Source organism: Ornithorhynchus anatinus, chromosome 16 (assembly GCF_004115215.2).
Source record: "Ornithorhynchus anatinus isolate Pmale09 chromosome 16, mOrnAna1.pri.v4, whole genome shotgun sequence".
Taxonomy (NCBI): domain Eukaryota; kingdom Metazoa; phylum Chordata; class Mammalia; order Monotremata; family Ornithorhynchidae; genus Ornithorhynchus; species Ornithorhynchus anatinus.
Window position 1 is genome coordinate 619,049 of NC_041743.1, and position 240,123 is coordinate 859,171.

Below are 240,123 nucleotides of genomic sequence, written 5' to 3' on the forward strand. Positions count from 1 at the left end.
GATTTGTAGCTAGGGAAGCAGAGTTTCAAGCTCTTCATGGATCAGAGTCACACAGTCACAATTCAGATCGGAGTAGCCTTGGACAATAAACCAACCTATGCTCAGTGAAACCTGTTCCATAAACATGGGTTGTTGTTGTTTTCTTATGCCGTCGGGTCGTGTCCAACCCATAGTGCTTGGCACAGAGTAAGCGCTTAACAAATACCATCATCATCATTATTATTATTATTATTGTGACACCATGGACATATCTCTCCCAGAACTCCCCACTTTTATCTGCAATCATCCTCAGTGTGGTGTATTCAGAGTTTTCTTGATAAAAATACAGAAGTGGTTTACCATTGCCTCCTTCCACGCAGTAAATGAGTCTCTGCCCTCAACTCTCTCCCATGCCCCTGCTGCCCAGCAAAGGTGAGTTCTGACTTGCAGCAGATTGCCTTCCACTGGCTAGCCACTGCCCAAGCTAGAAAGGGAATGGGTCTGCCTCCACTTGCCTCTCCCTCCTGTAGTAGACTGGTAGAGTACTGGAAACTCTCCAGGTGTGACCCTGGGAGAGGAAAAATGGGCTAGGGTGGCTTTATTGGATGGCTCCCATCCAGAACATGAGAAGAACAGTGCCTGGAGAGGTAGCCTCAGTGACCTAGTGATTGGAGTCGAAGTTGAACTGAATTGCAGCTTACTGCACATGGGTAGAGAGAGTGGTTTAACGCTTTATAGTGACCTTCATAGGAATATAGACTATGTAGTAATGTATAAGGTTATGTAAAAAGTGAGGGCTGGGTGCTGTGGCTTAGGGGGTAGGACTTTAGAGTATCTTTAAATTATACATTATAAATTTTTCACTAATATTAATGTCTGTCTCCCCCTCTAGATGGTAAGCTCGTGGCGGGCAGGAAAAGAGTCTATCAACTCTGTTGTACTCCGCCCAGCATATAGTTCAGTGCTCTGCACATACTAAGTGCTCAGTAAATACAATCGATGATGATGATGATGATGATGGAGGATATATCTACTGATGCCAAGTTGTAATACAGCTAAGCAAGGTACCAGCCACAATGCTAGTATTGTTCTACCATTGTGCCAGCCACTGTCCGAGCTAAGCAAAGTGACAGTCACTTTGCACTTCTATCTCTACCGATGTCTCTAATAATGGTGGCATGTGTTAAGTCCTTACTCTGTGCCAAGCACTGTACTAATCGCTGGGGTAGATGCAAGATAAGCAGGTCAGACACCAGTCCTGTCCCTCACAGGCTCACAGGTAAGAGGGCAACCAGTTATTGACTCCTCATTTTACACATGAGGAAACTGAGGCTTAGAGAAATTAAGTGACCTCCCCAAGGTCAACCAGAAACTAGATGTCTGAGCTGGGACTAGAACCTTTCAGGTTCACAGTTGTAATTGAGAGACGTGTCATGACAGGTCCTGTTTCTACATATCAAATCAGTACCACACAAAGTGCCTTTTTTGCCAACCCCGATATCAGCAATTCTCAGTATGTGCATTGATGCATGATAGTCTGTCCCCCAGCACATGGTATCACTAGCTATCACATGAGTTTGAATGACCAACTAGTCTCCTAGGATGATCTTGGAGGGGAGTTATGCTGGCAAGCTGCCAGTCTTTTGGAACAAGGGTGATTCTTACAAGAAGCAGCATGGTGTAGTAAAAAATGGCATAGAGAAGTGGAAAGAGCACAGGCCTGGGAGTCCGGTCATGAGTTCTAATCCTGATCTGCCACTTTCATTCATTCAATCGTATTGATTGAGTGCTTACTGTGTGCAGAGCACTGTACTAAGCACTTGGGAGGGTACAAATCAGCAATTAACTCTACTGAACTCTTCCAATTCAGCAACAAAGAGAGACATTCCCTGCCCACAACAGGCTCACAGTTGAGTGCCCACGGTGTGTCGAACAGTATACTGAGCACTCAGGCAGTCCCCTGGTTAGTGAACACAACCCCTGCCCTCAGGGGGCTGGCAATCTGTTCTCCGCCCCCCGACCCGCTCTGGGGCTTTCTTTACTCCCCTGCTTGGTCCTTCTGGCTTGTTTGTTGTATGACCTCGGGCTATTCAGTTCACTGCTCTGTGCCTCAGTTACCTTGTCTGTAAAGTGGGGACTGAGACTGTCAGCCCCATGTGGGACAGGGACTGTGCCCAACCTGATTTGCTTGAATCCACTCCAGATTAGTACAATGCCTGGCCAAGTAAGCACCTAACAAATACCATTATTATTATTATTATGACAGAGGTCTCCAACTCAGGCCCAGTATTCCACAGCTTCCCCTTCAAGGAAATGGCATGGCCTAGTGGAAAGAGGAATTGGGTTCTAATCCTAACGCTGTCAATTGCTTTCTGTTGACTTTGGGTAAGTCACTTCATTTCTCTCTGCCTCAGTTCTCCTGTTCGACCTCCTTCTTAAACTGTGCATCCCATGCGGGAGAGGGACTGTATCCAATCCAACCTAATTGACATTTTTATGGTATATGTTAAGTGCTTGCTATTTGCTAGGTACTGTACTAAGTGCTGCAGTAGATACAAGCTGAGCAAGTTGGACACAGTCCACTTCCCACATGGGGATCCTAGTCTTAATCCTCATTTTATAGATGACGTAACTGAGGCATAGAGAAGTTAAGTGATTTGCCAAAGTCACACAGCAGCCAAGTGGAAGACAAGGGATTAGAACCCAGGCACTTCAGACTCCCAGGCCTGAATTATCAGGAGTGTGTTTGACCCACAGAGAGTGATTAACAAATACCTTAGAAAAAAAGTTTCTTGAGAACTCTTGGCTGGATCCTCCAGGTTCAATGATGTGTTCACATTGGGATGTGTCCTTTCTGTTAGAAACATTCTTCGAGGTAATCAGCCTTTGAACCCAGGTCTTCTGACCTGTCTGCTTAAAAAGAAATTGTCCAGGGGACTCCAACATTTTCCTCAGAAAGGACAGAACTAAGGGATTTGCCAAGCTCTCAGGTGTCTCCATTTCAAGCACCTATGCACCCTACTTTTATCCAGTATTTTGCTGACTTCCTAGCAGGCTGCCTACTTTTGATCACACCTGTAAATATTTTAAGCTCTTCTAGGTGTCTAATCAGGGACAGTGAATGAACTGTTCATTTCAAATTCACTCTGGTACCCAGCAGACTATCAGGTACAGAGTAAGAGCTCAATCAATACCATGGGCCACTTTTCCATTCAAAGTCCTCCTGCCAAATTTGTTTCCATTTGCTTCATCCAATTCAACCCAGGATTTAAAAGGAATAGGAGTCAAAGTAGGAAACTTGACTTGCTCTGCTATTGCAAGTGTTTGCAATCAAGTCTTTTGATGAACAGATTTGCATAATGCCCATATGTTTCAAAATTTCTCAACAATTGATAATATTCCCACCAGTTGGAGATGCAGAACTGCATTCTTCCTGAAAGATCCCTGGAAGGTTCTGAAAGCAACAGGGATTCTATAGTTAAATCACAGGCTCAAGAGCCCCTCGTCTCCCTCCCACAGGACATTTGAGGGCGACGGCACTCTAAGAAACTCTACAAATTTCACTCAGATATAAATAGAAATGTAACTTTATTTTCCAGGTGAGATCATGGTTCCTTAGTGCCCTGAAAACAAAAATCAATGAAGATGTTCACCTTGGAAGTAGCAGTTTTGCTTTCAGCAAAAAGGCCTCTGGCAGTATCTTTGAAGCTTGCATAGAGAACAAACATCCAGACATTTTTTCCTTGTCCCTAATTTTGTGCATCTCTTGTAAGTTTGGGAACTTGGGGAAATTTTGGAAATTTTGGAAATTTGGGAAATTTGGGAAATTTGGGAAATTTTGGAAATTTTGTTCTTACTGTCTTTATTTTTGAGAATGGTAACTTTTTACAAAGTGTTATACACTTTACGGAGGCTAGGATAAAGGAGGCAACAAAAAGGATGATCCGGAGAATGAAAATGGGCCAAACTTGAAATGTTGCAACAACCGGTTTGCCTGGAGGGCCACTGTCAATGCTCCCTCCGTCCCCAGGAGTCTCACACAATGGAGGGGCCCAGCCATATTTGCAGTGGCAGTTTTTCTTGTTGTTACACACCCCTCGATGGTTACATTTTTGAGGTTCGCAGTCATAATTGAGGAGAGACGCATCGAGGCAGGTCCTGTTCATGCATATCAAGCCAGTGCCGCAGAAGGTGCCATCTTCAACGTCCCCGACATCAGCGATTCTTAGTGTTTGCATTGCTGCGTGGTAGTCTGTCCCCCAGCACATGGTATTGCTGTCTTTCACATGAGTTTGAATGATTGACGTATGGTCCGGCATAGAAGGGATGGTCTTCACATTGACACACTGCACTCTTCCACACAACATATCATGTACTGCACATTCTCTGTAAAGGTGTTGCTCTAACCCACAGTTCCCAAATCGGTCAACATATCCATTTACCTCCTCATAACACAATAACGGAGCATCCACGGCTTCTTTACCAAAAAGGGCTCTGCACTGCCGAAGGTGGGAACGACAACCGCCACGGTAACAGATGGCGCCTTCACTACACGGGGTCCCATCCTGCTTGTACACATCTTCTGGGCACATACTTGAGGTCCCGTTACAGAACTCGTCGAGGTCACATTCAGTTTGCCTCGGCCTACAGACCGTTGTTGCTGGAACAAATTGGCACCCTTTGCAGCATAGTTCAGAAGCACATGCTGCCCCAGGGCTCAATGTGCAGTTTGACAGGCAACAGGCATCTTTTTCACACTCCTCCTCTGATCCACAGTCACATTCCTCTCCCCATTCCACCACTTTGTTACCACATGTGTCTACTACCAATAACTGTTCTGGAACATTACTGAGACAGGGGGCAAGCTGGTTTGTGAAGGAGAAAAAATAACTGAAACTGCAGTTACTAAAACCACCATTCCGGATGCCGGCAGTCTCCATGATACATGATGTTCCTTTGCACTTGCAATAGCGATCATCGTGGTTCATGCCACAGCCGTGGCCCAATTCGTGAGTGAACCACAGTGCAGGATCAAGCAGCGATTGGCCTGTCAGACTAGAAACGGATGCCATCCGACTTGCATTACAAGCGCCACCGAAATTGGCCCACCCTGTTAAATTGCCAAAAGACTTGGACACAAACAAATGTGAAAAGTCATGTTGGATACGAGGATATAAGTTATTTAGCTGGTAACGTGAAAAATCATTAACTAAACGATATATCCTTGAATGCTTAGTACTCACTTTGTCACGGTCGGTCCAGACCTCCACGGCTTTCAAAGAGATGTGAGCTTTCAGCTCCTGAAAGTGTGAGTCTGCGAAATTCACCAGGAAAATGGCATCCTGAATGACTGCGGAAATATTGTTTTTCCTAAATCTGTACCTGGCGTTGTCCACCGCCACGGCCAGCTCCACATACTTGGGGTGTATGTAGGAGTCGTGCCAGTCGAACTGCCGGAAAGAGGCCGGCGGCCGGAACTGGGCCGCCTGGCGGGCGATCTCCTCGCCGGTGAGGCCGCAGGTCAGGTTGCCCGGGGCCTTCTCGTCCTGCCAGGACACCCGGTGCTCGAAGGTGGCGGAGGCCGGCAGGGGCTCCACCTGGTAGAGGCGACCGTGCAGCCGCAGCATCCCCCACAGCCCTCGGTAGCAGGTGCTGAAGGTGGCCAGGGAGCCCGGGGCGCCCTCCACGGCCCCGCGGTAGTAGCAGCCGTGGGGCACGTAGGGCTGCTCCTCCAGCAGCTCCCCCCGGGCCGTGAAGGTGAAGACGGGCAGGCGGCGGGGCAGCAGCAGCTTCTTGGGCCGCAGGTGCAGCACGTGCCTCCGGCCCTCGAGGGGCAGCAGGTAGGACAGCCGGCCGGGCTCCTCGGCCTCCCCGCCGCGGGGGGTCAGCCTCCGGGGGATGACCACCTCGGAGGAGGAGAAGCCCCAGTCGTCGGGGGCGGCGAGGAGGAGGCCGCCCAGGCCGAGCAGCAGGAGGGCGGTCCCCGCCGCCCCCATGGCGCCCGGCCCCGCCCTTTCTCCACGCCTCGGAGCCGCCGCCAGGGGGCGGAGTGGAGCGGGGCCGGGGCCGGGGCCGGGGCCGGGGCCGGCGCGCGACCTGCAGGCTCCGCCCCCTCAACGGTCCCTGCTCTGGGCGGCTCCGCGCATGCGCCCTCTGCCGGCCGTTAGGCGCGCGCGGGCGGGAAAAGGCGGGAAAGTTGGGCAAAGGGGCCGAGGACGAGAGGCCTGAGGGGAGGGGATGGAAGAGGGTTGGAAAGGGAGAAGAGGACGAAGGAAGCGAGAGGGAAGGAGACCCAACCATTTGGTCTCCATACTCAAACTACCTGCTCTTAAAGCTCTAATCGACAGCCTCAATGCCTCCACTGAACTCCCCTCATCGCTCCCCTGTCCCTCGGCCCATCTCCTCCCACCACTCAGCACCCCTGAACCCCCTCCACAGTCCATCTCTTCCGCTCCTGGGTGCGAGCTGAGCGCAGCTGGTGGAAAGCCACACACCTGGCTGACTTCCTCTAACTCACATGCCTCTTCCGCCCCCCAACACTTATGTAAACAAGTATATATTACAAATTATAATTCATTTTAATGTCTGTCCGTCAAAACCGAAAGCTCCTATTGGGCAGGATATATGTCTACCAACTCTTTGATACTATACTCTGGCAAGCACTTAGTACAATGATCTGCACACAGTAAGCACTCAATAAATAGCAGTGATGACCCTGATGATCTTCACCTGCTTTAATTCTGGCCTCTCTTCTGCCAGCAGTACTTTTCCATCCTAATCGACTCCCATACCCATTTCCCTGTGCCAGCTGTTCCAAATATTTAACTCCCTCTCAAACTTCCTGTCCCCCTGTGCTCCTTTCTCTTTCCTTTAATGGCCTGGCCACATACCTTAGTTGACCAAATTGGAACCATCAGGGGTGATCTCCCTAAAACCTCTCCCGCTCCTCTCCAGGCTCTCCCTCCTCCTGCTACCTATTTGATTCTTCCAAAAGTCCCAGCAGAATCGCAAGAGATCTGTCGCCTCCTCTCAAAATCTATCCCTCCACCTGAGCCTCACACCCACCTCTTCAAACCCTACTAAAACACTTGCACCCTTCCTTCTTCCTTCCCTTACTGCCATCTTCAACCATTCACTTTCCAGTGGCTTCTTCCCCACTCTTTTCAAACACGCTCAAGTATCCATAACATTTTCTCCATAAAAATACAGAAGTCCTCTGTACAGTTCCTCTGACTTCCAGGCCCATGCTCTTTCACTAGGTTAAGCTGTACTCCACTGGGCAAATCCAAATATATTCTGTCCATTACATTATCAAATTTATTGTTTCTGACCACAATATTATAGATCTTCCCTGGTCCTCTACAGTTTCTCCCCCGATGTCAACAACAGATCCATGAGAATAACTGAATAACACACAGCAAATGCTCATAATAATAATAATAATGTTGGTATTTGTTAAGCGCTTACTATGTGCCGAGCACTGTTCTAAGCGCTGGGGTAGACACAAGGGAATCAGGTTGTCCCACGTGGGGCTCACAGTCTTAATCCCCATTTTACAGATGAGGTAACTGAGGCACCGAGAAGTTAAGTGACTTGCCCAGAGTCACACAGCTGACAAGTGGCCGAGCCAGGATTCGAACCCATCACCTCTGACTCCAAAGCCCGTGCTCTTTCCACTGAGCCACGCTGCTTCTCATAAATACGACTGATTGATTGCAGGTGAATGCTTACCCCCAAAAGATGCTAGACACACAAGAGGGATTTTCTGCTAGAATGGGAGGAGCTGGCAGCCTGCCATTCACTGGTTTTCTTCCTTCACACTGCTGCCCTCTCACTCTTCTAACCCAGCATTTTTCTTGACCCCATTTGCCTTCTTTAGTCTCTTTCCCCTTCTTCCCTCCTCATTTCCCTGTTTTTAGTCTCGACTTCTCTCCTCCTTCATCTCTTCTTTTGCCTTGAAACATTGTCCTTTCCTAGTCCTATTGGCTGTTTCCTGCCTGAAACATGGCTGACTTTTCCATTAGACCTCAAAGTCCTCCTGACAAATTTACTCCCATTTGCTTCACCCAGAAAAGTCCCTTGATTTGTCCCTGGATTCCAAAGGATTAGGCGTCAAACTTGCTCTGTTTTTCCAAGTCTTTGCAGTCAAGTTCTTTCTGTTGGACAGATTTGCATAATGCCCATGTTTCATAGTTCCTCAACAATTGAGAGTATTCCCACCTGCTGGAAATTCAGAGGGTTGCATTCTGCCCGAAGGATCCCTAGAAGGTTCTGTCAGCAAAATAATAATAATAATAATGTTGGTATTTGTTAAGCGCTTACTATGTGCCGAGCACTGTTCTAAGCGCTGGGGTAGACATAGGGGAATCAGGTTGTCCCACATGGGGCTCACAGTCTTAACCCCCATTTTACAGATGAGGTAACTGAGGCCCAGAGAAGTTAAGTGACTTGCCCACAGTCACACAGCTGACAAGTGGCAGAGCCGGGATTTGAACTCATGACCTCTGACTCCAAAGCCCGTGCTCTTTCCACTGAGCCATGCTGCTTCTCTGCAAAAGCAAAAGAGATTCCATAGTTAAATCCCAGGCTCAGGAGCCCCTCATCTCCCTCCCTCATGTCACAGAGAGTGACAGCACACTAATGAACTCTACAAATGGCACTCAGTTATAAATTAAAATGGAATTTTATTTTCCAGTTGAAATAATGGCTCTGTTGAGTCCTGAGAACAAAAAACAATCACAATGTTCACCCTGGAAGTAACAGTTTTGCTTCAACAAAAAGGGCATCTTTAAAGCTTTGCATAGAGAACAAACAATTAGGCACTTTTTCCTTATCTATTATTTTGTGGCTCCTCTCAAGGTCACACCTTGATAGCTTCCAATACTCTACCAGTCACGACTATGGGAGGGAGAGGCAAGCAGAAACATATCCATTCCATTCCTAGCTTGGGCAGTGGCTAGCAAGTGGAAGGCAATCTGCTACAAGGTAAAACTCACCTTTGTTGGGCAGCAGCAGCATGGGAGAGAGTCAAGGGCGGAGACTTACGTTTACTGCACAGAAGGCAGTGGTAAACCACTTCCGTATTTTTACCAAGAAAACTCCATGGATACACTACCAGAACGATTGAAGATGGAGGTGGGGCATTCTGAGATGTGTCCATCGTGTCGCTATAGGTCGGAGATGACTTGACAGCATAAGACAAGACAATTCTGTGGATCTCTTATTATTTGGGTCATTTTTTTTCCTCTATTCTTTATTTTTGACAGTGACAATTCTCAAGAAAATGATACACGCATAAAGGGTATGAGGATCAACGTGGCAACTAAAAAAATGAAACGAAGAATGAAAATGGACCAAACTCGAAACGTCTTTGCAACAACCGGTTTGCCTGAAGGGCCGCTGTCAACGCTGCCCCCATCCCCAGGAGTCTCACAGAACGGGGGGGCCCAGCCATAATCACAGTGGCAGTTTCTCTTGCTGTTGCACACCCCTCGTTGGTTACACTTTTGAGGTTCGCAATCGTAATTGAGGAGAGACACATTGAGGCAGGTCCTGTTAATGCATATCAAGTCAGTGCCACAGAAGGTCCCGTCTTTGACGTCCCCGATATCAGTGATTTTCAGTGATTTCATTGCTGCATGGTAGTCCGTCCCCCAGCACATGGTATTGTTGGCTTCCACATGAGTTTGAATGACTGATGTATGGTCTGGCATAGAAGGAATGGTCTTCACATTGACACACTGCACTCTTCCACACAACATATCACGTGCCAAACATTCTCTGTAAATGTTTTCCTTTAAGCCACAGTTCCCAAATCGGTCCACGTACTCATTTACCTCCTTATAACACAGTAAGGGAGCGTTCTTGGCTCCTTTACCAAAAAGGGCTCTGCACTGCCGAAGGTGGGAATGGCAATTGCCATGATAACAGACGGTGCCGTCACTACACGGGGTCCCATCCTGCTTGTACACATCTTCTGGGCACAAATTTGAGGTCCCATTACAGAACTCGTCAAGATCGCATTCACTTTGCCTTGGCCTACAGACCTTTTTGGCTGGAACAAATTGGCATCTTTTGCAGCACAGTCCAGAGGCACACACTGTCCCAGGGCTCAGTGTGCAGTTTGACAGGCAACAGGCATCTTTCTTACACTCCCTCTCTGACCCACAGTCACATTCCTCTCCATTTTCCACCACTTTGTTACCGCATGTCTCTATTGCAAATAACTGTCCTGGTATATTATTGAGACATGTGGCAAAAAAATTAGTGAAGTAGAAATATTCAATGAAACTGCAATTACTAAAACCACCAAGAAAGATCCCGCCAGCTCCCATGACACATGTTGATCCTTTGCACGTACAGTACTCTTCATCATGTTTCATACCACAGGCGTGCCCCAGTTCATGGGTGAACCAGAGTGCAGGATCAAACATACTTTTCCCTGGCAGACTGGATATAGATGCACCTAGCCTCGGATTACACATGGTACCAACAAAGGCCTTCCCCATGGCATCAGGAAACGTCTTCGACACAAACAAATGTGTAAAATCTTGTTGGACTCGAGGATATATGTTATCATGCTGGTAAATCGAAAATTCAGCAAGTACTTGAAATATTTTTGAATGCTTAGTATTCACTTTGTCACGGTCGGTCCAGATTTCCAGGGCTTTCAGAAACACGCGAGCTTTCAGCCCCTGAAAGTGTGAATCTGCAAAATTCACCAGGAAAATGGCATCCTGAATGACTGCGGAAATATTGTTTTTCCTGAATCTGTACCTGCCATTGTCCACCGCCACAGCCAGCTCCACATACTTGGGGTGTATGTAGGAGTCGTGCCAGTCGACCCGCCGGAAAGAGGCCGACGGCCGGAACTGGGCCGCCTGGCGGGTGATCTCCTCGTCGGTGAAGCCGCAGGTCAGATTGCCCGGGGCCTTCTCGTCCAGCCAGGACACGCGGTGCTCGAAGGTGGCGGAGGCCGGCAGGGGCTCCACCTGGTAGAGACGGCCGTGCAGCCGCAGCATCCCCCACAGCCCCCGGGAGCAGGTGCTGAAGGTGGCCAGGGAGCCCGGGGCGCCCTCCACGGCCCCGCGGTAGTAGCAGCCGTGGGGCACGTAGGGCTGCTCCTCCAGCAGCTCCCCCCGGGCCGTGAAGGTGAAGACGGGCAGGCGGCGGGGCAGCAGCAGCTTCTTGGGCCGCAGGTGCAGCACGTGCCTCCGGCCCTCGAGGGGCAGCAGGTAGGACAGCCGGCCGGGCTCCTCGGCCTCCCCGCCGCGGGGGGTCAGCCTCCGGGGGATGACCACCTCGGAGGAGGAGAAGCCCCAGTCGTCGGGGGCGGCGAGGAGGCCGCCCAGGCCGAGCAGCAGGAGGGCGGTCCCCGCCGCCCCCATGGCGCCCGGCCCCGCCCTTTCTCCACGCCTCGGAGCCGCCGCCAGGGGGCGGAGTGGAGCGGGGCCGGGGGCGGGGCCGGCGCGCGACCTGCAGGCTCCGCCCCCCCCCAACGGTCCCGGCTCTGGTCGGCTCCGCGCATGCGCCCTCTGCCGGCCGTTAGGCGCGCGCGGGCAGGAAAAGGCGGGAAAGTTGGGCAAAGGGGCCGAGGACGAGAGGCCTGTGGGGAGGGGATGGAAGAGGGTTGGAGAGGGAGAAGAGGACGAAGGAAGCGGGAGGGAAGGACACCCAACCATTTGGTCTCCATACCCAAACTACCTGCTCTGAAAGCTCCAATCGACGCCCTCAACACTGCCCCCTCTACTGAACTCCCCTCATTTTCATAGTGTAGGGTTGGCCATACCCCATAGTCAGGAGGGTTCACCCTTGAGTTGTTTTTCCAGGAGCCATCCTGGCAATCTGTGAGCCATCCACACCCAGTTACCCAACTCCCCTGTGACTCTCAGCATGTGATGGAAGACGGTTGATTGGGCCAAGGGACGCAGCCTGTAGCTGGGAGCCAGAATTCCTCTGTGTGCCCTATTCAGCAGTAGATTCATTCATTCAGATGTCTTTATTAAGCACTTACTGTGCAGAGCATTGTCCTAAGTGATTGGAAAAGCACAGTACAAGAGAGCATAACAAGACAATACAAAAAGAGTGACAATACCTGCCCACAACGAGCTCACAGTCTGGGGCCTGGGGGAGACAGACATCAATACAAACAGACATCAATACAAATAAGCAAAATTACAGATATATACATAAGTGCAGTGAGGCTGGGGGGGCGGGGGGAGAGCAAAGGGAACAAATCAGATGACAAAGGGAGCGGGAGATGAGGAAAAGTGGGGCTTAGTCTGGGAAGACTTTTTGGAGGAGATTTATTCATTCAATAGTATTTATTGAGCGCTTACTATGTGCAGAGCACTGTACTAAACGCTTGGAATGTACAAATCGGTAACAGATAGAGACAGTCCCTGCCTTTTGATGGGCTTACAGTCTAAGCGGGGGAGACAGACAGACAAGAACAATGGCAATAAATAGAATCAAGGGGAAGAACATCTCAATAAAACAATAGCAAATAAATGTGCCTTCAATATGGCTTTGAAGAACGGGAGAGTGATCGCCTGTCAGATTTCAGGAAGGAGGGCTTTCCAGGCCAGAGACAGGATGTAGGCTAGAGGTTGGTGGCGAGAAAGGCGAGATCAAGGACCAGAAGATTAGCACTAGAGGAGCAAAGTGTGCAGCCTGGGTTGTAGAAGGAGAAAGGTGAGGTGAGGTAGGGGGGCGAGGTGATGAATGCTTTGAAGCCAATAGGGAAGAGTTTTTGTTTGATACGGAGGTGGACGGGCAACCATTAAAGTTTTTTTGAGGAGGGTTGGGGGTGACAGTGTTCTGAAAGTTTTTGTAGAAAAATGATCCAGGCAGCAGCGTGAAGTATGGACCGGAGTGAGGAGAGAACAGATACAGGGAGGTCAGCAAGGAGGCCAATGCAGTAATCCAGGCAGAATAGGCTGAGTGATTGTATTAACATGGCAGCAGTTTGGATGGAGAAGAAAGGGCAGATTTCACTGATGTTGTGAAGGTGGGACTGACAGGATTTGGTGACGGATTGATTATGTCGGTTGAATGACAGGAATCAAGGATAATGCCAAGGTTATGGGCTGGTGAGACAGGAAGGGGAGGAAGGTTGGTGCCTTCTACAGTGATGGGAAAGTCAGGGGGAGGACAGAGTTTGGGGTTGGGAAGATGAGCTGTGTTTTGGACATGTTTAATTTGAGGTGATGGGAGGATATCCGAGTAGAGATGTCTTGAAGGCAGGAGGAGATGCAAGACTGGAGAGAGGAAGAGAGATCAGCGCTGAGTTAGGTTGTTGGATGGCAAGAAGGAGGTCACTGGTGACCTTGGAGAGGGCAGTTTTTGTGGAGTGAAGGGGACGGAAGCCAGACAGTAGGGGGTCAAGGAGAGACTTGGAGAAGAGCAATTTGAGATAGCTGGTGTAGACAACTTGTTCAAGGAGTGTGGAAGGAATGGTAGTGGTAGGAGGGGGATGGGGTGATAACCGGTGGGGTCCATCAAGTCAAAGGAGGCTTTTTTCAGGCAAGGGGAGACTTGGGCATGTTTGAAAGAAGGGGAGATGAAGCCATTGGAGAGTGAGCGGTTGAAGATGGCTGTTAGGGAGGGTAGAAAGGAGGGGTCGAGAGTTTTGATAAGGTGTGAAGGAATGGGGTTCGATGTGCATGTGAAGGGTGTGGCTTTTGAGAGGAGGCAGGAGATCTCCTCTAGAGATAATGTTGGGAAGGATGGGAGAGTTGAAGAGGGGGTCAAAAGGGAGAGGAACTGAGGAGAGTGCTCACACCTGATGGTGACAATTTTCTTAAAGTAGCTGTTCAGGTCACTGGGGCAAGGGAGGGTGGAGGCCAGGGGACAGGAGGCCTGAAGAGGGTGTTAAATGTCTGGAACAACTGGCAAGGGCAATGGGCATGGGTGTCAATAAGGGTAGAGAAATAATTTTGCCAGACAGAAGAGAGGGCAGAGTTGAAGCCTGCAAGGATAAACTTGAAGTGGGCAAAGTTGGCCTGATATTTAGATTTCCACCAGCAGTGTCCTGTGGCTTGAGCATAAGGGCAAAGGAAGTAGACTGTGCGGGTGATACAGGGCTGCAGATTAGAGGGACGAGATCGACGAAAGGATAGGGGTGCAAGTGAGTTGAGTTCAGGAGAGAGGGTGGTGTTGAGAACGTGTATGTGGTCATCAAGGGTGGGTAGTTAACAATAATAATAATAATAATGTTGGTATTTGTTAAGCGCTTACTATGTGCCGAGCACTGTTCTAAACACTGGGGTAGACATAGGGGAATCAGGTTGTCCCACATGGGGCTCACAGTCTTAATCCCCATTTTACAGATGAGGGAACTGAGGCACAGAGAAGTTAAGTGACTTGTCCACAATCACACAGCCGACAAGTGTCAGAGCTGGGATTCGAACTCATGAGCCCTGACTCCAAAGCCCATGCTCTTTCCACTGAGCCACGCTGCTTCTCCAGCATGGGTAGTTTGGGTACGGAGGCTAAGTGGGGCATGATGAGTTGAGAAAATTGGATGGGTTCCAGGGATCGGAGGTCTCTTTGGGGAAATAGTACAGATTTACAGGGAGGAGGTATGTGGGAGAGGAGGCAAGTGAGGAGGTTGTGGTCAGAAGGATTTCAGAGTTGGTGAGGGTAGAAGATTGTGCAGTGCTTGGAGAAGATTAGATTGAGTGTGTGTCCAAGTTGGTGAGGGAGTGAGGGGGGCGGTGGAGCAGGAGGTCAGTGGAGTTGAGGAGTGATTGAAGGTGGGCAGCAGAAGGGTTATCAGGAACATCTGTGTGGATACTGAAGTCCCCAGGGATCGAAGTGGGCATGGAAAGGAGAAGGAATGTGAGAAAGAGATCAAAATGGATAAAGAAGTGGCAGGTGGGACCAGGGGCTAGTAGGTGACAGCTACTAGAATCTGGAGTGGGTGGTAGAAGCAGGTGATAGGGGCTTCAAAGGAAGGGAAAGGGATGGGGGAGGTGGAATTGGGGTGCAAGAAGCAGCATTGGGGTGCGAGAAGGTGAGTCTGGGGGATTGGGAGAAGATGAGGCCCTCTGTGGAGAGAGCAGCAGGGGAGACCTTGTCATTTGGGGAGAACCAGGTTTCAGTGATGGCGAGGAGGAGGAATGACTGAGACAGGAACAGGACAAAGATGAAGGGAAGCTTCCCCATGATGGAGTAGGGAGTTCCACAGGCCTCACTTGGCAGCAGCTGGGGAGGAGATGACGGGGAGGAGACGGTCTGAGGGGTGTGGAGGGTTTGGATGGGAGTGAGATGACAGGGGCCAGTGCAGGGGGAGGAGGATGAGGGGTGGCGCTGGGACAGGAATACAGGGATGAGGTGAGGAGAAGTGGGGGCAGTGCAAAGGGAGGGAAGGAGTTGGGTGGCAGAAGGGGTTGGGGAGGTGAGGTATGAGGGGAGGACTGGGATGGGCAGGTGGGGGAGGCGATTGAAAACAGCAATTACAACTTAATAAATGTCAGCAGTAACAACTTCGGTGCTACCCAGATGAAATGGTTGAATTGTTCTTGGGCTATTGAGTGTGAAAAGGCCAGTGACTAGAGGAGCCCTGGGGTGAGAGTTGAATTATCGCTGGGGTGTGGAGAGTGAAGAGTCCAGTATTCAGGACAATCCTAAGGAGATAAGTGAATTGTCATAGGTGGCTTGGGAGTGAAGAGGTCAGAGAATAGGAGTAAACAGCTTGGGTTGGGCAGAGTAGGTGAGAAGGCAGGCAGCTTCGTCTTTCAAAATGCACATATGGGAAAATAGACTATGTAGTAATGTATAGGGTTATATAAAAGATGAAGCATGGGTCCTGTGTGTTAGGAGGTCAGACTTTGGAGGATCTTCAAATGATACATTATGGATTATTCCCCACTCCTCAAGAAACTCCAGTTGTTGCCCATCCACCTCCACATCAAACAAAAACTCCTCACCTATGGCTTTAAAGCACTTAATCACCTTGTCCTCTCCTACCTCACCTCTCTACTCTCTTACTACAACCCAGCCGGCACACTTCCTTAGTCTAATGCTAACCTTCTCACTGAACTTCAATCCCGTCTATCTCGTTGACAACTTCTCGCCCACATCCTGCCTCTGTTCTGGAATGACCTCCCTCCTCATATCAGACAGATAATTGGTTTCCCCCACTTCAAACCCTTATTAATGGCACATCTCCTCCAAGAAGCCTTCCCTGATTAAGCCCTCTTCTCCCACTCCCTTCTGTGCAGCTCTTACTCCTTTATTCATCCTCCCTTCCAACCCCACAGCACACACACACACACACACACACACACATATATTTATATATATGCAATTTAATTTATTTATATTAATGTCTGTCTTCCCCTCTAGACTATGAGCTTGTGGTGGGCAGGAATCTGTCTGCTATTATAGTGTACTCTTCCAAGGGCTTAGCACAGTGCTTTGCACACAGTAGGGGCTCAATAAATACTTTTAAATGAATGAATGAAAGAACATTAAAGTCTGTTTTTCCCTCTAGACTGTGAGCTCATTTGTGGGCAGGGAAAGTATCTGTCTACTCTGTTGTACTGTACTTTCCCAAGCCCTTAGTACAGTGCTCTGCACAGAGTAAGTATTCTATAAATATCATTGATGGTGATATTTGATTTTAGAACTCAGTGGGGTGCCAACCACGATGCCAGCTAAGCATCGTTTCAGCCACTGAGCAAGCCATTGTGCAACCTAAGGGCCAGTCTCTGTGCATTTCTATCTTTATCAGAGATTTCTAATAGTGGTGGTATGTGTTAAGTGCCAAGTCCTGTATGAAATGAAGGGATAGATGCAAGATAATCAGGTCAGACACCAGTCCTGTCCCTCACCGGGCTCAAAGTCCAAGTGGGAGGGCCACCAGGTATAGAATCTCCATTATACATATGAGGAAACTGAGGCACACAGAGAAGTTGTGACTTGCCCAAGGTCAACCAGAATGCAAGTAACAGAGCTGGGATTAGAACTTTTCCAGGTTCACAGTCGTTACTGAGGAGAGATGCACCATGCATATCAAGACAGTGCCACAGAAGGTGCCATCTGTGCCTACCCTGATATTAGTGAACCTTGGTGCGTGCCTTGATGCTTGGTAGTCCGTCCTCCTGCACATGGTATCCGTAGCTAGCACTTGGGTTTGACCATCCAGTCCCCTGGGATCATCCTGAAGGGGAGTTGTGCTGGCGAGCTGCAAATCTTTTAGAACCAGGGTGATTGACAGAAGTCTCCAACTCAGGTCCCGCCTTCCACAGCTTCCCTTCTGAGGGAAATGGCATGACCTACTGGAAACTACAGACTAGGAGTCAGAGGAAATGGTTCTAATCGAAGCTCTGACTATTACTTTCTTGTGACTTTGGGTAAGTCACTGCAGTTCCTCTGTACCTCGGTTCTTCTGTTCTTCCTCCTAATTGGATTGTGGGCCCCAGACAGTCAGTCAGTCAGTCAGTCAGTCAGTCAAACATATTTACTAAGTGTTTACTGTGTGCAGAGCACTGTTCTAAGCACTCGGGAGAGGACAATGTAACAATAAACAAGTACATTACCTGCCCACAAAGAGGTTACAGTCTAGAGGGGGACAGACATGAACATAAACAAATAAATCATAGATAGGGACATAGGTGCTATGGGGCTAGAAGGGGGGATGAATAAAAGGAGCAAGAAAGGGCAACACAGAAGGGAGTGGGAGAAGAGGAAAGGAGGGCTTAGTCGAGGACGACCTCTTGGAGGAGATGTGCCTTCGATAAGTCTTTGAATGGGGGGGAGAGAAATTATCTGTCCAACATGAGGAGGGGGTCATTCCAGCCCAGCAGCAGGAGGTGGGTGAGAGTTCGGCGGCGAGAGACGGGATCGAGGTATAGTAAGAAGTTTGGCATTAGAGGAAGAGCGAAGAGTGCAGGCTGGGTTGGAGCAGGAATGTAACAAGATGAGGTAGGAGGGGGCAAGATGATTGAGTGCTTTAAAGCCAATGGTAAGGAGTTTCTTTTGGATGCAGAGGTAATAATAATAATAATAATGTTGGATTTGTTAAGCGCTTATTATGCGGAAAGCACTGTTCTAAGTGTTGGGGTAGATACAGGATAATCAGGTTGTCCCACGTGAGGCTCACAGTCTTAATCCCCATTTTACAGATGAGGTCACTGAGGCACAGAGAAGTGAAGTGACTTGCCCACAGTCACACAGCTGACAAGTGGCAGAGCCTGGATTCCAACACATGACCTCTGACTCCCAAGCCCGTGCTCTTTCCACTGAGCCACGCTGCTTCTCATAAGAGGTAGATGGGCAACCACTGGAGATTCTTGAGAAGTGGGGAAACGGCCTGAATGTTTCTGTAGAAATATGATCTGGACAGTAGAATGCAGTAATGACTGGAGTAGGGAGAGACAGGAGGCTGATAGAATAATCAAGACGACCAGGAGAGGACAGTGTCAGTGAAACCCCCCTGCATTCTTCATGGCTCCATTTGCCCCCTTTGGTCTTTTCCCCGGCCTTCCTTCTTTCTCATCGCCTTCTCCTGGCTCCCCTCTTCTGTCACCTCGGAACCTTGTCCTTTTCACAGCTCAGTTGGGTGGTTCCTGCCTGAGTCTACAGGTATCCCTTTTTCATTATCCCTTTGGGGTCCACCTGACAAATTTCCTCCCATTTGTTCTTCCCAGAAGGGCCCCCTATCTGAACCTGGATTCAAAACGAACAGGAGGCAGAATAGGGGCTTTGACTTTCTCTACACTTGCAAATGTGTGTGGTCAAATAGCTGTGGTGGGCAGGTTGGCAAAGGGCCTCCCGGTTTCAGGGTTCCTCACCTGTGGACAGCACTCTCATCAGCTGGAGGTGCTGAGAGATGCCTTCTGCCTGAAGGAGCTCTGGAAGGTTGTCAGCAACAACACAGGATTCTACGGTGAAATCACAATCTCAGAATTCCCCTCATCTCCTTCACACATGAAAATTTGGAGCTACAGCACACAAAGGAACTCAACAAATTTCATTCCAACACCACACAAAGTTTACTTTCACTTTCTGAGGGAAAACCATGAGGCACAGCTTTTTAAAATTCTGACTACAAAAAGAACTTGATATGATTGTCAAAGAAGCACTAGGGCCTGACTGCAGCAACTCCATAAACTTACTAGAGAAAACAAATGTTCATCTGTACAATGTTGCCTCTTTTCTAAATTTCCTGTAGATCTTTGATTTCAGGCTTTCCTTGGCTTTTTACGTTTCTTCTAAAGGTGCTTTCTCTCGAAATTTCATAGATTTCACTGCAGCCAGGATCAGGGAAGCAACAAAAAGTACGATCCGGATAGGGAAAACGGGCCAAATATGGAACGTCGTCGCCTCATCCACCCAATTGCCTGCAGGGCCGCTGTCAACGCTGCCCCCATCCCCTGGAGTGTCACAGAACGGAGGGGCCCAGCCAAAAGTACAATGGCAGTTTCTCTTGTTGTTGCACGCCCCTCGATTGTTACATTTTTCACTTAAGCAATCGAAATTGAGCAAAGACAGACTGACACAGGTCCTGTTAATGCATACCAAGCCAGGGCCGCAGGTGGTGCCGTCTTCGACGTTCCCCACATCTGCGATTTTCAATGTTTGCATTGGTGCATGGTAGTCCGTCCCCCAGCACGTGGTATCATTGGCTTTCAGATGGGTCTGAATGACCGACGTATGCTCTGGCATGGAAGGAACGGTCTTCACATTGATACACTGCACTCTTCCACACAATGCATCACGTACCAAACACTCTCTGTAGCCATTTCCCTCTAAACCACAGTTCCCAAATCGGTCAATATATTCATTCACCTCCGTGTAACACAATAACGGACCATCCAAGGCTTCTTTACCGAAAAGAGCTTTGCACTGCTGAAGGTGGGAACGACACATGCCACGGTAACAGACAGCGCTGTCACTACACGGGGTCCCATCCTGCTTGTACATATTTTCTGGGCAAAGAGCTGTGGTCCCATTACAGAACTCGTCGAGATCACATTCATTTTGCCTCGGTCTACAGACTGTTGTAGCTGGAACAATTTGACATCCTTTGCAGCACAATCCGTAAGCACACTCTGCATTAGGGCTCAGTGTGCAGTTTGACAGGCAACAGGCATCTTTCTCACACTCCTCCTCTGATCCACAGTCACATTCCTCTCCCTTTTCCACCACTTTGTTACCACAGTTCTCTACTATGAATAAGTGTTCTGGAACATCATTGAGACAAGAGGCAGACCGGCTTGTGAAGGTGAAATACTCATTAAAACTGCAATTACTAAAACCCCCGTGATTGTAATCATGGGGTCCCATGAGACACGTGGATGCATTGCACTTACAATAATTCTCATCATGCTGCATGCCGAACCCGTGCCCCAATTCGTGGGTGAACCACTTCCCGCAATTGGGCAGTGAAAAGTCTATTAGACTGGATATGGATCCCATCTTACTTGGATTACAGGCACTGTCATGATAGGACCATGCCCTGCCATCGCTATATCGCTTAAACACAAACAAATGTGCAAGGTCTGGGCGGATACGGGGATACATGTCCCTCTCCAGGTAAGATGAAAACTCCCTAAGTACCGAAAGTATCGTTGAAACACGAGTATTCACTTTGTCACGGTCTGTCCAGACCTCCAGGGCTTTCAGAAAGAGGTGAGCTTTCAGCTCCTGAAAGTGTGAGTCTGCAAAATTGTACAGGGTAAGTATGTCCTCGATGACTCTGGATAAATTGCTTTGCCTGAATTGGTACATGGCATTGTCCACCGCCACCGCCAGCTCGGCATACTTGGGGTGTACGTAGGAGGTGTTCCAGTGCTTTCCGTAAGAAGGCGGAAGCCAGACTTGGGGCTCCTGGCGGACTATCTCCCGGAAGGTGAGGCCGCAGGTCAGGTTACCCGGGGCCTTCTCGTCCAGCCGGGACACCCGGTGCTCGAAGGTGGCGGAGGCCGGCAGGGGCTCCACCTGGTAGAGGCGACCGTGCAGCCGCAGCATCCCCCACAGCCCCCGGAAGCAGGTGCTGAAGGTGGCCAGGGAGCCCGGGGCGCCCTCCACGGCCCCGCGGTAGTAGCAGCCGTGGGGCACGTAGGGCTGCTCCTCCAGCAGCTCCCCCCGGGCCGTGAAGGTGAAGACGGGCAGGCGGCGGGGCAGCAGCAGCTTCTTGGGCCGCAGGTGCAGCACGTGCCTCCGGCCCTCGAGGGGCAGCAGGTAGGACAGCCGGCCGGGCTCCTCGGCCTCCCCGCCGCGGGGGGTCAGCCTCCGGGGGATGACCACCTCGGAGGAGGAGAAGCCCCAGTCGTCGGGGGCGGCGAGGAGGCCGCCCAGGCCGAGCAGCAGGAGGGCGGTCCCCGCCGCCTCCATGGCCCCGCACGGCTTCGGCCCTTCTCCACACCTCGGAGCCGCCTCGGAGTCGTCTCCGGGCCTCGGGCGAAGGGGTGGGGTGGGGCCAGCGCGTGACCCTGCAGCCTCTGCGGTTCAACGGTCCCTTCCCTAGGAGGGCCCGCGCGAGCGCCCTCTGCCGGCTGTTAGTCAGGCGCATGCGCCCTCCCAGGGTGTTGGTGACGCGCATGCGCCCTCTGCCGGCCGTTTAGTCTTCCCCACCCCCACCTCCCACCCCTCCCCCACCTCCCACCCCTCCCCCAGCCCCGGCGGTAGAAGGCGGGAGAGTTGGCCGAAGGGCCGTTGCCGCGAGGCTCGAGTCTCCCTCCTCAACCATTTGGTCTCTCTGCCCAAACCATCTCGTCTTTATAATCCCAAATCGACGCCCTCAGCGCCACCCTCTTCGTTCATTCATTCGGTCGTATTTATTGAGCGCTTACGGCGTGCAGGGCACTGTACTAAGCGCTAGGGAGAGCTCAGTTCGAGTAAACAAACACGTGCCCTTCCCACAACGAGCTCCCAGCCTAGAGGGAACTACAGTGAACTCACCTCATTCACACTCCGGTCCCTCGGCCCATGTCTCACCATACCCCTCATCCCTGAACCGCCTCCACATTCTGCCTCCTCCGCTCCTGGGTTCATTCATTCACTCATTCAATCGTATTTATTGACCGCTTACTGTGTGCAGAGCATTGTACTAAGCGCTTGGAAACTACAATGCAGAAATAGAGACAATCCCTGCTCACAAGGGGCTCACAATCTAGAGGAAGGGAGATAGACGTCAGTACAAGTAAGCAGGCCTCAATATAAATAAATGGAATTACAGGTATATACATATATACCTAAGTGCTGAGGGGTGAGGAGAAGGTAGGAAGAGCGAAGGGAGCAAGTCGAGGTGACAAGGAAGTGAGGGGAAACTGAGGAAAAGGGAGCTTAGTTTGGGAAGGTCTCTTGGAAGAAATGTGCCTTCACTAGGGCTTCGAAGCGGTGGAAGAGTGATTGTTTGGTGGATTTGAGGAGGGAGGGCGATCCAGGCCAGAGGTAGGACGTGGGCCAGGGGTCGACGGCGAGTCAAGTGATATCGAGGCACATTGAGAAGGTTAACACTAAAGGAATGGAGTGTGTGGGCTGGGTTGAAGGAGAGGAGGGAAGTTAGTTAAGAAGGGGCAAAGTGACAGAGAGCTTTAAAGCTAATAGAGTGGAGTTTTTGTTTGATACGGAGATTGATAGGCAACCACTGGTGGTTTTTTGAGGAGGAGGTGTTATGCCCTGAACATTTCTGTAGAAAGACATCCGAGCAGCGGAGTGAAGTATGGACTGGAGTGGGGAGAGGCAGGAGGTTGGGAGGTCAGAAAGGAGGCTGATTCAGGGTTCCAGCTGCCAAGTGCGGCCAGCAGAAAGCCAGATCCCTGGCTGCCTTCTTCTTCAAATGCCCTTCCAGTCCCATAGCATTTATGTTCTTAGCTATACATTACAAATAATCACTTTAATCCCTGTCTCTCCTTCTAAATCGTAAGATCCCTGTGGGCAGCATACACGCCTACCAACTCTTTGATAGCATACTCGAGAAGCAGCGTGGCTCAGTGGAAAGAGCACGGGCTTTGGAGTCAGGGCTCATGAGTTCGAATCCCAGCTCTGACACTTGTCGGCTGTGTGACTGTGGGCAAGTCACTTAACTTCTCTGTGCCTCAGTTCCCTCATCTGTAAAATGGGGATTAAGACTGTGAGCCCCACGTGGGACAACCTGATTCCCCTATGTCTACCCCAGCGCTTAGAACAGTGCTCGGCACATAGTAAGCGCTTAACAAATACCAACATTATTATTATTATTATTACTCTTTCAGCACTTAATACAGTTTTCTGCACACAGTAAACCCTCAATAGTATTGATTAATTGCTTGAGAGAGGACAATAAGGGTAAAGATATAGACCTTGCCCCCATTGAGCTTATACTCTTAGACTTCTTGGGAGTTGTAAGCTCCATTAAATTGTAAGTCCCCAGACAGCTGGGGACTTTTATTTTCAATGAACTCTCTCAAACACCTGAGACAGTACTCACCACATTGTAAATGCTAGTTCAGCCCTCTGCATCCAGTAAGGCCTCTGGTACAGTGCTCTGGATATACCCACCCAGTACCCAGTACAGAACCCTTTGCACGGTAGGCATTCTGCACATAGTCAGCCTCCATTGATATTGATGATGATAATGATGATGTTGGTGGCGATGATTATGGCGGTGATGTTGGCCACGATGATAATGGTGATGATGTGTTCATTCCTCATTTTAGTCCAAGGAATGAGCTGGCCACTGTCAACTCCATCTCTGGGAGCCCTGAAAATCTGGTTCAGGTCTGGAAGTCCTCTCTAAGTTCAGCTCTTTATTCAGGGGGATCCAAAATGGACAAGAGTCCCAGACCAAACTGACACCTGCGGACACTTTCCTGAGACCTGTCCACCATGAGGGACGCCTACCTCACCAATCTCTCTAGCACCCACAGGGCCTGAGATGACCCAGGTTCGACCCATTCCAATGGCAGTCCTTGCCCGGCAGGATGGCCACCCTGTGAAGCCCTGGGATTGACCAATCCTCATCCACGTGCCCATCGGGTACATGTGAGACCACCCCAAACTGCTGGGGATGGTTCGTGGGATGCCAGTGTTTAGGCAGCTCATCCTCCATCAGCCTGTTTAGTCTCAGGATACTGAAAAGGCCAGTTCAGTCACTCCCCTTGTCCATTTGGGTTGAGCACCAGGGTGCTCAGACTTGTGGGGGCCCATTATATGGCCCTGCTCATCTTCCCTGTCCATACAACCAATAGCCTGGATTACCTCTTGTATTAGGCTCCTTGTATTACGGAGTAGGGTTGGCGACACCCCATGGTGAGGAGGGCATGCCCTTGAGGAGGAGCACTGGCTTACTCAGGGCCATCCACGCTCTGTTACCCAGCTTCCTTATGACTCTCAGCATGTGCTGGAGAACGGATGGTTGGGCTGAGGGGTGCGGCCTATAGCTGGGATCTTATATTCCTCTGTGGATCCTCTTTAGCAGAAGGACCGCTGTGCCCTCTTCCAGTTCATACCCTGTTGTTGAGAGGATGCCATGCCTCTGGGAATTTACTGAAAAATTGATGGGGCATAATCAGAAGAATAGACAAAGGCCAAAGAAGGGAAGAAACTGTTTCAAGTCCCAGAAAAGATTCTCAAAGCAACATGAACAATGTCCAGATATGTGTAATAAGTGCAGGCCCTCCCTCCTCAAATCTAACAGATAAGGACTCTTTCCCTCTGCATAGCCTTATTGAAGGCATATCTCCTCCAAGAGGCGTTGGCTGATCAAGCCCTCTTTTCCTGTTCTCCCACTCCCTTCTGCGTCACCCTGATTTGTTTCTTTTATTCATCCCCCCTCTCCCAGTCCTGCAACACTGATGTACATATCTGTAATTTACTTAATTATATTAATGTCTGTCCCCCCCTCTAGTCTGTAAATGCAAAAGCAATAGTGAATTGTAGGCTGAATTCTGTAAGCTGGCTGTGGATCGCGATCTTGTCTACAAAATCTATTGTATTCTCCCAAGTGCTCAATAAATAAGATTGATTGATTGATTTGTAGCAAAGGAAGCAGAATTTCAGGGTCTTCATGGATCAGAGTCCAACGGTCACAATTCAGATCAGAGTAGCCTTGGTTGAAAAACTAACATATGCACAATGCACCCTGAGAGCAAAAACACTGGGGCTTTTCCACAAAAGTTTTATTGGACGGCTCCCATCCCAAGCATAGGAAGAACATTTCCTGAAGAGGTAGCCTTGGTGACCAAAGGATTGGAGTCGGGGTAGAATTGATTTGCAACTTACTGCAGCTGGGTAGAGGGAGTGGTTTAGAGTTTCAAAGTGTACTTCCAAGAATATAGACTATGTGGTAAATGATAAGGGCTTGTAAAAGATGAAGCCTGGGTCCTGTGTGTTTGGGGCTAGGACTTTAGAGGATCTTGAAATTGTACATTTTAAATTATTCATTTATATTAATGTCTGTTTCCCCCTCTAGAGCATAAACTGCTTGTGGGCAGGGAATCCACTCAACTCCCTCCCGCATGAAAATTGGGAGCTACAGCACACTAAGGAGCTCAACGTACTCCACGCAATCACTATGAAAAATTTACTTTCACTTTCAGTGAGAACCATGAGGTGCAGCTCTTTACAAATCTGCAGATAAAACTCTCAATCTGATTGTCACAGAAGTAGTACGGGCTTGTGGCAGCATCTCCATAAGCTTACTAGGGAAAACAAACATTTATCTAAACAATTTTGCCCTTTCCCTAAATTTCCTGTAGAACTTTTATTTCAGCCTTTTCTTGGATTTCTTTTCCATTTCTTTTAAAGATGCTTTTTTTTCAAATTTCATCAACTGCGTCGAAGACAGAATCAAAGCGGCAACAAAAAGAATGATCCGGAGAATGAAAACGGGCCAAACTTGAAATGTCTTTGCAGCGACTGGTTTGCCTGCAGGGCCGCTGTCAATGCTCCCCCCATCCCCAGGAGTCTCACAGAATGGAGGGGCCCAGCCATAATCACAGTGGCAGTTTCTCTTGTTGTTGCACACTCCTCGATGGTTACACTTTTGAGGTTCACAGTCATAATTCAGGAGAGACACATTGAGACAGGTCCTGTTAATGCATATCAAGCCAGTGCCACAGAAGCTGCCGTCTTTGACATCCCCAATATCAACGATTCTCATTGTGTGCATTGCTGCATGGTAGTCTGTCCCCCAGCACATGGTTCTGCTGGCTTTCACATGAGTCTGAATGACTGACGTATGGTCTGGCATTGAAGGAATGATCTTCACGTTGACACACTGCACTCTTCCACACAACATATCACGTACTGCACATTTTCTGTAACGGTTTCCCTCTAACCCACAGTTCCCAAATCGGTCAACATATCCATTCACCTCCTCATAACACAGTAACGGAGCAACCATGGCTTCTTTACCAAAAAGGGCTCTGCACTGGCCAAGGTGGGAATGACAACTTCCATGGTAACAGACGGCGCCGTCACTACACGGGGTCCCATCCTGCTTGTACACATCTTCTGGACACATATTTGAGGTCCCGTTACAGAACTCGTCGAGATCGCATTCACTTTGCCTTGGCCTACAGACCTTTTTGGCTAGAACGAATTGGCATCTTTTGCAGCACAGTCCAGAAACACACACACTCCCAGGGCTCAATTTGCAGCTTGACAGGCAACAGGCATCTTTCTCACACTCCCTCTCTGATCCACAGTCACATTCCTCTCCCCATTCCACCACTTTGTTACCACACTTCTCTACTACCAAAAACCGTTCAGGAATATTATTGAGACAGGAGGCAAACTGGCTTGTTGAGGTGAAAAAATCAGCAAAGCTGCAATTACTAAAAGCACCATGAAGGCGGCCAGAAGCTCCCATGATACACTTTAATCTTTGGCACGTACAATACTCACCATCATGGGCTATGCCACAGATGTGTCCCAATTCGTGGGAGAACCACAGTGAAGGCTCAAACAGTAATTTGCCTGGCAGACTGGATATGGATCCCATCCATTTTGCATTACAGGCAGTGCCAAGATAGGCCCACCCCAAGGCATCGGGAAAAGTCTTCAACAGAAACAAATGCGCAAGGTCTTGTTGGACACGGGGATATATGTTATTTTCCTGGTAAGGTAAAAATTCATCAAGTATTGGCAGTAACTCTGGATGCTTAGTATTCACTTTGTCACGGTCAGTCCAGACCTCCAGGGCTTTCAAAAAGATTCGAGCTTTCAGCTCCCGAAAGTATGAGTCTGCAAAGTTCACCAGGATAATTGTGTCCTGGATAACTCTGGATAAATTGTTTTCCCTGAATCTGTACCTGGCGTTGTCCACCGCCACGGCCAGCTCCAGATACTTGGGGTGTATGTAGGAGTCGTGCCAGTCGATCTGCCGGAAAGAGGCCGGCGGCCGGAACTGGGCCGCCTGGCGGGCGATCTCCCGGTCGGTGAGACCGCAGGTCCAGTTTCCGGGCTGCCGGTCGTCCAGCAGGGACACCCGGTGCTCAAAGGTGGCGGAGGCCGGCAGGGGCTCCACCTGATAGAGGCGGCCGTGCAGCCGCAGCATCCCCCACAGCCCCCGGAAGCAGGTGCTGAAGGTGGCCAGGGAGTCCGGGGCGCCCTCCACGGCCCCACGGTAGTAGCAGCCGTGGGGCACGTAGGGCTGCTCCTCCAGCAGCTCCCCCCGGGCCGTGAAGGTGAAGACGGGCAGGCGGCGGGGCAGCAGCAGCTTCTTGGGCCGCAGGTGCAGCACGTGCCTCCGGCCCTCGAGGGGCAGCAGGTAGGACAGCCGGCCGGGCTCCTCGGCCTCCCCGCCGCGGGGGGTCAGCCTCCGGGGGATGACCACCTCGGAGGAGGAGAAGCCCCAGTCGTCGGGGGCGGCGAGGAGGCCGCCCAGGCCGAGCAGCAGGAGGGCGGTCCCCGCCACCCCCATGGCGCCCGGCCCCGCCCCTTCTCCACGCCTCGGACCCACCGCCAGGGGGCGGAGTGGAGCGGGGCCGGGGCCGGGGCCGGGGCGGGGCCGGCGCGCGACCTGCAGGCTCCGCCCCCTCAACGGTCCCTGCTCTGGGCGGCTCCGCGCATGCGCCCTCTGCCGGGGAAAAGCGGGAAAGTTGGGCAACGGGGGAGAGACGGGCAAAGGAAGAGGAGGGAAGTCGGAGGCTCAAACGTTTTGTTTCCATGCCCAACCTACCTGCGCTGTCTTGTGCCCAATACTGACCCCCGATCTTTTGACCCCATGGAGTTTTCTCAAGGTATCACGCCCCATTTAAGCTCCATCTGCAAACTAACTCACCTTGTTGAACAAATCGACGCCCTCAATGCCACCCTCACTACTATAATCGACTCCCTCACGCCCCTATCCTTTCGTCTGTCTCCTACCGCTATCCCAAAGCCCCGGATCACCTCCAAGGTCCATTTCCTTCTCCCCTGTGGATGAGCTGCAGAGTGCTCCTGGTGAAATTCTACAAATCAGGCCTAGCTCATCTACCCTAGGTTCATTCTTGTGTGCTTTAACTCTGTCCTTTCCTTTGCTGGGCAAAAGAGCAGCAGCATGGCCTAATGGATAGAGCACGGTCCAGGGAGTCAGAAACAGCTGGGTTCTCATTCTGACTCCGTCACGTGTCTGCTGTGTGACTTTGGGCAAGTCACTTAACTTCTCTGGGCTTCAGTGACCTCATCTGTAAAATGGGGATTAAGACCATAAACCCAATCTGGGACAAAGACTGTGTCCAAACCTGATTAGCTTGTATCCATCCCAGTGTTTCATACAGTGCCTGGCACAGAGTAAGCAGTTAACAGACACCATTAAAAAAAAAAAAGGTCGGGGACCCACGGGACTGTTCTCTCTCCAGATTGCCCTTCTCCCTATCTTGCCCTTTATCTTCCAGATTCCTCTGATTTTGGATCCTTAAGTGCTTAGTACAGTGCTTTGCAAACAGTAAGTGCTCAATAAATACAATTGAATGAATGGATGCTGCCCCTGCATGGAATTTTCTGTTCTCTGCTATGTATCCGTGCTTTCTGTTGGCATCCATCTCTCATTGTGTACTTTTCCATGCCCAATAGGATGAGTCTTTCTCTCCGGGACCTTCTTTTAAACTGCTAGCTACCCAAGCAGGATTTCGATTTGGTTGCTTGACTTTGTCCTGACACACATATTTAACCAGGCCCTTTGATGTAGCATTTTAAAATTGCCCACTGAGTTCTTAGTAAGTTTTTAGTAAGTCATTTGTTTCAGCAATTCCATTCAAACTTCTCTTAAGACCCACATTCTTTCAGGATTTCCTTTGCTAAAATGTCTCAAGTTAATATCCTTATTTAGGGTTTCTGAAGCTCTTCCCAACCCATCCACCAATTAGTGATCTTCACTGAGGGCTTTCCGTGTGCACAGCACCCTACTAAGTGCTGGGGAGAGTCTTTACAGTAAGTCTGTCCTACGTTTATCTTCACCCATATCTCTCCCAACATTCCTGCCAAACTATTATTATTATTAAAAATAATCAATTGTATTATGTTATAAAACAATCATATAGTATATCATTATTATATTAATACATTGTATATTTAAAATATTGGTAATCGTATTTATGGAGCACTTACTGTGTGGAAAACACTGTAATAAGTGCTTGGGAGAGTACAATGTAACATCAGACACATCCTCTGCCCACAACAGCTCAAAGTCTAGAGGGATGTCCTCATATTGGTCAGATGGCCTTTAGGACCCATCATTCTACTAGGATATTTTGGTTGACATTTGGATTTTCTCCATAAAGGGATTCCATGGGACCATCCTAATCCCCGAGGTTTGTAATGTGATTGTGAACTCTGTCTCCCACATGATGCCAGGTGCCCACACAGAGTTTCTTCTAGAATGGTGGTGTAGCTGACACCACTGCAATCCACGGTTTTCTTCCTTCTCAGTGTTGCCCCTCTCTGCCTTCCAATCAATCAATTGTATTTATTGAGAACTTAGGTGTGCAAAGTACTGTACAAAGTGCTTGGGAGAATACAATATAACAGAGTTGGTAGGCATGTTCCCTGCCCACAGTGAGCTTGAAGTCTAGAGGGGGAGACAGAACATCAATATAAATAAATGAACTAAATTACAGATATGTACATAAGCACTGTAGGGCTAAAGGCAGAGGGAATAAAGGGTAAAAATCCTAGTGTGAGGGTATCAGAGAAGAGAGTGGGAGAAGAGGAAATGAAGGCTTTGTTGGAGATGGCCTCTTGGGGGAGATGTGCTTTTAAAAAGGCTTTGAAGGTGGGGAGAATGAACACCAAGGCGGGGAGGGAGTTCCAGGCCAGAGACAGGAATTGGCAAGGGGTAGGGAGTGAGAGACACGAGATGGAGGTAGAGTGAGTGGATTGCCATGAGAGGAGTGGAGTGTGCGGATTGGGTTGAAGTAGGAAATCAGGGAGATAAGGCAAGAGAGGGCAAGGTGGTCAAATACTTTAAGGCCGACGGTAGGAGACACTGTTGGATGCAGAGGTGGATGGGTAACTGGAAGTTCTTGAGAAGTGGGGAAACCCAGACTGCATGGTTTGGTAGAAAAATGATCTGGGCAGCAGAGTGAAGTATGGACTGGAGTGAGAAGAGACAGGAGGCAGGGAGGTCAGCAAGGAGGCTGCTCCAGTAATCAAGGTGGAATAGGATAAGTGCTTGGATTAACCTGGTAATAATCTGGATGGAGAAGCGAGGGTGGATTTTGGCAATGTTGCAAAGGTTGAACTAAGAGGATTTGGTGGGGCTATCTGCAGTGATAGGAAAGTCAGGTGGGGGACAGGTTTTGGCTGGAAAAATGAGGAGTTCAGATTGGGACATTTGAAGTTTGAGATGTCAGCAGAATATCCAAGTAGAGATGTCCTGAAGGCAGGAGGAATTGTGAGACTCTGGAGAAGGGAGATTAGGGCTGGCAAGGGAAATTTGGGAATCATCTCTGTAGAAACGGTAGTTGAAGTCATAGGAGCAAATGAGTTCTCCAAGGGAATGGGTGCATGTGGAAAAGAGAAGGGGACCTAGAGTTGAGCTTTGAAGGACTCCTACAGTTAGGGGATGGGAAGCAGAGCAAGAGCCCGCGAAAGAGACCGAGAACAAGCGGCCAGAGAAGTTGGGGAGAGAAGTAGGAGAGGACAGTGTCTGTGAAGCCAACTGTGTATTCTTCTTGGCTCCACTGCCTTATTTCATCTCTTTCTCCATCTTCCTTCTTCCCTCCTCATCGCTTTCTCTTTGCTCCCCTCTGCTCTCGCTCCTCTTTCGCCTTGAAATCTTGACCCTTTCATAGCTCGGTTGGGTGGTTCCTGCCAGTGTCCACAGGGACCTCTTTTCCATTATCCCTTTGAGGCCTACCTGACAAATTTCCTCCCATTTGCTTCCCCCAGAAGAGGCCCCGATTAGTCCCTGGATTCAAAATGAATAGGAGTCAGAGAAGGGGCTTTGCTGTTCCCTTCACTTGCAAAGGCGTGTGGTCAAATAGTTGTGGTGGACAGGTTAGTAAACGGCCTCCTGGTTTCAGAGCTCCTCACATACAGACAACACTCTCACCTGCTCGAGATGCTGAGAGATGCCTTCTGTCTGAAGGTATCTCTGGAAGGTTCTGTCAGCAACAATGATTCTATAGTTAAATCACAGGCTCGGAATCTCCTCATCTTCCTCCAGCATGAAATTTGAGAGCTACGGCACACTAAGAAACCCTATAAATTTCAGTCGATCACAACAAAAAATTTATTTTCATTTTCTGTTCAAAAACACCTAAAACCACGAAACCCAGCTTTTTTTAAATTCTGAGAACAAAAATTACTTGGTATGATTGTCACAGATTAGGGGCTTACTGTAGCATCTTCATAAGCTTGCTAGAGAAACATTCATCTTTACAATCTTGTCCTTTTCCAAAACTTTCTGAGATTAGATTTCTGGCTTTCCTTGAGTTTACTTTCCATTTATTTTAAAAGTGCTTTCTTTCTCAATTTTATCAACTTTGTTAAGATCAAGGAGGCCATAAAAAGGATGATCCGGAGAAGGAAAGCAAGCCAAATTTGGATCATCACCTCATCAGCCAAGGGTTTGCCTGCAGGGCCGCTGTCAATGCTCCCTCCATCCCCAGGAGTCTCGCAGAATGGAGGGGCCCAGCCAAAATCGCAGTGGCAGTGTTTCTGGTTGTTACACACTCCTCGATGGTTACACTTTTCAGGTTTACAGTTGAAATTGAGGAGAGACAGTTCGTGGCAGGTCCTGTTAATGCATATCAAGTCAGAGCCACAGAGGGTGCCATCTTGGACATCTCCGATATCACTGAGTCCCAGTGTACCCATTGCTAAATGGTATTCTGTTCCCCAGCACGTGATATTGCGGTCTTTCAAATGAGTCTGAATGACTGTCGTATGCTCTGGCATAGAGGGAATGGTCTGCACGTTGACACACTGCACTCTTCCACACAGTGTAGAATCACCTTCACAAAACAGATAATATTCCTGCTCATAGCCACAGTTTCCAAACCGGTCACCATGATAGTTCACCTCATCATAGCAGGGTAAAGGAGCCTCCTTGGCTTCTTTCCCAAAAATGGATCTGCACCGCTCAAGGTGGGAATGGCAAGTACCACGGTAGCAAACTGCATTGCTACTACATGGAGTCCCATCCTGGATGTACATATCACTGGGGCACAGATTTGAGGTCCCATTACAGAACTCTTCAAGATCACATTCACTTTTCTTCGGTCTACAGACTTCTTTAGCCGGAAGAAACTGGCATCGTCTGCAGCACGGCCCAGAAAGGCACTGCATCCCAGGTCTCAACGTGCAGTTTGGCAAGCAGCAGGGATCTTCCTTACACTCTCTCGCTGATCCACAGTCACACTGCTCTCCGCTTTCCACCACTTTGTTACCACATCTCTCTACCACAAATCCCAATCCTGGAAAATTAAGGAGACAGGATGTGCGCTTTTGTGTGTAGACGAAATAACTGTCAAAACTGCAATTACTGAAACCACCTTCAAAACGGCCAAAGGCATTCATTATACAAAGACTTCTTCCACACCAACAATAGGCTCCATCGTGGACAATGCCACAGCTATGACCCAACTTATGAGCAGTCCACTTTGATGGTCCAACTAGATTGTTTCCTGGTAGCATGCTTAGAGATGCCATTTTAGTTTTTTTACACATTGAGTATAGATTGGCAGTCCCTGTGGTATCAGCAATACTAAACACATACAGATGTGCAAAGTCTTGTTGGACCCGAGGATAGATCTCTTTGCTTTGATAAGCTGTCCAATCAGTCAAGATTTGTCTAACAGTTCTGTTAATAACTTTGACTTTGTCAGTGTCATTCCAGATCTCCAGAGCCTTCAAGGATATGTGAGCTTTGAAGGGAGCAAAGTACGAGTCAACCAAGCTGATTAGGAGAATTGTATCCTGGATAACTGCAGAAATATTGTTTTTCCTGAATTTGTACCTGCCGTTGTCCACCGCCACGGCCAGCTCCACATACTTGGGGTGTATGTAGGCGTCGTGCCAGTCGACCTGCCGGAAAGAGGCCGGCGGCCGGAACTGGGCCGCCTGGTGGGCGATCTCCTCGTCGGTGAGGCCGCAGGTCAGGTTGCCCGGCGGCCGTTCGACCAGCCGGGACACCCGGTGCTCGAAGGTGGCGGAGGCCGGCAGGGGCTCCACCTGGTAGAGGCGGCCTTGCAGCTGCAGCATCCCCCACAGCCCCCCGAAGCAGGTGCTGAAGGTGGCCAGGGAGTCCGGGGCGCCCTCCACGGCCCCGCGGTAGTAGCAGCCCTGGGGCACGTAGGGCTGCTCCTCCAGCAGCTCCCCCCGGGCCGTGAAGGTGAAGACAGGCAGGCGGCGGGGCAGCAGCAGCTTCTTGGGCCGCAGGTGCAGCACGTGCCTCCGGCCCTCGAGGGGCAGCAGGTAGGACAGCCGGCCGGGCTCCTCGGCCTCCCCGGCCTCCCCGCCGCGGGGGGTCAGCCTCCGGGGGATGACCACCTCGGAGGAGGAGAAGCCCCAGTCGTCGGGGACGGCGAGGAGGCCGCCCAGGCCGAGCAGCAGGAGGGCGGTCCCCGCCGCCCCCATGGCGCCCGGCCCCGCCCCTTTTCCCCGCCTCGGAGCCGCCGCCAGGGGGCGGAGTGGAGCGGGGCCGGGGGCGGGGCCGGCGCGCGACCCTGCAGGCTCCACCCCCCCAACGGTCCCTGCTCTGGGCGGCTCCGCGCATGCGCCCTCTGCCTTAGGCGCGCGCGGGCGGGGAAAGGCGGGAAACTTAGCTTACCTCAGGGGCATGAAGTAAAGGGCGGGGACAGGAGAGACCCATGGATGAGGGAGGGAATGAAGAAAGGAAGGAAGGGAGGGAGGGGAGAGGGAAGAGGGAAGGAAGGAGGCTGAAGGGGGAGGGTGGAGAGAGTGGAGAGCACAGTAGGAGGAGGGGAGAGAGAGAAGGGTGAGGAAATTGGCAGAAAGGGGCTGAAGTTTGAGGGACAGAGAGAGGAGAAAGCTGGCAAGGAGGAGGCCGAAGGGTAACAGTCGACATGAGAATCAAGGCGTCAGAAAAGAATGAGGGACGTGGGAAGGAGGGAAGCTGGAGGATAAGGGGCAGGCCACAAGTAACCGAACCGGAAGCCGGAGGAGGCCCCGGGGGATGCCAGCACGGGGACCTGCTGCGGAGAGCAGCTCTGGGCCTCCAGAAGCCTGGCAAAGCTGTGGAGCTTCCCCTCGAGCCGGGAGGACTAAGCCTTGCCAGTGGAAAGGATGGAGCCTGAGGCCTGACTCCTAAATTATAAAGCCTTTGTGGGCATCGATCCTATTTATTAACAATAATAATAATGTTGGTATTTGTGAGCACTGTTCTAAGCTCTGGGGTAGTTACAGGGTTATCAGGTTGTCCCACATGAGGCTCACTGTCTTCATCCCCATTTTACAGATGAGGTAACTAAGGCTCAGAAAAGTTAAGTGACTTGCCCACATGCACACAGCTGCCAAGCGGCAGAGCCGGGATTCGAACCCATGTCCTCTGACTTCCAAGCCTGGGCTCTTTCCACTGAGCCACGCTGCTTCTCTCTATTCCATTGTAATAATAATAATAATAATGTTGGTATTTGTTAAGCGCTTACTATGTGCTGAGCACTGTTCTAAGCACTGGGGTAGACACAAGGGAATCAGGTTGTCCCACGTGGGGCTCACAGTCTTAATCCCCATTTTACAGATGAGGGAACTGAGGCACCGAGAAGTTAAGTGACTTGCCCAAAGTCACACAGCTGACAAATGGCTGAGCTGGGATTTGAACCCATGACCTCTGACTCCAAAGCCCGTGCTCTTTCCACTGAGCCACGCTGCTTCTACTGGTCAAGTGCTTAGTGATGGTGCTCCATAAAGTGTAGGCTCACAGTAAATACGATGGATTAAGAATGTCGATGGGTTGATTGTTTCCCTTGGGAAGGGGGCCCCTTTGTTCACTCAATCAATGGTATGATCGAACGCTTACGGTGTGCAGAGCACTGTACTATGAGTCTGGTCGACTACAATACGCAATGTTAGTAATTAATTAATGTTGGTATTTGTTTAGCGCTTACTATGTGCAGAGCACTGTTCTAGGCGCTGGGGTAGATACAGGGTAATCAGGTTGTCCCACGTGAAGCTCACAGTCTTCATCCCCATTTTCCAGATGAGATAACTGAGACACAGAGAAGTGAAGTGACTTGTCCACAGTCACACAGCTGCCAAGTGGCAGAGCCGGGGTAGTAGACACGTTCCCTGCCCATAAGACTCTCAATTAAAACAAGAAAATAGGATAGGTGGTTAACCTTGATTCTGGATTGAGATTCAGATAGATACACAGATGCGATGACTATGGAAACCTTTAAAACCCAGTAAATGCTGGTTTTCTGATGAGGCTATGCTAGTCTTGCTCCCTGGCCACAACTGCAGCTCTAAATAGTTATTCATTTAGTGCCACAGATTTGTTTACATCAAGTTGTGTCCTTTCAGTCTAGAACATTTTGTGTGGTTCTCAACGATCTGATCCAGGTCCTCTGACCTATCAACTACAAAATAGTAGGTGGGCGGGGGAAGTTCTAACATTTTCCTCAGCAAAGGCAGAGCTAAAGGATTTCCTGAGTCTTTCAGCTAGCTCCATTACATCCATAAATGCACTCCACTTTCACTAAGTACCCCCCTGATTTCCTAGACAGCATCTTACTTTTGATATATGTGGCTGGTCTTTTGTTTTCCCTATCTATCAATCAATCAATTGATTGTATTTATTGAGCACTTACTGTGTTCAGGACACTGTACTAAGCGCTTGGGAGAGTACAGCAGAACAATATAACAAGACACAATCCTGCCCACTAATCTGTAAAATAGGGAAATTAAGTTGGGGTCCACCTGTGCAGAAGTTCCATGCCATCATGACCTCCAGGGGTTCCTTTCAGTCCACAGCAATCACCCCCTCCCAAACCCATACCTCAGGAGTTCAATCTTCCCGCAGTCCTCACCCACCAGGAACCTTGAAACGGAAATGGCCATTCTTCCCAATTGGGTGAATGATGGGGAAGTTGTGGCAGTCAGGAAGCAAAGACTGCTGAACTTCAGGACTGCTCTCTTCCCAGATCTCCCTTTTCCCTATGTTGCCTTTTATCCTCACGATTCCTGTGTTTTTAGATGCTGCCATTGCTTGTGATATATTGGTCTCTTCTAGGTGTCTGCCCATCCAGACCCAGACTCTGAGACTTGTGGGATGAGGACTGTGACTAACTGTTTTTCTTGCATTCACTCCAGACCACAATGCAGTACCTGGCACTGAGTAGAACCTAAGAAAGAGCCATAGAGTAGGATTTAAATATCTGTCCTACTTCCTACTTAGTGAGCCCTGTGTGGGACAGGGACTGGGTCCAATCTGATTATCTGGGAGCTACCCCAGTGCTTGGCACAAAATAAGTGCTTAACAAATATTATTATTATTATTGTTAATAGTAGTAATAATAGTAGAAATAATACTATATCTAATACCTGCTACTCCCTATCTCACAGGGATACTGTGAGAGCCCAAATGAGATAGTAACTGGAGTGAGCTTTAGCAGATAAATGCTCTCTACGGATACAAGCGCTTCTTAGCTTGGGTACTGCTTTCAAGGTGGTCTTTAAATACCTCTTTTTCCTCTAGACTGTAAGCTCGATGTGGGCAGGGAACATGTCTGCCAACTCTGTTACATTATATTCTCCCAAGTGCTTAGTAAAGTGCTTTGTACAAGTAAATGCTCAATAAATATAATTGATAGATTGATTCCTATGAACTTTTCTGTAGGCACTGTCTTTCTGTATGTACTTTCCCATTCTCACTAGGGTGTGTTGACTAATTTTCCAAAAAGATGAGAACGTCCCTCAGTGGCCTCTTTGAAACTGCCAATAAGCCGGGCAGGATTTCTGTTTGGTTGTCTGACAATGTCTATTACCAGGCCTTTTAAGATGGCATTTTAAAGTAGCTTCTTAGACCCTTAGTAAGTCACTTGTTTTAGGAGCCTAAGTAAGGGTCGTATTATCTCAGAATTTCTTTTTCTAAAATTTCTAAAGCTCTTTTTTAAGCTCTTTGGTCCCCAGAAAGAATGATGAATTGCTAAAATTCACTGTGGTTTTAGCAATTCATTGTGGTTCTGTCACATATTCTTCTGCACTAGATTGAAAAAAATCTAAATATTTTCTGTTCTCGAGGATGTTGCCTATCCACTGACTTTTAACCTTGAACAGAACTCCAACAGACTAGAGAGCCATATTTTCTCTTTACAGAAACCATGCTGTTTCTCTGCCAGCATACTGCATTTTTAAGGACTCACTCATCCTAAATTTAATTATCGATTCTTTGAATTTGGTACTCAGATTGCAGATGGAGGTGGGGCGTTCTGGGAGAGATGTGTCCATGGCATCGCTATGGGTCAAAGACGACTTGACGGCATAAGACAAGACAAGTCTATCATTCCCAAGCTATCCCTGGAACACTTTCACGATTGGCAATTTGATCCCATGTCTCAGAATTAAATTCAGATTATTTACTTTCCTGAGTGACTCCAGGATTAGCAGTTTTAGAAAAGGCATTTATCTAACAATAATAACAACAATGATGATAATAATAATGATAACAATAATAATAGTAAAGGATAACAGTTCTTTTAAACATTTATCATGCATCAAGCGCTGTTCTAAGCACTAAGGTAGGTACAAAAAAAGGAAGTTTGGACTCAGTCCCTGTCCCTCATCAGGCATGGAGTCTAAGTAGGAGGGAGGACAGATATTTAACTCCTATTGTGCGCTTTTTTTTCCATTTCTCTTCGTGGTGACTTAGCAGATCCATGTAAGTGAGAATCAACCAATACATCAGTGGTATTAACTGAGCACTTCCTGTGACAGAGCACTGAAATAAGCACTTGAAAGAGTACAATGCAATAAAGGTGCAGTAATTTTATACCTCCACCACCATCTCATCCAACATTCCTGCCAAACGTCTTTACATTAGTCAGATGGCCTTTAGGACCCATCATTCCACTATGATATTTTGGTTGACGTTTGGATTTTCTCTCTAAAGGGATTCCACGAGACCCTCCAAATCCCTGAGGATTTTAGGTTGTGATTGTGTGGACCCTGTCTCCCACACAATGCCGAACACCCTTACAGAATTTTCTTTAGAATGGAGACTCTGGCAGCACTGCAGCCCACCCGTTTTCTTGCTTCTAACAGTTGCCTTCTCACTCTTCCAACCCAGCATTTTTCTTGACTCCATTTGCTTTCTTGGGACTCTCTCCCCTTCCCTCCTCATTTTCCTCTCTTTGCCCTCACCTCTCTTCCTTCATCTCTTCTCCCACCTTGAAACCTTATCTTTTTCACAGCCCTGTTGGGTGGTTCCTGCTTGAGTCTACAGGCACCACTTTTCCATTAACCCCTGGAGGCCCACCTGCCAAATTTGCTCTCACTTTCTTCTCCAAGAAGATCCCCCGATTTGTCGCTGGATTCAAAATCAATCACTCAATCGTTTGTACCTATTAAGCACTCATTCAATCATACACTTACTGTGTGTGGAGCACCGTACTAAGCACTGGGAGAGAACAATATAATGAGTTGGTAGACACAGTCCCTGACCACAGTGAGCTTACAGTCTAGAGAGGGAGACAGACACTAATAGAAATGGGGGGGGAGGGTGTGTGAACAAAGGGAGCAAAACAGTGCAATGCAGAAGAGAGTGGGAGAAGAGGAAATGAGGGCTTAGTCAGGGAAGGCCTCTTGGAAGGGACATGTCTTCAGTAAGACTTTGAAGGTGGGGAAAGTAATTGTCAGATTTAAAGAGGAAGGGCATTCCAGGCCAGAGGCAGGACATGGCAGGGAGGTCAGTGGTGAGATAGATGAGATTGAGGTACAGTGAGGTTAGCATTAGAGAAGCGAAGAGTTGGGGGCTGGATTGTAATAGGAAAGGAGCAAGATGAAGCAGAACGGGCAAGGTGATTGAGTGCTTTTAAACCTATGGTGAGGAGTTTCTGTTTGATGCAGAGGTGGATTAGCAACTCCTAGAGGTTCTTGAGGAGTGGGGGAAAATGGACTGTACGTTTTTGAAGAAAAATGATCCGGGCAGCAGAGTGAAGTAAAGACTGGGAAGGGAGAGACAGGAGGCGGTGAGCTCAGCAAGGAGGCTGATACAGTAATCAAGGTGGGATAGGTTAAGTGCTTGGATTAACATGGTAGCAGTTTGGATGGAGAGGAAAAGGTGGATTTTGGCGATGTTTTAAAGGTTGAACAAATAGGCGTCAAAGAAGGGCTTTGACCTTCTGTACTTTTGCAAATGCTTGTGGTCAAATAGTTGTGCTGGACAGCCGGGCACGTGGCCTTCTGGTTTCAGAGTTCCTCACCTACGGACAACGTTCTCACCTGCTAGAGGTGTCGAGAGGTGCCTTCTGCCTGAAGGATCTCTGGAAGGTTCTGTCAGCAACCAGGAGTCTGTAGTTAAATCACAGGTTTAGAATCCCCTTGTTTCCCGCCCACATGAAATTTGGGAGCTAAGACACACTAAGAAGCTCTATAAATTTCACTCAAGTCACAACACAAAATTCCATTTTATTTTCCAACTGAAAGCAGATAAATTATAAAATCCTGAGAACACAAATAAATCAAAATAATCACACTGGAAGTAACAGTTCTGCCTTCAGTCAAAATGCCTTAGGCAGTATTTTCAGAGCTTGCTGGAGAACAAAGATCTAGACGCTTTTTGGATTATTCCAAATGTTCTGGTTCATTTGGAAGTTTGGGTGTTTTTTTCTCTTGGCTTTTTAACGGTTAAAATTTTTACAAAATGTTATACACTTCACAGAGGTCGCGATGAACAAGGCAACAAAAAGAGTACTCCGGATGATGAAAACGGGCCAAATTTTGTAGGTTTTTGCAACAGGGAGTGTGCCCACAGGGCCACTGTCAATGCTCCCTCCTTCCCCGGGGGTCTCACAGAAGGGAGGCTCCCAGCCACGATCGCAGTGGCAGTTTCTCTTGTTGTTGAACACCCCTCGATGATTACACATTTGAGGTTCGTAGTTGTAACTGAGGAGAGACATATTGAGGCAGGTCCTTTTGATGCATATCAAGCCAGTGCCGCAGAAGGTGCCGTCTTTGACATCCCCCATATCGGCGATTCTCAGTGTGTGCATGGATACGTGGTAGTCTGTCCCCCAGCACGTGGTATTGCTGGCTTTCACGTGAGTTTGAATGACTGACGTATGGTCCGGCATAGAAGGAACGGTCATCACATTGACACACTGCACTCTTCCACACAACGTATCCCGAACCGAACACTTTTTGTAACCGCGCCCTGAAAGGCCACAGTTCCCAAATCGGTCGACCTTTTCGTTCACCTCCTTATAGCACAGTAGTGGAGCAGTCTTAGCTTCCTTACCAAATAGGTTTCTGCACTGCCGCAGGCGGGAATGACAACCGCCATGGTAACAGATGGCACCGTCACTACATGGGGTTCCATCCAGCTTGTACACATCTTCTGGACACAAATTCGAGGTCCCATTACAGTACTCTTCGAGATCACATTCGCTTTGCCTCCGTCTACACATCATTTTGGCTGGAACAAACTGGCATCGTCTGCAGCACGCTCCAGAAATGCACTGGGCCCCAGGGCTCAGTGTGCAGTCGGGCCGGCAACAGGCATCTTTCTTACACTCACTCTCTGTTCCACAGTCGCACTGCTCTTCTCCTTCCACCACTTTGTTACCGCATCTGCCTTCCACAAATCCCACTACAGGAATATTATTGAGACAGGTGGCTGTCTTGCTCACAAAATTGAAAAAATAATTGAAACTACAGTTACTGAAACCCCCTTTAGGGGTGCTGCCTCTGCTGAACATGATACATCTTTTCGCCGAACACTGACAGTATCGGTAATCGTGGCCCAGGCCACAGCCGTGGCCCAATTCGTGAGCGGAGTAGAGAGACGAACTGAGCAGATACGGCCCCGCCAGCGTGGATGTGGACGCCATGTACTTTCTCATGCAGGCGGAAGCCACGAAGGCCCAGCCCATGGCATCGGAATAATACCTACGCACAAACAAATGTGCGAAATCATGTTGGGTACGAGGATACAGAACTTTGTCTTGGTAAACTGAAAATTCGCCAAGTATTCTACTTAATTTTTTGTGACTAGTATTCACTTTGTCATTGTCTGTCCAGACCTCCAAGGCTTTCAAAAAGACGTGCGCTTTCATCTTCTCAAAGTACGAGTCCATATAACTGACGATTTGAATTGTGTCCTGGATGACTGTGGATAAATTGCTTTCCCTGAATCTGTACCTGGCGTTGTCCACCGCCACGGCCAGCTCCACATACTTGGGGTGTATGTAGGAGTCGTGCCAGTAAAGTTGTGGGGAAGAGGCAGACAGCTGGAGCCGGGCCATCTGGCGGGCGATCTCCTCGTCGGTGAGGCCGCAGGTCCAGTTTCCCAGCTGCAGGTCGTCCAGCAGGGACACCCGGTGCTCGAAGGTGGCGGAGGCCGGCAGGGGCTCCACCTGGTAGAGGCGGCCTTGCAGCCGCAGCATCCCCCACAGCCCCCGGGAGCAGGTGCTGAAGGTGGCCAGGGAGTCCGGGGCGCCCTCCACGGCCCCGCGGTAGTAGCAGCCGTGGGGCACGTAGGGCTGCTCCTCCAGCAGCTCCCCCCGGGCCGAGAAGGTGAAGACGGGCAGGCGGCGGGGCAGCAGCAGCTTCTTGGGCCGCAGGTGCAGCACGTGCCTCCGGCCCTCGAGGGGCAGCAGGTAGGACAGCCGGCCGGGCTCCTCGGCCTCCCCGCCGCGGGGGGTCAGCCTCTCGGGGATGACCACCTCGGAGGAGGAGAAGCCCCAGTCGTCGGGGACGGCGAGGAGGCCGCCCAGGCCGAGGAGCAGCAGGGCGGTCCCCGCCGCCCCCATGGCGCCCGGCCCCGCTTCAGACATGGCGCCTCAACGTTGCCTCCGCCTCCCGCGCCTGCGCCCTCTGCCGGCTGTTGAGGGGATCTGCACGTTCGGATGGGAAATGGCGGCAAAGTTGGGAAACGGTCGACGGCGTGAGGGAAAGGGCGCGGGGGAGGACGGGGGGCGGGGAGAGGCAACCTGTGATGTCGCGGGGGTGGGCAGGGAAGAACGGAGCGACGACCCTGGAGGAGGATAGGGGAGGAGAGAGAGAGAAAGGGGTGAGAGGAGGAGGAGGAGAGGCGGAGGGAGGAAGGTCGAGGGCAGCGGGGGCAAAGGAGGCTGGATAGTGAGGGATGGAGAGGAGGATGGGGGGGATGGAGGAAAGCAGGAAGGAAGCGGGAGGGAGGGGGAATTGAAGGAAAAAGCTCGGGCTTTGGAGTCAGAGGTCATGGCTTCGAATCCCGGCTCTGCCACTTGGCAGCTGTGTGACTGTGGGCAAGTCACTTCACTTCTCTGTGCCTAAGTTACCTCATCTGCAAAATGGGGATTAAGACTGTGAGCCCCACGTGGGACAACCTGATTTCCTTGTGTCTACCCCAGCACTTAGAACAGTGCTCTGCACATAGTAAGCGCTTAACAAATACCAACATTATTATTGAAGGGGCGGGAAGGAGAGAGGAGGAGAGAGGATGAGGGAAACGAAGGGAGGCCAGAGGGCGAGAGTAGGAGAGGGGCGGGTGGGAAGAGGGAACGGAGAGGAGGACAAGGAAAGAGGGTGTAAGAAAGAGGGAGGCTGGAGGGAGGATGATCGAAGTGTGCGGGACAAAGAGAGGAGGCGAGGGAGAGAAGGGTGAGGAAGGAGGGTAAGGATGAGGGAAATGGAAGGAAGGGAGACTGGAGGGGGAAGGATGGAGAGAGGGATGACAGAGGATGATGAATAAAGCCAGAGAGAGGGAGGCTGAGGGATGAGGAATGGGCAAGAAGGTAAACCCGTCAGTGCAAATAGGCCCAAATAGAACAAGGAGGTGGGATCTGGAGAAGGAGGTCTGACAGGTGGCAGGGTAGGGACCCAAAGAGAGGAGGAGCCGTAGGGGCACAGACACCTGGTAAAGCTCCCGGATTGCCCTCAAGCCAAGAGGACTAAGCTGTGCCAGGGGAAGAGAGGAGAGGGAGACCTGACTTCAAGTTTCTAAAGTCTTCACGGGCAGGGATCAGGTCTGTTTGTTGTATTGTACTGCCCCGAGTGTTTAGTACAATGCTCCGCACCCATTAGACACTCAGTAAATATCATGGATTGAATTGATCGGTTGACTGTTTCAGGGGGTGGGAACCCTCTGGTTTCAGTTATGTTGAAAAACGGGGAGAGAAGGCTATTCTTGAATTCTTGATATACGACTACAATCGCTACTGAAAACGTCATTCAGATAAAACAAAATTTGTTTTCACTTTCCAATCAAAACCAGATAAAGTTATGAAAACTGATTTTTTCACATCCGGAAAACAAAAATAAATTGGTAAGATGGCCATGGCAGTGGCGGTTTAGCCTTTAGGTAAAGGGCCTGTTGCAGTCTCTTCAAAAGCTTTTTTTTTTTTAAAGTGGTATTTGTTAAATATTTTCTATGTGCCAAGCTCTGTTCTAAGCGCTGGGGTAGATACAAGCTAATCAGGTTGGAGCAGTTGACACAGTCTGCATCCCATATATCGCTCACAATGTTATTCCCATTTTTCAGATTCATTCATTCAATAGTATTTATTCATTCGTTCATTCAATAGTATTTATTGAGCGCTTACTATGTGCAGAGCACTGTACTAAGCGCTTGGAATGTACAAATCGGTAACAGATAGGGACAGTCCCTGCCCTTTGATGGGCTTACAGTCTAATTTAATCAGATGAAGTAACTGAGGCACAGAGAAGTTGTGACTTGCCCAAAGTCACACAGCAGTCAAGTGGCAGAGTCAGGACTAAAACCCAGGTCCTTCTGACTCCCAGGCCTGTGCTATATCCACTGGGCCATTCATTCATTCATATTTACTGAGTGCTCACTGTGTGCAAAGCACTGTATTAAGCGTTTGGAAAGTACAATTTAGCGAGAGAGACAATCCCTACCCACAACGGAAGCACTGGAATAGATGTAGGTTTATCAGGTTGGACCCAGTCCCCGTCCTACGTGGAGCTCAGTCTAAACTGGAGGGAGGATTTAATCCCCATTTTACAGATGAAATAACTGAGGCGCAGAGAAGTGAAGTGATTTGCCCAAGGTCACACAGCAAGCAACGGGCAGATCTGGGATTAGAACCCAGGTCCTCTGACTCCTGGACCTGTGCTCTTTCCACTAGGTCATGCTGTTTCTCTGGATTTCTCCAGGTTTGGAGGTTCCACTTCCACAGAGAAAATTTAGAAAATTGCAGACTACTTCCCGCGCCTCCTCCCATCTTAAGGAGTATGTATTTTTCCAATCTTAGAGTAGGCAAGTGACAGTACATCTGTGTATATGGGTGGTTGTTTCAGGGGCAGCATGGCCTCACCAGACAGTCACTCCACTTCCGGACTGATCGTGAAGGCCCGATCCCAGCCTCTGTTCTGAGGAGGGAGGGCAGGCCTTCGAGTCCTCTCAGCCCGGTCTCCAGGGACAGTCCCTCAGTCCAGCCTGGCTCGCCTGGTGTCATGCTATCTACTCCACTCTTGGCCCACCCGCCTGCCCCGCTTCTAGGGTGACCCTCCTTGCCCTGTGACCATTTCTCTGATACACAAAGCACCCGATCAGAAGCATGATGTGACAGTGACGGTCATGGATAGGAACAGTTAAAAACTCCAAATGCTGCATGCACTTTCTTCTCCAGGGAACCAAATTGGGGAAGGGGAGGGAGGAGGTATTGGAATTCAACCCCCCCCTCCCCTAATTTGGCTTTGGCACTAAACTGTGGCAAGCTCCATATGCCTGGGTAGGACCTGTCTCTAACAGTAAGCGACTAGCCATGGGCATGGAGTGAGAACTCGAACAACTTCATTCAAAGATGTCCTCTGATAGTCACACCTCATTCGATTTTCTGGCAGAAAAACAATCTAATCTGAGAAAGCGCTTTCAGCCGCGCTTTCCCTATCGAAGGCCGGGGCAGACCACTGGCGGCCATACTGCCACAGCAGTGGAGCCAACAGAGGAAGTCAACTTCTCCCTTCAAAAGGAGCCATCCATCAGCTTGGTTTAGATTTAAAGCTTCCTAGCAGCCAAATGGGAATAGAATGGACCTGACTTCTGGGGCAGACCCAAGCCGCCTCCTGCCCCAAGAAGACCTATAAGAAACCAGAATTGGGGGCTGGGGGCTTGCCGGGCGGGCCTGGGCGATGCTGGGAACCCCTGGGAACAGACTGGGTGGCAGAGCAACATGACACTTCATGGACACGTAAGTAACCTTTTTATTTTGTGATAAAAATGCTTCCATAGAACTACTTCAGGAATAACACAATAGGAAAGACGAGTTGAGCTTTCTCCTGGCTATTGCCAGGAAAATGCGGTCGTTTTGCAGTTACCGGGGTTCTCGTAGCTAACCGAGTGATTAAGCCACCTGGTAGGGGTGGGTGGGACGGGGTCAGAGGTACCAGAAAGTTTCAGTCGGGCCTACTGACCGGTTGCTAGTAGGCTACCCTGCCAGCGGCCGATGTACATTCAACGTACTCTGGTTAGTATGGCGAAAAAGCAGAACACCTTTGGTTCTCTGTGGACAGACGGCACATTAAAGGAAAGACAACATGCCGCTCGTAGGCATCGCCAGCGGATGCTGGTGCCCAGACCTCAGTCTCTCAGATAAAAAAGTTTCCCTCCCCCACTAGCCCAGGGCCACCCAGGCCATCAAACATGCCACCTGGGGCCGGCAGCCCACAGTCAAGAAGAGGGAAGTCCAAGGGAAGAGTCGAGAAGATTCCTGTCCACTCCGTGTCTGGGTAGATCCTGAAAGACTCAGACTGTACCTAAGATTGAGTCAGGAAAACGTAAGGCACCCTGGGTGTACCAACCCTCCCTCCCCACTCTGCCCCACAACCCAGGCTGCCCACTGGAACGGTCCATTAAAGCATGCTCAAACCCTGGAAGGGTCCACTAAGAAGCCCTGGAAGGTATACTCCGACTGACCTGGAAGACTAGTGCTTTGGGGCAAGCACTAGTGAGTTCTCCCCCACGAAGGCCCCAAGTGCAGTTTCCTCACAGTGGTAGAAACTGCCTCTCCTCTGTGGGCTCCTGGTGTTGGAAGACAGCCCTCCTGTTGGGGCGGAGCCAGGCCCACAGCCCAAGGTGGAATGGGAGAGGACAGCACAGTGGGATGTGACCGTCTGGGCAGCGAGGGGGTTAGGGTGGTCATTGGAGTCATCATGGTGATGCTTATGGCTCCTCAGGCAGGGCCCATTCTCCCCATTCCCCAACTGAACCTTCCGAAAGGGAAGAGAAGTAAACTCAGTAAGGCCCTTACCATATCTGCAGCCATCGCTGGGCCAGCTAGGGAGGCCAGGGCGGAGAGGGGGCATATGGCCCCAGGCTCTGGCTCAGGGAAGGAGGACTGTTTCTCAGGGGGGACCCTGCCTGTCTGAGACAGGCAGACACTGGCACTGCTGGAATGCAGTTTGATCTTGGAATCCAGGGGGATGGGTGAAAGTTTCCACTCTCCTTAGCCATGAATCGGAGGGGGGGCGAGTGTGGCGGCTTGGAGAAAAGAAACCTCCATCCTTCGCTGATGGAAAAAGCGTGCAGTGAATGGCGGGGAGCTAGAGAGGGTCCCGCTTGCTCCGGCCTCCGACTCTGGGACGCGGCCCTCGATTTCAGAGCTGCTTGAGGTGGGTGGGCGAGGAAGCCCAGGGATGGTTGGACCAGACCAAAACGGGCAATGCAGTTCACATGCAGGGATCAGGGTTTGGGGAGGTTGGGGGCAGTGTGTACCTGGGTAGCTTTGGGCAGCAGGGATGTCTAGCCCCGACAAGGGCTTGGAGCCCAGTAACTTGGTGATTTGGCAAGCAGCCGGGCTGGGGAACCAGGTGGGGGGTCTCCCAGGAGGGCAGTAGGGTAGGGCTGAGGGGCACGAAGGGGAGGGCCCCCCAAGATGACTGACTCCTCCTCCCATTTGCTGAGGAACAGCACTCAACCAGGCCCTAGGGTGAAAGCTGTCAAGAGGGCAAGGCTGACTCTCAATCGGGAGGAGAAAGTCGGTGCCCCTGCTGCCCGCAGGGAGATGGACTAGATGCTGGCGGTGATGGGGGCGGTGATGGTGACAGTGCCGAGGACGGGGGGTGATGGTGCGGGTGACAGTGGCAGTGGTGAGGGGGTGCATATTGATGAGAGTTTCCTGACCTCATTGAGCACCACTCCTGGGGAAACACTGGCTGAAAAATCCATGGATGGTCACAACAAGCTCTTATGCAGTTGAAAGCACCCCACTTCCCTCCCCTCCAAGGCCCACAGCTTAGGGCAGCCCACTTCGGAACACATGCGGAACCCCAGGCCCAGATCAATTTGGGGAGACTGGAGCCCCCCCAGGCCACGGGGGCAGGACTGCTCGTGGCAGGAATGATTCCGACGAGCCGGCGATCCAGTTTGATTGTGCTCGTGGATGGTCTGCGGCCCAATGACTCTATAGAAGCAGGCAGAGGGGACGGTCCGGGATTGGCCAGAGAAGGGCTGGGCCAAGGAGCCAAAGGCTGATGCGGGGCATCGGGGGGGTGAGGGGGGTTCACTCTGGTCAAAAGTCAAGACACAGTCTCCGCTGAGGAATGTTCTTCCTGCAGGGTAACCTTCCCCCAAAGTGCTCAGCACCGGCACAGCTGGACTGGCTGATGGCCCAGAAAGACAGGCAGCGGGGGTGACCTCGCCGGGTCCCCAGTGGGGACAGATCGAAAGCTACCCCGACCGGCACCTTCATATCTTGGATTTCCAGGTCTCAGGCCAGAGGGGAAGGTGGCAAGGGAGTAGACAGCCCTTCTGCCTGCCTCTCCCACACGACCCCTAGACAAGAGAAAGTCTCGGGACAGGCACTTGAGACGAGAGGGGTGGATGGCTTCCCCGACCGAGAGGAGAGGCGAGGCCGCCCCTCTCACTGGCCCCGGAGGGAGCCCGGTCCCAGAGTTCCTTCACATCCGCCCTGAACAACCTTCATTTCCAGGCCCCAGGGGCCCACGCCGGGTGGGGCCTCTCTACGCAAACACCTGTGTGTTGCTGCGGGGCGGGGGCTCGGCCCCACGAGCCCCGGGCCCCCGCTGGCTGTTGGCCCCGCCCCGAGGAGCGGGGCTGGTGGTCACATCCGACCAATCGGAGGCAGAGTGAGGAGACGAGCTGGACCACTGATCCGGAGACTCGGGAGACGGCGTCAGGTAGGGGTGCTCTCCCTGCAGGTTCCCGTTGTGGCTGGGGGTCCGCTCCGCCCCCGTGGAGGAGGCGTAGCTGTGCTGGGATGGCGGGGTCGGGTATTTGCCCACGGAACTTGGGAACGGGTGGTAGGCCGGAAGGACGGTCTGGGAGGCCGGCCCATCCTGCTGGGGCAGCACGGCTGCGGGGTAGGCCACTCCCTGCATACGGGCCAGGTCGGGAATCTGGTACATCCCACCCAGGGGGCCGGCCATGGCCGGGGGGCAGCCGACCTGGGGCAGCCCGGCCGCCTGGGCCCCGCCCCCTTTGGGAAGCAGGTGGAAAGTCACAATGGGCGGCAGCGGCTCACGCGAGGAGGTGGCTGCCTGCTTCCCGTCTGGCTGCCCGGGCCCGGTGGGCGGGGCCGCACTAGGGCAGGGGCCCTCGGCGGGCACCAGAACCCGCCCAAACATTTCGCCGTACTGGGCCTCGTTCGTGTCCAGGCGACTCATCCAGTCGGCTGGGACGTTAACCGGGTGCAGCCGGCCCAGGCTGCCGCCGCCCCCGCCTGGCGGGGCGAGGCGGTGGGACAATAGCTGGCTCACTGAAGGGAGCACGGGGCCGGCTCCCCGGGCCAGGGGCTGCATCTCGTGGAGGCTAGAGAAGGACACCGTGTGCTGAGCGTGGGACGGCAGGCTGCCGGGGGCCAGCAGTGGGCTTGGGGAGGCCTGCAGGATGCCCGGGGAGGTGATCATGGGTGAGGGCGTGGCGTCGGACCCGTAGGCATGCGGGGACTCCAGGGAATCCACGGGGGAGAGCGTCACCGAGCTCTCGGACAGCTGGCCCTTCTCACCCAGGTTCTTCTTCCTCCGGCCCCCACTCCGGGGGTCCTTGGGCTCCCGGGCCAGATTTGGGAGGCTGCTGGGCACGGCGCCCTTGGCACTGGGCCTCCGTGGCTTCTTCCCCATGGGTGTGGGCTTCAGGTTGAGGAAAGGGCGGTTTGGCCCACAGAGGGCGGCAGGGGAGAGGGCGGCGGCCAGCACGGTGCCCGGCGGGCTGTGTGCTACGTTGTACTCGCTCAGCAGACGGACGATGTCGTGGTGCATGCGGTCGCGGGCCACGTCACGGGGCAGGCGGTCCATGTGGTCGGTGATGTCACGGTTGGCAAAGTGGTCCAGCAGGATCCTGGCGGCCTCGTAGCTCCCCTCGCGGGCAGCCAGGAACAGCGGCGTCTCCTCCTGTGACACGGGAAGCATCCATCTCAGCTCAGTCTGGCTGCAGGCAAACTGCTGAGACAGACTCCCGGGGCTCTCTGGGGTCGCCCAAACCTCGCCAAAGATATGGACCCTCAGCCCTGACGGGGCTTGTAGGCTAACGGAAAAGATGGAGCCCATGTGGTTCGGAGGGCCGGTTGGATGAGGCTGTGGGGCTTGGAGAGGGAAAAGCGTACGTGGGCCCGTATGCGTGGGCCTCTACACACCCCTGACCTTGCCTGCCCTCTGACCTTCTCAGCCTCTCGCAACCCGGGATGGACCTCTCATCTTTCTGTGACTGTACCCAACCCGCTCTGGAACCTGCTCATCTTTTCAGTTTCTGCTACTTCGGGAGGGAACCGAGACAAACTGGTTGCCTTCCCCAGTCTCTGCTGAGGGGAGGGGAGATCTCTTTGTGCCAATATCAACCCTGCATGGCAGCCCCCCCGGCCCCATCCAGCTCCAACAGGTGCCCCTCACCCTGCTGGAGAGGTATCTGGGGAACGGCGGGCCCCCCTACCCCTCCCCAGGCCGTGCAGGGCCCTTTCAGTCTCCTCTCTAGGCGGACTTTCCACGGTGGTCCAGGATCACCGATGGGGGTCGAGGCTGAAAGTGTGTGAGAGGGCAATACCTTGTTGTCTTGCATATCTCTGTTGGCCCCGTTCTTCAGCAGCAGAAGCGTGGCCTCCACGTTGTTGACAGCGGCTGCCCAGTGAAGAGCCGACTTTCCTGCAGGGAGGAAACACCATCAGCTGGGAGAGCGCAGGGGTATCTGTGCCTGAGGTGCCTGATGTTTGCAAGCCCCCTGCCCTAGGGGACAAGGAGCCCAAGGAGATCAGCCCGGACAGGGGACGACCAAGACAGGAAGTCCCATCTCGCACCCCAGCGGCACGGAAACAGCTGGGCTACAAAAGTTCAAGCCTGCTTGAGGGATCCAGCTTATGCTGGGACACCACCCCCCTCTGCCTGCCTGGCCCTGGGTGCTGCCTTCCTGGCCATCCCAACTCTCGGCAGCCCCTGAGTGGTGAATGCCACCCCTGGCCTCCCAAAAATGTCAGATCAGGATGACAATGCCTCTCGGTGCCTCACAGCGGCCGGCAACCCCATTGGAGCCTCGGGGCTTCAGGGCCGGGCACCCTCGGCAAGCATGGCTGCCACGGCCCAACGGCCCGGGGCTCCCCCCGGCCCCAACCCTCCTAGCGCACCCCCTCAGCCGTTACCGTGGTCATCCACAGCGTTCACGTCCGCCTGGCAGTTGACCAGTTCAGCCACCATCCCTTCCACGGCCAGGCGTGCGGCCAGGATCAGAGGGGTGGTGCCATCATTCATGCGGGCATCGAGATCCGTCACCCGGTTGCGGATTAAGATCTGGAAGATGGAAATGCTGGTCAGGGGAACTGTGGTCCCCTAAGAAAGTAGAACAGCCTAGAGGTATCTGTCCATTTCGAGTAGAAGGAGGACTCGAAGGGCTTAGGGGGACCAGTCAATCCCAGGCAGGCATGAGTTTCCCCAGAAGACGGTGCACATCACCGTGGGCCCTAGCCCCTAGGGGCCTTTTAAAGACCCAGCGCCAAGAGGGAAAACCTGCGGGGCTGCTCGCCTGAGGGAACTAGGCTTGAAGCCACAGCCAGTTGCCCCGGAGGGGCCTGGTGGGGGTTGGCGGGGGCTGTGGGAACCGGGAGCCTCCACCCCTCCCCTCTGCAGCTTTCAACCTGGAAGACGCCTTGGGCGTCGGCTGCCACGGCTGCATGGAGCGGGCAGCGCCCCATGTTGTCCTGGGCATTGGCATCAGCCCCCGCATCCAACAGGCGCTTGGCGGCGTCGGCCCTGGAGTAGCGGGCTGCAAGGTGCAAGGCCATCTCGCCCGTGAGGTCCGTCTGGGCCTGCAGGCTGGCACCCTGGTAGACCAGGTCCGTTATGATGTTGGCAGGGGAATCTTCGGCTTCGTCGTCCTCATCGCTCGGGTCTGAGCTGCCCCCTCTGAGAGAGGCCAGCATAAGGGGGGTGCACCCATCTGGGAGGGAGGAAAGAGCAGAGAAGTCTCAGTGGGGAGCTGCCCCACCTAGGGAAGTGAGGCGGTCCTCCACAGGCAGCCCACTGGGGATGGCGACCGCCCGCACTCTGGACAGCCCTGGCCCGGTGCAGGTACCTGATTCTGGAGCCAAGGGACCCAGAACCAGCCCTGGGGTGTGGGCGGGTCCCAGAAGGCCTAGACCTGTCCGGCAGCCTGGAGCTTGCCGACCCCCCCGGCTTCCTGGCCCCCCGGCAGGAGAGGCCAAGTCCACCCCTCTATCGGGGAGCGCCCCGTGGGACACATGACTGGTTTTTCCAGGGTCGCTGGTGCTGGCAACGTTGAGGGGGCAACAGCAATCCCCGTTTGAGCCGCGGACAGCCTGGGGCCCGGGCAAGCTGTGACTGTTTGCCACAGAGCCCCAAGGTGCAGGGCTCTGTGTCTGGGGTTGGGGGAGGCGGACTCTCACAGCCCCCAGAGAGGCAGTTCCAGCTTCGGTCCAAGATGTAGGAAACGTCGGCCTCCCACCTGCCTTCCTGCCCGTTCCCATCAAATTGTGGGGGCTGAGATGAGGATGGATTGAGCTCTGCAACTGGCTCTCCCCAACTGTGACCCTCCCCTCCCTCACTGCCTGCAGCCCCTACAACCACCCTGCCCGGGGAGAGATGGGTCAGTGACGCAAGTGGGATCTGGGGGGGAGGAGGCTGTGCGGCCACCACCTACCTGGCCCTCGGGCATTCACATCCAGCACATCTGTTTCCTGCTCAGCCTGGGGCGGCGTCAGGGCCAGCGATGGGGCCCTGCGGATGTCTGCTGCTTCAAGGTGCTGTTGCGTCCACTGGCGCCGGTCCACAGGGTCAGTATCCTCTGGCAGCAAGGCCTGATCCTCGGTCTGGGAGGGATTCCAGCGTGTCTGGTTCCAAACGGCTCAACCGTCCCCACACGGCTCCATCTGGCCATTTCTCCCTCCCTTTCCCTATCATCCTGCCTGCCCTCCCACTCCCAGCCACAGTCTTCCAGCCTCTGGTCTCTCTGGACTCTTCCTGACTGACTCCACACAGGGCCTGCAGGTGGACTGATCTCAAATTCCCCCAGTCTCTTCTCTGGCTTCCCATCTGGTGGGAGGGAGCGCCCACAGGCTTGGGAGGAAAAATGGCAGCAACAACAAGGGCCTATGCCTGTCATGAGCTGTGCCCCAGAGGGAGTTGGGTGTGAATGGGAGGTGGTGGAGGGGGGAACCTGGTGCCTTCCCAAAGAGAGATGCAGGTCCACTCTGGTCTTCTGGGGGTGGTCTCATGGTCTCAGCCCCTCTGCCCACAGCCCGGGGAGACCCGAGGAGAGGCTCCAGGGACTGACTGCCCACCGGCTGATGCACCGGCAGCCTCTTACCTTAACCCTCTTGGACTGGGGTCCCCCATCACTCAGCCAACGCTGGCCAGGGCCAGAGTCGATCAAGCTCCCTTCTGGAACTGGCACCGACAGGTTCCTGGCAGGGGAAGACCAGAGGAGGCAGCGGTGTGAGAGAGTGGCCAATGCCTCTCCCCGACCGTGGCAGGGTGGCCCAAGGGACCGGAGGAGGGGAGGCACCCAGCGGGCACGGCCCAGAGGCCGTGGGGGTTGGCTGGGAAGCCTTGAGCACCCTTACTTGAGTCCCACCGCATCTTCCCCAACAGGCTCGCGGCGTTTGTGATTGCTGGAGTCGCGACGCAGGACAAAGCCTTCAGGGAGCCAGAGAGAGCCGTGTTTCCGCTTCCGCTTGGCCACGATGACCCCCAGTAACAGGACGAAGAGGACAACCACGATGGCCACGGCCAGCAGGTAGAGCATCTGCGTTTGTTTTGGATCTAGGGGTTCACCTGCGGAGTCCAACGGCCCGGTGGCTCAGTCCAGGATGGGGATGAGGACCCGGGGCTCCCCTCCCCTCCCTGACCACGCTCCAGCCCTGAGCCACTTACTCAGGACTGATACAAGTGGGTAGGATAAGGTGCCCTGGATAGCCTGCGATGCCAGGAGGGCCGCAGCGGCATCTGTGGTCTTGAAGCACTGGTCCGAGGCCTGGGCGCACTGGCGATTGTCGATTTCCAAGTAGACCTTGGAGCTGGGGTCACCAGGAGAGAGAGAGACCAGGGGTCACTGGAGAGGCTCCCTGTGCCCACCGCCACCCCTCACCCTCGGAAGAGGCAAGGCAACAGGGCCCTTGCCCTCATCCCCAGAACCGGGATTTCCTGGCCTCCCAGCACAGCAGAGCCTGAGCTCCAGCTACAGGCCCACCCCGGGTCAGCCCCCGCCTCGGTGAACCATCTGAGCTTGCAGCAGCAGCCTCTGGCTGCAACCCGGCAGCCTCTCGGCTGCCCTGGGAGAGCTCGGTGGGAGAAAAGACCACTGATGCCACGCACCCGGCCACTTCCTCTTCGCTCTCCCGGGGCAGGGCTCGCTGGGTGCGGGCCAACCCTCTCGAGGCTGCCGTCTTCTCGCCATAGTAGGGGAAGACCATGAGGGCACCCTGGGCATCCTGCTTGATGCGCAGGTTAGTGTGCAGCAGCGTGCCCAGAGCCCTCAGGAAGCTGCGGGCATCCCGCAGGAGCTGTTCGGGGGGCAGCAGCACCACGATGACTAGAGTCCCCTCGGCCAGGTTCTCCGGCTGCCCGGCGGCACAGTCCAGCCCGTCCCAGGCGCACTCCTCGCTGTTGCAGCCCTGGTCACAGTGGGCATCGTTGAAGTGGTCGGCACAGTACTTGTCATACCTGCAGCGGACAGGGGGTGAAGTCACAGACCCAAACCCCTTGGGCCAGGAGTCCCCCCGCCCAATTGCCGCCTGAAGGCACCCCGATCGGTCGGCACCAGGTGGCTCCTAGCCTACCAAGCATCACTCTGGATCACTGCGGGAGAAGGCGGATGGGACTCTGGGAGGCCAAGCCTGCCGACTCTCGGCCCAACTGAATCCATCGTCTCCATCACTGGGGGTGCTGGTGAACAGTGAGGTAGAGAGCGGAGGGCTGGGGAAGGCCTGCCCCGGGGTGTGTGGGAATCTTCAGCTCACTCGTGCAGGGAGGACAGCATCACATTCCTCTAGAAAACCTCTGTCAAAGCCAGTCCCCAGAAAAATTTTCTCCAGCTTTCCTGGAGGAACATTATCTGGGGACAAGAACGCCAAAGCCCTCAGCCTGTCTCTGCCCAAGCTGTCCTTCCCTTCCCCGATCATCCAAGCTCTGGAAATCTCTGGTGTCGTGGCAAAGCTGGCTCCGGGCCTGTGCATGCTGAGGGAAGTGACTATTCAGTGGGGGCAGAGCTGGGAGCAGGCCGGGCTACCTGGTGCTTCCTAGAGTCTGTAGGCCTGGCCTTGGGGTTGAAAGCAGGCCCCCCACCCCAACATCCTCAACTACAACTCAGGGCCTGGGCACGAGGGGGAGGACTCTCACTTGATTAGACCCTCCTGCTGACTTTTGCATAGGAGAGCAGGCAGGAGGGGCCCAAACCTTTCTGTCCAACCCCCAGGTGGGCAGGTTGAGGTGGAAGGGTGGGAAGCTGCCTTGGGGGAGGTTCACGTGACTTCCCAGAGTCACTTCCTGGAGGGAGGATGAGTGGGCAGAGGTCAAGTGCCCACTGAGCGGCAGGGGCATCAGGGCAGGAAAGGGATGGGGTGGCTCAGGGAAGAAGCAGTCAGCAGAGGGAGCAGGGAGACCAGGGTTAGTGCCCGGAGCCCCGAAGCACACGCCCTTACTTGCAAGCCCGGCTGGGCCCTTGGCACTCAAAGTTGTCAAAGAGGCACTCGGCTGTATTGCACAGCTCGTCGCAGCGGCCGTTGATGTGGTCCCAGCAGGACAGTGGGGAGGAGCAGTTGACCCAGGGGTCAGGCACCGTGAGCGAGCAGTCGCCCCCGTCCCACTGACAGGCGTGGCTGTTACAGTCCTCATCGCAGATGCCGTCCCGGGCCTTGTCGGCACAGTTCTGGCGCAGGCATGTGGGAGCGCTAGTGGGAGCCACCATCAGCTCACACCGGCCACCGCGGAATGGCGCGGGGCAGCGGCAACTGTAGTAAGGGGGCTGGCGCTGAGGGAGGCAGGTGCCGCCGTGCTGACAGGGGCCGCTGGCACAAGCGGGAGCGCAGTCCTGGGGCCGGGGGCAGAAGCAGCGAGGCCCCGCGCCAGTCTGCATGCACTGCTCCCCCTTCTTGCACTTCACTTGGCCACAGGAGCTCTCGCACCTCATCCCTGAGAAGCCCTGAGGGAAGAGAAAGAGAGCTGGTGGCCACTGCTCTCCTGAAGGTCCCCCCTTCGGCATGCCCGCATCCTCCCCTGGGCCCCGTGTTCCCCCGATCTCCTGTCGGCTCCAGAAGAAGAGCCTGCCTGCAAGCTCAGAGTCCAGTTGGCCCCATGGAGCCTGGGCTGGATTGGCCAGAGGAGGAGGAGATCTGGGTAGATGAGGAGGGAGAGAAGAGACCCTCACCCCAACCCTCCACCATGACCCTTCAGCTCCCTGACTTGTCCCACTCCCGGGAGAGACCTTTACCGGGGGGCAGAGACAAAGGAAACCATCGGGCATGTGCCTGGCTCCCATGCAAGTGCCTCCATTCAGACAGGGCATCTGGGGACACACGTCCATGAAGGTCTCACAGCGGCGACCTGAAGGGGCAGAAAAGGGAGAGGACATGGAGGCCCAAGCCTGCTGACCACGGCCCAGGGCTTAGAGCACTGGATGGGGCAGGACCCATGGAAGGACAGCTGAGTTGGCAAGTGTGTGGCTGCAGGTCCTGGGCAGCTAGGTCTACTGCCAACAGGGGTGAGGGGTGAGGCCTGAGGGAGCAGGGTGAGGGTAGCGGGGCACTCATACCGGTGAAGGCACTCCGGCAGGAGCACTTGTAGTCGTTGGTGAGCTGGATGCAGTCCAGGCTGCCTTCGGCATGGCAAGGGCTAGAGAGGCACTCGTTGATGTCCCCCTCGCACCGCTGGCCCGCAAAGCCCGGCAGGCAGTGGCAGCTGAAGCCTCCGATCTGGTCCACGCACTGGCCCCCGTGGAGGCAGCGGGGCCCTCCTGCGTCTGCGGCACAGTCGTCCACGTTCTCTTCGCACAGGAGGCCTGTGAGGGCAGATGAGTCACACATGAGTGCGTGCATGCACAACACACAAGTACACACACACACACACACACACACACGTGTGTAGTCAGAAAGGGGTGCAGAGAATTCCCGAGGGGTCTGAAGCTGCCCAGATGCCCCATAGGGATCCCTATAGGCTCCTCTACAGTTTCCCTCCAGCTGGTTTCCTTCAGAGTGGCCCCTCCGGCTGGGCCCAGCCTTGCCCCAAACTCGAGGAGAGGGTAGAGTTGCCTCAGCTTCCTTGGCACTGCACCCTCTCTACCCATCGACACCGTTTCCTGACCCTTTTCAGGGCATCCTTTCTGAGTTTTGGGGAGAAACAAGGGAGGGCACTGCCAAGCCTGACCCACCTGACCCTCCAACTGCCTCTTCTCTGGGCTAAGGGAGCCTGTGTCATTCCCTCGGTTGCACTCTGATTCCTCCCTCTGCCCTGGCCCCAGGTGCAGACCTCACCACACCCTGACTCCTTCCTCCCCTGGTCGGGGCAGGGGAACAGGACTGGGCGCCCTAGGTGAGAAGGGGTGGAGAGGGGAGAGGGACACCTCCACCATGGTCTAAGAGGGAAATGAATCCCAGCCCACAAGAAGGGAGAATGAAACCAGACCAAGGAGCAGAGGTGGGGGTGGTGGCTGTAGCGGAGGAGCGGGAATTGACTGAGGCAGCGATGGTGCCGGATAGGTGAAGGGGCAGCGGGCAGGTGGGGAAACGCTCTCCAGCCTCAGACAGCTGCCCTGCCGATGCCCGATGGACACCTTGAAGCCCAGGGCCGGGCTCAGCCAGCCGGGTTCGGGCTGGGTTGCTGACATCCCATCCTCCGGGATGGACAATGTGCCACCCTATGGCCTCTGCTCTATGCAGGCCCAGAATGAACTGGGATCATGTGCATAACACCATCCTTGAGGATGGCAGGACTGGAGGAGCACGACCAGAGCAGGCTGAGGCCGGAGCAGTGACATGACCGGAGCAGGAAGGGGTCTGGATCCTCCACAGAGGAGACCGTGCTCCCCAAGCCCCCACAGCCCCGGGCTTGGCTCCGGCACACTAGCTGTGCTGGCAGTAGCTCCCGGTCCCTGGAGCCCGGGGCCAGGCTGGGAGCCGAGAACAGGATGGTCAGGTTCATACCTCGGGTGCCCGGTGGACAGGAGCACTTATAGTGGTTCACCAGGTCGATGCAGGTGCCCCCATTCTGGCATGGCTGGAACTGGCATTCGTCCACATCGTACTCGCAGTTTACCCCCTCATAGCCCGGCACACACTGCAGGGGAAGCCCACGTAGAGAAGAAGAGGTCAGCCTGTCGGCCAGTAGGGGCAAGGCCGCTAGCAGGCCAGGAGGCCTCACCCATCGTCGGGGCCAACCCAACTCCTGGGCTCAGGTTCCCTGAGCCTCCCAAAACCGTCTGGTTCTCCCATCCCCAAAGTGGCCTGCCCGGAGGGGCCAGAAACGATCTCGTTGGAGAGTCAGACCTTCCCTCCGCCCGGTCCCTCGTCCAGCGCAGTGAGCACTCACAGGAGGGCCTGGTAGCCCTGCCCTACCCCTCTGGGCCAGCCAGTCTCCAAGGTCCGTGGGAGCAAGCCGGCCAGAGCAGCACTGGGCTCTGGAGAGAGCCATGACCCTCCCCACCCCTCCATGGTATCAGCCGTCCCCCCAGGAGCTGCCCTGTGCCCTGCCCACTCACCGCACACTCATAGCCACCCACGTAGCCCCTACAGGTGGCACCATGCTGGCAGGGATTGGGGACACACTCATCCAGCTGGTCCTCGCAGTAGCTGCCAGTGTAGCCCAGCGGGCACTGGCAGCGATGTGTGCTGCCCGTGTCGATACAGGTGCCAGAGTGCTGACACAGGCGATCCACGGCCACACCTGCGAGGAGACGTAGACATCAGAAAGGTCACCGGAGCCAACTCCCCGGGCCAGGGGTGGATTCCGGGATCAGCTTCTACAGCTGTCTTGCTACCCCCATCACCGTGGCCCCCTGGAACCACCCCCTCACCTCCACGGGTCTCAGGGAACACCAGTTTAATGCAGAAGCACCTTCCCGAGGGGTTGCGAGCTGGGAACCCCAGAGATGAGCCCCGGGACCCACGGTTTCTGCCACATTCCCCTCTCCCCTCGGCCTCACCACCTTTGGTTCCTGCTGTGCTTCTCCCTGCTGCTCTACCCCCAACTCCCTGGAGCAGAAAGCAGCAGCAGCAGCAGCGACAGCGGTAGTAGCAGAGAGCGGAGAGAAGCAGTGGCAGTGGAGAACAGAGGACGCTGGCAATGGAGAGCAGAAGGCAGCAGCAGAGGCAGAGGGCACTGGAGAGCAGATGGCAGCGGCAGTGGAGAGTAGAGGGTGGCAACAAAGGAGAGCAGAGGGCAGTGGCAGTGGAGGGCAGAGAGTGGCGGCAGGGGAGGGTAGCGGGCGGTGGCAGCGGAGAGCGGAGGGCAGCGGCTTGTGGCGCCAGACTCACCCCTGCGGGAGGCAGCCACTGCACAGGAAACGTTGGGCACATCACAGTAGGCCCCCGCCCAGCCCGAGGGGCACAGGCACAGGGTCTCGGTGTTCCTCTGGGTGCAGGTGCCTTTGTTCTTGCAAGGAGCCCGGCTGCACAGGTTCACCAGGGTCTGGAAGAGATGCACCTTCACCTCAGCCGCCTGCCGGATCCGGTCCTCTCGGACGAGGGTCTCAGCGGCCGAAGTCATCCGGCGAAGGGCGGGCCGAAGCCTCCCGAACCCGAGGGAGGGGGCCCGGCCCCACCAACGCCTGCCACCGGCAGCACGGAAGGCTGCAGGTGGCCGCCCGCCTGCCCGCTCGGCTGCCAACGTGGCTCTCGGCGGGGCTGATCCGCTAGGCTTGGTTCTGCGCTGCCCGATCCGTCTCCCTTACGCCCAGGCCGGGTCTCTCCCCACCCCCGCCAATCTCATCTCCACTGCTTCTGCGCACCTTTGCCCATCCCCACTTCCCAGAAGCAGCCTCGTGACCAGGGCCACTCGTGTTTCCTGAGGAGATGAGGACCAGCTGGGGAGATTCCAGCTAGACAGATTCCCACCGGGGTCTCAGCTCAAGCCCTCCGCTTTGGGGTGACCATGGCCTGAGAATGCCGAGCGGGGCCGTTGTCGGCCCAGGCCTAGGCGTGCCAAGCGGGGTCCTTGTCGGCTGCGGCCGGTACCTGGCAGTTGGTCCCGGTGTATCCCAAGGGGCAGCTGCAGCGGTAGGTGCCCGGTCCGTCCACACAGGTCCCCTGGTTCAGGCACGGGTGTGACTCACACTCGTTGGTCTCCTGCAGGCAGAAGGGGCCGGAGAAGCCCACGGGGCACTGACAGGTGAAGGTCCCGATCCCGTCCAGGCACGTGCCGCCGTTGAAGCAGGAGCTGGGAGAGGAGTGAGCACGGGGAAATCAGGGACGCGGCTGGCTCTTGCCGGACAGCTGATCACACTGACTGCCAGGGGCCTGCCCCTGACCCCTGAGATCCCACCCTTCACCTGGGAGCCAATGGCCATCCTGAACATCAGCATCCTCACGGTTAGGGATAGACCACTTTACACCCCTGACTCTCCCCTCTCCACTCCTGAATCTCCCCCAGTGAGCATAGACCATCCCATACCCCTGACTCTCCCTTCTCCATCCTTGATCTCACTTGCCCCTCCCATTCCAAATCCCCAATTTTCCCTTCTCCATGCTGGCTGGAGTAGGGGGGGACAGACGGATGGGGAATGGGTACGTGGAGTGGAAGAGAGAGAGAGAGAGAGAGAGGCGGGAGACATCCCCCTCATCCCCGGATTCTGCCCTCACCCGGAGCCTTAATTCTAAGGTGCAGAGATCAAGCAGACCCTCAGTGAGTGTACACAGAGGCCAGAGAGGCAGATGAAGGTGTCTCCTAAGAGGAGGTGGCCACGTCTGCTAGATCCTTGAGCGAGGCAGGAAGGGAGCGGGCGACGGGGCAGGAGGAAGGGGCTGACCCCCACCTGTCAGTGCACTCGTCAATATTGTGCTGGCAGTGAGGGCCATCGAACCCAGGCTGGCACTGGCAGGTGTAGCTGTTGACGTAGTCGGTGCAGATGCCGCCGTTGGCACACGGCTCGCTCAGGCACTCGTCCACGTCCGTCTGACACTTGTCCCCGTGGAAGCCCGGCCGGCAGAGGCAGGAGAAGGCGTTGACCTCGTCCACACAGGTAGCGCCGTTCTGGCAAGGATCTGCGAGGGCACCCGACACGTGGCTCTGGGGCACGGCATGATCTCTCCGGGCAGGTGGCGGGGGTCGGGGAGGGCACAAGGGCTGGGCTCTGCAGAGCTTGGCTCTCTTCCCACCTTCCCTTGGGGCCTCTGGGGACCTGCCGGCCACCTGCTTGACACTGCTGGCATGGGTGCTGTGCTGCACCCCGCACACCAAACGAGCAGGGTCTTGGGATTTGCCAGTCAGGACCGGGGGAATGGGGTCTCCAGCTAGCAAGCCGCATATTCCCGTTCGGGGGATAAATGGGGAAGAATTCCCAACCCCTGCCTTTGGGGAGGGGGAACCACAGCCTCCCCGCCGCCAGAGGCCAGGGAGCTTGGAGCTCCCAGCCCCGCTGGGTCCCGCCGGCCACCCCCGGGAGTACCCATTCGTTGGCCGCCTTCCATCCCTCCCCTGTGGTCATCCTCGGGGAAGGACCGGGCACTGGCCCCAGCAGGGGCTCCAAGGACAGGCAGGCAGTCAGTCAGTGGATCCGGAAGGGGGACAAATTCTTTCTTGGCTCTTCCAGATGGTGGCTCCCCAGCCTGCACTCTCCTGGCAGACCATTCGGCCCCGCACTCCCCGGCAGATCGTTCAGTGTCACACTCCCCTGACAGACCGTCCAGGCCCGCCCGGCTGCGAGACCCACAGAACACCCGGCCTGCACGCTTCCTGGGCTTTACTAACCCAAACCATCTGTCCCATGGGAGATGACCACAAGGTTTGCCTGCTTCCTCTTCTCTCCCGCCCTCCTCCTCCCTTCTGTGGGTGATGGGGCGAGGGTGAAGACAGGGACCACACAGGCCCGGAGCCACGGGCCACTCACTGGCTTGGCAGTCATCAATGTCCTCCTCGCAGTCCACACCGCTGAAGCCTGGGAGACAGTCGCACATGTAGCCTCCTGGCGTGTTGTGGCAGAGGCCGCCGTGCAGGCAAGGCCTGGCCAGGCACTCGTCAATGTCTCTCGTGCACCGCTGACCTGTGACAGAGATGGTGGCGCTTGGACCCAAGCCCTCCCTCCCTCTCCCCCTCCTCCCGTGGAGGACTGTGGGACTTTGGGGGAGCAGTCTCTAACAAGGGAGCCCAGCCATCTTTTCCTTCTCTGTCCTGGCCATTTCTGGCCAGCTGGGCACAAGCAGAAGAAGCTGGCACCATGACTCATCTTGCCTGGGCTGGTGAGGGGGTCACAGGGACACTAGACACTCGGGGAGTGTCCCCTCTCTCCTCCTAGACATCTGGGGAAGCTGGGGCTCAGAGATGTTAGACTGGCCCAAAGTCGCCCTGCAGGTCAAGGGCAAAGCAGCGATCGGAGCCTGGGTGTCCTGACTCCCAGCCCTCGGTTCTCTCCACCAGGCCCCACTGCCTCCTTGGATTGGCCTTTCCCCCTTTTTAGGAAGAGAGGGTGACTGGTTGCTTTTGAGGGTTCTAGGACATCCCCATGGGATGATCAGTGGCTCAGACCACCAGGTGTGTCTGTAACACAGATCTTGACCCCAGGGACCCCTGCAGGTTTCAGACGCAGCTTCTAGCTCTATCCCTCAGGTTTGTGGCCCGGCAAGGAGCCGAGGATTGGTGGGTGCTCCTCCCCACCCCCTGTCCCAGCCGGGCCCCCACTCACCTTGCCAGCCAGGCGCACAAAGACAGGTGTAGCTCTGGAAGTCGGGAGACTCCTGGCAGATGGCTGCATTCTCACATGGGTTGGGGGCGCAGGGGGCCAGCACAGTCTGGCAGTTCTTCCCTTGGGAGAGCAAAAGGCGCAGATGGGCTTGAGGGGCGGCTTCCCTCCCTTGGCCGCGGCACCCCGGGCAGAGATCTGGGCCAGCTCTGCCAGAGGACTCAAGCAGGCCATATCCCTGCCCTTCCTTGGGCCTGGCCTGGGGGAGGCCCCGGCTCTTGGCTTAGAGTCTCCAGACAGGGGCTGAGCCAACACCTCCGATCTCTGGAGGGGCCCTGAGAAGCCTGGGTGCTCTCTCTCTGACCTTCACCAAGCAGTCTCACCACCCTTTGCCCAGGGAGTTTCAGGTGGGCTATGGGCCCCACCTCATCCTGCCTCTGCCAGGGGGCACCAGGTGGCTGAAGGGAAGAGTGGTGTTCCCGACCCAGCTCCCCTAGCCCACCTTCCCTTCCCACCCCGGCAACAAAGGCTCCGGGCCCTAAGCCTCAGACCCATGCTAAGGGAGAGGCCAGAGGCCCCACAGAGGCCTCCCTCCCTGATGTCCCGTGGGCTCGCCAGAGCCTCCTGTCTGCAGTTCATCGAGGGCAGAGAAAGGTAGGGGAGAGCCCAGATGCTCTGGAGATTCTCCCTGCAGAAGGGAGGAGGGCTAGTCAAGGGGGATTTCTCAAAGGAAGATCCTTCCTCTGATGGCCCAGATTTCCCCAGGGCTGGAATGCAGAACTTCACAGGCCAGAGCAGATGAGACTCAAACTCTCCAAAATAATTTGCTCTGGGGGCTGACTGAGATACAACATTTTCCTCTGAGGTCATTTTTGGGAAGGCAAAACGACCAACAACGAACACAAATTTGAAAGTGATTCCCAGATGCCCAGATTGGTGGAGACCCCAGGAGTCTTCCGGTCCAGCTCCCTGCCTCCAGACAGAGGAATGACTAATCTGCCCAGGACAAAAGGGACTTGTCTCTTCCTTACAGACTCCTGGGGCGAAGGCTCCATACTCTCCCCGAAGCCCATTCCAGAGATTATGTCCCTGACAGGCAGGGGGTCCCTCCACAATCTCTCCTGCTGTGCAACCTAGGACCATTTCCTTTCGTTTGGCCTTCGGAGCACACTAAGTGAGCCCTGCAGGTCAGGGTCCCTCCTCTCAGCACTCTGTGGGCAAACACGGCCAGCCCAGTGGGGCAGAGGGGCGTACCTGTATAGGGCGGCCCGCAGTGGCATGTATAGCCATTCACTGCATCTTGGCAGGTCCCCTGGTTCAGGCAAGGGTTGGACGCACACTCGTCGATGTTGATCTGACAGTTGGGCCCTGGACAGAGAGGGAAGACAGGGAGTTTCCGGCGGGGGGCCTCCACATGCCACCACATTCCACCCAGGGCAGGGTCTTTCCAGGGACTAGAGTGACCCCGAAGGTGCTGTCGCAGGTGGGGGGCTGCAGCCTCACCTCCTGAGCCCCAAACTGCCACTCGGGAGGCCCGCGGGGGCCAGCTGCCGGACAGTCCCAACCCTCTGTCCCACAAAGAACCACCCGGGTCAGGGCCAGGTGGTGTAGGCGCACGGCCCTAGAGAATGGCCAATGAGCAAGGAGGCCAGGACCACCGCCCCAACAGGATCTTACTCTCCCAGAGTACGAGCAGGACCGCCCCCCAAGCTACAAGGTGGTGAGGGGAAATGGGGAGGGGCAGGGCCCACGGGATCACCTTTGAAGCCCATGGCTACAGGTGCACCTGTAGCCATGGGGCTAAGTGGTCACAGGTGCCCCCCGTTCCGACAGGGGGCTGATGCACACGCGTTCCTGTCCACGTCACAGTTGGTCCCAGCCCAGCCTGCTTCACAGAGGCACTTGTACCTAATAATTATAATAATAATTGTGGTATTTGTTAAGCGCTTACTATGTGCCAAGTACTGTATTAAGCGCTGGGATGAATACAAGCAAATTGGGTTGGACACAGTCCCTGCCCCACCTGGGGCTCAACAGTCTCAATCTCCATTTAACAGATGAAGTAACTGAGGATGCAGAGAAGTGAAGTCATTTGCCCAAGGTCACACAGCAGACAAGTGGCAGAGCCAGGGGTAGAACTCATGACCTTCTGACTCCCAGGCCCAGACTCTATCCACTACGCCATACTGCTAGCCAACCAAACACACCCAAGGCCTGTGGCCCAGGCACAGTGGCAGGAGCAGGCCCATGGCCCAGCCTGGGAGAGAGCTTGGGTCCTGGGGAGGCAGGAGGCATCCCACTGCCTTGGGCACAGGGATGACCAGCCTGCTTCCCCTCCTGGACATTCCCACCCTCGCTTCATGCGGAAAATTCTGGGGGTGGGATGGTGCTCCTTGCGCGAGCCAGACCAAGTGCTGCTCCCTCGCCTCCGTTGAAACCAATGAAACCGACATCCCCAACGTGGACCCGATCTCGGGATTCTGCTGTCCTGGGGCCTAGTGTTATACCTCTGCTGTTCCCTGGCCTGGTGCTGCCCATCTGCTATCCCCTGGTCCATCTAAGAGGTGCGCTGGCACGCAAGGCTAAGGGGACAAGGAGTACAGATGGCAGCAGGGAGGGTTTAAGGTGGAGCTCAGAGGCTGTAAATGGTGGATGGAAAGTTGTGGAGTTTTTTTAAGGAAGGGAGAGAAAGCTGCCACTGGGGATGGTTTCAAAGCCCTGGGGATGGGAGGGACTGAGGGCCACGGTTCCGGAACTACATCTTCCCTTTTCCCGATTCCCTCCCTAGTTTCCTCCTCCCACATCCTGCCTCCCAGAAACCTGATGGGGAGAGGGGATAGGGGAGGCACAGATGACCCCACCAAGAGAGTGGATCTCAGAAGCAGACCCTAGACACTGAAGCAGGACTCGAGGTCCACTTTGAGCTCTGGGAATCGGAGGCTCCAACTCAAGACCGCTCCCTCTTCCAGTGCCCCTCCGCCAACCCACAAGGTTGCCTTGTCCAGCGGCGGGATTGGGTGTCCAGGGTCCCCGGCAGGCTCCCGGGTGTCAATGCTCCATCCCCGGCAGGTGCCCAGGGTGTACCAGCCCAAGTCAACCCTTGGGACCAGCTCTCCCCCGGCCCAGACAAATTCGCCTCCAACTGCCCAGGGCCCAGGTCCCACGTGTGCCAAAGAGGCAGCTGGAGGCCCAGCCATCCAAGCCCAGTGTACACGGGTGAGTGGAGCGCGGACACGGTGGGCGACCGCCACCGAAGGGGCAGCACTCACCCGCCAGCACCGCCGGTGCAGTTGCCGTGGACACAGGGGTTGCTGAGACACTCGTTCACGGGGGCGTAGCAACCAGGGGAGTGCGGCCCCTCGGGGCAGACGCAGCGGAAGCCATTCACGTTGTTGATGCACGTGGCGCCCGGCCGGCACGGGTTCGAGGCACACTCGTCCACGTCCACCCGGCACCGCGGGCCTGCACGGAGGGACGGGATTGCGGTCACTCTGTGGATTCCACCCCGACTTCCCCAGCCCCGGCCGGCCGGTCGTAGCCAAGGGCAGGGCCAGAGGGTGACGGCTGCCCGCTTCCCGGCTCAGCCGTGACCCAGGCGGAGAGCCAACAGAGGTACATGGGAAGAGGCTTCCCTGGTCCCTGGCCTGCCTGCCTGCCACCAGGGGGTCCACTCGGCAGTTGCCCCTCCCCAGATTTCTGCTCACTCCACCCACGTGGGGCACTGCCTGAGCACTGGGCGGGGAGCAAGATACTGGGAGCATTGCACTGGGAGATTTGGAATAATAACAATAACTGTGGTATTTGTTAAACGCTTGCTATATGCTCAGCAATGCGTGCAGCCCTGGAGTCGACAGCAGATAATCAGACTGGACACAATCCGTCCCACATGGAGCTCACAATCCAAGGTGAAGGGAGAGTGGATATAGAATTCTTATTCTACAGATGAGGAAACGGAGGTCCAGAGAAGTGAATTGACTTGACCAAGGTCATATAGCACACATGTGGTGGGACGGGATTAGAACCCAGGTCTGATTTACAGACTGTGCTCTTTCCATAGACCATGCCGCTTCTCTAGCCTTAGTTGTGAGCCCCATGTGGAACAGGGACTATTTACAACCTAATTTATCCTGTATTTACCACAATGCTTGGTACAACGCTTGGCATACAGTAAGAGTTTAACAAATACCTCGGAGAACATTATTATCATTACTATTATCATTATTATTACTGTCAACTCAGACCTCAAAGGACCTCTGGAAACCACCACGGGGTGGCAAGTGGGAAAAAGATTTCCTTCCAGGAGATCCCTACCAGCCCCCTCCTGCCGGCCCTCTCCCTGCCGAGAGGCTTGGTCCAACCGAGAGCTCTGCCTCCCTGGAGCGACTGCTACCTGTGAATCCCGGTGAGCAGATGCAGCTGAAGCGGTTAATTCCATCCACACAGGTGCCGTGAACACAGGGGTTACTCACACAGTCGTCAAAATTGATCTCACAGTTCACCCCTGCCAAGAGAGAAACCAGAGTCGGGTCAGGACTGTGCGGAGAGGGCCCGTCGAGGACAGCTCTCTGCTCACTCCCCTTGTTTGGTGAGAGGGAGACGCAGGCCCTCCTACACTGGGGATGAGGGTTAGACCCAGCAGGCAGCTTGATAGGCAGCAGGGAGGAAACTCACCCAGAAGGAAGAGGTTTCCGGGTGCCACCGAGAGCCAGAGCAACCCAGAAGCCAGAGTCTACGCTGGCTCAGTAGCCCCCTGCTTGACCCCTGGCTTGAGCTCCGGCCCCCTGGCACCAGGCCCATCGCGGCTTTGGGTCTTGGCTCCCCTAATGATATAATAGGTCCGCCACGGCCCCTGGGTCCCGTGTGGGCCCAGCGAGGATCAGGGCTGTATGTTAAAGAGCTTGGGCCACCTCGGACACGGGTACCGGGGAGGCCAGGGGAGCGGACGACGGCGGCCCCGAACAGGAAAGGGTTGGGCTAGGCTAAACGCGCTCTCCCTCTCTCTTAGGGTGCTCGGGGAGGGTTCCAGCCTGAGTAGCAGCAGGGCTCATCCCCAACCCAACTCCCACAGCCACCCTCCAGGGAACAAACGGGAGAGGAGAAGCCCCCGCTGCCCCAGTCCCCCCCTTTACTGCTGAATTGTACTTTCCAGGCGCTTAGTACAGTGCTCTGCACACAGCAAGTGCTCAATAAATACAGTTGAATGAAAGGTGCACGGGAGCACACCCGTGCACACACACGCCCAGGGCCCAAAAGTGGGCGCACCTGAGGTCCCGGGTTGGCAGTTGCACTGGTAGCCATTGACCAGGTCGATACAGCGGCCCTCGTTCAGGCAGGGGGCGCTCTGGCACTCGTCGATCTGCTCGCTGCAGATGGCGCCCATGTAGCCGGGGCTGCAGGCGCAGCTGAAGGAGTCGATCCCGTCGTGGCACTGGCCGTGGTGGCAGGGGTCGGGGTTGCAGTTGTCAATGTTCTCCTCGCACAGCAGACCTGTGAAACCTATGAGCCGGGTGGCCCAGGGGCCCGGGCCGGTCAGAGAGGGAGCGCCCGGCCATCCATCGGTGTGTGCAGTGCACTGTTCTAAGCGCTCGTGAGAGTACAGAGAAAGAGTTGGTAGAAGCCACATGCCTGTCGGCTGGGCACGGTGAGCCCTGGTCGCAAGGATGCTCCATCCCCTAGCTTCGGACCGTCCCCACGTCCCTCCTCCTCCCACTGCAGACCTGTGGCCTGGGGAGACGGGGAACGAAGGGGGCGGTCCCCTGGGTCCCTCCCCAGCTGGCTCGGCTCTAGTCCCACTCCCAAGGGAGAGATGTGGTGATCTCACCCACTGCCAGCTCGGCGGTGCCCCTTGCTTCTGGTATGCTTGGTGATGAGATGGGGTGGTGGGGCAGGGGCGAGCAACCAGGATCTCCCCTGAGACACCTCCCCCCCATTTCTCCCTCCCGAGCTCTGGCTCAGAGGCTGGTTGGCACCCCAGTCTGCACAGCGGCCTCCACCGGCTTAGCCCAGTGGCCGGGATGCCCCTCCTCCTCCCTCCTACCCACCCACCCACCTACTGCTTCTCCGCCTGCTCCCAGCTGGGCTGTCGGGGATGGCGGCAGGCTCAAGCCTGGCCGGGGAAGCCCGGAGGGATGGCCAACAGCTGCCGGGAAGAGGCCGCAGAGGCTGCGGCCACGTGCCGGGAGCCGGGATTGGCAGCAGAGGGAACGGCTCAAATCATCCCAGAGGGAGACGGGCAGGAAGAGAGGAGGGAGGGAGGAAGGGATGGAGATGCAGGGTGAAATGAGCAGCGCCCTGCCCTCAGACGAGGCCCCTTCCCCATTGAAAAAAGGCCTCCCCAAAAGCCCGGCTCCAGGCTCACCCGATATTTGCCATGGGTCCAGGGGCTTGGTTCAGAGGCCAAAGCCCTCAGGGTTGCGGGGAGCTGGGGGGGAAGGATGGACACCTGGGACCATCCTCCTTGTTCCCAGGCCTGACTGAGGGACATCATACATAAGCCGGAGGAGCAGAACTGTTGTTCACACGGCCCTCTCCCATCCCCCCTCCGCCGGGACCAGCTCCAGTGGGCCGGGACCTCTGAGAAGGGTGGCCGGCAGGCACGTGGCTTTGGAGAGAGCGGCGGCAGCGGGCACCAAATGTGAGGAGGGCAGGGCAGGACTCACCGGTGGCACACTGGCACTCGTAGCCATTGGGGTGGTCGATGCACTTGGCCCCATTGAGGCACGGGGTGCTGGAGCAGTCGTCGACGTCGATTTGGCACACGGGGCCGGTGAAGCCTGAAAGGGCAGGGAGGAGCCCAAACTAAGCCGGAGTGGCCCCACCTGTGGGGCCCCTGCTGGCTGGATGTGCAGCCCCGGGCTGCGGGAGGGTGGGTTGGGACCCCCCCGGGGAACTGGGAGATGGGCTAGGTCTATTCTGAGCTTTCCCAACCCAGAGTTTAGTCTTATGTGAACTCTGCATTGCAAGCTACGCTGACACATGCAGACACACTCAGCTCCACCACACACCCTCTTGTGCACAGACTCTTAGCGCCACCCCCTCCCCCAACCCACAAGCGCATTCAGCCCCCGTCCCACGCAGCAGTCACTCAACACCACCCACTCAGACAAGCACTCGGCCACATGCCTGCATACACGCATATACACTCAGCTCCATACCACATGCCACACTCAGCCTCGGATATGCGCACATGCAGACACCCCCAGCCCTTGCAGCAGACACTCTCAATCCCCACATACACACACACACACACTCATCCCCACAGCACATGGAATACACCCCCTCAGCTGGAATCACGTACATACGCAGGCACACTCAGCGCCCCCAGCCCCTGCTTTCTCCCTCCCCGCTGCCAAGCTGCTGAGTGTTGTGAAGCCCGGTGGGGATTGGGAGGGGTAGGGGGATGCAGCAGGGAGAGCAGGGGTCACTCACCGGGAGGGCAGACACACAGGAAGCGGTTGACTTTGTCCAGACACTGCCCGTTGTTCACACAAGGGTTGCTTTGACACTCGTTGATCTCCAGTTCACAATGCACGCCTTTGAAACCTGGGTCGGATGGGCCACACGGGGCTCAGAAAGGGAGGGCAGGGTCTCCGGGCCATCAGCCTACCCGCCCACCCACAGGCTGACAGAGAACTGGGGCCTCCCTCCCTGCCCTCTCCCGCCAGGACGCCATGGGTACAGAAAGTGAGGGTGGAAGACAGGGTCTCCGACCTCCCGTCCCAGAATGGGGATCAATTCTGACTCCATGAACTGCTAGAACTCTGGCATGGAGCTGGGTTGACCGGATGGGAGGGCAGGGACCCAGGGGAGGGGTGGTCCGTGCCAGGCCAATGGGGTCCACACCCAAATCTTGGGGCTGACGGGCACCCAGACCGCTGGGGTCTACCAGGGATGAGGGCTGGGAGGGGGACAAGCCCACTGAAAGCCAGCCAGGGCTCTGACCTCCACCGCTGGGAAAGCACCAGGGGTCAGGAGATGATCTCAACTCCCGCAAAGGGGCCTGGGCTCCTGGTGGGTGGAGGCGGGGAGCAATTACTTTGCTAAGGCATGGGCCTTAGCCTTCAGACATCAGAACAATGGCTTCTGACACCTCCTCCTCCGGCTCCTTCTCCCTTCCTCCTTTCCTTCCTCCCTCCATCCCCATCCAACCTGTGGGCCCCAACTATCGCCCAACATTCGGTTCGCAGCCGTGTCGGGCCAGATAGTTTCCCGGTGCAGCCCGGACAGGAGGTGAGCAGGCTCACACCCCCTCTACCTGGCATGCACAGGCACGTGAAGCCCCCAATCTTATCCAGACAAGTGGCGTCGTTCTGGCAGGGGTCTGAGTGGCACTCGTTGATGTCCATCTCACAGCGTGGTCCCGCGTAGCCTTTCAGGCAATCGCAGTGAAAGGCGCCTTCGGTGTTCACGCACTTCCCCGCGTGCTCACACGGGTTACTGTTGGCTGAGAAGGGCCCAAGCAACATTCAGTATCTGGTGGGCTGGGCGGGTGGGCCGGCTGATCTGCCCTTGGGCCATGCAGAGTGTGAGCATGTGGATGGCTGTACTAGCCCTGGAAGGAGCCCCTGGGTTCCTCCCATGCGCCCATGGGGCTCTGCCTGGGTCTCTCTCCGGAAGCAAGGTGACTTTTGCCCCCCTCCACTGTTCATGGGCCTGGGCTCTCCAGAGCACTCCAGCGGGTGCCAGGCCCGCATCTGGGCCGGAGGCTCGGGGGTGTCTGCCAAGATCCTGGCAGGACCCACCTCCTTGGAAACAACGGCATATGTACTAGCAGGGTGCACGTCCAGCCTCAACCGATCTCGGGGCTCCATCTCCATTCTCCTGCCGGAGCATGCTCCCATTCCCCTCATGGCCGGCCCACTCCCCCCACACCCCCGAACCCAAACGCGTACTCATCCACCCCCCCGGCGGTAACCCCCTGCTGGGAGCCCACTCTGGCCTCCCGTGCTCACCCATGGCACATTCATCCACGTCGTCCGTGCAGGCAGCCCCCTTGTAGCCCTGGGGGCAGGTGCAGATGTACTGCCCATTCAGTGGGTTGGTATCACACAGTGCCCCTTTGTGGCAGGGGTTGCTGATGCACGCGTCATCCAGATGGCAGAGAAGGCCTGAGGCGGGCAGACAGAGGAGAGAGGTGAGAATGGTCTCCAGGAGAGGACCATGCCCCAGGTGGAGCAGGGCAGGGGAGTCGGGGGGAGGGGGAATCCTGGCCCAAACCCTGCTCCCTGGCAGCCCCAACTAGCCCCTGGGCTAGTTCCTCGGTGCCGGACCTGGCTGGGTGAAGCTGGAGGCCCACATAGAGGGCTCTCCTTGGGTGTGCCCTTTGGGGATCCAAGCCCTGTCGGGAACTGCAGGAAGTGGCCAATCCTGGGCCAGGCCAGGCAACTGCCACAGTAGTGCCCCGGTGCTCCACGGCCCAGGGTCTTCTTTGGAGGGACAGGCTCACCCCCACGGAGGCTGAGGGCGCAGCGGAGAGCTGTCTGGGGAGAGCCGTGAGTGGGGATCGAGGTAGGAGGACCCTCCAGGGGAAGAGAAGGCCCAAAATAAATTGAAAGGAGAGGTGGATGTGGCTGGAAGGCTAAGGAATCTGGTGCCGCTGGGGTTCAGGGTTCCCTCGACGTACCCTACTTCCATTTTGCAATCCTCTTGAGGGAGGATTGTTCCCCTAGACCCCCACTTTCTTCGGGAGGGCGTCCACCCGCTTCCTTGCACACCTACTTCAGAGCGCCACCATTCCTGCCGTGGGAAAGCAAGGGAATCGAATCCCGTGGCGAGCTGGTTTTGCGTTCCACCAAACCGGAAGAGTCACCCGGGAGCTGGATTTTCCAGTTCGGCATGGAGACAGAGGCTATGGGGGCGGCGGGAGCCTCCAGCTACCGTGGGGAGATCCGTCCCCACCCCCCCGCCCCGATTAGCCGGACCACCCGCGATCCCCATACTTACCCGCCTTCCCTTCGGGACAGGTGCAGGAGAAGGAGGCCACGCGGTCGATGCAGGTGGACCCCGGAGTGCAGGAGGCGAAGGCGCAGTCATCGATGTTCTCGCTGCAGTCGTCCCCGGTCCAGCCATTGACACACACGCAGCCGTACCCACCGTTGCGGTTGGTGCAGGTGCCGCCGTTCTGGCAGGCGTTGGGCTGCAGCTGGCACTCGTCCACGTCCTCTGTGCAGAATTGCCCTGCAGGGCCCGGGAAGCAAGCGAATGGCCGGGGGAGGTGACAGTCAGTTTGCCCCAACACACAGGATCCTGGAGCTTACCCAGGGCCTCTTCCTCCCAGGGCCCCGCCCAGCCCCCGACCCCCAGAGACTCCTTCGATCCGGGTCCCCCCAGTCCGGCGCCGGGTCACACCCTGGCCACAGTTGCTTTGAGCTAGCGAGCAGAGGAGAACCTGGGCATCAGTCGACTCTGCGAATACTGGCCCCCTAGGATCCCTGGGGACTCCAGGATAGTAATGAACTAAACGACGCCATTTCTTTCAAGGATCAGTCCCAGAACAGGGGAGGTAAGTGGTGGGGCACGATGAGATTTCTCCATAACGTGGAGACCGAGACGGGGGCTCAGCTTGGAGGTGATGGGGGTTCCCACCTCCACTGTTGTTAAACTAGCCGAGGAATTAGCTCTCCTACTGGGACCACTGGGTTTAGAACCATTAATGGAGGAACCAGCACTCTGCCCGTGGAGTCTCCTTGGAACAAAGTGCTTGGCCCAGTTCCCCACTACCCCTCATCAAGTGCTAAGTACAGTGTGCCCTGTCCCTGGAGGGGTGCAGTAAATATTGATACCTAGGATGGATCCTGGAGCCTTGCTAGAAAGACCCCTAAGCTAACAATGAGACATGGAGGTAAAATCCCTGGGAGATGAGCCCACGGGGAAGATAGGTGAGCGGGGAGAAGGGCCAGTGGGAAGCCTCTTCGATGCCCAGAGCAAAGAGGGTCCCAGGAGGGTGTCAAGAAGAGTGAGGAGTCACACAGGATGGATGGGGAGAGAAAGGGGAGGGACGCTGCTGTACATCACCACGGTTCTGGCCAAGTCGCTCCGGCCCTTTTCCCACAGAGTCTGGCTACCCCAAAAGGGGCAGTAGCCCCTGACAACAAAAGCCAAGTGGAAACTCAGAGGTCCTTGGGACTAGACACTAGCCCTTAGAGGAGGTATAAAGAAGCCTGGCTCGGGGTCTCAGCTGGGGTCCCGGGGCCAGAGGACGGGGTGGCAGTCCTCCTGGGAAGGCTCCAGTATGGAGTGGAGGCACCTGGCCTGAGGGCCCCCTTTTGCTCCCCTGGCCCTTCCCACCCACTGTGAGCCCCTGCATCTTTCCCTCGGCCTTGCCCAACCTGGCCAGGTCTGCTAGGAGCTCTGGGGTTGGGGCAAGCTCCTCATCCTTCCTCTCAGGTCAGTGGCAGGCCAAGAGCACATGCAACAAAATCCCCAGAAGCGAGCCTGGTCAAGGGGTGCCTCAAAGCAGAGATGCGTTCCTTCCTCTCTACCCACACAGCTAGGAGAGACACTGATAACACAGCTTTCAGTAATCAAATCCTTCCCAGGCTAAACTGAAGGAAACTTCTGAATTGCTCCAAGAAGCCAGAGGGAAGTGGTGGAAGCCAAAATCACCAAAACAGCCCATTGTCAAATACTTGCAGCTGGTGGGGATGGAGCTGTAGGCCCCAGCACCCTCCCTGAGTCCAGCAGAGCCAGGGATCCCCGGACCCAGGGCAGGATACCCAGCCAGGTTGGGAGTCGGAGCGGCTCCCCATCAGGGGACCTCGACTGGGTCTCACGGAGGGGAGGAGGGAGGTTAGGGTTAGGGAGATTGGATCTCATGGCCTCATCGAATCACTCTCCTAAAAGGGGGAAAAGACAAAAGAGGTCATTTTGGCTTGACCTGTGTCCACCTGATTGTCTCAGTGCCCAGACCAGAGTCCTGACCCCAGCAGGAAATGCGTCTACGGATTCGTACCAGCAAGGAACGGCAAGTCATTACTGCCCCGGCCGTGAACCCAAAGCCCAGTGTCCCGCTGAGGGAGACCGCACAGGCTCTGGCTTAGAAAGAAATCGTTCTGCCAGAATCAAAGCTAGGGGGCCTGCTCTCACAACGTGGGCAGCATAAATCATGCGTGGGAGCCGCCTGGCTTCAGGTCTCTGAGGCCTGAGACTGTAATTACAGTCCGTGACCCCATATGCTATACGACCCTCCGGGGAGAGCTCCAAAACACGTCAGAAAACCTGGGGCTTCCAGACCTAGAGAGGGCCTCCAGGGGTCACTGAAGCCAGTCCCCCGCCTCCAGGCAGGCGGAGGATGAGCCCATGCGGTCCAGGTGGGCTGGGTCCTTCCTCAGAGATGTCCAGGGATGGGCTCCACCCTACCCTGGCTCCAGCCAAGCTGGGAGACAGTTCACCCAGGCAAAGTTCTCCTGGACTGGGGCGAGGCCCTTGGTTTGAGGTCATTCTTTAAAGAAAAAGACCCCTGTCACCCCCCAGTCGCCTCTCTGCATCAACCAAGGAGTTCTGCCTGCTTTTCTTGGAGGTCTCCGCCACCATTTCTGTGAGCCTAGCGGAGCAGCGCTGCCTGAGAAGGCTCTTGGGTTCCAGGCCCCCAGGGGAGCCAGACAGAGGAGTCAAGCACCAATTCAGCTTCTTCCACCACCCTTTGCCTCCTAGCACGTGGCCTAGTGAAAAGAGCACCATTTCAAGTCCTAAGTCCTCCCCTTGCTTCATTCAATCATTCAACTGTATTTATTGAGCACTTATTGTGTCCAGAGCACTATACTAAGCACTTTGGAGAGTACAATAGAACAGACACATTTGCTGCCCACAATCACCTTACAGTCTAGAGGGACGAGTTTACAGTCTTTGGGTAAGTGGCTTAACTTCTCTGGGCTTCATTTCTTCATATGTTAAATGGCATGTAGCTCTCTGCTCTCCCTCTCTCTTAGACTGTGAGAACCACGGAGGCCAGGGACCAATCTGATTATCTTGTTTCTGCCCTAGCGTTTTTATCTTACGATGTCAAGTTGTGTCCGACTCATGGCAACAACATGGACACATCTCTCCCAGAACGCCCCACCTCCATCTGCGATCGTTCTGGTAGTGGATCCGCGCAGTAAAACTGAGAGTCCGCCCTCGACTCTCTCCCATGCCGCTGCTACCTGGCACAGGTGAGTTTTGACTTGTAAGAGGATTGCCTTCCACTTGCTAGCCAATGCCCAAGCTAGGAACGGAATGGATATGCCTCTGCTTGACTCTCCCTCCCACAGTCGAGACTGGTAGAGTACTGGAAACATTCCAGGTGCGACCCTGAAAGGTGCCTAGTGCTTGGCACAGAGTAATTACGTAATCAATCCCTTATTATCATCATCATTACCAATGTGTGAGCAACCACCTCTGACCCCAGCTTCCTCCCTCTCATCAAGCCAGAGGCTCAGAACTATTGGGTCACTTTCCAGTCTCCTGAGTCATACTGGGTCTAGCCAAACCACTCTGCTCTACTCTAACCAGCCCCACCAGAGACCCCTCCACACATCATCTCTACTTCCTCAAAGCCCAATTCAAGCAAGGCTTGGGGCTTCTGTACAAGTCTGGCTTGGGAAAAGAAAAAAAAAAAAAAGGGAATTCAGCATGGTGGGATTTCTGTCCAAAGGCCTGCAATGTCACGACCAGATGCGAAAGGCAAGATTCAAACCTCTGTCACTAAACCGCCCCATCATGGTCAGGTCCCAAACTGCCCAGGAGCTGTGGGGTCCTGGGACACCCTGTGTGTTTCAGTTCCCAAGGTGAGTGGGAAATGGGAGTTTCAGTGCCTAACTCCCAGCTTCTCCCGGCTCAGTCGTTCCCAAGAAGCCATTTTGTTCAGGGGAATGCAGACAAAGCACGAAGCAGGGAAGATGGGTGAAATTGGCTGAGGATGCCCTGAGTTCTACCCCCAACATCCCAGTGTCACATGCAGATGGACTAAAGTGACGCTCCGCAGCTGACACCGGCCTGCCGGGGGCCTGTGCCCCCTGTCCATCCCTTCCACCCTCAGGAATTGGGGGCCTTGCTGGGAACAGCATCCCAGTTTCTGAGTGGGGAACAAATGACTGGCAGCTTATAGAGATCTCGGCTTCTCTCTGGACTGCACAGAAGCTGAAGTGGCTTTACTGGACCGGAGGCAACTTCCCCACGTCAGTCTCTCTTTGCTAAATGCCAACAGCCAGGGGAAGCCCAGTTGAGAGCTTGGCCACCTTCCCCTGGTCAAAATGATTGCAAATCTGGCTACTTCTGGACCCTGGACCCAGGGCCGCCCTCACCACGGAGGGGCAGGGCTAGCGAAGCCAATGGAATGTTCAAGGATCCTGGCAGCCTTCCTGGTGGGGAGTGGCTCCCGGGTCCGGGAGCCACTGACAAGTCTTCCTGGATGGAGATCAGGGCAGCCGTAGAGGCTTCCGGAAGGGTGAGAGCATCCCTTTCCGCTCTGGTGGGGGCTCAAGGGCCAGTTTGGATAGGTGGCCCTCCCAGACTACTATGGGTGGGGCGCTGGTCTGGGAACAAGTGTCCCTTGCCCTCATCTGCTACTCCTTCCAGGGAGGTGAGCCCAACAGCCTTGAGCTGTGGGGACACCGCCTCAGATCCCCATCCATCACCAAGCTGAGAACAGGGACCCTCCTGGGGGGCTGGGGCAGCTGGAAACCAGACGGAGATGCGGGCTTGGCCGCAGGGGGTTGGGGATGCCCCACCATCTGGGAGGGGCCTGGTTTGGTTTTCACCCGGCCCACCCATGCCGCCCACCCAGAACCTGCCCACAGCCCAGATTTCAGTCCAGCTCCTCAGCACTGAACCTTCCTTTTCGGTCCCCAGCCCCGGAAGTCGGTGACGATGCATCCCGGGGCCCTTACCTGTCCACTGCGGGGGGCAGCGGCAGTTGTATGTGTTGACCCCGTCCACGCAGACCCCTCCATTCTGACACTTGTGATTGGGACAGTCGTCGATATTCTGCTCACAGTTGTTGCCTTCAAAACCTAGAAGAGCAGAAACACGTGACTGAATAGGACCAAGGGTATAACAGACCGGGACAGGTGATCGCCTTTGGACCCACAGGATTAACCCCACTCTTGTCCCAAAGGCCAGTGGCTGTTGGCCCCAACCGGGGCCCACTATTACAGGGCCAGCCTCCTCCAACCAAGTGCGCATAGCTGGACAGAGGCAGGAATTTAAACGAAGCTCTGCGTCCCACAGGATGCGTGCACCCTGTCTGGTGGCTCTGGAAAGCCAGGGACCCCAAAGCCCACGAGAAGTCTGACAAAGGGAGAATGAGAGCAGGGCTGCCATGGTGACTCCCAGGCCCGGCCTCCGTCCGGTGCCTGTTGCTTGCCCAGCCACGGGCCTGCTCCGACTCGGGCAAGTGAGGGAAGGCCTGGAGTACGTACTGGGGCTGGGAGCACTTTGAACCTACACAAGGGCCCCTGACCGTGCTCCCCCTTCTCTGGAAGGCTGCTGCTCTCCCCATCTTCAAAGGCTCCTGAAAGCCCATCTCCTCCAGGAGGACTTTCTCGATTATCAGAGAAGCAATGTGGTCTAGTTGAAAGACCCCAGGCCTGGACGTCAGAGAATTTAGGTTCTAATTCCAGTTCTGCCACTTAATAATAATAACTCGCTTCCTGTGTGCCCTTGGGCAAATCACTTTACTTCTCTGGGCCTTGGTTTTCTCATTTACAAATTGGGATTCAGTATCTGTTATCCCTCCTACTTAGACTGAGAGCCCCATGTGGGACAGGGACTATAACCAACATGATTATCTGTATCCACCTCAGAGCTTAGTACAGGGCTTGTCACATAAGAAGCATCTAACAAATACCACTATTAATCTCATATCCTTTCCCTCTATCCCTCCGAATGCCACTTCAGGACTTTTATATGACCTAAGCAGTTGGGCAGTTTCACACCCTAGGTAGCACTTCTCCACATCAATCAGTAGTATTTACTGCGTGCATACTGTGAACAGAGCACTGTTCTAAGCCCTTGGGAGAGTACAATATAATAGAGTTCCTGTTCCCTGCCCAAAACAAGCTTACAGTTTAGAGTATGTCTCACATATCCCATTACTTTAGCACCAACTCGTGTCACCTTTTCCTCTTTCTTCCTATCCATAATGTATTTTAGTGTCTGCCTCCCCTATATTTTAGGGCCAGGATTATATCTAAGCTTGCTGTCCTCTCCAAAGTGCACAGCACGGCGCTTTGCACACCGAAGGGATTCAGTTAATGCCACAGATTGAGAGAGAGCATGGCCAGAGTCCCTCCTTGAGCAATCCCACCAGCAGAATAATAAACATAACTGTAGCATTTGTGAAACGCTTACCATGTGCTAAACACTGTACTAAGCACAGGGGTGTAAACATGATCATCAGGTCAGATCCGATCCTTGTCCCTCATGGGCTCAAGGTCTAAGGGACAAGAAGAACAGCTTCTGAATCCCCATTTATCAGATGAGGAAACCGGGATCCAGAAAAGTGAAGTTTCTTCCCCAAGGTCACACGGCAGGCAAGAGGCGGATCTGGGATTAGAACTCAGATCCCTTGGCTCCCAGCCCAGTCTCTTTCCACTGAGCCATGCTTCTGTGGTTACGCTGCCAGGCTGGGAGAAGGGGCGCCTGCCTTTTGGAGTGAGGTGGGCAGAGAGGGTCACATCAGCAAGAAGATAAGGAGTAGAAGGAGAAACAGGAGCAGCAGCTGGTCCTCGCCCTGGTGGGCACGGGGCCTGTGGAAGGATGACGAGTGCCCCCTTCCTACTTGCGCTGCTGATGTCTGCAGCCATCGCAGCCCTGCCTGTTGCCTCAAGTCCCTGGCAGCGCCCAGTTGGTGGTACAAGGTGTTTGGGATTTCCACTCGCTTGCAAGAACTTAGTAAACAAGTACTCAATAAATACGATTGATTAAAATATAATCGATTAAATCACCCAGAAACCAATTGTGGCCGATTCATCCCCCGGCACCCTCTTGCAACTCCACCACATATGGACAGTCCAGGAAGAGGTCATCTGGGAAGCCTCAGCTAAATGGATTCAGTCGCTCTGGGGCCCAGCAGGAAAGGACTTCTTGGCAAACTGACAGGAATACAGTTGACAGAGCTGCTCAAAAATTGCTAAATGCCCATCTCCCAACTCCACAAATGAAACGCTCCCAAGAATGGCCTCTCCAGGCAAAAGTTGAAGTCCTTGAAGAGGTGCCGCTGAGCCGCTTTAAACAAGGAATGGACCCAAAATGGAGCAAGGAGGACAGAGTGCAGGGAAGACGACAAAAGGATCGGCCAGTACTCTGTTGCTAGAGGAGTGACTGCTGTCGCTGGAGCAGTCCTTCCTTCCTTCCTCCCTGGGGGGGAGGGGGCAGGCCTCCGTTCATACCGGGCAGGGGGTCTTTTCCCCCTAACATGACACCCATTGGGCAGAGCCAAGTTGTAGCCAACCCGTGAGAGGAGAGTGGGGTCAGAGGTGTTGGGGTGTGGTCGGGGGAGGTGAAGGGGTTGGGAGCTTCTCTGCCTGGGGGGTTCTGGCTAAGGAGGGGTATCTTAAAACACACAACCATGTCCCTCCTTCTGACCCCAGCACCTCCTCACTCTCCTATGCACACAGAAACCCCCTGCCAATGCTTATCTCACCAGTTCCCAGAGCCCAGAAAACGAAATCATTTAGAGGTTCTCAGGTTTCTTGAGAAATGGCTACCAGGAACCCCTGTCCCAGCCTGAGCAGCGTGGCAGCTTGACCAGTCCACCCAGACTCTTCTCCCCTGCTCCCCCTTCATTCCCTCTACCACAGATCTTCCTCCACAGGCTCCTGCAGGCTGGTGGGGGGGGGGGGGGGCAGGAGGAGGGTGCTGCCGGTCCCTGAGGTTCTGAAAGTAGGACTGCTGTTTTACCAATGGGCAAGTTCCCAAGAGCCCTTGAGACCCAAGAGCCCTGACTCAGTGGCACCTTGGTAAGGACCCTCACCCACCACCTGACTTTTCAATCTGGAAAGGTTCCCAACAGGCTGGGGGGCACTGGTAGGACCACAGACCTACCAGAATGTCCCCAGAGCCTTCAGCAAGGACGGGAAGGGGGAAGGATCCGGATGCCTGGGGCAGCAGGGGACGGCCCTCATAGCAGCTTAGGCTGAGGCAGGCTGAGGAGCCCCAACCCCACTCCCAGCTGGCGGCCCCGGAGCCCCCTGAAACCCGACATGAAACGTGCCGTCGCCTGTTCCTCAACGGGGGAGTCCCTTCCGTCCTGCGGGGGAGGTGCCGGGGCTTTTCCTGGACACACTTTCAGAATTCCCTGCGGCTCTCATCTTAGCCGACGGTGAACAATGCAGCGAGTACGGGAGAGCGTAATCACTCTCTCCCGGCTAAAAAACTTCCTTTATTGACTTCTTTAACTTCCTTTTCGGATTCGCTGCCAACTCCACCCCTTGTTCCGAGCGGCTATTCAAAGCCATTTTCTCCAAACTTGGAAGGCGGCGGGGCTGTAACAATCCTCACAGTACTTGGATTTGAGAAGTGTCCAGGCCTCCGGAAATACCTCCTGGTCAGTTTCTCTTCTTAACCCTTAGTGGGCTGACCTCTCCGGGCTGCCATCGGGCCGAGGCTGGGGAGGACTGGAGCCAGGAACCCAGAATGCCCACTGGAGTATTGACCAATCTGGTCACCGTCTCCTCCCCGCGCCCGGAGTCCCGATGACCTCCTCCTCAAAGCCAAATTCAACTGATTCTGCTCTGTCCCAATCTCTCTGGGCCTCTGTCTCCGATGCTGTGGGCCACTCCCTTCTCCTGGAACCGCTCTCTGGACTTGGCTTTAATCACACAGTTCTCTCCCTCGGTTTTCCTCTTTCCTCTTCGGCTGCTCCTTCTCAGTCTCTTTCAGATTCAGTCTCCTCCCTCAGCTTCCCGCTCCAAAACTGTAAGGATCTCTCAAGGGTCTGTTCTGGGCCCCCTTCTCTTCTCGTTCTCCACTCCCTCCCTCGGGGAACTCACCTGCTCCCACAGCTTCAACTCCCCCCTCTATGAAGACAATCCCCAAGTCAGCCTTGTTAGTCCCCGACCTCCCACCAATTTGGCAATCTCTCATCTCCTCCTGCCTCAGGGATATGTTCACATACATACCCTGCCCGACTTTGAGCCCTTAATATGTCAATCCATCAGAGAAACAGAATGGCCTATTGGAAAGAGCATGGGTCTGGGAGTGAGAGGCCCTGGGTCTAATCTGGGCTCCGCCCCTTGCCTGTCATGTGACCTTGGGTAAGTCACTTCACTCATCTGTCCTTCGGTTTCTTCATCTGTCAAACAGGAACTTAATACCTGTTCTCCTGCCCACTTAGCCTGCGAGAGCCAGGCGGGACTAAAACCGTGTTTGACTTGATTATCTTGTATCTACCCCCTCAGCACCATGCTTTGGCACACAGTAAGTACTTAATGCCATAATTATCATTTATTATTATCCAAATGGCCAACACCATGATCCAGGTGTTTGTCATATTCCAGATAGGGATATGACCTCCCTACCCCCAGCCTCCTCAGTCCACACTTCATTTAGTTGCCCGGACCATGTTTCTAAAGCATTGTTCCGCACATCTCCCTGTTCCTAAAAAACTGCGAACGGTGGCCCATTTCCCATGCGACGAGCAGAAACTCCCGACCGTCAGTTTTAAGGTACTCCATCGGCTCTCTCCCTCTCACTTATCCACTCTCTTCTCTTCCACTGCACCCTAGCTTGTACTCTTCATTTCTCCCATAGTCATCGTCTCACTGTACTTCTTTCTGGGCACTTTCCTGTGAGACTTCTTGCTTTCTAGTCCTCCAGGTTTATTCATTCATTCAATAGTATTTATTGAGCGCTTACTATGTGCAGAGCACTGTACTAAGCACTTGGGATGAACAAGTCGGCAACAGATAGAGACAGTCCCTGCCTTTGAAACTCCCTCTCTCCCCTTCAAATTGCCAGATCACAGCTCGCCCATCTTCAAATTCCTTCTGAAACCTCATTCTACCTTCCACCCAGAGGCCTTTCTCAATGACTATTTCTTATCCCCAGGTCAATCTCCCAATGACCATCTCAACACCTATGCACTCAAAGGTGCAAGGAGCACTTCTGGGTTTTTTTTTAAATACAACTTAAGTACACACTATGTTCCAGGCATTGTAGTAAGCACTGGGGTAGATACAAAATCATCAGATTGGACACAGTCCACGTCCCACATGGGGCTCACAGCTTCAATCCCCATTTTACAGATGAGGTAACTGAAACCCAGAGAAGTTAAGTGTCTTGCCAAACATCACACAGCAGATATCTGGGAGAGCCGGAATAGAACCCAGGTCCTCTGAGTCCCAAACCTCTTTACACGAGGCCATACTGCTTCTGATGATGGTCCTTGACTAACTCAGTGCTTGCATTTTCACATATCCTACTTTCCATTTTCTTCTTTCACCCGTCTATATATTGTCTGGTGTGTTTCCCCACCTAGACTGTAAGCTCCCGGAGGGCTAAGATCAGGTTTCCTCTCTCTCTCACTACTGTACTTTCCCAAGCGCTTAGTTACAGTGCACTTCATCCAGCAGGCATGCAGTGCATTCCACTGATGGACTGGTGCAATGGTAACCTTTGCCTTCTCTAGGTTAGAAATATCCGTGGAGAGTGAATTGGTGGGGATTTTCCTGCCTCTGGGGGAAATACCCAAGGACTTGCTTTTGATTTCGGAGGAAAAAAATACGTGTCGCCGCCCGGCATCGAGCCCAGGTCATGGCACCCCGCACACGCCCTAAACCCGTGGCAGGCAGAAGAGAGGGAGGTCGCTGCCTGCCACGGTGGGAGAAAGAGCCAAGATAGAAAAATGGGAACACAGGTTTGTTCAAAAATAAGAACGTTCCAGACTTTGGCAGGACTCAGGCCTCGGACCTTTTGACCCCCAAATGATAAAAGGGGCAAAAAGTCGAAACTGCCTCTCCAGCGACCCCCGACCCGGGGGACGATGCCTGAGCCTTGTCCGTCCACCCGCCTTCCTCCGTCCAGAAAACCGGGGAACCCTGGGGGAGGTGACTTGTATGTGAGCTCACTGTGCTCATTTGGCACATTTCTTTTTTTGTGCATTTTTCCTTCTTTTGTTTCGGCATCGCACGGGAAATCTGTTTAACAACAGGGTCTGGTTGCTTAGCAGTTCATGCGCTCCAGCTGCTCCCTCTCTCCAGCCACCGCCCTAACGCCGCCCGCACCATCCCGAGTGTCTTCACAGGCGCTGGCTGACGCCCAGTAAACCCCCACGGGCCCTGCCGCCTCAGATTCCTCCCTGAGGGCGTCCTCTACTGCCAGCCAGGGTGGGCGCCGGCCTCGGCCGGCAGACCGACCCCTCTCGCACACTCCCCTCCTGTCCTCGAGGCAAGCCATCCACCCACCCCACCCACTGGTCATCCCAAGACCCTACCCTGCCCGATGGACTCCTTGGATATCCACAAGCGGCAGCTTCTGCCCCACTTCAAGCCTCCCATCACCTCAATGCTGTCACCAAGAAGTGGCCTTAACTGGCTCCTGTTCCCACCATCTCCGACTTTCTCCTCCCCCTGCCAAGACCACCCCAGCCACCCTTCCCCTAGCCTCCCCTGTCGGCACGGGGGGTCCCAAGCTCCTTACCCGGAAGGCAGCTGCACTCGAAGGTGAAATCTCCGGTCTGCCGACAGGTCCCTCCGTTCACACACGGGGATGGGGCGCATGGTACATATGGGCTGTCGCAGTGCTGGCCGGTGTAGCCCTGCAGGCACTGGCACTGGTACGAGCCGGGCAAGTTAAGGCAGGTGCCCCCATGTTGGCAGCGCCCGGGCACCTCACATTCGTTCAGGTCGGTCTCGCACCTGGATCCCGTGTAGCCCGCCGGGCAGCTGCAGGAGAAGTGGTTGGCCACAGTGGTGCAGCTGCTTCCATTGGCGCATGGCTGGGACAGGCAGGCATCCGTCCACTGGCACCGCTTCCCTGCGAGGACAAGCGTAACCCCCCTCAGTTGTCCCCAGAAGTGGAGGCCTCGGCCCTCCCCTCGGCCAGACCACCTGGGAGCAATGGATCGGGGGAAGGGGCGCGGTACGGCCTGGGCTCGGCCCCCTACCTGTACGCCCAGGGGGGCAGGCGCATTCGTAGGCGTCGCGGCTTAGCATGCGGCAGGTGCCCCCGTGCAGGCATGGGTGAGAGAGGAAGCATTCGTGGGATGTGGAGTACTGGCAGTTCTCGCCGGTGAAGCCCGGGGCACACTGGCACACCGCTTTCCCCTGCAGGGCCACAGCCACGCAGGTCCCGCCATGTTGGCACCGGTTACTCTTACAGGGGTCACGGTGCTGACAGTAATCCCCCAGGAAGCCTTCCGGACACCTGGGGGGAAGGGGAGAGAGAGAGAGAGAGAGAGAGAGAGAGAGAGAGAGAGAGAGAGAGATCTCCATCACAATGCCCAGGCTCCACCCTACCAGTTCTGTACACGTGAGGCAACCCAGGCCGGACCCCAAGCCACTATGTCAGAGTGCTGGTCTGTTCCTTTCAGATGTGCCTCCGACTCCCATCTTGAAGAGGAGGTGGCCGGTCACCTCACGTCTCCAGGCACCCAGAGACCCTGGATCTCTGGGTGCAAAGCTACCGGGGACTTGTGGAGTCAGGACACAAGCTGATGAGTTTTCCTAGAAATGCAGCCTGGCTTAGTGGAAAGAGCACAGGCCTGGGAGTCCGAGGACCCGGGTTCCAATCCCAGATCCGCCACTTGTCTGCAAGCGGCAAGCCGCTTAACTTCCTGGGCCTCAGGCTCCATCATCTGCAAAATGGGGATTCAAAACCCATTCTCCCTCCTACTTGGACTGTGAGCCCCATGTGGGACCTGATTATCTAGTATCTACCCCATCACTTAGTACAGCGTTTGGCACATAGTGAGCACTTAACAAATATCACAATTATCACCTACCCAAATGCTTTGTATGGGGCTTAGCAGGTAGTAAATCCTTAACAAATACCCCAATTATTACTTAGACAAGAAGATGGGTTTCACAGAAGATGTTTTCCAGATGGGGTCCCGGCAGGCAGAAGGAATTAGCCACGGCACTGCCATTTGGAGGGAACATAGGCTGGTGGAGAGGTTCAGAGGAGAGCGGAGGCTGCTCCGGGGAGGGAGAAAGGAGCTGAGGTCACATCGCACCGCCCTTGGCGGTGAGGCCAGGAATGGGCTGGACTTTCAGAGCTAAGAGAATCTGTTCACACGAACAGATTTTAAAAGATGACTCGTCACATAATCAGCTTAATTAATTAATCAATCGTGTTTACTGAGCACCTACTCTGGTCAGAGCACTGAACTAAAGGCTTGGGAGAGGACAATAGAAGTGCCTGAGTTAATGCTTAAGCAATAAGACAAGGAAGATAAGTACATAAGTGCTACTGGTGGTTGTGAGGATTTAAGGGCTTAGGGGATGGGGAGGTGCTGACGTGGCTGTTGGGGGATATAAGGTGGGGAGATGAGAGATCGGAGGAGATGCACTCCGCTGCTGGGGAACCTCCTTCCTGCTTGGCGCATCTGTCTCAATCGACAGCTCGTTGGAAGAAACGGATGTGTGACCGGGCGTCGTTCAAAGCACACATTTCCCTCAGTGCAGGGTTAGCACGCCGACCTACGTTATCGGAGAAGACTGGAGTCTAATCCAGAGAAAGCCTCTCTTCTCGTTGCTCCGCCCTCCCCCTTCCCCAGTATCGCTGGTAGCCTGGCTGCCGCAGCCAGCTCAGCTGGGCCTGAGGCGATTGGCCCAAGCCCGACACAGGTGGATCCGGGGCCTGGGCCGGGGCCAGACGAACCCGAGGGGCCCCGCCTGCTGCGGTTGGAGTTCGTCCCGGCCGGACACCGGAACTCGCCGTTGGGCCAGAGGGCAGGTGGCAGATCCAGGGACACCCACCCGACTCCGACCCTGCCCGTGTTCAAAGGACTGCATCGGGAGATGGCTTCGTCGGGATGGCTCTGCAGGTGGGGCCTTCCTCATGCCAACGGCCGAGGACCTCTTGATTTGCTATGAGCAGGGAGGGGCGGCGAGCCGGGCGTGAAGCGGGTGACTCAGCCGCGGAGAAACTGGTCTAACCTTCCCCGTTCTCACGGGAAGCTCGAGGGAGGTGCGCAACGGAGCCTGTAACCCAGGACTTGGCGAGGAGCGTGGGGTAAACACACGGTTGGAACCACTGCAGGCAGGAAGGGAGGGGATCTGCGTGGGCTTTTGGGCTGTGCGGGAGTCTGCCGACCAAGCTGCCCACTCGCCCGGACAGTCCAGGCTGGACAGGCAGGGCCACCCCGGGGCCCGGGAGGGGAGGAGCTGAGGGAGGGAGGGAGGGGCTCACAGAGGAGCAGATTGGACCCGGCCAGAGACCGTTCCAATCCGGCCCTGGGCGGCTCCTGGGAAGCCCAGGCTCCTTGTGCCTGGGCCAGGCAAACTGCTCCTAACCCAGATGGGGACCAGGTCAGCCCTGCAGTGAGTGACCGCTGATGCTGGCAGTCCCTCGAAGCAGGCTTAGTGCTGGTACTGGAGGTGCTCTGCACACTGAAGCCACTCAGTGCCACTCTCTCACTGTGGAAAGCCCGCAAGGCTGTGTATTAAGCGCTTGGGAGAGGACAATGCAATAGAGTTGCCCACAAGGAGCTTAACTTTAGTTAGGGAGGCAGACCTGAAAATATATTACACCTCTTTCTCCCTCCAGTCAGTGAATGGGATTTATTGAGCACTTATTGTGTGCAGAGCACTGTACTAAGCATATGGGATAATAGCATACAATACAACAGAGTTGGTAAACATCCTCTGCCCACAGGGATCCCTGCCCTAGGTGGTTGGGAGAGTAGGACAGAATTAGCAGAAATGATCCACACAGTAAAAAGCACTCAGTAAATACCACTGTTTGATGGATTGATGACTCCAGACTTGGGTTACTCTGCTGAGAAACAGCCTCTTTCCCCCTAGAAGATTCCTCCCTTAGTAAAGACACAGATCCCAGCCAACGGATGGATTTCCAGCAGGATTGCCTGGAGGTGCACACAGGTATCAGTGAAGGTTCAACAAAAACTGACCTTGGGAGCCTTCAACGGCATTGAGTGAAAACTCTGAGATGGCACTGCTAAACTCCAGCTTCCCAACCGGGAGTTCAAGAGGATAACCGGAGCAAGGGGAAGGAGTGGCGGAGCAAGGGGAAGGAGTGGCGTTAGAAGCCACAGCTGATAGAGGAGTCCACAGCCGGTCCCAGAATTAAAGACATAGGCCTCTGTGAGATCAGTTCTCCTGTTCACTTGACTTGGGATGAAATGAGGCCCCAATCTCTCCAGGAACTTGGTGATTCTCATGGCTTTCAAAGCACTGGGAAGGAAGGAACAACAGGTGGCAGGGAGGGCAGCCTTAACAAACTAAGTTTTTAGCGGTGGACTAGATTCCACCCAGATCAGCCAAAGGATTAAGAGGTTGAGAGGGGGTTGAGCGGGCCTAGATGGAGCAGAGACTGGTGTACTGAGGTACGGGGGTTGGGGGTGACGTTTGTCCAGCAACATTATGGAAAAGCACAATCTTCCCAGGAACAACTCGTACCTAGGGTCAACTCCTGGGAAACTCTAGATTCCCACTGAATCGGGTTTCTCTGGAAAACAAGTGTCAGATGCCACAAACCCAGAGAGACAGTTTAATGGGTCTGCCACTTGGTTTTCCAAAGAAAATCCCCCCAGCCTAACTCATGCTGTTCCATGGGCTGAAGCCGAGAGCAGAGCGGTTAGCCAGTCTGAGCTGTTAGCCCTGAACCCATCTAGCTTGGACTAGTGAACCTCTGCCTGGCAGCTGTGGGAGGGCCAACCAGGGTTGTGAGAGGAGTCTGAGACATGGCAATGGGTTGGGGAGGATGGGGGGCAGAGCAAAATCTTGCCCAGGAAATGCTGCCACGCTTCCTGGAGGGCCCGGGAGCCACTGTCTGAAATGCCTGCGTTCAGGATACACCCTCGACCTCCCCCACGCCAGCTCTTCCCCAGAAAGTTCCTCAGCTGGTAGCCGAGGCCTGCGACACGGAGCCAGAGAGGGAAGAGGAAGACAGACCAGTGGGACTGGCCATGAAGAGCCACCCCATACTTCTGTGGAAAACTGACCCTCCAACAGAACGAAAGATCCGGGCATTCCAAGGCTAACTTTTCGCAGAGGGAGGTTGCAGGATTCTGCACCTGAGCGACCCAAGGGCAACTGCTCTCTGCAGCCTGGATGGCCAGAGTGCAGCCGGCCCAGGAGCAGGGGGTTGGCCTCCTGGAACCTGCGGCCCATGAAATGAAGTCTCCTGCTGGGAGCTGGCCAGGGACTCTAAACAAAGAGATGCTGGGAAAGGGGCACAGAGAAAGGGGTGTGCGGAAAGTCCCTCAGGGAAAGGGGCAAAACAGAAAGCCTCCCCCAACAAGGCTGCAAGGAAAAGAGGGTGCAGAAAGCCCCCAACAAAGATGCTGGGAAAGTGGTGTGCAGAAAGCTCCCCCACAAGGTCTCACGAAACCACCTTGGTGCAGCCATCTACCTTTGCCAACCTCACGCCCGAGGACCACCCTGCCCCATCTCTGCCCAGGCTGGCCCTACCCTGCGGGCCAGAGAGCTCCTAGAGCAGATCATACGTCACTGTCCCTGTAGGGGAAGGGAGGAGGACATTTTTGCTGAGGAATCCCGAGGACTATTCTCAACTCCTGCCAGGCCAAAGTCATGAGCTTTGGCTCCTTTTCTGGGAGTGTTCCCACCACCAAGACACCCTGAGCCCCTCCTCCCTCCCTACACCCCTCCCCCAACAAGGCCAAAGCTTCTCCATGAGAATAAAAGGGCTGGCATCGCAGGCTGGCAGGCAAATAGACCTCGGAAGAATGGCAGGCAGCCCCTCCCCAAGCAAGATGGGAGCCAGACCCCCCCACTGCAGTCGGTCACCAGATGGGATCTGCTTCCTTGCAGCCAGTCACTTATGCGGGGGGGATCTGTGGCCGGCACTCAGACAGGCAGTGTGGCCTAGTGGACAGAGCCCAGGTCCAAGAGTCAGAGAGACCTGGGTTCTAGTCCCAGCTCCACCTCCTGTCTGCAGTGGGACCATGGGCAAGCACTAAAATTCTCAGTGCCTCAGTTTCCTCATCTTCAAAACTGGGATTCAATACCCATTCTCCCTCTCCCTTAGACTGCGAGAGCTGTGTGGGACAGGGCCTGTGTCTGACCTGATTACATGTACCTCAGTGTTCTGTACAGCACTTGGCATACAGTCAGTGCTTAACAAATACACAGACACACACATCCACCACTCACCACCCCCAGCCCCCGTGCTGGGGCCCAGAAAGCAGTTCCAATTTGTCAGGGGTCAGCACTGGGATGGGGGTTTCCCACAGAATGGGGGCAGAGAGAAAAGCCCCTGGCTGGACTTGCTTGTGTCAGCTCCATGACGGCTAAAGTCTGAACAAGAAATAAGCCCCTTTCCAAATCCAGCCAGTGATCCTGGGGCTTGTCTCTCTTCTTTCTCCTCTCTCTCCTATCTTTTCTCTTTCTCTTTCTCCTCTCTCTTCTCTTCTCTCTCTCTGTCTCTCTCTCTCTTTCTCTCTCCAGTACTGAGGAGAAGCAGTGGGGTGGGAGGGAAGGCCAGTGACCTAGCTTTCCCAACGCCCCTCCAGGCCTAGGGGAAAGCCTGAAGCCCTGGGCAGCGAGACAGGAGATGGGGTGGAGAAGGGAAGGGGGGGAGTACATACACACACACACACACACACACACACACACACACACACACACTCTTTAGAGAATGGCTATTGCAAAATTCTGATTTCTTTTTTAAAAAAACTGCACAATGTGGATGGAGGAAAAATGTCTCGTGTGGGTTGTGTCAGCCCTGCAGCTGGTCTTCATTAAAGCTTCTCCTTTACGCCTCCGGGCCGCTTTCCAGCAGAAAATTCTTCAGTCAGAACTCCGCCTGCAGCCCACTTTCTTCCTCCTCCCAATCTGCGGCTGCAGTCGGGCCTGGTGTCAGCTCTGGAGAGGAGCCGGCAAGAGGACTGGAGGGAGATGGGGCGGGGGCTTCCAGTCACCAAAGGAACTGGGAGCAAAGACAACAAAGAACAAGTCCCAGACCAAGCATAGGCCCACGCAGACTGAGCCACGGGCTCCCAGTCGGCCTCTAAAGGGTCTGGCCACAGCCTGGGTCGCTGCTCCAGCCAGCCTGCTTGTCTCCCCTGGAGGGGCAGGGAAGCCCAATACCCGGCTTCTCCTCTTGCCAAATGGGGCCCAACAGGTCTCCGGGTACCTCAGTTCTCCAGCTCAGGGTCGAGCGGGTCAGTCGGATTAAACCAGCCCCAGGGTCGTGCCCTCCGCCACCTCAGCCTCCCTGGCTGTCATCCCCCCTACCCCAACCTCACTCGGTGGGCAGCTACCTTGGACCCAGAGGGACACATCCCACCCCGGGCACCCGGTACTGAGCTGCGCCGATCAGCAGGCTCGACACCACGCACGCAACTGCACACTGGCTTCCTGCTGCAGTGGCTGAGAAAAAGGAAAGACGCATTTCACGCTAACTTCTTGCCAGAAAAGGAAACAGTTTAGAACTCTCAGCAAGGAGAGGAGAGCAAATTACAAAACAAAACAGTTTCCCAGGAGTACAGACACGTGAACCTGGGAATGCTTAGGACCCAGCCACTGCGGCTCCCAAGGCCCCCGGCTGGCCGGCCGCTGACCACTTTCTCCGAGGGGCTCCGGCCGATCTGGTGGAGGGAAGCTCGCATTCTCGCCCTGAGGTGGGGGGCTGGGGGAAATCAGCTCACCACAGGCCGGCCTGTTTGGGGGTGGATTGGCTTCCTACATGGCATTTCTGCTTTTCTTGTAGCTGCAAAAGTGCTTCAGAAAATGGGAACCTGAGTTCCCACAGGAACGTCAGTGGAGAGGGAAGCGGGCTTCTGGGAATGACCTTCCAACATTCCACTTTAACCAGCTTGGACGGGGCAGTGTCTGTCCTTGACTGCGGCAGTAAACTCAAACCTATGGCAATAAAGCGGATCTGGGAGTCAGCTCCCAGGTTTAGAGCCCCCAGTCCCCAGCATCATCCATCTCCATCCCGAGAAATCAGGAACCATTCCCACGGGACAACCGGCTTTATTTACCCACGGGGTCCGTAAAAGCCTTATCGGCAGGTCGCGGTCCCGGCTGAGTTATCAGGACTCAAAGGTTAGCCCGACGTATCCTCTTCGGTTCCCCCGGGAAGGGCTTCCTCAAAATCCGGCCCCACCGGCAGGCCTGGTGCTGGGCTTGCTGGCAGCGGGGAGGGGTGCCCCGTCTCCTAATTCCTGCCAGGGCCAGTGCCCCGCCAAATCCACAGGACTGCGATATCGTACCCCAGGAAGTCCTGCCTTCCTGCCAAAGCGTCATGTGACTCTTGTAGTTCTCACTCAGACCCTCCATGAAGCAGCAGCAGCAGCACACCTTCTCCCCAGATCCCCTTATAACATACACACATACCCACACACCGCACACCACACCCCCCCCAGGGAGCTGGGAGTGAATCAAAAGCTGCAGCAGCAATTGGCAGCATCAAAGATGCTGGCAACCAGAGGTGGTGAAGATTGATAAGATCCCCCTCTTAGACTGTATGCTCCTTGTGGGTGGGAAACGTGTCTATCGACTCTGTCATGCTTAGAACAGTACTCTGCACACAGTGAGCACACAATAAATACAACTGACTGACTGACTTCCAAACTCTTAGTACGGTGCTCTGAACTAAATACAACTGACTGGTGAAATCTCTAAGACAAACCATCATTACCATCTTGCTCCCCCTTCTCCACTGGCAACAGGTCACTTCCCCCACCCTCACCCCCCACGGTTCAGTCGAAAACTGATCCTCAAGTCACCGTCGGAGCCTGCTGCCATCCAAGTTGTCAGCCCTCCCCCAGCCCCAGCCCCCAAAAATCCTGGCACTAGAACTCCCTCCCAGGGTCCCGACCCTGCTCGAACTCCTTCTGGACTGTCCCCCGACCCACCTTGGAAGGGACTTGATGGGAACTGGTGGGAAGCAGCCTGGCGCTGGCCTATGGAGGGCAGGGACGGAGAGAGGGATGCAGTGATACACAGCAGGATGAAACGTTATTGTCAGAAACCGGAGATGGCAACAATGCGTGGAGATGGTGCGTCTCTCTGACCTGGAGACACAGCGTGGCCTGGCAGAAAGAGCCCTGGCCTAGAGGTCGGGGGACTGGCTTCTTGGATCTGCCATTTGCCTGATGGGTGAGCTTGGGCAAGTCACTTCACTTTTCTGGGCCTCACTCCACCCTCAACCCCACAGCACTTGTGTACATAGCCATAATTTTTTTATTTTAATGTCTGTCTCCCCCTCTAGACCATAAGCTCCTAGTGGGAAGGGAACTCGTCAACCAACTCTGGTACACTGTAGAGAAGCAGCGTGGCTCAGTGGAAAGAGCATGGGCTTGGGAGTCAAAAGTCACGGGTTCACACCCCGGTTCAGCCACTTGTCAGCTGTGTGACTTTGGGTAAGTCACTTAACTTCTCTGTGCCTCAGTTACCCCATCTGTAAAATGGGGATTAAGATTGTGAGCCCCACATGGGACAATCTGATCACCTTATATCCTCACCAGCGCTTAGAACAGTGCTTTGCACATAGTAAGCGCTTAACAAATGCCATCGTTACTCTCCCAAGGACTTAGGGCAGTGCTCTGCACACAGTAAGTGCTCCATAAATGCAACTGATTGATTGATTGATTTCACCCACTTCCTTCCAGTTGAACAACGGCACCCTGGAGACTCCCTCCTAGGCTCATGAGCGGCCGGGGCCTGGGGCTGTCCTTAAGAAATGCCACCATTATCATATTTGTGTCTACCCCAGGGGAATCTTGGGAGCACCTCTTCAGCAGCATTCATCTTCACAATGATCGTCAGCATCCCCATTTACCAGCCACCATCCACAGGCCGCCCACTTCAAGGTTCCGGCAAGCTGGGGCAGTCAGTGCCTAGTTCAGAAGCCAGACTGTGCATTCCCACTCCCTCTCTCTTTTTTTTGCTCTCCACCAGACCCTGTTTGGTTTACCTTGGGCACAATGGAATTTGTCCTTAAGAGCTTCACACAAGGTCCATGCCAAGTTAGGAACGACCCGGTTTTTTCAAAGGCCTCAAAAATCACAGGGGAAAGTGTGCTGTGGAATTTCAATGTTCAGAACTGGGCGGGGCCTGAGGGGGAGTGTGGGGATTTCTGATTGTCCAGTGTGGGTGCGAGATGAACCGTTTAGAAGGGGTGGGAGGCTAAGTTGGGGAAAGAATGTGAGAAGCCTCCAACCACCGTCACTAAGCACTGTCAATCAATCAGTCAATGCTATTCATTGAACACTTACTGTGTGCAGCGTACTGTGGTGGAAGTACAGCTTGGAGCCGGGGAAAGGCACCTCTTTCTCTTCTTGGGGCATCTCACAGTCTTGGGGGCTCGACAGGCCCCAAATCAGAGTGAGGCCGGAGCTGGCCATGGCCCCCCTCAGTGTTGGACAGCGACGGGGGGGAGGGGGCGTTTGGCACAATCTCTTGATCCCGCCACTTCTCGAGGCCTGAGGTCCCCACGGGGAGACGAGAGTCCTTCCGCCCACCCTCCCAGACACATCTGGGAGAGCCCCAGACGCCCGGGGAACCCGGCATCCAATGAGAAGGAAGCGGCCTCACTCGAGGAATATTGGAAACAGCTGCATGTGGAAACAGAGAGGGGGCCTTTTCTCTCTTTAATTTCAAAGGTCAATGGGGAGGCCAACTTCAGTCCTGCCGCTTGCCCCCAGAGGGGGAGGGGGTGGGAGGCCTCCCCTCAAGGTAGAGAGGTAATCTCTAGAGCAGCAGTCCTGAGCAGCCGATCTCAGGCCCCACCATGATAAGTCAGACTCACAGACCACCGAGCAGGGGACTCTGTCTCCGGCGGGGACCCCAAGTGTCTTTTGGAACTGGGTATGAGGGTGACCCCACTGCAGCCCCATCCTCAGTGATGCCTTCCTCAGGCTCTACCCCTTCCCTATTGCTGCTGCCATCAGGCCCTGGTAGCCACGAACCCCTCATCACCCCCTGCTTTGGGAATTTTAGGCATTTAAAAATTAAAAAAACACCCTAAAAATGCAGCCCTGAGTTTGCATCTGGGGATAGTGGGAGAGCTGCATTGCATTTACTGAGAAACAACCCTCCCCAGGAAGATTGTGAAGGATTTTTCAAGAGGGAAAGACACACTTTTGAGGCCACAGGAGATAAGAGCTCAGTGGGAAGAGCCTTAGTGGCTTGGGTCTCTATTCTAGTCTGGCACGTTAGGAAGCGATCAGCTCACACTGTGCACTGGAGGGATTGAGGAGTTGAGGGGAATCAGGAGCAGGGAAGGGAAATAAGATCACCCAGGGGTCTGGCCCAATTTAGAGGGGCCAGGGGCAGGCAACTTTCTCAGAGCCCTTTCCTGTCAGTAACAACAGCAGTAACAGTACAAGTACTTATTAAACACACACTTAGTGCAGGGCACTGTATTAAGTGCTTCGGAAGAAGGAAGTGACTCCTTGTCCACAAGGAACTTATTCCCTAATGGGGGCGACAGCCATAAAAGTAATAATAATAATAATAATAATAATAATAATGTTGGTATTTGTTAAGCGCTTACTATGTGCAGAGCACTGTTCTAAGCGCTGGGGTAAACACAGGGGAATCAGGTTGTCCCACGTGGGGCTCACAGTCTTAATCCCCATTTTACAAATGAGGGAACTGAGGCACAGAGAAGTTAAGTGACTTGCCCACAGTCACACAGCTGACAAGTGGCAGAGCTGGGATTCGAACTCATGAGCCCTGACTCCAAAGCCCATGCTCTTTCCACTGCGCCACGCTGCTTCTCCAAGTATTGACCACTCGAGTGCTCAGAATAAATAACAGTTTGTATCGTTGAAAAAATACACATACACGAGTGCTGAGGATGGGTTGAAATTATATGTATATATCTGTAATTTACTTATTTATATTAATGTCTTTCTCCCCCTCTAGACCGTGAGCTCCTGCAGGCAGGAATGTTTCTGTTTTCTGTTAAATTGTACCCTCCTAAGTGCTTAGTACAGTGCTTTGCACACAATAAGTGCTCAATAAATACAATTAAATGAATGAAATACATTTCAAAAGGCTAGAGGAATTGGCCTAAGGATTTAGAAGGCCTTCGGCTGTTGGAAGTTCGTTGGGGAACCTCCCCAGTTCTGGCCCCTGCCCCTTTCCCCACCTCTGTTGGGCCAGTATTTCAGATCAGGGGTCCCAGGGAAACTCGGTGAGGGCTGGAGGATCAGGGGGTTGGGCTCAGCTGGCGGGAGCCATGCCTGATGCTGGTGTCGGCAGCCCATGCCCAGGGAGCGGAATGGGGTAAGCCTGAGCAGCCCCTCTGCAAACCCGGTACTTAGGACTGGATGGGAGAGCCCGGCTGCTAGGGGCGGAGGCCAGGTGTGACTCGCTCAGGGACCACACTAGCCTGTTGGAAGGCAGTGCCACTGGGGTGGGGGTCTCCCACCCTCCCGCCCCTTGAGCGGGACCTGGGGATCTCCCTCTTCCATCTGAGCCTCTGGGGCTAGAGGTCCCGGCTACGTCCTCTGGTCAAACCCTCCCTTGGTGGCAGCAGCATCCAGGGCTCTGACATCAATCGCCCCCATCCCTCACCCCATCCTCCACTGGACATGGGTTTAATTCATTGTCCATGCTTCCCGCCTAGTAAAAGACCACGAACAGCCACCTCTGCCCCAGCCCCGCCTCGTGCTCTCATCTCTCCTACCCTTCCAGCCCACGTTCTGCCATGTCGCAAAATCACTTCGGCCTTAGGCCCTCCCCAATTATGCCCTCATCTCCCCTTCTCCCTCTCCCTTGGGTGACGTCTATGCACCTGGATCTGTACCCTTTAAGCACTTGATAGTCACCCCACCCTCACCCCGCAGGACTTGCACACGTCTGTAATTTTTTTTAATGTTCGTTTCCCCTTCTAGATTATAAGGTCCTTGTCTACCAAGGGCCCATGTCTACCAATTCTGTAGTATTGTCTTCTTCCAAGCAGCAAGGCCAAGAGGTTAAAGCACAGGCCTGGGAATCAGAGGACCTGAGTTCTAATGCTGCCTCCACCACTTGTCTGCTGTGTAAGCCAATTCACTTCTCTAAGCCTCAGTTACTTCATCTATATAATGGGGATTAACACTGTCAGCTCCATGGGGGACATGGACTGTGTCCAACCTGATTACCTTGTATCTACCTCAGTGCTTAGAACATGTTTGGCACATAATTAGTGCTTTAAAAGTACCATAATTATTATTACTATTGCTTAGAACAGTGCCTGGCACATAGTAAGCACTTAAACACGATAAAACAAAATCTAAAGACTAGCTTAGTACACTGCTCCGCACACAGTACGCGCTGAATAAGTAATGTTGACTGAACGATGCTCCCAAGGACCTGGGAAAGTGCTCAGACGAAGCACAGCAGTAAGGCCATGGCTGCTCGATCCACGGCTTCGGTGCTGACACATTGAACTGTTCTTGGTGGCAAGGTACCCGGCTCGAGGCTCAGACAGCGAGCAATCTGGAAGCTGCCACGGGTCTCTCCTCACAGCCACCTTTGGCAGCTCCCTATAGGGAACAAAGAGCTCCCTCCACTAAGAAGTCAGGAGATCCTTTTCAGACCACACAGCCCCGTGTCTGTTGTGGGCGGTGGCAGCAGCAGCAGCCGACCTGGGTAGGAGGCCACACAAGCTTCCCTTGTCCGGCTGCCGATCTAATCTCCAACAAAAAGGGCACTTGGACCCCTCCCAGTGCTGGGACACAGTTGAGACGAGGAGCCAAAATTTCACACTTACCGTGCGCTAGAGCCGATCTTATCACGGGCATCCTCGGTTCCTAGAAACACTGGGTTCTGGCAGGACGCTCAGACCTGGGTGTCTCAAACAGACGGAGGCGGCCAGGCCGCCCGCGATCACCCTGCCACATTTCTCCTCTTCCCGCTGTGCCCCCGGCTTCTGTTTTCCAACATATATGCGCTGACCCTCACCTGCTCCGGTGGCCGGACGTATTTTGTTGGGAACCTTTAAATCGAGTTGTTGTGGAGCCACCTGGGTGGGCCAGGATTGGCTGCTGCGCTTTACCATCCCAAACTTCTTAATTCTTACGTGCCAAGCTCTAGGGTAAGTGCTGGATTAATCAGAAGCAGTCTCTGTCCCAACACAGAGCTCACAGCCTAAGGGGGAGGGAGAACAGTTACTGAATCCTCATTTTACAGAGGAGGGTAACTGAGGTTTAGAGAAGTGAAGTGACTTGCCCAAGGTCGCACGGCAGGAACGTGGCAGAGTCAGGATTAGAACTCAGGTCTGCTAGCTCCTGGGCCTGGGCTCTTTTCACTAGGCCACACTGCTTCAGCACAGGTGGCAGCATGTGGAGCACTGAGTGGTCGGTTCAGAGGCGCGGGAGACGGAGGGACGTGGACAGCAGATATGTAGACCGACCCTCACACACACACACACACACACACACACACACACACACACACCTGCATGCATGCACACGCACACATGCACACATATGTAACTCCACCTTGAGCTAGCTAAGGCAGCTAGGCAAGCAGCTACCTCCAAGGAGCACACAGGTCACACTCCCTGAACCACGTGCCAGTCCCAGAGAAGCCATCTGGGGCAACAGGAGACAAGCTTTTTGAGGCAGGAGGAGCGTCCCCAAGGAGGTCTGGGGACTGACCTGGTGTCAGGGGGCTGGGACCAATGTGAGCTAAGATGTGGTCGGGGGTGGTTTAGGGTTCATTCCACATGACTGGCATGCAGGGAAAATTCACAACGATACTAACACATCTGTGTTTTTTAGGGGGCTTAGGGAGGCAGGACAGCAGCTCAGATTGGGCTCTTCCCTAGCTAGCCAGACCGCCACCCAGACCGCTTGTCCTCCTTCCCATCGTGGTTCTGCAGGGTCCGGCAGGGAGGCGGGAGACCCTTCCCATCAAAGCTCTGCAGGACTAGACCAGGAGACTCTGACCCATCTCATCTCCGCAGGACCAGGCTGAAAGATCCCAGCCCTTCCTCTCCACAGACCATTTTCCCCATGGAGTCCTAACAGGGCACTGGGGCTCAGGCCACAGGATCCAAACCAAGGCTTAATCGAGCGCTTGCTGATCCTCGGGCCTCTCCGACCCATTCAAGTGTTCGGCAGTAAGAGGGAAATTTCATCAGCCAGTCCACATTCCTTGCTGGGCATCTGCTGGATGCAGAACGACGAACCAGATTCAACAAGCCTCACCCCCACCTCACAGTCTACCCCTCTGAACTCCCAAAACCAGCCCCTGCTCCCCACCCCAGGTCCCCCTACCCCACCACCAACCTCCCCGGCCACAGGCTGGCTTCCTGCCCACCCCAGAGCTCGGAGCCCCACTCCCTCGGGTTGGGGTTAGCACTCGGGACACAAGGTCTGCTCCACGGCCGGGGGACTTCACACCTTTGGCTGGATCCCCTTTGAGAGGGGCTCAGAGTTCCCAAGAGGCCCAGACCCCGCAGATCCGGAAGCTGGCGCCAAAGTTGGGAACAGGGCGGTCCATGAGACCAAGACCAACAGCGTGTACGACTCTCCCAGAATCAACTGGCCGCCCACCGGTCCCCAGGCAATATCTGCAAGGGAAGAGCCATGCTGGCCAGAGGGCTGAACTAGCCCTGCAGCCCACTGACCCAGTCCCTGCCAAATCTTTCCCCTGGGAACTCCACGGGGGGAGAGGGGGCGGCTGGCCGGGCAGCCCAAGGTGGTGGGGATGGGGGACAGTGGTACTCACTTGCAGTAGCCTGTGCCATTGTGGTAGGTGACGCATTTTCCTTCGTTGATGCAGGGCTTGAAAGCATCCCGACACTGCAACGCTGAAAGACAGAGAGCCAGCAACGTGAAACTTAAAGCTCCAAACCACTGGGCCCAGGCCCTGCAGGGGTTTGGCAGTGGAGAGAAGATCCGAGTTTAAGCTTGGAGGGTGGGGGAGCTTCTGCCCCCTTCCGTGAGCCACAGCCACAGTTCAAGCAGGGCAGGTCTTTTTTTTCCAGAAAGGGTGGACAGAGCACGGGATGAGGGGTCGGTAAAATGGGGTCCGGGCCCACAGGTCACATGTTGTAGGAGCTCGAGAGGGTTGTTCTGTTGCTATTCTTATGACTGGTTTCCCCTCCAGAGTCCTTAAAGTGAAAACACCCAGGCAGTACTCAGTATAACCTCGGAACACAGCACCTTTCCTGCCGGCAGCGAGCTGAGGCTTCACTTAGTCACGAGCGCTTACTAGGTGCCAGACTTGGGCCAAGCGTCGGGGCAGCTGAACGAGAATCAGATCGGACATAGTCTGCCCATCCGGGGCCCTTGGTCTGAGGCAGGGAGAGCAGGGAACTTATACACAGAGGTAGAAACTGAGACCCAGAGACTCTGAATGACTTACTCAAGGTCACACAGCAGGCCCTTGGCAGACCTAAAACTCAAACCTGGGTCTTGGACTCCCAGTCCCTCGCCCTTTTCCCCAGACCTCGCTGCCTGTCAGGCACTTGGAGATGTTTAGGGAGACGATGCAAGAGTAAGCACTCGGCGGTTTATATTTGTGTGTGTATATGTACACAAAAGACAGTCAGATCTAGACTTTTTGGTTGTTGAAAATCAGGACATGCTGCCAAACTTGCATGTCTCCCTCTTCCTTTTTGTTACCCAGGAGAGTGAGAGGGAAGCGTGAGGGAGAAAAGATGAGATAAAAGGCAAAACTCTCAGGGGTCTTGACAGTATCTCTTCATCATCCCTCAATGGGTAGACCTGCAACCACTCAATCAATCATGTTTACCAAGTGCCGACTGTGTTGTGTAGAGTAATATACTAAGCGCTAGGGACAGTACAAGAGAAAAAGATGCGGTGTCTTCTCCGGCGACTGCCCCAGGCCCTTTTGCCCAAGGCCGAAGGTCACGTCTCTGGGGTGAAGAGAACCCGCCAGTGAGGAGAATGAAGAAGGGCAGAGGGTGGAGGCCATTCAATCCAGGGGCCCATCTCGATTCGGGGGCCAGTCCGCAGCTCTGCACAAAGTAGAGGCTCAGGAGCGGAGGACACCAACTGGCCAGTCTATGGACCAGGCCTGTCGCCCAAAGCCACCTCACCCAGCTCCGCCGCTGGGCTATGGCATCGGATTGGAGGGGGCCACTCTCAATAGGTTAGCCTCAACCCCCTGAGGCCTTTTTCTCTCAAAGATCCACCCTGAGCACATCTGCTGTTCAACTTTTGACTTGGATTCACCATCCCCTAAACCCACCACTTCTTCTACACTGGGCCTAGGGCCATGCTGCTTCGAGGCAGGGAGCGGACTGGATGACCTCTAAAGGTCATTTCTCCCACAGATGCAGGATCTGACAGTCCCCTCTCCCCCCCGCAACACCCCATCTCTGCTGCACCTTAAGGCCTAGACACTTCCAGGAGATGATCCTTTGGTGCTTCTGCAGTAGGGGCCCAGAGCTCCATTCCCGACACAGGGATCCAGGCTGAAGGTTTCCCGGGAGGCTGGCTCGGAAAGAGGGTTATCTGGATGCCCGTGTCCCACTTCCCTGTAGGGCTCCAGTGCTCGCTCTTCCCACCCTGATAAGTCCAATACGACCTCGCTCAAAACAGTCAAAGGTGGGTTCTTTTCTCAAGGCTACAGATTTCAAACTGAAGTCTTCACCCTCTTTAGACATTTTCCTCGTACCACGGAGAACTTCTCGACATGTTCTAGTTACTCCTTTTAACATCTCGTTAAGGAAAGAATGCAGCGTTGGCACACTACGAGCTGCAGTCCCCACCCTCTCCGGGGGGGTCTTCTATATCTGGGGTGAAAACCATGGCAGCTGGTCTACATTTGAGCTGCAGTGGGGGACGGAGAGGGGAAAGGGGGAAGCCAGGGGGTCTATAGGCAACCTGTAGCCCCCTGTAGCCTGTAGCTATCAATCCCAGAAGGCGGCCTGGGGAGGGAGGCTGGATAAATCCCCTCACCTTCCTTAAAAGGCCCTGCAGTTCACCCTGGGCCAACTCAAAGAAACACAAACAACAAAGTCAATATCCCTCTGGAAAACTAGGAGCAACCTCTGTGCAGCCCCCTGGCTTATTTCCCCGACCAGATACTGGTCTCAGGCTAATAATTAATTCCCCTTGTGGATCGATAGAGTCGGGGTCACACTACCTTGAACTCCTCTCCGAGTTTTTTGCAGATGCAGAAACGCGGCTCCACGAGTGCCCCGAGGGTCCAGCCAGTGAACGGCTGAAGTCTGCACCAGTAACCGAGGGAAAGTCTCAGGCCCATGGCCCGCCTGAGAGAACGGACACGTTCTGAGTGAGAGAGTTCCACTACGATTCTCCTCCAAAAGCGAATTTAAATTTAGACTGCAAGCTCCTCAAAGGCAGCGACCGAGTCAGTTCGCGAGTACATTCCGCCAGGATAGCATCCGGCCTGCAGACACTCATTAAATGCTGTGGACAGGGATGGTATTTTTTTATGGTATTTGTTAAGCATTTATTATGCGCCTGGCACTTTACTCTAAGCAGTGGGTAGATACAAGCTAGTCAGGTTGGACACAGTCCATGTCCCAGATGAGGCTTACAGCCTTAATCCCCATTTTACAGATGAGGTAACTGAGGCCCAGAAAAGTGAAGTGGGTTGGGCAAGATCACTAAGCAGACAAATGGCAGAGCTGAGATTAGAACCCAGGTACTTCTGACTACCAGGCCGGTGCTCTATCCACTAGGCTACTTTGTTTCTGGTGAGCACTAAATGAGGAAAGCTCACTTGGAGCAGGTAAGGAATATTTTTCAATCATGCCAGGCTGCTGTGAAATAAATATCTGGTTTTTCGGTGAGACAAAGCATCTTAGGTTAGCCTCCTGAGACTTCCCTGCACCCAGAAAACACACTCAAGCACAACCCAAAGAGCAAAGTACAATTCCCAGTGCAACTAGAGTTCAGCTCAGAGAGCATTCTGAGCTCCATTACTCTAGTCCTTGTTCAAAGCACAAGCACCGGTCCTTAAGTGCAGGAGTCAAAGAGGAGCTCAAAAGGTGACAGAGAAGCAGTGTGGTCTAGTGGAAACAGCCCGGGCCTGAGAGTCAGAGGCCCAGTAGTCTAATCCCAGCTCTGCCACTTGCCCACTGTGTGACCCTGGGCAAGTCACTTCACTGGGCCTCAAGTGCCTCATCTTTAAAATCAGGATTCAACCCGTTTTCCCTCCTCCTTAGACTGTGAGCCTGATGAGGGGCAGTGACTGTGTCCCACCTGATGATGTACTCCCCCAAGCATTTAGCACAGTGCTTTGCAGACCGTCAGTCTCAATAAATACAATTGAATAAATGATCTTGAATCTTCCCCAGCACTTAGTCCAGTGCTGAAACATAAGTGCTTAACAAATTCCACAATTACCATTATTATTATCCCAGGCATCTGTTAAATTTTCCCTCCCAAGCATTTGGTACAGTGTTCCGCACACAATAAGTGCTCAATAAATATGATTGATTTATTAATTGATTGTAGTCCTGGAGTCCCTGAGAGGGGCCTTCACACCCAGCAGGGAGTGAAGGTGCCCCTCCTGGCCATGACCCCAGGAGAAGAGGAGGAGGAGGAGGAGGAGGAGGAGGAGGAGAAACTGACACAAACCAGATCCTTTCAATCCACCCTGTCAAGCTGTAAATTTCCAAGGCAGCTTCTGGCCTTCCCGGGTGAGTTGCACAGCCCCAGAAAATACAGACCAGCCCTCTTCCTGCAGGCTGGGAGGCAGAGGTAGGGCCACGTGGCCCTCCTCCCCCTAAACACGTGCCCTCCCTGCTACACACACACACACACACACACACACACAACCTCTCACCCCTTTGACCCTTAACTTAGCAAGCTCATATTTTATCCCCAGGCCCGGGGCTTGGAAGTCTAGGATTGGGAGTCAGGAGCAGATGACTTCACTAGCCTTTGAAGACCAACAACGTCACTGTGAATAGATCACATGGCTCAAAGCTCAGAGGGACAAGCCCCGAATATGGCAGGAGAAGAGGCGGACACTCCAGGCATGTGTGATCCAGAGGAAGGAGGAGGGCTACTCCACGGGCCCAAAGGATGACCCCTTCCCCCTCCTCAGGGAGGACCACTTTGAATGACGGCTCCCCGGACCTAACAGAATCAGCAATCCTATTTCCCTGCTGCTTCCACAAAGCCCGGATGCGGAAAATCACCAAATAACGCGCACCCTCTCCACTGGATCGAGGAAGCACATGCGGCTGGCCATGTGAAGTTTGAGAAAGCAGACAGCTTGGGGTTCCTTTGTGGCCCGCATCTTCAGGGACCACCATCACCTGCTGGGGTTAGGGGGACCTTCCCCAGTTCAACCCGCCTCCTGCGGACTCTGACAGTGCCAATGACGGAGCATCCCGGCTCGGAGTTTAGCCTTCTAGTGCTGATGGCCCGACGGGGAAATCTCTATGGATTCTTCCTTCCCATTATCCTAGACTCTCACCTAGGTTTTTCCAGGCATTGGAAACATCCTGCCAGCCACAAAGCATGTGCTTAAAAGGTTCCCTTTGTCCAGGCTCTCCAACACGGGTAATTAAGCTGGAGCCCCAGCTCCAGCCCCAGCCGGGTGTAATCTGAGCAGCCTTCAGTGGGTTCTGCTGGCTACGTTAACATGTAATCGTCGTAAATTGGGATCGCTTGTTGCTTTATATCCTCTTCAATAAGGCTCTGTCATTCCAGGCCTCACATGATTTTCCTGATAGCCAGATCCCTCTGTGTTGGAAGTGTGACCTCCGTTTGTCCTTCTACCCACGGCTCACTGTGAAGACATTTTAACGCCTGAGTGGGTGGGGTTTCGGAGATGTCGTACGAGGTCCAGAGAGGCCAGGAGGGAAATTCTACTCATTTTCTCTTCTATTTTCATGTACGGTCTGGGGGCTCGAGAAAGGGGTCTGGCTTCAGCCCCAGAATACAACTTACAGTGGACTGAAGTTATAAGCTTCTCGCTGAATGGGCACAAAGCAAAGCCTCCAACATACATGCTCGCTCGCCCACCCTAACAAAGACAGGAGCAAAAGTGGGAGGGAGGTGAATGCACGGTGCCACGCTTAATCTGACATAATTCCGGTTGCCCTCTCCAGGTTCAGATGCCCGCTAAACTCTCCAAATTGCCAAGCACAATCAATCACACTATCACCACCACCAGAACTGGAGTGTCTACTGAGCGCAGAGCATTGTACTAGACACTTGTCCGGAACCAAACTGGGCAAGAGTGCCAAACTTTAAAGTCAAGCTGGCAGGCTGTCGATTGACTGGCTTGCCTGCGGTTCCTGGACAACACCTCTCCCACCGATTGGACTCTCTCTAGCCTAGGAACTTGGCCCTCCTCTGCTTCCTAGGGGGCAAGGAAGGCAAGCCCTTCCTCCTGACCAGAGGTACCAGACTCCCTTTCCACATGATCCCCAGGAAAAGGCTTGCATGTACATATGTGTCTGCCCGATGCCCAGATTTGTAGATCATCCATCATATTAAATAGCCCCCATTTGGCTACTTAAGTTTCTGGAAAGTTCTGAGGGGGTGTCTAGATTTGGTCACTGTCCAACGAGAACATTCCTCTCTCTCTCCCTCCCACCCTTCTCTCTCTGAGTAGGAATAGTGGCTAAGAGGGCTTAACAAAAGTGATTCTGAAAGCTGTTACAAGAAGTATAAGAAGGAAGGAGCAGGCCAGCTCAGGACAGAAGGATTCATTCATTGGTTTGATTGTATTTACTGAGCACTGCCTGTGTTTACAGCACTATACTAAGCACTTGGGAGACTATAATACAAGAATAAACAGAAACATTCACTGCCAACAACGAGCTTATAGTCTAGAGGGATCCAGAAGGGGGCTGACTGCAGGACCACCCCATAAAATGATACTTGGTCCACTCGCCCCCAGGAAGAAGTATAAAAATATGGAGACACCACTCCAACCGTGGTTTCTATGAGCCCCATTGAAAGTTCAGGGGCTCGATCACTGGCAATTTGCATGCTATAAACCCTTAGGGTGACTCTTCAGCACTCTGGATCCTGGAGGAATTGTTGAAAGCATTAGGAGACAGAATTATTTACATAATTTACCTCTCAACAGTAAACTGGAGAAAATATAAAGCCCCATTTGAATGGCAAACTACACCTTCCTCTGCCAATTCTACTGCTGAGTTGATCCTCAGAGCCAGGATCCCAGATCTTCTAAATTCAGTGTCATCGTCCCCCTCTGAATCATGGACAGACGGTTCAACCCCTGGGCAAACTAGTGCTGCTTTCCCCATCTCCCCTCAACATCCCAACAAGGAAGCCCAGAGGAGCTCCAACGACCCAGGATTCAGCCTCCACACACTGGGGGGAAGCGGGAGTGTCACATCTTGCATCTTGGCAGGAAGTGAAATATGCGGCAAAAAGCCACATAAGCATCTACCTTCACCATTTGGGGTTCAGTCTTCAAAGCCCTCGGCTAATCTAAAAGATTAGGAGCTTGTTCTGGTTGTCATGACAACTGAACTCCCAAATTTCCTACCCAGGGTTGACCCAGGGTGATAAAATTTTTTACTTTGCCCATTACCTGAATAATGGTTAAGCCACTTAAACTCAGCAGGTGCTTTTCTATCAGTGGTATTTATTGAGTGCTTTCTGGGTGCAGAAAACTGTACTAAGCGATTGGGAGAGTACAGTAAAATAGGATTGGCAGACTCATTCCCTGCCCACAACGAGCTTACAGTCTAGAGGGGGAGACAAAAACTAATATAGATAAAAGTTTGAAGTATATAATTTAAAGACACGTACAAAAGTGTTGTGGGGTTGAGGGCGACTATCAAATAAATCCCATTCTTTCCACGAACACCAGCTAAATCCCTCGGGGGAAGGCTGAGGGGAGAAGGGGCAGGAGGACCTAGTGGTTTTTCTCACCACCCTTCTTTCCCAGATGACTCTGTGCCCCCAGCCACCTTCGCGTCTCTGTTGGTCTGCTTCTTTCTCCGGCCCCCTGCCACCGTCATGTCTCTGTTAGCCTGCCTCTTTCTCCGACCACCTTTCTCGATCTGAGAGGCAGCCCGTTGGGTTGCCACCCGAGTTCAACCATCTCCTTCCCTGCTGAGTCCTAGCTGCTTCGGGGTAATCTCTTGCCAGGGGTTGACTGAGGTTTTGCTAACCACACTGCAGATCAAAAGCTTCCTGCTTCAGTCCAAAGCCGGCCTTCTTCTGGCAGTGCCCCCCGCCAGCGTCAAGAGCCCCAGCAGCAGGGACTGCAGCGGCGGGAGTAGGGGGAAGGAGGGCACGGACCACCTGGTCTCCGGTTCTATATCGATGATGAGGCGTCGGCGGGCTATCGCTCCTCTGACGCCACCCTACTGACTGTACCTCGATCACATCTATCTCGCCGCTGACCCCTCACCCACATCTGGCCTCTGGCCTGGAACTCCTCCCCCTTCATATCTGACAATCCACCACTCTCCCCACCTTCAAAGCTTTAATAAGAGCCTATCTCCTCTTGGAGATCTTCCCCGACTCAGCCCTCTTCTCCCCTATTCCCTCTCCCTTCCGAGTCACCCTTCCATTTGGATTTGTACCCTTTATTCTCCCCACTCTCAGCCACACAGCACTTATGTAGATATCTGTAATTTATTTTAATGTGTGGCTCCCCATCTAGAATGCAAGCTCCTTGTGAGCAGGGGCCATGTCTACCAACTCTGTTCCACTGTACTCTTCCAAGGACTGAATATGGTGCTCAGCACACAGAAGGCACTCAATAAATACTACCGATCGATTCATCTTCTTCTCACCAGTCTTCTGGGAGAAACAGACCAGGGCAAAAATAACGGTTCTCTTTGGGTCCAGGCTAGAAGGGAATTCAAGGTAAAGCTACCCCGCCTACCCGATAGAGGCCCCCTTAATGCTCCCAGATACACCAAAATGGGGACGGGGGAGCCCAGTACCAATCTGGCCTCACTGAGAACATGAAGCAGGAAACGCCAAAAACCCAGAACGAGTGCCGGAAGGGGAGCGAGTCAGAGGGTTCCCGGAGGCCGGACCCTGCCCCAGCAGCGGTCAGGATACCCACTACCTTGCAGTGGCTTCTGACTTGCTCTGAACAGAATCTCCCTTTTCCCAGAGCCTAGAGTGGCACAGCCTGAAGCGTGAGGGAAAAGGGAGCGGGTGGACGACCACCCTGCATGGTTCTGAAATGTGCAACTTGGTCCTTAGGGAAACCCTGGCGAGGAGAAAAAAGGTGCATCCTCGGACCCGTGTCCCCACACAAGAGAGAGAGAGAGAGAGAGAGAGAGAGAGAGAGAGATATGCAGCCCAGTTAGAGGAACGCTTACTCAGGCCTCTCCCTCGGGTTGGGGGTAGGCAGTGGGGCCCAAGCCCACACCAGACAAGGCCTTTGATTTAGCACTGTGCTGCTTACAGTCCTCTAGACTGTAGCAAGGATCTTGTCTACCAACAATATGGTCCTGTGCTTTCCCATGTGCTTAGTACCATGCTCCGGACACGGTAAATACTCACTAAATACCACTGATGGCTTATGAGCCCCCAGCTCCGAGTTAGGGGATTTGCTAAGCACTTATTCTAAGCCGAGTGCTGAGGTAATTACAGGATAATCACCCGGGGCTCCCAGCTTTCATAGAAGAGGAATCTGAGTCCCAGAAAGGTACAGTGACTTGTACGCAGAAGGCCAGAGGCAGGGCTGGGCCTAGAACCCAGGGCCCCAGCTCCCAGCCCAGCCCAGCCCCATACTCTTTCCACTAGGTCTGGCTGCTTCCCACCCTGGCCCTCGGCGGGCTTGTCTGATCTGGACTGCTGGTCTGCAGGCCTTCAGCCTGGACAAGGGATCGGCCCCCCCAGTAGCTGCCCACAGCAGGCATTAGATTGGTCCACGTCAAAAGGCTGCTATATCTATGCTTCGACTTCCCTTCCCAGATGGGTATCTCTGAAACTTCCTCAAATACCAGTTCAAGTCTCTTCCCCCCAGTGCCGCGCCAGGCTGACCCAGCCCACCCAAGATGGCGGTGACCCCAAGAGGGACCCTGGGGCAACACTCTTCCCAAGACCCCCCAACCCCAGGAAAATGGGGACTCCAACTGATCCATGGGTTTCCTTCCATCCCCACTACCTGAAAATGGTTGTGTGCCCAACTTCCCCATTAGACCTTGCGCTCCTTGCAGGCAGGGCCCGAGCGCCTTGTTTCTAGAGTTCTCTCCCAAGCGCTCAATAAAGAGCTCGGTAAGCACCCACTAGATCTGACTGATTGATGGACTGAGAGAACAGGAGGGTGAAGGAGGAGCTGGGTTTCTCCGGAGATGCCGACTCACCGGTCCCAGCCTTTTGGAACTGCATCACTTCCCTAGGCCTCAGAGGCAGCATCCCAAGAAACGGGAAGTTTTTTGGGGAAATTAAGATAATTTCAGATGAATTCCAGCCTTCTCACGTGGAAGAGAAGCCCTCCACCAGGAACCTAACCCACACCCCTGAGGATCATCTACACAGCTACCCAACATGACAGAAGACAGAGGCCGGGGGGAATCCAGCCTCCACCACTTTCTCGCTCATTGCATCACAAGTGTCGCTCCATCTGAGACCCAGGGGCTTGGAGAAAGCATCCTCAGATATTAGGGCTTCCTGCTTTGAGGCAGAAAGACCTCACCCTCCTGAGGGGCCATCCCCCACCCGTCCTCACCCCCACTTCCCAACCTTAGAAAGGTGCTGTTTGTCACAGAGAGTCCATAGACTGAATGGCTCCTCAGCTTTCTACCTGCCTCCGCCCATCCATCCTGGGCAGCAGAATCTGAGCATGAGTAGGGTGCTCGGGGTCGGCGGGCCTGGCCTCCAGAAACGGCCAGGCTGCAGGGCCCCCGACTCCCTGGATCACTTTGGTTAAGCCGCCTAACCGAGCCAGCCGGGCCTCAGGAGCCAGGATGCTCGGTCGGGGCCAGGGGAATAGGGTTCTGATCTCAGGAACGTCTGTCTCTCTGTCTCCTTCATCAACCTCTTATTGATGGCCTCTGTTAGCCCCACAGTGAACAGGCCAGGCGGCTGAGAGGCAGAAACAGCCCGCTAGTGGGTCGGTAGCCCAGTTCCTCCTGGATCGACTCCAGGATCGGCTCCAGATTTGGCTCCAGAAGGAGGCTTGACCGTATTCACTCACGCTCAAGGCAACGTGAACGTCGCCAGGGGAAGGCTGTACAAAAGACCTCCAAAATGCTCTGGAAATACTGTTGGCTAAATGTGGCCCTTTCAGGGCCCGGTGGGGACCCGGGTCAGAAGACCAGGGCACACAGGGAGCCAGACACCAAATGACCGGGCAGGTCATTTTCAAAGCCTCCGGAAGGGCAGGTTTGAAGAGAACCTTGGGCAGGAGGAGGGGGTGCCATGATTTTATCAGAACTGATTTCCCCACTGCTGGGCCCGAGTCTTTTCATGTGGCCACGCAGAAATAGCTGAGCCATTGTTTTTGTTGATGATGAGAGCCAGATGGGGTTGGGACGATTGCAGGGAGGCTGTTCTCAGAGTTGGGTCTTGTGTAATGGGGTGTGGACCGCGATCCGAGTCACTGCGCAGATGGTTACTAAACTGCACTTTCAACTTCCCCAAATCTCCCAACTGGCCTGCGCAGTCCCGAGCGGGTGGTGGGCTGCCCGCACAACCGAGAGCTCAGGTCAGTGGCTGAAACGGGACTGTTGTCCCCGAGACAGGAAAACTCACGGGGCGTTAAAAAGAATCCAACCCCAGCCCCTTCCCGCCAAGGAAACAGCTTGGGAGCCAAGACTCGCCTTCCAAAGCCCCCGACAGGCTGCTCGCCCCCAAACCACGCAGAGTGGAGGTGGCCTTTGCCACAGAAATAGTCTCGAAATGAGACCTCTCAGACCTGGTTACCAATGTCGCTCCCAAAAGGGGTCAGGGACGGCCCCGCTCTCCCCCAAGCTCCCCCTCCTCCAATCTCCCTCAAGGAGCGTAGAATACGACGAGCCAACACTGCAACAGCCTGGAAAAGAAACCGTTTCCTCATTTCGACGAGGGGAGGAAATGCCAATTGGCGCCCACACATGACTGGGAGGGCCAGACAAACCCATCTGAACACGCGATTCCTCTGAACCGAGCTGCCCTGCGAATCACAGAGGACGCCACCGGGCACCTGGAGAGCTGCCAGAACCGACCCCGCCCAAAGACGGGCCCCTGGGGAATGAGAATGGATGAGGAAGGGCCCGAACCTCCCTGACCCTCGAGTCGGCCTCTGAGAGGACCCTTGGCCCGGAACGAGGCAGGCAACACTAAGGTTGCTCCCTGGAAGACTCGGAGCACCCCGTGTCCCGCAGGGAAGGGGTGGGAACCAGCCGCCTGAGGTCACTGGGACAGCTGGGATGAAGCTCTGAGGAGTTCACAAGTTACTGAGCCAGGGGTTCAGGCTCACGTGGAACCAACCAATCGAACTCCCACAGGGCCAAGGGGGCCCCACCCCCAGAGCGGTAGCGGCAGCCTTGCCGGCAGCCCGCCGTCATCACCAATAAGCGGCGTCCGGAACTCATCGGCCCCACATCCACCTGGACCCCTGGCGCAGGCAGCTGGCTCGGGGCCTTCTGCTGTGGCCGAGGCCTGCACCCATCCTGAACGGTTGGCGGGGGGTGCCGGGCACAAACCCAAATCCCATCATTCCATCAGCTCGCTTCCTCCTGCCTCACCTCGCTGATCTATTACAACCTAATCCGCTACTCCAACACCAGCCAACTCGCTGTGCCACCATCTCGCCTATCCCACCACCGAGCCCCTGCCCACGGCCTCCCTTGGGGCTGGAACTCCCTTCTGCTTCACCTATGACACGCCACCACTCTCCCCACCTTCAAAACCATCCTAAAATCACAACTCCTCCAAGAGACCTTCCCTGACTAAACTCTCGTTTCCCCTATCCACCTTCCCCTCTGTCGATCGCACCCCTCAGGCGCTTTGATCTTCACCCCGGCCCCCATGGCACTTAGGTAAATATTTTTCTACTGCGCTATTTCTCCTACCTGTAGTTTATTTTACTGTCCGTCTCCCCCGTAGGCACCAAGCTCCTTGTGGGCAGGGATCGCATCTACCGATTCTGCTCTACTGTACTCTTCCAGGCGCTTAGTAAGTGGTCTGCAGACAGTGAGTGCTCAATTAACACCGCCGAGTCCTTGACTGCCGGTCTGCCGATCCTACGCCTTCCCAGTGTGCCAGCTGGCCGGTTTGGCCCAAAGAAATAAGCAGGAACCCCTCCCAACCCAAATTTCCTGGCCCTTCCCCTTCTAGAGGCCCTCCCCACACACCACTGGACTGGACTAAAAACTGTATCTCAATCTCTATCTTCTCCAGCCTTTAGAACGGCGCTTGGCCCAGGGTAGGCACTTTATGAATTCTACTCTTACTACTACTCCCGGGGGTCCGGAGCACTCCAGGGGGGAGCCTGCAGGTCGGAGGCCTGGCCCACTTGGGGGCCTTGGCCACGTGCTCTGGTCTAAAAGAGTTCTCAAGAGCCCTGCAGGCACATGGGACCGTTTAGCCTTGTTCCAAGCCACGCTGCCTGGTCCTGTTTGCTTCCCCCAACCGATCGCTCGCTTCCTGAAATGGCAACAGCCATTTTGGGCGGGAGTTACCATTCACCGGGTATCACGAAGAGGCAAAAAAGGATCTGATCCCACAAAGTCTGCAACACTACCCTTCCTTGAAGTCTGCAGGCCCCTGCTGCGGGGAGACAGAGAGCACTTTCTGGGGTGAGAGGAGGGTAGTTAGGGGAGAGTAGACACCGAGTGAGGGGCTAGTTAAAGAACTATGAGAGGTGGGGGTGACAAGTATAGCTTTGGTAAAAGGCTGGGAAACAGCCACACGGCCAGATTGGACACAGGGCCTGTCCCACACAGGATTCACATACTAAGAGGGAGGAAGAACAGGTATTTTATCTTCTTTTTAACAATGAAGAAACTTAGGCCTAAGAGGTCACACACAGGGCCAGTGGCCACTCAGGGACCAGATCTCAGGTCTCCCAATTGCCCTCCCCGCCACCCTGTTCCGTAGGGACTGTGGAGGACAAAAGAGATACATTAGTAAGTGGCAAGGATAAAGAATGTCAATTTAGAGAGAAAACAATTCGTCACTTGTCTTCTACTTCAATATGGCTTTCAGTCAGTCAGTGGTATTTATCGAACACTTACTGTGCACGGAGCACTGTACTAAGCGGTTGGGAGAGTTCGACGTAACAATAAGCAGACACATTCCCTGCCCACAACAAGCTTCACAGAACCTTGTTTCCAACCACTGATGCCAGAGGATCTGGACAGGACTGGCCTTGGCTGCCATCGCTGCCCATCTACCTGGGCACTCCTGGGGGTCCATGAGGCCCTGGATGGGAAGGGAGGTGGCCGCTCAGTAAAGAGACCAGTGGGCGTCATAGCAGAGACTAAAGGAAGCAAACTTGGTCACTCCAGTGACACACTCCCAGGGACTTTCAGCTCCTCTTTCAACGTTTCAAAACTTTCCGGTAAAAGACAACACAACATTAAGCTTCCATCCTTGGTCTGAACCCACGGCAGCATTTCTTTCAGGGGCTTGGGGGGGACAACTCCGTTCACTGCTTTGGATGGTAACAAGTTCAAACCCATTTCTCCCTCTTTAGAAATGATTAAAGAAGAATGCTTGCAGACATTTCTCAAAGCATATGTTAAATGGGGGGGGGGACTGAGAGAGGGGGTCCGAGTTTTGGAAAGGCTTTGCTTTCTTTGGGGACAGCAGACTTGCTGATGGTTTCCCTTTCCACATTCAATCCATGCACTGCTGCATTTCCCACCATGGTGACTATCATCATTATAATTACAATAATAATAGTGGTATTTGTTAAGCATTTACTGTGTGCCAAACACTACTCTAAGCACTGGGGTAAATCCAAGTTAATTATGTCAGACGCAGTACATGTCCCACATGGGGCTTGCAGTCTAAGTGGAAGAGAGAACAGGGGCTGAATTCCCATTTTACAGTTGCGGAAACTGAGGCACAGAGAAGTTAAGTAACTTGCCCAAGGTCACAGGACAAGCGGTGGAGCCGGGATCAGAACCCAGGTCCTCTGACTCCCAGGTCTGGACTCTTTCCTGCAGGCTACGCTGCTTCCTACGGTCCACCGGCCTGGAAGCTCCCAAGGCGAGAGGCTCAACGGCGAGGTCCGATCTCAAGCCTCCGTGGAGCTTTCGATTCCCTCCCTGCCCCGGGCAGAGGGACAGACAGATGGCACGTGTGCAGCTCCCACTTTTTCTAGCCATGGGATGTGGCCTCAGTTCACTTCCTGTCTAGACACCAGGTGCTAAACTCAAGAACCTGTGCCCCTGGGGACAAAGAAAGTGTTCTTTGGGCCCAGAGCTGCCCCCAGCAGTGGGGACGTTCCTCTGGGAGCAGCTGAAAAGACCAATGTGAAACCCACAGTGTCAGCTGGACTGAGCTTGCATGCACACACATACACCCGCACACTCCTTCACTGGACTGATGATCTGCCGCTTGCAGCACCTGGTGCTGTTCTCACTTTTTCCTCTTTGTCTCTCCATCCTCAGGAAGTTTCTGTTCAAAATTTCTGTTCAGAGTACACCATGCTGGTTTCTCTGGGAGCAGCTGACTTCCAGTTTTCAGCTGGGAAGTAGCACTGTCTGAGGCTTGGTTTTGCCATATCCTTCAGTTGACGAACTTACTGAGCACTTACTGTGTGCAGAGCACCGTACTAAGTGCTTGGGAGAGTACGATATAACATTCAGGAGACATATTCCGGCTCTGCCACTTGTCAGCTGTGTGACTATGGGCAAGTCACTTAACTTCTCTGTGCCTCAGTGACCTCATCTGTAAAATGGGGAATAAGACTGTGAGCCTCACGGGGGACAACCTGATTACCCTGTATCTACCCCAGCGCTTAGAACAGTGCTCTGCACATAGTAAGCACTTAACAAATACCAACATTATTATATTCCCTGCCCACAATGAGCTTACATTCCTTCTGCCACCTGGCTTCTGGTTTCCCATTTCAGGTCATCATAGAGCAGCTAATTGGGTAACCTATTACTGGCATCCCCTCTTCTCTCATGTACCCACCCCCCACTCCCTCAGGGCAGCTGTTTGGAGATGAGCCTAGTTTCAGCGCCAGGAGATGGACTGAGTTCGAGGACATCGTGAGCCTGTCCTGCCACCTTACATTGAGCAGAGTCCCCAACTCATCCTCAATCACTCATCCTGTCCTGACTGGATTACTGCGTCAGCCTCCTTTCTGACCTCCCCACCTTCTGCCTCCCCCCACTTCAGTCTATACTTCATTCTGCTGCCCGGATTATCGATCCATGGAAACGTTCAGGGCATGTTACCCCCCTCCTCAAAACTCTCCAGTGGTTGCCTATCAACCTCTGTATCAAACAAAAACTCCTCATTATTGGCTTCAAAGCTCTCCATCACCTTGCCCCTTTTTACTTCTCCTCCCTTCTCTCCTGCGTCCCAGCTCGCACATTCTGCTCCTCTGATGCTAACCTTCTCATTGTGCCTCGATCTCGCCTGTCCCACTGTCGACCCCGGCCCGTGTCCTACTTCTGGCCTGGAACGCCCTTCCTCCTCAGATCGACCAAACGATCGCTCTTCCCCCTCTTCAAAGCCCTACAGAAGGCTCACCTCCTCCAAGAGGCTTTCCCAGATTAAGTCCCCCTTTTCCTCAGCTCCCCCTCCCTTCCACATCACCTCAACTCGCTCCCCTCGCTCTTCCCCATCCCTGCCCCATAGCATTTATGTATATATGTATATATCTATAATTCTATTTATTTATATTGATGCCTGTTTAGTTGTTTTGATATCTGTCTTCCCCCTTCTAGACTCTAAACCTGTTGTGGGCAGGGATTGTCTCTATTGCTCAATTGTACTTTCCAAGCACATAGTACAGTGCTCTGCACACAGTAAGTGCTCAATAAATACAACTGAATGAATGAGCTACTCAAGGAGCAGGATGCGACCCCTGTGGGGAGTCCAGGTCTCCCAGCCGCAAGGGAGGCTGGAATTCTCCACACCTTCGCAGGCCTTCCGTCTGCTGCTGCTGCCACTCTCTGACAATTTCCCGAAGGATATTTCGGCTTCCTTGATTTGATATCCCACTTCTTGGTCTATCACTGCATCCTTGCTCGAGTGCTGCTTGGGCAGTCACTTTACTGGGGAAGTAGATGAGGAAAGGGCCAATCCCAACCAAGTACCCTGTTCCTAACACCAGGCACTTGCCGAGTGGCTCATCTCCAAGCCAGAACCAGACCTGAGACCCCCAGGGGCCACACCTCTAGCTCCCCAGAACCCCAGAAGGGCCATATCCAGGCACCGCCATGTTGGGAATCCTGAGAAATAGGTCTCTGTTGGAGAAAAACAGCAGTGTCCTGCCAGCTGTGAGAAGCGAGAAAGGTCCCTAAAGAGAGGGAGTCTCGCTTCCCGGGAATCCAAGGTCTGGACCAGATCTCAGAGGAATTCAGGGCTGGGAGCCACCCTGACTCAGAGATTAGCCACCCCTCGATCTTTCCCAGCCTCCTACTTATTATGGATGTTAGGAGCAGAAAGTTGGGGTGGTAACACCCTAAATCTGACGGGATGCAGTTTCTATTAGGGATTTACAAGACCACTTCAATAAGAACTCCTGGAAAGGGCAATGCACCCCTGCGTGCTGTCCCCCACTTTTACAAGCAGGACAACAAAGTTCAATCAATTGACCGGGGTCACGCCGGGATCAGTGGCAGAATCCCAAGCAGGGAGGGGGCTGAGCTTCACTGGATTCAGAACCACATGGAGCTCATTAAGCCTTAGAGTGTAGAAGCAGCGTGGCTTAGTGGATGGAGCACGGGCTGGGAGTCAAGAAGACCTGGGTCCTAATTCCGGCTCCACCACATGTCTTTGGAGTGACCTTGGGCGGGTAACTTCACTTCTCTGGGCCTCAGCTACCTCGTCTGTAAAATGGTGACAAGAGTTTGAGCCTCATGTGGAACAGGGACTGTGTCCACCCTGATCAACTTGTATCTACTCCAGTGCTTAGAACAGTGGTTGGCACATAGTAAGCGCTTTACAAGTACCATAATAATAAAAGTCATTATTATTATTAATAAGATAAATAAGAGGTCCTGAGCAGCCTGTTTCCATTCTGCCCCTGCACAATCTACTCAGGTCAGCCTCTCCCCGCTTCCTCTAGAAGCGCCGGAGGCCTCTGTGCCAGAGACTCAGTGATGCCACGTCACGCTCAAACCAACTCAGAAGATGTCTTTTCCCATCTGCGACATCACTCCGTTTCCCCGCTTGCGGCCAAGGGCCGGCAGAAATAAAGGCCGTTGGAATTTGTCAGGATCACTCTCCCGGGCCCCCTCCCCGCCTTTAGCCGCTTCAAACCCGTCCCGGTTCTCCCGCTGGCCCCTGTTTTGCACACAGCAGCGGTTGGCCGCTCTGCAAATTCCAACAGTCCTGGCTGGAGCGTCCACACCGCCTGCGATGGCTCTGTGCCACCCTGCCCGCCCGCCTGAGCCTGCAGCACGTGGCCCTCTCCCTGATGGGATCGACTCAATGCTTGCTCCGTGCCCAGCCCTGAACGAAGGGCTGGGGAAGATACAAACTGAACGGACCAGACCCGGGCCCAGTGCCTGGCCCACGTGGGGCTCAAAATCTGGGCCTAGGCTCAGAATCATGGAGGCCCCAGCTCTTTTAACGAACCCCTTCAATGAAGGACTCTGAACAGACGGCTCTCCTGGGCTCAAAGGCTAATACCCAATGTTCACGCTCCTCAAATTGATTTGCGGTATTTCTACAGACCACACAGGAACATTCACAGACACACTTGCAAGCTCATGGACATGCATGAACACTGACACAGATGCACACACAGAAACGCACTCACACAGAAGCAGTTTGGCCTAGTGGATAGAGCACAGGCCCGGGAGTCAGAAGGACTTGGGTTCTAATCCCGGCTCCACCAATTGTCTGCAGTGTGACTTTGGGAAAGTCATTTCACATCTCTGTGCCTCAGTTACCTCATCTGTAAAATGAGGATGAAGACTGTGAGCTCCATGTGGGACATGGACCGTTTCCAACCTGATTACCTTGCATCTACTCCAGCGCTTAGAACAGTCCCTGGCACTTAGCGTGTAACAAATACCCCCCCCCCAAAAAAAAGACACACAGACACTCACACCCGCACAGCCACACACAGACACAACCACACGCACGCACACAGACACACATGCGCGCACACAGAAACCTTCAGGAAACAGTGCTCTCAGCGGCTCTCCATCTGTATCACAAGTTTCATTATTACTTTTTCTTCACTATAACTGTCTTTTCTCTTCCCTGGGTCTCTAGATCTGGCTACTCTGGGCCCTCGAGCATTGTTTATTTGGTCCGCTATTTCTATTCACTTAAGCCACAGTCTCACACAATCCCACAGCTCACAGAGCGCTTTCCGTTCTGTTCGCCGAGTCTAATGCTCGGGTCATGGAGGGGCCTTCGCTGCCACTTGGAGGGAAAGGGCCAAACAAATTTCAAAAGTCAGATACACCTTGCCGACTGAAAACAGGACGTGTGACCGAAACAATAAATCCCTACATCGTCAGGAGGACACGTGTCTGCGTAGATGTGAGCCAGGAGAAATGGGACTCAAAATGAAAGTCTTTAAGCAGCATTATGATAATGATATACCAGGCGGTGAAAAGCTCCACTGACCAATATAGCATTTCCTTATTTTCAGATATTTAAATGTGCATGCTTCATGGGGCTTGTTTGGAATGTATACGATTACTAAGCGGTGCACACTCCGAGGTCCCAAAGACAAGAAGTATAAAGAGGCAATTTTTTTTCTATGGTATTTGTTAAGCACTTACTCTGTGCCAGGCACCATATAAAGCGCTGGGGTAGATACAAGCTAATCAGGTTGGAAAGAGTCCATGTCCTACATGAGGCTCGCAGTCTTAATCCCCATTTTACAGATGAGGGACCAGACACCGAGAAGTGACTTGCACAAGGTCACACAGCAGACAAGTAGCAGAGTAGGGATTAGAACCCAGGCCTGTGCTCCATTACGACACACTGCTTTCTCCTGGACAACGGGTCAGAAGTGAAGCCGTGGGGACTGCCAAGCCTTTGGGTCCCAAGTCTTTCCCAGTGTCTCTGCAGGCAGGTGAGCGAGGGCCACCAGGGGTAAATCCACAAGCAAGTGGAAAAGCCACTAAGAGGCCAAACCTCCCCGACACAGCCCAAACCGAGAACCGGTTCACGTTTTTCACTGACCTCCCTATAGGTGCTGTGCCTCTAGACAATCCACGGCTCTCGACAAAGCACACACACACCACAACTGTCTCACCTGGTTCCCGCTACCCCACACACACACCACAAATGTTTCATCTGGTCCTGCCTGTCCCCACTCCCCACACATCCACCTCAACTGATTCATCTGGTTCCCCCCTACACACACACACACACACACACACACACACACACACACACACACAGTCTCATCAGGTACTTCCCTTCCCCCACTTTAGATTCAGTTGAGAGTCCTGGCGCACACACACACACACACCACAAGTCTCATCCGGTTTCTTCAACCCAGGGGTGCGCACACGCGTGCACACACACCCTCGCTGTCTCACTGAGTTCTTCCCTGTCCCCACCTTTTAGGCAGGCGTGGCATGCACACACACACACACACACATACACATTATGTGAACAAATACCCGTGTTAGTGGGTGGGAGAACTGGGCTCCTCCTAAGAAACAGGTTGAACAACCGTCAGCGACTCTTTGTGCTGCAACCGAGGCAGGCCGGGGAGGACGCCGGCAACGAAGCCCAAGTGGCTCCTGCCAGGCCAACACCCTGCCCTGGGACCGGTTTGGGGACTAGAGTTTGCCTCGGGCAGGTCAGAGCTCAGGTGGGGAGGAGGATCCTGACCTCCTAGGCCCAGCAAGGAGACTCAGGACACCTGGGAAATTTGGAAACAGGGTCCTCGTCAGGGCAGGAGGGGGAAGGGCTTGGTGGGCAGGGGAGGGAGACACTAACAGCTGGGAGAGGCCTCCATCCTCTCAAAGCAGGAGAGTCCATGCCACCCGGGGGAAGCCTCAGGAAGCCACAGGCAGCCTCGGCCTCTGCCTTCTTCCAGGCTCGCTACTGTTCAAAGCCGGGCAGCCCATTTCCCTCTCACCCAGGCAGAGCCACCCCTAGCCGTAGTCCTCTGCCAGGCTATTATGGCCCGGCGGGCACGGAAGGCCGGCCGACCGCTCCCTGCACGGACTCCTGGACGCGGGGCCAGTTCTTCCTTAGGCTCCATTACTCTCCTTCTCATCGCTCCCATCAAGCAATCACTCAATGGCATTCACTGAGCACTGACTGTGTGCAGAGCACTGGACTAAGTGCTTGGGAGAGTACAAAATAATAATAATGGTGTTTGTTAAGCGCTTCCTATGTGCCAGGCACTGTACTAAGCACAGGGGTGGATACAAGCTAATCGGGTTGGACACAGTCCCTGTCCCACATGGGGTTCACCGTCTCAATCCCCATTTTACAGATGAGGTATCTGAGGCTCAGAGAAGTTAAGTAACTTGCTTAAGGTCACACAGCAGACAAGAGACGGAGCTGAGATTAGAACCCATGACCTTCTGACTCTCAAGCCCTTGTTCTATCCACTGGAGTTGGTAGATATGTTCCACATCCACCAGAAGCTTACAGATCTGGGTTGGGGTAGGGACACTAAAATAAATCACAGATATAGAAATAGGTGCTCTGGGGCTAAGGGTGGGGTGAATATCAAGTGCTTAAAGGGGACAGATCCTTCGAGAAGCAGCGTAGCCCAGTGAATAGACCACGGTCCCGGGAGTCAAGAAGGATCTGGGTTCTAATTCTGACTTCGCCACTTGGCCACTATATGACCTCTGGGCAAGTCACTTCACTTCTCTGTGCCGCCGTCACCTCGTCTGTAAAAAGGGGATTAAAACTGAGAGCCCTAAATGGGACAGGGACTGTATCCAACCTGATTATCTTATATCTACCCCAGTGCTTAATACAGTGCCTGGCACAGGGTAAGGGCTTAACCAAAAAAAAAAATACCTCCCCCCCTCCAAAAGAAAATTCATGTGCATAGGCGACACAAAAGGGAAAAGGAGTAGGGGAAATGAGGGTTTAGTCAGGGAGGGCCTCTAGGAGGAGGTGTGATTTTAGTAAGACCACTGTGAATGACCAGACAGATGTAGTCTCCCTCCGCTTCCTTCAGGCACTGCATTCCCCACAAATGCCCCTGGGGCATTTCCACAGCACCCTGCCATATATCTTTACATTCTATTGCTTTCTTCTGTCCAGTACTTATTTTATTTTAGTCTTTGACTTCCCCATCAGACTGTAAGTTCCTTATCCCTAATCTAGTGTAATGTCTATCTTCTGCTATAGAGTGTAAATTCCTTGTGAGCAGGGATGAGTCTAGCAACTCTGTCATATTCCCCCAAGCGCTTAGTACAGCACTCTGCACACAGTAAATCTGTGAGTTCGTGGGCAGAGAAGGTGTCTGTTGTTGTACTGTACTTTCCTACGTGCTTAGGACAGTGCTTTGCACACAGTAAGCACTCAATAAATACAAATGAATGAATGAATACCACCGAGGGCTTGATTCCTGGAGAACATGGATGGGTCTACTAATTCTCCTGCCCTCCCCCAAGCACTTAAGCACAGAGTAGGTACTAGGTCAATGCTACTGATGGATGGCGGGCACATTTTTAAGCCTCCACGGACCCTAGTGGAGCAGAAAACAGACTTTATTTGTGCTTTCCTCACTGTCTTGTCTTCTGTCCTTGGTCTTGGGCTCCACCTCTATCTTCTCTGGTTAGGGCAGGGCAGAGGGGAGAAGGGAGAGAAGTCCAAGAGCAAGCTAACCACAGGCCACCTCTCAGTCCTCCATCAGGCTCCCCTGGTTTCAAAAGACCCCAAGCCCAATGGCCGGATGAGCTGTGTCAGTTCTCCATCGTGAAGCAGCATCTCCTGTACCCGCCCTGTTCTCAATCAATCAGTCGTATTCATTGAGTGATTACCGTGTGCAGGGCACTGGATTAAGTGCTTGGGAGAGAATAATACAGCAGAGTTGGTAGACAAGGAGCTAGAGGGGGAGATGGACACTAAAATTAATCGTGGATATGGATAAAGTGCTGTGGGGCCGAGAGTGGGGTGAATAAAGGGGACAAATCCAAGCGCAAGGGCAATGCAAAAGGGAAAGGGAGTAGAGGAAAGGAGGGCTTAGTCGGGAGAGGGCCTCTTGGAGGAGATGGGATTTTAGGAAGGCTTTGTGCTCCCTTCTACTGTTGGAATACACCATTGGAGATCGCCTCTGGAAGGACAAATTCTGCCCTCACTTTCCACACTGGTCCCAACCATTTTGCTCACCATCACTGAAACTGTACAGTCCTTGTTAGCAGGGCTCATGCCTACCAACACCACTGTATTGTATTTCATTCATTCCATTGTATTTATTTAGGGAAGCAGCATGGCGTAGTGGCTAGAGCACCGGCCTGGAAGTCAGAAGGCCATGGGTTCTAATCCTGGCTCTTCCACTTGTCTGCTGTGTGGCCTTGGCCAAGTCACTTCACTTCTCTGGGCCTCAGTTCCTTCATCTGTAAAATGGGGGTTAAGACTGTGAGTCCTCTGTGGGACAGGGACTATGTCCAACCCATATTTGCTTGTATTCACCCCAGTGTTTAGTACAGTGCCTGGCGTTACAGTAAGTGCTTAACAAATGCCATTATTATTATCATTATTATTATTGAGCACTTACTGTGTGCAGAGCATTGTACTAAGTGCTTGGAAAATACAATACAGAAATAGAGAGAGACAATCCCTGTCCACGATGGGTTCACAGTCTGGAGTTGTACTCTCCCAAGTGCTTAGTACAGTGCTGGGCCTATAACAGGCATTCAATAAATACCACTAATTGATTAACTGAGAGGGTGGGAGAGCAGTGATCCTCTGTTGGTTCTGAGTGTAAGTCATGAGCCGTTCCTCCTCTCTACTTTGAAAAGTCAGGAACCTCCTGAAAGACCACCTTCTCTGGGGGGGCACTGCTCGATGATCCCCCGCTAGGCACCACCCCCCCCAGCCACCTCAGCACTCTGGAGTCTCCCTCCATTTGGGAAAGACTTAGTCACTTTCCCGGGATCGGGCGTGCCTGTGCTCCAGCAAGGTCAGCAATGGAGGACTGCTTGGCAGCCCTGTTAAATCACAAGCTTCTCGAGGGCAGGGCTGGGGTCTTGTGGTTCTGCTCCTGACTCCCCCGACCACCCACCGAGCTCCCAATACAGTGCTCTCCTCAGGCCAGCGCTCTGCTCGGTGTAGGCCAGTGCTCTGCTCGGCTCAAGTGCTCAGGCCAGTGCTCTGCTGGGTTCAAGCCAGGGCTCTGTTTAGCTCAGCCATTCAGGCCAGTGCTGTGGCCATCTTTGATGATAATGAAGGCCACGGGCCGTGCCCCGTGACAAACCTTCTCCCCCTCTCATCATCAGCTCAGTATAGCTCAGAGGAGAAGGGATAGACTTTGGCAACTGAACTCCCGGTTTCCCCTCTACCACTAGCTTTTAGAAAGTCTTGTGACCTCCACGGCCTTTGGAGGGATGCCGGCAGCTATGGCACCCAAGGGGTCCTGCCAGTCAGGAGATGAATATTCATTTACAATAACTTTCCCCCAAAAAAGGGAGAAAGGGACACTCCAGGGACCCAAGGATGCACTCGACAGACTTGCTTCCCCAAGAAGCAGGAGTCCCAGAAGACCAGCAAAAGCCTCCTGGGGAGTGGGGTGGAAGAGGGTGTGGGGCTCCCCAGGCTCCTAGGGTGGCCACTGCAAGGACCTCCATGGCCTCCCAGTGAGTTGGGGACTGTTGGGAGCTTCCCCCTAGGAACCGTTTCCTAATCAGGTTCCCAGGAAAACAGACCCTGGGACCCTCCACGGATGGTGAAGACAAGGCTTCCCCGGGCTCCATCCCTGGAGCCCCAGGAACCCTCCTTCGGCTGGGGTCCAGCAAAGTCCGAGAGAGGCCGCTGGCCGGTAGGAAGGATGGCAGCCGAATCCTTGGGAGTGGGGAGAGGGGCGGTCAGGGGTCAAACAATCCACATTTCCAAGTTCTACAGTGGTGAAAGGTCGCAGGACCCGGCCTCTCCCCTCCCGCCCCCGAGGATACTCTGCTTGAAGATAGGAGGTAGAGAGGAAAGGGCCCGACCGAAGCAGCTAGGCCTGGGGGAAGCTGACGGTGACCATTTTGGTGCTCTCCAGACAGCCAGCATGCCCTTGCCCTCCTGGGGCCGGGAAACTTGAGGCGGGCTTGCTGCAAACTTGGGTTTTCTTGGCCTAGTGTGCTGGGGCAAGTATGAGGAGTTGGGGTGAGGGGGTCAACACCTTCAGTGATCGGATCAGAATCCAGAGTGACCGTGAGAAATTGGAGAAGTGGTCAAAAACAAGTAAGGGAGAAGTTCAAAAAGGACAAGGGCTGAGCAAGTGCACTGGGTGGTGGGGGAGGGGAACGGTGGGGGAAGAGAACGGCTCCCCAGGTCAAACAGAGTGACTATGGCAGTAGTAGTAACAGAGCATTTATTCAGCGCTCACTTTGTGCGACGCCCTGGACTGAAGAATGAAGAAGTGACACATCCCCAGCCCACAAGGAGCTCAAGGGTCTTGCAGCCTCGACAGGAGGGGAAAGGACCTCCGAAGGCTCGGCCCGAGGGTGTGGCAATGGGAGCCTTGCACCGAAGAACCTGGAAGGAGCACGCTTAACGCCGGCGGCATCCCATCCCAGGCGTACCTCTCATGCTCGCGACTGACTGCTCACCCTCAGAATTCACTAGATGCTCACTGTTCGCACAGCCCTGGACTAGGCAAGCGCTTGGCACACACAATAAAAGTAATAACGGTAATAAAGATTAAGGTATTTACTACGGACTTACTACACACTAAGGGCTGGGGTAGATAAACGATAATCATATCACAGTCCCTGTCCCACACAGGGGCTCACAATCTAAGGGGGAAGGAGAACAGGTATTTAATTTAATCCCCCATTTTACAGAGGGGGAAACTGAGGCCCAGAAAAATTAACAGACTTGCCCAAGGTCAGTCAGTCGATCGTATTTATTGAGTGCTTACTGTGTGCAGACCACTGTGCTAGCCCCGGGGAGAGTACAATAGCAAAAGACGCATTCCCTGCTCGCAGCGAGTTTACAGTCTAGCTCTCACAGCATGTAAATCCATCGACCGATGGTATTTACTGAGCGCTTACTATGTGCAGAGCACTGTTCTCAGCGCTTATGGTGGAGCTTGGGTTAGAACCTAGGTCTCCTGACTCTCTGTGTCTTGCACTTTCCACTAGGCCATCCTGGCTTCTAAGTAGAGTATACGGTCCTCTACCCTCAAGAATTTACAATCACGGTTCCACAAGCACAGGGCTGGAAATCTCAGCAAGAATGCAGTGGAGCCTCAGAGATGATCACAAAGTGAAAAAATGAAGGCCATAAGGAACTATTAGAGGAACAGTAGAAATAGCAGTAGTACTTATTTATCGAGCATCCGTTGCGTGCAGCGCATTTTACTAAGCACTAGTAAGGAAGGAAAAAACAAAGAAAGGACACAATCCCTACCCGCGAGGACCATAGACTCTTAACAGTTACTCATCTTAGCAAAGAGAAGATGGCATTTCACAGTCTAAGAAGGGACTTTACGCAGAGGTTGGTCTCCAGCTCCGTTGACGACATCACCACCCTCATCAAAAGCCCTGATTGAGCACCTACAGGGTGCAGAGCACTGTGCTATTAAGGCCTATCTCCCCCTCTGGACTGTAAGGTCACTGTGGGCAGGGGATGTGCCTACGAATTCTGTTGTACTGTACTCTACCAAGCACTTAGGACAGTGCTCTGCACATAGTAAGCACTCAATAAATACCTTCGATTGGTTGATATCAGAGGCTAGGGAAGGAGCGTGAATACAGCATGGTCCTGGGAGTCAAAATGACCTGGGTTCTAATCCCAGCTCTGCCACTTGCCTGCTGTGTGACCTTGGGCAAGTCACTTCACTTCTCTATGCTTCAGCTACTTCATCTGTAAAATGAGGATTGAGACTGTGAGCCCCATGTGGGACACCGACTGTGTCCAACACGACTAGGTTCTATCTATCCCAGCACTTAGTACACTGCCTGGCACGGAGTAAGCGCTTAACAAGTACCATATTTTTTTTTAAAAAAAAAAAAAAAGAGGGAGAGTACATGAACAGAAGGCAAGGTCCCTGACCTCAAGGAGCTTAACAGTCTAACAAGGGAAACCGGCACAAGTTATCAGAGGGAGTAATTGAGGATGGAAGGTATCTACTTTGATGGCTGTGGGGGGAGAAGGAGGAGAACTCAACTGCTTACATGGTGTGGAGGGCCCACCCAGCCTGACGATTTCATTTAACGGGGAGAAGTGCTCTCTGGCCAGGGAAGGCTGAGAAACAGTGAGGAAGGTTCCCAAGGGAAACTGACCACTTTCCTTCCCTTGTGGCCTTTTAGGGCTGATTCTCATTTATCTGAAGACATGGGGATGGACTAAAGGAGCTCCCTGGAGGCCTGTCGGTGGACGTTAAGATGGCCTGCGGTTCTGAAGGAGGAACAGGGAAGGTCACTGGAGGAATGGGCCGGGAGAGGCCAATGCAAATTCCGTGGGCCAGATGGAAGTCGTGGGGGCTAATTGGTTTTTGAAAATTCTCTGCAAGGCTGCTCTCAAGCACCCAAGCAGATCGCACCACATTCAGATGATTCCCAGAGGGCCGACGAGCACAAGTCACATCCTCCGACAGGAAAGTGCCATTGCTGGGAGCTCCCTCCAAGTTCAACTCAAGTCTCTGTGCGAGGCCAATGAGAAGGAGCTGAAAGGAAGGGAGAAAGCTGAGCAGCATGAAGCACAAGGGGCCTGAACGCTGGCTAAGGCTAAAACCACTTGGCCACCAACACACCCAAAGAGTGGGAGGAGGGGATGGTGAGAGAACTGGGAAAGAGAGTGAGAGAGAGAAAGAGAGAGAGAGAGAACAAAAAGGGATCTTTTTGTATGCCTCTCTGTAATTTATTTTAATGTCCTTCTTCCTATCTAGATGTGTGAACCAGGTTTATGTCAACCAACCCAAGTGCACTGCTCTCTTCCAAGCCCTCAGGACAGTGCTCTGTACAGAGTAAGCGCCCAATAAATGCCACCGACTGACTGAGCAGAACTACCATTTCAGCACTTCTGCGCCAACTCCTACTCGTTCACGTATAGTAATCACTGTATTCCTTCTGGGCATGATGACTTACTGATTGTACTCCTTAAGAAGAAAACTACTTAGCCATCTTTCCATCTTCTTTCTACCTGTAAATTATTCAGCGTCTGTCTCCTCTGCAGATTGAAAGCTTCTTGAGGGCAGGGAGCACGTCTTGTAACACTGCTGGACACCCCCAAGCCTTTGCACGATGATCCGTGCAGTCAAGGCTCAATCGATACTATCGATTGGCTCTGGGACGTCCACTTTCAAACACGATTTTGATTTGCAAGACAAAGTCCAAAAGGGAGAATGCAGGAGGGACGCTGCCCGGCCCACCTGGAGGTCAGCTTCTAACTCAAAGGGAGGGGAGACCGGAAGCCAGCGACAGTGGAGTAGCATGGATAGAGTGGACTTGAGAAAACTGGCTTGAGAAAACTGGCCTGGCTTGAGAAAACTAAGTCACACAAAGTAATATCTGACCTCAGGCTTAGAACCCAAAATCTAAAGTATCGGAAGTGGATAAATAGTCCCTTTTGGATAGAGCAGAGATCAGAGTGTTGAGGAATTGAGGAAACTTAAGGAAAAGTGCTCCTCATTGTTAAAAAGTTAAACTTTATTCTTCTTTAAAGTAACAGGGCTCAAAACTACGGGCCCCTGAACTGGGAAGTCAGAGATCGGGGTTCCTTAGTCGATGCCCTTAAAAAGGCTCAAACTCCTTGTACTTCAATTTCAAGCATTCCAATGCTTGCCGCTCACGCATCTAAAATTCCGGAGGTGAGGTAGAATTCATTCGGAAAGGGGACTGAGGTCCTCCGGTGACAAGTGATACTTTTCCACGCACCCGCCGAAGCAGACCTGGTCGCTGCCATCTGTACTCGTATTACGAGCACTTATGCATAATTTTGTCAAGTGCACTGCAATCATTTTTATTAGTATTCCTCATAAGCCCTGTAAATTAAGCTATTACTGGTCTCCCCATTTCAAAGATGAGGAAACTGGGGGTCAGGGAGATTAAGCGACTTGCCAAAGCAAGTCAGCTCCGGCCTCCGCGTTCCTCCCGGTCCACCGCTAACCCCTCCGGCCCCTCCGGGCCGATACGGCCGTTGGCGCGGAAAGGGAAGAACGTCTGAGACGGCAGATGCTCCCGTTGGCTCTCGGCCGGTCCCTGAAGTCACACGCTTCGGAGCCCCTCCCGTCTTCGGGCCGGTTTGCCCCTGCCCTTTGACCCGACGACCCCCGACCCCCAACTGGCTTGGAAACGAAGTCCCCGCGGGTGTTTGCGGCCGCTCCCGCCTGTCGGTCGGGCTGGACCTCGCCGGGGCAGGGGGGACCTGGGTCCTGCAGCAGCCTCCTGCGGGGTGACCGACTGCGGGGTGGGGGGAGGTGGAGCCTTGGTCTGGACCGGCGACCCCCGGCTCTGCTTCGTCCCAGGCTGGAGGGGTGCGGGGGTGGGCTGGGGGTAGGATGGGGGCCCGGACGGGGTGGGGGAGGGATGGGGGTGGGGGTGGGATGGCCCAGACGGGGCGGGGCCCGGTCTTGGCACCGGCGAAGCCGAAGGGCGGCTCTGCGGGCCATCGACGGCCAACTCCCCGCCGGCCACCCCGGCCCGGCGGAACCGGCGGAACCGGGGGACGGGTCAGCGCGCCGATTGGGGACAACGGCCGGCCGGGTGGACAGGGGAGGACAGAGAAGGACAGGGACGGAGGGGGACGCGCAGGGGAGGGCTGGGGCGGAGCCGTCTCTGTCCACCCCTGTCCACCCGTGTCCGCCCCCCCCAGCCCCGCCCCCGGCGACCCCCGGCGGGACGGGGAGGGGGGAGTCTGGGGACCCTTACCCACCCCCTCGAGGAATCTAAGGAGCCGTGCCCACTCCTCCCCAAGGGAAGGGGGGCTGAGGAGCCTTGCATCCCCTCGCTCCCACGAGTGTGTGCCTGTGAGCCCTGCCCACCCACCTCTCTGGGGAGGGGGGGGGGCGCTGAGAAGCCTTGCTCCCCACCCCCTGGGGGAGGCCTGAGCCTTCTTACCCCCACCCCTCTCGGGGGGTCCCGAGGAGCCTTGCTCCCCCCCCCCAGGGGAGGGTGTGAAGAGTCTTGCCCCCCGCCCCTTCGGGGATCTGAATACCCTCGTCCCCCACCCCTCGACGGTCCGAACAGCCTCGCCCCCTCCCCTCTCCCTGGGTGGGGGGTCTTCGGAGCGTCGCCCCCCTCCTCTCGGGGGTGGGGGCCGGGATGCCCCAAGGCCCGGGCCTTGCCCTTCAAGCTCCCTCCCTCCCTCCCCCCGGGCCGGTGGGGTCCGGGGGGTGTCCCAGGTCGGACTCACCAAGCGCAGGGTGGGTCCGGGCCAGGCCGAGGACCAGCAGCGCCCAGAGCGGCGCGGGACAGCGGGCGGGCATCTCCCCGGCCGGAGCCTTCTGAGCCTTTTCTCCTTTTATCGGGAGGCTCGGGGGTCGCGGGCCATCCGGAGGAGCGGGGGGTGCGGAGCGGAGGGTCCCGCGCAGGGTGGCCGCCCGGCCCGCCCGGCCCCCAGCCCGCTCCAACTTTGGCAGAAACTTTGTCGGCGCGGTGCCGCGGCCCCGGCCCGAGGTGTCCTTCCGCCTTGGCCGCCGGCTCCCTCCTCCTCCTCCTCCCCCCGCCCCGCCGGCCCCGCCCCCCTTCTTCTTCCTCCTCCTCCTCCTCCTCCTCCTCCCCCTCCCTTGTCCCTCCCTTCCCCCCTTGGCGGCCGCAGCCTCCTCCTCCTCCTCCTCCTCCTCCTCGGGGATGCGGGGTTTCCCGTGGAAGAAGCGCCGGCCGGCCCCCGCCCGCGCGGAGGGATCCAGGGCGCCTCCCGGGCTTCTCTCCCTCCCTCCTCCCTCCTCCCTCCTCCCTCCTCCTAACCTGCCCGGCCCCGGGGTCCCGCCTCCGTCGGGGGATGCACGAGCGGGCGGGGGGCAACGGCTTGGAGGGGGAGATCCCCCCCGTGGGACCCTCCCCGACCCTGCCAAGAGAGCGGGGGCCGGGCTGGGCGGAGATGGGAGCCCCAGCACTACGGACGAGCAGCCCCTCTGAGACGCGGGACCAGTTTTCCCCCCGACAAGCAGCCCCTCTGGGACGTGGGATCAGTTTCCCCCCCGACAAGCAGCACCTCTGGGACGTGGGATCAGTTTCCCCCCCGACAAGCAGCCCCTTTGGGACGTGGGATCAGTTTCTCCCCCGACAAGCAGCCCCTCTGGGACGTGGGATCAATGTGCCCGCCCCCCCCCCCCCCCGACAAGCAGCCTCCGTGGGATGCGGGATAATAATGTTGGTATTTTGTAAGCACTTACTATGTGCAGAGCACTGTTCTAAGCGCCGGGGTAGATACAGGGTGATCAGGTTGTCCCACGTGGGGCTCACAGTTTTAATGTTGCCCAATTGTACATTCCAAGCGCTTAGTACAGTGCTCTGCACATAGTAAGCGCTCAATAAATACTATTGAATGAATGAATGAAATCCCATTTTACAGATGAGGTAACTGAGGCACAGAGAAGTTAAGTGCCTTGCCCACAGTCACACAGCTGACAAGTGGTGGAGTCGGCATTCGAACCCATGACCTCCGACTCCCAAGCCCGTGCTCTTTCCACTGAACCACAATGCTTCTCAGTCCCCCCACCCCCCCCCGACAAGCAGCCCCCCTGGGCCGCGGGATCAGTTTCCCCCGACAAGCTCTTCTGGAGCACTTTACCAGGTGCCTGCTGCAGGCACTCTGCCATAGGAGCCCTTTACTTTGGGCAGAGCACCGTAGCGGCCACTTAATGAGTGCAGAGCACCCTGCCGGGCACCCCTCGTACACAGAACGGCCTCCCCTATGCCCTGGGATCAGTTTTCCCCCCACAAGCAGCCTCCCTGGGCCATGGGATCAGTTTCCTCTCGGACAAGCGGCCTCCCTGGGCCGTGGGACCAGTTTCCCCCTCAACAAGCAGCCTCCCTGGGCCATGGGGACCAGTTTCCCCTGACAAGCAGCCTCCCTGGTCCGTGGAATCAGTTGCCCCCCACGAACAAGCAGCTTCCCTGGGCTGCGGGATCAGTTTTTCCCCCCGACAAGCAGCCTCCTTGGGCCGCGGGATCAGTTTCCCCCTTTGCATCGGGCTTCCCCAGCCCGATCCAATTCCGGGGTGGGTCTGGGGGGCTTTGCCGTCTTCATCAGGGGCTCGCAGTCACCAGACCCTGACCCGCTGCCGCCTTGGACTGGGCCCGTGACCCTCGGCCAGCCTGTGACCAATCGATCGATGGATAACTTCAGTCATTCCCAGGCAGAAGCACTGGGGTACGGGCAAGATCCGAAACAGTCGGGGCAAACCCATATTTAAGGGACCTCGCCGATCTTGACCGACCTTAGATAAAAGCCGGAGAGATGGACAAGCTGCTAAAAGACAAGATGAGGAAAAACAGGCTGTGGGAAATGAGATGGAAAAAGATTTCGGGGTCAGAGTGGCCCATATGCAATGAGCTCTCTAGGGCACTCATTCCTGGCACGACCCTCAGTGAGCTTAGGAACGGAAGGCAACACCTTCCTTGGGGTTCTGTGCCCACTTCCGAGGGCTGCCACTCAAGATGGACATGGAGAACACCATGTGGCAATCTTGTGGCACGTGATCACCTTGTGTCAATCATTGGGCTGGAAAAATCAATCATATTTACTGAACATTTGCTGTTGTGCAGAGCACTCTTCTAAGCACTTGGGAGAGTACAGTATAAGAGAGTTGGTAGCCACATTCCCTGCCCACAGTGACGACCAGGAGGGGAGACTGAAAGTCCCAGGGGGTATTAGGGTGGAGAAGAGAAGGCGGTAAGAGTGGTCACCAAGTTCCCAACTGTTTTTCAGCCAGATACAGCACCAACCTGGAGGAGATCAGTTTCCTCTGCGGGGCGGGACTGTGGGGTCCTGACAAGAAGGGCCATCAGCAATCACGCCCAGGACCCCCGCCATCAGCAATCATGCCCAGGACCCCCACCATCAGCATGGAGGATTGACTTCCTTCCATCTAGGACAGTTTGGGCGTGACCTCACCTTTGGGCAGGAGGATGAATGATGGCATGATCTCTGCCTATGTTACAAACAATCAGTTGTACTTACTGGGCACCTACTGTGTACAGAGCATCGTACTAAGCACTTGGGCGAGTGTAACAGAGCTAATAGACATGCATGACTCCTCCCCCTAAGGAGTTTACAATCTAGCTGGAGAAACAGACACAAAATAAATTAGAGGAAGTAACAGGCCTAAGTGCTGTGGTGGGTAAGAAAATCCAAGTGCTAAGGTGGCAAAGGGAAATTGAAGGGGGAGTTAGGGGAGAAAATAAAGTGGGGAGATTAGAAATTAGTCAGGGAAATTAATCTGGCCGTCTGAACCCAAAATCCTGTGCGTGGGCAGCTCCTTCAGACGGAGTTATAAAGCCCAAGAGTATCGGGTTTCTGGCCAGTCTGAATTCTTTCCTGGATTGGATCACCACTCTCTGCACCAACTGAGGACACTTCCAAAGTAAACTCGACCGGTGCACACTGCAGAAGTCACATCTGGAAAACAGCTAGCGCCACGGCCGCCCGCCCGCTTGCCCGCCTGCCCCTCTGCCTGCCTGCCTGCCGGTGAGGGGAGCAGCTGTGATCCCCAATGCACATTCCTCTTCTGGAGCACTTTACCAGGTGCCTGCTGCAGGCACTCTGCCACAGGGGCCCTTTACTTTGGGCAGAGCACCGTAGCGGCCACCTAATATGTGCAGAGCACTCTACCGGGCGCCCGTCGTACACAGGACACTATGTGAGGTGGCCACAGGGCAGAGCGGGTGCTGGGCACTTACTCTGTGCTGGGGCTCGGACTGCCACGGGTGAGTGTGAGCGTGCCCGCACACTTCGCTCCTCTAATGCCAACCCTCTCATTGCACCTCGATCTCGTCCATCTTGCCGCCGACCTCTCTCCCTTGTCCCGCCTCTGCCCTGGAACACCTTCCCCCTCCTCATATCTGACAGACAGTGACTCTCCCCACCTTCAAAGTCTTATTGAAGACACCTCCTCCAAGGGGCCTTCCCTGACTAAACCCTCATTTCCTCTTCTCCCACTCCCTTCTACATCATCCTGACTTGCTTCCTTTACTTATCCCCCCTTCCCAGCCTCATAACACTTATGGGCATACCTGTAATTTATTTATTTTTACTGATGTCTGTGTGTCCCCCTCTAGACTGTGAGCTGCTTGTGGGCAGGGAACGTGTCTATTGTTCTATTGTAGACTCCCAAGTGCTTCGTACAGTACTCTACACACAGTAAGAGCTCAATAAATACGACTGACTGACTAAGCAGGCAACGGTGCAGCACGCTGTGAAGTGGACACAGGAATTTTGTGGGCAGGATCCATTCTGGGCCCTAGCGATGGTCACCCAGGGCCGACAGGCCACGAGCAGGGAGGAGGTTACTCTGTGGCCACTGCGGTCTTGGCCGCCCACATTAGTTGCCTATTTTCAGGATTCCTGTTGAGCTTGTCCACTTCACAGAATGTCCTATGTGGTTTTTTTCAGTCAGAAACCCTCATCCCCAATGGCCCAGGCCGAACCGGGACTAGATCACGGCTGCCTCGATTCCCAGATCCACGCTCCCTCCGCCGGGCCGACCCCCGCCCCGGGCCCAACGGCTGTGACCCCGCGCCTCCCCTGGTCTCCGAGACCTTCCCAACTTTCCTAACTGCTGCATCCCTAACTTGGACGCGGCTCAGCCTTCCCGTCCACTTCCTGAGTGGGCTGGGGTTTAATTTGGTGATGTGAAAGCCAGGCATGACCTGAGTGAGTCAGCCCATCTCCTGGGAGCCGGGGCAGCGTCACTCCGCTGCCGTGCAATTATCCAACCGCCCGGTTCCTGGAATGCTCCCTGGCCCCAGAGGCCACAGCCGTTGAGCAACTCCCAGGGCTGGGGTCGGTGATGAGGGTCCCCCTCCCGCCACACAAGTTCCATCCAGAATGCTCTCCTCCTCAGTGTTGTCCCCTTTGGATCGCCTGCAACGGGGCATGCTGTGGGGCCATAATGCCACAAGCTGACCCCATCCCCAGCTCCCACCTCACCCCTGGGCTAACCGATGGGAGCAGCTTTTCTCCCTACACTGAGAAAAATGCCCCCCCTATCCCGGACACCTCCCCACCCAAAAATTAAGTGTGGGTGGTCCCTCCCCAAGCAGTAATTGAGCTGGAGAAGATTCAGCCTGGTGTGGGCATGGGAAACTGGTCAGGCCTTGACACTGGGGCTTACCTCCCTGATTTCCTACTACAATCCTTCCGGCACACTTTGTTCCTCTAATGCCAACCTACTCACTGTACCTCCATCTCGTCCATCTCGCCGCCAACCTCTCGCCCACGTTCTGCCTCTGGCCTGGAACGCCCTCCCCACTTCATATCCGACAATCACTCTCCCCACCTTCAAAGCCTTATTAAAAACACATCTCCATGAGACTTTCCCCAACTAAGCTGTCATTTCCCCTTTTCCCACTCCCTTCTGCATCACCCCGGCACTTGGATTTGCACCCTTTATTCACCCCTCCCTCAGCCCCACCCCACTTACGTTCATATCCATAGTCTATTTATATTAATGTCCGTCTTGCCCTCTGGACTGTAAGTTTGTTGTGGGCAGGGAACCTGTCTACCAACTTAGTTATATTGCCCTCTCCCAAGGGCTTAGTTCAGTGCCATGCACCCAATAAGCCCTCAATAAATACCATTGATTGATTGATTGATTATAAGGCTCCTGGAAACACTCAAAAGGGTACAGGGAGAGAAAGCCTAGAGATATGGACCCATCGGGGCTGTAGGCCCTTAATTCCACTTCCAGAACTAAAAGTGGATAATTCCCGGAGGGGTGCCCAGCTTCTTGTCTGTAACTACCTCCCACCCCTGGAAATGTCTCCTCTTCCCAAATCACCTCTCCCGACCGCGTACTTCCCTACTTACAACTCCCTGGAGCACTCTGGTATATCCCCGAGAACTTCAGTTCTCACTCACCTACACATCCCCATCCCTTCTTCCTCCTGTCCATAAATGATTTTACTGCCCATCTCCCCAGCTAGACTGTAAGCGCCTCAAGGGCAGGGACTGGGTCTGCTAAGTAACATACATTGCCAAACGTTTAGTACGCTGCTCTGCATACAGAAGGCATTCAATAAACATGATAGATCAAATGGCTGAACGAATGAGAGAATACAGCATTGTTGTCTTTTAGTGAGATCTCCCAGTCTAACCCGTCCTCTCATAATAACCACTTGCTGAATTTGCCCAAAGTGTCTATTTTCACCCCATCCTATCAGTTCAACTTTCACAACATCACTAAAATCCATCCTCTCCATCCAAACTGTAACGACATTAATTCAAGCATTTAACCTATCCTGTTTTGATTACTATATCAGCCTGTCTGCTGACCTCTGCCTTTATTATCCTTCTGCTGCCCAGATCATTTTTCTACAAAACCGTTCAGTCCATGTTTCCCCACTCTTCGAGAACCTCCAGTGGAGGCCCATCCACCTCCACATCAAACTGAAAATCTTTAGTCTATGCTTTAAAGCACTCATTCATCTAGCCCACTCCTTCCTTACCTCCCAAACTTCCTACAGCCACCAGCCCTCACACCTCGCTCCTCTAATGACAACCTATTTACTATACCTCAATTTTCTCTATCTCAATGCTGACCCCTCTCCTATGTCCGTCTGTGGCCTAGAACTCCCTCCCTCTTCATACAATCACTCTCCCTACCTCCAAAGATTATTAAAAGTACCTCTCCAAGGGCCTTTCCCAACTAAGTCTTCATTTCCTCTTCTCCCACTCCCTTCTGCATTGCCCTTGCATTTGGATTTGCACCCCTCCTTCAGCCTCATGGCACTTACGTATGTCCCTGCAATTTATTCATATTAATATCCATCTCCCACTCTAGACTGCAAGCTCCTTGTGGGCAGGGAATGTCTTTTCCAACTCTTATATTATACTCTCCCAAGCACTTAGAATAGTGCTCAATAAACACACTAAGCACTCAATAAATACGATTGACTGACTGATTTTCCCAAAGCAATTTCACCTTAGTGATTTTGTTTCATCCTCACAACACCCCTCGCTCTGTGAGAATGGGCAAGGCAGCGATGATCCCTGTTCTATAGAGGAGGAAACTGAGGTCCAGAGAGGTGAGGTGCTTTGCCCTAGGTGGCACAGCAGACCAGTGGTGAGCCAGTACTCTTTCCCCGAGGAGTCACTGCCTTGTCAGGAGGATCTCTCTGCCATGGATGACCCTAGAGGTGACCTCGCTACCGCTAACGTCCGGACTCGGGGCCCTTCCAGAGTCTGGTCTGTAGGAAGGCCGGCTGGGGCCCTGGCCATCTCATCCCTCCACAGCTGCCCTCCTGCCAGGGCTGGGGAGAGCTAGTCACCAGACCTGAGCTTGCGGAATTGCTCAAGCCCCCGCGCAGCTGCATGAAAGGGACCTCTCTGGCACGCGGGCTGTGCCAGGAGCATCCTGAGATTGCAAAACCACCAGGAGGAGGAACATTGCCAAAGAATGGGCTGAGAAGGTCTGAGATTCCTCAGAGGGAGAGAGGGCGCCAGGGGCGGAGAGGGTGATGTGTGCTTTGCTTCCTCTGGCCACATCTGCATGGCTCGGAAAACGAGTAGCTTTTTCCACGTGTCACGTGGGCGGGGAGTGACCCTCCCCTGGATCCTCCACCTTCCAAGAGCCCCGGACACACTCACTCACTCGTCGTGTTCATGGACTACCTACCATGGGCACTTGGGAACCCTCGACTGAAGCAGATGACACAAACCCCGTCTTTGAGGAGTTCGCTCTCTAATGGGGGAAGACAGGCAGAAGCATAATGATCGAAGGCTCCTTGAGGGCAAAGAAAGTGGTCTTTACTTCTGTTGTTCTCAGGCACTTAGTATGGTTCTCCACTCAGTAGGTACTCAGTACATACCACTGACTGTTGAGTTACCTATGCGTATACAGGAGGAGAAGGAGAAAAGGTAGAGATGCCAGCAACAGAAAGAGTACGGAAAAATGAATGTGTAAGTGAATTTTTATGTGTAAGTCCTAGAAAGTCACTAAACTTCTCCATGCCTCAGTTCCCTTACCTGTAAAATGGGGATTAAGACAGGGACCCCTAGGTGGGGCAGGGACTGTGTCCAATCCAATTGTCTTGAATCTTCCCCTGTGCTCAGTACAGTGCTTGGCACACAGTAAGCATTTAACAAACATCATTTAAAAAAAAAATGATGCTGGGATGACATGACCAGAGAGGTGAGAGTTAATCAATCATATTTACAGAGCACTTGTGTGCAGAGCACTGTACTAAGTAACAAATTTGGTAGATATGTTCCCTCCCACAAGGACCTTACAGTCTAGAGGGAAAATATGATCATGGTATTTGTTAAGTAGGTTAACTATGTGTCAAACACCGTTCTAAGTGCTAGAGTAGAGTAGACATAAGTTAATCAAGTTGGGCACAGTCCCTGTCCCACTTGGGGCTCACAGTCTAAGTAGGAGGGAGAACAGGTACTGAATCCCCACTTTGGAGATGAAGAAACTGAAGCCCTGAGAAATTTAGCAATTTGCCCAAAGTCACACAACAGGAATTGGCAGAGCCCGTACTCTTTTCACTAAACCACACTGCTTCCCTTAAAGGAAGGCCTTCTGGAGGAGGTGGGTTTTCAGGAGACTTTGAGGATGGAGGGGGTTATGGTTTGGTGGGTTGGAGCACGAAGGAAGTTCCAGGTCAGGGAAGGGTGCGAGCGAGGGGCCGGAGTCAGGGGGTCGAGAGTTAGAAGAGGGGAGTCAAGAGTGGAGAGGAGACTGGGAAGAGCAGAAGGTTCTAAAAACACTTGATGGATTCAAAGAGACACATGACTACCAGTCGAATTCCTCATGGGTAGAAAACAAGCTTTCTGGTAACCCCCGCAGTGATCTGACTTGGGAACCCTGACTCCAGAATGGTGGTCCCTCGGGGACATCCCGCCCGGGACTGCACTTCAGAGTCACCCCCGGCAGCGGCACGGGCTGCGGAAATGGCTCCGGAACGTGGATGAATCCTCCACGATCCTTCTCTGACGCCTCCAAATTGGGCTTTCTTCACCACCTCCCCCATCCCCCTCCCTGGGCGGAGTCGGGAAGGGAAGCATCGGGGACCACTGGGAAGCTCCCCTGGAGGACCCTGGGCCGGAGGACACTGGGGTCCCTGCCCGGGAGACGGCCCCTCCTTCCAGGAGGGAGAGGCCGGAAGGAGCTCCACCCATCCAGCGTCCTCTGCAGGCGTGCGGACGAGGCAGCGGTGGGCTCTCCTGCTGGGTAGAGCAGGAAGAGGAGGTGACCCCCGCCCCAAACTCCAAACTTCAACCTCCGCGCCCTCCCCCCTCAATTCCTTCTCCTCCTCCCCCTCAGGCAGTGGAAGGGTCTGGAGCCACCCTTTAGTTTATGTTCCCAGCCCCTTTCCCTGGGAAACCCTCAGTTCCCACACTCGCACAGGCAGGAAGGTCACCGTGGACACATCACCCGCCTGAAGCTCGGCCTGGCCGGGGACAAGCCGCAGCTGCTGAGCCACGACTGGGGACATCACATCCTGCCCTCCCGGAGAGCGCCGCATCGCCGGTACCGGTGAGGCCTGCGAGGAGATGCCCCAAACTCGGACGAGGAACCAGGTCCGGCCAGGCTTCTGCGACCAGCATGCAGCTGGCACCTGGTGTGGGGAACCCTGGCCGCGGAGGACGCCCAGGGCACTTGCCTGCCATCTTGTCTAATCTCACCACCGGCCCCTTGCCCATGTCCTCCCTCTGTCCTGGAACTCCCTCCCGCTTCATGTACAACAGACCATTACTCTCCCCATTGTCATAGCCTTATTAAAATCACTTTTCCTCCCAGAAGCCTTCCTGGATTAAGCCCTCCTTTCCCATGCTCCTTTTCCCTTCTGAGTCGCCCTAGCTGTGGATCCGTACCCTTGACAGTCACTTTGCCCACAGTTCTTGTCTGTCCGTCTCCCCCGATTAGACTGTAAGCCCGTCAAACGGCAGGGACTGTCTCTATCTGTTGCCGACTTGTTCATCCCAAGCGCTTAGTACAGTGCTCTGCACATAGTAAGCGCTCAATAAATACTATTGAATGAATGAATGAATACTCGTGGACATATCTGCAATTTATTGTATTGTCTATCTTCCCCTCTCTAAGCTCTCTGTGGTCAGGGATGGCATCTACCAAGAGAGTTGTACAGAAATCTCCCAAACATTTAGTTCAGTGCGCTATACAGAGTAAGTTCTGAAATAGCAGCGTGGCTCAGTGGAAAGAGCTCGGGCTTTGGAGTCAGAGGTCATGGGTTCAAATCCTGGCTTTGCCACTTGTCAGCTGTGTGACTGTGGGCAAGTCACTTAACTTCTCTGTGCCTCAGTTACCTCATCTGTAAAATGGGGATTAACTGTGAGCCTCACGTGGGTCAACCTGATTACCTTGTATCTCCCCCAGCGCTTAGAACAGTGCACTGCACATAGTAAGCACTTAACAGATACCAACATTATTATTATTAAATACCACTGATTGATACAGCAGACATTCAAAAAAATGCCCTGCACACAGCAAATGCCCGGAATAACACCCTGCCCACATCAGGTGCCCTATACAGCGTCCTGCAGACTGCCCACAAGGTGCCCTGCACACAGCAGGTACCCAATACAGCTCATTGCTCTTGGCGGGAACCCTATCTCTACTAAGGAATCCTATAAGGAGCTAGGGGCCCACAGAAAATTACCCAGAGTGAAAATTTGACTAATGATAATAATAGTAATAAAAAATAATCACTATCATATTTGCTATGCAGTTACTATGTGCCAAACCCTTTCCTAAGTGCTGGAGTAGACGGAAGACAGCCGGGTCAGCCTCAGTCCCAGCCTCACATGGGACTCACACACTAAGCGGGTGGGTATTTTGCTCCGATTTTACAAATGAGGAAGTGAAGTGACTGGCCCAATATCATACAGCAGTCAAAGGGGAGAGCCAGAATTAGAAGCTTCAGCTCCCAGGCCCAGGCTCTTTCCACTGGGCCACACTGCTTCGCAGCTTCCAGTTGCTGGTCCAGGCCCTATGCCTGGTTGGGCAACACGGCATACGCCACCTCCTAAAAACCCCCTGCAGTCTCCACTCGCATCTGACTTTCTTCACTTCCCCTTCCGAAGCTAGTTGGATTCTACCGCCCCCACCATCCACACATTCCTGAGCGGAAACGTCTGGGTTTCTGGGGTCGCTGAGCTGACCCTCACCTACCCTCCTTAGGGCACGGGGCCAACCCTTACCTGCCTCCCTCAGACACGGGATCCGAGAGAGTACATCTCAGCTGCTCCCCTCTGAACCCGATCCTAACGCTTCTTTCCCATCCTTCTCAATCGATGGCATTTATTATTATAATTAGTAATAGTATTAATAATAATCATAATTGTGGTACTTGTTTAGCGCTTACTATGTGCCAAGCACTTTCCTAAACCCTGGAGTAGATGCAAGGTAATCAGGTCGGACACAGTCCCTTTCCACACGTGGGGCTCACAGCCTTGATCCTCATTTTACAGATGAGGTAACTGAGGCACAGAGAAGTGAAGTGACTTGCCCATGATCACACAGCAGACATGGAGCAGAACCGGGATTAGAACCCACATCTTCTGACTCCCAGGCCCATGTTGTTTCCACTAAGCCACGTTGCTTCTCACAGTTCTTACTGGGTGGTGGTCACTGATCTAAGACCTCGCGCTAAGCGAGGCGTTCCTAGATAGGTTGGCCCAGGAGCTGTGGAAGCAGCCTGCAGGTGCCTGAGGGAGGTATAAAGGGGGGTTAGGTCTGCTTTCCCGGCCCGAAACTGTCCTGGCTCCTTTTTCTTAGCAGGTTCAGGACCTGGGTGTCCCGGCCGGGGTCTGCCCCTATGCTATGGGGCCGGGATCACGCTTGCAGTACAGGTCGGGCCAGAGCTTTCTCCTGCGCAGTGAAGATGGACATGGCAAGGACAAGGAAGATGGACTCAGCAAGGACATGGCTTTGGCGGGGTCTGTCCGCACCAAACCACACCCACTGTCCCAGCCCCATCATCCAAACTCTGTTCCCAACACTAAGCCACGCCCATTGTCCCAACCCTTTCCTCTCCCTCCAAACTGCTAACATGCTAATTCAGTCACTTATCCTATCTCACCTTGATTATTAGTCTCCTTGCCCCCTCCCAGCCTCCAGTCTCTTCCCACTCCAGTTCATACTTCATTCTACTGCCTGGACATTTTTCTACAAAAAAGTTTCCCCAATCCTAAAGAGACGCCAGTGGTTGCCCATCCACTTCCGCATCAGACAAAAACTCCTCACCCCTGGCTTCAAAGCACTCAGTCATCTTGCCCCTCCTACTTCATCTCGCAATTCTCCTACTGCAACCCAGCCTGCACACTTCGCTCCTCAAATGCCGAACTTCTCACTGTACCTCGATCTTGTCTATCTCGCCACAGACCCCTGCCCCACGTCCTGCCTCTGGCCTGCAAGGCCGTCTCCCTCCTCAAATTCGACAATTATACATTCGTTCAATCGTATCTATTGAGCGCTCACTGTGCAAAGCACTGTACTAAGCACTTGGGAGAGTACGACAGACACGTTCCCTGCCCACAGTGACAATTACTCTCCCCCACTTCAAAGCCTTATGGAGGGTACATCCTCTTCAAGAGACCTTCCCTGACTAAACACTCCTTTCCTTCTGACCCACTCCCTTCTGCGTCACCCGATTTGCTCCCTTTATTCATCCCCCATCCCAGCCCCGCAGCACTTCATTCATATCCTTAATGAATTTATTTATATTGTCTGTCTCCCCCCTCTAGACTGTAAGATCATTGTGTGCAGAGAATGTGCCCGTTAGATTATTTGTACTCTCCCAAGAGCTTAGTACAGTGTCTTGCACACTGTAGGCGTCAATAAATACAGCTGATTTATTGATTTGTGGGATGGGGGAGGTCATAGAAAACCAGAACCGAAATGCAAAATTAAGTTTCAAGGCCAATGTCAGCATTAAGATACAGAACAGCCAAAGAGGAGATGAAGAAGTAAGTCTGTTCAGTGACCTTGACTTCAAAGACTGCAGGAAGCAGCAACTTCTAACTCCAAAGCAAAACACCACCCTCCCACTAGCCAGATCCAGATTGGCCATTCTTAAAAAAAAAAAAAAAATCGACAAAAACCAAAACACAAATGGTGTTTGTTAAGCAATACTATGTGCGCGGGCACTGTACTAGGTGCTGGACACAGTTGGATACGAAGTTGGACACAGTCCACCATGTCCCACATGGGCCTCACAGTCTTAGTCCTCATTTTACAGAAGAGAAGCAGCATGGCCTAGCATGGGGCTGGGAGTCAGAGGACCTAAATTCAAATCAGCTCCACCGCTGATCTGCTGTGTGACCTCGGGCTGGTCACTTCACTCCTCTGAGGCTCAGATACTTCATCTATAAAATAGGGATTAAGACTGTGAACCCCATGTGGGACAGGGCCTGTGTCCAACCTGATTAGCTTTTATCTACGCCAGTGCTTAGTACCTGGCACTGTCACAAATTAGGCGATTAACAGGTATTTTTTTTTTTTTAAAAAAAGGAGGTAACAGGCACAGAGAAGTTGGGTGAGTTGCCCAAGGTGTCACATAGCAGAAAGTGGCGGAACTGAGAGTAGAATCCAGGACCAGCGACTTCTAGGCTTAGGCGCGTTCCAGGCCACGGTGCAGGTCCCTTCCCGAGCCACGGTACGAAGCCCCTCTTGCCGCCGACATGGGCAGGCGAAAACTTGAACCCTTATTCGGCCTGCAGCCGGTTTTTCCCCCTGGCCCGGGGAAAAGGGGTGGGCATCCAGGCCCAGGGGTCAGACTCTCCCAGAGGGCAGACTCTCCCAGAGGGCAGACCAGCGGGGCTGGGACTCTACCGCCCCCTCCTGGGGACTCCGGGCCGCCCGGCCTAGTGGTCCTTGGGGGACCGACAGGGAGGGGGCAACCAAGGAACCCTGCTGGGGTCACAGCTGGCGCCGCGCTGGGCACGGCCCTGCCACTGCCATCGCGGCTTCGCTGTGGCCCTCGGCCGTTTCTTCCGTCCGTGCAGTTCGCCGGTCCCCGTGTCAACCGTCGCAATGGAAGCTGATTAGGGAGACTGATGTCACCCACTCTCCCGGGCCTGGCACAGGTGGGACGCCACAGACGTTCGCGGCGGTGCCAAGCCCGTGTTGGCTGCGAGCTGCCTTGCCATTAAATGTTAGGCATGGCACGTGAGGGGTGCTGGAGGGAGTAATAATAATGTTGGTATTTGTTAAGCGCTTACTATGTGCACTGTTCTAAGCGCTGGGGGGAGATACGGGGTAATCAGGTTGTCCCCCGTGGGGCTCACAGTTAATCCCCATTTTACAGATGTCACTGAGGCACAGAGAAGTTAAGTGACTTGCCCACAGTCACACAGCTGACAAGTGGCAGAGCGGGGATTCAAACCCATGACCTCTGACTCCCAAGCCCGAGCTCTTTCCACTGAGCCACGCTGAGTACTGCTTTAACAGACAAACATGGTGACTTCCATCAGTCCGGGTCACTCTGCCCTACTGGGTTGGCTCTCAGGCGGAGACGGTAAATCCACCCAACAGCGGGAACAGCAGCCCCTGTTCTCTCCCGGCCCCTGGACGGCCGACATGCCCACCCATATCTTCGGGGGCCAAGGTCTCTCCAATTCAGTCCCACGTCGATTTTCGGCAGTAGAACGTGATAGAAGAGGGGAGGCCGGGGCAGAGGCAGTGGGTAATCTTCCGAGTGGATGGAGAGTTAGCTTCGAGCCCAGGTTGTGAAGTCAGCAGACAAGACACCTGCGCTTGCTGGTGCAGGTTTCTTCCCAGGAAGAGGGGTGGCCCATCCCACCCCCTTGACTCTCCCCTCTTCATCCCAGACTAACCTCCAATGACCCACAACAGAACATCCGACACCCCGGCTTTCCTTTCTCCACCCCGACCCTCCCTCCAGGGACCCAACACAGACCACCCAACACCCCAAGTTTTCCCTTCCCTGTCCCTGAAACTTCCCCACCTCCCCAGTGCCTCAGCACGAATCACCCAACACCCCAAGGTCTCCTTTCTGCCCCTGAACCTTCCCACCCCCGCAGTGACCCACTATGAATCTATCCAAATGCCTCTTGAATCTGTTGAAGTTTTCAGTCTGCAGCGCTTCCTGTGGTTACAAACTCTATGTTTACCTCCTTCTGTGTGAAGAAGGATTTCCTTTTGAACCTGCCACCTTCAACTTCAGGCTTGGTTTCTTCATACCTTTTGTGCTGTGGGACTTGGAGAAAAACAATTCCCTGTTTGTCCTAATCTCATTCTTCCTAGACTCCAATCATTCGTGCGCATACTGGTGGTGTCTCCGGATTCCATTACTAGCCTGTCCGGGACCTCACTGTAGAGAAGGACCTGGGTTCTAATCCCGGTTCCGCCACTTGTCTGCTGTTTGACCTTGGGCTAGTCACTTTGCTTCTCTGTGCCTCAGTTATGTCATCTGTAAAATGAAGATTAAGACTGTGAGCCCCGTTTGGGACATGGACTGGGTCCAGCCTGAGTACTTTGTATCTACCCTAGCACTTAGAACAGTGCCTGGCACAGAGTAAATCCTTAATATAATTATTTGGAGAGGCCGGGGGCACGGGGAAGCAGCATTGCCTAGTGGAAAGAGCACAGGGGTTCTAATCCCGACTCTGCCACGTCTGCTGTGTGACCTTGGGCAAGTCACTTTACTTCTCGGTACCTGTTACCTCATCTGTAAAATATGGATTAAGACTATGAGCTCCATGACCTGATTTCCTTCTATCACTCTAGTGCTTAGAACAGTGCTTGGCACATAAGTGCTTACCAAACACCAAATAATTGTTATTATTATTAGAAGCTGGTCTCTAACTCCACCAGCTCTGCCCGCCCTTCTCGGCCCTGCTCCAGCTCTACTCTGCCATCCGGGGATGCGGAGACCAGAACCGCCTGCAGCGCGCAGTGAGGGGGGGGGGGTGCCAAAATGGGCCTGACGGGCCTGGGTTCGACCAGCCTTTCTGGCAGCCGCCCTCCACACCGATGATCTACGAGAGCTAAGAGTTGTGAGTCTGAGATGAGCGAGGCCGAGCCCACCGTGCTGGAGGTGTTGTTTGGGCGTCTTCTCCGGGCCACTATCATGCCCCAGGAGCCAAAGTTCTGACTCCGCCATGACCCCCTTAACGTTCACGCTCGGGGGGGTGGGGCTGACGGATGGACCTTGATCAGTTCCAGTCGAAACCTGTCTCCAACACCTGGTTTTCAGTGCTTCACACAATGATGGTTTTCTCGAGGGGAAAAGCGCAGAAAAGTGGAGGCAGGAAGCATTTGAGGGGAGGGTCCTTTGGGGAGACCCTGCCTCGTCCACCACCGTGGAACCCATCCAGGCTCTCAATGAGGCTCCAAACCCTTCCAGAAAGGAGTCGTTGCTTGGGGAGTGGCGAGGTAGGAGGGTGGCCGGGGGAGGAGGGCGGCCCTGGGAAACCCTCCCCACCCCTCCCACCCCAACACTGGACCACGGCTGGAGTGTCTGCCCTTAATACCCCACAATCTGGTGACCAAAAATGGTGTGAGGCAGAAATGACAGCCGGGATTCTGCCAGCTCCCCACCCCTCAATAGATGGGACCCTCCTCGAGGATCTTGCGGGGACCCCGAGACCGGAGGACGACGGCGGGAGAGTGGAATGTCTCACTGAGCACTAACCTCTTACCTTCTTAGCCACGGCACAAAAGAGCAGAAGTCGGAAGCATCTTAATTTAATATTCATTGAACCCTACAGCAACTGTGCAATAAGCAAAATGTCAGAAAAGGAAAACTGAGCAGTTAACATCTCACGGGGTGGGGGGCGGGGGTGGGGGTGGGGCAAAAGACAGTAAAATATGTACAGTGCAGAGCCCAGCCTTTACACACACGGGAGTCTTGTCCATGAGCCATTGCAGACCCAGATTCTGGGACAAACAAACATCGCTGACACCAGGAATGTTCATTAGAGTCCAAAACGTCCAACGGGACAGCCCTCTTTAAAGGAGCCAGGGTCAGGAGGAAGAGGAGAAAGGAGAAGAGGAAGGAAGAAATGGGGGAGGAGGAATAAAAAGAGGGGGAGGAGGGACCCAAGAAGGAAAGAGGAGGGAAATGACTGCGGCCATCACAGTTTCCTTAGTCTACACCACACTGGGGCTCCTTCCCAGCGGTGTGGCTTAGGGAGGAGGGAGATGGAGGAATGAGGAGGAGGAGGAGGAGCCTGAACTCAGTACTGCCATCACAGTTTCCTTAGTCTAGACCGCGTCGGGGCTCCTTCCCAGAATGGCCTAGGTGGGGGAATGAGGGTGGAGGGAGGGAGAAGGGAGGAGGAGGAAGAAACTGACTGTGGCCATCCTGTTTGCTTAGTCTACACCACAGTGGAGCCCCTTCCCCCAGAATGAAGGGGTCCGGGGCACGAGGTCGAGGGGATGATGGCCGGGGAAGGGGCACTTAGGCCACCCTATGGGTCCCCACCCCGCCCAGCTGGCCCCCCCACCCAGAGAAGCCCATCGCCCCGGGCCTCAGCACCGAGGGGTGGGCCGCACCCAGGGAGGAACAGCCGACCTCCCCTCCTCCGGACGGGCCCTGACCGCACGAGGTCCGTGGAGGCAGGAGTCCTGTTTGGATTCTAATGCACCCCCGGCGGGTTCTGGTCCAGTCCGTGCCCGCCGCCGGCCCCGCGCCCGCCGCCGGCCGGCTCACAGCCACCAGAACCGCACGTACACGATGAGCATGACGAAGAACACGGCCACGGCGGCCAGCTTGGCGTAGGTGGAGCGCATGTTCAGGTACTTGGCGTCCTGGCGGTACTTCTTGGACAGGCTCGACAGGTTGTTGGCCTTCGAATCCAGGGCTGCAGACACAACAAGGCGCGTCAGACGCTCGGGCCTCAGGGGAACGGGGCCGCCCCCGGGGCCCTCCCGGATCCTCAGCCCGCGGCCTCGGGAGAAAATTCCCGGCGAGACCGAGGCCGGGGTTCGGGTCCAGGCGCACGAACAGCCACCGGTGTCTCCTCGGGCAAGCAGGAGCTGGCCCAGGCGCCTTGGCCCCTCTGAACGCCCCACTGACCCTACTGGCGGTTCCCACCACCCCCTTCTTGGAGGAGAGGCTGGAGGGTCAGGGGAGAGGGGTGGGAAGGGTGAGGAGCTCCTGCAGTCCCCTGAAGGTTCTAACCTGCCCCACAGAGTACCGGGTGGGGGATCGGAGGGGGCAGGGGGTGGGCACAGCAGTGATAGAGGCCAGCAGCCATGTCAGCGTTGCTGGGCCCCTGGCGCAGAGCTGACACATTCACGTGTCTAGTTGTTGTTGAAGGAGGGGGGTGGTGGAGGGGTGCGATGGCGTCGGTGAAGCAGGAGGCCGGGGAAAACGGGACACTTATGACTCCGGAGCCCCAGAATATAGGGAAGACAGTTTGCAGAGGCAGGCAAGAGGGTACACTGGCAAGATGGACTCTGCATTTCACCCTTCCTTCTAGACACACTTTCCCCTGGGGTCTGCAAACCCCAGAACAGAACGGGACTCCGGACCCCACTCCCAGCCCGGCCTCCGGGGGCTCGAACGCCGAGCCCGCCGGGAGCTCTCGGCGGGATCCGTCCGGGCCAGAGCAGCAGCAAAAGGTCCCAGGCCTTATCCTAAACCCCTCACCTAAGGGCCCCAACCCCCGAGCATCGTACCCGACAGGGCCTCTCCCCGTTGCAGGACCTCCTCGATGTTGGCCACCATGATTCTCTGGACGTCCTGCAGCTCTGTATTGATGTAGCCCAGGTTCCTGCGAGCGCGGCTGTCAATGTACAGCTTCTTGGTCTTCTGGATGTAGGTGTCTGCAGGGAGGACAGGAGGCGGGGGGTGGCCTCGAGCACCGTCCGGGAGCCCGCCGGCCTGGCCTCACGGCCCGATTCCCGGGAATCCCGCGGGAATAATTATGATAATGATGGAACTTGTAAAGCGCTACGTACCGACCGCTATTCTGAACGCTGGGGTAAATACAAGTCAATCGGGTTGGCCGGTCCCTGTCCCACATGGGGCTCACACTTAGTCCCCATTTTACAGATGAGGTCATTGAGGCCCAGAGAAGTGACTTGCACAAGGTCACACAGCAGACACGCGGCAGAGCTGGGATTAGAACCCAGGTACTTCTGACTTCCACGCCCGTGCTTTATCCATTAAGCCATGCTGCCGCTCACAGCCAGCACCCACATCCTCTGCCAGAGTCGGTGCTGGAGTGGTCAGGCCATGGGGCTAACCAGCGGGATGGTGGATCACGGACAGGGAGGGCGAATGGCTCCTGCTCTTGACTGTGATACAGCTCAGAATTCCCGGATAAGACTCTCTGAGGTGAGCGGTCTGGACTTTCCTTTCCGGCCTGAGGGCCTTCCTTCCGGGATGACACAGACTGAGGGTGGGGTTGGGGGGGGGGGGTTTCTTCCAATCCCATTCTAGGAAGGGCTCGTCTGCCTCAGTCTTCATCTGGCGGCCCGGGTGGCTCAGCCCTCAGTGGGCGCCAGCGGCCCAAAGCAATGCCGTACCCGGCCCGCGGCCCGCCTCACTCTCCATTACAGTGCCCGCCTGTCCCACCCCGTGCACCGTGCCCAGCTTTCGAGGAACACCCGGTGGCATCACCTCCCACGGACACCTATCACCTAGACGAGTGCCACCTGCAGCATTGGCCAAAGCCAGATACAGCCCCCCGTCTCTGGACAGCACCCCAGACATAACGGCCTTCAGGGGAGTAAGGCCAAGAGGCCCGACCCGCATCCTCACCCGTTTCCACATGCGGAGGAAGTCACCGCCCTCGCCAAGGGGCAACGGCAGAACCCGGGGAGAAACCAGTTAACAGTCTAACACCCTCCCATTACGACTGACTGACGGCTAGTCAGGGGAGGGTCGAGTAACCAACCGGCCCTTTGCATTAGGCTCCTTACTGACCTCTCTGCCTCCTCTCTCCCCATTTTAGTCCCTACTTCACTCCGCTGTCCTGATATTTTTTTTTTTTTTTACAAAATAGTTCAGTCCCGGTTGCCGCGCTCCTCCAGAACCTCCAGTGGTTGCCCATCCACCTCCGCGTCAAACGGAAACTCCTCCCCATTGGCTCAAGCGCTCAATCTCCTTGCCCCCTTCTAACCTCACATCCGATTTCCTACAACCGAGCCCGCACACCTTGCTCTTCTTACGCCAACGTACTCACCGTACCTTGATCTCATCTATCTCGCCACCGACCCCTCACCCACATCCTGCCTCTGGCCTGGAACTCCCTCCCTCTTCATATCCGACAGGCGTTCGCTCTGCCCACCTTCAAGGTCTTATTAAAGACAAGTCTTCTCCACCCTGACTAAACTCTCATTTTCTTCTCCCACTCCCTTCAGCATCGCCTTTGCAATAGAATCTGCACCCTTTATTCACCCCTCCCTCGGTCCCACAGCAATTACATACTTAGCCATAATTTATTTTAAAAAATACATATATTAACGGCCACGTCCCCCTCTAGACTGTAAGCTCACTGTGGTCAGGGAACGTATCAGATCTACCAACTCTGTTATACTGGACTCTCCCAAACGCTTAGTACAGTGTTCTGCACACAGTAAGTGCTCAACGGGTATGATTGATCGATTGGCCGGGCTGGCAACCGGCCGGCCGTCGGCCGGCCGTGATCCCTTGCGGAGAAGCTCACCGAACTCGATGAAAGAGTAGGGTCTGGAGACGGTGGGCACCTTCTTCCCGTGCTGCTCGTCGAACTCCGAGTGCAAGTCTTCCAGATAGGCGAAAGCGAGCTTCTTGGGGAAGACGGCCTCACACAGGACCAGGTAACACACCCCCTGCTCGATGATGTAGCTGCAGAGGGAGAGACCAGAGCCGCAGCTCAGTGGCCGGGAGCCACCGCAGAGTAGTGCATGGTCTTAACACGACGACGTCTCAGTTACTCGTTCGGTCCTCGGCCCCTCACAACCGGATGGGACGAGAGGGAATGAAATTGGGGATCGGAGCTGTTACTTCTCGCTAAGACACCGCCGGCACATGGCGTCGATGGAATGGGGATGGGGGACCAAAAACGGGAGGGGGAAGAAAGGAGAAGACCCAGATGCAGGCCGCTGCAGGTAGCAGGCACACAGACAGGAAACAGGCACTCTGGCCATTGCCCTGCAGGCCCCCTGAGGAAATCGGACAAAAAGGGTCCATGCCAACCACTGCCCATTGCCCCCAGATACGGAATTATTTCCAAACCCAGAGGGTGGGCAGAGATCTGCTAGCCCACCACTCCACTCCAGCCCACCGCTGTCCCGTACTCACTGAAAGGCAACGGAGCCAGCTTCCAGAGTGCAGCGGGTCGGGGACTGCTCGTTCAGCTTGCGGAACAGCTGCTTGGCCTGGCTCTGGTACTGCTGCAGGTCACGGCCAGACTGGGAAGGGGCGGGAGGAGAGAATACAGTTCACTGACCCTGCACCAGAATGCCAGGCAGGGACGAGTTCGCCATCTTTGGGGGGGACGAAGGGACAGAGAGAGCACAACCCACACACTCCCAGGGGCAGGCAGGGTGGCCAGCGCTGCTCGTGGTAAAGCCCGGTGCCCGGCTTCCCCTGACCTGCCTGGCACCGGGGAGGGCCGGCGTGTAAGAATAATAATGCTGGCATTTGCTAAGCGCTTACTATGTGCCGAGCACTGTTCTAAGCGCTGGGGTGGACACAAGGATATCAGATTGTCCCAGGTGGGGCTCACACTCTTAAACCCTATTTTACAGATGAGGTAACTGAGGCACGGGGAGTCAAGTGACTTGCCCAAAGTCACACGGCTGATTAGTGGCAGAGCCGGGATTAGAACCCACGACCTCTGACTCCCAAGCCCGTGCTCTTTCCACTATGCCACGCCGCTTCCCTAGAGCAGTCCCTGGGGCCGGGCCGCCCTCGAGCCTTTCTGCCGCCCGGTGTCCAGCAGGCCGGGGCCAGGCCCGGGTCTCCACTGTGGCTTGCGGCAGGGACATCAGACAGACCACTTCCCTTGTCTCCCCCATTTAGACTGTGAGCCCGTTATTGGGCAGGGATTGTCTCTATCTGTTGCCAAGCTGTACATTCCAAGCGCCTAGTACAGTGCTCTGCACACAGTAAGCGCTCAATAAATACTATTGAATGAATGAATGAATGACTACCTCAGGCCTCCTTCTGGATCTCAGTTATAACACGCGTCCTCCCGCCGTCCCGGAACGCCCTCCCTCCTCACCTCCGCCAAACTAACTCTCGTCCCCTCTTCAAAGCCCTACTGAGAGCTCACCTCCTCCAAGAGGCCTTCCCAGACTGAGCTTCCCCTTTTCCCTCTGCTCCCTCTCCCTCCCCCGCTTCACCTCCCTCAGCTAAGCCCCCTTTCCCTCTGCTCCGCCCCCTCTCCCTTCCCCTCAGGACTGTGCTCATCTGTCTATATTTTTATGACCCTATTTCTTTTAATGAGGTGCCCATCCCCTTGATTCTATTTATCGTGATCATGTCTGTCTTGTTTTTGTCCGTCTGTCTCCCCCGATTAGACTGTGAGCCCGTCACTGGGGAGGGACGGTCTCTATCTGTTTCCGAATTGTACATTCCAAGCGCTCAGTACAGTGCTCCGCACGTAGTAAGCGCTCACTAAATACTAATGAATGAATGAACACAGAAACTCCCCGATCGGCCACCAGGGGGCAGTGCTCTCTGCCAGGCGGCCGGACATGTCAATCCCAGGATCGGCCACCAGGGGGCACCGCGCCACGCGGCGGCTCCATAAAGGGTTTTTTTTCCCCATGTTAATTTTTAAAGTTACTATTTAGCAGCCGCTGAACCGCAACCCGGAAACCTTAATGGTGGTATTTGTTAAGCGCTTACTATGTGCCAAGCACTGTTCTAAGCGCTGGGGAAGATACAAGGTCATCGGATTGCCCCACGTGGGGCTTAGTCCCCATTTTACAGATGAGGCACACAGAAGTGAAGTGACGGGCCCAAAGTCACCCGGCTGACAGGTGGCGGGGCCGGGATTAGAACCCACGACCTCTGACTCCCCAGCCTGTGCTCTTTCCACTGAGCCACGCTGCTTCTGTTTGGGAAATCCCCGAGTCGGCCACCCAAGGGCACTGTACAAGGCAGCTGCCCCGTGCTTTGGGGTTTTTTTCTTCCCCCTACGTATTTGTTAAGAACTCACTACATGCCAAGCACTGTACTAAGCACTGGGGTACACTCAGGTAATCAGGGTGGGCACAGTCCATGACCCACACGGGGCTCACGGACTTAATCCCCATTTTACAGGGGTGATAGAGGCATAAGGCAGCGTGGCTCCGCGGAAAGAGCCCGGGCTTGGGGGTCGGAGGTCATGGGTTCAAATCCCAGCTCCGCCACTTGTCAGGTGTGTGTGACTGTGGGCAAGTCACTTCGTGGCTCAGTGGAAAGAGCCTGGGCTTCAGAGTCAGAGGTCATGGGCTCGACGTCCGGCTCTGCCACTTGTCAGCTGTGTGACTGTGGGCATGTCACTTCACTTCTCTGTGCCTCAGTTACCTCATCTGTAAAATGGGGATTAACTGTGAGTCTCACGTGGGACAACCTGATTACCCTGTATCTACCCCAGCGCTTACAACGGTGCTCTGCACATAGCAAGCGCTTAACAAATACCAACATTATTATTCTCCGTGCCTCAGTTCCCTCAACTGTAAAATGGGGATTAAGACTGTGAGCCCCACGTGGGACAACCTGATGACCCTGTACCTACCCCAGCGCTTAGAACGGTGCTCTGCACATAGTAAGAGTTTAACAAATACCAACATTTTTTTATTTTTATTTTTAGAGAAGTGAAGTGACTTGGCCAAGGTCACACAGCAGACAAGGGGGGGGGGGGTCGGGATTGGAACTCAGGTCCTTTCGACTCCCAGGCCCGTGCTCCATCCACTAGGCCACGCTGCTCCTTGGCCAAGCAGCCCCACATCCCAGCCCCTTCAAGCTGGGGGGCACAGGATCTTTCACCAACCAAAAATGGCACCAGCCCAGCCTTAAGCGTGGGTGCGACACTGTGGGCACCCCTACTCCTTGCCCAGTCTGCCAACCCTGGCTGCGGGTCCCAGGAGCCGGCCTTGTTCAGAACTGGAGAAGCGGCACGGCCTAGTGGATAGAGCACGGGCCTGGGTTTTAATTCCAGCTCTGCCGCTTGTCTGCTATGTGACCTTGGGCAAGTCACTTCACTTCTCTGTGCCTCAGTTACCTCACTTGCAAAAGGGGGGACTGAGACTGCGAGCCCCAGGTGAAACAGAGACTGTCTCCCCCATTCTAGACTGTGAGCCCATCACTGGGTTGCGATTGTCTCTATTTGCTGCCAAACTGTACTTTCCAAGTGCTTAGTCCAGTGCTCTGCACCCAGTAAGTGTTCAATAAATACGACTGAATGAATGAATGATTAGCTTCTCTCTACTCCAGTGCTCAGTACAGTCCCCGGCACATAGTAAGGGTTTCATAAATATCATAAAATAAAGTAAGAGAAACACAAACAGGGTCGGCTACCTCCCGCCGACAGGAATGCAGAAAGGAGCGGCGTGGCTCGGTGGAAAGAGCGTGGGCCGAGGAGTCGGAGGCCCTAGGTTCTGATCCCGCCTCTGCCATCTGCCTGCTGTGTGATCTCGGGCACGCCACGTAACTTCTCTGGACCTCAGCTTCCTCCTCTGTAAAATGGCGATTCGATGCCGTTCTCCCTCCGACTTGAACCGTACCCTTCATGGGGAGCAGGGACCGTGCCCATCCCGATCATCTCGAACCTACCCTAGCATTGAGTACAGTGCTCGGCATTTAACAGTTATCATCATCATTATGGACAGGCCCAGCGGGTGTCTGATTTCTCTCCTTTGTCAAAGTTCACATCTGCGCCTGAGCTGGGGGCCACGGACCACCCAGGGCCTGTCCTGCCCCGCGGCTGCGGCCGCCAACCCGTCCCAGCCTCCGCTCCCGGTTTTCCTTCCCTTCCCAGAGGGTCGGTCTCAGCCGTAGCCGCCGGTGCTGGAGCCTCGGGAGGCGCGGCGGGGCCCAGGGTCGGCTACGAAGGGCAGACACGGCCCGGCGGCCGCTCCGGAACGGCTCTCACTCGCTCCGTCAGCCCACCGTCCCGGAGCGTCTAAGCCAGGGCACCGCTGGAGTTGAAAGGAATCTGCTCCGATTCGGAAAATCCGCTCCGATTCGGAAAATCCGCTCCGATTCGGAACTGTTCACCTGGAACCCCACGGTCTCCGGCCGCAGCCCCCCAACCCCGGGAGACACTTCGGCGTCGCAGCCCAACACCCTGAGTCACTTCCAGCCAACGACCACCTCAAGGACTTACGGATTCATTTCTATCTTCCCCCGGGGCCGTCTAACCGATGGGAAATCACTTCCTCGGATTACTCTGTCTGTTAACAGAGGAACCAGCAGGGGAGAAGCTCCATTTCCCTGTTTTATAATCCATCAACGGTATTTACTGAGCGCTTACCGCAGGCAGAGCACTGTACTAAGTTCTTGGCCGGGAACAATACCACAGAGTTGGTAATGACAACAACAATCATAATTGTGGTATTTATTAAGCGCTTACTATGTACCAGGCGCTGGAGCGGATACCGTTGGACGTAGTCCCCGCCCCACGTGGGGCTCAGTTTCGGTCCCCTTTTCAAGATGAGGTAACCGAGACTCGGAGAAGCGAAGCGACTTGCCCAAGATCACCCAGCGGACGAGTGGCGGAGCCCAAATTAGAACCCATGACCACGGTAGAAATGATCCCTGCCCTCGAGGAGCTTGTAATCTGCTGCCCCGGGGCAGCACTCAGTAAACACAGCCCCCGCTTCCACCACTCCCACCGCAGCACCGCAGAGCCTGGGTGCCTGGCCGGACCCCTCCCCGGGTCCGAGCGGGGTCAAGGTCCCCGAAGACACGTCTTCCCGAAGGCAGTCCGAAGTGCAACCCCCGAAGGTCGGCTCACATGGGCTCCGCCTCCGCCCGGTGGCCCGGTCAGTTCCAAAGTCCTCCGGCTGCCCCCGGGGCGGCCGGACGCACGGGCCGGATCCTTTTCCGGCCGCGCGACGGCCGCGGGGGAAGACGAGCTTCCGGGGGAGGGTCCGCTGGCCGTCGCTCTTCTAGGGGCTCGAGGGGAAAACCCTAATTCCCGGCCCGCGTTCCGTTCCTAGCCCATCACTTCACCCTGTTCCCGGTCTGCCTCTTCACCGGCATCTTTTATTCACCCCCATCCTCGGCCCCACAGCACTCAGGTGCCCATAATTTATTTTAATGTCCATCTCCCCTCTAGACCGGGAGCTCCCTGTGGGCAGGGAATGCATCTACCAAGTCTACGGGATCACCCCCCCCCCCCACTGGCTAAGTACAGTGCTCCGCACAGGGCAGGCACTCAAAAAAATACGATTATTTTCAAATGGGGGTGCCTCTCCCTTCAAGCGTCAAGGACGGGGTGAGGGTGAGACCAGGAGGGTATGGCACAAGCGCCAAACTCTGGAGACCAGAGCTCCCCGTGGGATAAAAGCTGCCTGGAGCTTACCAACGCGCCACGGTCCCGGGATTCTTGCACCCAAGAAGCCGGCCGGAGGAAACGCCGATTTAGAAGGCAAAGTCGTCCCGTAAGCTTTAGGGAAGGACGGAAGCCTCTCTCCAACCCGATTCCAAGCGGTCCTGTGAGAGGCAGTGCCAGGCCACCAGGGTAGGTGGGTTACACGGCTCGTCAGACCGGGCCCGGGCTCCTGGCGGGGAGGGAGATCCCACACAATTCCAACAAAGCTGGGAATACCTGACGACCGCGCTGCCCTCGTCTACCTGTCTCTCCTTGTCCGTCATCCTGAAACACAAGACTAAGACGGCACCAGGTCCGTCCCGTTTTGGGGGTGTCGACGGCGGCTCCGCAGCCTCTGGCCAGGGCGTGCGTCCACCTCCGACTTCTCCAGGATGCCCTGCGCCCCACCGCTGCTGGCCGGGGACTGCGCTGCCGTCCCACTCAGGGGACAGATTTGGTGTCTCCGTCTCCGGCGGCTCCAACGGGCCTCAGGATCTCCTCCCTGACTGAAAACTGAATCCCCCAACTCACGCCAACCCAGATTCCCCAGCACCTCCAGAAGAGGAGGAGGAGGAATAGGCACGGCTAATCCTAGAAAGGGTGAAGGACAGAGCAAGGGGACGCAACCCCCGAGGCTGCACATTCCCTAGCCATCGGGGTCTGGATTTAGCGCCAGAACACAGATCCTGAAGAGAAAACTTGCCAGGTGTTCATGAGGAGGGGAAAAAAAAAATCACGACGGTCTGCTTATCTGACAACCCGCCGTACCGTCCCGGCCCTGGCCAAAGTAACACACGCACAGCCAACGTTTCCGCAGGCCGCACCCCGAACCCGGGGACCAGATAGGAGAACCCCAGGGGGTGCCTGATTTAAACCATGGTTTCAGTCAAAAGAGGAAGTTTCTCCACTCTCATTCCATGCGATTGCGATAACGACAGCAAGTTAAGACTGGTGGACTCTGGCAAGAGATTCTATTATCTTAACCTCCGCCTTACTCCACTTTGTGAGGCAGCACAGCCCAATGGGAAGAGGGACGGGGCTGGGAGTTAAGAGACCCAAGCCAATGAGCTCCATCACTAGTATGACCTTGGACCTCTTGACCGCCCTGTGCCTCAGTTTCCTCAACAGTAAAATGGAGGCTGGATATATTATGAGCCCCGCATGAGACGGGTTGTGTCCGAACTGCCTGAATTCACCCCAACACTTGGCAGAGATGGGCACGGAGCTCGCGTTTAATAAATACCATCGTTATTACTGACTGCAATCTGTGCCTGCCTGCCTCCCCCATTAGTCTGTAAATTACACGTCGACCACGTTTACTGAATGCTCCCTGGGGCCCGGTCGGCATCCGGGACGGCATTCTGCACATAAAGGCGCATTAAATAACGAACAGATGATGAATCCTGAAAGACGGCAAAAGTTTCCCTCATCCGAGGACTTTACGGTCTAGAAGGGGGCCAGGTGATACATTCCTGGTACGTACAGAAGTGCTGGGGAGCGGAGGGGGGAGTGAATATCAAGTTGGCCGAATCCTGAAAGAAAGCCAAAGCTCCTCTCTTCCAAGGGGCTGGAAGGTAACAGTGAACGTACTTACGAAGCGCCCAGCGAGGGGAATGCGCCGTCTTAAGCGTTCGGAAAGTACGAAGGAAGCAAGGGTCCCGTTCTCTAGACCACGAGGTGCTGACGGTTTAGTGGGGGAGCGGGGAACGTCTTCACGTTCCGCTTTTCCAAACTCCTCAATACCCTGGGGTCTGAGGGCAGTGGAGGGTTGGCTTGGTTTCCAGAGGTGGGGTCTCAGGCGGAGAATGGGGAGAAGGGTTGGATTTGCCAGAGGCCAAAGGAGGGTAGGCTCCACCGCCTCTGCTGCCCGGCGAAATGTACCAACTGTGGGCATAACATCCGGACCTCAGGGCCTCGATGCCGCGGGAGGGGGGTGTGAGGAAGACAGGCCGCCGGAGCGTCGTCAGATGGGAAGGGGTCGCGATCCCGGGAGGCACCGCAGAGAAGCAGCGTGGCTCAGTGGAGAGAGCGCGGGCTGGGGAGTCAGAGGACGTGGGTTCTAATCCCGGCTCCGCCGCTTCTCTGCCGTGAGACCCTGGACAAGCCACTTTGCTTCTCTGGGCCTCAGTGACCTCCTCTGTCAAATGGGGATGAAGCCTGGGGGCCCCAAGAGGGACCACCCGATGACCTACGTGGCTCAGTGGCAAGAGCCCAGGCTCAGGAGTCAGAGGTCATGGGTTCTAATCCCAGCTCCGCCGCTTGTCGGCTGGGTGACTTCGGGCAAATCACTTCCCTTCTCTGGGCCTCAGTTCCCTCATCTGTCAAATGGGGATGAAGACCGGGAGCCCCACGTGGGACCACCTGATGACCCTGTATCTCCCCCAGTGCTTAGAACGGTGCTCGGCACAGAGTAAGCGCTTAACAAATACCGACATGATTACGATTATGACCTGGTATCCCCCCAGCGCCGAGAACAGTGCCGGGCACATAGTGAGGGCTTAACAAATACCGACAGGACTATGATTATGACGTTGTATGCCCCCAGCGCTGGGCACATAGTAAAGGCTTAACAAATACCAACATGATTATGACCTCGCATGCTTCCCCAGCGATAGTAAGGCCTTAACAAATAGAAACACGATTGTGACGTTGCATGCCCCCAGCGCTTACAACAGTGCTCGGCACAGAGTAAGCGCTTAAATACCAACATGATTATGACCTTGCATGACCCCGGCGCTTAGAGCACAGAGCGAGGGCTTCACAAATACCAACATGATTAGGACGTTGCATGCTCCCCCAGCGCTTAGAGCGGTGCTGAGCACAGAGTGAGGGCTTCACAAATAGCAACGTGATTATGATGTTGCATGCTCCCCAACGCTTAGAACAGTGCTGGGCACATACTGAGGGCTTCACAGATAGCAAGGTGATTATGACGTTGCATGCTCCCCCAGCGCTTAGAACAGTGCTGAGCACATAGTAAGGCCTGCACAAATAGCAACGTGATTATGAGGTTGCATGCTCCCCCAGCGCTTAGAGCAGTGCTGAGCACATAGTGAGGGCTTCACAAATAGCAAGGTGATTATGACGTTGCATGCTCCCCCAGCGCTTAGAACGGTGCTGAGCACATAGTAAGGGCTTAGCAAATAGCAACGTGATTATGATGTTGCATGCTCCCCCAGCGCTTAGAACAGTGCAGAGCACATAGTGAGGGCTTCACAAATAGCAATGTGATTATGAGGTTGCATGCTCCCCCAGCGCTTAGAGCAGTGCTGAGCACAGAGTGAGGGCTTAGCAAATAGCAACGTGATTAGGAGGTTGCATGCGCCCCAGCGCTGAGAGCAGTGCTGAGCACAGAGTGAGGGGTTGGCCAAGCCCGTGCTGGGGCGGGAGGGGAGGGTTGGTCTTTGGTTCTCACCTGCTCGTCCTCCTGCATGGAGGCGGCCAGCGGGAGCCCGTCCGCCACCCGGGCGATCATGGTGAGCAGCACCATGGCGGCGGCGGCGGCGCGCGGGGCCCCGGGCCGGCTGCGCCTGTCGGCCGCTGAGGTGGCCGGAAGTGGACCGGGCCCTTTCCCGCTCCGCTCCGACCCGCGACAACCACTTCCGGGGCCCGGGGTCCGCCCGGCTCCGCCCACGGCGTGACGTCACGGCGCGGGGCGGGGACGGGGGCGGGCGCGGCGCCCGATTGGACGACGAGGGCGGGCTCGCGACGGGGCCTAGAGGGGGTCGAGGGCGGGGCTGAGGAGGGGCCCGCTCGGATTGGACGACGAGGGCGGACCCGCGAGGGGGCGGGGTCTAGAGGGCGGGGCGGAGGAGGGGGCGAGACCGGATTGGACGAGGAGGGCGGCCTAATAGGGGGGCGGGGCCTATCGGGGAGGGCGGGGCCGGATTGGCTGGGGGAGGGCGGGTCTGAGGAGGGGGCGGCGCGGGATTGGACGACGAGGGTGGGCTCGGAAGGGGGCGGGGCCTAGAGGGGTAGAGGGAGGGGCTGAGGAGGGGGCGAGACCGGATTGGACGACGAGGGCGGACTCGCGAGGGGGCGGGGCCTAGAGGGCGGGGCTGAGGAGGGGGCGAGACCGGATTGGACGACGAGAGCGGCCTAATAGGGGGGTGGGGCCTATCGGCGAGGGCGGGGCCGGATTGGCCGGGAGAGGGCGGGTCTGAGGATGGGGCGGCGCCGGATTGGACGACGAGGGCGGACTCGCGAGGGGGCGGGGCCTAGAAGGGGAGAGGGCGGGGCCTAGAAGGGGAGAGGGCGGGGCCTAGAAGGGGAGAGGGCGGGGCCGACGGGAGGGCGGGCTCGGAGCGAAGCAGCGTGGCTCAGTGGCGACAGCCCGGGCTGGGGAGGCAGAGGTCGTGGGTTCGAATCCCGCCTCCGCCACTTGTCAGCTGGGTGACCTGTCTGGGCCTCGGCGACCTCATCTGTCAAATGGGGATGAAGCCCGGGAGCCTCGCGTGGGACCATCCGATGACCCCCGTCTCTCCCCCAGCGCTTAGAACAGCGCTCGGCACGTAGTTAGCGCTTTCCAAGCCCCACCGTTATTATTATTATTATTATTATTATTATTAATAATGGCAGGGGGAGGGCGGGGCTCCCGAGGGGGCGGGGCTCCGCCTGAGTGCGGGGCGTGAGGTCGGCGGGTCCTGCCGCAGCGGGCGGGGTGTGCGGGCCCCGCCCATTCCCTCCAACGGAGCCGAGCTCCCGGCGCCCCGAATAGCGGCCTCCCCATCCCCATCCCCCGGTGCGCCATCCCAGGGCGGGTCTGCGCGGGGGCTCCGTACTGGACGCCTACGGCCGAGCCGGCGGAGGCGGCCCCAGCCCCCATCCCCGCGGCGGCGGGCGGAGCGGGACCTAAGCTGGACCCCCGGGAGGTGAGGGCGGGCCGCGAGGCGGGGGGACGGGGCCCGGGGGCCGGCCGGGGTCAAGCGGGGTCAGCCGGCCCTGCGGACGTTGGGGGGGCCCGGGGGCAGGGGAACCCAGCCCCTCTGGGAGGAGGAGGAGGAGGAGGAGGAGAAGGGGTCCATTCAGTCTGTGCTCGGACTCGCATAAACGCGGAGGTCAAGGGGGGGAAGGGGCGGCCCCTTTCGACCCCCGGATCCCACGCTTTGAGATGGGGATTGCGGGGGGTGCGAGGCCGGAGAGACGACGGCGAGGCCCGGATGTCCCTTCCAAGCGCTTAGTCCGGTGCCCTGCACCTAGTAAGCGCTCGATAGATACCGTCGCCTGCATGCACGCGTGAGGCCCCGCCGGGAGATCGGCGTGGGGGGCGGGGGGACGGGGGAGACGGGGACGGAGAGCGCCGGCCGGAGAAGGGAACGGACAGGGGACGGGACCGGACACGGGGGGGGGGGGTCAGGACCCTCTGGCCGCTGCGGAGGCAAAAAGGGGGAACGGCTGAGAGGGTTTCGGGAGAGAAGGGTCGCTCTCCAGACGGCATCCAAAGAAGATGCTCTGGGCGGCCTAGGGGAGCGGGGACGCCAACCCAGGGCGATACATCCAGGGGGGTGATGGATTAGACCGTGAGCCCGTCAAACGGCAGGGACCGTCTCTATCTGTTGCCGACTTGTCCGGTGCTCTGCACATAGTAAGCGCTCAATAGATACTATGGAATGAATGAATGAATGAACTTGAACCAGCGCGGTGAGGAAGAGGTGGATATGGAAAACGGGTGGGAGGGAAATCGACCGATGGTATTCTTTGAGCACGTGCTGTGTGCCGGGCACGGTACTGAGCGCTTGGGAGAGTAATTAATTTTGGTATTTGTTAAGCGCTTACCATGTGCCAAGCGCTGTTTTAAGCGCGAGGCAGATACAAACGTAAACAGGTTGGCCCACGTGGGGTGCGCGGTTTTAATCCCCATTTTACAGATGAGGGCACTGAGGCCCGGAGAAGTGAAGCGACTTGCCCAAGGTCACACGGCAGACAAGCGGCGGAGCCGGGATTAGAACCCATGACCTCTGACTGTCAAGCCCAGGCTCTTTCCCCGAGCCACGCTGCCATGACAGAGTTGGTAGATGCGAAGAAGCATGGCCCAGTGGACAGAGCCCGGGTCTGGGAGTCAGAAGGACCTGGGTTCTAATCCTGGCTCCGCCATGTTTCTGCTGCGTGACCTGGAGCGAGTCATTTCACTTCTCTGGACTTCAGCCTCCCCCCTCTGTAAAATGGGGATTAAGACTGGGAGCCCCATGCGGGGCATGGACTGCGTCCGACCGGATTAGCTTATATCTACCCCGGTGCTTAATACGGGGCCTGGCACGGAGAAGCAGCACAGCGCAGTGGGTAGAGCACAGACCTGGGCGCCAGAAGGTCAAGGGTTCTAATCCTGGCTCCGCCACTTGTCTGCTGTGTGATCCCGGGCAAGTCACTTCTCTGGGCCTCAGTTACCTTACCTGTAAAATGGCGATTGAGACTGTGAGCCCCACGTGGGACAGGGACTGTGTCCAGCTCAATTTACTTGTATCTACCCCAGCGCTTAGTACAGTGCCTGGCACATAGTAAATGCCCAACAAATACCATCGTCATTATTATTACATAGTAAGCGCTTAACAGATACCATGAAAAAAAGAACTTACAGTCTCGAGTATCCAACCGGATTTAGACTCACTGATTGTGGGAGATAAAGGTATTGAGGAACGGAAGAGGGCACTAAGGCTGGAGGATTGGGTAACTGGGAGGAGGATGGTGTGGTAGGGACTGACCAGGGAGGCGCCCAGTACAGTATTCTGCACACGGAGGATACCCCATGGAGCATTCTGCACAGAAGAGGTGCCCTGAACAGTTTTCTGCACATAAGGGGCGCCTAGGATAATGCTGTTCATATGAGGCAACCACAGAACGCACAGTGTCCTCCACACAATAGGCCCTCATTACATTGTGGGCATCATTTGTGGGCAAACACGTCTACCCACTTCTGTTATACTGCACTCTCTCAAGCGCTTAGTACGGTGCTCTGCAAACAGTAATCGCTCAGTAAATATAATCGCTCGAGCGATCCGTTAACACTGACGACGATGGTAACTCAGCCTGACAGTCGTCCCCGGGAAAGTCGGATCTAGCACCCGACTCGCTCCCTGTAGCTTGGCCCCTGGTTGCTGTGACCTCCCTTTTCCTCCTCAGAGACCCCGGGATCTGGATTGCCCGGGGCTGTGGAGGAATGCGGGAGGGGGCTCTCTGGGCATCCTGGACTCGCTGCGCTCCTGGGGTCCGGGGTGAAACTCCCGCTCAGGTCGGGGGATCCCGGCTGGGAGAGGCCTCACCTGTCCCATCTGAAAGGACAGCGGCGTGTTCCACACCAGCCCCAGGAGCCGGCGGATGCTCGGAAGCGGGGGCTGGCAAGGCCCGGGCAGTGGGGGCGGCCTTACTGGTTCCCTAGCCCTCGCCGCTGGCTGGGCACCGCCCACGATTCGGGAGCTAAATTTAGAGTAGCGCCTCCCTGCCTGCCCAAGATGCCTCCCTCCCCCACCTCGCGCCTCTCTCCGTGTCTCTCAGTCTCCCTGTCTCTGTCCGTCTTTGTCTCTCTCACCAGCGAGGGAGGGTGGCCAATAGGTGGACGGGAAACGGTGTTGGCGGGGGGACCAAAATAGTGTAAGAGGCGGACGTCGGCGGGGCCTGCTGGGGCTGGGGTGTGTCGGTGGTGAAGATTTCTAACCAAAGAAGCAGCTGGGGCACTCCGCGAAGTGGACAGTGGCTCCCAAGCAACCCCTCCCCCAGGCCTGTCTGCCCTATGAGGCCATCACCGTGGTCATCAAAGGGCTTCTGCCCCCCAAATTCCTGCGTCTAGTTCACGGTGTACTGCTCCGCTGCCCACCTGCTCACTCATAGCACTCCGTGCCCCAGCACACAGTATGTGCCCGGCACACACGCCACCCTGTAGGCACCTAATATAATATCCTGGGTCTGGCAGATGCCCAGTACAGTGCTCTGCACTCACTAGGAGCCTAGTGCACAATCTAAGCTCGTTGTGGGCAGATATGTCTGTTTATTGTTGTATTGTACTCTTCCAAACACTTAGTACAGTGCTCTGCACACAGTAAGCATTCAATGAATACGATTGGCCGACTGACAGAAGATACCCAGTACGGATACTTTGCACATAGTAGGCATCCATTACAGTGCTCTGCATATGGTAGGTCCCCAGTACAGCACTCTGCACCCAGGAGGAGCCCAATACAGTGATCTGCACCCAGGAGGAGCCCAGTACAGCATTACCGCTCTGCCCCTGGTTAGCTCAGCCAGTAAGGTTGATCATGCTGATGACCTCTATCAGTGGAATCTCCAAACTGGCTGGGTCCCCCAGAAATCACCTAGTCCATCCCCCAGGCAGCGATCTAGATTATCCGAGCCCCAAACCCTTCTTTGCCTTATTACCTTTTCCATCCAGGCTTCAGCCCACTGGGAATGTCCCGTCCCTCATGCCATAGGGATGGTCTTTTTTGGGTCATCCAGTGGCAGTGGGATTGACTGAGCACTAACCATATCAATCATACTGACCGATCAATTAGTCCATCAGTGATATTCACTGAGCACTTACTGTGTGCAGAGCACTGTACTAAGTACTTGGGAGACCTCAACAGAGTTGGTTGACCCCATTTTTTATGGTATTTGTTAAGCACTAACTTTGCACCGGGCACTGTACTAGGCGCTGGGGTAATAATAATGTTGCTATTTGTTAAGCGCTTACTATGTGCAGAGCACCGTTCTAGCGCTGGGGTAGATACAGGGTAATCAGGTTGTCCCACGTGAGGCTCCCAGTCTTAATCCCCATTTTACAGATGAGGTAACTGAGGCACAGAGAAGTTAAGTGACTTGCCCACAGTCACACAGCTCTGGGTAGATACCAGCTACTTAGGTTGGACGCAGTCCATGTCCCATATTGGGCTCACAGTCTTAATCCCCGTTTTACAGATGAAGCAACTGAGCCACAGAGGGGAAAAAAATGGTATCCGTTAAGTGCTTACTGTGTGCCAGGCACCCAACTAAGCGCAGGGGTGGGTACAAGCAAATTGAGTTGACCACAGTCCCTGTCCCACGTGGGGCTCAAAATCTCAATCCCCATTTTACAGTTGAGCTGAGGCACAGAGAAGTTAAGTGACTCGCCCCAGGTCACACAGCAGACAAGTGGCGGAGCCAGGATTAGAACCCAGGCCATCCCTGCCCGCAAGGAGCCACGTAGCCCCGGTAGGTCACGACAGCCACATTCCCCTGCCTGGTCCCAACACCTCATCACCTGTCCCAGACCGAAGTGGATTCCAGGGCCGATAACCACTGGCCCCAGTAGCCCCACTGCGGGGGTGGGGGGGAATAATGAGGCCGAGCTTCCCCCTCTAGACTGTAAGCTTGTTGTGGGCGGGGAATCTGTCTTCTAGATTGTTATATCGTACTCTCCCAAATGCTAAGTACAGTGCTCTGCACACAGTAAGTGCTCAATAAATACGACTGACCGGCTGACTGATTTAGCCCCTCTGCCCTCTCCCTGCCTGGTGGGAGTCAACCTGGATTAGATGGGCCCTTGGTCAGCAGAGTGGGTTATCAGCGTGCCACCCCACTCCTGCAGCCGGGCAGACCCCTGGCAGCCCTGAGCTTCGCAGTGCCTCCTTCTCGGGGTGCCACCCCTCCCCGCATTCCCAGCCCGTGTCAGCCCATCAGCATTTGGGGGATTATCAAGTATTCCATCCATTTAGTCATTCGTGGATTTGCTTCACATTTTCCACACGCGTGCTTTTACCAGTTCCTCAATTTCTCCTCCTGCTCCCACAGTATAAATCCGGTCTGTGCCTCTCAGCCTCCCCCATTAGACTGGAAGCTCCTCGAGAGCAGGGACCAAGTGCCCAGCATAGTGTCCTGGCACAAAGGTAGGCATCCAAGCCCCACCTTTCCTCCTCTCCCACTCCCTTCTGTGTCACCCTGACTTGTTCCCTTGCTCTTCCCCCCTCCCAGCCTCACAGCACTTTTGTACATATCTGTAATTTTATTTATCTGTAGTCATGTCCGTCTCCCTACCTCTATACCGTAAGCTCGTTGTGAGCGGGGAATGTGTCTTTTGCTCGGTCGTACTCTCCCAAGCGCTTAGTATAGTGCTCTGCACACAGTCAGTGCGCAATACAATTGAATGAACGAATGAAGGACAAGGCTCTGCGGACGGTACTGTTGCTATTATTGCCTTTGTGGAGTGGGTGCTTTGTGCCAAGCACTCTACTAAAGGCTGGGGAAAGGTGGCAGGATAATAATTTTGGGTCACTGGGCCTGGAGGATCAGATGCAATGACAGATGGCCGGTTGGAGAGCCAACAGTCATTGATTTAAAAGAAATCTGCTGCAGGGAGAGGCTACAGTTGAATACCCTCACACATGCACTTGGCCTCCATCTCCCGGGCAGTCTCTTCTTTCTTTCTCTCTCTTTCACACACACGTGCACCCCCATTCCAATTTCCTGGTCTGTGTCAGGTTTCCGCTCCGTCTGCACAGTGGCTGAGACAGCCCTACTCCCAGGCCCACAGGGAGAAGGAATTGGAGCCACTAATGGAGCTAAAGTGATTTTCTCCACCCCCCCACCCCCACCCCCCAGGGGGTCCCTGCAGAGTGTCCAGCTCTGCGATCCTTCTGGGCCAGGCAGCAGGAAGCAGCTCCTTTGACCTCAGAGTGATTAACTACCTGGGGAGGCACCGGCGGAGGTGACCTCAGAAGAGGCCCCAGGTTGGGAATTGTGCACATGGGACTACCCACCCGCTCTGTGGTAAATGGGAAATGTGAGGGAAGTTTCTCTGGGGGCTGTGAGAATGAGAACTTTGCCAACTCCTTCGATGGGAACCCCTAAATGGTTTCGGGGGGCGGGGGGGAAGTGTCTGCGATTCCAGAGAGCATATCCCCAAATCCTGATTATCCTAAACCATGGGGAGAGGGGAAGCATGTAACAGGACAGGATTCCCTAATCCGTGTTTCTGCCTCTGCCCCCCCACCCACCAAACAACCCAGTGTTTGTATTTTAGTCGCCACAGAGCAAAATGTACCCCTCCTCCCTCTGTGCCCACCCACCTCCTGGAAGAGGTGTCCAGGAAGCAGGACATTCCCAAAGACCCAGAGAGGCCAAGGGCCTGGGTCTTCCAGGATAATTCTGGATAATTCACATTCCCAATGATCATAGAGTTGTCTAAACTTTCCCAGCTGGGGGGAGAAGGTGATCCGGCCTCTGCCCCCTTTGGAGAAGCAAAGAATGCTAAGAGAGAGAGGTGGGGTAGGATGTTTCAGGATGGAGCCCCTCCTACCCCTCTCATCCCCTGGGATCTGACTTCATTTCCTCTCTATCGTACACTCCTTGAGGGCAGGGGCTGTGCCTATTTATGCTATCGTACCGTACTGCTTAGCACAGTGCTCTGTACATAGTAAATGCTCAGTAAATGCCACCGATTGATAATCTGACTGATTGGTTGAGGCTGCTCAGCAGCTGCTGGGTGTGCAGGGGATATGAGAGGGAGGGTTTGGTGTGGAGCTGGGGCCTAGGGGATGCTGCTTTGGGAAAGACCTGGGGTCGCAGGGTAGAGCGGGAGCTTCCGCAGGCAATTCCCTGAACGGGCGAGGAGGATGAGGGGAGGCTCCCGATCAGCCACCGGGAGGATTCAGGGGCTCGGTCGGGTGGGCGGGGGGTTGCGGCAGTGGATCCCCCTCAGGGTCGGCCACCGGGGTGACACGGGGAGGATGATTCCCAGACCTGCTGCCCCAGTGGGTAAGGAGGAAACGAACCCTCAGTGTCTCCACCCTGACTCGCAGCTCCACTTCCTCCCACCCTGGGTCCTTCCTCCCCAGTCCATCCTCCTCCAGGGTTCTCATCCCGAACAGCTCCTCCCCAATCCTTCCACATCCTCCCCCTCTCCAGTCTGGAGAATTGGCCGGCGGGGATGGCGTAGGGCTGGCCGACCCATCGCAGGCCCCGCTGGCCGTCCCATCCCAAGTCGTGCTGGCCACTCTGACCCCAAGCATCTGTCCTAAAGTCTGCTGCTCTGTTCTGCCCTCCTGAGTCCGGCCCCAATCACTGCCCCTCTGACCAGGGCACTTACCCCCGGAACCCTTACCTTGTATGGCATGGGCCTCGAGGTCCGGCCGGCGGGCACATCCCGGGTCTGAGCCCCGTGGGCAGGGCTGAGGCTTGGCTCCCCGTGGATTGATCGACCTCCCTCCCTGCAGCTCTCCACGGGCCCCGCGGGGAGCGGGCTCCCCCGGCCGGCTGGGCCTCGCCCCAGGGAGGTGTGGAGATGGTCCCGTCCGGGCATACCGACTCCCTGGGTGACTTCGGGTTGGCCCACCTGGGACGGACGCGGGCGCTGAGAGGCGTGGAGGAGGTGAGTCCTGGAGCTCCCCAGGGGTAGGGGCTGGGTGCCCGGTCGGGGGGCCGCCAGTGGCTCTGGGCCCGGTGGGAAGTGGCGATCACGGGGTCAGGAGGCCCCAGTTCTCGTCCTGCCTTGGCCCCTGAGTGACTTCAGGAGAATCACTTCACCTGTCTGAGCCTCAGTTTTCTCACCTGTCTGATGGGGAGGCTGATCCCTGCTTCCCGGTTCCCTGATGTGAATTCACTTCAGAAGGGTAACCAGATGGTAACCAGGTGTCAAGTACGTTTGAGAGAGGGTCCTGACAGGTGCTTCCCCAGTGAGGGGGGAGGGCGGGAAACTACCCGGAGCCCCTGCTCAGAGCCCACGGCAGGAACTTGTGCAGAAAAAATGGCTTTTCCTCCGGGTATTCCTGGGTCAGACCTGACACTATTGGCTCAGAGCTTCAAGGAGCGTTCCTCTCCTTCATTAGTCTCTGATCCCAGGCTCTCCTCACCTGGACAGCAGACGCTGGGGAAACGGCAGTCTGGACGACCCCCACCTTAGACCCACCTCTCCCCCATACAGACAACAGTCAGGCGAGACACAGTCCCTGCCCGTGGGGAGCCTGTAGTCTAACGGAAGAGACAAGTGAACAGCAAATTGCCTAAAACCATGGTGAGCGAAGGAATAGAGTGTAGATGCAAACGCTTCATGAAGGAAACAGTTAAATACACCAATACTCACAGATGCTGAGGTGGCTGTCTGGATGACATGACGGGGAAGTGGGGGAGTCAATCGAGGGAGGGCTCCAGGATGAAGTGGCTTCTCCAGAGGCTTTGACGAGGGAGAGAGCTGTGGGGAGGTCAGCGATGGAGGAGCAGAGAGCGTGAGGTGAGGGGCAGCGGAAGAGGAGAGCTGAAAACCGAAAGGGAGAGAGCCCGTGGGGGCCTGGAAGCCGACCATTAAGAGCTCCTCTTTGACGGGGAGGGAGATGGGACCCCCTGGAAGGTGCGGGAGAGCAGAGAGACGAGCCCTGATGGGCAGGACCGTCCCACAGGACTCCTAGCCAGGGGGACCCTAAAGCCCTGCTTCTCTGGCCTTAGTGTCCTGTGGCTTTTTTCATTTCCCTTTTGTATTTACCCATGACCTTGTCTTTTATACTTTGTGTTCTTTTTTCTTTTCAATCTTTCCTTATGGGTCTGTCCTCAGTCTCCTTTCCCCCTTTATACTTGGGCTGTGGGTCCTCTGAGGGCCAAGGGACCGTGCCTAATTCTCACTCGTGTATTTTTTCCCCAGCAGTTAGAACAGCGCTTTGCCCACACTAAGTGCTTAATAAGTAAGTGCTATTGCTACAACTATTGCGGGCCTGACACGGACCCCACTGAATTTGTCCCGAGGGTGGGAACCGCCAGCAGTCCCCCATAACTCCTCTGCCTGCCTGGCCCTGGTCAGCCCTGCCCGGCCTTGGCTGATTCTGGCCTGGGCCCTGTTCCCTCTGCCTCCTGCTGTTCTTCCCCTCCCCCCAGGGCCAGGTTTTCACCGCCTCCCACAAAGCCAGCTGAGACCACTTCTATTTCTAGCCCTCCAGCCTGCCAGCCCTCCCACCCCCTCCCAAAGTGAGTCAGCCTGGGGCCAGGCCTCCCCCCAGCCCCACCCCTGGGGTTCAGAAATAACTTGTGCTTGGAAGAAAATATTAATGGGGGGGAGAGGGGAGGGGGTGAGGATGGGCATGCTCACGGCCCCCTCCTGCTCAGTCCACCAAGTTTCTTCTCTCCCACCCTTTTGTCTCAGATGCTGGGCAGAGGAAACCTTTGCTTTTTCCCTCCTTCTCCACTAAACTTTTCCTACTCGTCCCACCTTCCCAGACAGTGGCCGCCCTGTCTGGGTGCCCACCCCGCCTCCCCAGAGTTTCCAACTGAGCAGGGCTGTGCCCTGTGATCTCTGGCCGGGGAGAGCCTCAGCGACGCCAATTCTGCTGTAGCTCCGGCCCCCTGCACGGCCACTCTGTCGTGCTGGCTAGACGCGCTGGGCTACTGTGGCTTCGCTTCGATACCAATTTCCTCATCGGCCTAGATGGTTCTCCTCAGATGCCTGCGTGACGGTCCCGGGACCTTCCTTCCCGGCTCCCTCGAGTCCCACCTTGGTCAGTTCTGGTCTTATGCTTTAAGTCACCACCCCCCACGCCCACTCCCAACCCCCTTCCACTTTCAGGGCCAGCATCTTGGGGCCATATCGGTCCCAGAGAAGGGGAACACAACCCACTTGGATGCCCAGAAGTCTCTCAGGGCCTCCCCCACACCACACACCCCTTGCTGTCCCCACCGGCTCTGGGGCCCCGTGCGGGAACCGCCACATTTCTGGGAACTTGGCCCAGGGCTCGGGGCTCCGGTCTTCGGCCCCTAGTTGACCCACGGCCCCCCAGACCCTACCCTGGATCTCTGGCAGCAGCACGGATGGCGACCCCCGCCCCACTCGGGCGGTTCGTGCCTTATCACCAGCCGGACGCTGCCTCCAGGGAGTCACGATCCCAGCTGCTTCTGGGCCTGCCTAATGGCTGAGGGCCCACTCCCACCACCTGCTCCCGCTCCGGGGGGACCCCTCCCCGGAGCGGGAGGGGCCGGGACACGGCCACCAGAGTGTCCTGCCCGGGGTCCTGTCTCCCTTCTCTCCCTGGGGGGCTGGTCCCCCCAATCTGGCTTCCTCTCCCCCATACTCCCTGGGCGCCGCTGCTGGGACTATGGGTCCCTGAAAACCTGCCCCCCGCCCTCCCTCCCAACCATTTAACCCTGATTGGGTCCGAGGACGGGGAGTGCGAGGATGCAACGAAGCCGGCAGAAAGGGACGCTGGCACGCGGCCGGGGTATAACCGGGGACGGTGGCTCTGCCCGACGTTTTCTTGATCCCCATCTCTCCGCCTGCCCCCTGTCCCTCTGTGTGTCCGTCCCTCTCCAGTCCTCTGCCTCCTCCTAGGTCGGTCTCTCTCTCCCTCCCCCCGGGGCCCGCTGTCCGTTGGAGGCTGGGGGGGGGGGAGGCGACAGCAGGGTCCCCGACCTCGGGGGCTGGGTCGGGTTGCACCACTTGTGCCGGGATTCCTCAGATATCTGCGGGGTAAAAAAGGAAAGGGGAGGCCGGCGCCGCCCCCAGTGCCCGGGGAGGCGGAGGCCCGAGCTGACCGTTTGGGGACACGTGCCCCTAGTCCCCGCAGGCCGCCCCCGCAGGCTGTCGGCTCCGGCTCGCCCCTCCGGCCCCCGCTATGCCCCTGGGCTGAGCGGGGAGGCCCGAGCCCCCTCCATGGATCGCCCACCATGTCTAATGGCTACCGGACCCTGTCCCAGCACCTCAACGACCTGAAGAAGGAGAACTTCAGCCTGAAGCTGCGCATTTATTTCCTGGAGGAGCAGCTGCAGCGCAAGTATGAGGCCGGCCAGGAGGACGTGTACCGCCGGGTGAGTGTGGGGAAGTGGTGTGGGGTCTCCCCGTCTACCGCCGGCCGGGAGCCCCCGGCCCGTGGGGAAAAACCACGCGTGGCTCTGCACGACCCTCGCCGTGCGGGCGGAGGCGAGAGAGGGGCCGACCCTTCTGCCCCCTACTAGAGGCGGGGCTGGGTTTGGGGGGGAGGGGCCGGGAGGGGTGTGGGAGAAGGAGGACGTGGCCTTTGGGGGGGATGGGGGGCGGGCTATGGTCCTAGGACCAGCCCTAATCAGGCCGGGACCTCAAGAAGGGGCGGCTGGCTGCAGGGAGAAGGGGCCAGGGATCCTGGGGGCATTCATTCACTCATTCAGTCGTATTTATTGAGCGCTTACTGTGTGCAGGGCACTGTACCGAGCGCTTGGAAAGTACAATGCCTCAGTGAAGAGGCAATCCCTGCCCACAACGGGCTTACGGTCTGGGGGGTGGGGGGGAAGACAAACATCAGTACAACAGGCATCAAGATAAAGAGAATTATAGACATATACAAACATCCATACATAAGTGCTGTGGGGCGGGGGAGCAAAGGGAGTGAGTGGAGGTGACGCGGAAGGGAGGGGGAGCTTTAGGAAGGCCTCTTGGAGGAGGTGCGCCTTCATTTGGGCTTTGAAGGGGAGCCAGCCTACCTGGGCCGTGGAAGCGTAGAGGTGGCCTCGGTGCCAGCGAAGCTGGCCCCTTCTCAGGGCCGCCGCCCTTTCGCGCAGGTCTCGGTTGGCCTCCGGGTGGTGGACAAATTCTCTGCTTCTTTTTGTCTCTGTGGACACGCCAGGGCCCCTCCCGCGGGTCCTTGGGGAGCGGGGGAGCGGGGAGGCCGGAGGCCCGGGAGGCCGCGGAGCAGTGTTTCTCTTAGGGCGGGCCTCGGACCCCCATCTGGCCCGGCCAGTGTCTGGATGGGCCGGAGTTCCCGGGTAGGTGCGCCGGGCTGGACCGAGCCGTCTGTCTGGCAGGATTGAAGCAACATGGTGTAGTGGTTAGAGCACGGGAGTCGGAAGGTCACGGGTTCCAATGACGGCTCTGCCACTTGTCTGCTGTGTGACCCTCGGCAAGTCATTTGACTTCTCGGCCTCGGTTACCTCATCTGTAAAATGGGGAGCAAGATTACGAGGCTTACACGGGACGAGGACTGTCCAACCTGATTGACTTGTATCCACCCCAGAGCTTAGTACAGTGCCTGGCACGAAGCACTTAACAAATGCCATATTTATTATATTTATTTATCCAGGCCCACTGCGGCCTCCGCCCCCGCCCCGGGACTGAGCCGGATCGCCCACCGTGGGAGGGGGCCGCGGTCCGGGGTTGACACTCCCCCTGCCCGCAGAACACTACTGCACCCCCTGGGGCTGGTCCTGTGTGACCAGGGCGGCCGACATAGCGGTCTTGGGGTACTTCCGAGACTTCCCGAGGCCAGGGCACCCCCCCCCAAAAAACTCCCCGGTCCTCGGCCACGTGCTCCAATTACCCCACAATTTATGTCGTCCGTCCCTGTCCGGCCCGCCCCGCCTCTGAACTGCGAGCTCGTTGAGGACAGGGAACGTGTCTACCAATTCTGTCATATTGGACTCTCCCAAGCGCTTAATACAGTGCTCTGCACCCAGTAAGCACTTAATAAATGATTGATTGAATTGGCGGGCTCTTGAGACTGTGAGGTTGTGGATCTGGCCTTGAGGATAGGTTTACAGGGGCAGCCAGGTCAGAGATGCCCAGTGGCACAGTGTTTAGCATTCGTAGACATCCAGAACAAACCCTAATCGATGATCCCTCCCTTTTTGCTCACGCCACAGTGGTCAATATCAGTATTTATTGAGCTCCCGTCATGTGTGGGGCGTTGTCCCGGGCACCAGGCCTGGGCGGGGTCCCCCCTCCACAACTGCCTCCCCAGTTTACCGAGGGCCGCCCCCTCCCCTTTCCCGCACCCTGCTGTATCATCCTAATAGCTAGGCTCTCGTCCGAGAAACAGCGTAGCCCTGTGGATGAAGCCCGGGCCAGTGAGTCACAAGGACTTGGGCTCTAAAATGCCAGTTTGGCTGTTTGTCTGCTGTGTGACCTTGGACAAGTCACTTCTCTGTGCCTCAGTTCCCTCATTTGTAAAATGGGGATTAAGACTGTAGGCCCCATGTGGGACACGGACTGATTAGCTCGTATCTGCCCCCAGAGCTTACTATAATGCCTGGCACACAGTAAACGGTTAACAAATACCATAAAAAAGGTGATTATGGATCTTTTGGGCCGTGGAAACGGCTGCACTGTTCCCTGCAGCCCAGAGACGCCTCATTTCCCTCAAAAGCCTGAGTGATACAGTTATCTGTCCAGCTCCGCCTTCACATTGCCACATTCCCTCACGCCAGAGAGGGAAATTGCGGGTTCACTTCCCACAGGTGGGGAAAGAGAGTGAGAGTGAAAGAGAAAGAAAGAAAGACATGCTAGTGGAACAGAGGGGTAGAAATAGCTGCTCTGCAGTCCATGACAAAGGCCAACAGCTGCTGTTTGCCCCAAAGCTAGGGGCGTAAGCAGGTCCCTCTATATCCGCTGCTGTTGCTGCAGCTTCCTGAGATGTCGTCTGTCCGCGATGCCCGACACCGCGGCCGGACTCCCTTGCGGGCTTCGAAGCGTCCCCAGAAATTTAGGCAAATCGGCGATTTCTGGTGTCCATGGTGGAGAAGGCGGGGCGGCGGCTGGGACCCTGGAACAGACCGGGCAGGGAAGGATCCAGGCAGATGGAGTGTGGGAGCCAGGAAGCCTCGGCAGCTCTGCGGCTCAACTGACTCACCCTGCCCTCCCCCGGGCAAGGAGACACGTGTCTCCTCGGGCCTTGTCCTGTCGCCCACCGCCTGCCTTTCATCTTTAACCTTTAACGGGGTGACTGTGCCCCGCGGGGTGCGTGGGGTGGGGGCGGTGGGGCTTCAGCTTTCAGCAGCTCCCCTCCTCTCCCACACGTTTCCCTTCTTGTCCTCACTGTGTGTGTTCTGGCTGGGCCAGCCCTCTTCCCCTGTGTCCAGCTTGATATGGTTGTATTCACCCCAGTGCTTAGTACAGTGCCTGGGACATGTGCTTAACAAATATCACAATTATTATTATTACTGAGGCCAGGAACTGTGTCTTCTGCTTTACTTGTTCGCTCCTAAACTTCCCGTCCAGCACTCTGTGCAGGGTACAAGGCAGGCATCTTTTCCTCTTCACAAAGAGGGAGAAGCAGCATGGCCTAGTGGATAGAGCACAGGCCTGGGGGCCAGAAAGACCTGGATTCTAAACCCGACTCTGCCACCAGTCTGCGGAGTGACCTTAAGCAAGTCACTTAACTTCTCTGTGCCTCAGTAACCTCATGTATAAAATGGGGATTAAGACTGGGAGCCCCTTGTGGGACATGGTCTGGGTCCAACCTAACTAGCTTGCACCTACCCCACCACTTAGTACAGTGCTAGGCGTATACTAAGTCCTCAACAAATACCATTAAAAAAAAAAAAAGAGGGTGCCCAAAATAGTGCTCTGTGCCTACTGTGGGGCAGAGCCCGGTCCTGGGCACCTGCTGGTCGCCGAATGCCAAACTGGGCACTTGGAAGGTCATCCCTGCTTGAGGAGCTGACAGTAATCTAGACCTCTTCCTGAAGAGCTTTCCAGAAAGGGAAATGTTTCTACCTCTCTAGCCTGTCCCCCAGGGACCCCATGGGGGAAGATGGGGCTGCAGGGGGTGTAGGGAGCCAGATCCCGACTCTCTAGACTGGACACACCCTGCTGAGCCATTCCTGGGAGTGTCTGGGACCTCTGACCCCAGTCTCCCAGCCCCCGCCTCGACTGGGTGAGGGTTCGGCCGTCACCCAGCCCTGCTCACGGCTAGCTGTTGACTCAGCCGATGACAACCTGACCCGAGAGCGGAATCCGGGAGTCCTTGGGCTACCGGGCATCCCCAAGGGTGACCATCAAAGGCACAGTGTAGCCATGCGGGCACCACGCGGGGCGAGAGGCAGGCACCTGGCGTCCCGGTGTCTGTTCCCAGCTGGGCCTCTGGAGACCTGTTTGACCGCGCTCGATCACTCAACCTCTTAGTTGGGTCAGACGTCACACCGGAGCAGGGGGGCCGCCAGGATTCCTGGAGTCACAGGGCACAGCACGGGGAGGCGTGGGCTTCCCTTTGTACCCAGCCCCCTCCTTCCAACCTGTGCCCCCCAGCCCCAGGGCAGCAGCCAGCAGTGATGTCCCAGGCTCTGGCTGTGCTGCTGGCTTCACTTCACCCAGCCCTCTCCTTCCACTCACTGCCAGCAGCTGTAGCAAGGGGAATGGGAAGAGTAGTCTCGGGGGGGTCAGGGGTCAGAAGCAGCCTCCAACTTTCAACGGGCCTCCCTGTGAAGAGAGATCGACTTGGGTGGGAGTGGGGAGGAGGCCAGGGAGCTAGTACCACGGGGCAGGGTTGGCAGTGTAGAATTCCACCCTCAACACCCCAACTGTGTACCTGGTTTAGGTCTGCCCCTTCCCCCAGTTTTCTGCCCTAGTCTGGGGTCCAGCCAGGCTAGTGTAAGATTATTCCCCGCCCTCAAGCTCCTCCCCACCCACAGGGAAGAGGAGCTCCTCCTCCCAACCCTCCAACCAGTCTGCTGAAGCAGGGGACCAGGGTGTGTCTTGGGGCTATTTTGGGTCTAGCTGCTCAGCTGTCCCCTTCTATTTGGGGAAAGGGTAATGGGACCCGGGCCCTGGCTCACCCAAGGTGACTCTGACGCACTGACCCCCCCAGCCTGGAGCGGGCTCTGGTCCAGGAAAAACCTGGTTTCTTTACCCTACCCTTCTTGATGGGGGAGGAACTGTCCTGAGCTAGAACAACCTGGCACTTGGCCTCTCTCTCTCTCCTTTGAGGCAACAAAGGCAAGCCAGGACCCCTCCCCACACTCACGCCTAAGAATATGGGGGGAGGCCGGATCTCGGGTCCCCACCCGTCCCCCAAGGGGGTGAGAAGCAGCTCCAGTTAAACAGTATTTGGGTCTGGGGACCCAAGAGGCCCAGGATAGAGAGGCTGGTGGTGACTAGGGCCTGCTGGGGGCTGGCCCAGGGTGACTCTTCCCGGGGTGGCCCTGCCCGGGGTGGCCGTGCCCAGGGTGACCGTGCCCGCGTGCTCGGGTCTGCTTTCAGAACATCTCTCTGCGGGTGGAGGTAGAGAGCCTGAAGCAGGAGCTCCAGGAGAAGCAGCAGGGCCGAGATTCCACTTGGTAAGTGCCATCTGGCCTGGGGGAGCCATTGGGAGCTCCCAGCCTGGGGTCATGAAGCCGCTCCCTGGGTGCAATGGCTGAGGTGACCAGATGCTCTGTCGCTGGCAGTACCATCCCAAGATTCCCCACTTTGGACTCTCAGGACATATCCTGGTCCCGAATTCATAGATGGGTGAGGCTGCTGTGGAGTTGGACAGGGGAGGGGGCCGAAGCCCCGAATAGAAGGCCCTCAGGGGATGGCTTTGACTTGTGCCTGGGAATAGCCTGAACTCAGAACTCGGAACCCAACCCCTCTTCCCCTATATGTTTGGGGCACGGAGCCTGGCACACAGAACCTGGCCTGGGACAGGCTGCCCTCCCCAAATACGGTCCAGGGCTGGGGGACGGGGGGGGTTGACCCACCTTGCTCCTGCCCCCCCCCCCTTCATTCCACCCCAGGGGCTGAGCCAAGAATAGGAATGGGGGCACCAGGCCTGGTGAGCCTGTCCCATCCCATTCCAGGACCTTCCCCGGGAGAGTGGAGGGGAATAGGGAAGATCTGCTCCCGCTCCCTGAAGGGGAGGTGGGATAAGGGTGAGGATGGCCTCCAGGATCCTCCTAATGGGAACCGAATAGCCCATCGTGGAAGCTGCCGGTCCCCTTGCACCTTGAGGGTATCCCTCCAAGGGCCCCTGGGAGCCGGCCAGCCAGTTTGGCTGGCGGCCCCCCAGTTGATGGGGGTCCTTGGGGACTTCCAGGGGCCCAGCAGAACCCGGGGCTGGTCAGGATGAGCCCGGACGATGTCAGCAGGAAGAGGATCGAGGGCAGGAGGAGGAGCGGGAGTGCCAGCTGGACAGCAAGGGCCAAATTCTGCAGGTGAGACCGGGACAGGGCTTCCAAGACCCCCTCCTAATCCCCACCCTCTGGCTGGGAACAGGACCCTGCCCTGCCCACCCCCATCTTCCCCCCACGCCTCCCTCCACTTCTGCGCTTCCTCCAGCACCCCATCTTCCTCCCATCCCCTCAGCTCCCAGCCCCACTCCAGCACTCCTAGACTTCTCTCTGGAAGTCTCATCCCCATCCCTCTTGTAGGAAGCAAAAAGAGCCAGGAGCGAGGCCAAGAGCCCAGAGCCTGAGGCCGAGGGCGACGTGGACCTGACCGACGGGCTGGAGGAGACCGCTGGGGCAGTGATGCCGAGCACGTGGATCCTGCCCACTACCTGCCACCCTGCCCTGGCCCGGGACAGGTACGTCCCTCGCCTCCCGGTTCCCTCTGCTTGGGACCCTGGCTGCAGGTTGCGAGAGGACTTTAGAGGGGAGCAGCCAGGGTCCGGGCATATCCCAGAGACCAGCACAGATGGGCCGACGGACTCCTAGGGTCAGCCAGCAGAGCAGGCCTGTCTACTCCTCATCCAAAGGCACCCTTAACCTTTGTTTGAATCCTTGTTGCCTCTTGCTCTGCCCTGACCTGGCCTTGCCTTCTCAGACCCCTAGGGGATGAGGCAGGGGGGCCGGTTGGGGGCCAAGGATCCCTCAATACTGAAGGAATGCATGTGGGACAGTCCGCTCTCAGTTGTCATTACCAATGAGGATGAGAAAGGTCGGATGACTGAAATTTGCAGATAATCCAAAAACCCCACTGAAGTGGATGGCTGCAACTTCCCCTTTTCACCATGGAAACTCTTCTAAGAGTCACTGACGAGTAATAGGGGGTTGATGGGAGAGTCATCTCTTCCCTGGCCCAGTCCACCCAACCAAGGCGGGGCTCCTGAATAGTCAAACGGCCGGAAGCTTTGGAGAACGGTGGCAAGGGTCCCAGATAATCCACATGCCGGATAACTGAGAATCGGCGGGAGGTGACCGGCTCCCCCCTCCTCTTCCCAGGAGGGTAGCTGAACTGAGTCAAGGCCTGGCTGCCCGTGAGGAGCAAGTGCAGAGGCTTCAGCTGGAGCTGGAGGAGCTGAAGGGCATGGAAGTGCAGGTGAGGCCCCTTCTGAGTACCCACAAGTGACCCTAGCCCTATCCCCGGCCCGTTCCCCTCTTCCCGGGGAGGCAGCCAGAGGGGCTGACTTGAAGCCACGGGACTTCGCAAAACAAACCAGATCTATCTTGGCTTACTATGGTACGAGACCCTTTCCTAGGGTGCGGGGACCTGGGCGGGTGGCGTAGCCACCCAAGGGAGGCCCAGGAAAAGGTACGGATGCTGGAGGAGCAGTGTGCCCTAGTAGAAAGAGTCTGAGTCAGAGGACCTTGGTTCTAATTCCAGTTCTGCTACTTGCCTGCTGTGTGACCTTGGGCAAGTCACTTAAATTCTTTGTGCCTGACTTTGCCTTATCTGTAAGTAGGAGTTGAACACCTGTTGTCCCTCCTATTTAGCCTATGAATCCCATGTGGGAAAAGGACTCTTTCTGAGCTGTATATACTGTGTAGACGTCAGCACTTAGTATAGGACTTGACGCAGAGTGAGCCGTTAACAAATATTACGTTGGGGCAAAACTCTTTTCGGATGGACCAAGAAATACGGGTGTCTTAGGTGGCCCATTGGTCATAAGCCACTGATCCAGAGAAATGTTAATTGGGTCAAGGCCTGGGATCTTGGAGCTGGTGAGCTAGGTCCAGGGCAGAACGGTGCTCGGGGAGAGATCCACGTTCACCGCCTCTTCCCTACTTGGGGAGGTCCTGGGTTCAGAGGGGGCAAAAGGCAATCCTGACAATAGCCTCCGGACACCTGGGCACGTAATAAGCGTATCATGAGAAGCAGCGTGGCCTAGTGGATAGAGCGGGGGCCTGGGAGTCACAGGGACCTGGGTTCTAATCCTGAGCCTGCCACTTGTCTGCTGTGTGACCTGAGGCAAGTCACTTCACTTTTCCGTGCCTCAGTTCTCTCATCTGTAAAATGGAGATTAAAACTGTAAACCCCTTGTAGGACAGGGACTGTGTCCAACTGCATTAGCTCGTCCCTATCCCAGCCTTTATAACGGTGCCTGGCATAGAGCTGTATGTATCACTTCTCTGTGCCTCGGTTACCTCATCTGTAAAATGGGGATGAAGACTGTGAGCCCTACGTGGGACAATCTGATTAACCTTGTATCTACCCCAGCGTTTAGAACAGTGCTTGGCACATAGTAAGTGCTTAACAAATGGCAACATTATTATACAGTAAGCGCTTAAATACCACAAAAAACAAAGAAGCCCATGTGATTCCGGGAAGTAAATTGAGGGAGCATACCGTAGCCTGAAGAGCACAGGTGTGGGAAGCAGGAGACGGAGATTTTAGTTCCAACGTTGTCCCGGCCCTGCTGGGCGACCTGAAGCAAATCACTGACTCTCTCTGGGTCTCAGTTCTCTTATGAGCAGGGAAGCAGCGTGGCTCAGTGGAAAGAGCCCGGGCTTGGGAGTCAGAGGTCATGGGTTCAAATCCCAGCTCTGCCACTCGTCAGCTGTGTGACTGTGGGCGAGTCACTCCACTTCTCTGTGCCTCAGTTACCTCATCTGTAAAATGGGGATGAAGACGGTGAGCCCCACGTGGGACCACTTGATTCCCCTGTGTCTCCCCCAGCGCTTAGAACGGTGCTCGGCACATAGTAAGCGCTTAACAAGGAAGCAGCGCGGCTCACTGGAAAGAGCCCGGGCTTTGGAGTCAGAGGTCATGGGCCGGAACCCCGGCTCTGCCACTTGCCAGCTGTGTGACTTTGGGCCAGTCACTTCTCGGTGCCTCCGTTCCCTCATCTGTCAAAGGGGGATGAAGACTGGGAGCCCCACGTGGGGCAACCTGATTCCCCCGTGTCTCCCCCAGCGCTTAGAACAGTGCTCGGCACATAGTAAGCGCTTAACAAATCCCAACATTATTATAAAGCGCTTTGGAAAAATCCACAGTAACCGGCGGGGAGAGGGAGAGGGAGAGGGAGGGGGAGGAGGAGGAGGAGGAGGAGGAGGAGGAGGAGGAGGCTTCAGGGCCGAGGAGTGTCGGTGGGCAGGACGGGTCGGGGACGTGGCACAGGGATCCGCTTTATTGGCCTCGGGGCCGCGAGGGAGGAGCCGCTGGGCGGGAGGGAGGACGAGGCCGGCGGGAGGGGGTGTGCGCATGCGCCGAGGCCGGGGCTCGCAGGCCGGACTACAACTCCCAGAAGCCCCCGAGCCCCGCCAGCGGGGAGCCGGCGCCGCCATCTTGAAATCTGAGCCCCAGCTGGAGGGAGGGAGGTGGCGGGGGCCTCCTCGGCGGCCCCGCAGCCGCGCTCCCCTCCGCCTCCCGCCATCGGCTCGGCCCGAGGGCACCGTTGAGGGCCCGGATCCCGACCGAAGCCGCAGGGCGCAGAGGGTGAGCGCGGGCGGGCCGGCCGAGCGGCCGTCGAGCTGCCAGGACCGGACAGCATCGCCGTGCCGGGCCGAAGGGTCGGACTGAACAGGGGACGTCGGGGTGCCGGCTTGGACGGGGAGGACGGGAGGACCAGCCTGGCGAGGAGACGCGGAGGAATGGATCGGGGTGCCGGGCTGGAGGGCGAGGATGGCGGGACCGGTCGGTCGAGCGGTCACTGAGGCGCCGGACTGAAGCTGCAGAGTGGACATCGAGGGGCCGGGCCGGAGGGCGAGGACGCGAGCGCCCGGCCGGGGAGTGAACGTCGAAGTGCCGGCGACCGTCGGAAAAGCGGACGTAGCGGTGGTGAGCGCAGAGGGGACGTTGAGGCGCCGGTACCGGACCGGAGAGCGGGCGTCGCGGTGCCGGCCGGAGGGTGAGGACGGAAGCACCGGGCCGCGGAGAGGACGCCGAGGCGCCGGGCCGGGGAGCGGGTGCCGGAAGGGCGAGGGGGCGTCAGGGAGCCTCACCGGCGAGCGGCCGGCGGAGGAGCCGGGGCAGCCCGGAGTGGGATCCCGCCCGCCCCCCGGCGGCACCGTCGCATCGGGATGAAGGAGTGCTGCCGAATCTGTGCCCGGGAGCTGTGCGGGAACCAGCGACGCTGGATCTTCCACACGGCCTCCAAGCTGAACCTGCAGGTGCTGCTGTCCCACGTGCTGGGGCCGCGAGCTGAGCCGCGACGGCCGGGCCGAGTTCGCCTGCGGCAAAATGCGCGTTCATGCTGGACCGCGTCTACCGCTTCGACCACGGTCATGCGCCCGGCGTCGAGGCCCTGTCCATCGAGCGCGTGCAGAAGCTCCTGCTGGAGAAGGACCGCCTCAAGGCCTGCATCGCCGGCCTGTACCGCAGGAATAACGAGGAGCCGGAGGCCCGGGGGGCCGGCGGGACGGTGGACATCTCCGGCCTGCCCGACGCCCGCTACGCGGCCCTGTTGAGGGAAGACTTTGCCTATTCTGGGTACGAGTGCTGGGCCGAGCACGAGGATCAGCTCCCGGAGCCGCACGGCTGCCAGGCGGCCGCCGAGGGCTCCGGGACGCGGCCCAGGCGCTGCCGCGGCTGTGCCGTCCTCCGTGTGGCCGACTCCGACTACGAAGCCATCTGCAAGGTGCCCCGCAAGGTGGCCCGCAGCGTCTCCTGCGGGGCCTCTTCCCGCTGGTCGGCCAGCACCTGCACCGAGGAACCAGCCGAGGCGGGGCCCGCGGACTGGCCGAGTGCCCAGGGCCCCGGGGACGGGGAGAGCATGGAGGAGGGGACCCCGGGCTCCTCCCTGGAGTCCTTGGAAGACCCCGCGGGGGCCAGCCCTCCGCGACACAAGGACGGGGAAGCTGACCGCGGCGGGCCGGAGTTTCCCAAGTGGGACTGCGGGCCGGAGGGGATGGTGGGGCCGGAGGGGCCGGGGGCCCAGCCCGCGTGCGGCCACCGGCTGGACCTGGCCCTCAGCCTGATCCGGAGTTGCGGCTACAAGCCGGTGCACAGCCCCCGCGGGAGCAAACTCCCCATCCCCGTGAAAATCAGCCCCCCGGGCACCGCGGCCGGCCAGCCGGAGCCGGACGGAGCGAGCCCTGGCTTCGCGGCCCGGGCGGCCGGCAAGTCCCCGTCGAGGCCCAGCCTGGGCTTCCCCCTCGACCTGTCTGACCTGCTGGAGCTGTGGGAGGAGCTGTGGGAGGAGTACTTGCCCCTCCACATCCAGGTATCTGGAGGCCAGGAGCAGCCGCTGGGGCCCAGCGGCCCTCCGGCTCTCGCGGGCGCCACGGGGAGCTCTGGGTGGGGACTCCCGGCTGCCCCGCTGACAGTATCGCGAAGCCGGGGACGGGGAACCCTAGGGCCCGACTATCTGCACTTGTCCTTGCTTTCATTTCCTCCTCCGTTTTGCGGCTGCCTGCCCCCTGGCCCATTTTCCCGCGGAGGATCATAGGACAGCGAGCTGGGCATTCCCATCAGATCCTTCCCAGAGGGAAGTCATTGGCCTCTTCTCTTGGCCGCCCCACCCCTTGTCTCTCCAACCCTTCCCTTTTCCCCGCCACCCTGGGGCGGGAGGCGTGGAGCTTCCTCTTTTCCCGGACGGGTGCCTTCCCTTCTGGCCCGCCAGTAGCTGAGGCACAGGAGGGCCTCCGAGTGAACTGGGGAGACACGGGGCCTTAGAGGGCACCAGGCTGCCCCCAGATACGGCCTTCCACAGAAATGAGTGCCGGCTGAGCCACCGGCTCTTCCCCAGCACGTCATTGATCTGATTTGGTGTGGTTCTCCATCTGGACTAGGGGCCCAGACATGCTTCTTTGTGTCTATAGCAACCGCAGAGCCTCCGCCCCACCCTCCTTACGGCTCAACTGCTCCTCTGCAGCTCTCAGCCCTCTCCTTCCACAGAGGAGGTACTGTTCCGTGCCGACGCCTCCTTCGGGATGTCCGTGACCCTGTGGGCCCTGTCCAGAAAGGGCTGAGGATCTCCAGTCCTGAGGGAAGATGTCAGTACTGCTACTGTCATCTGAAAAGCCGTGGTGGAGGGGACTGCGTTTTTTTAACCGGTGGCACCAACTCCCCTGAGCCTCTCTGGCCATTAAGTCTCATTCCTCGCATCAGCCCGTGTCGCTTGCAGACAGATGGCCGGCTGCATCTCGAGGGGAGCTTAGAAAGCCGGCCGGAGCCACGGTATCGGTTAAACGCGTGGCTCCTCCCAGTCGGGAAGGGCCCCGGGTGGGGGTGGGAGTGATTCGAAGGGCAGAGAACTGGCTGGGGTCTCTGGAAACAGGCCGTCGGTGCTGCGTCTTCCCCTCTGACTAACTCGGCCTGCCCAACGCCAGCGAATTTCTCCATCCCCGTTGCAGGTGGCCTGCCGCTCCTCTGGGCTGGCTAGTTGGGCGGCCGGTGGAGGTGGCCGAAAGGGAGGGAAGACCGGCCATGCCACTCCTGCTGCCGGCTCTGCCGCTGTCTGTTCTTGCCTGCCGTCATTGGCGATGCGCCAGCTGGCCGGACATGTGGCGTGGGGGCTGGGCCGGCTGCCCTGGGCGGGGCCGGCCTAACGGGGTGCAGCCAGAGGCGCCGGTGGACAGTGACACAGTGTGGTGGCCCGAACCGGAGCTCTCTGGCTACCATCGCCACCGAGCCCGGCAACCCCCAGCCTGGCCTGGCAGCTGAACCGAGTGACACTCCCTTTCTCTGGTGGTTCGACGGTCTTTAGCGCGTGCAGGCTGGTGCTGGGGGAGACTGGTTTCCGGAGCGGAGGAGAAAGGGGAGGAAGGAGGCTTCTCCAGGACTTCCCCATTCCTATTGGTCCCTTGGGGCCTCAGTGTCCCCCATTCTCTCCCCCGCCCCGCACCGAATCCAGTGCGGGAGGAATTGGGGCTTGGAGCCGCAGGCTGAAGTCGAGGCTAAGCCTCCAGGGCCTGTGCGGATCCTCCTGCGAACTGGGAGCGAGGGCCAATCAAGCACTGGTATGTTGTGTGTGCAAAGTGCATACTGAGCGTTTGGAGAGTGCAGTAGAGGCAGTAGACATGATCCCTGCCCACAAGGAATTGACTCTTTAGAGACAGACATTGAAATAAACGACAGAAAGAGAAAATGGAAGGTGTAAGGAGATGGACTTAAGTGCTCCGGGGGTGGGTATCAAAGCGCTTAAGAGGTACAGACCCAAGTGCGTAGGTGACACCGAAGCACGGGTGAATACGAGAAATGAGGGGAGAGGTCTAACTCGAGGACTTGCATTGATGTTTTCCACCGCACAGCCCAAGCCCGAGCTCACCCCGATGCGATCCAGGGAATTGAGGCCTCTAGCCTAAGTTCCTCGTTAGGGTTCCCGGGTAGGTGGAGCTCCCAAAGCCACGGACTGTCCATGGGACGTCTCTGGGGAACGAGTCAGCCGGCTGATCGGGAGAGGCGAGAGTCCTGCCCCTGCACAAAATGGCTGCCCAACCCCCTCTCCTCAATCTGGATCAAAGGGCAAGGGGCGGAGGCTCCCGCTCCAACCCGGCTCCAGCTCCTCGCACTCCTCCTGGCAGGCGCATGGCGGGGACGAGATCAGGGCGCTGCTGCGAGCAGGAGGAGGGTGGGCGAGGTGGGCCCGGCTGGCTGGGAAATTCGAAACCAGGAAATCGGAACCCCCACAAAACTCACCTGGTGGTCTTGAGCCAAGTCCTTCCTCTTTCCTCCCTTCGTGCTGCTGAAAACCTCCGGGGGTCATCTGCTCCAATCCCCTGCCTCTGATCCTTCCATCATGGATGGGGTCTGTCTGTCCTCCACCTGGTCCCGGTTCGGGCACGAATGGGGTTCTCAGAATATGCGTGACATACGTCTGTCCTGGGTTGCTGGGAGAGGAGTCGAAGATGGAGAGAGGAGGGTCAAGGGTGCTGAATAGTCTGTCCTAACCCTGAAGGTGGGTGCCCGGGAGGGCAGTCAGCCCCCAGTTTATCCAGGAATCCCAGGCTGGACAGACCGTGGAGCTGACCAGGGAGGGAGATATTGCTTTAAGGCCTATCGATGATTGAATTCTTCTCCTGAAACAAAAGCTTTGCATTTCATGCAAGTGTCCCTCGTCAATCCGGGGACAGTTAACAGTGAAGAGCTTGGCCTTCAGCACAGTGAGTGTGTGGGTACATGTGGGGGTGTGTATATGGGTGGGGGCCTCGAGCCGGCAGCCGTGGGGATGTTCTCACTCCTGCCGCGACGCCCCCACTCTGTTAGACTCCCCCCACCCCATCCTCTAAATCTAGTCTGAACGGACTCTGCTGACCTCGGTGCGGCCGGTCTCCCCCGCCCCCCATTAGGTGACCACCCCCCAAATCGGGAGGGAGTTGAGGAGTCCAGGGGCCATCCTCCCCTCCCCGCTGCTACGTTATCAGTGTGTCTTGCTCCTTCTTAGCCCGCGGCCGAAGAGCACCCCCTACTCCAGGACCTGAATCTGTCCGCGGTTACCGCAGTGCCCGCGTCGGGGGAGGATGAAACCGGTCCACTCTTGGCTGAGCTTGAGGAGAAAATCCAGCAGACAGAGGCCACTAATGAGGTACTGCCCTGCCCCCACCCCCGCCATGCCGGAGATGGTTCCCCTCCTGCCCTTCTCCATGCTGGGAAGTCCTGGGGGTCAGGGACATGGGGTGCCTAGGGAGGCCTGGGGGACGGGGCTCGTGGAGGAGCCCCAGAGAGCCTCATGTTCCAGGAGTGGCTCCAGGGTCCACCCACTCTCTGCACCTCCAGATGGGGTCCCTCCCCCCGGCCTGGCCCCCGGTCCCCTTTCCAACAACCAAACCCCACCCAACCCTGGAAAGGCCCTGAATGGCAGCCCCCCCCAACGTGGGTAGGGAGCCAGTGGGAGCCGAAGCTCGACCGGGGTGACCCAGGGCTCAGAGGAGGTGGATCCCGTGGCAGAGGCGCGTGATCGCCGTACGATCCCCACGCTGTTTTGCTCCACGAGTACAGGTTTTGCAGCGGAAGCTGAGGGACGTGAGCTCGGAGCTGGAGTCTGTCCTGGAGGTGTCCCGGAGGCAAGATCGAACGATCCAGAGCCTCGAGGAGGCCTTGAAGAGCCGGGAGAGTGAGGTGCTGGAAGGCAGGGGACCTGGTGGGGAAGGGAGGGAGAGAGAGAGCGTGCAGCCCTTCCGCTCAGCCCGTCCAGGAGGCCGACCCCTCTTTGGCATCAGGGCGACCCCCTGGGCAGGAAACGGTTCAAGGGCTGGGTTTGAGAGACCCCTCTCCTTTCCCCCCCGCATCATCCCTTGCTGCAGGTGGAGGAGCTGCACCATGTGATCGAAGGTCAGAATGAGGCCGTGGCCAAGCTTCAAGGCCCGCTGGACCGAAGCCAGCTTGGGCAGCTCCAGGTATCCGGGGCGGGTGGCCGACCCTGTGCCTAACCTGGGGGTCCGGGGGCCTTCCCCTCTGAGCCCTCATCCCTGGGAGGCAGGGAGAGGCAGGGGGTGTTCTCCCCAGATTCCAGATAAGGAAAAGGAGGCCATGAGAGGATAAGCAACTTGCCCAAGAGTAACACCTTCTGGCCCACTGACTGCCCTCCTTCTCTCCCCCTCGCCTCGCCCCCTAGGTGACGGAGGCCTCCACCCCGGCGCAGCTGCAGGCGGCCCTGCTGGAGCTGCAGAACGCGCTAGCGTGCAGCCAGCTGGAGGTGCAGACCCTGCAGAGGGCAGCCCGGCGGGGAGAGCGCCAGCTGGCTGAAGCTGGACGGCGTGGGCAGCTGGCAGAAGCTGAGGCGAGGGAAGGGCAGCAGCAGCAGGAAGCCACACGGAGGCACAACCAGGTAAATGATAAATAACCTGGGCCCCTGCCCCGCACCTTCTACCACCACCACCACCACAGGCTATTCCTGCGGCGCCGATGGCGGCGAGGTGGAGTTGGTATGGTGAGGGTCCTTGGCCGTGGGCCCTCAACCTCTCCTGCTGCTCCCCTCCGCCCCCCCACATCTCAGTCATCCGTCAAGCCTCCCCCCCTTCCCTGAGCAGGAGTTAGAGGTCGTAATTGGATTTGGCCTGAGTCCTTGGGGAGACTCTTGCTGGAGGAGGAAGGGCTGAGGGCTGAGACCAAAAACCTGTGTTGCCCCTGCCCTTGCTTTGAGGACAGCAGTGGCCGCAGGCCGGCGTGGAACCTCGTCCCCTTGATCCTCGGGTCCGTGGGCAAGGCTGGGACACCCTCGGGGTTAATCTGCTCCTGGATTCGAAACGGGAGCTGCTGGGGTAGATTTTTCTGGGACCAGAACCTGGTCTTTCCCAGCTTCCCCTGTGGGTGGGAACAAGAGGAGGAAGGAAGGAGGGGGACAGGCCAGGACCCCTTCCTCCCAGGGATACACCATGGCAATGGGCCCGCTCACTGGGCTGGGGAGAACAGGGGCAGAGGCTGGGTCCTCTGTGGCCTACCACCCTCGAGGCCTTGGAGGGCCCCGCCTCCACTCCAAGGGGCCCGTAGGGCCTGAGAAGGGAGATCTTGGGTGGCGCACCAGGGCCGAGTGGGGTTCCAATGCCCGCGACACCGGCCGGGTGCCGACGCAGCAGTGTATCACGCTCCCGGTCTGCGCGTCAGGGGGTGCGGACACCCACTGAGGGACAGTGTTCTGCCTGAGAAGTTAGGCCGCCGAGCCCGGGTGCTGTGGATGCTGGGTCCAGAGGTACGGGGTCCTGACTGATTTCGGTGCCGTGTCCCAGGAATTGCACGGCATCCTGCAGCGGCTGCGGGGGGAGCTGCAGCAGAAGACCCAGCAGCTGCGCGCACTGGAGAGCGAGAAAGACAGTGAGATCCGGGCCCGGGATCAGAGCATTCAACACCTCACGCTCAGCCTGAGGCAGAAGGAACAGCTACTGCAGGTGACAGCGGCAGGACGCGGCGGGGGCCCAGCCGGGGCCGTGGGACTCCTGCTTTGAGCCCTCAAGTCCAATCGATCGGTTGTATTTATTGAGCGCTTACCGTGTGCAGAGCACTGTACTAAACTCTTGAGGCAGTACAATGTAACAGAGTTGGTCGACATTCCCTATTCCCAACAAGCTTACAGTCTGAAGGGGCAGATAGACATTAAATAAATAAATGATGGTTATGTCCATTAAGTGCCGTGGGGCTGACGCAGGGGTGAAGAAAGTGGAAATGGCAGTGCGGGGGTGACACGAAAGGGAGTGGGAGAAGAGGAAACGAGGTCCTAGTTGGGTCAGGCCTCTTGGAAATGTGCCTTCAAAAAGGCTTTGAAGCCGGGGGAGAGTGGTCATCTGTCAGATATGAAGAGGAAAGGCATCCCGAGCCGGAGGCGGGACGTGACCGAGAGGGCGGCGGCGAGATAGACAAGAGCAAGATCAGTCAGTGCTATCTAGGGGGTACCTAAGGTGCGCAGATCACTTGCGAGGATATATCAGGGCCAAACACAGTCCCTGCCCTCGGGGGGCTTTATTTTATAAAGGTCTTGCTGTGGTCCGAGCCCCGGGGGTAGACGCGAGATTATCAAACTGGGCACAGACCCCATCCCACGTGGGGCTCACCTCAGAGGGAGGGAGGACAGGTAATTTATCCCCATTTTACATTTGAGAAAATGGGCACAAGAGCAGCTGAGGGATTTACCCAAGGTCACGCAGCAAGCCCGAGAAGGTCTGCGACTAGAATCCTCATCTTCCGACTCCCAGCCGGAATCAGAGCGGTCCGGGCCGAGTCACTGAAGGACTCAGGTGTGGGATGTTCTGTGCTGGGACACTGGGGGAGAGTCAAAGGTGTGGGATGATCTATCCCTGACCACGAGGGTGGGCGTCCAGAAGGCACCAGCAGAGTCCCTCCCAGGACCCCGGGCCCCCGTTAAGACCGAGGAGACCCGGACTGGCCAGATCAGGGGCCAGGGATTGTCGTTTAACAGGAGAGAACGTGCCTCTCCTCTCAGACGTGGGGAAGGGGCCGCAGAACTCCGGTACCCCGGCCATCGTCCCAGCCCCCGGTAAGAAGAGAGCAACTTCCCCAACACTCCCACCCTGCCACCGGACTCAGGCTTCCGTCGACACTGGGGCGGGGGCTGGGGCTCCCTGACTGATTCGGGATAAAGGAGGCAGCTTGAGGTGGACCGGTGGCCTTCGGAGCCCTGGGTACCCGTGGCGGCCCACTGTGAAGGCAGAGTCGTCCCCGCTCTGTCCCGCAGGAGTACCGGGAGCTGCAGCAGCTGCAACGGCAGCAGAGCAATGGTGAGGGAGCCCCCGAGGCCCGGGACCTGCTGACTGAGAAGCTGCGGCAGCGAATCCTCGACCGTGATGTGGCCCTGGAGGTTGGCGTGGGGAGATCCGGCTATGGGGGCGGGGGAGGACCACCCTCGCGGGGAGCCGGGCCCAGTGGCCGCATCCCGGGGAGGCCAACACCCTCAACCCATCCTCCACAGCGGGCAGTGGATGAGAAGTTCACTGCCGTGGAAGAGAAGGAGCGGGAGCTGGGCCAGCTGCGGCTGGCACTGCGGGAGCGAGACCGAGACGTGGAAAGGCTGTGCAGTGTCCTGTCCAGCAACGAAGCCACCATGCAGGTGGGTCCCCGCCCGGGTCTGGGACCCAAAAGCAAACACCCAGCCCAGTCCCTCTGACCCCTGCAGAGCTGCATCAGGGTCCCAACCCATCCCCGTGTCCCCCTCCACCCTCCCACAGGTTTCGGGAGCCGCCAGGGTGTAAATGTGCTCCCAGACTCTTCCACGGCCCCATCATCCGCACCCCTAAAACCCTCCTCCATCTGCGTGGAGGCTCAGACACGTGACCTGCTGCCCATCTGCGTTTGGGGTGGGGAGGGGGACTCCAGCCTGAAGTTGTCGTGTGGCTAGGCCAGGGAAGCCAACTCCCCTTTTTAGGTTTCTGCACGGGGGCTCCATGTGTCTCCCCCCGACACCAACCCCATTTGCCCCATCCACTTACCGACCGCCTTTGCATCCCGACCCAGAGTCTGGAGAGCCTCCTGCAGGCCAAGGGGCTGGAGGCGGAGCAGCTGTCCACCTGCTGCCAAAATCTGCAGTGGCTCCGGAGCGAAGGGGAGGCCGCGTTCGGCCGCTGGCGGGAGGAGCAGACGGCCTTGGTCCAGCAGCTCCAGACGTCCCTGCACCAGCGCAACCAAGAGCTGGAGGCGAGTCCCTGGGCACGGGCGGATCCTGGGCCGCTCCCTCCCTGCCCGTCTCCGTCCCTCACTGCCTCCTGGGACCTGGCTCCCACCTACTAACCATCATGTTAAGTGCTTACTCTGTGCCAAGCACTGCACTAAGCACTGAAGGAGGATACAAAATAATCAGATCAGACAGACTGGTTCCCACATAGGGCACATGGGCTCCAGGCCCCGGGCCCTTCCCTCGGGGGGTGGGCAACCCAGAACAGGCCCAGAGGGTCGCGCGGCTTACCCCCGTGCTCTCTTCTGCCAGGATCTGGGTGCCAGGCTGCTCCATGAGCTAGGCGCCAGTCTGCCAGCCGAGGAACTCTGCCTGCGCCTGCAATGGAAGGAGAAGCTGCTGCAGGACGTGCTGGCCGACCGCACCAAGCAGTCGGAGGAGCACGGGGCCGAACTCCAGGCCCTGCTTCAGGCCACGAGCACCCGGGAGCAGGAGAGCCAGGTAGGATCCGGTACGGGCGAGGGCACTGCTGAGCATGGGCCCGGGACCGGGGCCGGGGCCATCCTGGGGATTGGGGCCATCTCAGTTGGACATTTCCGGGGACCAAAGGGCAGCCAGAGTTTTACACGGTTTTCTTTTGCTCCTCTCACCAAAGAACCCGCCCCACTTGCCTGGGGGAGAGCCATGTGGTTCCGCTTAGGGCAAGCAAGAGCCAGGAGAGGGGCTGACCGTTCCCACACGGAGGGTTTTGTTTTAGCCGTCAGACGCCGTCCAGGTTGGAGGGAAACTTCCCTCCTGGTCTCGCTTCCCAAGACAGCGGCTTAAGCTCTCTCCATTCCATCGCAACTTCTGCCCAGCTGGGTCCAGCCCTTGCCCGGCCCCCAGCCCTCACCCTAGGGCCCGGAGCCCAAACCAACTCTCCTTCCTCGAGACGCTTTGTCACCCTGCCCGCCTGGCCCATCGTTCCTCCCGGACAATTTCAGGGCATTAGGCCCTTGTCCTCTGGGGTATGGGCAGGTTTTCTGGGCATCCTGAGGTGAGTGGAGAGGGGGATGAACCCCGGGGGCCCAGGGTTCTATAGCTCCCACCTGAACATCCCACTCCTCCCAGCCTGACACCCCAGTCGCAACCTCCTGACTGGAGTTGGGGCCAGAGGCTGAAAGCTGGCTTGCTTGAGCGGGAAGGGTCAGCCCCGCTACCCCTCTACCCGAAGTCTGCAGGGGCCAGGGGACAGGCCGAGCTAACAGCCCAGCCGGTGGCCCCCGGGCCACAACCGGAGACAGGCGTATCCGGTAAGGCTCAATGTCCGTCTGTCTGCTAGGCCGTGGCAAAGAGGATGGTGCAGGCGCTGGTGGAACGGAGCGCGGAGGTCCAGGCCCTGCGCCAGCACCTGGGAAGGAAGGAGCAGGGACTGGCCCACTTGCCCGCTCAGAGCCAGGCCGCCGTTGCCACCCCCGTCGATCTCGGGGACACCCAACTGCCCAGCCCAGGAGGAACAGTAAGTGGGCCGAGCGTGCTGGCGGGGCACTGGGGTCTCCTGAGCAGCCCTGCAGACTTGGGAGCCAAGCCGCAAGGGGTCAGGAACGCTTTTAGGCTGTCACGGGGGTGGGAGGCCAAGAGGGGTTGTGCCTGACATCCCCGGGTCCCCGGGCCTAGGTGCCGGCGCCAGGAGACCCCAGCGGTGGCTTCCGAGCCGGGACTGCTTTGGAGCCCGGCAACGTTTCCAGAGTCCAACCAGGTAAGGACCCAGGTTCAGTCCACTCTTCCCTGACTCCCCGGCTGGGAGAGACAGCTCCAGAGCCTGCCGACGGCACAGGGCTCATCGGGGGCTGGGTGAGTGTTGGGGGAGAGGTTGTGTCTAGGCCGTGGCCCTGGTTGAGGCAGGGGAAATAGGGTACTTGGCATCACCAGTGCCACCGTCCCCGATCCCTTTTCAGGAGCCGCAGAGACAGCCTCAGAGCTGGAGAAGGAGCTGGTTACTGCCAGAGAAGAGCTGGGGCTCCTGGCAAGAAAAGAAAGAGAAAGTCGGGTAAGAGTGGGGCGAGGCCGGCTGCTCCCAGATCTCCTGGCACTGGCTAGGCACCGTACTAAGAGCTGCTTGGGGAGGATATGTACAGCCGCAGCCAGGCACAGGTTCCTGTCCTCGAAGGGCTTGCCCAGCTGGTACCGCCAGGACCAGTAGGGCGGCCCAGCCCTCTGGGGGAACGGATTTGCTTGGAGCTCCAGGGGGATCGGACGGTCTCTCTCCCCCACACCCCGGGCTGTCCAGAGCCGCCCCCGGAGCCAACATGACAGCATGTTAGCATCACTCGGGAAGCTGTTGGCGCTGAACCCAGGTCACAGAGTTGCTAAGAACCGGCAGTCCCCTGCGCAGGGAGGACGAGACCCAGTCCCGACAGCCTCTCCTTTCCTCGGGTTCACAAGATGGTCCCCCCTCCCGACCGAGTCTTTAGCACCCGATCTCGGGGGGCCGGGTCAGAGTTCGGAAGCCAGGGGCCGGCGTCACTGCCGGCTGACGGACTCTCGGGGCCGGAGAGGACGGGCCCCGGCACGGTCTGGGCCCCGCGCTCAGGCCGCCTCTGCTCCACAGAGAGAGCTGTCCACGCTCCAGGCTGTCGTGGCCCAACAGGAGGCTGCGCTCCAGGCCCAGGCTGCGGACGTGGAGACATTGACAAGGAGCGTGCAGATCAAGGAGGACTTCATCAAGGTCTGCCCCTGTCCCTGGCACTGCTCGTCCCTGTCCCTCGCACCGCTCGCCCCTACCCCCCGCCGTTCGGTCCCACCCTGCCAGAAGTCTGGCCGGTTCCATTCACCCAGGCCTGGATCCCCTGCCCAAGAGCCCCCTTCTTGCTTTCTCTCTGTCCCTGCCCCCGTCCCCATCCCTCCGGTGTGCGGTGCACCGTGAGAGTGGCTCAAGTCCCTAGGGAGGGGGAACGGGTCATCTCCTTCCTGCCGGGGGGCCCTGACACTCTGGGACCAGCGGGCTCCCCAGTGTTAGGCACACGAAGGGGTCCGGACGGGGGGACCCAGGACTGTGGGGACACGGCCGGGGGGAGACTGAGGCTGTGGGGGCACGGCTCAGGCGCCGGCTCACTGGGCTCCGGCCTGCAGGACCTGCAGGTGCAGCTGGTGGACCCGGAAGAGATGCCGGCGGTGGAGCGCCTGAGCCAGGAAGTGCTGCTGCTGCGGGAGAAGGTGGCCTTGGCGCAGGCCCCGGAATCAGGGGCTCCTGGGCGCCAGAGAGAGCAGGTAGACAGGTTAAGCAGGAGGGAAGCGGGGAGGCGGATGTGCCCTGCTCTGGGGCAAGGGAGGAGAGGTGGTGGAGGACCCGGCCTCCTTCCCCTCCCCCGGTATCAACCCGCACTTATTTGTTTTGCTCTGTTGCTCTCTCTCTCGTTTTTTTCTGTTTCTCTTTCTCTCTGTCTCTGTCTTTCCCGGTCTTTGCCTGTCTCTCTGTCTCGGTCTTCCCACGCCGTCACCCTGCCCCCCTTCGGCCGCAGCTGCTGCAGGCGCTGGACGAGCTGCTGGAGGAACGCAGACGGCTGAACGAAGCGCTGGAGGCCGAGCGGCAGCTCTACGGCAGCCTAGTGCGGGCCCACGCTCAGCCCGATGGGTGAGGGTGCTTCCTTTACAACGGCGTCGACCCGAGGGAGAGGGCCCCGCCCTACCCTGACCAGTCACTCGAATTCATTGAGCGCTCACTATGTGCAGAGCACTGTACTAAGCATTTGGAAGAGTACACAACGGAATTAACAGACACGTCCCCTACCCATAACGACCTCGCAGTCTAGAGGAGAGACGTTCATTACTATGAATTAATGAATAAATAAGTAATTTATAATATATTATTTAAAGGGATGTACACGTACCCTACGCTCTCCCTCCCTCCCTAGTCGACACCTTTCCCCACGACCCCGCCCGGGTGGTCCCCCGAGGCCCAGAAATTCAGACGGCTGGGGCAGGAAGCAGACAGGGTCTCACCCAACCGCGTGATGGGGACTCCCAGACAGCCTTCCCCTCCCCTCGCCCCACCCCCCCTCCCGCGACCTCATTGCCCGCGGCCGGTGTCCGAGCAGGCTGGAGCGGAGCCTGCAGGCGGAGCTGGCCGGAGCGCAGGCGCTGCGGGGGCGGCTGGAGGAGGCGCTGGGGCGGAGCGTGGAGCGTCTGTGTGCGCTAGAGACCCTGGCCACCATCGGAGGTGGGGAGCCGGCGCGGGCGCCCCCCGAGCATGCCTTCTGACCGGCGGTCGCGACCCCCGGCTCCGGCCTTGGCACTAACCGCGGGAGACAGGGCGGGCCGGGTCCGGCGGCGGGGGGCGGATTGGTGGCGTAGCGTGGTAAGCGGAGGCCTGGTGCCCCGGACTCACCCCGCACGGCCCCGGCTCCTCCTTGACGGTGATGAAATGGCTTTGCACAATGAAATTAGTACATTTTAGTAACCCCTGCCCCGCTCCTTCTTTAGCCCTGCCCACCCCTCTGGGTCAAATAAAGTTTTACCCTCCCATCCCGCCCCGCTCTCGTCTGACCGTCCGCTCACCCGCCCCCTCTGCATGCATGTGTGTGTATGCGTGTGTGTGTATATGTACATGTGTGTGACTTTCAAGAGGCAGGGGGGAGGGCTGGCGGGGTGGGGACGGGGGGGCGGTCTGAGGGAGCAGACCATGGAGCCGAACAGGGACCTTGACGGGTATGCGGTAGTGCGGGGAGAGGGACTGGAGACGGTGGGTATTGAACGCCTGTCAGGGCCACTGACTTTGGTCCAGATTCGGTCCACGGGTCTGTGGCCGCGTCCAACCGGAAGGGGCCTGAGCCCCGGCCGTCTAAGATCTGAGTATCTCAGCAGGCGCTTTGCAGGCCAGGAGAGGGACGGGGTATGGGGCGTTCAGACAGAGCGCCCCACACCAAGGAAGACGGCGACCCCGGCGGCTCCTGCTCAGGACCAACCGACCGATCGACGGTCCGTCTGAGCGTTTTCCGTCCCGGAGCTGGACCGGGGTGGGCGGGGCTCGGGCCCCAGGTCCCGACCCATCCCCTGCCCAAGACCGGGTGTCCGGCTCCTTTCCCCGAGATCCCCCCGTGGGGGGACAGCAGCGTGCCGGTGGCTCCGGTTGGACGCCCTGCCGCAGTCCCTAGACCGGGGGCGAGATTGGAAACTGAGGAACCCCGAGATTCCCGTCACAGCTCCTGGGGGAGCGGGGGCGGCAGGCGAAGGATTTTTAGCCCCCGGCCCGTGATGGCAGCCGGGGGTGGGAACGGTCCCAGAAAGGGGTGGGCCCGCCTCCGCTCTTCTTTTCTGAGCGGGGTAGGGGGCAGGGGGTGACGGGAACCTTAGGGCTTGTGCCTGAAGATAATGATTATGCCATTTGTTAAGCTCTGTCAGGCACTGTACTAAGCGCTGGGAACGAGGGGGCTTTCAGGGGTGTATAGGGGTCGGGGAGAGCCGTGCTAGAGAGTTTTCCCTCCTCTCAACCCACTCCTCCCTAGGGGGGCGGGGATCGTGGGGAGCATGGGATGGGAATGGGGGCTGGAGCCCCGCAAAGCAGCTGCTTGTTTCTTGTAGAGGTGAAGGCAGACGCCTCCCTGCTCCCCGCACCTCTAGACCCCTCAGCCCGAGCCGAGGGTCGCGGCCGGTTCTCTCTCTGCCCGCCACTTAGAGACGCGGCGGGGCTTAGTGGAAAGAGCCCGGGCTTGGGAGTCGGAGGACGTGGGATCTGATCCCGGCTCCGCCACTTGTCTATGTGACCTTGGGCAAGTCACTTAACGTCTCTTTGCCTCGGTTCCCTCATCTGTCAAATGGGGATTAAGACCCGTGAGCCCCACGTGGGACAACCTCATTACCCTTGTATCTACCCCGGTGCTTAGAACGGTGCTTGGCACAGAGTAAGCGCTTAACAGATACCATGATTATTATCATGATTATTTCGCCCCTTCCCCGAGGGCCCCGGAGAGGGGGGCGGGGGCGTCGGAGCCTTCTTTCGCCACCCGCCGCCCACCTTCTTTCGGTTGGCGAGCCGAGATGGCGGAAACTCTTCCCCTTGTGGCGGAGACTGACGACGTGGTCCCCGTGGGCAGGGCCCTGTGATCCGGTGGAGGCAGTAACACGCCGCAGTTCGGTGACACCCGTGCCCGTTGCAAGGGGAAGAACGTTGTCAGTCCTCCCCATTGTCGCCGTCCTCGTCGGGACCCTCCAACAGCAGCCTCCATCATCATCCTTCAACACCAGCCCCCTTCACTCTCACCCCCCTCCATCCCCGCCGTCCGACCCCGTCACCACCGTCTCTCTCCTCCAACGCCATCCGCCATCTCCACCTTCCATCACCATTTGACTGTAATAATCCCAACGAGAACAGACAAGTGTGGAATAAGGACCGTCGGATGGCTCGTTCAGATGACTCGATGGTCCTTACGTGAGAAATCTATCCTTTATGGAGAAAACCATCCTTCAACTCCCCCGTCGAGCAATGGGGTCGTCATTCGTTCATTCAGATGCGTTCAGTGAGCGCTCACTGGGTGCAGAGCACTGTACTAAGCGCTTGGGAGAGCATAGTATAGCAATAAACGGTGGTCAGCTCGGCCGCCCCGATAAGTGGGGACTCGGGACCGGGGCCCGCTCCCTTCTCCCCACTAAAGCAGATTCAGCGCCCCCTTTTCCCCCCACCCCGGGGGACAGAGGTTGAGATTCCCTCCGCAGATCCTGCCTCCCGCCTAAAATCCCCTACACACGGTGGACACCCGGTACAGAGCTCTGCGCCCAGCTGGCATCCAGCATCTCTCTGTCTCTCCACACAATAAGGGTTCAGCAGAGCGCTCGGCGCATTGTAAGCTCCTAGTAGGTCCCCAGTGCCAAGCTCTGCCCACTGTAGGCGCTTAGCGCAGCGCTCCGCAAACAGTGACGGACCAGGCAGGCCGCTGAGGACGCCCTCGGGTCAAGGCTCGGCCCCACGAGCCCCGGGGGCCCTGGTAAAGGGCACTGCCGAGCCTCTGCCCGTCCTCGGGGGGAGAAGATTTGAGCCGTGGCCTCGCCAGGGTCCCCAGCCTGGGGGTCCTTCCCCCCGGATGGGGGGGCGGGGGAGGCAGCCGGAGGTCCCTGGGCTCCAGGGTGAGCTGGGTTGACCCTGCCCGCCGCCCCCCTCCCCCCCCCCCAGCCCACACGTGTCCGGCCCCCCGGGAGGAGGAGGAAGGGGTCGCCCACTGACCCCCTCCCCCCTTCTCCCGCCAGGGCCGGGGGGCGAGGACCGCGAGGACACCAGCACCGAATTCACCGACAGCATCGAGGAGGAGGCCGCTGCCGTGGCCGACAGCGTCCAGCGGCCGGTGAGTCACTGCCCCGGCCTCGAGCTGGGGCCCACAACTCCCCCTCGCACGCCCCCACCGCCCCTTCCTTCCTCATCTCCTGGGAGGGTCTCCTCTGAGCCCTTTCCTCCCCCCGTTCTCGGCATCCTCCACCATCCCCCTCTTCCTCCCCACCCCATCCCCCTCATCTCTGAACCTCCTCCTTCCATTTTCCTCCTCCCCCGCCCATCTTCCCCGCAGCTCCCTGACTCGGAGTTCCCAGTGGGCCACCCCCTCGGGGAGCGAGCGGGGTGGCACTGAGGGCGCAGCCCACCCCGGGTTTGGTTCGGCCCCGGCACAGCCCCTCCAGCTGGCAGGACCCCATTGCCGGGCTGATCCCGGACCCAGCTCTGGTGCCCGGGCCGTGCCCTTGTGCCCTGTGCCCTCCAGGTGACGTGAAGGAGACTTGGAACGGGGTCGGGACAGTACATCCATGTACAGTTACATACAGACACAGCGTTTATGAGACTTTTTCCCATGCCCGCCGCCCAGTTCTGGAGAGAGAGAAGACCCTTGAGGTGTCTTTCTTCTCACCGGGCTGGGGCTGGCCTCTCTGGGAGCGTTACCATGGAAACAGGAAACTGTGACAGGAAAAAAACTGATTTTACCTTCGGGGCTCTCTGGCACGTGGAAGGACCCTCCTACTAAATCTGGGCAGATGGAAGCAACAAGACACTCCCGCCTGGAGTCCGGAGTGACCTATCTGTGGCTCTGTGTGGCTGGTCTGAGGTCCTGTGTGGCCTGCCTGGGCGCCTATGACCTAGAGACTCCGATTTCCTCCCTCCCTCCTTCCCAGTGTCGCCTTTCTTCAGCCAGAAAGATGTTTATGTTACAGGAGCCCCTGTGCCCCACCCCCTGCCCGTGAGCAGGAGATGGGGCTTTCGCTACTGTCCAGCAGCCCCCACCCCCACCCCTTAAGACAGGAATGTCGGTGTCCCAGTACCCTCTTGTCCCCATGGTCTGTGGAGACCCCCCTGCTCCTGGTTCAGGAAAGTTCTGATGAAACCAGCAGGGGACAGGGTCCACAGAGCTCTAGGAGGGGGTCATGGTCTGGAGGTGTCCTTATGGGGCCTCCGAATTGCCTCGTATTCAGCCCAGCCCCTTCCAGCCCCTGCCTACAGCCTCCACCTCTCCTTCCCTTTCTCGTGTGGCCTTGGTTCTGCCCAGCACACCCTCGGTGTAGCTGGTCAGATGTGCCAGGCTGCAGGGCAGGCCCCTGGACAGATGTGTGGCACCAAGACATGGGTCAAAGGAGAACAGGCAGGCTCGACCCTGCCCGAAGTCCAGGACAAGGGGCGGTCCCTCTCGTCCACTGGCCCCGGACCGAAGCATGGTTTCCCTCCAGCACGTCCGAGGGGCGATGGAGCACAGCCCAGGGAGCCCGGCCCCTGCCCTGCCCGGCGGGGAGGGGGGCCAGCAGGCAGAGCTGCTCAGAGTGAGTGCCGAGGCCCAGCAGCACCTGGAGCAGAGGCAGAAGGCGGAAGGGGAGCTGCGGGACCTGAAGGCCCAGATCCAGGAAGCTGGATTCTGCTCCGTGACCCACATCAGGTAGGACGGTGGGATCTCCCCGGGAAAGGGTTGGGCAGGGGGTTCAGGGATTTCATTCCCCAGGCTTTCCTTGGCCCTGTTAGCCCTGGTTCATCAAGAAACCTCATTTAACCAGACCACACCAGAATGGGATTTGCGATGATTCTGACCAGCACCTGCCCCTAGCAGATGCCGGGGCCTCCGACAAGGAAAGAGATACAATGCAAACATAAAGCAAAACAACCCAACAGAGGACAACCTATTTGTGTGTCCAGTGTGGCCAGCTCTGTGGGTCCCACGGTGGCCTTCTCAAACATATACTCGCTCATGGGTGAATTCCACCACAGTGGCATCTTTTTGGAATATAAACGAAACCCTGTCTACACTAGGGCCTCTCCATTTCACCCAAGGACCGGCTAAAGAAGCATTGAGCGATTGGATGATTGACTGGTTAATTGATTAGTTGGTTGATTGATATCATTTGTAAGAGCTTCCTTTGTACCCAGAACTGTACTTGTTGTGGGCAGGGATGGTGTCTGTTTATTGTTATATTGAACTCCCCGAGAGCTTAGTACAGTGCTTCGCACACAGTAAACGCTCAATAAGTATGATTGAATGAATGAATACTAAGCGCTGGGGAAAGGCACCAGGATCCTGGCTCAGACACGTGTTCCCAGGCTCAAAAGCCTAGAGGAGCAGGGGTGGAGTGGGAATTACTGGCCTTTCCCACCACGCATATCCCCACGTGGGAAAATTCATCATGGAAGGTTCCATGATGAATCCAAAGAGCAAAAGCACATCCCTTTAGCAGCACTTGGAGTAAACTGCTGACTCCAGTGGTTCTAGGAAGATTTCGAAAACAAAGAGACAGACGTCTACAGACCTCTGGAAGCGAAACCTAATTTTAAACAGTTACACGCATAAATATACCACACTCACACCCCACACTCACACCAACAGTAAGATAAATAAAGCTAAATTTAAGTAAACTACGCTCATTCGGACAGGATCTCTCCCCGTCTCTCCAAGGTATAAATAGTGAGGTTTTACCAGTTACACACATACATACATACTCACACTCACGCACACAGTTGAGGTCAGCATCACTGCTGTCCGACTCTTACCCCTAGGTGTGGGTGTCCGATGGATGTCCGCTGGATGTCCGGTGTGTGGTCAATGAGTCCTTCCAGACTGGGGGCCTGCCAAGATCACCCTTGGCCACCCTCACCAGTGGCCATTTCTGGTACCGGAGGCCATTTCCTAGCCCTGTCTCCAACCCTGGTTGCGGGTCAGGGTGCGTTTTCCACTAGACTATATCCTCCCGGAGGACAGGGATCATTCTACCCATTCTACTCTCCCAAACACAGTAAATATCACTGATGGGAATGGAGTTGCTGACTGATGGATTTCCCCAGGAACACTCTGCTGAGCCTGTGTTTGGAGAACGCTGAGCTGAAGGAGCGGATGGGTGGCGCAGCCACGGAAGCTTCGTGGGAGAACGAGGAAGGGCGGGAGAAGAAGGAGGAGGCCAAGGGGTCCAAGGGGCCCGGAAGCAGTGCCGGCCCGCGGGCCGAGGTGGCGAAGCTGTGCGGCGAGCTGAAGAACGCAGATGCCATCGTCCGACTCCTCAATTGCGAGGCGGGCCAGGGCCTGTTCGACCCGCAGGTCATCGTCCGTCTGGCCGAGGAGGTGGACCGGCTGAAGGCCGAGGCGGCCCGGGCCCCCAGGAAGGGGGTGGAGGAGGCCGGGGATACGGGACCCCGTCCACGCCTCGACGCTCCCACCCAGGTAAGGCTTTGGGTAATGCTGAGGGGGGAGCCTGGGCCTGGAGCCGGCCCCATCTGGAGCACCCCCTGCTGAGGCTGCTGGTGCCCTCCCCACGGGGGTCTCTGCCGGTGGGAAAGATGCCAGCTCCCCCAAGCCAGAACCTTCTGGCCTCTCTTCAAGCACCTTCAATCTGCCCTTTAGGGCTCTCCTGGCACTGCCAGCCATGCCCTACCCCTCTCCCCAATGGCCTGGCCCGGCCCCTGTCCTTCCCCCTTCCTCCCGCTGTGGATCGCTCCCACCCCATCTCTGACCCCACCCCGAAAGTCCAGGCCCGGGGGGCCTCCTGCAGGAGAGGGGCGGGGTCCTGGGGCCGGAGAGGAGAGGAACCGGGCCCGGGGCTGTGGCTGCGGGGGCTTCTCCCTACTCCCTGCAATCCATCCTTCCCGCAGGGGGAACCGGGCCCCCCTGGGCCAGCCCAGCAGCTTCGGTCCCGGCTGGCGCAATGGGAGCGCCGCTACCAAGAGCTCCAGGCCAAGCTGGTGGCATCGGAGGCCACCGTCCGTGCCCAGGCCAGCCAGCTGGCACGGTGCGGCGCCCTGATCCGTGAGTCCCACGGGGGGCGGGCCGGGGGGCGGCCGGCCGGGCATCTCCGAGCCGCGGGTGGGGAGGGGGGCGGCAGGACAGAGCCCGGGCTTGGGAGACAGAGTTCATGGGTTCCCGGCTCTGCCACTTGTCAGCTGTGTGACTGTGGGCAAGTCACTTAACTCCTCCGTGCCTCAGTCACCTCATCTGTAAAATGGGGATTAAGACTGTGAGCCTCCTGTGGGACAAGCTGATGACCCTGTATCTCCCCCTTGCACATAGTAAGCGCTTAACAAATGCCAACATTATTATTATTATTTTTCTCTCCACCCCGTCCCCTTAGGGGAGCCGTCGGTGAGGCAGCACAGCAAACAGGTGCAGGTGGATCTGCAGGACTTGGGCTACGAGACGTGCGGCCGGAGCGAGAACGAGGCCGAGCGGGAGGGCACCACCAGCCCCGGTGAGAGGAGCGTCGAGGCCCCCGCGGGGCCGGGCACGGGGGCACGGGGGCACGGGGGCACGGGGGCACGGGGGGCGGCGAAAGCCTCGCGGGGCGCGCGTATGCCGGACTCCCACCGCCCGGTCATCCCGAGGCCACCGCTGAAAGGAAAAGTCACGAGGAGTTTCGAGGAAGCTATGCCACCCGGCCTGATGAGGGAGGAACGGGGGGAAATTCCTGCTCACTCCCGTCCTGATCCAACCAGGGCACAAACCTCCGACTCCAAAGAGAGGAAAGTGGGAGACACGGGCAGGCTCCGATGCTTATTATTATTATTAATAATAATAACAATAATAATCATAGTATTCGTTAAGCTCTTACTACGTGCCAAGCACTCTTCTAAGCGCTGGGGTAGATGCAAGGTAATGAGGTTGCCTCACGTGGGGCTCACAATCTTAATCCCCGTTTTACAGATGAGGTAACTGAGGCCCAGATAAGTTAAGTGGGTTGCCCCAGGTCACACAGCAGACAACTGGCGGAGCCGAGATTAGAACCCGCGTCTTCCGACCCCCTAGCCCGTGGTCTTTCCACTAAACCACGCTGTTTCTCGGCGCTTTTCTCCCAGGATAGCGCTTTTGGCCCCCATAGCGGAGGGGGGCGGATTCCCATAAGAAAGGGCTACCGAGATTCCGCCCCGCCTCCAGAGGCCTCGCCCACTCCCCACTCAATCGATGGTATCTATTGAGCGCTTACCATGAGCCGAGAGCGCTTGGGAGGGCGCAACGCAACCGAGTTGGCCGCCACGTCCCCCGCCCGCCACGGGTTTACAGTCTCGAAGGGGAGACGGACGTTAATAGGAATAAATCACTGACGGCTGTGGTGGGGAGGGCCGAGGGAGGGCTGAATAAAGGGTGCAAATGCAAGTAAACTGACGACCCGCCCCCGCCGGCCTCCTCCAGAGTGCGAGGAAAACGATGTCTTCAGCGACGCCCGGTTGGCGGAACTTCTGGCCGCCCCGTCCAGTCTCCCGGGCCCGGTCAGCTCCCCGCCCAAGAAGCTGCCGGAGGAGGAAGAGGAGGTGGAGGAGGGGGAGGTCCAGCGGCACGTCCAGCACCTGAAAGCCCGGCTGCGGAACCCGGACCCGGTCACCCAGGGCCCGCAGCGCCGCGGACGCTCCTGCTCCGCCACCAGCGACTACGCGTCCAGCCTGGAGCGGCCGCGCAAACTCAAGTTGCCCAGCGGGGACCCCGTGCCCTCGCCGCCCCGCAGCCTCACCGACGAGGAGGAGGAGGAGGAGGAGGAGGAGGGAGAGGAGGAGGAGGAGGAGGACTGGCTGTCGGACGGCGCGGGGACCTTCTGCCCCCCGGGGGTCCGGTCCCGGGCCGATCTGGAGAGGCTGGTCCGGAGGGTCAGCCTGCTGGAGACCCAGCTGACCAGGCCGCAGCCGGCGGAAGAGACGAGATCGGCGGCGTGGTCGGGGTACGGAGAGATAGAGAGACGGAGAGACGGAGAGACAGAGAGACGGAGCGGGGCTCGGGCCTCGGGGAGACCCAGAGGGGAGCGGGGGCGGCCAGGGCGCGGGGCTGAGGGTCGGGGAGCCCACTCTTCCCCCCCACACCCCGGGACCCCCTTTTCGGCGGGGGAGAGGGCCGGGAGGGGTCGGACCTGAAGTTCAGGAGTCAGAAGGACCTGGGTTCTAATCCCAATCGGCTACTCTGTGACCTTGGGCAAGTCACTTCACTTCTCTGTACCTCCGTTACCTCATCTGGAAAATGGGGATTAAGACTCTGAGACCCATAGGGGACAGGGACTGTATCCAACCTGATTAACTTGTACGCTTAGTACGGTGCCTGGAGCATAGTTAAGCACTCTACAGATACCATAAAATAACAACAATAAAAAGCAAGACAGGGCAGGATTTTCCCACAAAGCCCAGGCTGGGCTTGGGGGGTCACTGAGCCAGTGGGTGGGAAGCCGGGTCCTGTTGACATCTGGGAGACGAACAGGCCCCCCCCCCCCGATCCAGAATTCGGCTTCTGTCTCACATGGGCTAGTGATAGCCCCCCGCCCAGGGCCAGGGCCCCCCGGAGCTCCTCACCCGCGAGATTGAGACCCGTCTTGTCCCGGGCCTTTTTGGGACTAACTAGTCCTTCCGGCTGCCTTGGCTGGGGCCTCGGAATGTCCTTGTGGGGGTCTGCATCTGGGGGAACTCGGGCCTTCCCGGCGGGATCTGGGGAGGGGCCGGGGTCCTCGCTCACTCTGCAAGTGTGCGTATGTTGGGGGTGGGGGGATGGAAGGCTTGGGATGGAGCCCGCGGGGCCTGTCCCTGCTCAAGGGCGACAGCACGGGATGGGGCGGATCCAATGGATCCCTGGTATTTAGTGAGCGCTAATTATGCGCACTGTACTAAGCGGTTGGGACGGTACAATACAAGAGATTTAGCGGACACTTTCCCTGCCCGTAACGAAGCGCCAGCCCAGATGGGGAGAGGGGCTTCCCCCGGCCATCATTCAGCCCGGGCCCCGGCACCTCGGCTGCCTCCCCCATCGCCCCGCTCCCCCTCTGTGTCCGCCCAGGAAATACGACTCCCTGATCCAGGCCCAGGCCCGGGAGCTGTCCCTGCTGCGGCAGAAGTCCCGGGAAGGCCGCGGGCTGGGCCACCTCCTCGCCCAGCACCTGGCCAGCGCCGTCAAAGCCTTCGAAGATCTCCTGCGCAGCGCGGACATCGACTACTTCCTAGGGCGGAGTTTTCGCGAGCAGCTGATCCGGGGCCACCAGTTGGCCGAGAGGCTGGCCAGCAAGCTGAGCCCCCGTGAGTGCCCCCTCCCCACCCCCTGCCCCCCGGGAACTGACCGGCCCCGCTCCATCCATCAATCGACTGAGCGCTTACTGGCTGCAGCGCACTGGACTAAGCGCTCGCACGGGAGAGTCCGATATAATAATAATAATGGTATTTGTTAAGCGCTTACTATGTGCCCAGCGCTGGGGTGGCAGGTTGTCCCACTTGGGGCTCTCGGTCTCGATCCCCATTTTACAGAGGAGGTAACCGAGGCACAGAGAAGCTAAGTGGCCTGCCCAAAGTCACGCAGCAGACAAGTGGCAGAGGCGGGATCAGAACCCAAGTCCTCTGACTCCCAAGCCTGTGTTCTTTCCGCTAAGCCACGCTGCTTCATACCAGAGTTGGTAGACACGTTCTCTGCCCACAAGGAGCTTGCAGTCTAGAGCGTGGTTCAGTGGAAAGAGCACGGGTTTGGGAGTCAGAGGTCATGGGTTCGAATCCCCGCTCTGCCACGTGTCAGCTGTGTGACTGTGGGCAGGTCACTTCACTTCTCTGTGCCTCAGTTACCTCATCTGTAAAAGGGGGATGAAGACCGTGAGCCTCACGTGGGACAATCTGATGACCCTGTATCTCCCCCCGCGCTTAGAACAGTGCTCTGCACATAGTAAGCGCTTAACAAATACCAACATTATTAGAGGACGTTCCCAGCCCACCAACCCCGTTAGACGGGCTGGGGGCAGGGAGGCCGGGGGTGGTGGAAGGGGCGGGGAGACTCAGAACAGCCGAAGGTCCTTCGGGGATTTGGGCTGGGCCGGGGCCCGTAAACTCCTCCGCTGACCGGTCCTCTCTGGGATTGGCTACAGGAGGCGGCTCGCTCCTGGACGACCCACCTGGACGCGATTTCTTGGCTCACAGCAGGTATCCGAGGGTGTGGCCTTCCTGGGGCCCGGCTGCCCGGCGCGGGGTGGGGGTCGGTCCTGAGGAGAAAGACGATGTGGGGAGGGGGAAGGACACCCTCCAGACCCGGCCTCTCCCCGTCTCCCACCTCCTCACCATTGGCGCTGCTCAGAGAAGCCGCCCCATCCCCACCTTTCCTGCCGCCCCGGAGAGGGGCACCGCGGCTAAAGCGCCCCTCCCTGCTTCCCTCCCTTTCCTTTCTTATTCATATGCATGTCTGTCTCCCCCTCTAGACGGTAAACTCATTTTGGACGGGGAACTTGTCAGCTATGTATTGTACTGTCCCAAGCCCTTAGTAGTATTAATAATGGAATTTGTTAAGCGCTTCCTATCTACCAACCACTGTTCTAAGCGCTGGGGTAGATATGTGTGCCCCACGTGGGGCTCACAATCTTAATCCCCATTTTACAGATGAGGTAACTGAGCCCCAGAGGAGTTAAGTGGGTAGCCCAAGGTCACACAGCAGACGAGTGGCGGAGCCGAGATTAAAACCCACGTCCTCTGACCCCCCCAAGCCCGTGCTGTTTCCCCTAAGCCACGCTGCTTCTCACAGTGCCCTCCCTGCGCATAGTAAGCGCTCAATAAATACGATTGATTGATCGATTGATTGCTTTCCGCCGCCCTCTCCCCACCCCGCGCCGGCCAGGCTCCAGGAGGAGCTCCAGGAGAAGGAGCGGGTCATCGAGGCCCTCCAGGCCAAACTGGACGCCCGCTCCCTGACCCCGTCCAGCTGCCGCTCCCTCTCGGACTCCCAGCGCTCCCCCAGCGTGGCCTCCTTCGTGTCCGACGAGCTGGACGCCTGCTCCGACGGGGACGCGGCCAGCGAGGACGCCCGGCGGGAGGAGGACCGGACTGACCGGAAGGACCGGACACGCCCAGGTAGCGCTCTTGGCCTCTGCCCAGCCAGCCGTCCGACAGCCTTGCAGATAGGCCCGGCCTTCTACCAGCCCGCCGGAACCTTTACTAGCCCCCGGGCGACGGCCGGCCGGCCCGGGTTCCTTCCACACTTACCCGCATTCCAGCAGGGGGTCCGGGCCTCTCCGGGTGGTCGCCGGTCTTATTTTCCAGTCTTTAGTGCCCTCGGCCCAAGTTCTTTCACCGTCTACGATGCCCTCTCCCTCCCTCCGCCCTGCGTGAGGGTCCTGAGGGCCAGGAGAGGACAGGATTTTGTCTGAGTGCCAGGGATCCGGAGACCCAAGCGGCCTGATTCCTCGAACCCATCCCCCCGCCCTGCCCTCCGAGGGCCCTCCCTGCCGGGTTCTGTATCTCGGAGGAGCAGAGCCTCCCCCCGGCTCCCTCCCCCCTGTGGTACTTATTAAGCGCTTACTATGTGCCAAGCGTTGTTCTAAGCGCCGGGGTAGCTACAAGTTAATCCGGTTGGACACAATCCCCGTCCCACATGGAGCTCACAGTTTCAATAGGAGGGAGCAGGATCGAATCTCCATTTTACAGATGAGGTAACTGGGGGACAGAGATGTTAAGAACTTGACCAAGGTCACCCAGCAGACGCGTGGTAGATCCTGGATTCGAACCCAGATCCTCCGGTTCCCAGGCCCGCGATCTTTCCCCAAAACCACGCTGCTTCCCGCTGCCCTGGATGGCTCCTCCCCTCGCACCAGGGTCCTCGGGATGGGGGGAGGCGGGGGTCGAACAACTCACTGTGGACGAGGCTCCCGGGGCGGCGTCTCTGGGTTCGAGGCCGTGCCCTGTCTCGCCGTCCCTCCTGGGTGGGCTTCGCGGATTGCCCCAGCTCCTCGGGGGTCGTCCTTTCAGCCCGCCCACCCTCCCCCTCCGGGACCCCGAAAGCCGCGAAGGGCAGCCGCGCCACCGCCGTGCCCGCACCCCGGGACCCCCACCACCACAGGATCCACGAGCCCGCAGGTACGACCCACAGAGGGGGCACGGCGATGCCCACCGTGGGCACGGTCTGGGGGAGGAGAGGGCGTGGTCCTGGGGGTCCTTCGCAAGCAGCCCGGTTCCCCTCTATTTGTCATTCCTTCATTAATCATATTTATTGAGCGCTTACTGGGCGCAGAGCACTGTACTAAGCGCTTGAATAGCACAATGCAGCAATAAAGAGAGACCATCCCTGCTCACGACGGGCTTCTGATCTAGACGGGGGGGAGACGGACATCAAAACAAGTCAACAGGCATCGATATAAAGAAACTGAATTCTAGATATATACATACATATACATAAGTGCTGAGGGGCGGTCTATAAGCTCCTGTGGACAGGGAACATGTCTACCGATTCTGTTATATTTCAGTCATTCATTCATTCAATCGTATTTATTGAGCGCTTACTGGGTGCAGAGCACCGTTCTAAGCGCTTGGAAAATACTTCCCCAAGCGCTTAGTACGGTGCTCAGCACCCAGTAAGCGCTCAATAACTAAGATGACTAGAAAGAGCACCCAGCTAGATTGTAAGCGCCTTGAGGGCAGTAATCACGTCTTCTAATTCTTTTGTATTTTCCCGCGTGTTTAGTACAGTGCTCTGCCTGCAGTAAACTCTCAAGCGCTTCTGATGGGCGAGTGAGGGTTTGAAAGGATGAGGTGGAATTTCCCTTATTCACGCTGCCTCTGCTGAGATTCAGGCACCGAATCTGAATCCCGAGCGGTGCCAGGCTCGGTCGGGCCTGGGGGTCTTGGACTCGGGGATCCCCTCCCGCCACGGGGTTGGGGGGGGGGGTCGGTGCCGCCGTTCCTCGCCGCACCCCCCCTGGTTCGGGCTCCGCCTGCCAGACGTCTATCCGTTTCCCTCTCGGCTCCCGGCCCTGTGCCAGGGCTCAGGGCCCAGCCGGTCGGGGAGGGGTCGAGGCCAAGTCCCCGGTGGCCCCTCTGACTCTCCGGTGTGGTCGGGTGGAGGAGAGGAGTCCCACCCCCGCCCAGCTAGAGAGGTAGCATGGCCTAGTGGATAGAGCACCGGGCCTGGGAGCCGGAAGGTCATGGGTTCTGCACCTGTCTATTGTGTGGCCTCAGGTAAGTCACCTAACCTCTCTCTGCCTCAGTTTCCTCACCTGTATAATGGGGATCAAGACTGTGAGCCCTATGTGGGACAGGACCGCGTCCAACCCGATTACGCTGCATCTATCCCAGCACCGAGAACGGTGCCTGGCACATAGTAAGCGCTCAACAAGCACCCCGATTCTTATTCTTTTTAATAACGGTCTCTCCCCTCTCTCCCCGTCTGTCTGTCTCCAGGCCTTCGCTTTAAGCCCTTCCCCAAGCCCCCCCAGCTCCCCGCCTCCCCGGCCCCCGGCCCGCCCCCCGCCCTCCTCGGCGGCTGGGGTCCGCCCAGGGTCTGCGTGGCGGAGGCCCAGCAGGAACTGCAGAGGCTGCAGAAGCAGTTGGGAGAACGTGAGCCCGCCCGCCGTGCCCGTGTGCGCCCCTGCGCCCCCCGCCCTGGGCTCTGCATGGCTTCTGCTGAGCTGGGAGGGGACCCCGCTTGCTCTGGACGCAGCTGGCACCGGGCACCGTGGGGGAGGGTGGATGGGGGACGTCCTCCGGTCCCCGACCTCGAGGATGGGGGCGTCGAACCCCACCGAAGCCCCCTCCGACGGAGGGTTCGATGTAGGCCAGGCCCCTGCGGGCAGCGAGGCCTCTGCTGGGTCCAGCTGCCCACACCGGCGGACCCTCCCCCCGACCGGAGCTGTGCGGGCCGGGTCGGGGGTGGGGGCGGGCCTCGCTAGCCCTCCGCCCCCTCTCCTGACCCCATCGCCCCCCCTCAAGTCGGCTCCTTCCCTCCCAGGCGCGGCTGTCGCCGTCCCGGCCGTCCAGCCCGCCCCGTCAGCCGGGCCGCCGTCCACGACCACCGGACTGCGGACCGCCCCGCTCCCTCAACAGCCTCGCCCCTCGGCGGGGCCTTGGGGCGGAGCTCAGCTGCCGGCGCCGCGGCAGGGGAATAACTGGGGGGCTCTGGGGGTCTGCGGCCCGGCCCCTCGGCCCGCCTTCCTGGGGTTCCCAGGTGAGGACTTAGCCCAGACCCGCCCCCGGGTATCGGCTCGTGGAGCCTACAGCCAGGGCCTGGGAGTCAGGAAGTCATGGGTTCTAATCTCGACTCCTCCACGTGTCTGCTGGGAGACCTTGGGCAAGTGACTTCACTTCTCTGGGCCTCAGTGGCCTCGTCTGGAAAATGGGGATTTGAGACTGTGAGCCCCACATGGGACAGGGACTGTGTCCCACCCGATTTGCTTGGGTCCACCCCAGCAATTAGAACAGTGCCTGGAACATAGTAAGCGCTTAACAAAATACCACAATCAGTAGCATCATCACCGTCGTCATCATCATTATCAATAATCATAATGATTGTATTTGTTAAGCGCTGACCTCGTTGTTGGGCAGGGATTGTCTCTGTTGCCGAATTGTACATTCCAACCGCTTAGTACAGTGCTCTGCACATAGTAAGCGCTCAATAAATCGAATGAATGAACCCATGACCTCCTGACTTCCAGGCCCGTGCTGGCCACTACGCCATCCTGCCTCTCCACGCCATCGTTGACATTTTAGCCAAGCCGTTCTTCCGGACGGTCCTTCCCCGCTGCCTTGGACGGCAAGAGGATTCTGGTGCCCGCGCCCTGGCTATTTACCTCTTCTCGCCCTTGCCAGGTGACTCGCTGAGCTTCTCCGTCCCCAGCCCGGAGTCGGCGTCGTCTCAAGCCCGGGACAACCGGGTCCTTCGGGAAGAAAACCAGAGACTTCAGGCTCGGCTGGACAACCTTTCCCGAGGTGAGAGCCGCGGCTTCGACCCCCGCCCCTCCCTCTCCCTGACGGCCCAGCTCGGCTTCCCGGCAGCGCTCCTCTCCTCCTCCCCGACCCGCCTTAGTAATAGAAATTATTATTATTCTGGTATCCGCTAAGCGCTTACTACGTGCCAAGCACCGTTCTAAACCCGGGCACAGATACAAGGTAATCGGGTTGTCCCACTTGGGGCTCAGCGGCTTAATCCCCGTTTTACAAATGAGGTAACTGAGACAGTGAAAAGTCAAATGGCTTGGACGAGGTTACAGCAAAGTGGCAGAGTGGGGATTAGAACCCACGTCCTCCGACTCCCAAGGCCGCGCTCTTGCCACTAAGCCGCGCCGCTTCTCCTTCTCCCTCAGCTCCCTCGCCGGGCATCCGGGGGTAGGGGGTCTCCTGGAACCCCTTTCTCCCAAACTCCACACAGGTGCTCGTACTAGGCCGCCCCCAGACTTGGGCCTTGCCGCTGGGATCCTCGGGAGGAGTGGGGGAGGAGGAAGAGGAGGAGGAGGTGGTGGAGGAGGCAGGCTCAGTGTCCGCTGCGGGCCGCCCCGTCCCTCGACGGGTTGGGGAGCCTCGCCCTGGCGGCCCGTAGAGCACGTGGAGAGGCAGGAGGCCGTGCAGAGGGGACGCTGCGGGCGTCGGCGGGGAGGACGGGGGGAGGACAAGGAGGAAGGGAGGAGGAGGAAGGGAGGAGGAGGAGGAGGAAGTGGAGGAGGCAGGCTCAGTGCCCGCTACGGGCCGCCCCGTCCCTCGCCGGGTTGGGATCCTCGTCCTGGCGGCCTGCAGAGCACGTGGAGAGGCTGGAGGCCGTGCAGAGGGGCGCTGCGGGCGTCGGCCGAGAGGAGAGGGGAAGGAGGAGGAGGAAGGGAGAAGGAGGAGGTGGAGGTGCTCAGTGTCCGCTGCGGGCCGCCCCGGCCCCCGACCGGTTGGGGAGCCTCGTCCTGGCGGCCCGCAGAGCCTGCGGAGAGGCTGGAGGTCGTGCAGGGGGGCGCTGCGGGTGTCGTCCGGGAGGAGGGGAGGAGGAGGAGGAAGGGAGGAGGAGGTGGTGGAGGAGGCGGGCTCAGTGTCCGTTGCGGGCCGCCCCGTCCCTCGCCGGGTTGGGGAGCCTCGGCCTGGCGGCCCGCAGAGCACGCGGAGCGGCAGGAGGCCCTGCAGGGGGCGCTGCGGGCGTCGGAGGCGCGGCTGCGGGAGGCGGCGGAGCGGGAGCGGCGGCGGGCGGAGCAGCGGCGCCTCCTGGCGGACGCGCGGGAGAAGCAGCGCGAAGTGCAGCGGCTGCGGCAGGAGCGGTTGGCCCTGCGGGACCGGCCCGCACGGTGAGTGACCGGGGCCGCCGGGGGCCGGGGCGGGGCGCGGGGCTCCCCCGGAGGACGCTCAGCCCGCGTCCCCGGACGGTGGCCCCCGCCTGAGGCCCCCTCCCCCCCCCGCCCCGTGCCCGCCCCCCCGCAGGCCGCAGCCTGAGCCCCTCCGGGCCGTCGGGACCGACGTGCGGGTCTTCGAGAGGCGCTCCGGAGGCTCCCCGCCGCCGCTACCAGGTGGGCGCCCCTCTCCCCAACGGCCCGCCGGGGGTGGGCGGGTGCGGGACGGGCCCCCGGGTCTCTCCTTCCCCGCCCACCGGGCCCGGAGCCCGGTAGAGGAGCAGACCCGGACCGATCGAGAAAGGCACCGGGCCTCACCATCCCACGGGGATTTGCCCAAGAGGGTCACTACGTCAGTGAGGTTTTCGGATGGGCTTAAGGTCCGGGGACCGTCATGGCTCCTAGAAGGAAAACGCCCTGATGTAGGAAGGGGGAGAGACGTTTTCTGTGATGATAATAATGCTGGTATTTGTTAAGCGCTGACTACGTGCTGAGCACTGTTCTAAGCGCTGGGGGAGATACAGGGTCATCGGGCTGTCCCACGTGAGGCTCCCCGTTAATCCCCATTTTACAGATGAGGGAACTGAGGCCCAGAGAAGCGAAGTGACTCGCCCACAGTCACACAGCTGACAAGCGGCAGAGCCGGGAGTCGAACCCGTGACCTCTGACTCCCAAGCCCGGGCTCTTTCCACCGAGCCACGCCGCTTCTCTAGTTCAGTGATCTTAAACTACAATCCCCGGCCTGCCCGGATCGGGTCTCCTCCGGCTCGAAACGGGGCCCAGGAGGCCGGGGACTCTGTGCCGGTGCCGTTCCTGAACGCCCACCCTCACGGTCAGGGATAGACCATCCCACACCTCCGATTCTCCCCCAGCGACCCAGCACAGAACATCCCACACCCCTGACTCTCCCCCAGTGACCCAGTATGGTCCGCTCCACATCCCTAGTTCTCCCACAGTGACCGAGACTGGACCAAGCATGGCCTAGTGGCGAGAACGTCGGCTTGGGAGTCGGAGGACATGGGTTCTAATCCTGGCTCCGCCACTTGCCTGCTGTGTGACTGGACAAGTCACTTAACTTCTCTGTGCCTCAGTTACCTCATCTGTAAATGGGGATTAAGACTGTGAGCCCCACATGGGACAACCTGATCACCGTGTATCCCCCCAGCGCTTAGACCAGTGCTTCGCACAGAGTAAGCGCTTAACCGAACACCATCATTATCTACCCCAGCACTTAGAACAGTGTTCGACACCCAGTAAGCGCTTAACAAATACCAAATACCAAATTATTATTATTATTATTACCTTTGACTTTCTTTCCACTGTTAACCGGAGTCCATATTTCTGCTGCTTTTCAGCTTGCAGCGAGGACGGGGCCCCCGGAACCCCTCTGAGCGGAGACCTGACGGGGCTGGTGGCTGAAGTCCGAGCCCTGCGGAGCCAGTTAGAGCACAGCATTCAGGTGAATGACTCCCTGCGGCAGCAGCTGGAGCAGAAGCTGGATGGGAATTTTGACAAAATCCACCTCGGCCCCTCCTCCCCCGCCCAGGCCTTCCCGGCCACAGATCCGGAGAGACCGGCCCAGCTCTTCCCAGGTGGGGGCCTTGCTCTGGCAGTGGGGGTGGGAGGCGGTGGTGGGAGAGGAGAAAGAGGAGGAGGAGGGGCAGGATGGGGGTGGGGACGTGTTCGGGGCCTGGGCGGTGTGGGGGCAAATCCTGTGCCGAACCAGCTCCGGCTCTCAAGGCGTGAACTACAGAAATGGTCCGATTTTCCAGACGCCGTCCTTTCTCCTCCCGTGCGGGATGTTGGCATGAATTCCCCAGCTCCCACTTTTCCTGGCTCTGATGCACAGGCTCCCGGCCTGGAGCCTCGTCCCTCCTCCAGGAAGACAGGTACTGGGGGGCCAGGGGTGCGTGTCGGGAGGCTGGAGGGCCTAGGGACGTCCCGGGGCCTCCGCTGACCCAAGGTTCTGTCTGCTTCAGGGTCAGGCCCGGATGCTGGCCGGGCCGGGAAGGAAGATCCCGCGCTGGTCGGGGACTCTGCCCCGGGCACGTGCCCCAGCCTGCAGAGCTGCCACGTGGTGGGGCACGTAGATCATTTTGGGGCTCTGCAGCAGCAGCTCCTGGAGGGTCAAGGGCTGGTCCAGGGGATGGTGAGACTGCTGCAGCCCAGCGCCCGAGGACCTGGCCGGGAAGCCCTGGGCCTTGAGGTAATCAGATTGAGGGCTCCGGTGACCCAGACCCCACACCCTGGCTCCCAGACCTCCAGGCCCCTAGATGTGCCTTTGTCTCTCCCGGAGTAGCAGGAAGTCCAGGGGATCTTGGGGGATGGCGGGGCCAGGCTTTCCATTTCTGGAGAGGAAATGCACCCCAGGGTCCAGCTTTGGCCCTGGTCTCTGTGGCAAGTGGGTTTGAGTCAGGATCTCCCCGACCTGCAAACCCTGCCAGTACCCGCCCCAGTATAGGTATCCAGCCCTTCCCCAATCCCTTTTCCATAACCGGGGAGGAGTCAGGGGGCCCAGAGGCTGGAGTGCAGGGGGACGTCAGCCCTGGCAGAGGTCAGGGATCAGGAGGCAGAGGGGTGGGCAGGCAGGGGACAGGCAGGGCAGGAGTTGGCAGGCAGATTTGTAGGTAGGAAGTGGCAGAGGAGTCAGTTGGGAGAGGACTTCCAATATTTGGCTGCGTACAGGGAGTGGGCTCCTTCTGGGACTCTAATGGCAACTGCCCTTACAGGGTGGAGTCTCCCAGGGGTTGGGGAATGACCCTGTTTGGGGGGGACTGGATCTGGATCCCCAACCATCCCCTCCTCCTGCGCTGCCCTCTTCCCTTCTCTCGGTCTACCCCCGCCCTCCTGGGCACTCCATAGCTGCCAGTCCTTCCTCTGGGCCTCACTCAGCCCACTGGCAGTCTACTGGAGCCCCCTCGTCCCGACCCCTTCCAGACCCTTGACGGTGCCAGCTTCCGCCAGCTGTGGGGCAGCACTGCCACTCTGGGCCAGATCCTGGCCGAGGCCACCTCCCTCCTCGCCACTTTCTGGACTGTGGCCGCGTCTCTGTCGGGCCCCCTCAGCCCTGCTCAGGGCCCGCAGGCGGTAAGTGGGGAGCAGCCGTGCTGTGGGCAGACGGGGGAGGGCAGGACGCTCAACCCCCGCTGCACAGGTTGGGGGGGCAGGGGAAGGACAGATGATGTCCATGGTGGCAAACAGATCAGCCGCCCACACTAAGGACTTCCAGCGCAGAGGATGCTGTGCCCCGCTCGCTGGAAGGATGGCCCAGCCCTGGGGCTTCCTCGCCTGATTGGCCCACCCCAGTATCCAGGCTCCCCCAGAAGTGGGGGCCCGTGGGGAGCTCCAGAATCCAAAGACCATCATGCGACCACCAGCCTCAGCACAGGACAGAGACGGGGCTGCCCCCACTTCCGTCTGATGTTTATATGTCCGTACCTGCCTTCTCTCAACCGTGGGCTTCTCGGGCCTGGGCGCCGGGGAATCCCTGACCACTGAGGCTGGGATCCAGGCGCCAGGCCCCTCTGGAGGGTGAAGTCAGAGGTTAGAGCTCTGACCTCTGCCAGGTGTTCCCACAGGAGGAGTCGGCGGGCGGGGAAATCTGGGAGCTGAGAGCCAAAGTGTCGGAGCAGGAGAGTCGTCTCCGAACAGCGGCCCAGCGCCTGCACAGCTGCCAGCAGGCTAAACAGAGCTTGGAGCGGCTGGTCGTCAGTCAGCGTGAGTGTCCCTGCCCACGGTGCCAGGTTGTGGGGGGGTGGATAGGGGAAAAAGGGGCAGATGAGGCCAACCCCTTCCAGGAGGGTCAGAGACCTCAGCCCGGCAGCGGGGAGACCCCGGCAGCCGGGGGCATCCCGGTTGGCAGGCCAGGGAGATGAGGCCCTTGTGGGGGGGTGGAAGAAAAAGCCCACCCTGGCCTCTTTCCTCCTGTGGCCATATCATGGTGGGGAGGGGATCAGGGTTGAAGGTTTGATCTAGCTCCCAGGAAAACCTCTTCTTGTTTCAGTCACTCAGACTCACGATGTCTTGAAGAAGGCCAGATCCAACTTGGAGGTGAGAGGCTGGCCGGGCAAGGGTCTCCCCACTACCTCTCTAAACCTACACCCCCATCTGGAGCTTAGCTAGGGCAGGGAGAGTTACTCCTAGTCTCACCCTAGATCTCCTTGTACCTCCCCCAGACTGGACATCTCACGCTCAGCAGGGAGGTGGGAGGAAGGAAGGTGGAGAGGCCAAAGGGCCTGGGACCAGGATTGCTGTGATGAGCTGAGGTGGGGCTGACCCAGAAATGGGTGGGTGAGTCGGGGCTGGGGGGAGACAGGATAGTAGCTGTAGAAGAAAGGAAGCAGGGAGAGCTGGGGCCGAAGGGCCATAATTGAACTCGTTTAACCAATGTGTGGCTGGGCTGCTGGCTCACCTCGCTGGACAGAGCAGGCAGCAACTGGGCCAGGAGCGAAGGGAAAGCGGCTGGGTCCTTCCACACCAGCAGTGCCCTGTCCTGCAGAGGGGATAAGAAGAGAGGCCACACCCAGCGGGCACCTTTCTGCAGGGTCTGCAGTCAGGCGAGGACAGAAGAGCCCGGAGGGAATCTGTCCCTGGGGATGGGGTCGGGGGAAGGACTCCAGCCCCAAATTCTAAGCCCAGAACAGTGTGGACCGAGGCCCAGCCGGCCCTCAGCGTGGAATCCCCATCACTTCCGAGGACCCTGATTTGGTTTCCAAACTGAAGGATGGCTCAGGCTGATGAAGGCTGGCCCTTATCTACAGGCCTAGGCTGGCTTCAGCTAACTCCCCTCTGTCTTTCTCTGCTGTTTCTCTGCTGGGTTTCTTCAGAAGGACCCTCACAAGATTTTTCCTGGAAAGTCTCATCCGTCTTCCAGTCCAGGTAAAGACCACCCACCAATCCCCATACGTGTATATGCCCAAGGTCACACTGCAGGCCAGTGACTGAACCAGGACTCGAATCCAACTGTCCTGACCTCCAGATCTGTGCCGTCCCTGATAGTTCACACTGCCGGGCCAGTAAAGGGCTGGATACTCAGGGCCGAGGAGCCGCTGGACTGGGATGGGGTCCCTCGGCTGCAGCTTCAACTAGGGGGAGGCGCAGATCCCATCTGCGGCCTCCCCCCTCCTCTCCTCCTGCGTGTTTTCTGCACCTCATTCAATCAATCGGTGATATTTATAGAGCCTCTGGCTTCTGCTTGAGCGTGACTCCCCACCCCCTCACCTGCTCCCCACTTTGCTCTTTCTACCTCCAGGGGCCGTCCCCCCGAGTCCCGTGACTGCTGTCTTCCAGGAGCCCGGCACCAAGTGGAGTCCCCAGCGCTGTCTGAGGCAGCGGGAGGACTGGGCCTGGCCCTGCCTGACCCAGATGCCCAACTTCTGAGCTTGGACCCGCCCCTCCAGAGCTGATGAAGGCAGGGGGAGTTGAGAAGAGGGCAGGAGGGGAAAAGGACTGTAGGGCGACAGAACAGAGTGGGCCCGAGGAGAGAAGTGGATGGGGACAGGTGGAGTGACTGACCGTCTGGCGATCCTGCTGCTTGCTTGAGGGCTGGCCCTGTGAGAGTGGCTGTAGCCCAGGGTTCTCCTCTATAGGCTCAGCCCTAAATTAGCCAACCCAGAGGGAAAAACCTCCTCTCTATCCCCTCCCCCGTTAACCCTTCCTTTACTCCCTCCCAGAGTCACAGACCCCGGGGACATGACGAAACAGAGAAGCCCTGCAGTGCTGCCCCTGGGGAAATGAAAGCCAGATTTAGGCCTGCTTTCCCAGAGCAGAGAGCCCGGGCCCCTCCCATCGCCAAGGAGGAGCCTGCCCGGGCTGGGAGGGAATCCCACTCAATCAATCAGTGGTATTTCTTGAGCACCTACTGTGTGCAGAGCACTGCACTAAATGCTACAGTAGTTAGTGATGGAGTTCCCAGCCTAGCAAGGGAGACCGACACAAGCGGGTTCCCCCCAGACCCCGCCTGGCCCTCGGCTTGTGCATCTGAGGGCCAGTGTGGGGTCCGAGTCACCATCCTCCTTCCCGGCCAGAGTGGGACAGGCCCCCTCTTCATGGGCAGATGCCTCTGGGGGCTGAGGGACATGGCTGGGGCGTGCGGCGTGCTGCTGCTTGCAGGATGTACATAGACGTTAGGCCCCTATGTTGGGGATGCCCCAACCTGGGACGCAGTGTGTACAAAATAAACGGTTCTCATCACATGATGCCTTCAGCCTGCTGAAGGGGAGGGCGGAGGGTGACGGATCCCATGCCACTGGGCACCCCAAACATACTCCAGCTGGCCCAAATGGGAGCAGCAAGCTGGTTGGGATGGGGCTCCGGGCAGGCCCTCACGTCCACTCCAGCCTTGTGCCTCCTGCTCCCGCCCCACTGGCTCATTCTAGTCTCGTGCTCCCCCCGCTCCCTCGTCCCGGCCTTGTGCCCATCTCAAAGCTGAGAGCCAGGCCCGGCAGCAGACAGCTGTCATGTCGGAGCTTGGGCCAGACCTCCCTCGCCCGAGTGGGGCAGCTAGAGGCTGTCAGGCTGGTGTCGGACTCGGTCCTTGCGGTGTTCCTGGCAGACTGGACAATCCATGTTGGCACGTTCCCCACCTCCTTGCCCCGTAGCCGGGCTGGATTACCTTGTGTCCCGGTGGGACCCCATCACCCCTCACACAGCTTCCAGGCCAACCCCTCCACCATCCCCCGCCCCACTGCCTCCTCTGCCCCCTTCCCTCATGCTGAAACAGCATCCGGCACATACCCATTTCCAGGATAGATGTGTTGAGGCCTCATTATGAGTGCAGAGAGGCAACTCAGGGGTAGCCTTTTATTCAAGACACACAGCATTACTGTTCGCAGCCCAGCAAAGGCTCCTCACCCCAAGAGGGCATCAGCAGTAGGCTGTGGGGGAAGAGGACCACGACAAGCTCTGCAGGGGAGGGGTAGGTCTCGCCCCCCGGCTCCTCGGGCCTGCTATCTCCTCAGCGGGTAGAGGCCTCGTCCCCAACAGTGCGGCTTCCCTTGTAGTGGGGAGAGGGGTCGGGGATGGAGGGGTACATTAGCCCCAGGGAGGAAGGGAGAAGCGACCCTGGGGATCAAGTGCCACTGGGATGGACGTCTCCCGGCCTCTGGCCCCAGAGGCAGAGTTGGCCCATCCGTCCTCGGCGGGGGAGGGACAAACCCGCCGGGCGGCAGCAAGATTGCGGGCACCAGGTGGGGTCCCGCTGGTGGTGGGCACCGAGACCCGGCCGGCTCAATGCCCCTGGACTGGCTCGCTGGCTGACCGACCATGCCGCACCCACGGCCCAAGTCCACACAAGCACTTGCAGGCGTACGCTATCGCACAACAGATCCAAGTGGTGACCCAGATGAGGTGGGGCGGATGACCCAGTGGGACTGGCTGGGTGTAGTTTCCCTGGCAATAGTCCGTTATCCATCCCGCCCCAGGTAGCGATCGTTTGGACTTGGGTGGGTGGTCCCAGGTCCCAGTCCGCATCTGGACCAGGGGAGGGGGCAGGAGGGAGAGTAAGAGGAGGTGTGGGGGCTCCACAGGGTCTCTGGGGAGAACCCCGCCGCAGCTTCGGCAAGGCAGCGGCGGCCAGGGCAGGGAAAGGTAACAGGATGCTGTTGCTGAGGATACCAAGAGGCCGTCGGTCTGATTGGAGTGGTCACTTCAGTCCCGGGGAGGAACCGGGGCGGGGCTGCGGGGGTCCGGCAGGCTCACCGGCTCAGGCAGGTGGAGAGCCGGTCGGTCCAGCCCCCTCGGGTCCTGCTCACTCCCTCCGGGCCCTCGGGCAGCAGCTTGGGCTGACCTCTCCCCGCGTCCTCGTCCACGGGACAAAAAGCACCAAACTCTCCTCGGGCCCAGGCGCGCAAACGGGGCCACAAATGCACACGGCAGCCTCCCAGCCACACTAGGCTCCGGGCGTGGGGCTGCGGCCCGGCCGGCCGATCGGCTCGAGGGGGCTCAGATGGGCTTGTACAGCAGGGTGGTGACATACTTTTTCTTGTAGCGGTGAGTGGCGCTGAGGACCATCACACTATCCTGAGGAGGAAGACCCCGTGTGACCTCAACGTCCTCCTGGGACGGAGTGGGCTGGACCGGGGCCCGTGCTGGGGGAGCAGGGTGACCTCGGGCCGGCGGGAGTGAGGGAGTCTCTGGTTGGCCCTGCCCACCCCGGACCCCGGTCTTACCTTGATGGACAGGGCGTACAGGTGGTTGAGCATGACGTGGTTGGGTTCGGGGAGAAGGGCCGGGTCACACTGGAAGGGAAAACCCCACTGAAAGTGAAACAGGTGCCATCCACCCACAGCGCCCACCACGCCTGCCCACCCGGCTGGTTGCCCAGGGCCTGAGCATCCCCCAAGAGAGGCAGGAAACGGAAACAATGGGGATCGGCCCGCAGGAGCCCAAAGCACTGAGTGCCCTGGGAACAAGACAGAGCATTTTCTGCTAGGACTGGGGCCCCGGGGGAGGGGGTCTGGCCAGCCCACCGAGGCTCTCGATCTAGGCTCTGGCCAGGGTGAGTCCTTGGCCCGAGAACCTTAGCCCCGAGCACGGGGCCTCCCGGGCTGGGGGGGAAGGGGTGGAGTACTCACAGAGATGTTAGTGTCCTTGTTCAGAATAATCTGGAGAAGGTGAGGAGGGAGGATGGGTGGAGCCCTGGACCGTTCCTCGGATCGAAACACGTACATTTCCTGGCCGTACAAGCCAGGCGGGGAGCCGGACAGGTCTGGGGAGGAGTGACCCAGGCATCACGGGGGGGGCAGGGGGCACCATTCCTACCCTAAACTCCCTGGCACTAACTCTGGGGACAGCAGTGGGGAAAGGCAGTCCCCCGATGGAGTGGAAGGGGTTATTCTGGTGGGGAGGTGCCATCCCAGGGCCCCTGGGTTTTGGAGAGGTAAACGGGGGGGGCCCCCTGGTTTGGCCGGGACTGCCTCTGGACATTGGCCTGAGCCCCGAAGCGAGGGTCAAACTCAGGCATCTACACTACCGATGGACTCCATGTCCCAGGAATCCCTAACATCTGCCTCTCCCTCGTTCTTTGAGCCACCTCTGAGACGGACGGGAGAGGGCCAGACCCCAGCCCAGGCTGACCTCCCGCAGGGCCAACAAGCTTAGAGAACTAGATTCCCTTCGGTTCTGGGGCTTCCCTGAGTCCGGACTCCATGACCCTGGACCCCACGCCCAGATCCACGAGCCTCGGCCAGAGGTCGGGCCCCTGCTGCCCCCGTCAGGCTGGGCCATCGGTGTCTTGTGGCTGCAGGAGAGGCAGGAGGCTGTGTGACCCCCGCACGTGGGAGGGCCAGGCCGGAGAAATCTCCAGCGGGGCACAGGTGTAAAGGAGGGTTCAGGGCCGGGGCTCTGGAACTCCCCAAGAATCACCTCTGCAAGAAGTCTCTGAGCTCTCCAGAGAGTCCAGCTTCAGAGCATCAAACACCTCGAAATCCGACTTCTTGACCTGGATCCAATTGTTAATGGTACCGAGCTGGCTGGTGACCATGGGCTGAAAGAGAACGCGGGAAGGGATGACACAGTCCTCCGGCTCCTCCCCGTCCCCGCCCGGCATAGCGTCGGAAGCTGAGTTACTGGCTTCTTGGGGGCATGCAGCTTGGGTGGGGGCTCAGAGTATGGGGAGGGAGAGGACTCAGAGGGAATATCGGTGGCGGGGGACTCCCAGTGTTGCCGCGAACCTGAGGGAGATGCCAGCTCCCCTTCTCTTGGACCAGAGGACACGAAAGACCCCGTCCGCCAAGCCGGCAGGTCCCAGTTTCGTTTCCTGCCACGCCCCCCCGAGCCACAGAGCATCCACACCGGAGGGAGGAAAAGGCAGACGGAGCCGGACCTCCACGAGCCCACGGACCCCCGCGGGCTCATTCCCGGACTCACCTCCGACGGGTCGTGGACCCACTGGCCATCCACAAAGAACTTGTACTGGTGCTCCCCCTCGGGAAGGTCCAGGATGGCCACAAAGTCGTTGTGGCTGCGAGGGGACAAGGGGGTGGGATGGCCAAGAGGCCCGCCCTGCCCTCATCCGGGTCCCCGCCCTCTGCCCGCCCTGCTTCTCCATGCGAGGGTCCGGGCCGGCCTCCCCACGAGGGCTCCAGTAGGGAGGGGCCCGGTTCCTGGGGGTTTGTGTGCTCAGACAATTCACAAACACAGGACAAGGGAGGAGGAGAGGCGGGAGGAGGAGGAGGAGGAGGAGGAGGAAGAGGCCTTCTTTGCAGAAACTGTTTGGGAGCAGTGGACCAATCTGGGGTGTGGGGGGGAAGGGGGACGTGGGTGCGAATCCATCCCCATGCACGTCTCTTGTGGCGGTGTGAGAGAGGTGTGCCCTCGCTCCGTTGGGCCCCTGCCTCCCTTCCCTGGCGGTTCACCTCTTGATCAGAGGGATCTTGGCGCTCCAGTTGTTGAAGGAGCCAGAGATGAAGACCTCCCTGCCGCCCTCGGACCAACGGATGACGGTAGGGCGAGCCTGCTGCAGTGGCCTCACGGATTCCTCCAAGTCTTGCGGCCAGGACACGAAGTCCCGGTCCCCGGGGAGCTGCGAGGGACAGCCAGGATCAGGCCGGGCCCCCGGAGGGCACCCGCCCCGGCCCCCTGGCCCCGGCCTCCTCTAAAGACGGGGCCAACTAGAGAGCAGACGAGCCTGGAGGCGGACCTGAGTCTGAAAAAGGGATCGGAGAGGGGACTGGATCACCAACAAGGCTCCTCCTGGGCCACGTTGTGGGAAGCGTAACCCAGAGGGCCGCCAGTGGGTTCGAATCCTGCCTCCGCTTCCGGCTAACCCCTCTTCCCCTAGTCGCCCCACTGACTCCTGGACAGAAGGTGAAGGGCAGGGGGCCACCGTGAAGCCCAACTAAGGTTCGACCGCCCACGCCGGCCACGGGACCTCCCCCCACGTACTGCCAGCCTGCAGGGGCGACCCACAGACTGCCTCCACATGTGAGCCGTCAGCCAGACTTCCACTGGAGCTGAGAGAATAGGGTGGGGAGCCAAAGCCCCTGCCTATGCCCTAAATGTACGATGCCCCTCCGCTGAACCAATGCCCAGGGGATCGGTGCCCCTGTCCTCCAAGCTCCTGCAAACTGGCTGCCTCGGAGAGGGGGAGTGGGGAAAAGAACAGGAGGAAGGGAGTGGGAAATCCTTTCCAGGCACAACACTCCTATGGGTCAGAAGCTCCTGATCAATGGCCTCTTCCTCTCTCCTGCCCCTCCTACTCCCCCAACCACCAGCCCGCCTCCACCCTCAAGCTTAACAAACACCAACATCATTATTATTATTCTCTGGGCCTCAGTTCCCGCATCTGTCAAATGGGGATGAAGCCTGGGAGCCTCACGTGGGACCACCTGATGACCCCGTCTCTCCCCCAGCGCTTAGAACAGTGTTCTGCACATAGTAAGCGCTTAACAAATACCACCATCATTATTATTTTCTGGGCCGCAGTTCCCTCATCTGTCAAATGGGGATGAAGCCTGTGAGCCCCACGTGGGACAACCTGCTGACTCCGTCTCTCCCCCAGCGCTTAGAACAGTGCTCTGCACATAGTAAGCGCTTAACAAACACCAACATTATTATTATTATGGGGCCTCAGTGTCCTCATCTGTCAAATGGGGATGAAGCCTGGGAGCCTCACGTGGGACAACCTCATTCCCCTGTATCTCCCGCAGTGCTTAGAACAGTGCTCTGCACATAGTAAGCATTTAACAAATACCAACATTACTATTATTATTCTTCTCTGGGCCTCAGCGACCTCATCTGTCAAATGGGGATGAAGACGGTGAGCCTCACGTGGGACAACCTGATGACCCTGTATCTCCCCCGGCGCTTAGGACAGTGCTTGGCACATAGTAAGCGCTTAACAAATACCAACATTATAATTCTTCTCTGGGCCTCAGCGACCTCATCTGTCAAATGGGGATGAAGCCTGGGAGCCTCAAGTGGGACCGCCTGATGATCCTAAGAGAAGCAGCGTGGCTCAGTGAAAAGTGGGAGTCAGAGGTCATGAGTTCGAATCCCCGCTCTGCCACTTGTCAGCTGGGTGACTGTGGGCAAGTCACTTCTCTGTGCCTCAGTGACCTCATCCGTCAAATGGGGATGAAGACAGACTGTGAGCCTCACGTGGGACAACCTGATGACCCTGGATCTCCCCCGGCGCTTAGAACAGTGCTTGGCACCTAGTAAGCGCTTAACAAATACCAACGTTATTATCCTGTCTCTCCCCCAGCGCTTAGAACAGTGCTCGGCACCTAGTAAGCGCTGGAGAAATAGCAACGTGATGCTTATTAGGTCCTCCGCCCCCTCCCCGGGCGCACCTTGGAGTCTGAGAGGCTGAAGAGGCTGGGGTCGTCGGCGCTGCCCACCATGATCTTGTGCGGCTGGTCCTTGGCGGGGCCGTGGGCGGCGGCGGCCCCCTCGCCGCGGTGCCATTTGGAGCCGTGGCGCTCGCCGGACAGCCGCTCGCTGGCGGTGTTCCCCATGGCGGCCCTCGGGGGAAGGAGGACGGGACGGAACGATAAACCTAGTGACAGCGAAAGCCTACCCCGACGCTCCGCTTCGGCGTTGCCTCAGAAAATGGCGGCGGCCCAGCGACCGCGCGTCCCCTCCCTCCACCAGGGTCCTCCGGCCGAGAGGAGGCGGAGGCGCCCGCCGGCGGCGCTCTAGCCCCCGGCCCGCCTCTTCTCGGTGGTTCTCGGGCCGGCGCGCGGCCTCTCTCGCCGCCTGGAGGAGCTACTCTACTCCTCTTTTCTGCCCCCACCCCAGAGCACTCTGGGAAGGAGGGCTGGCCAAGCTCTGCTCTTGGTGGTGCAGGCCGGCCTTCAGTGGGACGATGATAATAGTAATGTTGGTATCTGTTAAGCGCTTACTCGGTGCAGAGCACTGTTCTGAGCGCTGGGGGAGATACAGTAATAATAATGTTGGTATCTGTTAAGCGCTTACTCGGTGCAGAGCACTGTTCTGAGCGCTGGGGGAGATACAGTAATAATAATGTTGGTATCTGTTAAGCGCTTACTCGGTGCAGAGCACTGTTCTGAGCGCTGGGGGAGATACAAGGTCATCAGGTTGTCCCACGTAAGGCTCACGGCCTTAATCCCCATTTTACAGATGAGGGAACTGAGGCCCAGAGAAGTGAAGTGACTTGCCCACAGTTACACAGCTGACAAGTGGCAGAGCCGAGAGTCGAACCCATGACCACTGACTCCCAAGCCCGGGCTCTTTCCACTGAGCCATGCTGCTTCTCTAATAATAATAATAATAATTGGTATTTGTTAAGCGCTTACTATGGGCCAAGCAGTGTTCTAAGCGCTGAGGTAGTTACAGGGTAATAATAATGTTGGTATTTGTTAAGCGCTTACTTTGTGCAGAGCACTGTTCTAAGCACCGGGGGAGAGACGGTAATAATAATGTTGGTATTTGTTAAGCGCTTACTATGGGCCGAGCACTGTTCTAAGCACTGGGGTAGATACAGGGTAATCAGGTTGTCCCACATGAGGCTCACAGTCTTCATCCCCATTTGACAGATGAGGACACTGAGGCCCAGAGAAGTGAAATGACTTGCCCACAGTCACACAGCTGACAAGTGGCAGAGCCGGGATTCGAACCCATGACCTCGGACTCCCAAGCCCGGGCTCTTTCCACTGAGCCAAGATGATAATAATAAAAATGTTGGTATTTGTTAAGCACTTACTCTGTGCCGAGCACTGTTCTAAGCACTGGGGGAGATACAAGGTAATAATAATAATGATAATGTTGGTATTTGTTAAGCGCTTACTATGTGCTGAGCACTGTTCTAAGCGCTGGGGGAGAAACAGGGTAATAATAATAATTTTGTTAATGAGGTGTCCATCCCCTCGGTTCTATTTATCATGAATAAGTTGTCTTGTTTTTGTCCGTCTGTCTCCCCCGATTAGACTGTGAGCCCGTCAACGGGCAGGGATTGTCTCTGGATATCTGTTGCCGAATTGTACATTCCAAGCGCTTAGTATAGTGCTCTGCACATAGTAAGCGCTCAATAAATACTAAATAAATACTATTGATTAGAAATCAGGTCCTCCGACTCCTAGGCCCTTGCTCTTTCACTAGGCCACACTGCTTTTCCTAAGAAGATGGTGTTGCGGGGTAGCTGGGGTCAGCCTGGAGTTGGGGTTGGGGGGGCCGAGTCAGGAAGGGAGGCTCCGGTCATCCTGGGGGGCCGTCACTGGTTGCCTGAAGGCCATCCCGCCCGAGCTTGGCACACAGTTAGGGAGACATGCCCCGCCCGGGAATTGCTTAGCGTCCCTGTACCTTCCAAGCCGCAAAACCGGAACCTTCAGCCTTCTCAATCAATCGATCAATGGTATTTATTGAGGGCTTACCGTGTGCAGAGCACTGTACTAGGCACTTGGGAGAGTACAACTGAGCTGGTAGATGAGCGCATGCCAAGTCCAGAGTTTATTATCCCTGTTGTCCCGGTGGGTTAGGACTCACACCTGACCCTCCTGGGGACAATCCACCTTGGCCCCACTCCTGGGGGCTGCAGGATCTTAAAGCTGCCCCCCTCCCTTCTACCCTGCCCACCCCCAGTGCCTTCCACACTCAAGATGACCTCCGGGAAACGGATCCCAAAAGGTTAACCTGTTGAAGTCTGACCTTTTGTTCATAACTGGGAAGGTCCTGAGGGGAAATTTTGGGAAATCCCAAAAATTCATTTCTCAGTACCTCTCAGCCATGATCTCTGCCTCCAAAGGGCAGCCTACATCCCTGGCATACCATACACTTAGAGCCCGGCCATCGTGGAGAACTGAGTTGTCTGGGCTTGGCAGGGTTTCCCAGATTATTATCATTAATATTGTGATATAATTATATAATAATAATAATTGTGGTATGTATGTGCCAGGCACTGTTCTAAGCATTGGGGTGGATAAAAGTAAATCAGATTGGCCACAATCCCTGACCCACACGGGGTTCACAATCTTAACCCCCACTTAACCCCAGATGAGGTAACTGAGACAAAGAGAAGTGACTTGCCCAAGGTCACACGGCAACCACGTGTTGGAGCTGGGATTAGTGAGTTAGCAAATTAGTTAGCAAAGGACAGTCTGGTGATCCTCCCTGAGGAGAGGATCAACCCTGTCCAGAGGCAGGAATTCCCAGAGGGATGGGGAGATTTCTGGCTAGAAAATCCTCCCCAACCCCCTCGGCTCCTGTAAACTTGTTGGGGGTGGGAGAAATGTCCGCCCTGGAAGTGTGCAGAGAGGGAGGGGCTCATCCACCTCCATTGTCTGTGCGGGTCCTGGGTGTAAAAGCCCCTATTGCCACCCCTCCTGCCCCTCCATCCTGGTATCCACTGTGCTCCCCTGTTCCTCCCAGGAACAAGAGTGTCTGAGTGACTGTTTCTCAGATCCAGTGTCGTCGTGGGGACAAGTGCACACACCTCCACCCCTACCAGCTTTTCCCGGTGTTCCAGAGAAACATCTGGGAAAGGTAGGCAGTCCTGAGCCCCATCGGTTTATAAAACAAGCCCCACATCCGGGGAACCAATGAGACAAGCAGTGGTGGGATAGGTAAGCTGGGGGGAGTAGAGTGAGCATCGTTCACTCCGCTTGAGTTCAGATCCTGAATGGCCAGCAGCCCGGTCCAGCCTCTTAGAGCTGGCCCTGTCACTTCTACACTGGGCAAGCTGAGGGCTCTAATAATAATAATAATAATAATAATAATAATAATGTTGGTATTTGTTAAGTGCTTAATATGTGCAGAGCACTGTTCTAAGCGCTGGGGGAGATACAGGATCATCAGGTTGTCCCATGTGAGGCTCACGGTCTTTATCTCCATTTTACAGACAAGGGAACTGAGGCACAGAGAAGTGAAGTGATTTGCCCACAGTCACATAGCTGACAAGCGGCAGAGCCAATATTCGAACCCATGACCTCTGACTCCCAAGCCCGGGCTCTTTCCACTGAGCCATGCTGCTTCTCTTGAGCCATACTGCTTCTCTATCTGGGCCCATCTCATGCCCAGCCCAGAAATACACAAGGTCAGCCCGTGTGCCCAACCCAGGAACCCAGTCTCTGCCTCGCCATATTGGCTGGGTGGCAGAGGGCCCAGCCTACTCAGGGGGCAAACCCGGAAGACCCCTCCTCAAAAGCCGGACCTCCACTGGGTCACAGGCCGGGGCGGAGCTGTCCTCGGGAAAGGCTTTGGGACCCGGATTCCGACTCAGGGAGCGGGAGAGAACTGGTGGGTGGGATCTGTATTCGATGCCCGGATTAGATTTCCCACTCCTTTGGCCCGATATTGGCACCGCCCTGTTATTAGCTGCCAGAGAAATCGACCCCAGTGATTGTAGTTTCCGATTTTGCCCAATCCCCATTTCTTTTATATGCAAAAAAATAATTCTTTTGTTTTTTATAGAGGGAGAGGCGGGAGGGGCGCTTGTGTTCTAGGTCCCTCAGGGGAAATGGGGACAGACCCAGGCACGCGTCCCTTCTCCCCCACCGCCCGGCCTGGGCTGGCTACATGTACACCAGGATGAAGGCCAAGATGGCCACGGCCAGCCCCACCTTGAGCAGGGTCACACCTGAGGTGCTGGGCCCATCGGGACTGAGGCTCCTGGTTTGAAGGGGCTTGATGATTCTCTCCCCCTGGCCCAAGATGGCCAGACGAGCCCCCTCCCACTTTCCCCGCCCCTCCAGGCGGTATTGGAGCGGGGTGCAGGGCCCAAAGTACATCTCCAGGGCCAGCCTGGGGTCGGTGAGGGCCAGGCGCAGCAGCCGGGGTCTCACGCCCACCAGGTCGGCCAGCTCCTCCATGTACTCCATGTAATCCACCTGGATAGTGTGGCGTTGGCTCTCCACGTACCTGGTGGGGAGATGGAAAGCTCCTTGAGGACAGGAAACAGGTGTATTGCCTCTGCCACTGGGGCTTAGTGCAAGGCTGTGCCCTAATACACGCTCAATACATGGCATTGATATATTGACTGGGGGCCAGAGGCAGGACAAGATGGGGGGAGGGGGCTCTTCTGCCCAGAGCAGACTTTGTCCCCACCATCCTAGGCCTCTGTTGGGAAACCCAGTCGCTGAAGTCCACCCTGGGATTTGTGGGGGGGGTGGGAGAGGAGCCGAGGAAGTTGGGTAAACTTTCTGGTGGTGGGGGCTGGAGAGAGAGAGAGAAAGAAAGAAAGAGGGGAAGAGAGGAAAGAAAGGAAAGAAAGGACAGAAAGTACAGAAAAGGAGTGAGAGAGAGAGAGAGAGAGAGAAAGAAAGAAAGAAAGAAAGAAAGAAAGAAAGAAAGAAAGAAAGAAAGAAAGAAAGAAAGAAAGAAAGAAAGAAAGAAAGAAAGAAAGAAAGAGAAAAAACCCTAGCCCTTCTGGCTGAAGTTGGCCATCCCAAGCAATGCCAAATGCTGGTCTAGGATGCGGGACTAGGGCTGGGGACCCCCGCCTGTCAGGATTCCCCCTCCCCTCACCCCTGGGCCATTTCCAACCTGTGTTCCATCTCTGTTCTGGTCCTGGTGATCTCTGCCTGCATCTCACTCTCAGTAGGCAGCGTCTTCAGCCCTGAAAATGACATGAAGGTCCTCAGCCATGGGCCCTCCCAGGTGTCTCTTCCAGCCAGCCACACAGACCCTGGGGGTGCTGGGGTGGACTCTCCCCGCAACACACAAACACAAACACGGCAGAACTGGAATCAAACATGGACATTCCGTAGGAGGCCACGTGGCCTCGTGGAAAAAACCCTTGGCTGGAAATCAAGAGACCCGGTTTGTAGTCCCAGCTCTGCCACTGACCTGCTGTGTGACCTTGGACAAATGACCTAATCTCTCTGGGCCTCTGTGTCCTCATCTGGAAAATGGGGATAAGATACATCGAGAGCCCCTTGTGGATCGGGTACTCTGCTCGATCTGAGAAGTCACAACTTCTCTGTGCCTCAGTTACCTCATCTGTAAAAAGGGGATTAAGATTGCAAGCCCCATATGAGACAGGGAAGGTGCTCAACCTGATTAGCCTGTATCCACCCTGGTGCTTAGAACAGTGCTTGACACATAATAAGTGCTTAAAATATTATTATTATTAATAATAATAATAATAATCATGTATCTTCCCCCGTGTTTAGCACGTAGAAAGCACGGAATAAATGCCATCATTATATAGTCAGTCTCGTTTTAGTCGATTAGGAGGGGTAGTAAAGAGCTGGCTGAGAGTTGAGGGTTCGAATTCGGGCATACTGGAGAGTTTTTGCTTGCAACTCTACTCTCCTGCAAATGGGGCGGGTGGGGCTGGGGGTGTCTGGTGGGTTGCTGCCGGCTGTCCAGTGTGCTGACCACTCTGAGATCCTGGACCCCCAGAGGACCCAAGGTCTGGGCCCAGGGCCCCGGGCGGCTTTGGAAAATCTCTACATCCTCTGCCACTCAGAGAAGAGGGTTGAGATCAGAGTCCCGGAAGGCAGGGGGAGTGGTGGGGCAGGGAAGGAAGGGGTTCCTTCCATGATAAAACCCTCTTCAAAATGCATTTGTTCCCCTCGGCCTGGGCCGGAAAAGTGACTAGAGATGTCAGAGTGAGTGACGGTGTCAAATCCCAGCCGGGAAGGTGAAGGTTAGCTAGGGAAGGGACTGAATCGCTGCCTCCAAGGCTCTCAGGGACTCCTATGAAGGGCGAGAGGAATGCTGAAAAACTGACACTGTTATATAACCAACTATGTTATTTTGTATTCTCCCAAGCATTTAGGGGCTCAGTAAATAATGATTGATTTATTGACATCCATGATCAGTAAGGGTCGAACTTGCTGTGAGAAACAGCATGGCCTAATGGATAAAGCAAGGGCCTGGGAGTCAGAAGGTCATGGGTTCGAATCCCGACTCTGCCACTTGTCTGCTATGTGATTTGGGCAAGTCATTTCACTTCTCTGGGCTTCAGTTACCTCATCTGTAAAATGAGGATTGAGACTGGGAGCCACATGTGGAACGGGGGCTGTGTCCACCCCGCTTTCCTTGTATCCACCCCAGTGCTTAATACAGTGCCTGGCACACAGTAAGCACTTAACAGATATGACTACTATTATTATTATCATCATTATTAATAAGAGGAATTGGGTTTAGGATAGAGCAGGACCAGAGTCAGTACTCGTTTGAGGACAGTGGGAACAAGAAAACCCTGTCTTCTACAGGCCTGTCTATCCTAAACTCACTTTTCCTCACTTCCCTGCGCAGCTACTACAAAATCCCCTGGACTGAGGCAGCTGGATGGTTGAGATTCACTGGGATCCCATTAGGTTTTTCAACCTGCTGTGACAGCAGGGAGGAGTCCCTCGATCCAGGGCACGGAGGGTCCTGGTTCTCTGGGGGCCAGGGAGAGCCACACAGAGCCAGGTGAGGTGCCAGCCCTCCCTCATCACCCTTTCTCCTGCTCCTGGCACCCAAGCCCTCTTCTGCCACAACGTGGCCCACTGGAAAGAGCACGGGCTGGGAGTCAGAAAGAGCTGGGTTTAATCCCAGCTCCACCTCATCCTACTTTGTGACGTTGGGCAAGGCACTTAACTTCTCTGGACCTCAGTTCCTCATTGGAAAATGGGGATTAAGACTGTGAGCCCCATGTGGGACAGGGACTGTGTCCAACCTGATTAACTTGTATCTCCCCCAGTGCTTAGACCACTGCTTGGCACGTAGTAAGCACTTAATAAATACCATCATAATAATTATTACTATTATTAGCATTACCACCCCACTGCCGCTCACCTTGGAACACCTGGGTGGCCCAGCGGCCCTGGAGTTCGGAAATGGGCATGATGGCCCCCAGCGGCTGGATGAGGCCGATGAAAGCCAGCGTGGGCTTCTCCAGCTGCGGAGGGAAGACGTGGCGATACAAGGAGACCTTGTTCTTGACCACACGGATCGAGTCCTCCAAAAAGGGGAAGGCGAAGCTGTAGCCAGTGGCGAAGATGACCACGTCAATGTCCTCCTCTCTGGTGCCGTCCTCAAAGAGCACGGCCGTCTCCGTGAACCCCGTCACGTTGGCCTTGACCAGGACTCGGCCGGAGATGATGCGATTGGGCAGGTCGTCGTTGACCATCGGATGCTGACTCAGAGGTCTGTGGGGAGGGTAAGAGGCAACCGACAACCCGGATCCTGGCCTCGTCCTGCGGGGTAGTCTCCGGCCCGGCCCCCGATGCCCCCCACCCCGACTCCCTGTCCCCTCCCTGCCAGGCCCCGGTCCCCTCCCATCTGGGCCCCTCCAGCCTCGGGAAGTGGGGACTTACCTGTGTCTGGGCTTCAGTCCGTACATTTCGTGGTTGAACCTTGAGTTCAACTTCTTCTCCAGCCAAAAGTTCATTATGGAGTAGGTACAGAACTGCTTGATGGCCAAGTTGAAGCGGGTGTAAATAACAACATCTGTGGGGTAGCCATTGTTTCCAACCCGGTTCAGGATCCACCCACCCCGTCTGGTGCTCAAGAAGACCTGGAGGGGGGAGGAGTGGAGGGCACCGTGAGGAGGTGGCCACGGGGGACGGTTTCAATTAATCATTTGTATTGAGTGCTTACTCTGTGCAGGGCAATTGAATTAAGCTCTTGGGAGAGTACAAGACAACAGAGTTGGTAGATCCGTTCCCTACCCGCCGGCTCGGTAGGATTTGGAGTTAGCTTAGATGTTCTCACCAGGTCACCTGAAGCCTCTGCGGGTGCATGGCCAAGACGGACGGGTCACGGCCGGGACCGCTGTCTCCAGAGAGCATCCCGGAGCCAGGCCGTCCACAACAGGACTTGGCCCCCAACGCCCCGGAGCAGCCGGGAACAGCAACCCCATCCTCTCCCCACACCACCGCTCGGGGCTGCTCGACGCACCTGCTTGGCAACCTGGCTGATCTCCACTGCCAGGTCCCCGCCAGAGTTCCCCAGGCCGATCACGACGACCCTCTGCCCCGCAAAGGACTGAGGGCTCTTGTATTCGCGGCTGTGGAGGTATCGGCCTCTGAAGTGCTCAATGCCTGCAGCGGGTGAGAACTGAGGCTCAGGAACCGGGACGGATGGGCAGCTGCGGTTGTGAAACCAGATATGCTCCTGAGCTTCTGCAGTCACCCCTCCTATTTATTCATTCAATCATGTTTATTGAGCGCTTACTGTGTGCAGAGCACTGTACTAAGTGCTTAGGAGAGTACAATATAACAACGAACAGACACATTCCCTGCCGACAACGAGCTTACAGTAAGGTAAGCTGTGTGTCCCGAGCTGGTCTGGGTTCCTTCTTTTTGCAGAGTTCTTTTCTTAGGGCCTGTTGGGTGTGGAACACTGTACTGAGTGCCAGCTGGGTGCAGAGCACTGTGCTGGGTGTCTGTGGAGCTCATACTACCCTTTCCCTCCACCCTCATTGCACTCTACCCTGGGACCTGGGCAGAGAATGACTGAGGGCAAGAAATACCTGGGTGGAGATCGGCCCATGGGCAGAGAACTACTGGGCTGAGAATGGCCGGGAGTGCCGGGGTGGAGAATGGCCATGGGCAGGGAGCCCTCGAGGGGGAGAGGAGAGGTGGGGGGCCGGGGGCAGAACGCACCAGGGAAACACTCCAGGGGCAGGTGGGGGAAGGTGTGGTGGCCACTGCACACCATGACCCCGTCAAAGATGCTCGACTCCTGCTTCCCGGCTGACTCGGTGACCACCTCCCACTGGCCTGAGGTGGAGAAGTCCGGCCGCTTCTTGACGCTGCACACGGTGGTCTAGGATGGATGGGACACCCCAGTCCAAGTTGTCTGGGGCTCTCCCTCTGTTTCCCCCACCCCGGCTCTGTTCGGAGGACCGGGGCTGGGGCCCGTAGGGACTGGGGTGCAGCTGGTCTCCACAGGACCGCTCCAGCCTCTGCGGCAGGGCCGGGGCCACAGCAAGGCAGGGAGGGCGGCCCTTTCCCTCTGTGACTTTCTCACCAAGCGCAATCCCCCAATCCACGCCACCTCCTTTCTCACCGAGCACAATTCCCCAGTCCACGCCACCTCCCGTGAGCACCGCCCCGCCCCCCCACCTGGAAACGGATGTGTTTGAGGAGGTCGAAGGCATCAGCGTACATCCTGAAGTACTCCATGATCTTGGAGTTGTGCATGTAGTTGGGAAAGTCCGCAGGGATAGGGTAGTCGCTGAAGCACATCATCTCCTTGGACGTGTTGATGACCACTGACCTGTAGATACTGGCCCTCTCATCCTCGGGTTTCTCCTGCAGCAAACAAATGGCAAGCTGTGGCTCGGCCCAACCCAACCCAGCTCAACTCGAGGGCGCGTGGGGGTGGTCACTAGTGCTGCGACTTTTTTTTAAGGTATTCATTAAGCACTTACTATGTGTCGAGCACTGTTCTAAACGCTGGGGTAGATACAATTCTATCAGGTTGGACACAGTCCCTGTCCCACCTGGGGCTTCCAATCTAAGTAGGAGGGAGAACAAGTATCGAATCCCCATTTTACATTGGAGGAAAGAGGCACAGAGAAGTTAAGTGACTTGCTCAAGATCACACAGCAGACAAGTAGCAGAGCCAAGATTAGAACTCAGGCCCTCTGACTCCCAGGTCCCGGTGCTTTCCGCTAGACAACAAAGCTTCTCATGTGCATGATCATCGTGTAGTTGATTTCTGAGGTTGTCTGAGCACACTATCAACTCTATCAACCTGGAGTCAAAGGGGTTCATTTACTCTCCTACATGGCACTGCCTCCCTCTCCTCCTACCCCTTACTGCCTCACTTCCACCAGTGGCAAGATGAGTTAGTTAATCATCTGTCTGGCTTCCACCAATTCTACAAACTATCAATTGTTTTATCACGAGAAAACCGAGGTCCCAAGAAGTTACGCGACTTACTCCTTGCTTGTTTCTCGCTGCACTCCAGCTCGCAATCCCACTCCCATCCCCATCCACTTTCCCAAGCATTTACTGCAGTGCTCTGCACTCTGTAAGTTCTCATCGAATATCGTTGATTTGTTGATGGATTTTGAGTGGTCCTAAAACTTCCAGCAGGCAGCTGGGGAGAATTGAGATGGAGGAAGCACCCTGAAAAGCAAAGACACTACCCACCTGATGACTTCTTCAAAATGTACATTATTTTTCTGCCCTTCCTGCAGGGTGGGGTGGGTTTGGGGGGGTGTTTCTGCTTGCATCTTCTCCCTCCCCTAAAGCCCTGCCTCTCCTCAGAGAAGAGCTGTTGGGCAGTATGGAGCAATGCCAACAGCAGGAGAGGTAGGATATGGTAAAAGGTCCCTCTGACCCCCTAGGGCTGTGAGCTGCTGTCTCCCCAAATACATATTGAAAAAATTACCAGGTGAGTTTGAATTTCAGGTGCCGAAGCTGGCCTCATCGATCATATGGTAATGTTTCATTGTCTAAAATTTCTTCCAAGTAGCTGCAAGGTTTTTAGCAGCCAACAACCCCACTGTACAGAGAGACATAGCCACTGGGAGGTCATTTGGTAATTTCGTCTACCACTGAGAAGGAACAGTGTATGCATTAATTAATTCTCTCATACTTTCTGTAAGTTATTTTGAGTTTTTTTTTGAGAACTTGTGGGATGTAAATGAAGGTAGCCCTGTTACCAGTTAATGTGAGTTGGAGTTCTGGGAGAGATAGGGGAGGTCCACAGACATGGAAATTGCATTCCCCACATCCAGGCCCGAGATGTGTGTCTGTGGGGGGTCATATAGTCGACTACAATTCGAGGGAGAGCTCCTGATATAACACTTCAACACCCTTCTTCCACCCATCTCACCTTCAAGTCTCTAACTGCTTGACGAAAGTTTTAGAACCACCCAGATCAATCAATAAATCAGTGGTATTTAATGATACTTTAATGGTATTTACGGAACACTTATTACGGACAGGGCACTGTACTAAGTGCTTGGGAGAGTACAGTGTAACAAAATTACCAGTTAGGTTCCTGCCCATAACAAACAAGCATTATAGAGGGGGAGACAGGCATTGATATGAGTAATTTATAGTATATAATTTAAAACTATGCACAGAAGTACTGTGGGAATAACTCCTTACCATTGGCATTTAAGCACTCAATCACCTTACCCCCTCCTACCTACCTCACTGCCCGCCTACTACAACCCACCTTGCACTTTTCACCCATCTAATGCCAACCTACTCACTGTACCTCCCTCTCGTCTGTCTCATCGCTGAACTCTCCCCGCATCCTGCCTCTGGCCTGCAATGCCTTCCCTCTTCATATCCCACGAAAAATCACTCTCCCCATGCCCAAAGCCTTGTTAAAAGCACATCTCCTCCAAGAGGCCTTCCCTGACTAAACCCTCATTTCCTCTTCTCCCCCTCCCTTCTGAGTTGCCTTGATTTGCTTCCTTTAATCACCACCCAACCATGCCAGCCCCACAGCACTTATGAACATATGTGTAATTTATTTATATTACTACAATATTACAATGTGCTTTAATATACAAGAGTATGCTTTATATTAATAAATACAAAGCAGTGTGGCTTAGTGAAAAGAGCATGGGCTTGGGAGATAGAGGTTCTAATCCCGCTTCTGCCGCTTGTCAGCTGTGTGACTTTGGGCAAGTCACTTAACTTCTCTGTGCCCCTGTTACCTCATCTGTAAAATGGGGGATTAAGACTGTGAGCCCCATGTGGGACATGGGACTGATTAGCTAGTATCCATCCTAGTGCTTAGAACAGTGCTCAGCACATAGTAAGCACTTAACAGATACCCCCATTATTTATTTATTTTAATATCTGTCTCCCCCTCTAAACCGTAAACTCCCTGTGGGCAGGGAAATGTGTCTGTTACATTGTTGTGTTGTACTCTCCTAAGCGATTGGTGCAGTAAGCACTCAGATACAATTGATCAGTCTACAACTATCTTTCGCCGAGTCAGGGGATAGTATTTGGCAGAAACTATGCTTAACTCCTGCATCAGAGAGGGATAAAAGAGACCAAAGCAGGTGGCTTCCTATTAATTCCCAAATACTTGAAAGTGCCAGGAAAGCATAATTTAAGTATCTGTAAATTCTCTTCTCCGCCTGTCGGCCCCTACTTCTGGTTTCTCCAGCTCCATCTTAGCCCTGGAGTGAAACTGTTCCTCCCGGCTCCCGGCCTCCACCTTGTCCTGCTTGGGCTGCAGGCAGCAGGACTGTTGGGAAAGGCAGAGTGCGGAGATCTGGGAGGACTGGACATGTCCAGACATGAGAAGCAGCGTGGCTCACTGGAAAGAGCACGGGCTTTGGAGTCAGAGGTCATGGGTTCGAACCCCGGCTCTGCCACTTGCCAGCTGTGTGACTTTGGGTAAGTCACTTAACTTCTCGGTGCCTCAGTTACCTCATCTGTAAAATGGGGATTAAGACTGTGAGCCCCACGTGGGACAACCTGATTCCCCTGGGTCTACCCCAGCGCTTAGAACAGTGCTCGGCACATAGTAAGCGCTTAACAAATACCAACATTATGTCGTGACTTTCAGGGCTGGACATCAGGCGACCTTCAGCTCCCGCTGCCTTGGGGCCTCTCTCCTACTCGGAAAGTCTGACGACCAGCTAATATGAAGTTTGCAGAGACCTGATGGGGCGATTCCCTAAACCCCTGCTTAATGGGATCATCTCGAAGGATCACATACCCTTCATGAACATGTCCTAGAACAAAGTCCGGGGAAACAGCGTGGAACCTCAGGGTCTTGGAAATGGTGAGACTGGGCTCCAGTCTCCCCATTAATTAAGAGTCGAGGGGGCTGCCTGCAGGTTGAGTGGGTCTCTGGGACAGCCGGGGGAGGGCTGTTAAGGGTGCATCTCCTCCAAGAGGTCTTCCCTGATTAAGAAGCAGCGTGGCGCAGTGGAAAGAGCACGGGCTTTGGAGTCAGGGCTCATGAGTTCGAATCCCAGCTCTGCCACTTGTCAGCTGTGTGACTGTGGGCAAGTCACTTAACTTCTCTGTGCCTCAGTTCCCTCATCTGTAAAATGGGGATTAAGACTGTGAGCCCCACGTGGGACAACCTGATTCCCCTGTGTCTACCCCAGCGCTTAGAACAGTGCTCTGCACATAGTAAGCGCTTAACAAATACCAACATTATTATTATTATTATTAAGACCCTTTCCCTCCCGCCCCCCTCTCCTGCCCACCTCCTGTGTCATTTATGCATTTGAATCTGTGGATCTGTGACCTTTGGACATTTGATATTTCCCCCACCCCAACCCCACAGCACTTATGCACATATCTTTATATTATTTAAATTATATATTAAACATCATTTCTATTAATGTCTGTGTCCCCCTCTTGACTGTTGTAAGCTCGTTATGGGCAGGGAATCTCTAGACTGTAAGTTAAGCAGGAAATATGTCAGTTTTTTGTTGAACTGTACTCTCCCAAGCACTTAGTACACAGTCAATGCTCAATAAATTCGACTGAATGAACTAGTCCACTAATTCTGTTGTACTAAGCCCGTCAAACGGCAGGGACTGTCTCTATCTGTTGCCGACTTGTTCATTCCAAGCGCTTAGTACAGTGCTCTGCACATAGTAAGCGCTCAATAAATACTATTGAAATACTATTGAATGAATCCCAAGTGCTCAGTACAGCGCTCTGCACAAAGTAAGCAGCGTGGCTTAATGGAAAGAGCCCGGGTTTGGGAGTCAGAGGTGGTGGGTTCTAATTCCACCCTGCCACTTGTCAGCTGTGTGACTTTGGTCAAGTCACTTAACTTCTCTGTGCCTCAGTTACCTCATCTGTAAAATGGGGATCAAGACCTTGAGCTTCAAGTGGGACAACCTGATAACTCTGCATCTATCCCAGCACTTAGAACAGTGCTTGGCACATAGTAAGTGCTTAACAAATGCCATCATTATTACTATTATTAATAAGTAACACTGATTGATCGACAGGGCTGCGGGTCCTTGGAGAGAGATCTCTGCCTTGTTAATCTGGGGATGGGCCGGGGTCGGATGGGACGGCGGGGCTATGGGTGGGGACGGGACCAGCAGCCCCAGTGGCTGGAAAGGGGCCAGGTCTCTCGTCCAGGAGCCCCTTTTACCTCGAACCTCCAGAGCCCCCCGATATCCTGGGTCCTCTCGAAGCAGGTGGGCTCCAGCCCCTCCTCCAGGCAGCACTTGATGGAGCTGAGCCCGCTGACCCCGGCTCCGATGATGGCGATTCTCCTGGCCATGATCTCCTGCGGGGAGCCGGGCTCGGACTCCTTCTGTTCCGGCAAAGGAAAAGGTGGCTACTCTGGGCTTGGACTTTGTGGTTCCGGCTAAAGCGCTCGGTCCTCCCTCGGCCCCCAACCGCCCAGGCCTATGGGCCCAGAGTCTTGGTCAGCGATGGAAATTTCTCCAGGTTTCGCTGCCCTCCCGCTGTGGCTCTCTCTTTCTCTCTCTCTCTCTCTGTCTCTATAAACAAAGTCCTTTCCAACTCTACTTCCTTTCCACGCCCCCGCTTGGCTTCGAGCCAGGGCTTTTGTCAAAAAGAGGAGCCGAGGTCCAGGATCAACTCCTGGGCCTGGTCTGCTTGGGGCCTGGGGAAGTGCCCCAGAGAGGCCCCAACCCGAGGCTGGAAGTGGGGCTGGATGGGGAGGGGAGAGACCCTCGGGCTAAGTGCTAGGGACCTGCGGGAGGGGAAGGGGGAGGCAGGCTCCCAGCCAGAATAGGTCGGACATGGCCAGATCATTTTTCCACCAAAATTTTCAATCCTCGTCGCCCCGTTCCTCAAGTACCTCCAGTGGTTGCTCAGAAATTCTTTACCATCCACTTTAAAGCACTCAGTCACCCTCCTAGGTTACCTCCCTGATTTCCTACCACATCTCAGCCAGCACACCTTGCTCCTTTAATGCCAACCTACTCATTGTACCTCGACCTTGTCCATCTCATCGCCAATCTCTCATCCACATCCTGCCTCTGGTCTGGAAAGCCCTCCCTCTTCACGTCCTACAGATCACCTTTCTCTCTCCTCCAAAAGCCTTATTAAAAGCACATCTCCTGCAAGAGGCCATCCTCCACAAAGCTCTGGTTTCCTCTTTTAATAATGATGGTATCTGTTAAACGCTTACTGTGTGCCGAGCACTGTTTTCCCACTCCCTTCTCCGTCATCCCTTCCCTTGGATTTGCACCCTTTATTCACCGCTCCCTCAGCCCCACAGCACTTCTCTCCATATCTGTAATTTATCTTTTGATATTAATGTCTAGCTCCCCTTTAGTCTTTGGGCCACACATTGTGTTTCTCCTCCAGGACATACTGCCATGTCAGGCTTCCCAAGTCAGGAGT

The 240,123-nt window shown here is 56.3% G+C and overlaps 10 protein-coding genes across 12 annotated transcripts; 1 reads left to right on the forward strand and 9 right to left on the reverse strand.

The window, feature by feature from the left end:
• Positions 1 to 3,548: 3,548 nt before the first annotated feature.
• On the reverse strand, positions 3,549 to 5,986 carry LOC100087800 (disintegrin and metalloproteinase domain-containing protein 30-like). Its single transcript, XM_001517592.3, has one exon. It carries the CDS (start codon positions 5,973 to 5,975, stop codon positions 3,729 to 3,731), a length of 2,247 nt encoding a protein of 748 aa, XP_001517642.3. The 5' UTR covers positions 5,976 to 5,986; the 3' UTR covers positions 3,549 to 3,728.
• A 3,200-nt stretch (positions 5,987 to 9,186) lies between these two features.
• Positions 9,187 to 11,375, reverse strand: LOC100086774 (disintegrin and metalloproteinase domain-containing protein 30-like). Its single transcript, XM_007665672.3, has one exon. It carries the CDS (start codon positions 11,364 to 11,366, stop codon positions 9,255 to 9,257), a length of 2,112 nt encoding a protein of 703 aa, XP_007663862.2. The 5' UTR covers positions 11,367 to 11,375; the 3' UTR covers positions 9,187 to 9,254.
• Positions 11,376 to 18,956: 7,581 nt separating this feature from the next.
• On the reverse strand, positions 18,957 to 21,478 carry LOC100682001 (disintegrin and metalloproteinase domain-containing protein 30). Its single transcript, XM_007659282.3, has one exon. It carries the CDS (start codon positions 21,322 to 21,324, stop codon positions 19,189 to 19,191), a length of 2,136 nt encoding a protein of 711 aa, XP_007657472.2. The 5' UTR covers positions 21,325 to 21,478; the 3' UTR covers positions 18,957 to 19,188.
• Positions 21,479 to 31,606: 10,128 nt separating this feature from the next.
• Positions 31,607 to 34,003, reverse strand: LOC120637998 (disintegrin and metalloproteinase domain-containing protein 30-like). The gene has a single exon (XM_029081471.2). The coding sequence runs from the start codon at positions 33,976 to 33,978 to the stop codon at positions 31,846 to 31,848; it is 2,133 nt and encodes a 710-aa protein (XP_028937304.2). The 5' UTR covers positions 33,979 to 34,003; the 3' UTR covers positions 31,607 to 31,845.
• A 5,953-nt stretch (positions 34,004 to 39,956) lies between these two features.
• LOC100092049 (disintegrin and metalloproteinase domain-containing protein 30-like) lies at positions 39,957 to 42,418 on the reverse strand. Its single transcript, XM_007658509.3, has one exon. It carries the CDS (start codon positions 42,351 to 42,353, stop codon positions 40,200 to 40,202), a length of 2,154 nt encoding a protein of 717 aa, XP_007656699.2. The 5' UTR covers positions 42,354 to 42,418; the 3' UTR covers positions 39,957 to 40,199.
• Positions 42,419 to 45,708: 3,290 nt separating this feature from the next.
• On the reverse strand, positions 45,709 to 129,689 carry NOTCH2 (notch receptor 2). Its single transcript, XM_029081547.1, is given in 34 exon segments — positions 45,709 to 49,872; positions 50,519 to 50,616; positions 51,108 to 51,255; positions 51,600 to 51,901; positions 52,622 to 52,790; positions 53,288 to 53,384; positions 53,544 to 53,754; positions 53,854 to 53,996; positions 54,295 to 54,642; positions 55,620 to 56,119; positions 56,408 to 56,520; positions 56,729 to 56,974; positions 58,116 to 58,248; positions 58,670 to 58,854; positions 59,445 to 59,598; positions 60,144 to 60,345; positions 60,941 to 61,169; positions 62,015 to 62,167; positions 62,807 to 62,926; positions 64,058 to 64,171; positions 64,563 to 64,711; positions 66,073 to 66,265; positions 67,194 to 67,304; positions 68,066 to 68,299; positions 69,463 to 69,576; positions 70,232 to 70,345; positions 71,058 to 71,246; positions 71,755 to 71,910; positions 72,746 to 72,979; positions 77,668 to 77,790; positions 84,419 to 84,754; positions 84,885 to 85,144; positions 99,598 to 99,679; positions 129,399 to 129,689. Coding segments are annotated over 34 exon segments (7,422 nt in total). The 5' UTR covers positions 129,472 to 129,689; the 3' UTR covers positions 45,709 to 48,483.
• A 16,176-nt stretch (positions 129,690 to 145,865) lies between these two features.
• On the reverse strand, positions 145,866 to 159,226 carry SEC22B (SEC22 homolog B, vesicle trafficking protein). The gene is made up of 5 exons (XM_029080632.2): positions 159,073 to 159,226; positions 150,431 to 150,540; positions 149,814 to 149,974; positions 147,820 to 147,966; positions 145,866 to 146,999 (listed from the first exon to the last, which is right to left on the reverse strand). Exons 1-5 carry the CDS (start codon positions 159,145 to 159,147, stop codon positions 146,845 to 146,847), a joined length of 648 nt encoding a protein of 215 aa, XP_028936465.1. The 5' UTR covers positions 159,148 to 159,226; the 3' UTR covers positions 145,866 to 146,844.
• A 22,183-nt stretch (positions 159,227 to 181,409) lies between these two features.
• Positions 181,410 to 218,145, forward strand: LOC100083656 (phosphodiesterase 4D interacting protein). Its single transcript, XM_029080627.2, is given in 42 exon segments — positions 181,410 to 181,607; positions 181,609 to 181,650; positions 181,652 to 182,638; positions 185,801 to 185,941; positions 186,355 to 186,474; positions 186,660 to 186,752; positions 186,971 to 187,183; positions 188,082 to 188,240; positions 189,542 to 189,664; positions 189,776 to 189,913; positions 190,318 to 190,497; positions 190,787 to 190,975; positions 191,796 to 191,972; positions 192,131 to 192,212; positions 192,412 to 192,503; positions 193,065 to 193,181; positions 193,586 to 193,723; positions 193,975 to 194,087; positions 194,551 to 194,672; positions 197,693 to 197,787; positions 199,151 to 199,353; positions 200,748 to 201,120; positions 201,549 to 201,702; positions 202,025 to 202,141; positions 203,080 to 203,599; positions 204,697 to 204,932; positions 205,763 to 205,817; positions 206,503 to 206,735; positions 207,630 to 207,737; positions 209,058 to 209,213; positions 209,605 to 209,820; positions 210,462 to 210,581; positions 211,723 to 211,909; positions 212,043 to 212,128; positions 213,307 to 213,543; positions 213,724 to 213,840; positions 213,931 to 214,157; positions 214,889 to 215,038; positions 215,530 to 215,668; positions 215,955 to 216,001; positions 216,778 to 216,829; positions 217,203 to 218,145. Coding segments are annotated over 42 exon segments (7,293 nt in total). The 5' UTR covers positions 181,410 to 181,496; the 3' UTR covers positions 217,331 to 218,145.
• A 572-nt stretch (positions 218,146 to 218,717) lies between these two features.
• PRKAB2 (protein kinase AMP-activated non-catalytic subunit beta 2) lies at positions 218,718 to 224,549 on the reverse strand. Of its 3 annotated transcripts, XM_029080628.2 has the most exons (8): positions 224,245 to 224,549; positions 222,591 to 222,596; positions 222,307 to 222,473; positions 221,819 to 221,912; positions 221,315 to 221,435; positions 220,525 to 220,658; positions 220,120 to 220,188; positions 218,718 to 219,970 (listed from the first exon to the last, which is right to left on the reverse strand). In XM_029080628.2, exons 1-8 carry the CDS (start codon positions 224,407 to 224,409, stop codon positions 219,893 to 219,895), a joined length of 834 nt encoding a protein of 277 aa, XP_028936461.1. In that variant the 5' UTR covers positions 224,410 to 224,549; the 3' UTR covers positions 218,718 to 219,892. The 3 variants fall into 3 exon arrangements, with proteins under 3 accessions (XP_028936461.1, XP_028936464.1, XP_028936462.1); XM_029080631.1 differs by lacking the exon at positions 222,591 to 222,596 and having other exon boundaries at positions 224,293 to 224,548; XM_029080629.1 differs by lacking the exon at positions 222,591 to 222,596 and having other exon boundaries at positions 224,245 to 224,548.
• A 3,589-nt stretch (positions 224,550 to 228,138) lies between these two features.
• Positions 228,139 to 239,268, reverse strand: FMO5 (flavin containing dimethylaniline monoxygenase 5). Its single transcript, XM_029081414.2, has 8 exons — positions 238,898 to 239,268; positions 233,911 to 234,099; positions 233,449 to 233,611; positions 232,742 to 232,884; positions 232,159 to 232,358; positions 231,638 to 231,990; positions 229,391 to 229,463; positions 228,139 to 228,766 (listed from the first exon to the last, which is right to left on the reverse strand). The coding sequence occupies exons 1-8, from the start codon at positions 239,027 to 239,029 to the stop codon at positions 228,421 to 228,423; spliced, it is 1,599 nt and encodes a 532-aa protein (XP_028937247.1). The 5' UTR covers positions 239,030 to 239,268; the 3' UTR covers positions 228,139 to 228,420.
• Between the last annotated feature and the right edge of the window lie 855 nt (positions 239,269 to 240,123).

What these genes read in the sequence shown, in the direction of transcription:
- FMO5 (XM_029081414.2), bottom strand. Translation starts at nt 239,029, where the DNA reads ATGGCCAGGAGAATCGCCATCATCGGAGCCGGGGTCAGCGGGCTCAGC. An exon ending in TCAAACACATCCGTTTCCAG is followed by an intron (nt 233,612 to 233,910) that starts GTGGGGGGGCGG and finishes CATCCATCCTAG; the next exon opens with ACCACCGTGTGCAGCGTCAA. An exon ending in AGAACAGAGATGGAACACAG is followed by an intron (nt 228,767 to 229,390) that starts GTTGGAAATGGC and finishes TCTCCCCACCAG; the next exon opens with GTACGTGGAGAGCCAACGCC.
- LOC100682001 (XM_007659282.3), bottom strand. Translation starts at nt 21,324, where the DNA reads ATGGAGGCGGCGGGGACCGCCCTCCTGCTGCTCGGCCTGGGCGGCCTC.
- SEC22B (XM_029080632.2), bottom strand. Translation starts at nt 159,147, where the DNA reads ATGGTGCTGCTCACCATGATCGCCCGGGTGGCGGACGGGCTCCCGCTG. An exon ending in GCTGGCTCCGTTGCCTTTCA is followed by an intron (nt 149,975 to 150,430) that starts GTGAGTACGGGA and finishes CTCCCTCTGCAG; the next exon opens with CTACATCATCGAGCAGGGGG. An exon ending in CTACTCTTTCATCGAGTTCG is followed by an intron (nt 147,967 to 149,813) that starts GTGAGCTTCTCC and finishes TCCTCCCTGCAG; the next exon opens with ACACCTACATCCAGAAGACC.
- PRKAB2 (XM_029080628.2), bottom strand. Translation starts at nt 224,409, where the DNA reads ATGGGGAACACCGCCAGCGAGCGGCTGTCCGGCGAGCGCCACGGCTCC. An exon ending in AAGATCCCTCTGATCAAGAG is followed by an intron (nt 221,913 to 222,306) that starts GTGAACCGCCAG and finishes GTCCCCTCGCAG; the next exon opens with CCACAACGACTTTGTGGCCA. An exon ending in GGGTCCACGACCCGTCGGAG is followed by an intron (nt 221,436 to 221,818) that starts GTGAGTCCGGGA and finishes GTTCTCTTTCAG; the next exon opens with CCCATGGTCACCAGCCAGCT.
- LOC100087800 (XM_001517592.3), bottom strand. Translation starts at nt 5,975, where the DNA reads ATGGGGGCGGCGGGGACCGCCCTCCTGCTGCTCGGCCTGGGCGGCCTC.
- LOC120637998 (XM_029081471.2), bottom strand. Translation starts at nt 33,978, where the DNA reads ATGGGGGCGGCGGGGACCGCCCTCCTGCTGCTCGGCCTGGGCGGCCTC.
- LOC100092049 (XM_007658509.3), bottom strand. Translation starts at nt 42,353, where the DNA reads ATGTCTGAAGCGGGGCCGGGCGCCATGGGGGCGGCGGGGACCGCCCTG.
- LOC100086774 (XM_007665672.3), bottom strand. Translation starts at nt 11,366, where the DNA reads ATGGGGGCGGCGGGGACCGCCCTCCTGCTGCTCGGCCTGGGCGGCCTC.